Source organism: Sarcophilus harrisii, chromosome 5, assembly GCF_902635505.1.
Source record: "Sarcophilus harrisii chromosome 5, mSarHar1.11, whole genome shotgun sequence".
Lineage (NCBI taxonomy): Eukaryota > Metazoa > Chordata > Mammalia > Dasyuromorphia > Dasyuridae > Sarcophilus > Sarcophilus harrisii.
In genome coordinates, this window is record NC_045430.1 from 178,865,014 (window position 1) to 179,105,391 (window position 240,378).

General features: G+C 35.0%; 3 long non-coding RNA genes across 4 annotated transcripts; 2 read left to right on the plus strand and 1 right to left on the minus strand.

The window, feature by feature from the left end:
• Positions 1–52,611: 52,611 nt before the first annotated feature.
• Positions 52,612–88,642, plus strand: LOC116419684. Its single transcript, XR_004229961.1, has 3 exons — positions 52,612–52,921; positions 85,734–85,787; positions 88,481–88,642. It is a non-coding gene; the product is annotated as an uncharacterized LOC116419684 (long non-coding RNA).
• On the minus strand, positions 63,956–239,942 carry LOC116419682. The gene is made up of 6 exons (XR_004229957.1): positions 238,006–239,942; positions 221,497–221,721; positions 168,258–168,307; positions 121,154–121,243; positions 78,221–78,344; positions 63,956–64,806 (listed from the first exon to the last, which is right to left on the minus strand). It is a non-coding gene; the product is annotated as an uncharacterized LOC116419682 (long non-coding RNA).
• On the plus strand, positions 90,715–108,554 carry LOC116419683. 2 transcript variants are annotated; one of them, XR_004229958.1, is made up of 4 exons: positions 90,715–90,842; positions 102,160–102,284; positions 102,826–103,037; positions 108,491–108,554. It is a non-coding gene; the product is annotated as an uncharacterized LOC116419683 (long non-coding RNA). The 2 variants fall into 2 exon arrangements; XR_004229959.1 differs by lacking the exon at positions 108,491–108,554 and adding an exon at positions 103,347–103,470.
• Positions 239,943–240,378: the final 436 nt, after the last annotated feature.

Genomic DNA, 240,378 nt, shown 5'->3' on the forward strand with positions numbered 1-240,378 from the left:
GAGCATTAATACCCAGAAAAAGAACTTATACAGTTATCCATTCTGGTCCACAAATAGTTCTTGTTTACACTTTAAGATAGATTTATGTTACTTCTATTTAGATTTTTATGTCTTCTATGTGATTTGTTTATATAATGTTAGAAAAGTAGAGTCAGTTAACAGTGAAATTGTCTGTTGGGAAGCAGAACCATACTTTAGTAGAACACCATTTTAGCATAGAGTTAAAAGTCAAGAAATAGGCTAGAAAATGAGCAAACAACAGAAAAAACCATTGTGACCAGAGAAAGTTATGATGATAAAAAAAATCCAAAACACATAACTCAAAAGAAAACAACAAAGTCAAAATTCCTGCATCCAAAGCTTCAAAGAAAAAATATGAATTTATCTCAGGCTATAGAAGAGCTCAAAAAGGATTTTAAAAATCAAGTAATAGAGGTAGAGGAAAAATTGGAAAGAGAAATGAGAGCATTGCAAGAAAAATGCAAGTAAATCATGATAAAAGAGTTAGTAGCTTGGTAAAGAGGCACCAAAATACTGAGGAAGATAGGCCAACTGAAAAAGGATATACAAGTATATTTGTAATTAATATACAAAAATTCACTCAAGAGAAAAATTCCTTAAAAAGTAGAACTGACCAAATGGAAAAGGAAGTGCAAAAGTTCATTGAAGAAAATAATTCCTTATTAGTTAGAATTGAGGAGTGAAAGCTAATAATTTTATGAGACATCAAAAACCAATCAAACAAAATAAAAAGAATGAAAAAATTTAGAAGAAAATATGAACTGTCTTATTGGAAAAATAACTGGCCTGGAAAACAGATCCAGGAGGGATAATTTAGGAATTATTGGATTGCCTGAAAGTCATAATCAAAAAAAGAATCTGGACATTATCTTTCAAGAAATTACCAAAGAAAACTGCCCTGATATTCTAGAACTAGAGTGTAAAATAGAAACGGAAATAATTCACCAATTTATGTCCTGAAAGAGATCTCAAAAAGAAATTCCAAGAAATATTGTAGCCAAATTCCAGAATTATAAGGTCAAGGAAAAAATACTGAAAGCAGCCAAAAAGAAGCAATTCAGATATTGTGGAACCAGTGTCAGGATAACACAAGATTAAGTGGCCTCTATATTGAAAGATTAGCAGGCATGGGATATGATATTCTGGGAGGCAAAAGAGCTAGGATTACAACCAAGTATCATCTATCCAGAAAAAAATGTCTGTTCAATGAAATAGAAGACTTTCAAGACTTTCAAGAATTTCTGATGAAAAGACCAAAGCTGACTAGGAAATTTGACTTTAAAATACAAGATGCAAAAAAAATATAAAAAGGTAAACAGAAAAGAAAAACCATATGGGATTCAATAATGCGAAACTATTTATATTCCTACATGGGAAAATGATATTTATTATTCCTAAATTTTTTTTCATTACTAAGGGAATCAGAAGGATTTTACATAGATAGAAGAGTTGAATGTGATGATATGATTATCTTAAAAATAAAATTAATGGATGAGAAAGAAGAATGAACTGGAAGGAGAAAGGGAAAGTCAAATAAATCTGACAAATAAGAAGCCTGAAAGAGATTTTACAGCGTAGGGGAAAATGAGGAAGGGGCAGGGGAGGGTATGAACCTTACTTTCATTGGAATTGGCTGTAGAAATCTTTTATCACATAGGAAAGTAAGAAAGAAAGGGGATAAGAGAAGGGGAGAGCTGATAGAAGAGAGGGAAGTAATAGAAGCAAAACACTTTTGAGAATGAATATGGTAAAAAGATGGAGAGAGTAGAATAAATAAGGAACATAGGATGGAGATATATGCATAGATGGTAATCATTACTGTGAAAAAAAATTTGTTTTACATGGAGTGTCTTTAATAAATACTTCATTTCTCAGACATAGAGAAAATGGAGTCACATTTATAGAAATGAGCCATTCTGCATTTAATAGATGATCAAAGGAAATGAGTGGGCAGTTTTAAAAGCAATCTATAGTCATATGAAAAAATGCTCTAAATCACTATTGATGAAAGAAACACAAATTAAAACAACTGAGCTACTAATTCATACATGTCAGATTGATTAATATGACTAAAAAGGAAAATAACAAATGTTGGAGATGTGGGAAAACTTAAAACACTAATGCACTATTGGTGAACTTGTATACTGACTTAAACCATTTTGGAAAGCAATTTGGAACAATGTCCAAAGAACTAAAAACTATTCATACCCTTTGATCAAACGATACTACTAATCTATATCCAAAAAAGAAAAAAGAAACAAAAAGGATCTATGTGGTATGTACAAAAATATTTATAGCAACTCTTTTAGTGGTGGCAAAGATTTGGAAATTGAGGGGATATCCATTAATTGGGGAATAACTGAATAAGTTGTTGTATATGATTGTGATGTAATATTATTGTGTTTTAAGAAATGATAATTCTCTCAGAAAAAAAACATAAAAAGATTTACATGAACTGATGCGAAAGTGAAATGAGCAGAATCAGGAGACCATTGTATATAGTAACAGTGATATTGTATAATTATCTATAGTGAATAACTTAGCTACTCTCAGCAATGATACAATGATCCGAAGCAATTCTGTAGGACTCATGATGAAAGGTGCTGTTCATTTCCAGAGAAAAAATTGGCAGAGTCTAAAGGCAGATCAAAGACACTTTTTCTTTATTTTTCTTGAGTTTTTTTTCTGTATTTCACAGAATGACATGAAAATGTGTTTTGCTTGATTACACATATATAACATATGTCAGCTTCCTTTCTCAATGTGAGGAGGAAGGGAAGGGAAGGAAAGAATTTGGGTCTCAAAATTTTAACAATATGCTAAAATAATTTTTTACATGTAATTGGGCAAAAATTAAGATTTTTTTTAAAGTATCCCCTAAGACAAAGCTTTGAATGAGTTAATTTACTCTGGATAAGGGCAGAAATGGTTCACATTTCATTATTCATAGCTACCTGCTTCATTGTTTTTCCTATAGCATTTAGTATATTGTACTTAAATAGTTTTGTGTAGTGGCAGCATTATAGCCAATCAGGTTTATCTGAGACGTCATTATTGCTAAATGAAAACTTAAATGATTTAGATGACTTAATGACACATGTACAAGATGCAATAAAAATAATTTTGCTATTGATAAAGACACTGTATTTACTTTGTATTTACCCATGTGTTTAACCTTTTTTAGATAGTTTTTGCTTGCCTAACATGCATATATTGTAAAATTAATTAATAGAGAAATAACTTGAGATGATGGCTATTTTCTGTTTTACTTTCATGAATCATCTAGACATCATAAATGTTAAGAATATATATGTGTATGTGTGTATATATATATATATATATATATATACATATATAGTCATACACACACATATATATGTATATATAAATAAATACCTGGTTGACATAAGCAAAGTTTTACAAATGGAAGGCAGCATAATAACATAACTAGCAAACACAACAGATATGTGTGCTCAGCATCCTCTTTTTTTCACAGGCAAAACAACTCTTTTCCCCATCTATCTCAAGCTGAAGTCCCCATTCCTTCCTCTTCAGCCTCTTAGTACAGGATCTGCATAGAGCCAACCCAAGATTCAGGGTCCTTTAAAAGACTTGCCAAGTCCCAGTAAGACAGGAACATGATACAGATTGTTGTATTTCACAGTGATAATAGAGGATGCTGTGGAACCTTTTAGTAATTCTAATGGTTGCAGATACAAGAAGTAATGGAAGAACATAAAGCTGGTTCTAGGGTTAGAGGACTGCAAATTTTATTCTGCAAAGACCTGCCTGTCTTTAAAAGTCTCCCTTTCCCTTTCACTGGAAGCGCCACTTTGTAAGGGATCCTACGGGCAATGGCATCCTGGAGCCAGCAACAGTGGGGCAAGCGTGGATATCTACTGGGCTATATCCTCCAGCTGCCATTGTCCCTCATCACTCTCTGTCTTTTCTCCTTCAAAGATCCATGTATCATCAGAGATGTTATTCTCATCCATTCATCATACACATCACTTTAGAAGGCGAAGAGTGGAGGCGGCTGTATCAGTAACTGCCAAAGTGATAGGTGAAGTCGTTTGGTATTTTCCTTGCATCATCATTTTTTATGTTAGGAAAACAGCTAAAATCAACCATAGTCCTTCCTCCCCTTCCCTCATGATGCTTCACCTCTGAGTACTATCCAAGCTTGGATAGCATGGTAGGTAAGTACACACAGGAAAGGGAAGATGTCAGTATTATTGATTGTTGGTATCCTTCAACATTTTAAAAGTAGTGAAGGAGACAAAGTGGCAGAACCACATGATCCAATTTATGATAGAAAAATGCCAGCATTGGCAAGTCCTATTTGAGATTATCTGGCTCCTACTGCATAGGTGTGTGGGATTTATAGAGGTGTTTAAAAACAAGAATGGTCTACAGAACTGTCTTTAGGCATTAATGAAGTCTTTGACTTGGGTCAATGTGACAAACTTTTCTAAGTCTTTTTTTTTTTTTTTGGTCCCTGTTTCTTCTTCCTGGACCTTCCATATTGGATACCTTAACTCCATCATCTGTCTGGGATAGATTTCAGGATAGGATGTGGTCTTCCAAAAGACTTCACTCTTGCTTGATCAATGGACATCTTTCAAACCACCCCACAAAAGGTCCAACTGCTATTTAGTCCATCATTCCACAATAGCTTCCTATAGTCTTAAGATAGACATTTTTTGAAATATCAAAGTCATTTTCAAAAAAACTTTTTAAAAGAATAAATACAATTTTTTATTATTTAGTATCTTTACCATTCCTAAAACAATTTATTAGTTTAATAATACTATAGCAGTTTAAGAGTATTAAATTCATTGAGTGTACAGTTAGGTCAAATATAAGTGCAAATAAAGAATCTTGTGAAGTGATCATATTATTTTGAATTTGCACTGCATATTTTCATTGGACTGGACCCAGTGACTGTATTTTACATAATTATAACTTCAAATCTATGTGAATTCACAAACACATGACCACTTTATGGGATTATTCTTTGCACTAATTGGGAACTAGCTGTAACATAATTTACTCATAAAGTCTGCATAAAAATGTGGGAATAGAAAAGAAATGTGGATTTCTGTGATTTTTTCTCAGAAAAACAAAAAGAATAAGGAAAGTTCTAGGAAAAGATTGCCCCACTATTCTGCACTCAAAGATTTTTATGACTTTAGATTTCTAAGGCTAGTCTTTAGCAATTACCAGATTCCAGGAAACTGTCTACTGAAGAAAACATCTTCAAATTTAGCACATTGGACAGCATCCACCAGGAGGTTATATTGATTTTGGCTAATTAGAATCCAAGCAGGGCTGTTCTGGGAGCTAAAATGAAATTGGGTTGAGAGAAAACCAAGATACATAGAGATGAAAATAAGCAGTGGCAACATGAGATGTATATGGGAAGGGTTAGCAATCTCTATTTTAGGTTCCAAATAATGATTTGCTCCTTGTACCACAAAGCAAAAGATGACATTTGACCTCTAGTCCCTCCTTTTACACTAAACCCAAGTTATTTTCCTTCTCTGACACTCAGTTTTCTCTGTGTAAGATTAAAACAATTAGCATTACTCCCTCAAAAAATCTCGATCCTTTTAAACTTTGCTGGAGCCAGCTAGTTAGGGCAATGAATAGAATGCTAGGCGTAGAGTCAGGAAAACTTGTATGTGTGTGCACACGTATACATTTTAGAGCCATAATATCTCTATATGTTTGATGCTCTTCAGAAACTTAATTAAATCTTGAATGACCACCTATGCTAGATCCTGTGTAGAAAACCAAAAGAAAATCCTATGGCAGAAAAACTTGCTACCCACTCTACACTTCTCATTTCATTTTTGGACAGCTTTAATTTTTTCAAAATATTTTGAATATTTTCCATTTTTGACCCTCAATTTACCCCTATTTAATTTCTTTTAGTCTTAGATTTGGAGACAAAAGCATAAACTGTCTTTAGCTATACATATATTAAGGATATATATCTATATCTATCTATCTATTAGGGATATATATATATTCTAAGATGCATATATGTACATATATACATATATATACATATATACATATGTATATACATATATATATATATATATATATATATATATATGCACTATCTTTTTCCAGCATAAAAATTGCAGGTTCCTTCACAAATTCCAAGTCCTTTCACCATCACTGGACATACTCTGGTTTATCGATGTTTTTTTTCCAAAGGATCTGTTATACTCAGAATAGGCTGCAATATTCCACTTGTGGCTAGAGAGGCACAGGATACAACTGGACTTAAACTGCAACTAAATTAATACAACCACATAATTTCACAATGTCTAGTTTGTAATTTTTATGACATTACACATACATATTTTGTTAAGTCATTTTTCAGTTGTATCCAACTCTTTGCAATCCTGTTAAGGGTTTTCTTGGCAGAAATACTAGAGTGGTTTGCCATTTCCTTCTTCAGCTCATTTTCAGATGAGGAAACTGAGGCAGACAGGATTAAATGACTTGTCTAGGGTCACACAACTAGTAAGTGTGAGTTAAGATTTGAACTCAGTAAGGTGAGTCTTCCTGACTCCAGGACTAATACTTTATGCACTTTGGTGCCTCCCAGCACCTTCAATATGTCTTTGGAACGTCTGATTGCTGTTGTTTGTGTCCTTGTGTCCATCTTTTATTGCTTTAAATGAAGGAATATTGAGATGGAATGAACAAGACTATGACTTTGTAAATTTCAAAAAGTCAAAGGTGACACCTGAAATCCAGAAATGAGAATTCACATCTGAGTTGCTGGCAGCAAAGCCTTGTATGAAGCATGACCCTAAGGAACAGTAGATCAGCTTCATTAATCCCTACATAATATCTTGCAGTAATGAAATCACTTGCATAATAGCTTTGCTATACCTAGGAGTAAATTAGGTGGTGCAGCAAGAGCACTGGGCTTGAAATCAGAAAGATTCTCGCATTTATGTGTTCAACTCTGGCCTTAGACATTTACTAGCTGTATGACTTTGGGTAAGTCACTTAATCCTGTTTGCCTCAGTTTACTCATCTGTAAAATGAGCCAGAAAAGGAAATGACAAATTACTCCAGTATCTTTGCCAAGAAAACCTCAAAATGGCATCATGAAGAGTGAAACATGACTGAAATGTTTAAACAACCACAAAATTTGTTTAGTTGAATATTCATAACTACTTTGGGTCTAAACCCATCCTTCCTAGGGAATGAGATGAGAGGACCCTGGTTTGAGAGGGATGTATTTTAATTTATCCTTGCTCTATCTTTTCAGTAAATATCACTTCCTAAAGCTAATTAATGTTAGTTGCTTACAAATAATATTGATATTTTAACTGACTGATATGAAGGGAGCACATTGGAATGAGAGTTCAAGCTGATAGTATTAGACAAACAATTCCAATCCTTCAGGGATATCCCTAGATCCTGAGAGGGAGTAGCCAGCCATAGTTTGGGGATTCAACCTGCTAGTACTTCTGTGGATTGAGAGAATGAATTCAAAAATCTTATTATACACACATTTATACAAAGCTGTATTGATAATCAAGATCTCTTTGCCCCATTTTGGTCTTTTTGTATATTGAAATTTTATTCTTCCTTCCCTTATAGAATGTAATTTAGGATTCATATGTATAATCCCAAAAGGAGAGAATTATAAACACTTCTATCAAACTGTTTTTTATTCTTACTTCAGAGAATAACTTAAAGAAATCCTTCCAGAACTAGGCAGAAAATTTAGAGGCCATTTTTTGGGAAGACTCGTGCCCTTATTAACTGGCTACTATTATGTCTAACTACATTGTTTTAATTGTTCCCCAATATTTTTTGTTTTAATTCCCAGTCAGCCAAAAAGGCTTCCTTAATTTCTATAATTACAATTTCACCTAGAATCTAGGTCCAGATGGTCCCAAAGGACCTGGGATGGCAGGTAATATCAGCAACTGGATGGAGGATTTGTATAGGTAAAAGTTTGAGGCAGGAAGGCAGACAGGAAGGCAGATAGAAGGTTACTGCAACAGTTTAAGAGAGAGGGGAAGGAGACCTGAATTGCAGTGCTGGCTTTGGGAATAAAGAAAGAGGACATTGTAGGAGAGATGTAGTGAAGACAGAAATCAGAAGATTGGACAGGATACATATTGTTCTTGTTTAGTTATTTCTGAGTCTTTGTGATCCCATTTGAGTTTTCTTGATGAAGATGCTGGAGTAGTTTGCCATTTCCTTCTCCAGTTCATTTTATAAATAAGGAAACTGAGGCAAACAAGTGATTTGGCCTGGATCACACAATTAGTATCCAATGCCACATTTGAACTCAGGTCATCCTGATTCCGGGGCCAGTGCTGTATCCACTGTACTACCTAGTTGCCTAAGACACATCCTTACTGAGCATCTATTGTATTTTACATTAAAAGTAATTTCCATGAGTGGATGCCTATTATTAAGGGAATGGATAAATAAGTTATGGTATATAGTATTAAAATATTATTGTTCTACAAGAAATGATGAGCAGGCTGATTTCAGAGAAGTCTAAAAAGACTTTCTTTAAATGAGGCTGAGTGAAGCAAGCAGAACCAGGAAAGCATTGTACAAGTACAATATTTGTACAGTATAAATATTGTGTAAAGATCAACTATGATAAACTTAGATCTTCTCAACACTCAGTGATCTAAGGCAATTCCAATAAACTTTGGTTAGAAAATACCATCACTATCCAGAGAGAAAACTATAGAGATTGAATTTAGATCAAAGCATATTGTTTTCACTTTTTTTTCTTGGGCTATTTTCTTCCATTCTTGTGGTTTTTCCCTTTTGTTCTGACTTTTCTCTCCCAACATAACTCATATGAAAATACATAAAAAGGAATTTTTACACGTGCAATTTAAATAATTTTTTAAAAAAAGTACTTTCCTTATAACCATCCTGTGAGATAAAGTGCACAGATGAGGAGGCATCTGAGGCTCACAGAATTATGACACTCACAGTCATATAGCTAGGAAGTAGCAGAACCAAAACTGGAATTCAGTACTTCTGATGTCACATCTTTCCACTATATCATAATATATATTGACAGCATAGTGCAAAATTGTTTGGTATAGACAATTAGAAAATAGAGTAATATATAAAGAAGCAGTTATAGGATAAGGATAATAGTAACAAGAATGATCTTGCTAGAGCAGAGCATGTATTGACAAATAGTGAGAAATATATTTGGATATGTGGCATTCAATGAGAAGGCAATAGGTACTAATTCTAGATCATTTGTAATAATTTCTGGCATTTATGTAACACCCTAATATTAATAAAGCCCCTTCATAACATATGTTACAAACACAATCCAGAAATGATTTCACTTGATGTAAAAACTTTTCCATTTGTAACAGTCTTCGAAGAGATGTTTAACCATTTTTTAGTGTCATGAACCTCTTTAGTTTTGTGACGCCTATAAACCCTTTCATAAAATAATGTTTTTAAATGCATAAAATATGTAGACTTATAAAGGGAGCCAATTTTATTGAATTACCCAAATATATTTTTTTTAAGTTTTTTTTTTTTTTTAAATTCCGGGTTAAGAACCCCTGCCTTAAAGGGATTCCTGGGCATTGAGAAGTTATTTGACGCTGTCCATGGTCATAGAGTTAGCATATGCCTAAGATAGAGTTCGGTCATTACTACAAAGCCAGCCACACAAATATGTCCATTAACTGCCCTCCTTTTACATCTGATTTTCTCTCATACTATGAGATCTATATTATAGGCATTATTATCCTCATTTTATAGATGATAAAACTGAGGATGAAAGATATTAAAAGAGCTATGGTCCCTTAGCTAGTGCAGGACCAATGTTTTATTCTCTTAACTGTGCTACTTCATTGGGTACTTATCTTCTGGGGTCTTCTGTTTTAGAGGATACGGGTGACAAGGATCCTGCTCTTATGTGATAGAAGGAAATTATTTTTGAAGAACTAAAAAGCATTAATTCTGCAAAGTATTCCTTGCCAGGCAAATGGATTAAAGAACCTTGAAGCCTTTTGTCATCTTCAGTTTCTTTAACTGTTTGAATCCTGGTGCTGCTGCTGAATTTAAAGTTATAAAGTTCTATCCAAGTTGCAACTTTGAGGGGTAAATCTTGTATTTTTTTCCTTTCATTTTTTACAGCTGGAAAAAAAACACAAAACTACACATGCACACACACATACACACACAAGACTGATGGAAAGATCTGATATACTACATCTTTTGGGACATCAAGAGACAATATTTTAGGGAGGAAAAAGAAAAATACAATGCTTCTATTGTGTAAATATCCAAGCCTAAGCTTTTCTGACTCCGGGGAGAGATGGAGATGCTTTGTCATAGGGGAATTCTGGAATTCCTCCATATTCCATATTGGAGATTGAAACTGGAAGTTTGGAATTCTTAACTGGAATTCCAGTTTGCCCCAACCTAATTGTCTTTTTGTTATCAACTTAGGAGCCAGTGACTAAGAAAAACTTTCAAAGTATATTTTAAAAAACAATAAAATCCATCATTAATAATTTTTAAAACATTTAGAAAATATGTAGATTAAATTTAACAAAGTAACCAAACAATCAGTTTCTTTGTCCCTTTCTGAATTTTTTCCTCTTTTTTATTTTTTATAGAAGAATATTTTTTGGTTGCTATTGTCATTCTCTTATTTAGTTGTAGTAACTATATATAATCGCATTTCTTCTTCACTTTGCATTACATTGCAGTGAAGATTCATATATTTCTTTGTATTCTTCACACTTGTTATTTTTTATGGAGCTATAATATTCCATTATAGTTCTAAACTGCAATTGGTTCAACTCTTCTCCAAGCATTTTTGTTATTATGAGTGGTCCCTAACAACATATTTATACAAATAGCTCTTTCCCACACAACATGTTTTAGTATCATTCTCACAATATAATCCTAATGATATAATGACTGGATAAAAAAGATATGAATGATCTTGCAGTTAATATCATATAACTCCACATTTCCCCCCCAAATCTTACACTATTGTACAGCATACCATATACCACATGGAATTTTTATCTTATTGAATTCCACCTAGTATTCAATTCTATCTACATCATTTTAGAACAAAATTAGATTTCAAAGGGTCCATGAACTTGCATGGGGGAACAAAATACATGTTTACTTTCATTAACCTTTGGTTTACTTTATGGTCCTCTGTGTGATGTTTTTATGCACTTAAAAATCTTGAGTAGTCTAGATCAGACTGAAGATGGATCCATGACACCCACAAAAGGCTAAGGACCCTTAGTTTTAAAGTCTCACTTTGTTATTCAATCTGTTAGTTATTCTTCCCAATTTTGTGTGGAAAGTGATCACGGCAAGGCAAATCACTGTAAAAAGATGAACACCACAAGGCTAAACAGGGATCCCTGGGCCAGTCTACTGTAGACTTTTTGCTAGTCAAGCCAACATTGAACCATTAGTAATTATTGAGTCCAAACATTCAATTAGTTCAGAATCCATCTAATATTAAAGATCCTGCCTATCCTCCATGCCTTCCACATGAATAGCAGTAATACTTTTATCAAACACTTAGTAAAAATCTAGGTAAACTATCTAAAGCATCACCATAATCTATTGGTTTAGTAAGTCTGCCAGAAAAAGAAATAAGGTTACATATCAGAACACAAAAAAGGATACACACAAAACCATAACTCTTCATTTCATATTACTTGTTTTCTTTAATGTATATATATGTATGAATACACACATATATAAATTTCACAAAGTACCTAAATTATTATTTGTGTTTCCTTCTAAATTTTTTTCTGTTCATTTAAAAATGTATTTATGGTCTTTTTTTGGCCTTAGTATTACCCTTCCTTCCAACTCTAACCTCCAATTTAAAAAAAGATTGAAGGAAAAGCACCCTTGTATCAAATAAATATTGTCAAGTAAAATGAATTCACATAGTTGCCATGTGCAAAAATTGTCTCTTTTTCATCGTTAGTCCTCCTCCTCTCTGTCAGGAGATGGATAATATACTTCATTATATGGAGACATGGATTGGTAACTTTCAAAGCTATTTTTCTTTGCAATGCTGTCCTTTTACACAATGTTTTCCTGTGTTCTTTCAATCCAGTCTTCATCAATTCATAATACCCTGGATTCTCTGAAACAGTCTCTAGTGAAATCTTCACATTTGTCTTATTTTTAAATTATAGAATAAAACAAGCATTTCTATAACATAGTATAATAAAAAGATGATTGTATGTGAACAAATCTATTGGACAAGTTATTATTGTTGTTATTTCTTTTAAGTATGTAATAGTTATCATATAAATTTATTCCTTTTTTCTTTTTTCTTCCCTCCCCGATGGTTATTGTTGGATACAATAGGTATGTGTACACACACACACACATACATGCAAGTATGTATGTATGTATAGATATATCTACACACATATATATATAATTATATCTATAAATATTTATATCAGTTTTTTATCTGTATTTAGATAGTATCTTTCTTCATATGTGCTTTTGTAGTTAATTTGGATATTTGTTATGGTAAAAAATGACTTATTCATTCAAAGTTGTTCTTAAAACAATGCTGTTACTATATACAAATGTTCTCTTGGTTCTGCTCCTTTCACTCTTCATTATTTTGTTGAAGTCTTTTCATGTTTTTTTTTTTAAATCATTGAGCTCATTATTTCTTATAGCACAGTAGAATTTCATCACAATCATATACTATAACTTGTTTAGCCATTCCCCAATTAATGGATACTCCTTTATATTCTAGTTTTCTTTTTCCTTTTGATCCCTCATTCAGGATAAAGAGAGTTTTTTTTTTTTTTTTTTTGCTTGTAATTATTCCATCCCTGATATTACTTTTCCACGTAAGTGGAATTTCTTGATTCCCTCTCATTTCTTCTTGTTTCCCTGTTAAGTTTGACATCTTTCTCTGCCAAACTGTGTATACATGTGTGTTTTCCAACCTCCTTTGTCTAACAGATTCATCATTGGATGATGGCATTAACCATTGCTCCCCCAATCTCTTTCCTTATTTTTATATTCTTTTGTTCTCCTATTCCTTAAATTACAATAAATAATTAAGTTTTCCTCCTTTCTACATCAGAATATTTCTTTTACTTTTGCTTCTTTCTCCTCTTAAACTGTAAAAATAGAACCATTCCATCCTTTGTTTTCCTTGTATAATTCTTTCAATGCCCTTTGAAAACAGTAATATTCTGAAAGGTAGTTGTTTCTTCCCTCTTTAGAATGTTAGTACTACATTATCATACATCTCCTTTCAGTTGCTTAAATGAGCTTACTTTTCTGGATTACTTTTGGCTCTTGTGTCTGCCTTTCAAAGTTTCTGTTCAGCTCTATTTGTTTGTTTGTTTTTCAGAAATGATTGAAAGTGCTCCATTCCATTAAAAGCAGGGGTGTGCTGGAGTCAACTCTTATCAATTTTAAAAGAGTCAATTGTTTGATTTTCAGTGTGACCATTTACATTTTGGAAATAAGTGGATGATATAAATCAGGGCTTAATTGTTTTGTTGATGTTCTGGATTTAAAACAGTGATGGATAAAATGTTAATAATGCAGATTAAATTTTAAAGTTTGTCCTGCATACCTGCCCCCTGCAGAGAGATGGTTATTAAACATTTACCAGCATACTTCTGAAAAGATCCATTTCTACTTCCCCTTTCTCATCCCTCTCCATAAGATTATAATCAGCTTTGCAAAATTATTCTTGGTTGCAAGCTTATACTTGTAAAAAAAAAAACCTTTTAGAATATTGTATTTTCAAATCTTTTTGGCAGGAAAACAAGATGGTAGAGAGAAGGCAGGGACTCACTTGAACTCTGCAAAATTCCCTTTCAAACTTTAAATGGCAGCTCAAAACAAATTCTGGAGTAGTGGAGTCCACAAAGAGAAGGGTGAAACAATTTTTCTAATGCAAGACAATTTAGAAGGTTGGCAGGAGAGATAAATCTCACAGGGTGAGTAGGAGTAGGGAGACTGGGGAGGTGTTATGTTAGAGTGGAGTACTGTCAACTAGTGCTTGCGCCTTGAGAGTGTATGAATCAACAGTGACAGGGACTGCTTCTGGGGCTCTTACCCCACAGATGGTAAGGGGGTTGGATATTTGGTCAGAAGGAGATTACAGGAGTCCCTTTGCTGGCACTAGTTACAGGATTGTTCCATTTCTCATACTTGGATCTGGGTTGAAGACCTAGAATGAGGGGAAGTCCTAACACACCACAGCTTGTGACAGCTAGGGAGTGGAGACCCTGCTCACAATTTCAGGGCAGAAAAGAATACTTGGAGTTGTTCACAGATTGCATACACACCTCTCCTTAGGTTACAACATCTTGAAAGATCTAATGATGGCATTAACCATTACTCCCCCAATCTCCCTATTTGTATATTTTTGTTTTGTTCCTTAAATTACAAGAAATAGTTAAGTTTTTCCTCATTTCTACATCAGAATATTCCTTTTATTTTTCCTTCTTTCTCCTCTTAAACTGTCAAAATAGAACCAACCCATCCTTTGTTTTCCTTATATAATTCTCTCAATTCTCCAGAACTGCAGAAATCCCCAGACCTAATTTCACAAAAACCCTGAAGCTTGGGATAGTGCTCCCTCTATCCTGGGAGCAAAGCTCAACTTTAATATAAAATTAAAACTCAAGAAATAGGCTGGAAAAGTGAAGAAACAAGAAGAAGAAAAGCTCCTGACCATAGAGAGTTACTATGGTGACAGGGAAGATCAAAACACAAGCTCAGAAGAAGACAATAAAGTCAAAAGTGTTACATCCAAAGCCTCAAAGAAAAATGTGAATTGATCTTAGATCATGGAAGTGCTCAGAAAGGATTTAGAAAATCAAATAAGAGATCTTTGGTCTGAGAGAGACAGCCAAATGATCATCTTTTTATTAATAACCTTGCTGGACTTATTAATAAAATGAATAAATTACCCCAAAATTATGACTCTTGAATCTTTTGAACTGTCACAATATAATGCAGAACATTAGCTATCAAAGTAGCATAACTATAGTATAACCTTGAATAAATTAAATAGATTCTTGTAAAAAAAGGAAAAAATTTTAAAAAGATTGAGGAAAAATTGGAAGAAATAGTAATATAAAATCTCTTTTCATTTAGAATAGAAGCTTTTGTGAGATGGTTGTGAGATGTTGGCTTATGGTTCATAGGTATTTGAACTGTTTTCTTCTGTGTATATGTGTATATGTGTGTGTGTGTGTATGTGTGTTACACATTTTCCCTTGTGTATTTAAGAGTTCTGGACTTAGCTTATAATATATATGGACTTTTTTCTTTTGGTATTTCACAAAGCAGTTACTAGTAGACTCTTTTTTATCTTCACTTTGCTCATTGATTCTCTTGCTCTTTGGCAAGTTTTTATTTATAACTTGAAATATAAGATTTTTTAAAATCATAGTTTTCAGGTCAGTTGTTTTTAATCAGAAATCCTACATTATCTTTTATTTTTTCAATTTTTTTTTATTTTGTTCTAGTTTATCTCATGGAGTCATTGGTTTCTATTTGGTTTATTCTAGTTTATCAGAATATGTTATTTAGATAAGAGCTACAATTTTCACTTCTAGGCTAATTATTCTCCCCAATTCTTTTCTGTAAAACTATTATTTCATTAAAAAAATTTTCACTTCATTTTTTTCTAGGTATTTAGGTAGTTGTCATATGAAAATCCATTCTTTGCATTGTATATCCTTACAATTGTTTATTATTATTTCCCTTTTCTTTTTGGTGCTCTCTAGATCTATAATGATTTTTAAAAAATCATTTGTTGATGTCTTCTCTTTTAGTCATTACTTGATTTTTAGTTTCTGAGCTAGTACTTTGCACCAGGGTCAGTCTCTGGGTGAGATAGACAACCCTGCTTGCCACCTTGAGTCCTTCATCTCCCAGGATTAAGACATCCTGGATCTTTGTAGACAGAATGTGAAAGATACTTGGTTGAATGACCTGAGTTGCTTCATGTCCCCAGTATCTATGTTCTGGGGCTTCTTGACCATCAGAACTTACTCGGAAGGACAGTTGGCTTCGGCTATTACTGGAAAGAGAACCACATATATTTGATCTATCTCTAATATATTTGTCTATGGAAGTCTGTTAGCTTATTTATCTGAAATAGTGCTAGCTCTTGTGACATCCTTATTTCTTATTATTCATGAGTTTTTAGCAGATTTTTTTGGGACAGTATGTAGAAATCACTATTTTGAGGCTGAAGTCTCTTGCTATAGTTTTTCATTGGATTTATTGATCATTATTAAGTCTGGATATAATTTCAAATTTTTCCTCAGTCATGGATGGTTGGGAACAATATAGCAAAGTACAGATGGAAACATAAAAAAACCAAAAAAATTATATTTAAATAAAAGAATGACTCACACATTTTCCTTGGGAAGATAAGGAAATTTGTTTTTTATACATCCAAAAACAAGAAATATGATTCTATGAGGCATTTCCTAATTGCCAAATTTAATATCTTTTTTCTCAGGTCTTATCTTCTTGACCTCTCAAGCTCATCTGATGTTATCAACCCTCCTAACCTCCTGGATGAGTTTTGTGACAGTGCCTGTCTAACTGCTCCATTTTCCTTACAAACCGTAGATATCCCTCTGGGCTCTCTACTGAGCTCATTCCTCTTTTTACTCTCTACTCTATCTACTTGGAAACTTCACAAGTTCCTGTGGGCTCAATGCTCATCTCTTTGCAGAAGACTCCCAGATCTACAGATCTAATCTTAGTCTTTCTCTTGATTTCCAGACTCATATTGGCAGTTGCTTATTGGATATTTTTAACCCAGTATTCTCTAAGCATCTCAAATACATATCCAAAAACAAAATTATCTTTATCCCTAAATAGACCTCCTTCTGACCTTTCTATTAATGCCAAGGACTGTCTTTATTATCCTTGTCACTTGTGTGTACAACATTTGAGATATCCTTGACTCTTCATTCTTACTCACATATTCAAATCAGCTGTTAAATGTTTTTGTCATGGTATCTCTCACATTAGTCTCCTTCTTTCTACTCTATAGCAACTAATCTGGCTCATTTGACATCTTATGGAAAATAATTAAATATTTAAAGAACATAATCTTATAAAACAGTGAGAAGTAGAGCAGAAAACAAGGTTGGAGAAGGCTTGGAAAAAGACCCAACTTTTTAGTCATTCCAAAGGAATTTAAGGATAAAATTGGGAGACAATGAACAAATAAAAAAGAGAAATCTTTGTGATAATTACCTCAAACTCTTTTTCTCTATCAATGACTCTAACATGATAGCCGTTAATATGTTGCTTGAGGATTTGGAAAGGCACCAGTGAAACAAAGATGAAAAGAACAGCTGGTCTCAGCTTAGCATAGACAAAGGAGGTCTATGCTTGAAGCAATACAATTTTATAAGCATTTAAAAATCAATTCTCAAGATATATTAAATATGCAAGAATGTCAAATGCTTATAAAATCATGGAACTAATTGTCCAAAATGTATCTGAAAAATATCACTAACTTGTGATCTACTTTTATATTCCCAGAAAAGAGTGAGATAGTTAGTTTAGATACCCTTGTTTGTTGTGTGCATTAAACCTCAGATAATCATTCTAAGGACTTTGGCTTAACTCTTATGAAGGAAAAACTAAGGGGATGAGTAATGCCCATTGTTCAGAATAAGCAGTTTAGATTGACAATCCAAAGAATTAGTACATAAGTATTTGCATGTATGTGGATGAACATAAAATAGGTTTGCAATTGAATAGGAAGACAATAGGTTGGATTGTCTTTGGAAAATTATTCGGTTCCTTTGTTGACGTCAAGCTTCTCTTAAAAAAAAAAAAAGTCCCAGTCTTTCATTATTGACATTCTGTCAGTGGTTCTATAAGGTTATGAATCATACAATATCATAATTTCTGAAGAATGTGAGTGGAGGTGTACGTGGTGAGCAATGTGAATTAGCTGTAGCATATTTCTGGCCATGAGCTGGCTACAACATATTACTGATGACTTTAGTGCAGATGAAGTTGCAAAAAGGATATATAATCAGAAAAAGATATGGGTTAGGCTAGTCAGTACTAAAAGGGAAGAATACTGATGAGCAGCCTACATACTCAATTGATATGCATACGATGTCAAGGAAGGCTCCCATATATGGGGTACGTCTTCTAGGGAACCTTTATGGGAGGATTTGAACAAGACTAAACAATGAGAAGTTGTGAAAGTATTGTTCTCTATTTCTCTCTCTTTTTATCGCAATTTCCTCAAATGTAAAATGAGGGTTTAAAAATTTTTTGGTTGTTGGTCATTTTGGCCTTTTCTTGGCAGATACTGGAGTAGTTTGCCATTTCCTTCTCTAGCTCATTTTACAGATATGAAAACTGAGGCAAACAATAAAAATGACTTGCCCAAAATCACACAGCTAGTAAGTATCTAAGGCCAGATTTGAACTCAGAAACATGAATCTTCCTGACTATAAGCACTCATCCACTGTGCCATGATCACTAATGTCACTTTAAGTTCTAGAATCTGTGATCTATGTATCTAGTAAGTGTAATATAGAATTTAAAGACAGAATCCTACCAATCCATTGTTGAGCTGATCACAATCTCTCCTCAAATGTCTGACTTTCCTCTGTCTATCCAAGTGATTCCAGCCTTCGTGACCACTCAAATATTTACCCAAAGGTTTGACTGCTGTTTAGCTTCCTGTTCATATGCTCTCTTGAATTTGTCATATACTTGATAATGTGATAGAGGGATTACTTCCCTGAAAAGGTCCTATTGTTTTTATTATTATTGGTCAGTGTGAGGCTCAAAATGACAGTTTCCATAATTATTCCCTCTATTTTTTTTTAAATGAAGGTATCATTAAGGCAAAGGAAGAAATTGATTAGTTGCTCTGTTTTTAGTAGAGAGAAAGCATCAATAGTTGTTTACTCACTATTACATCATGTAACCCGAATTCATCATCCATTTCCTCTTTCTATTTAGGTGTAAAGAATAAGCACTTACTATGTGCCAGGGACTGTGCTAATTCTGTGTACTCTTTTTATCATACATACTGCCTTCTGTGGATTCATCCTCATTCAACTGCTCTCTTCTATATCTCTTGATACATTTCATTAATTCATATTCCTTCTTTAATGTACAATGTTACTCTACTACCTGGTCCTTTTGAATAACATACTTTTCTGCTGCTATATTCCATCAATGAGTTATATATTAGCAAGTCTCAGCAAAGTTTCTGACATCTGATTTAAGAAAATTAATCTCTTTTTGAAGTCTCTACCTTAAATGGGCAGCAATAGTATGATAAAAAATACCACCTATGCTCCTAAAATATTCAGTTTCTTTCCCAGGGCTTCATAATCAAAACCCTTAGCAATTTTTTCTAGGGTGCCTTCTAGTATTATCCTTTTGTTTCATGTGAATCAGCAGAAATAGGCAAAGATCAGGGAACTCTCAAGCTTTTTACGTCATGTCCTGGATACATGTCTAATAAAGATAGCACATCTCCTGCTTGTTCATATCAAGGTGACTTTGTTCATCTTCAGCAGGAATTGCCAGCTGCTACAACTCTTTCTCCTCTAAACAGTATAAATGACAACACTTCCAATAAAATTTGTGAATATTCACCATTGTTTCTTAGAACACAAGAAGTTCCTTATTCCTTAGAGGGTCCACTTTTGCCTTCTCTGGGAAGAATTTCCTATCTAAATGGTTCCTCTTCCCTTTCTTCTTTGTGTCCCATTCTTCTACCTTATAACCTCTCCACAAGGTTTAAAATTCTTTGTTGCTTCTTTCAGATTCTTTCCCCATTGAGCAAACACCATCTTGGGGAAGGAGATGGGCAAAAACTTACTTTTAGTCACCATAATTTGTGCTCTGATTCACTCCAAAGTAATCATGAATGCTTTGCACTTAGGAGACGAGATCAATGAGACAACATTCCAGTTAGAAGCTTGGGGATCAATTTGTTCTATAATCTCTGCTCACCTGGTATATCTCTTGCCCTATGGTAAACAAGCCCCATTCTTTTGATCACCTAATTAGAACTACCATTTGCTAAAGTAAAAAAGTTTTACTTCCTATATTTTCCCATACTCCTATCTCCATCCACCTTACTCTTTCTTACCCCCAAATTCCCATAAGCATCATAGTGGAAGTGTACTACCCTCTAGTGGGGATAGAAGAAATTAATTATCAGGTGCATATTCTTGGCGATGTGATTTTTATGCTTATTTGTAAATATGTATACATAGCATCACTTCATATAACATATATGCACACATACATATATTATCAAAGGAGAGCTTTCTTTGACTCTTCTCTCTAACTCTGTCCACATCCTCTCTTACTCGTGTAGTTATAATACTGCTTTATGCATGTGGATGAATCTGGAACAGACTGGCTTCAGTTGCACAGTTGTAAATACTCAGAAAATCTAGAGTGAACAAGAGCCAAAACGGGATAGAAAAAGTCCTGAGTGGCTCTTGGGAGGTCAAACATTTTACTTTAATTAAAATTTGCTGTAGGGGTATCTAAAGATGAATAGGATGAACCTTGTCTTTGTGGAACTTAATGGTTTAATGGGGAAGAAAAGGTAATTATAATAACACAATATTAAAACTGTAATGACAGAGGCACAAACTGCTATGAGAAATTATTTCCAGCTGAGGAATCAGGGGGGATTTCATGGTGGAACTGGTATCTGAGTTGGGCTTTGAAGGGTAGAAAAACTTTGACAAATGAAACTGATAAAAAAGAGAATTCTAGGTATAGCTAAGTGGAGAAGGAAAGGGAGAGACACATTAGGCAAGGGGAAATAGTCCAGTTCAGCTAGAGAACAAGGTTTATCAAGGGAAGGAATGCTAGATAAAGTTAGAAAGGATCAAATCATAAAAAGCTTTGAATAGGAATAGTGTTTAAACTGTGCATAATATCGGATATTATTATATATTGGGAAGTTGGGGCACTTATATGGACCTTCCAATGAAGCCAGGGAAGCCCAAACCCCTTGAGCTGACCTGGTTAAAGTAAAGTCGGAGGTAATGGCTAACCCCTCCCTCCCCCTTTCACCCAATGGAGAGTGAATGTCAATTAAGTTACCAATTCTTGAGGCATCCTGCCAACAGGATTCAGTACTAGTGCCTTCAGTCTCCAATGAAAGTGATAGGAAAATGGGATGAAAGCTTGGTAAACCTTATTTAATTATAGTAGGTCAAGAAGGACGTCATTGAAGTCCATCTTCTCCAATTTTCCCTCATATTGTGAGGGACAGTTTCTCCTCAACAAATCTTGCTGTGTTGCTTTTTCTGCCCTTTATCTTATAATGTGTTTTTTTCTTGTGGTTCTCCATCTCAACCACAGCCTTTGGAAGCATCAAACCCAGAAATAACAGTCTTGATAGGACCTCTCCTTCCCAAACTATACCTTAGTGAATATAATAATCATAATGGGGTAAACCCCATTATCTAGGATTTCTCCTATATCCCAGACATATAGGATAGGATAGGATGGAGTACAATGAGGGGGCAGTAATGATCTTTATATATCAGGGGAGAAAGTTGAAGGGCCATAAGGATCATTATATATATATATATATATATATATATATATATATATATATATATGTGTGTGTATGTAGTATATGTACATCTACACACATGTACACATATACACATGTATATGTATATATGTATATACACACATGTATATGTATATGACTATGACTAGGGGCTTGCATTCAAGCAAGCTCTTCCTCCTAGTATATAAGGGTGATTACTGCCCCTTCTTGTATTGTATTCTGGGAACTCTCACTCAAGAAGGGAGATCTAATAAGTCACATGTGTAGGACTCATAGTGTCCTCCTCTCCATCTATCTACTTATCTTTCCTTTTGATTCTTCCCACTCTCCTCCTCTTCCCTCCTTCTCTCTCAAATTTAGTTTGGAAACTTCTTATTCATTCTTAAGATTACTCCATCACCATGTTTCAATATCTCCCTGAAGAGAACAGATGGTAGATAGCTTTCTTCTCTAAACTAGCACCCAGGCATTTACTCAATCTCCTGAGAATCATGAAATAGCTAGAAGGCTCAGGAAATGAGTTCTGGACTTGGAGTCAGGAAAACCTGAGTTGAATCCTGTCTTAGATATTTAACTAGAGGTATGACCACAGGTAAATCACTTAAATTTCTGTCAACCTCAATTTCCTTATCTGTATAATGGAATTAATAATAGCACCTAACTCAAGAGATGTAAGGAACAATTGTTTCATCAAATGATTTATATATGTAAAATGCCATAAAAAGCCATAAAACACTATATAAATGGTAACTATTACATCCATGTGTGTGGGATATCTGTCCATTTTCCTTTCACAATACCTGTCCTGCCTCCCCCAGGCAATCAAGGATTTTTCCACTAAAAATTAGCGTGAGTCAGACTTCACTTCCAGCAGAGCAGGATGGGGAGAAGATATGTCAATATTTCATTTTATCATAAGTCTTTTAGCATCCACTGTTCCCAGTGAGGTTGCCCCCATTGCCAGAGGTCACAGCATAGATGCCAAGAGGTGTCCATGACATATAAGGGTCCAAGACCTCTCTCTGGTTGTTTCCCTCCCTCAGCATTCTCTGCATTAGATCAACCTCATCTATTATGACTTCTAGGGATTAGTCAGGACAATCTCAGTTCTCTGAATGTAGGACTTTGGGGAACTGGTCTGGAACTAGGTTTTTTGCAACTGCTGTAGAGACAACAAGGCAGATTCTGCTACCTCCTTTCCAGGACTTATTTCAATCTTTTGGAGCACCAGATAGGGTCCTAATTTTGAGATAGTCTTGTTAGTAGAAAATTGATGCAACCTCAGGGAGAAGGGAGTGTGAAACATCCTGTGATAAGGAGAATAAACGACTACAACTAGTTCCTCAGCCAGCCTGCTCAGATGCAGCCAGATCTAACTCTCATCGAGGTAGATGCATTGCTAATTTAAATACTTTGCTGTCAGGCTATAGTTTCAAGGTTTCCTCCCTCTTAAATTTTGTCAATCAAAAAATGAATATCTCGAAGGAGAAGAACTAATCTTGTCTCTCTCCTGCTTTTCTACCTCTCTCTCCCCAACTGGCATTGTTGAATGTGATACTGAATGTGACTGACATTCAATTATATTTAACAGATATTTCCAAGATCTCACTCCCCTACCAAAACAAAACAAAATTAACTACAGGGTTGGGGAAGAAGGGAGTGGTTGAATTTCACTGTTAACTGGAGAAGAATTTTGTGGATTTATTAGTGATCTTTTGAGAATTAAGGCTGGGGACAAATGAAAAATGGCTTTCTACATTACATTTGGACAAGTAAATAGCAGGTTATGCCTTTTAAGCTGGCCAGTGCTCCAAAGAATATTTCAATGTTTCATCAGTGATGACCTTGCTGACTTTTTGGATCAGTGTGTTACTGTAGAAGTAGATAACATTTTTATATTTTCATATCACGAGTGGGGATTTGTCTCCCATGTAATGGAAGTTTTAAATCAGTCACAAAATCATAGCTCATGTTGAAAATGGAAGAAATGTTTCTTACCTCAGTGTTGGGTAACTTTCTTGGGATTCATTTTAAGACCAGATGGATCCTAAATGGATTTGGAATAGATATACGCCAGACAAGGCTGGGCATTTTTTCTGTGTTGTCACTGTAGTGTGCGTATGTGTGTGTGTCTTATGAGTGTGTGTGTGTGTTGGGGGGATAGGGGAGTTATATTTTAGGAAGTTTATGCATGAGTTATTCTCGTAAGCATATAGTGGTGGGCATAACGGATGGATTTATCTGAAATCATGCTTTGTCTAGTATTCTACAAAATGTACTAACAGAGCTAGCTCCTGGTTCTAATCACAAAGGTGAGTAATAATAATAACAATATTAATTAATATAATTTTAGTATTTACTATGTACTGGGTACCATACTATATGCTTTGTAGTAAGCATCTCATTTGATCGTCAGAATGACCCTGGGATCACTAGCCAGTAAATATCTCTGGCAGGATTCTCTGAGTTCAAATCTAGCCTCGGGCACTTACTACTCATTTGTTAGCCTCAGTTCCCTCATTTATAAAATAAGCTGGAGAAGGAAAAGGCAAACCACTCCAATATCTTTGCCAAGAAAACCTCAAATGGGGTCACAAAGAGTCAGACATAATTGAAAAAGTACTAAGCAAGAACAATAACAACTTCCTGACCAGAGGCTTAGTATTCTATCTACTGGTCCACGTAGGTTAGTGACAGAGGGCACTGGGAAATATGGAATTAAGGCTTTTGAAAATGCCTCGAATGTTATAAAAGGCTTTATTCAGAAGGCAATTCTCACTTGGAACTTAAAAATCCATCAGACCAAGAAATGTCACAAATGCAGTGAATGGATAATTTACTTTCCACCAGAGGGCATGCTATCCGTTCTTTCAGTCTTCAAAGAAAATCCCGTCATTCGTTCACGAAGCTAATGACATGGAAGTCTTGTTGGACAGTGCGTGCTGCCCAGAATTCTGGGCTGAGCCGCCTGAGCCCAATAGCTGGAAAGATTTTTAGTTCATTCATTCAACAGGTATTAGTTGGACCCTGTCTGTGACCACAGTATTAGGCTGAGAGCCAGGAAACCCTATGCATAGAATGAGTCTGAGGAAGGCTTTTTCTGGAGCTTCAGTCTTCATAGGATCACAGATTTCAGAGAAGGGGCTTCAGGTGTTAATGGGTCCAACTTTTCATTTTATTGAGACTTAAAAGGACCCCCAGAAAGCTGTAACCTCACTTCTTTCTTAGCTCCCCTCCTGATTCTCTATGGGCTTTTAAACCTCTGTCCCAGATGCTTCCTCATCCGGAGATGACTCAGCCCATATGGTCAGTCCCATCCTCCCGTGGGTAAGTCCCTGCCTGGAAGCTCCATCTGAGCAAGTGCCTAGGCCAGCGTTGGCTCCCTTCTCTCCTGGCTCTGATTCAGACTTGTCACCCCCTACTCCAACCCCCTTTTCAATCAGTTGGTCAGTACTTATTATGTGGCAGGTACTATGCTAAGTGTTGGGGTTAGGAGGAGATGTGAGAAATAGTCCTTGCTCTCAAGGAGCTCACTCTCTAATGAGGGAGACAAAATACAAGCAATCCCTGCACAAGAGACAGAGACAGGATAACTGGAGGTGATCAGCCGAGGGAAGTACTGGCTCCGAGGAAGTTCAGAGAGGCTTCGTGCAGAAGGCTGGAAGGGTTTGGCTGCCTTTTAGATGGCTTGTCAGAATGTAAGCTCCTTGAGTAGGGACTATTGTTTTTTTTGGCTTGTATTTATAGTCCTAGCACTTAACACTGTGCCTGACACATAGGAAGCACTTAATAAATGCATGTTTTATTTACTCTATACGATCTCTATCATCTTTCATCTATCTCTCATCAATTGTCTCTCAGCTACTGTCTATCTATTGTCTCTCATCTGTCTCTCACCTATCATTTAACCCTCTATTATTTTTTCATCTATAATTCTCTTATTTATATTTCTCATCTTTCTTATCTCTTAATTCTCATCTTTCATCTATTTCTCATCAATATATTATCTATCTTCCTCTCTCCTCCTTATCTCCCTTTCTCTGTCTCTATTTCTCTCTGTCTCTGTTTCTCTCTATTGCCCTCTCTCCCCCATCTGTTTCTCTCTGACTCTGTCTCTGTCTCTCTCTCTCTTTCTCTCTTTAGGGAGATTACTTTGTCTAGCCTTTCTACTTCAATCTCTGTCTCTTTCTCTCCCTCCTTCTTTTCTTCCCTCTCTGTTTATCTCTATTTTTCTGTCTGTCTCTCTCACTTCTCTCTTTCTCTCTCTCTCCCTTCTTCCCTCCTTCTCTCCACCAAATCTGGCTGTCTCTTTGTGTCTCTGTCTCTGTCTCTGTCTCTCTGTGCCTCTGTCTCTGTGTCTCTGTCTCTGTCTCTCCCCCCTCCTGCCTATTTATCATGCCTGGAATTTTCCCGCTTCATCTCTTCTCATGACTTCCTTCAATTCCCAGCTAAAATCTTATCTTCTGTTATTTTCAATTTAATTTGTATATATCTTGTTTGTTGGTTGTTTTTCAGTCAGATTTAGCTCTTTGAGACTCCTTTTGGGGTCTTCTTGGTAAAGATACTGGAATGGTTTGTCATTTCTTCTACCAGCTCATTTCATAGATGAGAAAACTGAGGCAAACAGGGTTAAGTCATTTGCACAGGGTCACACAGCTGGTGTCTAAGGCTACATTTGAAATCAAGAAGAGTCTTCCTGACTTCAGGGTCAAGGTCACCTAGCATCTCTTGTTTGTAGACAGTTGTTCTGTGTTGTCTCCCCCTCTGGACTGAGGTCCTTGTGAGAAAGGACTCCTTCCCCCCTTTTTTATATCGTCCATGGTTTGTATCATGCTTGACACATCATAGGTGCCTAATGAATCCTTGTTGACTTGATTATAGCATCTTGTCTAAAGTTATGTAGGCAAAAAGTGGCAGAGGAAGAATTTGAATCCAGATCTTCTTGCTCCAAATCTGGTTTTTTTCTATATCATGCTTCTCCTCCTCCCTCTTCCTTTTTTCTTCCTCTCCTCCTTCTCCTTATTTCTTCTTGTTCTTGTCCTCCTCCTCCTCTTCTTCCTCCTCCTCCTCCTCTCCTCTTCTTTCTCTTTTTCTTTCTCCTCCTCTTCCTCCTCCTTTTTTTCCTCCTTTTCCTCCTCTTTTTTCTCTTCCTTCTTTTCCTTCTGGCAGAAAACATACATTAGAAAGTGACCCTGTTGTATACAATATGAAGAATCCAAGGACAATTCAAAGCATCTCAGAAATCACATCAGGTAACAATGAACGTATATTGAACTTTAAAGTTTGCAAAGCATTTAACACATATTCTCATGTGTCAAGCCTAGGGAAAAGTTGCTATTATTTCCTCATTTTTCAGATGAGAAAATTTAGCCTGAGAGAGGATAGAGCACTCGCCCATGATGCTATTTTCCCTACACCACCTAGATGTTCATGTGATAGTCACTCCTCAGCTTTCTTAAGTTGGAGATGTAGTTGCCACCAAAACAGAATCCTAGAGCTTGAAGAAACTTAGGGAGATTACTTTGTCTAGCCTTTCTACTTCAATCAGGCAAACTGCCCCAGACACTATCTATTTGGAATCACAGAAACACAGAACTTTTAATTCTGAAAGACCTCTGTTAGCGGTGGATAGCGCCTTAATTTTATACATACAGACACAAAAATGGACAGTGTTTATGAGGATGTTAGATCTATCTATATATTTACTTCTATGGATGTAAATAAGTATACATACTTCACCTGTTCATAGAAGTGGTGACTGGCTTTAGGTCAATATTTATCTTTGGGAACAAAAAGTCCCATCTCAAATGTCAGTAACCCAAGTTAGGAATTATGTTTGAGATCTTTCTTTTTGATCCACCCAGGGAGTTTATAGAATTATTTATTTTCTTATAGGATGTAATGCCAAATTCCCAAAGTAGAAATAGCCCAGGACTTGGCAGGAAAGAGATTTGGATTCCTAATTTATTCCCTAGTTCTACTGTCAGAATTTGTGTACGTGTGTGTGTGTGTGTGTGTGTGTGTGTGTGTGTGTGTGTAGTCCTTGGCTTTTATGGTGACTTAAATTTTACTTACCAGGTAAGTAATCTTATTTTGCTGAATGATCAAGTCAGAAGGTGAAAGGAGCTTTCTAAAGCTGCTCAGAATAAAGACAGGATTCAGGAAAAGTTGTTCTGTTTTTCGTATCAAGCAAAGTTGTACTTTCTGTCCTTCATATATGATGGTGTGTTGCCATAGAAACGAAACACTCTGTTCTTTGCGTCAAAGCATCCACTTCTGTCTACAAGCTGGGGAAGGGAAGACAAGATTGATTAGACTGAAAAAGGGTGACCAAAAGTGATTCAGTAAATTAAAAGGAGGAAGAAAAAGTCAACTTACAAGACAAATTGCTTGGAATTGATAAACCTTGTCAGAAAAAAAATCCCAGAGAAGCCTGACGAAATGATGTCTGGTACATGAAGCATTAGAGGAATGAAGGGGAGATATATCTCTCTATATATACAAATATAATATATATAGATATATCTATATGCATACATATATACAGATAGATATACACATAGAGAAATAGATATATACATATATACAAATTTAGATAGGTAGATACAGATAGATATATATATATATACATATAGACATAAACATACATATATATAGACATACACATACATACACGCATATATAAAAAGACAGAAATAGACATATACACATATAGACATATATATACATACATACATAGACATATATATATAATATCAAACCATTAGAATTCTTGTCTTATTTCAGGACTCAGTTCAGGTATCACTTCCTTCAGAGCTGCAGATTAAAATTATATTTTACCTAGCTATGAAAGTATTATGTCTCTTTTATCTTTCCTTCCCTTCCTCCATCTCTTTTCCCTACATCTCTCTCTCTCTTCCTCCCTTTCCCTCTCCCTCTTTCTCCTTCTCTCCCTCTGTCTCTGTCTCTCTCCTTTTTTCTCTCTCTATGTCTCTCTCACACTCTCCTTATCTCCACAGAATAGAATATGTGTGCTTTGAAGGTAGCAACTATTTTTCATTATGTATTTGTATCTTCTGCACGTAGTACAGTGCCTTGAACACGTTGTTGTTCAGTCATTTCAATTTTGTCTGACTCTTTGTGACTCCATTTGGGGTTTTCTTGGCAAAAATACTGCCATTTCCTTCTTTGTCTCATATTAGAGATGAAGAATTGAGCCAGTCAGGGTTGGATGACTTACCCAGGGTGATACAGCTGGTAAGTGTATGAGGCCAGATTTACACTATGGTCTCTCTGAATTCAGAGCCAGTGTTTTATCCACTGCGCAACCTAGCTGCCTCATTTAGATAATTTTAGGTCATGGGAGCATACATTTTGATCCCATCAAAGGTCATGTAGCCCAAACCCCTAATTGTGCAGATAATGAATATGAGATTCAAAGACACTGTGACTTTCTCATGGTCACATGAGACCATGTGGCAGAGCTCTTTGAACTCAGTACTCTTTCTACTGTGCCTTCCTATTACCTATTAGCGTGCCATATTCCTGTCGATGGGCTGAGACAAAATGATTAATTTATCACCTAAATTTGTCATTTATTAAATCTGAATTAGCCCACTTCCCTATGTATCCACAGATATCTCACAGTATTCTATCTTGATGACATCTCTGCATCCATCTCCTCTCTTCTTTTCTAGTTCAGGATCTTATCTTTGATCTGGATTATTCCAATAGCCTCCTCATTGTTCTCCCTACCTGAAGTCTCTCTGTAATCCAAACCTTTCTACTCATAGTTGCCCAAATACTTTTTCTGAAACACAAACAAGTCTGACCATGTCACTCCCCCCATTTAATAAATTTCATTGGCTCCCTATTACCTCTAGGATCAATTACAATCTCTTCTTGGTATTTAAAAACTCTTTACAACTTGGTCCCAACCTATCTTTCCGTATTATGCAATAGCCTCCTTCATGTACTTACTGTTCAGGCAAATTGGCTTTTTACTGTTTTTTGTTGTTGTTGTTGTTGTTATTTTAATTTTAAAATTAATTTTGGACTTAAATACAAAAAGACAAAAAACAATTTTCACATACACAACACAAAACAAAAAGAGAATTCAATATAAAACCATGAATCTCCAATTCACATTTTCACTACTGTTTTTTGAAAAAACTGTAATAAATACTACACATTATCTTCAAAGCTACCCTGCTTTTCTGTGCTTCCTTCTGAGTTTTTTGTCATTCTCCAATGTGTACTTTTTATTTTTTCTCCCTTTCTCCCAATCCCACACTAGAGAAGGCTGTCATTAGATACACATATGCATGTGCATGTAAAACCATGGTATACATACTTCTATTTATCAGTTTTTCCTCTGGAGTTGGATAGGTCCTCCTTCTTCTTTCAAAAATCCTTTGTCATTGATTTGAGTATTTATAATACTGACAATAACTTAGTTGTTCTTTGAATAATATTGCTATTACTGTATAAGGATATGTAGAAGGATTTCAGAGGGAAGGGAGATCAGTATGTATTGGAGTAGCAAAGTTATGTAGAAGAAGTGGGATCAAAATTGAATCTTGAAAGATGGTAGGATTTAAATTGATGGAAGGCGACTCTAGGGAGATGAACTTTTTCATTGCTCACCTTCTACTGCTTCTGGTTGTAAGAAACACTTTAGAGACATTGTTAATGTTGAAAAAATTAATTTTTTAGACTATAGGACAGCATAGCTTTTATAACATATGTAGGTATTCTCAATGTCTTGTTCAGAGGCTTGTACACAGTGGTCACATGATAAATGTTTTCTGAATTTAATTGAATTGCATTTTTTATTCTTGCTTATACCCCAGTTATTGTGGGTAGTTATTATAAAATCAATAAATTTTGCCTCTTGGATTATTTACTTTGAGGTAGATTCCCATTCAGAACAACACACCTATATTTATCCTCCATTCTCCTTTGAGCAAGAGAATCACATATTTTTCAGTCCAATTAATGTCTCTTCCTTACTGTCCATCTACTCTGAATGCATCTTATATGTACTAGTTATTTCCATATTATCTCTCCCATTAAAATATAAGCTCCTCGAAGTCAATTTCTGTCTTTCTTTGTGCAAATAAAATATGTGCGTGTCCATTTGGGTATTATTTAGACACTAGGTTATGGTACCCTGTTCCTGTATTAGATATTAGCATAAATGATTTTCTATCTACTCAGTTATCATTTGGGGTGCATTTCTAACCCTTTCTTGTTTATAACTTGGAATTAGGGTTAGATGTCTCTAAGTAATAGGTACCAATTTTCTTCTTGTGATTCCTATGCTCTTCCCCTAAAGTCCTTGGCCAGCTCTAAAAGAATAGAATAATATAATTTCAGAGCTGAAAAGGACTCCTTTTTATAGAGGGCCATTTTATAAAGGGGAAAAATGGAGGCCACGGGGAAGAATTGGGATAAATGAGTAGCAATGATTTGCTTTTAGTCATATAACTAGAAGGAATGGAGACAGGGTTTTACCTAGTTCTTTTGACTCCAAATTCGATGTTTTCTTCAACACTGTACATTTTCTCCCAACCTACTTACAAAAAACACCCTGAGAGCTAAACCTGGCTCTTGACAGTAGAGGCTGCTGCTTGCCCTCAATCATCAGTCCTGGAGGTCAACCTGACCCAGGACAGCCTAGGAAGGGAGGGAGAGGAGAAAAAGACAATCAGGGAGGCTGAGAGAGGGAGGGCCAGCTAGCCTGCCTGTAATCTATTCATCTGTTGCACAACATCCAAGAAGTCCATTGGGAGCACTGGATAGGGAAAACAAAGTAGTCCATGGTAGAAAGAGAATAGGGGGGAATGAATGAGAAAGTGAGAGAAAAACAAAGATTGTTGCCTAGGATGATTAAACCTGACTCACAGTAATTATTTTTTTCCCAAAAAATATTATTGTCGGGATGAGACTATCTAATGGAAACAAGCCAATGACCTTTAGAAGAAGGCGACTAAGAACAAAATAAATGAATTTGTTTGGTTATTTGTTATTTTTTGACAATAGGTCATAGTAACTTGCAGATATTCATGTACTCACCATACATAACTACAAATAAATTGGTATGACAGTAAACAGTGTCCATAGAAGTCCTTATTTATTGTTCCTTGAATTAGAGGCATAAACTAAGAGATGACAGACTTGGGTTCTGGGCCAGGCTTTGTCTCTTAATTAGCTGTGTTGATCTAAGGCAAATAATTCAACCTCTTGGGGCTCAGTTTCTTCATCAGCACAGTGAGAGGGCTGGTTTAGATGATTTTAAAATCTATTCCAGCTCTAAAATTGTATGATTACAAGACTTAATGGTATTATCAGGACTGCTTCTTTTGCATGTTCAGACTGTTTACTGTACTGTGCTGTGCTCAAATAGTGTTTAAGTGTTCTTTAAAATTTATTGAATCCATAAAGAAAAAAAAAGAAAAAGAAAAAGGAAGCTGTAACATAATGCATTTTTATAGAATTTCATATCACTGCCAGGTAAAATACTTTAATAGCATTCTTTCACTTATCCTTACAGCAACCTTGAAAGGGCATTTTAGTCTACAAATGAATATGCTGAGCTAAAGAGAGATTAATTGAATTTATAGGTCATAGAGTTAGATCTGGGATAGGCCTTAGAAAGTACTTAGCTCAACCTATTTATTTTACAGGTACGGAAATTAAGACCCAGAGAATATGAGGAAAGTCAAGCATATTAATATATTATTTATTTTTTCCAAATGCATGCAAAAATAGTTTTCAACACTCACCTTTTAAAAACCTTGTGTTCCAAATTTTTCTTTTTTCTCCCTCTCCCCCTCCCCACGACAGTACACAATCCAATATAGGTTAAACATGTGCAATTCTTCTAAACATATTTCCATATTCTTCATGCTGCACAAAAAACAATCAGATCAAAAATAAAGGGAAAAAACCCCAAGCAAACAAATGACAAGAACAACAAAAGGTGAAAATACTATACTTTGATATACATTCAGTCACAACAGTTCTTTCTTGATGAGGATGCTCTTTCCATCACAAGTTTTTTGGAATTGCCTTAAATCACTTTATTGTTGAAAAGAATTAAGTCCATCACAGTTAATTGTCACATAATACTGTAGTTACTGTGTACAATGTTCTCTTGATTCTGCTCACTTCACTTTGCATCAGTTCATGTAAGTTTTTAGGCTTTTCTGAAACCAGTCTGCTCATCATTTTTTACAGGACAACAATATTCCACTTTAGTTAATATACTATTGGTAGAACTATGAATTAATTGGTCCAATAATTGTGGAAAACAAATAGGAACTATTCAAGAAAAGTTACTGAAGTGGTTCATACCCTTTGACCCAGTAATGTCATTACTGACCATATGAAAAGTATATGTACACGGATTTGTACATACACATGAAAACATATTGATTATGTATATAAATATACATATATATATATACACACACAAACATTTTTGTTTTTCAGTTCTATCTGACTCTTTGTGACTTATTTAGGATTTTCTTGGCAAAGATGCTGGAGTGATTTGCAATGTTTTTCTTCAGTGCATTTTACAGATGAAGTAATGAAGCCACACACAGGTTAAGTGATTTGCCCAAAATCACATAGCTTGTAAGTGTCTGAGGCCAGATTTGAACACAGGAAGAGGAATATTCCTGACTTCAGGCTTGACAGTTTATCCACTGTGCCGCCTTAGCTTCCCATATACTCTGTGCATGTACACACATATATACATACACACATGTAACATATACATATAAAGGTATAAAATATGCATGATATGTATATAAATGCATACATATATAAAAGGCATACATATAAAGGCATACACATATGCTAAAATATTGATGACTGAACTTTTTGTAGTAGACTCCCCAAAAGAGGAAATAAACTAGTTGTTATTGTTTGGGAAATGGCAAAATAAATGGCAGCCTATGAATATATTGGAATATTATGTTGTGAGAAATGGTGAAACAAGAAATTCTGAGAAACTCGGGAACATTTGCATTTTACACATGTATATTTGCCTTCTCAATGGGGGTGGAGTGAGGAGGGAGCAAGGGAAAAAATTTGGAACTCAAAGTTTTAAAAATGAATGCTAAAAATTGGTTTTACATTTAACTGGGGAAAAATAAAATACTAAATAAATAAAAACACATTAAAAGAGAGAAAAATACTCTTTCTAGTTTTTACTTGTAACAGTTGCTTGAGTAAGAAGTAGTTGTACCTTTGTCATTTCTGCAGTAGCAAATGCCTTGTTCTTTTGACTCCAAAAGCATTTATATGATTTTTCTTCCAAAATTGAAGGGGGTGTTATGACCTTCTTTGAATGGAATCTAAGTGTAAAAAGTGCTAGCTTTGGAGTATAGTATTCCTAGGATTACAAGCATTTTGACTTTTGAAAATAGTCGATCACCTTTTTACTGACCTAAGATTATCATTATCAACATTTTGTACTACAATCACTGGCTACTTCAGATGTTATAATTAGTTGTCTTATGGGTTAAACTATGTTATTTACTTAAGTAAATTAGTTTTAAGCACTTTAGGAACTATAGCAAGTTTTACAGACACAATGTGAATGACATACCAAATTTGTATAGGTTATTTAGGTAGAAATTATATTATTTGACAATTGATTAGATATGGGGGGAATGAGGAAAAAGTCAGGAGTCAAGAATGACATCTAGCTTTATTAGCCTCAGTAAATGGAGAGATGGTGATGCTGTTGAGGAAGCTAGAAAGAGGAGAGAGTGTTTGGGGAAAGATAATGTGTTATTTTGGATATAAGTTTAATATGTCTATTGGATATTCAATTTGAGATGTCAATAGGCAAATGGAGATGTGAGACTGGAAATCAGGAGAGAGGTTAGGATTAGACAAATAAGTTCTGAAAATCACTTATAGAGATGATAACTGAATCCATGGGAGATGATGGGATCTCCAAACAAAACAGTATAGAGGTAAAAGAAAAGAGGATACAGAATAGTTATGGGTGAAACCCTTGGTTAGCTTGAAATGGTCTAGACAAAGATCTAAAAAGGGAAACCAAGAAATGGTTTGATAGAAGGAGAAGCAGAAAAGAGCAGTGTCATGGAAAATAAAGAGAATATTATAGAGAAGAAAAATGATAAATGGAGTTGGTTTATAAAGAAAGAGGGTTTGGTGAGCAGCAGATTTCAGAAGAGTCTGGAAAGAACTACATAAACTGATGCAAAACCAAGAGAACATTGTACAGAGCAACGAAATTATGTGATGATCAACAGTGATAGATTAGGCTCTTCTCAACAATGCGTGATTCAAGGCAATTCTAACAGACTTGGAATGAAAAATGCCATCTACAACTGGGAAGAGAGCTATGGACGCTGAATATGGATAAAAGCATAGTATTTTCATCCTTTTTCTTTGTTTTTTTCTCATGTTTTTTCCTCCCTTTGCTCTTTCTTGCACAACATAACAAATATGGAAATGAGTTTAAAAGGACTGCACATGTTTAACCAATATCAAATTGCTTGCTGATTTGGGGAAGGGGAATGTAAGGGAAGGAGAGAAAAAAATTTAGAACACAAAGTTTTAAAAAAGTGAATATTAAAAACTATCTTTACATGGATTTTGAAAAAATACTATTAAAATAAAAAAGAGGAGGACTGAGAAAATTGTTTTTACATTTAACTGGGGGAAAATAAAATACTAAATAAATAAAAACATATTAAAAAAGAAAAAATACTATTTCTAGTTTTAACTTCTAGTTAATTTGGCAATTAAATCTTTGGTAACTAATTTTGGAGAAAGCACTTTCAGTTGAATACTAAGGTCAGAAGACAGACTGTAGAGACTTAATAAGAGGAAAGGAAGTGGAAGCACTAACTGTAGGCAGCCTTCTCAAGAAGTTTAGTTATAAATAGTAGAGTCATGGGACAATAGCTAGCAAAAAATTCAAGCGAGAGTTTTTGAGGATGGGGGAAGACATTGAGCAAATGTGTAGGTAGGATGTAAATAGTCACTAGACAGAGAGAGACTAAAGATTGGTGAAAGAAAGAAGATTATAGAAGGTGCAATCTGCTAGAGAAGATAGGATAGAATGAAATCAGTTGTATCTTGGCAAGGTGAAGAAACACCTCTTCATGTAAGGCAGGAATGTCAAAAGTAATGCAATATGAAAAAAAGAAGAGTGGGATTTTGGTGAATGGTCTCAATATTTTCAGTGACCTGTATGCTTATTTCTTTTTTTACGTAAAACCTTTTTATTTTCAAAATATATGCAAAGATAGTTTTCAACACTCACCTTTGCAAAACCTTTTGTTCTAAATTTTTCTCCCTACCTTCCCCTCAAGTCCTCCCCTAGACAGCAAGTAATCCAATATATGTTAAACATGTACAATTCTTCTCTACATTATTTCCACATTTATCATGCTGCATAAGAAAAATCAGATCAAAAAGGAGAAAAAATGAGTAAAAAACCAAAAAGCAAGCAAACAACGAAAAGATGAAAATACTATGTTGTGATCTGCATTCAGTTTCCACAGTCCTTTTCTGGATGCAGATGGCTCTCTCCATCACAAGTCTATTGGAATTGGCCTTATTTATCTCATTGTTGAAAAGAGCCACATCCATTAGAGTTGATCATTGCATAATCTTTTGTTGCTGTGTACAATGTTCTCCTGGTTCTGCTCACTTAGTCTCAGTTCGTGTAAGTCTCTTCAGGCCTTTCTGAAATCATCCTACTGATTGTTTTTATTGAACAATTATATTCCATAACATTCATATACTATAATTTATTCAGCTATTCCCCAAATGATGGGCATCCACTCAGTTTCCAGTTCTTTGCCACTACAAAAAGGGCTGCTACAAACATTTTGAACATGACCTCAATTTTTTCAGTAAAATATGAGACAAAGTTTTTTGCTGGTAGGATTGGGAGGAAAGGATGCTATAGAAAAGTTGAGTAGGGATTAAAAAAAAGCTTGGAAAAACTGCTCTGGTTAATGGGATAGTGAATATAATTAGTAAAGCATAAAAGGACTGCCTTGATTCAGTGATGGTCCAGCAGAGATCATGTAACATGCATTTATAGTGAGTACAATTAGTATAGTTTTGTGATTTTTCTTCAGCATTGTTCAACAGCATATGAATTAAGGGAATGGATGGTGCGAATAATCCAAGGTTGGGGTTTGTCAAGGAAAGATCTTAAATAGGAAAGAGGGGCAAAGAGATCAAGAGAAGAGTTGTACTGCTTCATCTGGGATTAGGTTTGGAGAAGGGAAGAGTGTACTCAATTCAGGATGATGACCTGGAAAAAGAGCTGAAAGATGGAGGGATTGGAGTTTGTGGTGAGATTGAAGAACAGAATTTGGAGATGCAAGACAAAAGAAGTGAAGAGGCAATAGATTATGATAAGGGAACTTCAGAGTTCCTGAACATAGATGTGTAAGACTTGTGGCTGATGGCAAGATGATGGGTAAGGTTGTCTCTGAGTGAAGCTTTGGTAAGGGAGTAAGAAATTATGGGAAATGAGTAAATTGAGGAATTGGGAGATTAGGGAATATCAATATGTCTTTTGTGGTCTCCTAGTATGACAACAGGAGTTGAGAAAAAAGGATAAATTATGGAAGTTGCTAAATTTTTTTTTTCTTGAAGAAGGAAGAAATTTCCTGGAGGTTGGCAGACAATGGCCACTGGAATCTTGTTTGGGTAATAAATGTGGATTGAATAAATCTTAAAGGAGAAGTTACTAAATGACACAAGTAGAGAAAATACCTAGAAGTGGCAGTGAGGAACATGCAGTGCCTCCATCATGACTGCTGAATTGAAGTTTATGACTGAGAGTACAATCAGGATTAGAAAGAACAGCTAAGGAGCTGAGTCAGCAGGAAGGAGTCAGGTCTCAATAAAGGTAAGAAGAGGGAGATAGACCTTTCAAATGAAAGCCCATTTGTTATCCTTGGAGAGCATAGAGCATGGGTGAGTAGATTTTTTAAAATTAAAAAAAAATTATTTTTTTTCTGGTTATGCATGTACATTAACTTTTTAATGCATCTTTCTTTATAAATCATGTTGAGAGAGAAAAATCAGAACAAATGGGGGAAAACCACAGGAGAGAAAAAAACAGAAAAAGAAGTGAACATAACATGTGTTGATTTACATAATCTCTATAGTCCTCTTTTTGGATGCAGATGGCATTTTCTGTCCAAAATTTATTGATACTGCCTTGACTTACAGGTGCTGGGGCTGGGCTGACAATAAGAGAATAGTCAAGGGAAGATGGAGAGCAAGGTTGGACAATGGGAGCTAGGAGCTCAGAATCACTGGAATGGGGAAGATTTGATAGTGGAAGTATGTTAATCATTGAGGAATGGATTGAGGAAGGTTATTATTAACTACTGGGATTTGGCTTCTAATAGAGCTGTAGGTGGCCAGACAGGGTACCTAGAGTGTGATGGAATGGTAGCTCAGGGAGGCAGGCTCAGGCAGGGCAACCCCTGTGAAGCTGTAGATGGCTGAAAATGGTGCCTGGAGCATGATAGAAGAAATCAAGTATGATAAAACACATTAAAACTAAAGTACATATAAATTAAATTTTTCTTTGATGATTGAAACAGCCCTTGAAAATCTTTTGGTGTGCTATAAAATTTATTATTAACATCAAGGTACTGGCAAGGGCAGAAGTTCTGATTAACATATCTGGTTGACAGATAAATCAACTTTTGTTTTACTTTTATACTGGACGAGTGGTAAACTAAGCATGAATGTTCCTTCTGAATTATTAAAGCAAGATGCCTATTCACCCAGATATGCTAGATGAAAATCATTTTTAAACATAGAAAATGTGTAGATGGGTCTGATAGACTGCTGGTGTTTGAAACCCACATGAAACACAGTCATAGGAAATTCCCTGCCTTTACGCTATAAACGCCATCTTTGAATCAGAGGAATAGTTCATGTGCTTGACAAGGCAGAACATTTGAAAGTAGAATGTAGATGTCAGTTAGCCAAGGAGTTCATGGCAGAACAAGACTGGGCAGAATGAGAAACAAATGCAGGATGCTAGAAACAAAGCCACCTCATATTCATTTGTTCATTCTATTGGAATTTATTGGATGGCAGCACATTGTGGGTACAGTCTTTGAGGGAATAAAGTTTTCTCTTCATTTATTCTGGCACTAATCTGTAGACATCTCCTAGTGAAGTCCTGTGGATTTAATTTGTTTGGGTAAATAGCTATAATTTCCCCCCATTTCTTCCCCAAGGGAGAAAAAGACTAGCAGCAATTCATAGCTGTTGTTACACAACGCTAAGGAAACAAAATATTAGGTTCATAAAATGTTGAGTCTGCCTTGATCTTTAATTATCGGATACCCAATTGATAAAGTTAGATTTCCAGGGTAGAAAAGCATTTTGAGTTAATGGGAGGTAACATAATGATGAGATTGTGTGTGAGAAGCAATGCTGAGATCATTCTAAATCATGTGAAAAGCTCCTAAGTTAGTTTTAAGAAAGCTCTACTGGAGAGCAGAGGTTCCACAGTTACACCATGCTACATTCTGTAGTTGATGGTGGGTGTTCCTTTATGAGAGACAGAAGAAGAAAGCTATTTCTCTCCAAATGCTGGGTTCTTTGCCAGTGGGAGGTTTTTAAACCACCTCTAACATTTCCAGGAAATAGAAAAAAAATGTTCATGTATTCCATTATTAGATGGGAAAACTGAATCATGGGTTGCTATTTTAGGATTGGATTATAAAATAAAGGATCTGAATAAGATGGCCTCAGCCCTGATTCCTCTGATTTGCTTCCTTTATAGAAAACTTGATTATTGCTTATTGTCTCTGGTGTGCAGTCTAAAGTTAGGTTTTCTAAAGAATGGGACAATGCTTTTCTATTCAAATTTAATGATAAAACAATTGGATTATCTATGAGTGGAATAAGGAACAAGGTACCACAATTTATTGGCATCTTTCTAAATGCATGGAAATTTAATTTTATCTTTAGGACACCTGCAAAAACACATAATTTAGAAATAGAATAGAGTATTTATACAGTCTCTTGAAATATGATCTCAGGGATAGAATGGAAGGGAGGCACTTATTAAGTTGGTTGGTTGTTGTCCTCTATTCTTGAAGAGGACCAATTGACATTACTATATTGGAGTCAAGTTACAGTATGTCTGACTATGGCTGATCAGACTAACACAAGCTTAGAATGCTCTACCACAGATTGGGCACAAATAATCCAAATGAACATTTGGGGTGGAGATGTTTCTTATCAAGTAAACCCTAGCTACTGATAACAGGATTTCAGGAAATATGGAATTGAAAGCATTTGGTTTTTTGCTGCTTCTTATTTTATCATTCCTCATATTTGATATTGCTTATTATACCACTTTTAAACTTTTGCCAATTTTTTCTGATTTTAACTAAAATCTTCCCTTAAGTCTGGATCCTGAAATCTGGAATAAAGTGTGTGCGTATATATATATATATATATGTGTGTGTGTGTGTGTATGTATGTGTGTGTGTGTGTGTGTATGTATGTGTGTGTGTGTGTGTGTGTGTGTGTATGTTCAGGGTTCCTCCAATATGTCAGAATGGAGAAATTAAACAGCACACTTTCAGTCTACTTTACAACCCAGTTTTCCTGCTACAACTTTTTATCATAAAAGCAGGCCAGTGATTTTTGACTACTTGGCTATGGAATTTGATTAAAAAAGTCTTATTGGCTGGTGTTTTGTATTTAATATATTAGCATTTTAAAGCCTCAGATTAATAAGGATAATAAATTTTTTTGGTTCAAGGGGTTAAAAACTCTTATGAGATATGTGCTAGAAGAATGAAAAAGTTTTGAGGTCAAAGTGGACAAGTCAGACCACAGTGTTGTGATAAGCAGAAATGTTTACTAGAAGAGAAAGTATACTATGTGATAATGTAACATGTAATTAGGAATACAGCATATAAGAATTGTTGGATTCTGTAGTAATCTGACTTTTTTAGGGTAAGATTATATTTGAGGCTTTGCAAAGGAGATAAGATGAGAATTTGAAGAGGAAAGTACTAAGAATTATCTTAAGACTTGAGTAACACATGAGATGATACAATATCTTGGATGTTCTGGAATAGATAGACGGAGGTGGCATGAGGTGAGATGGCTGGGAGTTCTATATTCAATAAATAAAATTTTATCTTAAATCAGGTTTTGCAAAAGGAACATCTGTTGATAAAATAATATGATTTTTGGTTTGGTGGATACGGTCACTATACAGTAATGGATACTATGAGGAAAAAGTAAAAAGCAGAGGGAGATCACAGATTTATTTCCTAGGAACAATATAAAGAATGGAATCACACTGTGTCCTTCAATGGCTCAGTAGGTTAGTAGCATAAAAGTAGTGTGTCCTTCTTCTGACTGGCTTTTCTTCCTTCTCTACTTCTTACTCAAGCTTGCTTTGTTTTAGGCTCTGACCATGGTGCTGATCCACATTGAGGTAAATTGTGTCTGATCTCAAAAACCCAACTACCTAGAATGACAATAGATGCCCAAAACTAGACATCCTTACAACTTCAGATTACGAGATGCAAGGTTGTGCCCCTTCTTCTTATTGTCCAAATAAGCAATGGCTTGTGGCTTCCATGCTGCTAGTTCTCTGAATTTTAGTCCAGAACATAAGTTCTCAGGGAGACTTCGGCTGAATCTTGTAGTCTACAGCTGTGGAGTTTCTGGCTAGAGTTTGAGCTGGGATATACAGGAGGAGATGATGAACCCACTTCTCCTCCTTTAGGCCATTGAAAGGTCAAGAGTAAATTGCAGAGACTGTGGCCCAAAGTCTTCGGAAAACTGACCCAAAAGTGAGTTTTTCTCTCTGGTTTTCTTCTTAGGATACAAAAGCAAGTGTAGTAGTATTCCTAGACAATAGGAGCTATAGAATTTTGTGGGCCAATGAGATAAATCACTTTGCATGCAAAGGGAAAGACTTTTTGAATCATCTGTAGCAAACTAAAGAAGAAGGAGTACCTGCTTTCAGTTTACTTGGGTAAACAAGCCCCTGGGAGACAAGTGTGCAGGAATACACCCCAAAGGAACTGAATAGACCCAGAGTAAGTAGCTCTCCTCTAGAGAAAGACAGATCTCATGACACTTTATTCCAAGGCAAAGAAGACACTATCCTCTAGAGTCTAGCTCTGTGGATTCATGGATGTTATTCAGGATATGTTGGGACTGGTTCTAGAATTCAGATTGCAAGAAACTCTATGTAGCAAGTTGGTAGAAGAGATGATGGGGGAATTGATGATGGTAGTGGGAACTGAAGTGCTGGAGAAGGCTTTAAAGAGTCTCATGCTCAGCAAGGAGATAAAATCAGTGAATATGTAAAGAAATTATTCAGGTTATTCACTGGAAGGCCAAATACTGAAGCTGATGTTTAAATATTTTGGTCACATAATGAGAAGATGGAACTCAGTGGGAAAAGCCCTGATGTTAGCAAAGACTAAAGGCAAAAAGAACAACAGGGCATGAAATGGATAAGTAGTATCATGGAAACATTGAATGTGACCTTGGACAGACTTTGAAAGAGTGGAGGATAGATGGGTTGTACGTGATAGGGTTCCTGGGTCATGAAAAGCTGAACATGATTGAACAACAACAAAAATACAAAGGCAAGAATTGGTTTATTTGTCCAACCTATTCCTGAAGTTCCTGAAATGGCACTGAGAGATAGTGGAGTTTAGTTTTATAATAAGTACAAATTCCATAAGAACATATGGAATAGGGATATACATTTACTGCTTTATCTGTATGGCAGATATTGTAGGGCTACACTTTGGCAGTTACCAATCAACAAAATTTCACCAACAAAATTATTTTGTAGCCAGTAGCTCCAGAACATGATAGGATTCTACCCTCCAAACTTGTTCTAGGATACAAAAAGCAAGACTATATGATAACTTGTTTTACCAGTCTCACTCTACAACATCACCAAGAACTCATGTTGGAACATGCTCCTGCCCTTTAGGATACTACCTATGGTCATCATTTAACACACTCAGGACTGACTGAACTTAGCAGAAACATGCCCAAGAAAATATGTGAAAACCACAACTTTGTTTTTTTTTTAAGTAATAGCTTTTTATTTTCAAAATATATACAAAGATATTTTTCAACATTCACCCTTGCAAAATCTTTGTTCCAAATTTTCCTCACGCTCTACCCTAGGCAGCAAGTAATCCGATATATGTTAAACAAGTACAATTCTCCTATATGTATTTCTATGTTTATCATGCTGTACAAGAAAAATCAGATCAAAAAGGAAAAAAAATGAGAAAAAAGCAAGCAAATAATAAAAAAGTTGAAAATACCATGTTGTGATCCACACGCAGCCCCATCATCCTCTCTCTGGATACAGATGGCACTCTCCACCTTACGAGTCTATTGAAACTGGCCTGAATCACTTCACTGCTGAAAATAGCTATGTCCATCAATTGATCATCACATAATCTTGTTATTGCTGTGTACAATGTTCCCTTGGTCATACTCACTTCACTTAGTATTAGTTCATGTAAGTCTCTCCAGGCTTTTCTGAAATCATCCTACTAATCATTTATAATAGAACAATAATATTCCATAACATATGCATATCATAACTTATTCAGCCATTCCCCAAATTATGGGCATCAATTCAGTTTCCAGTTTCTTGCCACTACAAAAAGGGCTGCTACAAACATTTTTGTACATGTAGGTCCTTTTCCCTTTTTTATGATTTCTTTGGGATACAGATTCAGTAGAGACACTGCTGCATCAAAGGATATGCAGAGTTTGATAACCTTTTGGGCATAGTTCCAAATTGCTCTCCAAAATGATTGGATCAGTTCACAACTCTACCAGCAATGTATTCATGTCCCACTTTTCCCACATTCTCTCTAACATTTATCATTTTTTCTATCATGTTAGCTAATCTGAGAGTATGTAGTAATACCTCAGAATTGTATTAATTTGAATTTCTCTGATTAATAGTGATTTAGAGCATTTTTTCATATGACTAGAAATGGTTTTAATTTCTTCATCTGGAAATTGTTCATCTTCTTTGACCATTTACCAATTGGAGAATTGTATTCTTGTAAATTTGAGTCAATTTATCAAAATTATCCATTTTGCATTTCATAATTTTTCCAATTCTTCTTTGGCCATAAATTCCTTTATTCTCCACAGATATGAGAGATAGACTTTCTTTGTTCTCCTAATTTGTTTATATCACCCTTTATATCTAAATCATGAACCCATTTTGACCTTATCTTGACTACAGTGTTAAGTGTTGGTCAATGCCTACTTTCTCCCATACTATTTTCCAATTTTCCCAGCAATTTTTGTCAAATAGTGAGTTCTTACTCCAGTATCTGGGATCTTTGGGGAGAACTATAGTTTTGGTAGCAGGTCCGTTTTCTAATATGAAGGTGGACACTATGCATTATAGTTTTAATTCCCCTTTTCTAGGGAATTTTAGTTTCTTCACAGATAAAATTACATTGACTCTCATGTCAGCTGTTATCCTCATGATACTTCTTAAGAAGTGCTGAAATGGACTTTATCTTTCAGATGAGAAAAATAACTTCACTGATTTCTTTAGGATCACACATGGAGCCAGTGATAGAATAAAAGCTTTCTTCAAGGCCAAAGCCTTCTCTGTTGTTTCCTAGTTATCTAAGTAAGGATTGCAGAACAATACTATTATTCAAAGGATTTATTCAAGAGTAGGAACCCCATAAGATCAAATGATGTTAAGTGTGTTGCAGAACTTAAGATATTAAGATTAAAATATTTATGACAGTGATGATGATCCTTGATTTTTTTTATCATTGAAGTCCTATTCATTCCAAAATCCTTCTAGTCCATAGTCCATAGACTAGTTCAATCATTTCTAAAAAATTTTAGAAATTCATAGGAAAGTTCCAGTTTATTATAAATTTGAAATTTATAGTCCATACCAGGCTACTCTTGCCTTACTGATCTTAAGTCACAGGAAGCCAGAAGCAAGTAGCAGTTGCTTACAAAACGCAAAAGAATAAAAAAAAGTCTTGCAAAAAACACATCCAAAAGCTATACTTTTTTCAGAGACCAGTTCTGACAGCTAAGAAGGTTGGCATCTAGGCTGGCACATGCTATTACCTTTGTCCTGCCATCTCATGCCCCATCAATCCTCTGGCACCATCCTCAATGCCAGGCTTGTCTTATCCTCTGCCCAACCCATTGTGGGTGGTACCTTAACATGTTCTGTATTGGTATGGGGCTGGTATGGGGCCAGTTTTTTAAAATAATTTTTTGTTGTTGTTGCTAGAGACAAAAGCATTAACAGTTGCCTTGGGAATGGTGCCACAGTGTCCCTTCTCTCCTCCTCCTCCTCTTTGGCCTGTTCCTCTGTCCATGGAGGAGCAACATAAGTCCTTGCCCACCCACAGACCTCTATTGGGTTTTAGCAACAACCATGGCTTTCTTGGCCCCTCGTCTCTTTGGCTTCAGGAAGTGCTTACCCTAAGAAAACAAGTCTGCACAGTTTGGTCCCAAGGCTTCCCTACCACACCCACATACCAGTGTACATCAGCCAACTTGTTTACTTCCTTCTAAGGAAATTTCCATTGTTTTCAAACACTGGGCATGGGTGGTCACTTTGCACAGAGGCCACCTGGATTGTATGGCTACTGCACAAAGCCAAGTGTCTCTAGAACAGCCTGATAAAGTTTGCCCTTTGGTGTAAAGGATATGAGGGGTGGGATGGGTGAATGGGCAAGTCCAAAGCTTTCTTCAAATGAAAAACAAAACAAAAACAACAAGCTACCCAAATCTCCCAAATGACAAGTGATTAAAAAGAAACTAGCGACCAAATTTCAAATTTATAATAAACTGGAACTTTTCTATGAGTTTCTACAATTTTTTAGAAATGACTGAAACCCTTAAGAGACCTGGATTAATTAACTTCTTCCTGACTTGGTAGAAAAGCTGAACAAATTATAGGCTCCCTGCAATTACAGTTGAAATGTTTGCCCCCATCATTTTACAAATAAGGAAAGTAGGAGCAGACCTTCCTCTGATGTTTCAGTTTGAAATATAAATCAAGGACTCTCCTGAGCATTCACGTTGGAGAACCATTTAAGAAACATTTTAATCATTCACATCATGCATTTTTTGGGATACTACTGGTACTTTATATGCTATCCAGAATCAAATACAATCCCCAACTTGCAGGCTCAGACTCTGACAATTAAAAACTCCCAGAATGACCAGAATATAAGTGGTCAAAAAGAAAAGAAAGGGTGAAACAAGGTTATGTGAACACATGAGGTTCAAGGGGACCCTATAGATCAAAAGAACCCAACATCTAAGAATCCAGGAACATCAAGGCACCATGTTTTATTTGACCAAAAAATTGTGCCAACCTGAACCTGCAAGAAGATGTTGCTTTCTCCTGCCTGGGTGAAGGATTATTTTGGGCAAGATCACCACACAATGTACAATCACTTCAGTGTCACTAGTCTCTTGCCTATAAGTAAAACCAAGTCCTCAGTCTGGTATCAAAGTCTATCCTTTCTTTATTTCATGTGATTTCATTTCTTGCATTTTCTATTTTAGTCAAATTGCTCTACTAGGTTTTTCCCTCTTGTACAAGACTTTCGGTTTCCCATGTGTCCTTGCTCATCTCTGCCTCAAGCATCCATAGCTTCCCTGCCATGCCCAGCTCTGGTATCACTTCCTATAAAAAGACAAAACAATTGGTCTTCATTACCCTGCATTTACTCAACTGTGTCTGTGTCTAATCTTCCCATGATTCTGAAGTTAAGGACTTTTGATTTTGTCTTTGTACTCCCAGTATGAGGTTTTGCACACTGCACACACTTCATAAATGTTTGGTGAACTGGAAATGACTTACCTGATTTCTTTTATTACATAGCCAATATCAATTTTGTCTCTGAAAAACATGAACAGACTTGTACAAGATAATGAAGAATGAAATGTCGCATATGGGAGAATGTTGTATACATTAACAACAATATTGTTTTAAGAACAACTCTGAGTGACTAAGTCATCTTGACTATTACAAATACCTAAATTAAGTTACAAAGGACATATGAAGGAAGATGCTATCTATGTCTAGAGAAAGAACTGATAAACAGAATGGTTTTGATTGGTTGGTTATTAAATTTTATTCTCAAAGAAGACCAAAATAGCATCATTATGTTAGAGTCAAGTTAGTGTGTCCAACTGCGGCTGATCAGACCGATACAAACTCAGTGCTCTGCCACAGGTCATACACAAATGGTCCATATGAACATTTGGGATGGCATTTCTACCTTTGTGTATCTCCCGTGTTTTCTGGGCTAATTCAATTCTACTTTGTTCATAAAGCATAGCACCTTCACTGATGAGGGTACACCATGCTGGATGGTCCTGTGCCAGTGTCTCCCTTGTTGTACAAGTAATTTTAAAGTTATTAAGAAAGACCTTGAGTGTGTCCTTATATCACTTTTTCTGACCATCTTGAATGGTCTTACATATATATGTATTTTACACACACACACGTACACATGTACATATTTGTATCTAATGGTAGCCATCTCAAGGATGGGAGGAGGGGAAAGGAAAAAAAGGGAAAGTTATATGATAACTGCATTACATATTTAAAAGGAAAGCAAGTTGCACATATTAAATTTGCAGTTTCATGTACAATTATCTTTTTTCTATTCTATGTTATAGAAATGTTTGTTTCATTTCTTAAGTACCAAATAAAATAAATTTTAAAAAATATCTATCACAAATTGGGGAATAAGGTATCTCTTTCCCATTAGAAGCAAGGGAAGAGGAATTAATAGAGAGGAATCACTGGAAATTAAGAGTGAAAGAGTGTGACTAATAAAATAAGAGTCCCAGAGCATAGGAGAGAGAATATCTCAGATGAAAAAAAGCTCTGGCCAAGGGAATGAGGAGAGGGTTGGGGAAGGCAAAGGTTTTGAGATATTCAAGGAGGGAGATGAAGGAGCTGGGAATCTAAGGTTTAATCTTGTAAATTAAATTATAGAGAAAAGGTCATCTACTAAAGGAGATGTAGAGATACAGTTGAGGGCATGGGTATACACTAGAAAGTTTGGTTCATATGATTCCACCAATTTTCAGGTAGACAAAGTAAACAGTACTTTAAAAAGCTATGTTTTGATTTTTTATTTTTTCTTAGATGAAAAATACAATGATCTGTATACTGGAAAAGACAGAGTAAAAGATGTGCAAGATAAAGAAAGGAGATAATAAGAAATCCCCTAACTGCCCTTTAATTCAAACTACCTGGTTGAAATGAATTATATGCTTGGTTCCCCAAAGAACCGGTAGATGTGATTGCTAAGCTTCTATTGGTAAATCTCTGAAAGATCATGGAAAATGGTAGACCATAAGATTAGAGAAAGACAAATACTGGGTGTCCTAAATGTCTTAGTGCAGTTTTAAGCTTTAATAGCCTCAAAAATCTAAATGCTACAAACTTACACAAAACAATATTTGAAAGATTATTTGAATTTTTAAAATACTGTTGTTTCTTATTAAAATTCATCATAATTATTTCAACTTTTATTATACTACTGTTTATTAAAATTCATCATACCCACCACCGTCTGCTATATATCACTTTTAGTTGATTTTTGAACTTTTATCAGTGCTAATCAGTGCCTGAAAGGATTGTATTTGTAATCCTAGCCTTAAGGACATCCATGAATGAGATTTTGATGCACACATGATAGTTCTGACATGTCTCCACAAGAAAGACTCTAATGGAGACAGACCCTTTAACTGAGGTGGTCAAACAAGAGAACTTCCCCATCTAACCCACCAGTTTTTAAAAGTGCTATCCAGGCCATGTTTGAGGAAAGGGTCATCTGGCTTATTAAAAGAACTGAAGTTGCAAACTATAGTCCACTTTGACTCCGATGAAAATTCTAAAATGGATAATTCTGGTGAACATGTGGATTGGAAAGTGATAATTATTAACAGGCAGTCTAACTTTATCAAAACAGCCAAATCTAATGAGGAAATGCTCATTTCCTTTCTTGATAAAATTTCTAAACCAGCAGATGAGAGCCAAATTATGGATTGGATTTAGCCAGATTTTTAGCAAAGTTTGATGAAATATACCATGATATTTTCCTGGAGAAGAATGGAGAGTTATAGATTAGACAACAAAATAATTAGATGGATTCAGCTCTGGTAGACTTGCTGTCAATGGTGCAATGTCAACATGGTGGCCGGAGGCTTCCAGTGGGGAGCTCCCAGGGTGCTCTTCTTGATCTCACATTTCTAGCAGTCACAGATGGTATGTTCATCAAATTTGCAGAGATGGCTAACACACTGGATTAGCGAATCAAGTTCTAAAAGCATCTTCATCAGGCAGAATATTGGGTCCAATGTAATAAAATGAAATTCCTATTGAATAATAGATGTTTTTCACTTGGGGGAGACGTGTTCAAATCCCACTTTAGACAACAAGTCATCACTTACTCTCTCTTTTCTTCAGTTTCCTCAATTATAAAATGGGAATATTAGTATTTACTTTATGGGTTATTGTAAGGATGAAATGAGATTATATTTTTGAGGTGTTAAATGGTGATACACAGAAGGAATTATATAAATGCTAGTTATTCATATTATTAGATAGTAGTTTTCTAGAAAAGGTCTGGTTTTTTTTTAGTGGATTGCAAGTTCAATAGAAGCCCATAGAGTGATGTGACAGCCAAAAAACTTAATGCACCATTGAGCTACCCCAGGAGGAGTTTAGCTTACCTTCCAGAAGCAAGGAGATGATAGCCCACCATACTTTGATCCTATCAGTCCTGTCTGGAATACTGCATTAAGTTTGGGGTGGGTGTAAGCTGTAGAAGGACCACAGGGGAACCAGGTTAGTGAAAGATCTTGTTTCCATATCATATGCGAATTGGTTGAACGAACTAGGACGATTGAGCTTGAAAGAGAGTAGAGGGAACAGGCAGATATATATAATAATTATCTTCAAGCATCTAAAAAGCTGTCTCATGAGAAAGGATTAGGCACAGTAGGTGGAAGTTGAAAGAAGCCAATTTAGGGTTGATATCAGGAAAACACTTCCTAATTTAAAAGAGCTGGAGGTCTCCTCTCTTTGAAAATATTCAAGCAGAGGCTGGTCTGTTTTTCTGGTATATAAAAAAGAGGATTTCTTTCTGTGTTGGACTAGAAGGCCCTCCAGCTTTCACATTCATGATAGTGATTTGATGTTCTTACTACTCAGAAAGAATTATAGGATGGTTAAAACCAGAAGAGACCTTACAGATCAACTTTTAGTCCATTTCCCTCATTTTACAGAGCAAACGGAAGCCACACAGAGGCTAAGGGACTTGCCAACTCTCTTCCTCTCATTCCTATTACCTGTCTTTTATTACCACCTGTGTCTGCTGAGGCAACTAGCTGGTGCCATTGTGCAAAAAGTGCCTGGTTTGGAGTAAAAAAATTCACTTTTCCTGCATTCAAATCTGGCCTCAGACACTTAGTAGCTGTGTAACCCTAGGCTTAACTGTCTGCCTCAGTTTGCTCAATCATAAAATAATCTGGAGAAGGAAATGGAAAACCACTGCCTTATCTACCAAGAAAACCCCAAATGGGTCACAAAGAACCAGTCATGACTGAAAATCACTAAAAAAACAATAACATGGCTGCCAGTAAAAAGAACTTAAGTGAGATCGGATTCTAAAGCATGAAAAAATTATTTAGTTTTCAAAGAAGATTCCTCTCAAACTTTCTAGAACATGCTCATTATAATCTGTGATTATTTACCCCCTCTGCCTAAACCACTGTGTCTAATCTGCCTTTAATGGGGGGATTCTATCCAAAGTTTAGTTGTTTGCTAATTTCTTATCACCTCATTTTTTTTTTTAATCTCTACCATTTATCTTAAATTCAACCAAAGAAGGAAAGAAGAAGAGGATATAGAGACCTGGATCTCTTCTAATGGGTATCACCTTCCATCCCAACTAGTTTAGCTTCAAACAGATTTAATCTTAAATTCTCTTGGAATGTTGCAAACAATATAGCTAGAGGGTTAAGTAATAGAGGGTGTGGATAGTTTTATTATGCATGATATGTTCTTGTTCTTACAATGTTTTACAATCATTAACTGTTTGCAGAGAATAAATAAAATAACTGTTAAAACCTAGTGAGGAGTCCAAGGGAAAACTGGGGTACAGACACATATGCTCACAATCACATGACATGTCAGGGGTAAAGTGAAACAAGAATTCATATCCCGAGTTTCCAGTTAAGACAGATGTGCAGATACACACATAGATGTGTATATCCAAAGGAAATTTGGATTGTTGTTTCAAATGGGTGACAGCTATAGGCACATTCACAGTTTACAGTAATGTTTATGTTTTGATTGCCAACTAAAATATATTAGCTCAAACAAATATTTCTTTAGTTTTCACACCATTTGGTTGCCAGCAAGATATTACAATTGAATTTTACAAGTCTGAATCACATGGATTTTACATTTTATAGCAGGGGTCACACTCAGAAATAATCATCAAAAATATACAAAAGACTTATAAACAAGGTATATTTGCTAAAAACATTTTACTTTTTATTAGCCCAAGTTCAGGTAAATATATATTATAGACACATGTGTAAATTCTTGAAATATGTATGTATATATATATGGACTTCCATGTGTATGAGTCTCTATATATGTATGGATATGCACACACACATATGTTCACATACACACACATATATCTGCTGCCCATTTCTTTTGTATAGCTTTTCTAGCTTACTTTATATGGTTCTTGATTGACCATGCTAATAGATGAAAGCAATGACATGGATAATTTGAAAATGTTAAGGGGTAAAGTTATTTTAGTTGTTTTCGGTTGTGTCTGCTTCTTTGAGACCCCTTTTGGGATTTTCTTGGTAAAGAGCTGGAGTGGTTTGTCATTTCCTTCTCCAATTCATTTCAGATCAGAAAACTGAGGCAAACAGGGTTAAGTGACTTGCCCAGGGTCACACAGCCAATGCTGTCTAATATTGAGGAAAGTCAATAATACCTTATTATTGGTCTAATATTGAGGAAGAGTAAATAGTCAACAGCTCCACCTCAGAGATATTACTTCCTGACTTACCATCATGCCCCCAGCAGCAGTCTTGGGGTATCCTAGAGTCTTTGTATTATGGGGGCTAATATTTAAAATTGCAGTTTTCTAATTATATAATCAGCTCAGCAGATCAGGGGATTCTTATTACCTTTTAAACAGATAGAGATCTAACATTTTAAAATTCTTACTACATGCCAAGCAATAACTATACTCTGGCAAGTAAGATAGTTTCTGCTCTTTTTCATATCCTAATGGAGAAAGATAACACACAAAGATGAGCTGGAAAGGGGTGGGAGTACAATGGAGACTTAGCTCTAGACAAGATGAGGCGAATACTCACTTATCAAGAATCCAGCCACTGTGGAGAGTTTAAGATTCTGGTAGTAGGAGTAGAAGGATGTCCAGAGTAGAGATAGCACGGACATTAAGTCAACAGCACTCCCCTGGGGCTATGAGTCTTAACTAGGGATAAATGAGTCTCTACTTCTTTATTTATTTTGCCTTCAGTTCTTAAGGACATTTAGTAGTTCTTCCTTTTCTTTAAGCTTTCTTAGGACGAATGTTATATTGCAACATGGAAGAACTACTTAAATCAGAAATTGCTTTTACAAACTTTCAGCACTGTGACCTGTTTGCTTTTTAGCATTTTTCTTATTAATATGGAATCTTGGTTTTGTGTTGTCTAACATTTTGTTTAGTTTGTGTATTTGTTTTTAACAAATTTTTTTACTAACAACTTTCAAAATGGAATACATTCTTCTCAAGTGTAACCAACAATTTAAAATACTCCTGCTTTTTCCCCAGGTTTCCTGGTGAACCTAATGTTATTTTATTTATCACAACATATGAATAAATGAAGAAGGGGATTCTTGTTCCAAGAACTTCAAGTTCAAGCATTCCATTTTCACCTTCAACCTACAAAGGAAATCTCCAATAGCACTTTTAAACAAGAGGAATAATAAAAATTGTGGTGGGTTAGAAAATGGTTCAATGGTGAAGAAATGAGGTTTGTTAAACAGGATGGAACTTGATGATGGATCATAAGAGAAACTTCAAAAGGAAATGCAACTTTACTAGGAGACAGAAAGCAAAACAGGTAAAGTAAAGCTTGTTAAGGAATCCTCATGTGCTGTGCTTTTGTTTTTAAACCTTACCTTATCTGGACAGTTTTATCAACAAGTTGTATACACCCTTTGACCCAACAATATTACTATTGGCTCTATATCCCAAAGAAAAAGATCAAAGAAAGACGGAAAGGATCCACATGCAGAAAGACATTTATAGCAGCACTGTTTGTAGGGGCAAAGAACTAGAATTCAAGGGGATGCCCATCCACTGAGGAATGATTGAACAAATTATGGTGTATGGATGTAATAGAATATAATTATGCTATAAGAAATCAAAAGCAGGATGGTTTCAGAGAAACCTGGAAAGACTTATGGAACTAATACAGAATAAAATTAGTAGAATCAGGCGAACAATTTTTATAACAATAACAATATTGTAAAGACAAATAATTTAGAATTTTAATCTATGCACTGACCAACCATGATTCCAGAAGACCAATCTTCCATCCACTTCCACAGGCAATGGACTCAAAGTTCAGAATAAGGTTTTACACACACATTCTCTCTCTCTTTCTTTGTCCCTCCCTCCTTCCCTTCCTTCCTTTCTTCCTCTATCTCTCCCTCCTCTCTCTCTCATGTTATATATGTATATATAGTGTATATTTGTATATGTATGTATATATATATATATATATATATATATATATATATATATATATATGTGTGTGTGTGTGTGTGTGAGAGAGAGAGACATAACCAATATGGCCATTTGTTTCTAATTTCTTACAAATATTTATTACAAGTGTCTGATTTTTCTCTTTTTAATGAGAGGTTTGGAAGAGAGAAAAAATAGATTTTTGTTCACTGAAAAAACCAAACCAAACCCATAAATGTTACTAAATGTCAATGATAAACTGTGAGTGGCAGTAGCAGACTCATCTTTTTCTGGAATTAGTACACACATACATATTTATGTGTGCATGTATATCTCATAAATACATATCTATCAATCAATATCAAAGTAGTATCTATGGCTTTCTAGGGGTACATATAGCAACTGATGACATCATATATTACTTTTGTCTCTTGATAGTAGGTTATTTGGTAAATGTTGATGGATTAATTGAAGACTCAGCAGTTGGGAAGGATGGACTCCCTTTCAAAACTATGAATTTGGTTTTCCTGTAGTGATGGATGAATGCAGGATTGTATATGAGAAGTATCCACTCAGTGCAGTCTGTGTTATACCACAATTATGCCATAAGCTATGAAAAAAGGAAGGAAACAAGCATTTATTAATTCCCTACTATGTGTATGTGAAAGGCACTATGCTAAACACTGTACAAATATAATTTGATCCTAATGACAATGCTGAGAAGTAGATAACATTATTATGATCCCCATTTTACAGTTGAAGAAACTGAGGCAGATAAAGATTAAGCACTTGCCTGGAGTCACACAGCTAGTTAGTGTCTGAGGCTAGACTGGAACTCTTATATTTCTGACTTCAATCTCACTTCTACCTACTAGGTCACAATTCTGCCTCTGAGTTAAGATAATCTACTAAATCTACTAAATCTAATCTTGTCTCACTCCTTTTACTTCATTGGGGATCATCACTAATTATACTCTTTTTCAGGCTGATTTTCAGAAAAACAAGACTAGCTACTAAATAAATTTTCCTAAAACAGAACTAAAATAAAACTGAATAGCTAGTACTCGACTTTTTAGATTTTGGTCTAGATCTATGATACCACTGAATAAAAAATTGCCAGTTAAAAGAAGTCAACAAACACAAAAAACAAAAAGTTAAGACCCCCTTTAGTACTGCAAAGCAATGCCTCTTCTGCTACTTATAATCTTAAGAGAGTTGTTTAGGACTTAGGCAGTATTTATCGGAAGGAGATCTGGAACCTGGAAGCCTTTCTGACTACTTTCTGACTTTACTCAGTTTTGTTGCCCCCTCAGCAAGGAATCATTGAATGAGGGAGAAGTACATGTATGAAGTGCTTCCTACATGTCCACTAGCAGTGCTAAATACTGGCGAAAAATAGTCAAGAAATAGTCTTCTGCTCCCCAGGGATTTACATTTTAACAGGGGAAGATGACATATCTGGAGAAAGATTAGCTATGGCAGAGTGTTATGGACAAGCAACATGTGGGGACTGCAGCTGAAATCATAAGGCAACTAATTGACTTCTCCTGGCTAAGAATGAGTATTTGTGTTAATTTAATTGCTATTCTTAAGGTGGAATTGGAGAGGGCTGGAGAAGGAAGGTTTGCATAGGATGATGATGGCTAGAAAGAATTGTGGTAGGGTTGGGTTCAGGAAAGATGAAGTGAATTCTCGAGGTAAAGGATAGAGCAAAGGAGCATCACTGGGAAGCAGATAGAAACAACTTATTCATATATTAATACAACGAGGTTATATGGAGTCAAGAAAGACATTATTTAACTACAAAAGAAAAAGTAATCTGAAGCACTGCAAAATATCAACACTACTATTAATAATCTTACATTTATATAGCACAACAGTTTTCAAAATGCTTTCATATTCATGATCATTTGGTTTTAACAGTTTATAGAAAAGGAAATTGAGGTTAAGAAAGTGACTCTTCTCTATGCAATTTTAATCTATTATATATGACAGTAAAAATTGTCCTTGTATTTTCTCTTCTTCTACCTGTTGCTATTCCCCAATCATTATAACCGATTTCAAATGGTGCTAGAAAATGATATTGACTCTGAACACCAAAAGAAATCAGTCATCCTCTAAGGGGTCACAGAAGCCTTTGAGGATGGGGAAGACACACAAAAAATTAGAATTTTCCCTATATTATACATTTTGGTCCTATTTAACCACAACACAATGACTTTTAAATTAAACAATAAGGAATAAGTTGAAATTGCTAGAAAAATTACTTATGGTTATGAAATTACAAGAAGGAAACAAAAGTACCAGGAAATATACAGTATCAAAGCTGGCAGTTCTAAGAAATGGAGTTTCTTTACTGTAAACTTAATTTCAAAACAGTCTTGTTATTTTACTTACAAACCATGGGGTTTTCCATGAGAGATTCCCTTTACTTTAAAAGTGTAGCCATTCTCCTCCAAGAACACTGATTTCAAATGGTGCTAGACACTCAGTAGTTAAATCTAAACCACCATATGAAACCAGCTTCCTGAAGAAGCTTTAAAATCATGTTTGGTCTTCAGGTTGCTTCCTGTTACAATGAACTTGGGGTGATCTGGAAAGGAAAAACTTGAACAATGTGTTTTGAGTTATTTCCATTAAACAGAGTGAGGCTAGTTTTCAGAGAAAATCACTCAGTGGGTCTCTAAAAGCCCCCACTCTGCTACTCTGTTCCTTTCCTGGCTGCAGGTTAGGCCAGAACTGTTTCAAGTTACTTTGGATGAGACTGAGAGGACAGGCAGTTACCCCTACCTGGCACCCCACCTGCCTGAGCAAGCAGACCCTAGGTTATGGACTGCCTTCTCTATCCCTCCTTGATTTTAGGTGAACAAAAAGTATCAATCTTGAGATGACTTGGAGGCTACTCCAGGAGCTCAAAATAATTGGTGGCTGGGGTCCCTTCGTCTGGGCTGAATGATGCTAAGGGGAGGAATCTCTACCAACTACACCACCATTCCTGAAATAAATCAATCAATAAACATTTATTAATCACCTACTATGTATCAGGCATGAGTCTAAGCCTGGCCTGGCTTGCTAAAAATATATACTATGAGGCTAAAAAGTGCAAAATGCCTATTCAGCATTCCTGGAAAATGCCTTATTTTCAGGTGAGGTATAAGTATCAACCTCCTAGGAAGATATGAGAGAAGTCATTATTTCCACTTAATATTTTTCTGTAAAATATACTTGTGACTGACACGTATTTACTATTTCTTTTGTGTGCAAGAAATAAGTATCTGTCCCACACCTGATTCATATTGTACACTGAGGACCTTGCACTACTTCTTTTGGGAAGACTCTAGATCAGGGTTATGCTGGAGCCAGTTCTAACAGGAATTTTTGTTAAATGTTTAATATGGAAATTTTTACTTCATAAGTCAGCAAGCTAAAAATCTGGGCTTGATTGTTTTGCTAACTGTCTAAATTTGAGAAAGTAAAGGATAAAAATGTTAACAATACAGATTAATCTTAGAAGTTTGCCAGGTATATATTTTTCTTCTTCTATGGAAAGCCTGTTGTTTAACATTCACCAGAATACTCTTGCTGTACATAGAAGCTAAAACTTAAACTTTGAAAAATTGTTCTTGGGGAAACCATTGAATCAGGGTTTGAATAAAAAGGCCTAACCCCTCTAAAGTAGGGACTGACTCTTGCAGGACTGAACCCCAATCTGGACAGTGTTGTGTGGATCTAGTGAGAGGAAGAGGGAGATTGCTCCAGCTCCCTAGACCCAAAAGTGATTATTAATGTTAGATATTATTTACAATCATATTTCCAGTGCCCTTCTTCCTTCCTTTAGCACAAGATTTGGTAATAATAGCATAAATATGAGGGCATAGTGAATAACAGTTGAAGCCACCATGGATATTAAACTCAGTTTCATTATGAAGAAATTAGCAATGAGCCATATCTCTATAGATTTCCCCTATAGCTCTCTGATCAACAACTTGTCTACCAACAACTTACCTTTTCAGAAAGCTTCATGTCTTGTGCTAGCGTACCTCCCTGGATAACAGCCAAAAGAAATCTCCTACTTGGACTGAACGGCAACAGTAGAGACCAGGACCCATCCTGTGGTCAATCAGAACACATCCTTACAAGGCAAGATGAGCCTCAAGGTAGCTCAGAGTAGTGCTTAGGTCTTTTACAGGGCAAATAAAACAGTGTAAAGCCACCAGTTGCTATGGAGACAGGACAGAATAATGCTCAATGGGTCAGTAAAACTGACTTCAATATGCAGTGAAGGCTGCTGAAAAAACCTGAAGTTCAATGTTGTTGATCATTTTCCTAAATCATAAATTCTTATTTAAATTTAAAAAGAATTGATTAAAGAAGAATACTGTTTTCTGGGTTCAAGAAAGAAAAAATGTAGATCTCTAAGGTCAAGATAGTACAGTTAATTTTATTAAAGTTCTATTTCTTTTTTTTTTTTTAAAGAAAGTTTCAGTTTGGTATTCAAGAGACCTAGGATTATTTGGATTTAAAACTAAATTTTTTTCCATAGTTAAAGTTTCTGACTTTATTATATCTATAATTTCTTTTCTTTTTTGCTTCTACTCTGGATCCCAATCTTTTCCTCATCTAGAGTCAGATTTAAGTACTCCTGGATTTCTGATGAATTTAAGAAAATAGACAGAAGTAGATAACATTTGAAGAAAAAAAATGGACTAAAGTCTGAATGAATGAGGATTAGAAGCATCTCTACATCATTAACTGCTCTTCTTTAAATCAAATGATAATATTATACTTTCTTTTTTCTTTGTCAAAAAAATTGGGGATGATGACTATATTGGGTGCCTTACTCAAACAGAAATGGATGTCCACTGCCCACACAGTGACTTAGAAAACCAGAAATTAGCATTAACTATACTGTACTGAATTTTTATTTAAATTTTAATTCTTTTCCAATTACATTTTAATCTAGTTCAGGATGTACTCAGGAGTTTTGGGTCCAAGTCTGAAACTTGTGTCTGAAATGAATGATAGTCAGAAAAAACTTAATTTCAAGTCCCTCCTCTGATACATACTAGATATGTGAACCTGGACAGGTCAGTAGAATCTCTCAATGCCCCTTAGAGGCAGTTCTCTAAGATTGTAAATTCAGAAGAGCTGTCAATGTATGCTAGCAAATTGCTCACTAGTGAGCTTCCTTCACCGATGAACTCATATGTCTGTACAAAACCCTAAACAACTAAAATTGAGGACAATGGATGAGGACAGCCAAACACCTAGAGAATGGGTATGGAATAACCAGTAAGAAACTAATGTTAATTCACGTGTTTAGAGTCTTGTGCTACTAAAGTTAAGAGTCTGATCTCCATTCAGATAAGTGGGCTTTGCTCTGATCCAGATACTCCTGTGCCCCAATTCTAGCCAATCCTCTGGCAAATGAACAGATGATTGGCCATAAAAATGGCAAAAAGAATGTAGATGAAGCAAGACAAACCACTGCAGAAAGAATTCCAAGTTTATGTCCCATAGGTCACTTGTATCATCTCTGTATATGAAGGATGGCACATGACAAAATCAAAGTCACTTTGCTGTTAAGCCCATGAGATACTATGGCAATCAGAAATACAAGCATAATCATCTTTCTAAAGATGGGTTTGCATCTGTCTCCTGTCCTAATTAATTAGCACAGATACACAAACTGTGAGAAGGGAGGCTGTCAAATAAGTTGGTTGGTTAAAGATTTAGTTTATTAACCTCCATGTTCCTTAAAAACTATTAGGTCAGAAGAAATCACTTATAGTTTTGTTCATGTTCATAAAGTAATGTGGGGTCATACTCATTTTTATTTTGCTGTTATTGAATTTAGGAGTTGAGACAGATTGAAGCAAACAAAAGATAGTGAGATTTTAAAGTTCCATAATAGCAGAGAATCCAGGAGGCTAGAAGGTCCAAAATTCTGAACAAAACCTCTGCTAATTGTTTTAAACTAATCACCAGGGAAATGACAAGCATTGAGAAATGACTAAGAAACTCATCACTTGAGAACTAGCTCATTCCCCCCCACCAATGTCTGATGTTATAAGCAAATTCCTAAAAGAATGATCAGGCTTCTCCCCCCTCTTTTTTGCAATAACAAGATATGTTTGCAAAAGAAGAATCTATTTTAAGAGCGGTATGGATGTTCAAGATCCCTTTATCAGAAGGATAAATCAGGCTGTGAGGGGCAGACAATGAAGGACTTCATTTGTGGACACAGTGAGTTCAAGAAAGAAATAAAATCCTTCAATTTGTCTTCTTTGCTCCCTGTTCATGTCCTCGTATGCCATTACTTGATTCAGTGCCCACAAAAGGTGGGCATCTCAAAGGCTGAAAATAAAGCTATCTACCAAGCAATTCTAGGGATATATAGCACCTGAGAAGCATGGAACACCAAGTATATTAGCCCTCCACCCTTAGCCATTTTAACAAAGTTGGTTCAGAAAATCTGCCTCCAGAAAAGTACTTAACCTCTAAAACTACAACATGGACGCATATGGCTATTAAGCCTGGACCCTTCATCTTCTGTTTCAGGTTTTCAGAGATGGAGAAGAGAGGGAATGGCTTTAAAAAACCTTCTAACAGCTTCTGGGTAAAAGGGAACCAGAATATACCAAGCATGGGTTTGGTCCCAGGACACAATGTAAACAGAAGTACCATGTATGTGAATGTCATTTTTTAAATGATAAAAATGGGGTGCGATATTAATTTTCTGTTACACTCAACATAAACAAGTAAGATGGAAGGATATCAAACTGAAAGAGAAGCATTGATGACATCACCTTAAAGAAGTTTTTGTGAGCTGGTCCACAGACAATATGGCACATTGCCACTAAGACCAGTTCTGAACATCAGCACTTTTTAAATGGAATGAGGACTCATCAAGACATGTCTATAGGACATTCCATTAGCTGGTTCTCACTATCTACCTACCTATTTAATTGGAAATTGATGATGGTAGAGTGAAAAACTTCTTATACTAATATTCCTTCTGGAGTCTTTCCTGTTGGTAGTGCTATAAAGTTTGTTTTATAGTATTTTTGGAGAGCAACCTAGCAACAAAAAACAATGGCTACAAAATTATTTAAACTTTTTGACCCAGGGAAACTCTAAATAAATAACTGCAAAGGGAAAAATGCATAAAGATATTCACAGCAGCAGTATTTAATAATGAAAAATTGGCAATAAATCAAATGCCTACAAGTAAGAGAACAGGTAAGTACATAATGATATATTAGCATGATTTAACTATTAAGAGTGCCAAAGTATGTGTACCAGATGATATATGTACATGCATATAAGAAATAACAAGTGAAAAAACACAACTTAAAATATCATATGCATACTGATGACAATTTTAACAATGTTCAGAAAAAAATGGAGTATTTAAAAAGCTTCTTTCCTTCCCTTTTTGTTTCTTATTTTTTACCTTCCTTCTTTGCTTCCTTCCTTCCTTCCTTCTTCCATGTTGCTATCCCAACTATTAGTCTCCCTCTACCAAATAAAAGCTGAAACCCCCTTTTAGTAACAGATAAGTATAGTCAAACAAAAAACTTCCTTATTGGTTGCATCTTAAAATGTATATTCCATTCTTTACCATCAACTCTCTGTGAAGAGGTGGGAATCTTAATCCATCATAAATTTTCTGGAATTGTGATTTGGCATTGCATCAACCAAATTTTCATGGGTTTAGAAGTTGTTTACTGTTATAATGTTTTAATTATTTTATACATTGTTCTCTGGTTTCTGATTTTTTCACTCTGTATCAGTTTATGTAAATCTCTTCAGGTTTCTCTGAAGCCATCATTTTTGTTATTTCTTATAGCACTATTATATTCTTTATATTAATATATCATAATTTGTTTAGCTGCTTCACAATTGGTGGACATACTTTTTTCCTCAGTTTTTTTTGCTATAATAATAAGGGCTATTATTAACCATTTGTGTATAAATATGGGTATTCTTCCTCTGTCTATGATCTTTTTAGGCCCTTTTAGGACCTAATTGTTGTATGGTTTGGTAAAAGCAGACAAATCTTAGTGACTTTTAGGCTATACTTTCAAATGGCACTTTAGAAGGGTTGGAATAATTTAAGCCCACTAGCAGTATATTAATGTGCCTCCTCCCCCAAAGCTCCTGTAATTGCTATTTCCCCTTTTTTTGGTGAGGTGTCAACTCTGTTAATGTGATAAGTTTGAAGGGAAAGCTCAGGATGGTTTAATTTGTATTTCTCTGAATCAATGATTTGGATTATTTTAAAATATTCCTGTTGATAGCCTGCATTCTTATTTTGAAAACTACCTGTTTTGTATTCTTTGGCCATTTATCTGATGGGTAATGGTTCTTATTTTGGTATATTTGAATCAGCACTCTACATCTCTTAGATAAGAAAAATCTGCTGCAAAGATTTTCCATAGATATTTTCCTTCTAATTCTATTCTCATTAATTTTTTTCTGGTGTAAAAAGTTTTGGATGTTATGAAATTGTCCATTTTATCTCTAGGGATTCCCCTTTTCCTAACTGGGTCAAGGACTCTTCCCATTCATAGTTTCAATGGTATATCCTACTCTGTTCTTTTATCTGCCTATAGTTGTATTTTTTTATTTTTTAAATAAATAAGCAAGAAGTCTGCACATATAAAAGTGCAACATTCCTTCCTGCACTAAACATGAAGAATTGGTTACTTGGTGTTACTAAGCACACAGGCAAACCTGACCCTATGATCTTTCAGGGAATAAGAACTTCATAATGAGGCAAGGATTCTGGGTCTATTGAATGCAAAAGGGAAAAAGTGAACATTTCTCAATGAGGAATCAATGTTTTAGTGACACAAACTCCATACTTCTCAAATTAGTTTTAATATTAAAACTTATCAAGAATTCAGTAATACAGCAAGACGTAGTACTAAATATCCGATGAATCAACAAATGTAAGCATTTATAAAAGCCTGCTCAATGGAACTGATTTGTAAAGGAAACACAGCAAAAAATGCCTCAAATAAATAATTTTTTTTTTGGGGGGGACTACCTAGAATCTTATAAACAATGCTATCTCAAAACAAATCTCAGGTGGAAATTCTACAAATTTGGAGGCCCTGATTTTATTATGAATGAGCCCACAAACATAGTGAGTATACTCTAGCTCACTCTCCCAGAGCCTGGCTATCTGCAACTCCCTTTCAGGGTTCTGAGAGATGTGGAGCATCTATTCTTTAATGCCATTGTTTTAAACCCCCACTTGTCTTATTACCTCAATTATTAGATGCCTGTGACTAGCACCCCAGTTCCAAATAACCACTTAACATCAATTATCTTTTATAAAGGATTTGCAATTGAAATAATTCTTTTTAACTCTACTAGCATAAGTTCATACAATAATAGTGGTTTTCCACTTGGCACTTTTTTCCCTTATCTACTTCAGAATAGGTGATTCAATATATGTTATCATTAAGATATTGCTCTATCTCAAAAATTCTATCAGATGGTAGATGTACACTATGTACAAGGTAGACATCTTTTCCATAGATCCTCCTTCTGATTTCTACATTTCTCTTCTGGATGCTGAATTTTTTGGTCAATAATTTGTCTACTTCTAGGCTCAGGTGTTTGGTCATAGCACAGAATCTTCTAAATATGTTGTGGTTTTGCAAAAATATTCATTAGGAATGATCAGCGTATGAGTTTCTTTTTCTGTTTCATCTTGTCCTAGTCTAGGCAGAGGAACCATATTTGTAACCTAAGAGTTTGGTAAAAATCCTAATTTCTATGTTTTTGTAAATAATTTATGTAATATTATAATTAATTGCTCTTTGGATTTTTTTTTATAAGATTCATTTGCAAGTCCATCTGTCTTGGTATTTTTTTCTTTGAGGGTCCTTTTATGACTTGCTTAATTTTTCTATGATTATTTTGTTAATTTGGATTTTTATGGTAGATAGTTATCCATTTAATTTATTGATTTTGTTGGCCTGTTAACTGGACAAACTGATTTCTAAAACTTTGTTATTTTTCTTCATGTAAAACATTTCTTTATTAACCATGTTGCAAAAGAAAACATCAAAAAAAAATAATAAGAGCTCAAGACCAAGGAAACAAGAACAAGTATAATATTTATTTCTTAGAACACAAGTTGTAGTATATGATTGTGAAAGAATACTATGATGCTCTAAGAAGTGACAAGAAGGATGCTTTCAGAATAACCTAGACTTAACCTGTCCTGGAAATTAGCAGACCAGAAGAACATTGTACACAATAACAGCAACATTGTACAATGATCAAATATGAAAGACTTGGCTATATTCTCAGTAATACTTTGAACCAAGACAATTCCAAAGGACTTAGGATGAAAAATACTATTCACCTCCAGAGAAAGAACTGATGACATATGAATGCAAACTGAAGCATACTTCTTTTTTACTTTATTATTCTTTTTTTGTCTGTTTTTTTTGGCAACATAGCCAATACAGAAATGTTTAGCATGATGATAAATGTATAATTTACATCAAATTGCTTGCCTTCTCAATGAAAGGGAAGAAAAGGGAGAAAAATTAATTCAATTAAAAAAATACATGTTAAAAATGTTTAATGACTAATAAGAAAATGAGTTTTGGATGATTGCACATTTATAACCTTTATTAAAATGCTTGCCTTTTCAATGAGGGTGAGGGGAGGAAAGGTATGGTGGGAGAGAAACTGGAACTAAAAATTATAAAAAATGAAGATAAAAATTATTTTCACGTGTAATTGGAAAAATAAAATAAGATAAAAAACATCTCAAGCAAAAAAATTGTTTGCATATGTTAGAAAAAATAAATAATATTGACAAAACTATCTTTATATACTTAAATCTCCAACTTATTTTCTTCTTATACTGTGACCATCCTAAACCTAAAGTATGAACCCTGAATTTTTAAGCGGATGTTGTTGTTAGAGATTCCTCTGATGCACAATTTGATAACTAGTCACACAAGAGTTTGCTAGAAATTCCCATTTTTCCTTATTTATTATGTCTTAAGGGAACCCAGAGTATAGACCAGAGGTTAAAGCATACTAATCACCTTTCCTTCTTCCTAGGGATCAGTCAGGAACAAAAATCTTGAAACTTTTATTCACTGATTGATTTATGGATCAAGCTTTTACTTACATGGGGTGGCAGGAGCAGTCTAGAGATTAGGAAAAGCTGCCCAATGACTCTCAAGAGGACACAGAGGCAGAAGATCAGAAAATCAGCACCTGAAATTTAAACGAAGCTATTAATACCCTTCAGAAATCTAAACTGTTTGCACTTTGGTTTGAGTCTTCCAGAACCAAAGTAAAGTTACCCCGCCTCCCTCCCTCTCCCCCTTAATAATATTCCTTCTTTGTCACAGAAAAATGAATTTTTAGAGGAAGAATTTTTAGAGGAAGGAAAAGAAAATTATAGTTAAAAAGCAAACCAAATAAAACATTTCTTTCTGCTTAAGAAACGGGCTGGAAAAGTTGCTGTTCACGCAGTGACATATGTCTCCTTTTCCTGGTGTTTGAGAACTTGAGGTGTGGTTGTTGCTATGGGAACTGGTTGCTATTTCACAGATCATCAAGGTTTGCCTCACAAGATGTCTAGTGAGATAAAATATGGTGCAAAACTAGAGAGCCAATCATAGAAGGAAAACAGTCTGAACAAAAGATACCTGCAAGTTTATATTTCTAAACTGATTCTGCAACATCATGATAAAGCAGCACAGAATTCAGAAGGATAACATCAGGATGTAAGTGTGGTTTTCTTTCACTTCATCTGAATCTGGAGGAAATTTAGCCAAAGTCAAGTCATATTAGGTATCTCCTACATGGTCTAATTTGCAACTGGAATGTTGCAAATGTCTCATTTCCAGCAAGGGATAAGCACATTCTGTTAACAGAAAAACCACAGGATAAAGTCATTCTTCTTACCTTTTTACATTCCTCATTGCCTCTCATCTTCTACACATGTCATTTAAAATTTAAGTTAGTCATTGTGCATCCTTATGAGTTATTTTAATCATCTCGACTTTTCCTTCTTAACAAGAGAATTTCTCCTTGAGTCATAAAGATTAATTGTTGAAAGCTTGCCATCATGATGCATATAATGCCCAAGCATTAGCCTATTTGGATTTTCTCTGATCCCCTTGGCATCTTTTCTTCCCAAGTCTAGGCTACACATCAAACTATGTCCACTTACTCTCTCTTATATCATAAAACTTTATCATAATGTGAGCACTTGCCCCCAAGGTTCTCATCATTGCTACTTCAGCAATGATTTCCTTTGTCCTGATGAAGATCAAATCTAGAATTGTAGTCCCCTTGTCATGAAATTATCATGAAGAAGAGTCACAAATGTATCATATATCATGTTTTTTGTCAAAAACAAAGGCATGGATGATTGAAGTTACTATTGTATACTATTATGTTAAGTTTATAATCTATTTCTCAAATTCTTTGTTTAATTCTTAGGTTGTCTGTTTTATATACATATATGTGTATATGTATATGTGTGTATATATATATATATATATAATTTCTGGAAACAATGTTGCTCTTGTTCCTAATGTTTTATACTGTACCTCTCTCCACACATTATTTAATTTTCTCAGATGAGTTTGCATTTTAAAAATATTTTGTTCTTTTTGGATAAAGTCTATCACTCCAGAGCCATAAAAATTTCTGGGATGCAGTCAGAATAATCATTGGGGAACATATTTTGTATCACTAAGGACGCTAATAAACGAGAGAAAGAAGACATCAATGAATCGGGTGTGAGACCAATACTAGAAAAATCAATGAATCAAAAAATCCTCAATAAGCATAAAATAGGAATTTTGAAGATAAAAGATAAAACAACAGAAAAAGCTGTTTTGGTTGGTAAGAAAAATATGGAGCTTTTTTTTTGAAAAAGATTAGACAAACAATTAGTTAATTTCATAAAAAAGGAAAATCAAATAACTGAATTAAAAATCAAAATGAATATGTAAAAAATGAAGGGAAAATAGTTATAATGTATCACATGCCCAATTATATATTAACTGATAGCTTAAATGAAATATGTATTTACAAAAATATAAAAGACTTAGATTAAGAGAACAAGAAATAAAGAATTTAAACACCATGATCTCAGAAAATTAAAAAACCCACAACACTAAACTGAACAAACCATTAACAAACTCCCAAAGGGAAGGAAAAAACCCCAGGTCCAGATGGATTTACAAAAGACTTCTAACATTGTTGTGTTTAACATAGAACATAGAACATTTTAAAATGTTCTAACAAACATTCAAAATATATTTAATCCAATATTACTAAAAATTATTTGCAAAAATAAAGAATTTTGCCAAACTCTTCTCAGATAAATATTGTCCTGATATTCAAAACAGAGAAAAGACAAAGTGGAGATAGAAAACTATAACCCAATATCTCATGAATAGTAATGCTAAGATAGTAAATAAAATATTAGCAAAGAGTCTGCCAATATCATTCAAAAAATTATTCATTATGATCAGGTTGGATTTAAACCAAGAATTCAGGGTTGGTACAACACCAGGAAAACCATGTCATAATAAAGAACACTAATAATAAAAACAATAAAAATTACACGATTATATCAATAAATGCAAAAAAAAGCTTTTTAGCAAAATACAACATTAAAAACACCAAAAAATATAATAGATTTTTCCTTAATATGATAGTTATCTATCTAAAACTTAGACTTAGCATGATTTGTAATAGAGTAACATTAGAAGCCTTTCCAATAAAATTAAAGCAAAAATATCCATTGTCACCACTACTTAATATATTTCTGTAATAAAGAGCTGGAGAAAATTATGAAACTATGGTGACTGAATCTACTACAGATGTGTTTCTAATCTCAAATGGGCCCTTACTGAAGCAAGGCAATCCTTTCCTAATACTTCCCTAGTAAAGTCACCACAGAAACTGTTTCCAATTGTCTCATCTTCCCTCAAATCTTCCACAGAACCCCCCCCCCCCCTCTTTCTCTCTCTCTCTCTGCCTTTGTCTCTCTGTCTCTGTCTCTCTGCCTTTGTCTCTCTGCCTCTCTCTGTCTCTCTGTCTTTCAGAACTTTGGATCACACTTCATAGAAAAAATTGCAAATGATTCCTAAATGATTTCACCTTAGGCTTTCCTGAGGTAGAGTCACCTTTTAGACATCTCAAGCAGGATATTCCAAATGGACCACACCTATTCAGTGATTAAGGCTAAGTAACAAATGAGGCAAAGAATGCCCTTTTTCACCTAGTCAAAAATAAATAAATACATAGATAAATCTCGGAGGGGAAGATACTTGGGGTTTTGGCCAAAACAGAAATGACTACTATTGACATTTCACTCTGGATCAGTCGGGACTGTCAAAAAATGATGAATTTGGGCTTGGCCTGGGACCTACAGTTGGCTAATCAATGAGAGTCAGAGTGATTCAGGTTCCCTATTACCTTCAAAATCAAATAATGCTTATGGGGAGAGGGAGGAGAAATGGTATAACAATTGATTCTTTGGCTTATTGAGATGAAAGCTATTTTATTGATCCTCTTCAATAATCAACAAATTCACATACCTGAGAAAGGAAATAAAGTTTCTTAACTGACAACAGACAAGAAATTTCTTATTTGTTTCAATCTGAAAAGATGAACAAAGTTATCATAACTGTCAATGGGCATATCTTTTCTTCAACTAAAAAATAATAACATTATTAATAATATATGATATCTCTGTAAATATCAGCTATGGATTATGCAACAAAAAAGGCTACTAAAAAGATGGTTTGAGGGTAGTCTTGAGATCTGGGCTTTAATCCTCCTGGCTCTATTACTAACAGGCTGAGATGGCCTTGGGTAAGCTACCTTTCTGGGCCTCAGGTTTTTCATTTGTTTAAAAGAAGGGGCTTTGTTGGATGACTTCAAAGATTCATTCTAGTACCAATCATCTAAAGTTCTATATTGCTAAATTCAGTTTGTGAGTTGCATAATTTATATTTAATTCAAAGGATTTGTCAGATTTTTAGCATGAGCATAGCTCTTTCAAAAGTAACATTTAATTTGACTTTGCCAACAATATATTATATTATGTTACATCCTATCATATCATATTTTCTTTGGATATGCCAGTTTAAGGATGATGTGGTCATACATGATGAGCTAGAAAGTTCATCCAGTTCACACAATCTAAGCCTCCTTATTTAGTTTACTCATGATGAAGCTGAGGTCCACTATCTTGCCTGACATCACACAGGTAGTAAGGAAGGAGTAGCTGGGATCCAGATCCAAATCATGTGTGTTCTCCACAAAGACTACTACATATACAAAAAACTCAACAACTCATCTTTTAAACTGTAGAGTCTAGATCACCTATCTTATCAGGACTTGTAACATCTAGGGGAGCCTGGTGAGTTCATTTAAGGTTTGCCAGATCCAAGCCAATAGAGACACTGAGCATTCAAAGCTGTATAAAAGGTTACTTAACAAAGCATAGCTTCAATCTTTAGTGTAATATGGTTGAAATTCTTCCATGAGGAAAAATATGGGTGGGGACTAAAAGGAAAAAAAAACAAAACAAAACCTTTTGATTGTATATTTTCTTTGTGGCTGAGTCTTGATGTAGCCAGAGTAAACAACTGGAAGCAAAGGCAGAAAATTTCCAAATTCCAGGTCACAGTTTACTAAGTGTTTGGCAACCCTGTGAGAAGATCTCACACAGGTACGTGCTGAGCACCCATCCGCTCCCTTGGGTCAGAACAAAGCAAATACATGTACAAGACAGAGCTTTATTTGCTTCAGAAAATGAACCTTTTGCTTTTGGAGGCACTGAGAACATGTAGCATTTACTGGGCATACAATGTACAAAATAAGAAAAAACCTAAGACGCTGAAAGCAATGAACAGGCAATGTTGTTCTCCCAATTTTTAAACACTACCAAAGTTAATAACCACAGTTAACAACTTATTCAAGTGATTAACTATAAAGTTGTGAGATTTATTTTTACTTGAAATGGGTTGTACATTTTAAGTGATGATTCTGGTAGAATTTTTTTTTGTGGGGGAGGAAAGGATCCAGTTCAAAAACTAGATTAATTTTTGGAAATTTCTGATCTGTTGGAAGAATTAAAGCAAGTTTGTATAGCTGACATTTCACCCTTTGCTATTAGATTAAAATGTTTAAAATAACTGTGGAGAAGGACCAACAATAATATGTATTGTTTAATTTGCAGCATAAGATCTTCTCTTGTTCTATACTAATGTCATAAACAATTCAGGTAGGTTTTTAAAAAATACTAGTTTAAAAAGAACACTATATATTTTTAAATCTCTGCTCTTAAAAGCTTAAAAGTATCACAGTGTTTATTTCTTTACACATATAACCTGTGTAAAGAGTAGAGGGAAAGCCTCAATTTTAAAGTTTTTTTTTTTAATATTGGTTTAAAGCTAAAATGTATGAAGTGATGCTGTCATATCACTTTATAATTTATTCCCTAAAACTAAATTAAGATCAAACAGAATTTTTAAATGTCCAATTAATTTTACAGTCCAACCTATTCCAATCTTGAAGCATCTGTCTTTAAAGGAGATTTAATTTTTTTTTAATGGGGGCAGTTAGCACAGCAGTTAAAGCACTAGGCCTGTAGTCAGGAAGATCTGAATTAAAATTCGATCTCAGATACTTAACTAGCTTTGTGCCTTAAGTGGGGATAATGATAGCACCCCACCCTCCTAGGACTGTTGTGAGGACAAAATGAGATAATAATTATAAGGCACTTGACACACATCCTAGCATATAGTAGATGGTGTATAAATGTTACCTATTATTATTATCACCTTCAGCCTTTTTAAATAAAGGAATCAGAATTATGATTACCAAAAAATCTGAAATTTCATTGTAAAATATCTTCATTTATCCAATAGGAAAAATGTTTTTCCTATTAGTTAATAAGCTATTAAACACAATACTTCAAAACACTTTCCCCCAGTCTTTTTAGCCTATGGATGCTGCCAAAACATCCGCTCTTTCTATGATTGGAGAGTTCCTGCCCAGGGCTGCTGTCCAACAAGAGCTAGGGTGGGGGGAGGAGACTGCCACAATTAATTCTCTTCCAGACCCCTCCTGACTCTTAGGTCTTCCCTCCCTCCTTACTTAACTCAGTTGCTTTTTATTTATTGTCTTCCTTCATTAGAATTTAAGCTCTTTGAAGGTAAGGATTGTATTTCTTTGTACTTGTATTACCTGAGTTCAGCTTTGTTCTTGGCTCAGAGTAAGCACTTAAGAAATGTTCCTTCTCTCTCTCTCTCTTTTCCTCCACATCCCTCTTTCTGTTCCTCCATATCCCTCTCTTTGCCTCTTTCTGTCTTGCTATCTGAAGACAGCTTTAATTTTTTATTTCTGCTTTATAGTGAGATAAAGATCCATCCATCCGTCCATCCATTCATCTATCTATCCTGTACACAGACAAAACAGAACCACAAGATGACAGAATTTCAGAGTAAGAGGAACACTAGCATTCATCTAGTCTAAATTTTCTGTACAGATGAGGAAATTAAGGCCCACAGCAGTTAATTGATTTTCTCAAGTCTACACAGTTAGTGACAGAGTTGCAATTAGAACTCAGTTTTCTTGATTGATGGTCTGGCCTGCTACACTGTCAGTCAAAGACTCCACAAATCATTGGGAGAAGATTACAGCCTCTTTAGGGCAGACTTCCTGCTGTTGTGACTCATTTCAAGAAGACCACCTGCTGTGTGAGTGTCACTGGAAAAAAAAGGCAGGGGAAAAAAAGGTAGTTACTGCCAGTCATGAGGACAAATGGAAGTTCAAACTCGGAATGGAACAGGGTCAATGTCTTGGTTGGATTTCTTTTCCTTTGTCATATGGAAAGTCATCGGCTACAAAGGGGGAAATGTATATTTGGAAAAGACTAAGATATAAAAACAAAGCATTAGCAAAACTTTAAAAAGTCCCAGAGAAGAAGCTGAGAATGGGATTGAGTGGGAGAGAGAGGACATCCTTTCATTTTCCTAAGGTAAAGCTAATTTTGTGAAAGGAGTGATTGAAACAGGGCTTATACCTCAAGCTAACTCCCATTCCCTAGCTGTCAAACTGATCTTTTGTTCTAAGGGTCAGCTCTGACCAAGTCACCCACTACTCCATAATATCCATGAGCTATCACTTTCAGGATCAAGTGAAAACTTTCTGGTTGGCTTCTGGAGCCCTTCCTACAGGTCTACTTTCTTACACCTTATTATTCCCTTTCATCTATGTCCCAAGTCCTGGACCTCCGGACAGCTCCTCTCCAAAAGACACTTTCTCTTCCTACTCACAGAATTTTTCTGGGTCATCCCCCAGTCAGAAACTCTCCTCTCCTCTGCTTTCTGGTTCCTTCTGAGTCTCACTATCTGCAAGGAGTCTTTCCCAGTCCTCCTTAATTAACTTCAACATCTTCATTCTGAGATAGTTCCCAATTTATTCTTGTTTGTACATAATTGGTTGCATGTTGTTTCCCTCATCACACTGTCAGTTCCAAGAGAGCAGGGACTGTTGCTTGCCTTTTGGTGACATAGTGGATGGAGTACCAGGCCTGGAGTCAGGAAGACTGATGTTCCCGAGTTCAAATCTGGCTTCAGACACCGTGACTCGTGGTACAAAAAGGCCAGATGATCTGCTCAAAGGTCGACCCACTGATCACCCTGCTTCTCCTTCCAGTTTTAGTGCTGTGAATTGGAAGTGCCTTCACAATGAAATCGTTTGGCATCTTATCACTGAATAAGCCCCTAGACACTTGTGACTTATTGCCATGCAGAAAAGGTGAAGAAAGCTCCCGGGCAAATTCCAACAATTTCTTCTTCCAACTCTTCTCCATCTCAACCACTCCATCTCTACCACTCTACCAGTAGAGTGCTGACAGATTAATCTTCTTCCCAAAAGACTTCTCAGAGATCACTTCCTCATGCAAGACCTCCAGTAACTTCCTAACTGTGGCCTTATCACCTTAGGGTGGACTAAGAGACTGCTAGCAACGACTTTATTTTCAGCTTAATTTTCTAGATAGCTGGTTGGCAGAGTGGATAGAGATTTGGATCTGGAATCAGGAAAATCTCACTTCATACACTTGCTTCCAGATCATAACCCGGAGGTAATAATGGCACCTATCTACAAGGGTTGTTTTGAGCAAAAAATGAGGAAAAAAAAACATTTTACAAACCTTAAATGTAAATACTAGCAATCATTATTAGTAACCTTTCATTATTTCTTCATACAAAACTGCTAAATTGGTGTTATCTCCCACAGTCTCCTCCTTCCCCCACCAAAAGCACCAATGTTCCTGTCCTCTAGTCCTTACTTCCCTTAAGATTTTCCCACTTCCTCTTGAATTTCAGAGACTTATTGAGCTCTGGAGTCAGAGAAAGACTATTCATTCTATTTGGATGCTTTTCCATTTTCTCTCTATCAAGCAATTAATCAACAAGCCTTTATTAAGTTACATATATAATTACACATATATGTAAAATATTGCATATATAAAATATATATTACTGTACTAAGTACTAGACAAAGATAAAATCATCCTTGCCTTTGTTCTTTCTTCTTATTCCTTTTTCTTTCTTCTTCATTCTTGTTCTTGTTCTTCTTCTTCTTCTTCTTTTTTTTTTTTTTTTTTTTGCTGAGGCAGTTGGGGTTAAGTGACTTGCCCAGGATTACACAGCTAGCAAGTATGAAGTGTCTGAGACCACATTTGAGCTCAGGTCCTCCTGACTTCAGGGCTGGTGCTCTATCCACTGTGCCAACTAGCTGCCCCGCTTCTTCTTTTTAAATATTATTTTAAAATAATTTTTATTTTCAAAATACATGCAAAGATAGTTTTCAACATTCACCCTGGCAAAACCTGGTGTTTCAACAGCAATCCAATATATGTTAAATAAGTGTAATTCTTCTGTACATATTTCCACATTTATCATGGAGCTTATACTTCTTAACAAGTTCTCAGAGTTGTATGTACCACATCAATATGAAGTTAGAAGCAGCCTGACTGAAGTTAGTAAGATGTGAATTCAAGACCTACTTCTTTTATACAAAGCCATGGGTGTGACTGGCTAGGTCCCATAATTTCTGGGTTCCTTACTCAACTTCCTAAGATGCTAAGTTTGAAAGTAGGTGCCAATGTGCAGTAGAGGTCATTTTGTCATCAGGACCTACCCACAACAGGGACATCACAGGCCATCAAAAAAAAAAAAAAAGTAATTTGGAGAAGAGGCTGGAACCAGAAAGGTCTCAAGTAGGAGAGCATGTGTGGGATCACTCTGAGGACTAGGAGGCTGTGGGGAGGGGAGAAAGAAGGCTTTCCAGCCACAGAGTAAGACACATACACAATGTCTGAGGAAGAACAAGAAAGACTAAGCCATAGTTTATGTGAAAGGGGAGTCATGTAAAATAAATCTGGACAGGTAAGTTGGAGACAGGTTGTGAAAGGCTTTACACCAAACAGAGAAGTCTGTATTGAATCCTAGAGTTAACAGGGAGCCACGGGTGTTAACTGTACAGGGGAAATCCAAATAATATAAATCCTTCAAGGCCCAACTTAAAATTCTGTGTCTTGCCTGCAGAACTCAGGACCTATTAAGTCCAAAGCAATCTCTCTAGCTGCTAAATTTATTACTAGCTGTAATTTAGTGTTGTATTGTAATTAATCAGGTATAACATCTCATGTTGTTATGTTATTGCCATCTTTTTTTTGGTTTTGATCTGTTGTCCTTATCGACCTTCATCCCAAGGCAACTTCAGCATTATTTAATTATCTTCTGATTTTTATCTTTTCTTTGAATAGCTTGATTCTGAGGTTTTTTGGGTCAGGACCAGAGCTTTATTCAGCACACAGCTCCACATTTAGCAGATACTTAATAAATGCTGCTTGAAAATTATTAGTTTCAGTGAACTACAGGGCCAATAATCTCCATCAAAAGTCTTTCAAAGACGTCAGAGATTTACATGCACAAGCATTTTCTGTGCAAAGGAGCAGAAAAGTTAAACGGCCCCTTTCACAGCTACTGGCAAAGGCAAAAGGGAGCTGGGATTCTTCCCCATCATTGTTCTAACCAGGTAATGTGTCCCTTGTGAGGGAGGTGGGTTCATGACCATGTAGCTATCTACCACAAGGTGGCAGTACCATACAACTGTTTCTAAAAGGCCCTTTTCGCCCCCAGCCCCACAGGAGTTCTTAGCATTAGGCAGTATTCATTGCCATCTAGGCTAAGATAACAGACCTATCTGATTCACTGGGACCATTTGGCTTTTTGGAATAACATATTGGAAGATGATAATAAAGGTTATTTAATGTTAGTTTTGGTTTTCAACACAATTTATAATTAACTTGGAAATTCTGCATTTAACTTCATATAAAAGCAGATTTTTTAAAGTCCATTTTCAATATGCACCACTTATTTATTTCCTTGTTTCTGGCTTCCTAACTAATGTGTTATCTGAACAAGGGATACTTAAAGTTGTGAAATGAGAAGAGGGGGAGTGGAGAAAAAGGAGCATGCTAGCTGTCTTCAGGTACATAAAGGGGTTTCATATAGAGGGACTCTATAAGACAATAAAACATTAGGAACAATGTTTTAACAATAAACAATAAAATTAGGAAGAATTAGGAAGAAACAATAAAAAAATTAGGGAGTCACAGGAATTTAGATTTCTGACTCAACAAACGCATACCTTCCTCAGAATTAGATTGTAAAATGGAATGGGTTACCCCCTTAGGTAGTAAGTTCATTGTCACTGGAGATAATCAGAAGCTGAATAGTCACTTCTCAGAGAAGACAAAAAAGTGTTTTGCTTCAGGGCGGAATTTAGACTACATGAGATCTAGAACTCTGCTAAATTATAAAGATCTCTATTTGTTTTTCTTATTACCTTCCCAAAGTACTCTAGTTTCAACAGTGCTGGTTAGTCATTTAGGATTTTGCAATGCATATTCAGAAGATAGAGAAATGAACAGGTTCACATAGGAAAAGACTTCTTTCATTCCAGACCTTTAATGGAAGACAAAAAGGGAACATCTAAGACAAAATGATTTGGTACCCTGCAGAGTTGAGCCAGTCAATAATTTTTTAAAAGTACAAATAAAAAAGCTCTTACTCAAGGAAAATAGTATTTAAAAAAGTATGCATTTTTATCTTATGATGGTCTATATTTTAAGTAACATCAGTGGATAGTTGTGGGGAATATGTTTCTGCATAAGAATGATAAATACAGATTGAGGAGAATCCCACGTGGTAGACATGACCAGAGATTGCCAGTACCAACTGGTGAACAGCTCTGTTCCAACATGCATGTCCTGTAGGCCACTTGGAGCCCTCCTCCATTTTTTTGGTAAGAGAACTCCAGCCAAAATTTGTTAGAGACTCTGAAAAATTTGGGAAAGAATCAGCTCCAGGTTTGGTAGTCCTAGACCTGTCCATTTACTTCTATGGAGAGATATTCTCAAATTGTAGCCTGGGGAGAAGTCTTTCTGACTTAAGAGGAAAATAGGCATTTTTCCTTGTGGGGAATCCTTTTGGATTAAGCAAGTTCATTGCATGGTCTAATGCAGTAAATAGGTTTTTTCTCTGCTCCAGTAAATATGTTTGAGGAAAAGATCCCGGGGCAGATGGGTTTAAAACAGAGTTATGGACATCCTGTTCTGAGACTTGCCACAGTAAGCAGGGGCACTGACATCTCATTCTCCTTTCTCCTATTTCTCTGGGCCAAATGAATCTCTTGGCTTAACCTGTTTATATATATATGTGTGTGTATGTATATGTGTACATATGTGTGTATATGTATTTATATATGTGTGTGTATATATAATTTATATATGTATATATAGTACATAAAATGTATGTGTATAAATATACATATATTAAGAGGAAGCAGGAGAGAAAGACAAAGACACAGTGAAATCCTGGGAAAAACAAATTATAAATGTAGTTGATTACTCTTAAAATTTAGACTGTCATGAGATAAAAAAGAAAATCTTTTCATGCTATTCTCCTTGAATATGTTCATCGAGAAGACCAAAAAATGTATTTGTATTTTTAAAAAGTAATTTATTAGCTCTACTCTGCAGAGTACTGAGTCATTTTCTCTTAGATAGTCCTATTTTACTTTCCATCAAAAGCTGCCTAATTGTAAAAAAGCAGGTATTCCAGCCTATTGGGGAACTAAAAAAAGTCTCTTCCTCTGTGAACCCGGTCATTTCTCTGCCTTTTGAATATTGTATAATTGTAGATTTTTATAAACCCTTAACAAGAGATTCATGTCATTCATCTCACCACTCAGAGAAGAACTGTCTCTCAGAAAGGAAGAATTATTATTTATTATGAATAGGCAAAATCTTCTGAGTTCAGTTCTTACTATTATCTAATTTCCTGGAAGATCTGCAAGGGTAGTGTGACCTCACAAAAGACTTCCCAAATGGAAAATAAAAAACGAGTGGACACATAGTTTCCCACTATATTCTGCTAACCCTATAGACTTCAATAAAGGTTACAAAGTCTTTGGTTGTCCTCACAAATTATGTGTGGGCTTCCCCGCTAGACTTAAAATGTGATACCGTTTTTATAATGATGATGCTGAGTTTCTCACACTAAAATCACTAGTTTAAGAGCCCAAACCCCATTTTTATAAAGCAAATGTTGTTCATTCTTAGAAAATCAATATATGTTTTAAGACAAGGGAGAAAGTAAAAGAAATCAGAGAAAGTAAATTTTTGATTTGTAATTTTATGAAGGATCAAATTTTTTGAGGTAGTTTAGAAGCTTAATATGCTTCATAAAGAACACAAGTAATCTCTCTGAAACCTTTGTTAAGTTCCAACTTCAAATATCAGGTTGATAATTATGAACTTCTTTGCAGGCATGAATACACAGGGAGACATTTCAAAGCCATGAATTTGCTGCTGTTAAAGGATATTTTAAGGTATAATAGAGGTAAAATGTTGTACATGCTAAATTGTAGCAAATACCTTTGCCCCAAACTCTGCAGCTACATAATCATAAGAGAATATGGCTATGCAATTTTTTCTTTTCCAGAGTAATCCTGATGTAGTCCTAAATATATTTTTCACTTCTCTTTTCAGCTGTCTGGTAATTGCTCAGGTCGATACAACCTACAGCATTTAAAATGCTGTTTCTTTCTATTCCTGAGTTGGAGTCTTTTTTCTTACAGACATACCATACTAGGTTATAGTCTAGGCTATAACAATAAAGTACTTAAAACAATAGTAGTAGAAGGTAATCCTGCCTCAAATTGGTACTTTGGGACAATTTAAATACACAGCAGTACCTTTCCTTTCTCTCCCTCTCTCTCTCTTCCTTCCTTCCTTTCTTTCTTTTCTTCCTTATTTCTTTTTTCTTTTTCTCTCTCCTTCCTTCCTTCCTTTGTCTTTTTCCTTTTTCTTTCTTTCTCTGTCTCTCTCTCTCTTTTTCTCTCTGTCTCTCCTTTCTTTCTTTCCTTCCTCCCTTCCTTCCAATCAATGCCCATATTTCAATGTAGATTCTGAGGCAACGGCTCACCTAAAGTTGGCCAAATGATGCCATGGGAATTCCTAAAGGTAATCAAGCAAATAAAATCTGTAAAGGGAAACTTCTGAGTAACACACCTTGTGAACATGCTGCTTTGACCTCTTCTTGTAGCTTCAAAGAATCTTCTGCTTGATTGTGTAACTCATAGCCTTGAAAAAATCCAGGTAACCCTTCCAGGAGCTTCTCTGCATTCACCTGTCCCTACAGGTAGTAAAGATTAGAGGCATCAGAACCACAGTGTTTATAAAACTTCCCTCCCCCACCCTATGCCAAGTTCGAAGTTCATTTTCTTATTCCTAAAATGGAGGGAGTGGTGATTAAAAGAACATTTAACCACTCTGAGAAGGAAGCACACACCCTTGAGGAAAAAAAATAGCAAAAGATGAGGTGTGCTTGCGACAATGTTTCAAAAATCCTACTACTGGCACAAACACCACAATATAGGGGAAACAACAAAAAACATAAGGCTTATTATTTTTATCTACACTTGTTGAACCTCATTGACTGTGTATACTCTTGTTGCTCAGAAAAGAGAGGGAACTTAGGAACAAATTTCCCTCCCCAAAAAGGAAGATACCTTGTCTCTTCTGCTTAACACCTCTCACCTATGGAATATTTTAAACTAGAAAAAAAAGACCTTTATGAAAACCATGGCAAAAACAATTTCCTTTGAATTTAGCAGGTTGAGTAATTTGTGATCAAAGATCCATCTCGATAATCTAATACAAGTCTGAATCTTCAGGGCTATTAATATACTTATTCTAAACTCCAATTTGCTGCAATTATCAGCATTTCTGCCCCACTTTGGTCATCCAAGGTTGATTAGTGTTTGAGTGGGGAGGATTTTCCAAAGAAGAATGTGGAAAGATGAAGGAGGTCTGAAGCCAGAAGATTCACTTGTGTTTTAGAGGAGGGCTTTTACCTCTTCCTACTGTTCTGCTCTTAGAAGGGCTCATGCAACTACAGCATTGACTATTTCAAGGGCAGGGATAGCTGCACAATCAGGCAACATTTCTAAACCAACCCCACAAAAAGTCATATGCTTCTTTGGTCCTGTATATAGGAGGTGTGTCACCCTAACTGAATTTGTGTTCACTAAGCTTTATTTTCATTGTACATTGTTTGTCATCCCACACAATCAGTAAGTAATAATTATAGAAAAGGAGGAATCTTAGAGAAAGTTCTAAGCTGGAGCAAGGACTCTCTCCCTATCCCATTCCCTACACATTTTATGGAGGTAGTCAATTCATTCTTATTCAGCAGAACACCAAAGTACCTCTGTTCAATTATGTGGAGTACATTATGGCGTCAGCCTGCTGAAATGTTTCACTTTTCCCATTTTTCTGTAGAAGTCCACCTTCTCCTCTTCCTCATACCTCAAAACTGGTCATACATAATATGTGTCCCTGCTTCTTACACTTTTGAGTCACGACTCCATATAGGGTCTCATAATTGAACATGAGGGTTGCAAAATTTTGATTTATTATAAGTCAATGTTTGATTTGTATACCTTTTCATATACCAATATATCTGGGGTTACATAAAAATTTCTCGGGCAAAAAGAGGTCATAAGTGAAAAAAATTTAAGTAGGTCTGGTATATATCTTACTGGGAAATAACCAGAATTTGCAGAGAAGAGCCAGTAACAGGAGGATGTACCAAAGCTGAAGAACAGGCACGTGATCCAATTCAGTAAATTCTTCTGCTGGTTAAACTCACCTCAGTGGGGAATTCAAAAATATTCCTTATTTCTTCATTTACAAGCTCACCCAGAATATTCTTCTGTACTGAGTCAGGAAACTTTTAAAGCTTCCACTTAGAGCAGGCTTAGCACTTAATTCAAAGGGTTTCAAATGTTTAGGGAATGCTGCCTTCAGTTCTCTACTTATTTCTCCCTTCCTCAGCCACATATTGTCTTGCTCAGGTTACCTATTTGTGGCAGACAAAATGAGAACAGATGCAGGCCCCTACACTCGAGGAGAGTCATTCAAATTGAGCCCCGTGTGTCCAAAGGGTGCTGCCAACTGGCCGGTCCTCTACAACCCTCCCCTGCAGGCCCATGGAGCAGCACTGTTCCAGACTGTTATTAAGCTCTGTTCAACTGTTTAATTACATAGCCATTCAGCCGCTCCTACATTCTCTTACTTGCCAACCTAATTAGCCGCCCACTCACATACTCTCTTACTCACTTTCTCATCCGCCCAAGCACACATACCTCCCACCTCATTCACTTTCTCACTCACCAACATGAGTGTGGCCTCCTAGCCCCACTGGCTCATGTACGTTATCTGAGCCTACCAATTCCTCAATTATCCATAACACAAAGGGAGCAGAAGCAGCTGCCCTGCCATATCATCGAAGAAGCACTCTTTTAATACCTTAAAGTTTTAAAGAGGTTTGTTGACCACATATTTAAGGATTTCATTGCCACTTAAAGAGTAAGAAGGAGTAAAGGGAGGAAAAGTGGGGAGAAATGAAATTCACTAAATGTTCCTTCTTAACCTTGGTGACTAAAATTAGGCATTTCCTATCTTTATTTGACAGAACCTCAGGCCTGTTCAAACTTATCTTGGAAATGTCAAGTGTATAACCTTCAGGAATGTCATTTTGTGTCAGGTTTTTCTTTTAGATTTCTGTGTGTTGATAACATATTAAAAATTCCAATCCTGATTCTGCTCATGAGCTTAACTATAACATGGTTCCCTTGAATCCACAAAGGTCAAGCTTTGGCCCAGCATTGGAAAGACTATGTATTCTTAAACTGTTTTTCAATAGTGGGGATGGATCATGTGAATACTCTAGTCAAGTTCCTCTAACAACCAACAGAACGGTAGCTGGAGTTATAAGAATGATAGGTCAATAGTTGTATAACAGCTCATAGCAAAATGTCTCATTCTAATACAGAACCTACCATATCTTGATTTCTAACTTTATTCACTAACGTATGGAATAGGGTTGCATTACCTTTGGGAAATACATTTGTTACTTCTTAAGGTATTGAAAGGGAATTGATTAAAGGTCTACAACAGAAAAAGCAATGATGTAGTGTTATTGTGTCAAATATACAGTAAAACTTGAGTTGTGGAAGAAATAGAAACTCATCTGACACAACAGAAATAGATAAGAATTGAAGAATATCCAAACATGGGGAAAGAGGTGGGAGGGTGGAACAGACATAAATCTCACTTTCATCTGAACAGGACAAAAGAAAGGATGAAAATACATCCTATAGTCAAGAAATACACTAAATTCAACAAAGAAAAAGGTAGGGATCTTGGGGTTAGGAGGGAAGACAAGAGTGGTTGAGGGATTAAGCAAAAACAAGACAAACACATATCTGAGAGTGGAATATGAAAGGAGGATCAAAAAGGAAAAAAAAGAAAGAGCAAAAAATATGACTGGAAAATCCTGAGAGGAAGATAAGAAGAACAATGGAGAAGAAACAGATCATTTTAGTTATATATCTTTAGTGTTAAACATTCCACCCTTTCTTTTAAAATCTTTGTAAAGAATGATTGTGGGGAAAAACTAAAAGAGGATAGGATGAAATGAAAACCACAATTAATAATGATAGCTGTAAATATAAATGAGATTAATTCACCCATGAAATGGAAGAGAAGAGAAGAATGTATAAGAAATCAGACTTCAACAATATAGTTTTTTTTTCCAGAAATAGAGTTGAAACACAAAAATCCATCCAGGAAAAATGAAGGGCAAGAGTAAAATTTATTATGCTTCAGGTCAAATTATAAAAGCTGGAGTAGCAATCATGACCTCAGATAAGGAAAAAGTAAGAACAGACATACTTTAAAAAGATAAACAGAGAAACTATGTTTTAGAGCACCAGAAAGAAAATATAAAAGTCAATATTTGCTATTTACATACCAAATGTTATAGCATCTGATTATTGAAAAGTTAGTTGAACTGCAAGGAGAAATAGTAGAACTATAATAGTTATAAAATTATATAAATATAATATATTAAAACTTTTGAAAATCAAAGAAGAGAAATAAAACTGAAAAGAAAAACTACATTGAAATGACAAAACTAGGAACCTTTCAAAATTAATCAAATAAAGTTAGTTGTTTTGAGATAAATAACAAATTGTTTCAAATTAGTGGGAAAAGAAATGGATTATTTAAATAATATGAGAACAAAAAAGTTGGACAAGCCAATAATGATATGGGAGCAGAATTAATAAGACGTGGCTTTTTCAGAAATACAATGACCCAAGACAATTCCAAGGGACTCATGATGGAAAAATGCTATCCACATCCAGAGAAAGAACTATGAACTCTGAATGCCAGTCAAAGCACCCGAAAAATGCATTTACAAATGAATTCTTTTAAATGTTCAATGGATAATTAATTCTAATATTATGTAAGCTATTGGCAAAAAATAAAAGGGAATAGAAGGGATCCTACTTAGTTCTCTTTTTGACACAAATATGTTCTTATTATTTAACCTAGAGAGAGATCAGAGACAAAAAATGATAGATTCAACATTCCAAGTGAGTATTATTGCAAAAAATTAAATACTAAAAGATACTATGATAACATATTTTATAAGAAATATACTGTGACCAGGTTGGATTTATACCAATAATTCAGGTTGGTTCAATATAAGGAAAAGCATACATGTTACAGATCATATTAGTAACAAAAATAATAAAAACCACATGATTATCTATTAATAGATGCTGAAGACATTTTTTCATAGCATTCAAAGACCATTTTTGTTAAATGCTAGTTAAAGCAATAAGAAAAATGAAAACAAGATAATGACCACAGGCAAAGAGGAAACAAAACTATTTTGCAAATGACTTCACTGTCTATCTAGAGAACCCTAAGGAATTGACTAAAAAATTAAAGGAAACAATTTCATCAAACTTGTGGGATATAATATAAATCACACAAATCATAAACATTTCTGGGTGTTATCAATAAAGCCCATTAAGATGAGATAGAAAAAGATCCATTGAAATACTAGAAACTGTATGAAAATATTTGTATGCCCATCAATGAAAACATATAGGCACTATGTTAATACAATGATACAACTGTTTACAAAAATACAGACTTAAATGGAGAAATATTAATTACTCAAGGTTAGGCCATACCAATTTAAAGAAAATACACTTATTTATCTCGAACTACCAACTTTATAGATCTAGAAAAGACATCATAATGTACAATTAACTTTACTATGGGCAGGTCAGTGGTACAATGGAGACTGTCAAGCCTAGAATCAGAAAGACTCTCAAATCCAGCCTAAGACATTAACTAGCTGTGTGACTCTGAGCAAGTCACTTGACCCTGTTTGCCTCTTTTTCTTATCTATGAAGTGAGCTGAAGAAGGAAATGGCAAACTACTCCAGTATTTCTGCCAAGAAAACTCCAAATGGCGTCTTTTAGAGTTGCTCATGAATGAAAAATGACTTAATAACAAAGATGTTTTTCAGTGAGAGGGTCTCATCATTAGAATTAGAAATAATTAGAAAATTCTTTCTTTTGTTTTGTTCAAATCTATGTCTTAATCATTTCTACATATTGGTACTAGTTAGATCATATGTCATAGTATTTTAGAGTGGGAAGGGACCCATGATATAACCTCGTCCCAAATTCTCACCTGAAAAGCTAACATGGATGACATTTAGGGTAAGCCAATGCCAAAAAAGAACTATTTAAAGAAAGATCACAAAGAAAGATGAACTGATCAGTTTGGAGGAGTTGCAATGTAGGGAACTCAGGAAGAGGTTCAAATAGCTTTCATGAGGCTCAGTAAAAAAAAAATCTCTTCATAGACTATGGATTTTGATTTCTGGCTTGGAAAAATATGCTTACTTTAGGCATAGGTGACAGAGTGAGCAAAGAAGAAATATTTAAAATTAGTTAGCACCCACAGTCCCAGAGGAATTTTCAAAGGATTAGAGTGAGATAAGTAAATTAAGACATCATAGAATATGGGATTTGAAGTCATGAAGACCAAAGGAACAAAAGATTTCAAGCTAGAAGATATCTTAGAGATTGTCTGGTCTATCTACCCCATCCTTTTATATATATATATATATATATATATATATATATATATATATATATACACACACACACATACATGTGAAATCTGAGGTCTGAGGTCCAGGATGGAGATGTCACTTGCCCAAAGTCACACAGGTAAGAAAGTAGCAGTCCTGGAATTTGAACCGCAGGGGCTTTGATTCCAATTCCATTGTTTTCTACTACATCAACTTATGAGCCAGGGCCATGATGGAAATCCCAGGGGGGTAACCTAGTGGGGCTTTTCTCTAGAGAAAGATAAGAGTTCAAGAAAGAAAGACTCAAAAAAGAGATGTTCAGATGACTAGAGAGAATGATGTTGCTGCTTGAAACAGCAAGAGTGGAATGTTCTGCAGAGTTAGGACAGCTGCTGGTGGCCATCACCAGAAACAATCAGCTTAAAAAAGGGACACAAAAACTAATAAAGTCACAAACACATCGTGTCATACATTTCAACAAGGTTGATTCAAACAAATTAGGAAATAAAGAATTTATGGTTATGCTCAATGACCTCTTCCAGACATACCTGAAATGTTCTAGCCTTTTGTCTTCTTTGTTTTCTTTCCTCTTGGATAATTGTAGTCACTATCTGTGCTAGTCTGGCTTTACTGATTTTGCTCATTATCACTTCATGCCTATCTTTCCATCCTCCTTTGTAGTCTACATATTTATCATTTTTATAATAGCAACATAAAATTCCATGACACAAATACCCAATTATTTATTCAGACATTCTTTAAGTATTTGACATTTAGATTGTACCAAGTCTTGGTTATTACAAATTGAGGAACTCTGAGTTATTTCTATACAAACAGGTCTTTCCTTTTCTTTTTCCTTTATGACCAGGAAGCAGAATCCCCATCTTGGACTCTGAGACACTTGATAACCATGTGACCCTGTGTCCAATATTTTATGACTCAGTTTCCTCATCTGTAAAATAAGAGAGTTAGACGTGATTGCCTCTAAGGTTCCTTGCATATCTAAATCAATGTTCTTCTAACTCTTAGCAATGAAATCATTGGGTCAAAGGGCATAATTAATTTTCTTACTTTTCCTTTCAAAGTCTGAATAAAGTAGATGGAAAGAGGAAGGTGAAGAGAGAATTAGCTACATATAATTCAGTTACAATAAATCAGCTGTGACCTGGTTGAATTATTTGATTTCATTTTAACAAATGCACTCTTCTCCATCCCTTGGAGTTGGGTTTCATGAGCTGTTGAGATTGTCCAACCTTTAACTCATGAGGAGGCTTGCTTCAAACTTAGCTGGACTAATCAACAGACAAAAACAAATCAGTCTATCATCAAATTCAACTTGGAGTCTTGCCACTTTGGTGATACCTATAAGGGCTTACACTATTTCTGGCAGAACCTTCAGGAGTGTCAAATCACTTCTATACTCCCTATTCCTATTTAATCAAGTCACAGAGTAGCAAAATTAACTTATCAGCTCTATACTACTAAATAGTATGTGTTGGATTTAAAAATCAAACAAATCCATCTAACCCTAAGTCCTGTGTTTTTGAACTTTACAGTACCATGTTGATGACCAGTGAACATCTGAACTGGAAAAACAAAAATAAGAACAGGTAATGATGGATTTATTTCATTTTAAATCCAGCCCATGCTATCTAGTAGTAGTATTTCCCCCTAAATGTCTTTCTTTATATTTTACAATGAAGCTTATTTTGCTACTTTGTGGTCTAGTTACATAGTTTAAAAGTTTTAGTAATTATGCCTTGTTTCCTTATTCCATACATTTTGGGGAGAAAGGGATATATATATATATATATATATATATATATATATATATATATATATATATACACACACACACATACATACATACATATATAATCTTCCCTCTCTTTCCCAAAAAATCCTACTTTGTAATAAAGAAAAACAGTTAACTGAAATTAAATGACTCATTATCCTCACTGAATGATGCATATGACATTATGAACTCACAGGCATCAAGTACCTGTGGAAAGTAAAGAAAAATATTTCATCATTTGTTTCAGAGGCCAAGATGGATCATTACAATTATTTAAAGTTTGGCTTCCTCCTAATTTTTAAAAAAATTTTATTTTTATTTACATTACTTTAGTCATTATGTATATTTTTTCCTTGGTTCTGCTTTTCTCACAGAGAAGCAGTTCATACAAGTCTTCCCAAGCTTTTCTCAAATTACTCGAATATTGTTTCATACATTATGAAATTCTATTCCATTCAATAGAACACAATTTGTTCAGCCACTGTCCATTTTGCTACCACAGAAAGTACTGCTATGACTATTTTGGTAAAAATGAAGCCTCTTCTTTCTGACATCCCTGAGGGATACACTTAGAATCACACTCATAATTGTAGTAGCATCTCTCTGAAGTATGTCCTTTCTGCTTGGTACTTTACTAATAGAAGAATTTAGCATCATCTATAAATATGAAAATTTTATCACATTCTCTTATCAAAATAATTTATATACAAACATCCAAGTATATGTGTGTGTGTGTATATATATATATATATATATATATATATATATATATATGTTTCTATATGTGCACATGTAAAATAGATAAACAAGGTCAGTTTTAGTGCCAATCCAAAGGAAACTTAACTTTTCATACCAAAAAGAACTTATCTCTTACTCTCTCTTTTATTTCCATGGATATAAGGGAAATCTCATGAATTCATGCAGCTTCATTTCACAGGAAGTTAATTTTAGTTTTAAAATTGGATATGGAAGAAATAAGTGAATTAAAACTCAAAAGAAAACCATGGTGATAAGAAGTACATTTGAAATGCGTTACCAGTGGGAAGGGCAGATTATTATATCAGTATTCATTATATTAGAAAAAAGAACAGGTTAACTTGGGTGAGATTTAAATGTCTTTCTTACTCTTCACAAAGTAATTCATAATCATGCAAACCAGAGAAAGGCAAAGTTCTAGCATTTACTTGTAATGATTAGGTCAATCTTATGTCAGATGTCTGCATTCACATCCACTCAGAACATGAGAACACTCATAATCAACCCACAGCTGCCTAAATGGTTTAATCAGAAAAATTTTTTAAATGTCTTCTGTTCAAAAGAATGAGTCCTTTTTTAAAATTTTTTTTAAAAAGTCTACTATGTATCAAGCACTGTGCTAGGCACTAAAACCATAAAAATTAAAGTAGTTTCTTCCCTCAAGAAACTTACCTTCTCTTGAGGGATACTATATACATAATTAGGGATAGCTGAAATAAAGGCTTAGTATAGACAGTTATACTTGAGCAGAATTTTGAAAGAAACATATGTCAAGGTATTTGTCATTAGAGTGGCTGGATTCCCCTAAAAATGTCTTAGTCACTTACAATCAAAGCTGATAAGTACCTTTAAGGTTATTTATTTAAAGCCCCTTCTTCTTACAGAAGAAGAAACTGTGGGCCAGAGATTAAACCACTAGTCCAAGGTCATGTGGTTTGCAAGTGGTAGAAACAGGATTTGAACTCAGCTTCTGTCACATCCAATCCAGTGGTTATCCTCCCTCACCCTTTCCCCCCTGTACCACAATGCCTCCCTACTAAACATTTTAAACTAAATTTAATTTTTTTAGTAAACAAAAATAGATTTTCCTCTCTCCATGCTATTCTTCCCCCTCAATTGGGAGTTGGGGTGGGGAAGAAAATACCTTTATAAAATTTATTTATTACACAGAATTGAACAAAATGAATTCCAGCATTACCTCTCTACACAACATTTTAAGGTTTAGAAGCACTTTTCTCAAAACAACTCTATGAAGTAGGTATGTTATTTATCTCTTTTTTACATATGAGGAAACAGAAGCTTAGAGGTAAATGGCTTCCAAAGGTCCTAAGAGGCAGAATCCCAATCAAATGTCCTTTTAACTCCAGTCCCCCGCCCTCCTTTAACTCTTTTGCTCTTTCTATAGTCTATCCTCAATTTACTAATGAGGAATATGAGACAGAGCGGAATTGTATACAGCATTTCCAGCAAATTTTTCATATAAAACAACTTACAAAGTCTCTCTATACACAAATTCACTTTATACATTGCTTGGGGGCAGAAAAAATAATTATTTTAATATATTTCGCTTATTAAAGTCCTGAAGCAAAGAAAAGTATGAATTACCAACTCATATCAGGCAGGAGGTTGGGGACTGCAGTGGGTTCGAAGTTCTAAGTGCTAAGCTCATATCACTGTGCAGGAAACTTTCCCACCTTGTTAAGACTTAACCGTCACATTTTAAAATGTTATGATTTTAAAAATATTTTCCAGGAAATGAAAAAGAAACTGAAAGAGCCACTAATACTGTGTATGTCAACAGAGGGAAAATCGATCTGCAGCATAATTCACCAAATGAGCAAAGCCAGGACCTAGAAAAGCTAAAATGGAACAACGAATCTATCCCTTCTCATTTTGGGGAAGATTCTCCTGCAGCTATGGCAAGTACTTTCTTCTATGGGGCAAGGGTCCCTCTGCTGAGTCTGAGATGAGGTTTATGCACATTCATGTATACTACAGCTAGAGAAGTCCTGTTAGTGACAGCACTAGGATGTGGGTCCAGATTTTCCCATTTCCAATTCAATGTTCTTTCCAATGTTCCATAGGTTCTTTCCACAGAGATTGGAGCCATGGCTTTGCTCTTACTAAAAATGGATAGTGTAACCTATTATTCTATTAAGATCCTCCCTTAAGGGAGTGAAAAGAATCCCATTCCCAGGTGATCTATGAGATGAGAACAAACACAAAGTTCTAATTTTAGGAACAGAAGGGACTTGGGAATTATTCTAATTACTTGGAGATGTTCTAACATAGATGGTAAAAATATGGCCTAAAGAGATTAATGACTTACTTAGGATGATAAATTTCAGTGGTAGTTCTAATACTGCTTCAAATTGCTTTGAGTAAGTACAAGGAAATTGTTTTATACTATCTTACTTGCTGTACTCTTTTAATACTATATTTTGGATAAAATGTAAAAAAAAAAAAAAAAAGGTTTTAAAAATATCTGGATTTTCTGAGCTATGCATACAAATCTGCTGCTATTTCAGCAACCCTAAATGGAGAACGTACAGTTTCTTAGCACTACTGGTAAGAATAACCAAGGTAGTAAGGGGTGTGATTTCAAGGTAGAAAGAAGAAATGATTAGGAGAAGGGGGAAAAATCACAGAAAAGAAAGAGGGAAGCTAGAAAGGAATAATTATGGTGACGGGGAACAGCTATAAGGAAAAGAAAAAGATCGTTTTAGGTAGCAGGCTATATAACTGCTGCATTATATTTTTATGTCTGAGAAAGTAGAAGTATAGTTTTGCTTGTAATAAAAAGTCATCTGGAGGTCCTCTATGGTTCTGAGGATTCTTTGATATTTATTTGTTCCATTTCAGTCACTTTTTAATCATGAAACATCATCTTGATAAATTAGTATGAATCAGTTCCACCTACATAACATTCAAGCTTCTCACATAGCTACAGAAGGGTTGTGAAGGCCCTTATAATCATAGCCTTATCAATATATTTTCCCAATAAATGACAGAAACTCATCAGATCCACTAAGAAACTGGAACCACCAAGTTCATCTCTTAGATGGGAATTTTCCCAACCCTGAAAGCTAATCATTCTGAAACGCTACTAGAGGCATTTTCAAGGAGCACTCATCATTCAAGTTGGACAGCTCTAGTCTCTTTAGTCTTTAGTCTCATAAAAACTTCATACAGTGTTCTACAGCAGGTCCCTGAAGTATTTTGCTTCCTTCTGTGGCACAGGATTGACCCAAAGCATCGACTAAAACCACTAAGTGGTGACACAAATGCAGCATCAGTGCCTATTGTGGAGCCATGCAGAGAATTCTTTTACAGATTCTTAGTGGATTCAGGGGGATTTAGGATCGACTAGCAAAGTCTAAGGGCAAAGAATAGCTGACTGAGAGTCAAGAAACTAGAATTCAAATCCCAATTTTATCACCATATATGATCAATGAGTATCAATTTCCTCACCTTGAAAATAACATGGGTGCACTCCTTTTCAGGTTAGTGAAGTCTCCTCTCCAACCTCTCAGACTTCTCAGGAGTTAACCAACTGCTCTGGATCTCTGGGGCTTCCCTGAGTCAAAACTGGACCCTGTATAGTAGCTGGAGATTAGAGCAAGTCTTGAGGTTGCCCTAGTTAAAACTCCTCTCTCCAGGGAAATTCTGAAATTTCCCAAGATATAGAAAGGCACAGTCAGTCACTGGTCTGCATGCTGGTCCCTAGGCATTTTTTACTGTAGCCTGGATAAAGCTCATTCTCTAATAAAATAATCACTAATTCTACCAACAATTCCTTTGGGCAGATAACATTACTTCAGAAGCCACTCAATTGCTCATATCAATTTTTACCTTGTGATTTCCCATTATTCTTTATTGATTAAAAAATTGTATCTCTTTCTATCCTTTCTTCCCAAATGACGCTGACCACTATTTATTCCTCAAACAATATTCTTCACTTGCCTTCTCTTTGTTTCTATTATAGTTCTGAATTCTTTTACTGCCAAAACTCATGTCCTCTGGTTGTCTGGCTGGGAGACTCCTCCTTCCATCTGAACTATGGAAGACCTTTGGTGGTTCTTATAACCACTGTAGGAACCATCCTTTAGTACAGGTAGGAGTTTTTTGTTTATTTTTTTTGATACAGGAGCCAAGTAACTTTCCTACAAAGTATGATAACATAGTTATTAGGCTCTCTTTTATTTTGTTTTTGTTGCTGTCTTAATCATGTCTGACTCTCCATGACCTCATTTGGGATTTTCTTGGCAGAGATACTTAAGTGGTTTGACCTTTTCTCCGCCAGCTGGTTCTACAGATGAGGAACTGAAGCAAACAGGATTAAGTGACTTGACCATGGTCACACAGCTAGGTGTGTGAGGTCAAATTTGAACTCAGATCCTTCTGACTCTAGGCCACTGTGTAAGATAATGGAGAAAATGGATTTTCTGAAGCAAAGGGGCAGTGCTTGAATAAAAATTCTAACACATAACTGGAGTGCTTTTAAATAAAATTAAGATCTTCTCCTTACTCAATTGTACTTCTTCACTGATTACTAACAAGGCTAGTCACAAGGTATTTTGCAGACTGATACACAAATATTGATCACAATGGAGGTGAAGTCTGTTTGAAGAAGGAATTAGTCTTCATCTTTTTCTTTTTTTTGACTTTCAAAACATACTATTTGTTATGTAAGGTGACCCTAGGCAGGGGGGAGAAACACTGTGGGAGAGATATGAGAAAGCACATAAATAAAAACTTATTTTTAAGAAATGGGAAGTTTTTTGGGGGAAATGGGAATTATGGAAATTAATAGAATTATATTACAATTATATGGAAATTGTGGAAATGGAAAATGAAAAGTATTTTTAAGAAATGGGAAGCTAGGTAGCACGGTGGATAGAGCACCAGAACTGAAGTCAGAAGGACCTTAGTTCAAATGTGGTCTCAGATACTTAACACTTCCTAGTGACCCTGGGCAAGTCATTTAACCCCAATTGCCTCAGAAAAAAAAAAAAAAAGAAAGAAAGAAAGAGAGACAGAGAGACAGAGAGAGAGAGAGAGAAAGAGAGAAAGAAAGAAAGAAAGAAAAGAAAGAAAGAAAGAGAAATGGGAACTTTCCTTCCTTCTTCACATAATTTCCGAACTTGAAGAGGCCTAGAAAAGAGATTGTCCAGTTCAACAATTTCATGTTATAGATGAAGGGACTAGCCCAAACGGGTAAAGATGTCAGCCAGGAAGTAAGTGGCAAAAATGGGATGTAAGCCAGTCTCCTACCTACAAGTCCAATAAGATTTCCTTCTCTCTCTCTTTTAATTTCCATTTTTATCATGAATCAAACAAACACAAGCTGCAAAGACTTGTCCAGGACAGAACTTGGAGTCAGGAATTCCTGACCAGGTAACTAGTTCTCTATTCCTTAGAATATTCTCTAGTCTCTATTCCAAGCTGTCTCTGACATCTCATAAGATATTATTTTTGCAAAAGAAAACTGTCTTCTATGATCAAACTTAAATTCATAAAAACAAAGGGGGAAAAAATTTCCAAAGTGATTTCTCCAACACTATTTTGTACAGTCTTGTCCATTACTCTCTTCCAGAAGTCTTTCCCTGTCTTCCTCTGAGATGATCTCCACTCTATAGTGCATCTATCTTGTTTGTATATAGTTTTCTTTCCCATTAGACTGAGAGCTCTTTGAAAGAAGGGATTAGTTTTTGCTTTTCTCTGAATCCTCAGAATTTAGCACAATGCCTAAAGTTAAGTAAGCACTTGACAAATGCTAGTTGACTGTTAACCTGTAAAAAAGTCCCTATAAAAAGGATCTTATTGTGTACAAAGTAAGCATCCACAATGTATTCAAACAAACAGATTATCCAATGATAATAACGTAGTGTTTTGACAAAATATACAGTGTACCGCATAGAGAGCTAGCCTTAGAGTAAGGAAGACTTTGATTCGAAGGCTGCCTCTAATACTTTCTACATCTGTGATATTCGATGAAATCACAAGTCCAAGTGCTGCTATCTGAATGTTCCTTTACAGTTTAGAAAGCACTTCTCTGACAACAACCTTGTGAAACATACAAACACTATACTTATCTTACAGATGAGGAAATTAAGGCACATGGAAGTTAAATTACTTGCCTAAGGGTCACATAATGTGTAGCTCTAGGAAGAATTCAAATTGGGCTCTTAAAGTCCAGTTTTTCTTTGCTCTTTAAATCTTTAAACTTGTATTTAAACTGTTAAGCTTAAGACAATTCTAATACAAAATTACAATTCCTATTTTTCCCCCAAGAGAAATAATAACTTTAATTACACTTTTAGTTCCCTACTATATATACTATGGTGTGTATGTGTATGTGTGTGTGTGTACGTTATATATTCACCCTTTGATAAAACACAAATAAGATAGTTAAAAATGAAAATTTCCTATTTTTTTGACATGGCTTTCCTTATCCATTTTTTTTGTATTATATTCTTAAAAATTTCTTGGAAATTGACCTACAAATAAGTTTTGTAGTCAGGTAAAAATGAGGATGCTATTATGCTAGAGGATATAAATAACGAATTTGGAAAATCAAAAAATTAATTCTCATACTTTCTAGTGAAATTCCAGTATCCACAGCTCAATACCACTGTAGCCTCTTGAACATAGGAGGGACTATCTGGTTCAGCACCTTGTCACCTACAATTAACTTCTGTTTGCTTTCTTCTTGATGTATCTAGTGAAAAAGATTCTACAACATCATTTATGAACTTATTGAGTTCTTTAACATCGTAACAACTTTAACATCTTTAACATCTCTAACATCTAACCAGTCAGAAAGTTTTTTACATGTATCAACCAATCAACAAATGTCAATGGAATATTACTATGGTTAAATATGAATAACCAATTTTTCAGTTTACATTTACACTCATTTCTTCCTGTTTAGTTTTCTGTAGATAGAGAAAATGTATCAGTATTCTTCTCTAGGATAAAATTTAACTCTGTTCATTTTTCCACATGAGGTCTATTTCCCATTCTTTTCATTTTTGGGGGATTATGATTTTCAGAATCCTCTAAAATTTCACCAAATCTTTTAAAAAACATGGTGACTAAAACTGCTGAATCTGACTAATACAGAGGATACAGAACAAAGTATTTTCTGGCTCATGCATGTCATACTTCTTTTAATAGATTTAAGAATCATGTTGGGTTCCCCCCTCATAATATGATTACATCACTTAATTCATATTTAGCTTGTGGTCAACTATGACCCCCCAGTTCTTGTCTCCTCCTTCACTAAGCCTAGCCAGTACTTTTCCATCCTCTACTTGTATTGCTTTTTTTAGTTTGTAAGTTCTAGCTTTTTCTATGAAATTTCAACTTGTTTTTATGGGATTACTTTTCTAAATACTATAGAATTCACTACAACATATATATATATATATATATATATATATATATATATATATATATATATATATGTTATATATATATATATATACACATACACACACTACTGTATATATCTATCATATACTATTTATATAACTATGTATGTATTCTTTTTACTATAGTATGTACTACTATATTTATGTTCTATACTACTCTCTATGCATTATATACTACTATATGTACTATATATATACTCTACTTACTATAGTATATACTATTATAGTAGGTTTGAATTTTTAGAGCATTTATAACCTTACCTAATTATCCATAAATTACTTTTTGGGTTTTGAGTCTCTTTATCTCACTCAGGGGTAGAACTGTAACTCCAGGGACTGCCCACAGGCCTGATCCCACTACTAAATGATATGGGACCTCTGACCTGCTCTCTTTGAAACTGGGCTCAGTTTCCCTGGTGGTGGGACTATAGGTGTGCCCCATCACTCATGGTCACAAATTTTAGAAAAGCTGGATTCCCATTTCCAACTCATTTAATTACTATCTTAGCAAAGGGAATAAAGCATGGCAAAAATTCTTGCTTAGTGTTTTTAGAAAATGATGTCAGATCTGGAGACATATGATTAAATTTTAGGATTCTGGAGCCATATACAATAAAGCCTGAGTTAAGTAATCACGCTTATTTATTCAATTCAAGGCACATATTTTTCCCAATCCTTTCCTTTCCTTAGGCTTTTCACACCCACATAGCAACCATATTGAATGACTTCTCTTTGACCCTGACACCTCCTCTTTTTAATGACAAGGCTAATTCATTAGGAATTAGGAAGAATAGCTGGCTGTAGGTCTCACCCTAAAACAGTCTAACTATAAACAGTAAACTGAATAAATAGACTGACATGATTGTTTTCACTTCCTAATTCTGACAACCTTTTCTGTCTTGAAGGAAGAATTGTCAATATGGATTCTATTTGGTCACTTCAAAGGTGGAAGAGAACTCTCTGAGACTTCCACTGTCTTTTAGAAACACAGTTTATTTAGAAATGAAACACTGGAATGCTTTTGCCATTCAGGAGGACTAATACAATAACATAAATATAGTTCCTAACTTTTGTTAAGAATGATATCTGGTAACATTGTGTTGCATTAGTAAAAATTATTTAATTTGATGGTGGTAGAGAATGAACATACATGGAAATACAAAATGAATCTGATGTATTTTAATGATCTGTGGCTTCCCTCCCTTAGTTTTTGCTTAACATCTATATCAAACATACTTATGTGGACCACTTATAGTTTATTTGATGAAACTCATTCACAACCAAAACTTCATGGACATAATATCTTTTCATACTATGACTATTAGTTAAATTGAACACCTTTCACAGAAAGTTCTTTCTCCTACAATATTGAGTTCATCATGTTGTTTTACAAGGACATCATCAATACATTCTAAATAATTAGGCCTGAACTCCACAAATCTTCACTGTAACACTGCCTACTTAAAACATTGTTCTCATAGAATAGCCTCTTATGGCATCATTTTGTCTAAAGTCATATTCTCCTGAAAACAATTAATCATATTAATTAGTGTGCCTGTAATAATGACCAGTAATTCTATTTCACTAAATTTGACTGTTGCTACAGTATTGGTGATCTAAGACTGATAAGCTAACCAACACCAGAAAGTCATTTAATAAAGCAAACAAGTTAAAAATAAAAAAAAAAAAACCAGAAAAGCCCATCTTACCATGGAGAAGATGCTAATTCATCATAACCAATCACTTCAGATATTTAAATGTAGCTGTTGTTTAAAAATTATTATGTGACCTTTTGAAGACTCTTAACACCCAGATTTTTCTCCATAAAAATGCTACACTTTCTATTTAAGAAATGTTATTTAGGAAACTGGATTGCAAAGATATCAACTAAATCAGAAAAGATTTTATAGGTTTTACGTGTAAACTTACCACTGCCTGATTTCCAGCAGGATCATCAAGTGCAGGTCACATTGTCCTGGATGTATAAAAATTACACTTCATTTGGGACACCAAACAAGGTTGTTGTTTTTTAAAAGACCAAATGTCAGAGTTACCTTTCTCTAGCTCATCTTATTTGCAGGCATACAGACACTGGAATCCTTCAGGACCAACAAAGAAAACCACAATAAGCTGTTTTCTTAATTCTTATGAAATGAGTCAGTAGGTCAACAAGTAATCCACTTTGGAAAAAGAACAAATTCTCCTAAACGCACTCACTTTATCTGTATTCTTTGCTCCGTGGATTTAAGTGTTATCAACCATTCCTAGGACAGTCCACCTGCTTTTGAATGCAGCACCCACAAACTTCCCAAATAACACCAGGAAGTAGCAAATATCTTCATATCCATAATGAATAATTTTTTAATTGCACATAATTAGGAAGAAAAAAATAGCCAAGGACATGTGGATAAATTTTCTTCCCCTAAAAAAATCTATTATGCCATTTTCGGTCTATTTCAACCATGTCTTCATTGTTTCTTACCACGTGAGAGCATACAGTAATGTTGGAAATTGCAATAGAAGCAGCAAACTGGCAACAACAAAAACACTACCCTTCATTCTTAGAAAATCCCTGTTTCCCCTAATACATTCAATAGATTCAGTTACTATCCAGTCCATCCACAATCTTCAAAACTCTGCACTTGCTTCTTTGAGTTCCACAGCACCACTGTCTAAGTCAAAAAAAGCAAGAGTATTTAAGAGGCTGCTAACCCTCTTTTAAATGCATGACTCAAGATGATGAAAATTAGTTTAGTAATAACCTCCTAAAACTACCACCTACTCACAGCATTCAACATTTCAAGCAGCAAGCGACTGACTGCACAGGAAATCACTAGCTACTGGCAATGATTCCACAATTCCAAGAACTCACACTTTCGGGTGTGTATACACACGCGCGCACACATACACACACAGACACATGATAACTCAACAAAAACTTGGGAATACTTTTACGTTCTATTAAACAGTTTTTTTTAAATCATTCTGATATTGAGAAATTCTGTCTGATAAAACCACGAACTGAAAACCTGCCATTATGAATTGAGGGATTTCACAACACTCATTCCAAAAAACTCTGCCTATTCATTTCTGGAAGTGATTCACTGGAAAGGAATCATTGTTGGGCAGTGGGGGGAGGTTTTAGAGGGGATCATTAAATTTTAGGAGACAGCATGCAGTCTGAGAAGTGAACAAAGACCTCAGAGGCTGCAAGCCACGTGTCTTGATGACCTCCACCAGCAGTTTCCTGAATCATCGTGCCACAAGATGACACGTCATGACCAATTTCTTCTTCTACTCTCTCTGAATATAAACCTCCATGTCTATATGCTCTTGTACATAAGCCCCTGCCTTGATAGAAATTCTCAAACGGATCTTTGAGCTCTCTCCCTCAGCCTTTTATTTTGAGTCACCTGTCAACTATTCAAATGCTGGTGAGTAACTAGCACATGGACATTCACTTCCAGTGAGTAGCTTAGAAAAGCTCATGATTTCTTCTTTTTATTTAAAAAAAGGGAGAAACTCAATCTACAGGGAGGAGAAACAAACTTCAAAGCCTACAAAGTGATTTATCATATAAACCTCATTTTAATTTGATATCTCTACCTCTTTGTAATCAAGATAATCAAAAGAGAACAGCATCAGGAAGGAAAACCCCGGACATTTCACAAATGCTTAGACCTTCACTGCACGTGACAAGAAAAGTAATTAGACTCAAGAAAACTAGTCTGGACATGGTTAGAAAATTAACCCTTGGGTGAATAGAAACATAACTATTTTCTCAATTTTCAAACATGGAAATAATCTACTTCATTACATATCAAGTTAACAGAAATTAACAAGGTATCTATATCATTTGCTCACACATCCGAAGAAAGGATTTTTCAAACTTGATAATTATTGTCATGGGTAGGAAAATACTTATTAGACCAGTCACGTTAGCAGTGCAGCTCACAGCTTTCACACTTAAAACATTTTGGAACTAGTCACCAATAGCAAAAATATGGCATTTTATATTTCTTGACTCTGGCTAAGACTGAAAGTTTGTGTGATACATTAGGGTAGATTTCCTAGCCAATGGGGTGTGTTATGTAAGAAATGCAAGTGTTGAAATCCCCTTGAGGGGATCAAACTGTAAAAGAAAATAAAAATGTGAAGTAAAATAAAAAATTGAAAGAGGGAGATGAATTGTCTTAAGAGAGATAAAAAATACTGATTTTCTGGAAAGATTTAATATTCTGTATTTAAAAGAAGACATTTGTTTTAGTCTTTTAATGGGATTCTTTCCAACTGATGACTATGGGAGGTATGAATTTCTGCTTAAAATATAATTGTGTCCTTATAAAAAAATACAAACGAATACAATACTTGCTATTAGAAAACACCTTACTTCTTACTCCATAAGACTCCTTACCTCTGAACTTGTGGCCACCATGTTCAAACCAGTAGTAGAAAACAACTCTGTCTGAGTAGATTTAAAAAAAAAGTGTTCCTAGAAGCACTGAAAGATACTACTTTTATTTGGTGGCCTAATAGGCTATAGGATCCAAGTGTGAAATAAAAGTTTAAAGAAATGAGAGGCACTCTGAACAATGGATGACTGAAAAGTTCATCACCAACTACACCATGGTGGGCTGGCTCCGGCATTAACTAGCCAAGAGTTAATTCCTTGAAAGGGTAGTAATCAGTTAGAATTATCTGTCACAGGAATACCAAATAATGGAAAGGAACCAATGGGAACTGAACAGTATCAATACTTTCTGGCAGGACAGCAGTGAAAGTGGTGACAAACGGACCCATGACAATGCCAGGTGCACGACAGGAGGAACAATCATAGAGAGTGCCTGGAGTGAAAGAATCAAGGATCCCATTCTGAAAGGAAGGAGCCTTGCTGGCTCTCCCTTTTCTGGGTATCTCACTGGAGAAATTCTCCAAGCCTTAAGGCCATGAACCAAACAGGTGCCCAGGAAATAGTATGCCACAAGGGAATTTATTTTCTATGAGAACAAAAGCTGGTCCTTAAATTCATAAATAAAACTACCATGAAGCCTAGTGATCCAGAGAGCCCTTGAATGAGCTGGTAGGTCGCCTTAGGAAGCATGCTCAGATTCTCATCTAGGACTGTCAGTCAGACTAGGAGTGAGGGTACCCAGACGTATATGCAAACAGATATTAGAGCTAACTAGCCATTTGTGTAAAGATGATACCTCCAAAGGAGCAGAATCTGTTTTTATCTGTTCACCAGGGGAATGTCACACCCAGCAAACAACCGATCAAACCAAATTAAACCAATCTGGCAAATACTCTATTTGGTCTCTACCTTGAGGTGCTTCTCAGTGAGGTGAAGGGGAGCCAGAGTAGAGGGACCAGAAGTCAGCAGGTGCTGGACCCAATCCTGCCATGTAATACTCATGTGACCAGAGACCATTCACTTCATCTCAAAGAGTACCTGTTTTCTCATATGTGAAATAGGAACCGTGGCACTCCCCTTGGATGCCCACCACCCTGGGCAGATCCAACAAAGCTGGGGTGGAGGGCAGGCAAGGTGAGCAACTGCTAGCACAAAGCCATGAAAGGAGGCGGGTGCATCAAAGGGATGCTTAAGAAGTTTGTATTGTTTGGATTTATGATTTTATTGTTCGACTGCTGTGAAAGTTCAGTCCATTGATGTAGATCCAGAATTTCTCTGTAATCTACTCTTGGCAGCTAGGCGGCATAGTGGATAGAGCACTGGGCCTGGAGTCAGGAAAACTTGAGTTCAAATGCAGCTTCAGACATAAGCTACCTACGTGACTGTGGGCAAGTCACAATCCTGTCTACCTCAGTTTCCTCATCAGTAAAATGACCTGGAAGAAGAAAAGGTAAACCCAGTATCCTTGCCAAGAAAACCCCAAATGGGGTCACGAGGAATCAGCACAATTGAAAAATGACCAACAATAAACACCAAATACCTCTGAGACATACTTGCTGTGGGTAGGAAAGGCAGCAGAGAGCATATAATAATGCCCAATGTTAAATGAGAGGCTCTGGGTTCAAATCTTGGTTCTACTGCTTGCTCCTGTGTGGGGCTAAGCTCAGTGAGTCCTAAAGGCCTGATGGCCTTTCCAGATCTAATTCTGTGCTTCTAATTTACTTGGCCTTTTAGGTCCAAGGGTATTTTTTAATACTAGATTTGCTATTGTTTAGTTTTTAGTCCTGTCTCACTCTTCACAACCCCACATTTGAAAATGAGTCTTCCTGACTTCAGCATTGGCATTCTGTCCACTGAGCCACCAATGTGGAATAGTCCACGTTTTTCTCACCATAGTTTTTTTTTTGCTTTTAGGTTAGTTGAAAGAGGAACATGAGGTAGTAAAATGCCTTTTCTTCATTCCATTTCTGTTAAATCTTATAAAAAGCCTAATATTTCTATTAGAATAAAAATTAAAGTTACAATTCTCTTCAACGATACCAACTTAGATACACGTATATAAAGAATACTATAATTTCTAATCGTTATCTTTCTAAAATTATCTTATTAGTTCCAATGTTGCCTAAATGGTAGATCTCACTCAAATATGGGTACAGCTTGGGTAAACAGAGTTTAAAGAAGTATCCTCAATAGTTACTTTCATACAAATTATACCAAACAAATATTGAGCTATAAGGGATCTTAGAGACAAATTAGGTCAATTGCCTTATTTTACAGCTGAAGGAACTGAGGGTGAAAGGGAAATGTAATTTATCCTAAAGCCTAAAATTTTCTCGGTTCCTATCAAATTAATAACTAAACTATTTTTTCTTCCTAACATAAGAATAACTGGCACCAAGAATATTGTGGTAAGAGTCTTGCCATAATTCTAATTAAAAATAATATATAAGATGTTTTAAAAATTGTGTATATCAAATTTAAAAGCAGAAAAACCCAGCATTTTCCTTTAGCAGTTAAAAAAAAAAGTTTTGGCATGGAATAAGAATTTCTGTATTTGAATCATAAAATCAAATATTCCCACTAATCATTCATAGACTTCCTGTCATAAAACTTGAACCTGGTTATAATAATGTGTGTGTATATATATATATATATATATATATATATATATACACACACACACACACACACACACACACACACACTCACACACATACATATATATGCACACACACATATAAGCAGGAAGTGACTATTTTGTTATTTAAATATCCTATTTCTTGAAAAGGTCACTAAACTATACATCTTAGGAATACAGACCACTCCTTGAGAGGAGGAAGAAAAAAGTCTAGAACTTTATCAATAATGGATGATTACTTTCACTTGGGGCAGAGAAAGTAATTTGATTTCAAAAATGTTCTTTTATAATCAGAATCATATGTTTCTACAGAGTTCTTAAGTTCATCAAGTAGTTAAAAACTTTAAAAATATAAAAATCCATAAGATATATGGTTTTGTGTATATTCATACAAATTAGAAAAAAGAGATTCTTTTCTTGATGTCTATTAAGAGCCACTGAATTCCTAACTTTGCTGTGCACTCTGGTGGGAGGGTGTAGGTCAAGGAGATGTAGAGGAAAGTGGAAGAACAAAACAGAATCCATATAGACACAGAATGATAGAAGAAGGAATAGAGGAACAGATTTGTTTACAAAACAGGACCTAGTGAAATCTGTCTCTGAGCAAGATTGATCTAGAAAAAAAATAAACATGCAAACATGGTAGAAAATGCATGTATAAGTTGGTGTTTTTTAAGTGAAGAAGGTATATAGCAGGCTGTAAATTAGAACTTAAAGACCTGGAAAGTGCTCCTTCAGTGGGGCTTAACCATGAATCAGATATATACTACAGACTTTATTAACTTGAAAAAAAATTATCCTGTCTATTCTTATCACTTCAATGACCTCTGACCCATAACTCTCCATGTGCTTCTAGCCCTGACTTTTTCACCAGCCTTTGGTTCTCCATCTCTAGCTGAGTACTTGATAATTCTTCATAGATTCCTAACGCTCTTCCCACATACAGGATTTTAAATCTCAAGAGCTGTAAGGGACCTACAAGATCACCTAGAACTCATATTTGACCAGGACAGTATTGTTAACAAGAGGCCACCTAACAAGCAAACTCTTATTGAGAAAGGACCATTACAGGTATACTTATTGTGTATCTAATTTATATTTTAATATATTTAACATCTACTGGTCATCCTGCCATCTAGGGGAGGGGGTGGGGGGGTAAGAGGTGAAAAATTGGAACAAGAGGTTTGGCAATTGTTAATGCTGTAAAGTTACCCATGTATATATCCTGTAAATAAAGGGCTATTAAATAAAAAAAAAATAAAAAATAAAAGTGGGCACTAAAGTGGCTCAAAAAAAAAAAAAAAAAAAAAAGAGAAAGGACCATTACCTTCTGAGGTATCAGCTTTGTACCACCTCTAATTATTAATTGTTTAAAAGATAAAATGTGTTTCATGAAGTTGACATGTCCATCAAGTTAAAATATGTTTTTCTGCAACTTTGGAGTCCTTCTGGACACCTCATTACATTCCTTGTTGAGGCCATCATAGTGATTCTCTAAGCATTACTGTTTTTAAATAAGAGATACATCATATTTTCTTGCATTTTAAAAAGGATTTTACGTTGCTTTAATATTTCTAGCTTCCTCATAGTCACTAATTTCTGTTTGGTCCAGAATTATGACCTTTTGGGGCATTGAAGTGGACCAGTTACCTACAGAACTTGAGTGTATGGTAGAGCTAGAAGTGAGAGAAGTATTGGTAGTGTCACGGTAATCATAAAGGGGCCACATTTGATGGAGAGAACAGAGAAGAATGCCGACTGCTGGAAACAGCTTCCAAGACAAGGCCGATTGCTTTTCTTCCATAATCTAGGAAGCTGAGAAAGGTATGTGTCTACATCACTTGCTCCCCTGCTTGTGTGGGTGCCACTCCAAAGCCCACATGGGGGTTAACTTAGATGATTCCAATATATTTTCATTGAGAAATCCCATTACAAAGCACCTTGCTTACTTAACAACCTTAAACCACCCAGATCATAGCTAAGAAAATGAAAGAAAGTATAGAATGATCTGAGATTAGCCAAAACAGATGCCACTTTGGCCATTTCCTAAAACATACATAGTTTATTCAGAAAAGAGGCCTTCATGGGAAACCTAGCAAAGGTAATTAAAAAGACCTCATAATTTTATGGCAGATATTGACAGCTGACAAGAAGGGAAAAAATGAGGGAAAACCAGCCACAGGAACAAAGTCCTTGAATATATTCCTACATCACAGCTTGGGATAATAATTGGTGCTTAGAAGAAGAGGCATCATGATGTGGGATAAAAAGCTTTAAAAAGACATTTTTTAGCTATGTGACTCTAAGCTAGTCATTTAAGATTCTCTCTATCTCAACTCCCTAACTTGTTAAATAAAGGTAAGAGTACTTCCCCTTCGAAGTGTCATAAAGAAAGTTTTCAGAGATTTAGCAAATATCATATAAAATAATTGTTTAAAAAAAGGTGACTTGGAAAATAGATCAATGAGAAATCTTGAGAATCAGACTACTCCAAAGTCTGAAGATCCTATTTAAAAAATCATGAAAAGAAACTGCCTAGATATTAGGGTAAATGGACAAAGTGAAAACAGAAAGATTCCATTGATCATGTCCTGACAGAAACTCCAGAATAAAAACTTTCAGAAATATCATGGGCAAAATCCTAAGCTTACAGGTCAAGGAAAAAATACTGAAAAGAAACCAGAAAGAAAAAGATTAAATACCAACAGAGCACAGGATCACACAAGATTTAGTGCAACCACAATAAATGAGTGGAGAGGATGGAACATTGTGTTCTAAAAGGCAAACATATAAACTTACAACTAAGAATACTTCATCCAGAAATAAAACCATTATCCTATAGGGAAAAAGAGGCCTTTAATGAAATAAAGGACTTATAGGAAGTTTTAACAAAAAGATCAGAGATGAGTATAAACTCTGAAATACAAACACAAGTCAACAGAAACATAAAAAAAGTAAATACAAGTGAGGAAAAAGAAGAGATTTTATAAAGATTAAATGTTTACATTCTAATGAGAAAAGGGGAAATAATACACATATCTTTTCAGAATTCAAATGTTATTGATGTCATGGGCAATTAAATAAAATACTGAGTGGCTTCAGGATATTTTGATAATTTTGTATGAAGAAAAAGGGTAAGATAGTGAAGAATATGGGAGGAAGGATTCAGAACTCATTTCACCTCACTGGGTAGGGCAAACAGAAGTCTATACTAATTAGGAAGGTGGAGAGGACATAGGTATCATTTGATCTTACTTTCATCCAAAATGGTCAAAGGAAGGTATAACACATACACACACATAAAGAATTTGATGTAGAAGTGCATTCAACTAAACAGTTAACAGAAGGGAAAGGAGAGAAAGAAGAGAGTAATAAGAGGAAGGACAGGTTACAAGATAGTTTAGTCATAAGCAAAATAAGCTTTAAACTTAAAGGGGAAAAATCATGAAAAGGGTTTAAAAGAAAACAAAGGGTAATGAACTTTGATTGTAGTCTAAGTGAGGGAAAGACTAGAGGAGCAAGAAAGTGAAAACTCACTGACTGAAGCAGGGAATATTGATGCTGGGCACATGCTTATCTCACTATCCTCTTCTTATTTGTAAAGAGAGGGTGAGGATCACCAAAAGAGATAAGTATATGAGAAAAGGATGGAGGGAAATAAACAAACAGTTATAACTTTGAATGTAATTATGAGGAACTCCTGATAATGGGAGAGGATAGCACAAAGGATTAGAAGACAGAATTCAACATTATGTTATTTGTTGGAAAAAAAATACTTGAAACATAAAGACTTAAATGAAGTTAAAATAGGAGGCCAAAACAAAATATATGATCCTTCAGCTGAATTGAACAAATAAAAAAAAACTTTTAAAAGAAAACAATAGATTAAAACATTAGATGATTTGATTTAATAAGAAAAACTAAATTATTAGTATCAAAAATGGAAAAAGAGAATTCACAATAAATCAAGAAGAAATATAGAAATAGGTAATATAAATAATGTACTCTTTGATTTAAAAAAAAATGAAACATGGCAAAAATGAACTCCCAAAGAAAAACTACTAGGACCAGATGGATTTATGAAAGAATTCTACCAAAATTCAAAGAAAACTTCATTTTAGTATACAAAAAAAATCTTTGCAAATATAGGAAAAAGGGAACCTATCAAATTCCTTCTTTGATTGAAATATGGTCCTGATACTTAAACCAGGAAGAATAAAGAGTGAAAAAAATACCAAATAATATCTTTAATGAACAGTGACAATATAAATATAAATAAATACAACACACTTCTTTGTTAAATATACTAGAAAACATAAAAAATCAAACCATTCACAGGTTGCTGTGAAACCATTCTCCTCATCATTTCTTATAGTACAATAGTATTCCATCACAATCACTTATCACAATTTATTTATTCAGTCATTCTTCAATCCATGGGCATCTCCTCTAATTTCTAATTTGCCACCAGAAAAAGAGCTACTATAAAATTGTTTTGTATATATAACTCCTTTTTCTTTGATCTCTTTGGATTATAAAACTAGCAGTGGTATTTCTGGGGGCACAGGATATGCACAATTTTATAGCTCTTTAGGCATACAAGACCAGGTAAATCTCAGTAAAGTTATATAAGTTATCAACAACCATAAGAAAAATGGCCAAATCAATAATTAGTGAAATGAAAATTGAAGCAAGTCTTAGGCTATACCTCACACACATCAGACTGGCAAAGGTGACAAAAAAGGAAAATAACAAATGTTGGGAGTTGTTGGGGATGGGGGGAGGACATGAAGGAGGGAAGCATGTTACTAGTCCAGCCATCCTGGAAAGCAATTTGGAACTCTGCCACAAGAATTATTAATTGAGCATACCCTTGGATCCCATGATGGCACGATTAGGACTAATTCAAAGAAATAGGGAAAAGACCCTTATGTGGTTCATAAATATATTTCTAACAGCTATTTTTGTGATGAATTGGAATTGGAAACTCAAGAGGTGTACATCAGTTGGAAAATGTCTGACCAAGTAATGGTAGATAAATGTAATGGGATACTATTCCACCATAAGAAATGATTTGAAAAGATTTGCATGAATTATTACATATTTCAGTGAGGAGAATTAAGAGAACAATTTATACTAGAACAATAATACTATAAAAATAAACAGTTTTGAAAACCTTAAGAACTTTGATCAATGAAATGATCAATCATGAGGTCGGTAGAGTGCTGGTGAAGAATACTAACTATCCTCTTCCTGACAAAGGTGATAAACTAAATAAACATGCAGAATGAGACACACAGCTTTGTACATGGGCAATGTGATGCCCATTCTTCATGATACATTTTTTGGTACAAATATTTTGTTTTTGTTTATTTTAGTGGGGGAGGTAGGAATGAGAAAAAATAAATTATTGTTAAATAATAAAATAAATTTAAATAACAATAATCAAATTGTACAGATGTATCAGAACTACTCCAAAATATGAAAATAGAATCTACTAGTTACTTCTGAAAGAAAAACCAAATTGACAACACTCAAATATGGTATAACTAAAACCCAGCATTTCTAAGTAAAACCCAGCATTTCTAAGTAGCCAGAAGTAAAAAGTTCATGTACCAAGGAATCCTAGCTGGGATCACCCAAAACAATGTAGCAACTTCCCAAAGAAGAGAAAATCTTGGAATGCTAGATCCTGAAAGGCAACAGAACAAGATTTCCAACCAAAATAACTTAGTAAGCTGAATTGACATACAGCACTTATTAAACACTCACTATATTCCACTGAGCAAAAATGGATTTTTAATAGAATAGAGGGCCTTCAAGTGAATATTTCTGATAAAAACTAATGAACTGGATTTCTGAATTTTTGAAATGTAAACATGGAACACAAAAGAAGCCTAGAAAGGTCAATGCATTTGAACAACTGGAATGGCCCAAAAGATGATTAATTTATCAACTCTGAAAGAAGCAGAAGAGGCAAAGATCATTTCAAAATTCCATTGTTTTCAAGGATCAAAGAGGGAATAAGGGAAGTAAAACACAAGGGCCTAAGAGTAGTTTTGTTCAATCTTAATAGTTTTAAAGTAGAAAGAAAATGAATACATTAGGGAAGAAATGATGAAGAAAGGGAAGATACTATTTCTCATATTAGAATGAGTAAGAAAAATATACATAGAGGAAAGAATGCAAAGAGTGGCTGTCTTATGGTATTCATTCTTATATGAACTGCGTAAATAAATATTGAACATAAACACAAAATTCAGATTAGAAACAAGTTAAATTCAATAAGGAAATACATGGGAACAGAGAAAAAAAGAGGATTGTAAAGTGAATACAGTCAAGGAAGGAACAGACTAAAACAAAATAAACCCACTGTGGAATCTCAAATTAGCTTTATTTGAATCATATTATTTGAATTTATATTATTTGAAGTTATAGTTATATGCAAAATACAGTATTTGCTTCCAGCCCAATGGAAATATGTAATGAAGTGTTTAATCTATTTATTAATATAATCACAAAATATAAGAAAACAGATTTCAAATTCAAGAGTAGTTATAGAAAGAAAAAATTTAAATATTATTGAATATCATTTCTAAAAGTAATCCTGAAAATATAATAAAGTGCTACTATTTTCATTAAAAATATTTTATCAGTGTGTTTTGAACTTTCTTCTCTTTTAAAAATCTTTTTACCTATGTTGGTAGGTACAAAGAATTTTTATCTCTTACTCAACAAATTTGCATGCTCACATTCTCTCACAATGAACCCCATATAGTTGGATGACTTTCTGCATTATCTAAACTCATAAGACTCATAAATAAAAACTAATATTTTTTAACATCTGAGCTAAAATAACTTGAAAAACCAATCTTTGAAAAGTGTTAGTCCCTTCTGCTTTCTTATTTGATATCTAGAGAACTGGATGCAATTGATGGCTATCATTTCTCACAGAACAAGGATTTTGAGATTTATAAATGAGCATTTGGTTTTAATTTAAAATTCTCTTCTGAATTACCATCCAATAAAATTGAATTTTTTCTATTTTAGCAATGTTAAGTACAACTGGGTAATGCAACAGATAGAGCACGGGGTCTAAAGTCAGAAAGACCTGAGTTCAAATCTAATCTCAGATACGTGACATTTAGGTGCTCAAATATGCACCATCTTTCCAATAATTTTAATTGTGTACAACTGAACTAGATTTAAAAAAAAATTCAATTAGCCAATGCTTCATAACAATTTACAATTCTATCTTCTTTCACTGCCCTAAACAGACTTGAAGCTTCTGTCTCAATAGTTATTGAGAGGAATGCATTTCCAATCACAATCTCCAATCTACACATTGAAAAGATGCTCCATTTCTATGACTGCAACACTTTTTCTCCTTGTAGTTGCTTGCAAAACCCCAAAAGAAGATGCAACTTTGCCACTGGCATTTCCACAAACAAATAACAGAAGAAAACTGCATGTACAGTTTATATTCTCTCCATTATTTCTTTTCTTTTCAAATATAGAATAAATTCAACATTTAACTTTCAAAACTCTCCTACTTGTCTGTGATTTTTTCTGACTTTCTATTTCCTTCTGTGAATTAAAAAATATTTCAATCACCCTCTTTTCTTTTTTGACTATGCTACTATCCTCTGCCTTTCTTTTCCTTCTCCCCTAAATAAAAAACAACAACAAAAAAAATAAAACATGTAACAAATACACAAAATTAAGCAAAACAGATTCTAACACTGGCTTATTTTGAAAATATCTCTCTTTTTGCCTCTTAAGTTCATTAACTCTCTCTTAGGATGTGAGTAGTTTGCTTTATTACCAATCCTCTGGAATTGTGATTAGTCACTGCACTGATAAAAATTCTTAAATCTTTCAAATCTGTCTTTACAATGTATTGTTGTTTAAACTATTCTCCTGGATCTGATCGCTTTACTATGTATTTATTCATACAAGTATTCCTGTATTTCTTTGAAATCATCCCTTTAATAATATTTTTTAGCAACATAAGATTCCACTGTATTCAAATGACAAAATTTGTTTTGCCATTCCCCAATAGATGGGCACTCAATTTGTTTCCAGTTAATTGATACTATTAAAAGAGATGCTATAAATATTACTATTCAAATTGGTTATTTTCCTTTTTTAAAAAATCTCTTTGGGGGAATATTAAAGTAGTAGTTTATTTCAGTTGAGTAAGAGGGCATAGGCACAATTTCATGCCTTTGAGGGAACAATTCTAAATTACTTTCCAGATGGCTGGAAAAAATTTCAGCTCTATCAAGCAGCAATGTATCTGTTTTTCCCACAGTCTCTCCAACAATGTTATTTTCTCATTTTTTTATCATCTATCAATCTGATGTTTGTGAAGTGTAGCCTTAAGAGTTGTTTTAATTTGCATTTCTAAACTTACTAGTGATTGAGCATTTTTTTTCATATAGTTATTGATAGCCTAGATTTCTTTCTTTGAAAACTGCATATTTATATTCTTTGACTATTTATTTATTCCTCCACTTAAAAAAAATCCAGATTTTGCCTTAGGAGATTATTCAAGTACAATACTACAAAGTTCTCTCCCTCTCCTTTTCTCTCTCCTTCCCTCCATCTCTTCCTTCCTTCCTCTTCTCTCTCTCTGTCTCTGTTTCTCTGTCTGTTTCTCCAACTGTCTCTCTCTCTCTGTCTGTTTGTCTGTCTATCTGTGTTTCTATGTCTCTCTCTGTCTCCTCATCTCTATGTCTCGTTCTGTCTGTCTGTCTGTCTGTCTGTCTGTCTCTGTCTTGAGTCTCTCAAATACTAGGACTGATTCTAAAAATAATTTCAGAGTGAGGATGTTAAACACTATTTCTTTTCTAAAATCCAAACATAATTTGTATAAACACGATGATAATGCCATTTCTATAGCATCACCAATGGAAATTATTTTATGATAATGATGATACTGATAATAATCAGCAAGACATGCAGTAGAAGCAAGTTCCTTTCTTGAGAGAAATTGACAGACTGCTCTGGACAGAAGCAGGGGGACAGTGTTGGGTTTCTTACATTCAACCAGGTCACCCAGGCATGGAAGGCACAGTTCTGCTGGACATGACATTTTGGATGTTGGGAAAACAATAATCTGGCCACTAGATTACTTCCCTGATGTGAATAGACGCCATTGTTTCCTTTCTCTCTCCTGTGAATGGCATATTTGACGTCATAATGGCCAGGAGCCATCTGGAGGGACCAGAACCCCCAACTCCCAAGGCATGGATTTCAATGCTCTTTTCTGCTCCAGGAACAGGTTAAGTTCAATCTATGTATAGTATCTACTACAGGGGAAATGACTGAATAGCCTCTGAGTTGGCTGCATTCTCTATTCAGAAATTACCATAAATCAATGTAAAATACTTTGGTTAAAACTGGCTGCATCTATATCAGAGTAAAATGGAGAATGCTTAAGAAATATTATGGACAGCTTATGTTTATGCATTTACATTCAGAGAAGCAGGCACTTTCAGACAAGCTATGTCACCCTGACTACATGTAAGTCACCTCTGAATTACTGAGAAGCTCTTGAAAGCTGGAAAGACCTTCTCTGCTGCCGATCAGTTTTATTTACAGGTACAAACGATACTTTCTAGAACCTTAAGTCTTTCACTTTGCAATTCATTTATATATAAGCTTTGAGTATTAGTAGAAACGATACTTTCTAGAACCTTAAGTCTCTCACTTTGCAATTCATTTATATATAAGCTTTGAATATTAAGTAGCCAGTGTTTGATAATGGATGAAAATGTTCAGATTCTGATGTGCATAGCTCACTATTATCTATTTTTCAAAAAGAATTACATGAGAAGGTTCCCTAGTAGTTTTGAAAATGTATATACCTAAGAATTACTAAAATGTCCTCACCTTCTGACCAAGAGATCCCAAAAATATTTATATACACTAACAAGGTCACAGATAGAAAGAAAGGTCTCATTATACATCATCATATTTATAGTAACAGCTTCATTTTATTAGACTAATTGTGGCACATAAATGTTAGGAATATTATTACTGCATTATAAAAACAATGCATATGAAAATTCTTAGACTCACTAGGAAGAATCACATGATCTGATGCACAGTAAAGTTATCAAAAACAAAAAAAGAATATAAATGATGACTTTTGTTATTGTTCAGTCATTTCAGTCCTGTCCAATTCTTTATGATTCCATTTGGGATTTTCTTGGCAAAGATACCAAAATGGTTTATCACTTCTTCAGCTCATTTTACAGATGAGAAATTGAGACAAACAGGATCAAATGACTTGTCCAGAGTCATATAGCTTTTAAGTATCTAAGATTGAACTTGAATTCAGAAAAAAAAAAGTCTTCCTGACTCCAGGTCCTGCATTCTTTACACTGTACTACTCAGTAACCTATATGAGGACTAAAGCAATGGAAATGGAAAGACAAAAGTGGGTAGGATAATGACTGAATGTTGCATAATTATAATTAGCAAGTTTCTCCCCAAAACACAGGAGAAAATGTATTTTCCCTTCACTGGACAGATGGGATACAACAAATGTAGAACATCACATATATTATCAGACTTGGCTGATATGTTGATCAATTTGTTTTGGAAAGGCCTTTTTTTCTTTCCTTTTAATTTTTTGTTACATGAAATCATTCCCTGAGTAGGGAATGGGGAAAAGGGATATATTTAGAAATGAAGTTGATATAAAAACAAAAGATATCAATAAAAATAAAGTTTGGAAATGAAGAAAACAAAAATAATATATATGACAAGGTAATACCAAAATCAGCATTGTACTTAGCAAAAAAAAAAAATGTTCTGTAATTCATTTATGTGCTGAATCACTATTTCAGGGTGGACAATTTATAGGCAGGTTTTCTTATCAGTAGCTGTCACTAACAGAGGATAATATGTTGCCACCACAAATAATCTTCATTATTTTATTATGTTTGCTTTTAAGTATTAATAGCTTATAATAAACTCAATTGTCTACTGAACCTTGCTTGACAGTTGAAATCATGAAATTAAGTGTTAAATTAGCTGTGAAATATAAAAGATTCTTCTTCCAGGTAAAGTGGAGTAGGAGAAATGCATGCAAGACAGAGGAAGAATAGAATGGGAGGTAAGTGCTAAAAGAAATGTTTACTTTCATGAATCCTTATCATACAAATCATGTATGGGATTTCTCATCTGAAACTTTTTACTCATGTTTTCACATCTTTAATTACATGAATAGATTTCAAAAAAGATTCTTTCCCTATTAAAAGCCATAACCCCACTTTTGGTCATAATAATAAAGTGTTGCAAAAGTTTATTCATATTAAAGAAAGAAAACAAAAGAATGTTAAATTTTGGTCCAAACCATTCACTTACAATACCAATTAGAGATTTCATTTTTCTCTTCTCAGATAAAAATAAATAAAATACCTAAATCTAGTTTTTAGACTTACTTGATCTTACTACCTTAGGCAAATGTTAAGATTTTATATGCTGTTCCCTATTATTAAAATATTTTTTATTTAACTATGTTTGGTGATTTAGATAAGCTGAGATCTTAAGCATTTTTTGGAGATACTGTCACTTTAATGGGCTCAACCTTATCTCTAACACTAGTTTTGTTTTCAGAGGAGGAATGATATTATGATTGTAAATGCTATTTAATTTCTCTTAATTTCTGTATTAAACCTGAATTCTCTAAGTAGAAAATGAGATTTCTCTGGCTTTTTGTACCTACCACAGACAGAAGATGCTTTTTTAGTTCTAATTTAACTATGGAAGAGACACAGATGGAGAAAAGAGACCGGAAAGAATTTTAATCAATTTTACTGATAAAAATTTTGGTAAGACTCAAGGTTTCCAGTTATAAATTAGCATTAAAAAATGATCAGTTCATTAAAGCAGCAACTTTTGAGAAGCCTATACTACAGGGTGAAAATCCATAAAACACAATTTAATTCAAACCCTACATGTCTTCTTGAGGGCAAATGGTGTAGCCATCTGATTATTTAGAAGAAACCAAAAATATCAGATGAGATCTAAATTTAATACATGTCAAGAAGTACCACATTTAATTTGTTCACATAAGACCTAGAACTTCAGAGCAATGATGTAGTCATGATATTGTTAAGCAATTATTTATCTGGCTTCAAAATTCAGCTTAAAATATTTACAACGTCATTAACAAATTCAATATTCTATCCTCAAACAGAATTATTATAAAATGCCTATCAATCTTTTCAGACTTATTTATTCAGACTTATCTTCCACTTGAAATATCTTCTTTGGATTAAGGTACTTTTTTTTAAAATTTTAAGGCTTCCTGAGTGGCTACAATTCCTCATTAATTCTTTTTTCAATACTGTTATTCCCTCTGAGTCAAACAAAGTTTTTAGAAACTTTTAAAAACTCTTGGCTGCTACTAGCTTGAAGAGCTAGAGAAGATGGGAGCAGCACTGAAAGAGCTTTATAGGGAGAGAGATCTTCTAGCTGTAGGTCCTCATACACTGCTCACACCCACCTAATCTTTCCCACTTTTCTCAGCAAGAGCCAAGGGAAAACCAGAGGACTCATGTTTCCAGAGGTCTAGAGGAGAACAACATACAAAGAGATCAAATGACAGAAGAGGGCTCTCAATGATTTTCCACGGTCCTAAGGATTAGATGGAAGATGGTGATGGAAGCAAAGCTTTTAGGATCTTATAAGAAAACTCTTATAGGTATATTTGGGGCCTTCAGGCTCACAGCAATGGATAGAATGAACAGTGGTTCTGGAATTGTGCAAGGAAAAGGAGAAAGAAGAGGAACCTAATGTAAGTCAAACTACCAGAGAATTGAGCCCAAACCCAGGAATTCATGCAGAAGGTAGGGACTACCCTTGACAGGTGGTACAGGACCAAAAATAGACCCTGACTATTCCATCTAAGAGTATGGAAGAGTCTATGTAATGTAACCAGAGCCCAAAACTCCAATCCAAATAAACAAAGGTTACTGCACAAGTTCATGAAGAACCTCAGAGAAGAGACTGTACTGGTCATAAGCACTACATGAGTACCTGGAAGAAAAGGTGAGAGAATTACAAAATATAACATTAAGGGAAAGAACATGTAGGGAGGAAAGAATGTCAAGGAAAATTAATAGCATAGAAATGATAGTTGGTAAACCTTACCAAGAAATGAACCCCATAAAAAAGAAGATGGGTCAAATAAAATAATAATTTTCAAAGACCATAAGGAATATCAAAACAAAATCAAAGAATTAAAAAAAAATTGTAAGGCATGTACTTAAAAAAAAAAAAAAAGCAAACAACCAAGGGGAGAGAGCATCAGTCACTGTTGAGTTTATGACCATGCACAGCAATGGAGGCTTACAGGAATGAACCACCATAGCAGCAGGTTTGTTTGTAGTTAGACTTTCTGCAGCGAGACCTTACTAGAACACAAATCTCCTGCCCACAAAAAAGCTGGCAACAGCATGCACAATAGCAGGAGGAGTAAGTGGGACCTGAGACAAGCAAACCTGGAGAAAGAGTGACTGGGGATTCAGCTGCAAATTGGAGAAACAGAGATGGAAAAATCTAGAGACAAATGGCGCTTTTCACTGAGCTCTCCAGCCCTGGGCCCCTCCAGGAGTACATGCAGGTTGCCAGAGACTTTGTTCATTTCTTCCTTTTTAGAGCCATGTGTTTTGGTGGAGTCTGAGTTCCAAACTGTGCTAAAGGGAAGGGAAATGGAAAACTACATTTTCAGGAATGTGGCAAAGAGTAGTCCCTGTTATTTTTATTATACATTTGTTTCAATTTAATGTTTTATAGTTTCAGTGCTGCTCTCTTGCTAGGATGATGAGCACCTAATCAGGAGAAGCTAAAAGTAAGTCACAGAAATGAGATATTACACCACCATTGAAACTCATGTCCAAGAACTCAGGGTGGCTAGGACTGCTGGCTCTCTGCTAGATAAAGATTACAGAATGGTTAGTATATTAGGAAATAAGAAGGCTGGAACTTGTCTGAATGAGTGATTTTAAAAGAACAATGGTATATCTCACAACCCCATTTAAAGGGACACTGTTCACATTTGGGATGTCAAAATCTCAAATGTTTTTAAAACTGTTTCACTAAGGATAGCATACCACAACTTTAGTTTTTGCAAGTGAGCCAATCTATTCCAAGTTAAATCTGTAGACGTGAGTGTATCTATTGTGATTGCCACAAAAAGGCAACATCCTCAGTCAAAGAACACCTCACAATTAACATAATTTATTGATCAAGATAATCGATGTCATCAAGAGTAAAGTACAACAACAGACCTGACAGCCAGGAAGACTGGCTGTGTTATAGAAACAGATGATACAAGTCCTTCATTGTCTGGGTACACAGAGAAACGTGTGTGATTGAGACAGTAATCTATATATTAAGAATCACATAAAAGGCCCCACTATGTAACACAATCAAAGAGCTAGAAGAAACCTTGTAGATCATTTCATCCAATCATCTCTCATTTTTATGGATTCCATTGAGGAAAAGTGACAGTGGCAGAATAGGGATTCCATTTTACATCTTTCTGGCTTCCAACCCTATGCTCTTTCCATTTGCTTTGCTTTTCCAAAATATAAACAATTAAAAAATCTTCTAGGGAGAAAAGATGTGAAGAAAATGGGTTTTCTTAAAGGGGAAAAATCTAAACAAATTTTCAAGGAAAGTACATGGTCTGAAAATGGTTACTAACAGAAGAAATAGAAATGAGTTGAAATTCAGAAAACTGAATTTCTAAGCCTGGTTTAATTTTGCCTGAATTTCCTGGATCTATGTAGGTATTGGGTTAATCTAGACTCCTATTAGAGTACAGAAGGAATGAAGAATACTCCTTTTCTCTGAAATCCTAAAAGCTATAAACTAATCTCAAAGACACTAAAGAGATAAAGATGGGATGGTCTGAGTTTGGGGTTTGGGCCCATGTTTTGCAGTCTGGGTATGTCTCTCTGAGAGGAGACTAAGAGTCCTGGATTTATTGAATAGTGACTATATCTTAAAAGGCACAAAACGAACATTCTCTCTTACTGGCAAAAAATTGTGGATTTTCTGGATCTTGTGGAGCAACTTCTCTCCACCCTAATTCCTGAGCTTTGGCTCTGATGAGTATCCACATCTGGGTTTGCATTTATGGCCTGGAAGAACATTTGACCAACTTCATGAACGCTCTCAGTTTGCTTATAACGGTTCCAATCAGAGAGTTTCTATAGATGTTCCTCTATCAATCAATTAATTAATATCTGTCAAGTTGTATCTAACATCGTGCTAAATATAAAATATAGGTCATAGTCCCTGTCTGCAAAGAGTTTACGATATAGAGTTATGCAATTTCTTCTCCTAGAGTCCTTCTATTTCACTGATTTATGTAATTTTAGAAAACTGGAAGATGCTAGGGAAGATTTCCACAGTTATGTAAACATAATCTATTAGCATTAGCCATTTGTCAGGAATACAAATACCATTTCTAATGACTATGTTAATGTGTCCTGACCTAGTGTACCTATCCTCCCACCCTGACTAAGAATTGAATCCACAGCCTTATAGGGACTTACAATTCATTCCAATCTTCAATGCACAAAAAGTTCCATAACAGAGCTAAAGTCTTGTGGTCAGCAGTGAAGTGTTGATGTCTTCAGCTCACAAAGATGCACAAGGGAGAGAAGAAGGGCTTAGTAGTCGTGATCCCCAGGATATACTCCTAATTCCCCCAAACCTTCAAGTGAGTCATTTTTTCTTTCTGTGCTTTGATTTCCTTGCTTATAAAAAGGAATTTTGATCAATGTTACAATAAAATTGAGTATATAAAACTACTGCCAGCTCTCCAGATGAAATACACTTTATTAACACAAAGCAAATGTGACATTTGGGAAGCAGTAAAAAACTATGCAAGGAGGGGTCAGGAAATCTGGGTTCTACTCTCTAATCCACATATGACTTACTGAGTCATTCAAGAATCGACTTTAGATAATTTAATCTTGCTATAGAATTAGGCAACCACCCTACCAGTCAAATAAACACACTTCCTCTGGCAATTGATGGGGTGAATAGATGGATGGGGAGTGTCTTGTGGGTCTAGGGAGACCATTCTCAGCATTGTGTCAAAGGTTCAGAAGTTAGACTAAAATGTCTATAGACAAAAATCCCTCTAAATTCTTGGTACCCTGGGAGGGTCAGCAGGACCCAGCTTCCTCCAAAAAATGAGCAAGTCTCAGATGGCTTACAGGACTAGAGTTCGGTCATGTCATCCTCGACTTGCTCATGGCAAATCTCTTTTAGGTTGGGCTGCCCTGTGGAATAGCCGGGTGATGTGCTAGAAGAACCAGGCATGCAACAAGAAGCGTTTTTAAAAATTCCTTTAAGTACTCACAATTCTGACAACACTGATCTCAGATTATTTCCCTGGTAAGGAGATGAATGGTAGCTAGGTAGCACAGCACTGGGCTTGTATCTTCCTGAGTTCAAATCCAGCCTCAGATACTCCCTAGGACAAGTCACTTAACCCTATTTATCTCAGCTTCTCATCTGTAAAATTATATTGGGGTGTGTGGACATATTTATATGGATGTTACATAAGATATATAGATATAGATATAGTAATTTAATAATAAATGTAGGGTAATTTAATAATGCATGAATGCACTCTGTCCTGAAAGAGATGCTGAGCCATTGTCATTATCATTTTGCCCCTGACATTCAGGGGAGGAGTGGCTCATATTGGGGCACTCGATTTATTAATTCCTCCTTTAATCTTATAACCTACAACTGAGGTTCTCTCCCGATACCCAATTCCCAGCAGTCTCAATTTGTTCCCGGTGCTCAATTTATGGTGGCTTAAAATGCTAGTGTCCATAGAAGAGAGAAACTAGATGAAATAAGAATAGTTTCACCCAATGCCTATGACACTGGGAATAGGAGAGAACAGAAGACAACTTCAAGGTTTAAGGGAATAGAAAGTAAAAATATTTTAAAGCTGACAAACCTTTCTGAGATTATTTCTTCACCATTCATGAGATAATGTATATAAATAAACATGTTATTATCATTATGTAATAAAGGGCCATAAATATACTAGCTCTTATCTTTCAAGAGAAATGTGAACTATTTTGTCAATTCATTTATTAATTCAACAAATGGACTGCTAGATGGCACTGTAGATAAGCTTCCAGGCTTGCAGTCTGGAAATCCCACTTTCCCGAGTTCAAATCCAGTCCCAGACACTTATTAGCTACAGTGATTTTGGGCAAGCTACCTGTTTGCCTTAGTTGTCTCTTCTGTAAAACGAGCTAGAGAGGGAAGTAGCAAACTACTCCCGTATCTTTGCCAAGAAAACCCCAAATGGGACCATGAAGAGTCCGATATGATTGGAAACAACTGAACAACAAGAACTTCTCTTATGGATTTAACATGTTATATGATTTTATGAAATATGCAAAGAAACAGAATAATACACAGAAATATAAAACAGGCGTATATGTATACTCAAGTACACACCGAAGTGCATGTAACTCATGGCCCAGAAGTATAACTACAGGCTCAATTGGGCTTTGTTTAATCTTGGAGTTTCAATAAGTAACACTAAGCTTTGTGTTTGTGTCTAGGTTTTCCCTCAAAAGTAGTGATCTCCTGAGGAAGGGGCTGCATATGGATGAACAGATGTCTCTTCAGGGAATTCAGTCCATTTTGGCTCTGAGCCTCCACTGGGGATGGTCTGGTCCAAATCTCCTCCCTGTATTTGATTTATGTTAGCTGCTCAACTGTTCTGTCTCTAGAAAGGTGGTATCTCCTTTTTGCCCTCCTACCCCTCTACCCTCTCTCTAGAGGGCATCGTATCTGCTTCCATCCCTGAACCTGCTTCACTGGGGAAAAGTGAATATATACATATTAATTAAGTATTCCTATATATTATATATCATATAGGGAACACTTGTATGTGGTGTAATGTATATTTATATAAATACATATATATACATATAGATACTTGTATACACTATATTATATAGCATACACATATTATAAATTATATACATACACAATAATTTTGGAATGCTATATATATGCATATATATATATATACATAAATATCTGCATATATGCAGTCATCTATGTATATAACACTTTTGAAGTATTTCAAAATAATTGTGAGAGGCAACACACATAGTTGATAGAGTCAGTCTTAGTGTGACGTTGGGCTTAATCACTTCTGGTAAAGTTTTTTTTTTTGGATTGAAAACTGGTTAAAAGTTGCCCCTAGCAAAGAGTGTTTCTTCACCTGCAGTGCCCTACAACTGATAAAATCATGATCCAGGGTGGGAAAAAATCAATTAAATCACCACATGTAAATTCTAACAAATATCATCATGAAACATATTCCTAAAAGGGGTGTGAATATGTGATTAATATATCTGGGTTCAAATTTTTTTTTGATATTTGTATTGTCCTGGACCAGTCATTTGGTCTTTTTTTCAACCTCAGTTTTCTTATCTATAATCTATAGGGATGGAAGACACCTCAAGTTGTGAGGGAAATTCTTTATAAAATTTAAAGCACAACCTAAAGGTGAATTGTTATCATCTGTGCTTCAATAAAGTGACTTTATGGATTAGTGAGTTTAAGTTACATGAATTAACATGCATACCACAGTTTTACATAGACATACACACACATGAATGTTTTCCCACATATGTAATTTATACACACATGTGATCTATTCCACTTAAAAGGTATTTTACTTCATATTTACATGGTAGGTCAGCCAATGGCTATTAATTATACTATAATATTTTGTGCTTAAATATACTTTTAGGACGTTTATCAAATCTTAGTTACAGATCCCTATCTTCTAACTTCTTATAGACTTAATGGTGCTAGTTAAATAATTTTAAGTTATATGTTCTTTTCCAGGACTATATATCCTATTTAGCTTCACATCTATATTCACTTTGGCAAATACTGTTGGTTAGTAACATCAACAGAAACATGGAAACAGCTTCTAAGACTTTAAATTAAGGAGAAATTAGTTATATGCATTGATTGATGCAGTTTCTATAATGGGAGTAACTAATGAAATCATAAATCTGGACCTAATAAACAAACAAATCCCTTAAATTAGACATTATAATTGTATTCACTGAAATGAGTTTACCTGTATTTTTTAAAAGAAATGGAATCACTGCTCTAAAAACTAATTTTTTCTTTTCTTTTCTTTTCTTTCTTTTTTTTTTTTTTTTTTTTTTTTGCCACAAGGTAGCAAGCTTCAAAAAGCACTTAGGTAGTAGAGTGGATAGGACACTAGATATGGAGTCTAAAAAACTTGAGTTCAAATACAGTCTTAGACAGTCACTAACTAGCTGTGTGGCCCTAAGATCACTTAATCCTGTTTGCCTGAGTTTCCACATCTGTAAAATGATCAGAGAAAGGAAAAGCAAGGCACTCCAGTATCTTTACAAAAAACCCAAAACTGAACCAAACCCAAATGGGGTAACAAAGAGTCGAAGATGACTCAAACAACTAAACAACAACAGCACACTTCAAAAGAACAGAGGAAGAAATGACCTGTCTCTTTGAACATATAAGGGATATAATTCAGGGTATCAAAGTGAGCTCCAAATGTAATCAATAAACCAAAAAAAAAATCATCAGATGAGGCAATTTTCTGCTTCTATTGAACAGGGGGGAAAAATTATTTAACTTTTTTTTTCTGTTTTGCCAAACCATTTTTTAAAGATAAAAGCAAAATAAGTGAATCAAAACTCTTGAATATCTATAAGTCACCACCTCTTCTTGTCCCAGTCAGGTTTCAGAATTCCAAGAAAAAAAAGTGAGGGAAGGCCAGTCAAAGTTAAGAACGAACATGTAGGTGTCGCTTGTAAATCCAAAGTGAAAAACTGTAGAGTTACTTTTTGCCTTACCTGTTCGTTGTATGTCATCTCTTCTCTCAGTTGATTCTAACTGGATTCCAGTGAACGAAAATTCTTCTTTGCAGAATTTTTTCCCCACATCTGTGAAATTACAATGTTTAATCTTAATATTAAAACCTTTCAGTGCAAAAGACTAAATTCAACTCAGAATTGGGTAGGAATATTATCTTATTCAACAAAGATAAGAAACAGGCCCTAAAAATGCCATCTTATATACTTTATATCTCTTCTATATGAGTACTGGATCAAAATGAATGGCTAAAAGTAAATACTAAGACTGTGAGGATCTTGGTTGGTTGACTCAGATTTGGCAAAGGCAGAGGGGAAGAGATGGTTTTGCATCTAGTTTGGAATGTTGTGGCAACTTGGAAAGAGTTGGGTCTCTAAGGAAGAAGCCACCACATGTTAGAACAGAAGTCACTGGGTTTGGCAGAGAACGGAATGAGGGAATAACAATAAGCAGCACTACTTTCTGTCATGATTGAGACATGCTGGCCAGCAAACACCGTGTGTGATCTCTTTCTCTTCCAAAACTGATCTAATCAAGAGTTGCCCTTTCAAGTCAGTTTTAAACATATTCCAAAGAATTCTCCCTCTCCAATGGCTCCTCCTCATCTGCCTACAGATATACTTAGCTCTCCCCAAAACTAAAAAAAAACAACAACCCATTTTTTTAACCTTCTGCCCCATCAAACTACCTCCTCCTCTGCCCTATCCTTCACTACTGAACTTGTTGAGTAGTTCTCCTTAAATGACGCATCCTTTTCTCTTTTCAAATCTCTGAGACTGAGACTCTGCTGATTTACTGAAGTGTCCCATAAGACTCAAGGTCTTCATCTGGGTCTGGAAACATTAAAAAAAATTGGTATTTGTATTTCAATTCAACTAGTTTCCTTTGTAATTCTAAGTATTTCACTTAGCATTTTTAATTCTTACCATGTTTTCAAAAAGGCTAACTCCAATGCCAATTCCTCCATGAACTTTCCTAATCCCCTTTTATAGTAGAGATTCCCAATCCCCTTGTATAGTAGAGACCTTTTCCACTTGAAAGTCAGAGAGCATGATGAATTGTGCCACTTATCTATTATTCTGTATGAGGGTTGTTTGCTTCTTACTACAGTATAAAACTAGAAACTCCATGAGGTAGGATTGTGTCATATTTATGTTTTGTATCTAATCTCACCCAACATTTATCACATTACATACTATAATTATTTAATAAACATTTGCCCAATTTACTGATATTTAAAGTACTAAAGTTAATTTTCACTTTTAATTGAATTTAAAAACAATTATTTTCTGTTATTCCAAAACAAACTAATTTTCTAAATAATTAGAAGAGGGGAGATTGGGTGGAAGACCCTCAAGCTCCCATTTTGAATTCATAAAGATCACGAACTGGTCATGGGATTATAGATCTGATCATGAAATGGATCCCAGAGGCCATCTTACCTAATCTTTCACTTAGGAAATGGAGGCCAGGGATGTGGCTTGCCCAGGGCCAGATGGCAGTTTTGAGACTTATTAATTTTGTAATTCTGGCTTCCCTTCTCTCTTAGCCATGGTTTTCTCATCTGCAAAATGCACTCAATCCTTCAGAAAACAGATGTAAAGAAATGGATGCAATTACAATTGCTTGTGTAAGGAAAAGATCACTAAGTGTCAGAGGTAGAATTTGAACACAAGGCTTTCTGATAATGGCCAGCAATGAGAGCTGGGTGGAGTTAGGAAGACTCACCTTCCTAAATTCAAATTTACCTAAGACAGATTACTCTGTGATCCAGGTAAAGTCACTTAACCCTTTTTGTCTCAGTTTTCTCATCTGCAAAATGAGATAGAGAAGCAAATGGCAAACCACTTCAGATCTTTGCCAAGAAAACCCCAAGTGGGTCATGAAAAGTCAGACATGACTGAACAACAATTTCCTGATTACAAGTCTAACACACAATCCACCATATAAAGGGCACATTTTTTTAGCTGTTCAAATCATAGCTTTATTTAAAATTTTACTATAAACTTAGTATTATTATTAATAATAAATACTATTTATTTAAAATAAATAACATAAACAAAATAAAGATTAAGAACTTATAGAAAACCTCAATAAGTTCCAACTCATCAATCAATCAATAAGCATTGATTATGCAGCACTATGTGCCAGGCCCTGTGCTTGGTGCTAGGAATAAGAATACAGCCCCTGCCATCAGGGAGCTCACATTCTATAGGATAAAACAACTTGTACATATACACATACATGTGCACACTTATGCAGGCGTAGGTATTTTTTATTGTCTACAGAGATAAATCTAGATGAATATAAGATGGTTATTAGATGGTAGGAAAGGTAGTCATTTAGTAGTTGTATGGTGTGCACACATGTGTATATGTGTATGTATGCACCTTCCAGTGTAGCATAAAGAGCACAGACTGTTGAACCAGAGACCTTCTATTCACATCCTTTTGCATATATCCACCTTGTGATTTTGGTCAACCACTAAAGTTCTCAGGATCTCAGTTTTCTCACCGGTAAAATGTAGGGGTTAGTTAGACTAAATCACTTCTAAGGTCCCATAATTTCCATGAGAACAAGTCAGGAGAGTGCTTTTATTCTGTGCCCTCTAGATGGTTGTCTCTAATGTCCTTCCCCTGCTTGCTCACCTGCCTGTCTGCCTGCATTCCTGTATCTGTAGTCAGTGCAACATAGTTTTATAATGGGAGCTGGAAGAGAACAAATACAATGTTCTTTTCTAATAGATGTTCCCTATGTTGTAAGAGTATTAAGCAGTTATAATTTAAAGGGACTATAATGAAAATGAGAATTAACATTCTTATTCCTCCACATTTGTCTGACAACCTGAATGGTCATTCCCAATAATGACCTGTACTTACCTGGTTTGCTTTCCAAAGCCAACAGGAAGATCTGCTTCCTGCAGTACATTTGGTTAGGATTTAAATGTTCTGGCTTGCTCAGAAGGCAGTTATAGAATTACTAATTGCACAATGAACTCTTTCAAAATCTCCGACATTAAAAAATAGGTTAAAAAAGGGTTGTACTTGACTTTGCAATCTTTAACACACATACATAGTGTTAGACATATTCTTTATATGGTCTATCTAACTATTAGCAGCCTGCTTTCCTCCCTAAGCACACAAAGAACATGCACAGTGTTTATTCTTAGTTTGCCAGGAACCATCATCATTTTCCTTGACCAACAAATTACAAGACTGCTTTATTTTGCCAGAAAGACAATCTGAATGAATTCTATAAGCTAAATACTTTTGGTTTGACTGATCAAAAAATAAATTATTAAGTAGGGATGCACAATGGACTTTGCATTCAAAATAGTTACTTAAGAAGTAAAGTAACTTAATTTAATGATGACCTAACATCCAAAAAAAGATTTTGGGTTTTCACCATAGGAAACAAAGAAGGCAGTGTTAGAAATTAAAAACAGATCCAGGCCCAGGATAACCTGAACTTTGGGGCTTTTGATGATATTATGATTCAATGGAATAGACAAAGAACCTTAGGAAGTCAGAAAGAAATATACTTTGTTAATTTTTTACATAAGACGCTCATTGAGGACATTGTTCTCTGATCACCTTGAAGAGCCAAACAATGGAACTTTGGATTGGATCTCCCTAGAGAAGGAATGGATACTCCCCTTCTTCTAGATGGTGGGTTTTAGTGACTGAGACTACTCTCAGGATGAAATAAATGGTTAGCTCAGACTATAGAAGAGACAGACCCTTGGAGTTATTCCTTTACTTTGGCCTAAAAAGGAATCTTCCTCTCAATAGAGCTCAAGGTTCTATTCCATCCCATTCCCCTCTTTCTTGCTATCTTCCATTTGCTTTTCTTCTAGAGTAATAATGAAAGCAGGGGTAGTAGGGGGGATTATACCTCAAAGAGAAATTATTTGTCAGTGTCAGGGAGCTCTGGGATCTGGCCTAGTTGGCAGAAATAACAACTTACCTAAAGAGTTTGATGCAAGAATTTCACCTTCCAGCTAGAGAAGTGAAATTTCCTGAGTGGAAAAGCTCCTGGAGAAAGAGAATCTTCACATGGACCCAAGCAGCTAAAGCATCAGCAAGGGACTAAAGATATAACATGGAAGAGCACATGACCTAGACTTTGTACCTCTCTATTAGAGTGAGCTATGTGCACAATGCAGGTCCTACGGGAAGAGTATTACCAAACAAAATATGTTTTCCTCGCAAGAGAAGTTCAAAGCATTGAGCTACAAGAGAGTAGGCGGTGGGGATAAGAACATGTGGCAATCGGGGGAAGAGGTAGGACTCCCAGGAGAGGAGGAAGAACTATGCTAACTATCTCTAGGTTATTGGAAAAGTCCTTTAATGTTGCTGCATTTGTTTAGGGATTCTTGGGGTTTCTGTGTGTAATCGGCATTTTCTGTGAGATCAAATAAATGCAATTCTGAATTCAAAAAATGCATTTATTACCTTATACTTCTATGGGAGCTAAGGATCACTTTTACCCACAGATGGAAACCTGCAAACAATGGGAGGTTTTATCAGGGCCAAATGTGAGTGGTAGCAATATCATCCAAAAGAATTCTCTTTTAGGGTCCCTAAGATTAGCCCTGTTCTGTGTGAGTTCAGATACTGGCTAAGATTTGAGGAAGGGAAAGCTGGAAAAGCTATACTTCAACTCTCCAGCCCCCTGGCAGTGAGCATTACATAAAGTACTCTGTCCAGAATGCAGCTGATGGCAGGTGGGTACATGATTATACCAGGAGGGTTTTGTTTTTTTTTTTAGCTCTTGACAGGAGACAGGCAATTTCGACATGTAAGTTCATGCATAGGTACTCTCCTCTCCTCAGAAACAGGAATGCAGAGGATGCCCTTATACTATAAAGAAGGATGAATGAAAAGCCAAGTTGGAGATACATCAGTCATAGTTTCATTTCAGCCACATCCTTCTACTCTCTCCTCCTGCCACATAATAACCTGGGAAGGATCCGGGGCAGCCGATCTAAGGATTCTAGCTGGAAAGGGAAGACACGAACACAAGGAAGTTGGCTATCCAAATAGCTGTCCCCCAAATGACAGGGATACATAAAAGCTACAGTGTGACAGAGGAAGCACTTGCCCAAATCATTGCTTGATTACATTACTGTATTATCTTATACAAATACTGATAATGACTTGCGTCACTGCCGCTGTACAGGAAAGTCAAGTCTCTAAAAATATAACCTAGCAGGTGATCCCACACACTGCTACTGAAACAAAAATGATTTTTGTTTTTCACAGAGATGACATGCAAATATAACTGGGTGGACAGCCTCTCAAAAATCTCCTTATTTAAAACAGGTCCCACCAAATTAATTGAAATTGAGTCTTCCACAGAAACAAGTTCAAGAATCTCATTCAGAATATCCTCTTAATATCCTCTGGCATTATTACTATCCAGGACAAGAGTTTTTGGGAACAGTCAAGTCCGGCCATACCTAAATGGTACAAGAACATAATGATATAGACAGAATAGCCAAGCAGAGACAGAGGCTTAGGGACTAGTGTTAGCTCTTTGTTTTGTTTTGTTTTTTCTTGCTGTTATGGGTAATCTCTTTTTGTTTTGTAAAATATCTGATTATATCAGTCCAGTCCCCTAATCAGGAATGCACCCAAGTGACTAGCTAGGACAAGCTGGTCATACTTAACTACCGTAGGTGAAAGATACCCTTTCCGAGTATTTTCCTAGCTTTCTGAAGGCTACAAGTCACTTACTTTCCTTTGACCAAGATACTATATAGTATAGCTTCCCTTCTTGAGATGATAACTTATACCTAGCAACCAGAAATAAAGATGATGAAGACATTTTATGGGTTAATTCTGAGTCTTTAAAAAAATGGAAGAAGTCTGGAAGGAAATTGAACCTGATCTTTTTTAACATACAGATTCTTAAACATGAAATGTATACAGCTTTGGCTAGCAATATGGTAGAAAAGACATGGGGGCAGGGTGCCACAAGCTTTTTAACTAATAGCATCACTAGATACTAGGACAAAGGTAGTGTCAGTTACATAGTTTCAAGCTATTCAATCCTAAGGTACTACAGTATCCATTTTTAATAGCTAACCAGCAGAAACTTCTGATTCATAAGCAGAATAAATTGCTGATTAGAGTACAATAATTCTATCCCTAAGAGCCTTTGCCACCTAAGAATAACACAGGGAAATTTGAGGTTTCACAATTTTTTTACAAGTACACACACACACACATACACACACGCACACAAAACACCCCACAATGAAACTGATTTTAAACAAATATGATGAATATGTGTATATGTATGTGAAAGTGTATACATGCTGTCCTCTTGGCGTATTTATCTTCAGAGATGGTAATTTGTTCTAACAATATTGTGGCTGCTCAAAACACTTTTTAGAACTCTTTTGAAATTGCCATTTTTTCTATTTCCTGTCCAAAATGGAATACAGCTCATATAGCTCCAACTGATGAACAATCGTTGAATTTTTCTTGGGGGAAAGCGTTTTTCCAGTCTAATACAGACTTATGAGTCAATAGATGAAAAAAGCATATGGCCCAAAGAGATCAATATAAAAATCACATAAAATCCTTCTGAACCTCAGTTTCTCTAAATCTAAAATGACTGCATTTGATAAATGATTGTCCCTTCTAACTCTAAGAGCCAAAAGTAATTTTGAGGTAATCACCTCATTATATCCCAAATAGAATATAATAAAAACAACTTTTTATGTCTCTAGTGTCCTCACAGACAGAAGGGAAAGAAAGGAAGATAATACTTTTAAATCTAATTCACATTGAGTTTAAGTGGTTAGTTAACTTTTTGGACCTCAGCTTCTCAACTGATAAAATGAGGAGGCTGGGATATATGACCTCTAAGATCTATCCGAGTTCTGAAATCTGTGAGTATATATAAGTTTACAAACTAAGACAAATTTCATTCATTTATAATCATTCCATATTTGCTTCACATAAAGGAGTACTACCCTACCTTGATCATATTTTATTCACCTGACTTAACCTCGAATGTCTTATCTATTTCTAAAAATCAAGGAATTAACTCTGAAAGGAATTCCAAAAGAAGAGTTCAAAAAATGTTCCTAATTTTGAAATGAATATTTTTTTTTCTCCATGGTTAGACCATTCATTTGGACGTCTAAATTCTGGTATGCTTGTTAAAAATTCCATCATATCATTTTATTGTCAGACATGGGTAAGAGTGACTCATTTAAAAAAATAAAATCTTAAAAAATGAATGCTGTATAACTAAAAAAGACAACTGGTCAACTATCTGGTTTGAACGTCCACATATATAATCTGAGAACTAATACAAGAACCCATGAGAGATGGATGTCTACTACTTTATACAATATAGTAATTAAAAAGTGGGCTCAGAAGTTACATAGCAGAGCAGTCCCTTCCCTAAATTTATGTACTGTTGGTTTTTTGAGAATCACAAAACTATAAGACCATTTATATCTTAGAGATGAAATGAACTTTAAAATGCCATAAAAAGTAAAGTGCAGTTAGAAATCACACTATTAGCATCACTCTTCCATTAGGAGCTATTCACATAGTATGCTCAACTTGAAGCAATGTGGAACTTCCAAGAGATTACAAACACTTTAAAATTAATCAGTATGCGCTAAAAAAAAGTCTTCTTGTATATTTATATCATTACTAGTGGTTTTTCTGATGTACTTAGAAATAGAAAATAAGAGTTACTGTACATTTTCAGAAAGCTTTAATTTAAATTAAGAATATTTAGACTCTTCCTTATCTAACCTAACACTGAAATATGGAGAGGAACCAGAAATATTCACATACTACACAAGCTCTTCAAAACTTCTAAAAGTAGTGCTGACCTAACATTTAAAGGAGAAACTGAGGCAAGAAAGTACAAATCGATATTAAGTTCAACAATAGTAGCCCATATCCAACATTTCTAAAGAAATTAGGCCATGACCCAAAAGTAGCTAATTGCACTTGTAACCTGCTTTCATGGGAAAGGAACTGAAAGGCTTATTGTTTAACTAAGGGATGAATAATGTGAATCATTTCAATGATTTGTGCAAGAGGCTTCAGCAAACCACAGAATGACTTGGATGCCACCAACTAAATACACTGGTTCACTTTTTTCCCCCTAAGATGCCAAAAACTCATGTCATAATTAACAGGTGTCCCTGTGCTTAATAAGAACAACATTCCTATACATCCCAACTGGCTGGCCACATGCTGCCATCTCATGCTTATGCCCCAAAAGAATGTAAAAGCATGTATGCAAGAAGTGTGTTTTCATGTCTACTTTGGTCCTCAGAGACAAAGGAGAGAGAACCAAGGGTGGGAATGACTGCCGGAGGGATTACAATACCCTCAGATAACCATTCATACCACATACTAACTGGAAAAATGCTTGTTGTAAAATTTTTCCCCCTAGTGCCAGGCACGCTCATGTTACCATCCATTTGGAGAGAGACCATCAATAATCTTCTGGGTCAATGACTAGGGAAAAAGCTGGCTATAAAAAGAAGAGGAAGAAAGAAGGGATGCTTCCTTGCACTCAGAACCCCCTGCTGACTGGAATGAAAGGAGGCAGATGGTTGCCACCTTCACCTTTAATTAGGAAGAGATGGCATAGTTCTTGTTCACAACTCTCCGCCAAGAGGAAGAATCTGTAAATATTGAATTAAGTCATTCTTGCTTTAAATTGTTCTTAAACTAGAATCTACATAAATTTAATTGTGGAAAAGTTAAAGGACACAACAAAGAGCTACTCAATGGAATAAAAATTTTCAATGTTATTTGCTAAATGAACATAAAGCTAGCTTTGATTCACAGATTATTCACGTGTGAGAAGATCAGTCTGGTAAAAATGTGTGTGTGTGGATGTATACACACAAAACCCCCAATTCTTTAATTAATCTTCATTCTATTATTTTGAGGTTAAAAATAGACAAAATCTGATATTCCTATTGTTCAGACAAGCTACCTAAGGTTCACAAAAGTTTATGCATAGGATCCAGTAGTAAACTTATACTGAATCTAGAAACAGAAGCAATGATTTCTGTTTTCCAGAGTAGCAATTGAGGAGTTACTACTTTCTCCAGAGTAACAAGCTTGTGGTTCAAATTCTAATCTTTGGGAAAATTCTCTAGTTTGAGTAACTTGACTTTCTAAGTGAGGATAATATGTAAGGATCATAAACTTATCTGACCTTTCTATTTGGCTTTGCATTCTCATAAGTATTTTATGATCATGAATCACATATCACAAAATCTCTATGGGAGAGGCACTAAAATATGAGGAAAACAGAATCTGAAGGAAAAAAAGCAATTTTATCTTTGATCAAGACAGACACTGAGTGCCAGAAACCAAAGGATATATAAGAGTCTTTTCTAATCAATAGTCCTTCTTAGGTTCTCCTATTCTTTCTTTTTAATTTTTTGCTATAATCAAAAACGGTTTCTCTAAGTTTCTAAGGTACACATGAGCAAAAAACCCTCAACTGTTGATGGCAAAGTGGGTTCCCTCTATCTTTTACATCGTTACTGATGCTCAATCTGACTTTTGTCAGCAGTGTTACATGACATTTCCCTTCTGCCTTATCCATGTACTTGCAGCTTTATGATTGGTCACAACTTAGCCTTCCTAGCTCCTTTCTCTCCTTTCCCTATATTTTCCTCTAAAGGTTCTCTGCATTCATACCTGTCTCACACACATGCAAACCTTCAATTTCCAAAGGTAAAGAATGATGGTAAATTAAGTCACTGAGATTAGGTGCTTGCATTTCAACACTACAGCAATTCATTTTTCTGATGTCGGTGATCAAAAAAAGCTTCTGTTTGTGGCACTGGATTGACCACAAGATTGTCAGTACTTTCTCCCCACTCCTCAACCTTAAAGATTTATTGAAATCCTACTGGATATTGGAAATTCAGAGATATGAAGCAAAACAGAATGGGAACAAGAAACTATTGGCTTTTAAACAAGGCCCATGTCCCCAGAAAGATTTTTATTATCTACTTTCCAATGAAGGAACAAAATTGATATCTACAGGGGATATTAAATATCTGAGTCAGCAAGGTCAAAAAAAAAAACACGCAGGAAAAATTGTCAGAGGAGCTAAAGAAAACATAGTTGAGAAAAGGTAGACTTACTTGAGGTTTCACAGCATGTTGATTCAGTTTAAAATGAGATGAGGGAAATATCTTCCTCAGTTGATAGGAAACCTGTGGAGGGTCCACTCCCCCCATCCCCAGCTTGCTGTGCAACTCCCCTAGAGCTTGGGCTCTAAGGAGCCCAAGTTCCCAAGCTCTTTCTCTGTCTGGTAAGCTCTTGAGGGCCTGTGCTCTCCCTCTGAGAACAACATCGTGACCTCTGAGGTGCCACGTGGCACTGCTGCTATTGTTACTACAAACACACCCAACTGAGTGTACTAACTGGTTACCTCACACACACCACGGGCCGCAGGAGCTGCCACACGGCTCAGACAGGGCCACAAAGCTGGTGGCTGGCATTCCTACAGCCCAGGCTTTTTAAAAAAGAAAAAGAACCACGATGGACCAACCAACTCTCTGTGATGGTGGCAAGTTTGGTGAGATGTTGGGAAGATATGAAGAGAAGGCTCCCTTCTGAGGAGGGAGAGAAAGGGCAAGTTCTAGGACTTTATCGTTCTATGTCACTCTCTCCATCCTTAGAAACGGCCGCCTCCTCTGGCAATCCTAGCCTTAGAGAGGGGCTGAAATACTAGGAGTGACTTACCTAAGATCATGCAATGAGGATGTGTCCAAGGCTGGCCTTACACCCAGATCTTCCTGTCTTAAAGACCGGGAGTCTAACTCTAATATCACACTGCCTCTCATGGCTCAAAATCATCAAGAAAATTAAGTGGAGGTGGTCCAAAGAATCTGCTCTGGTCTAAGGGAGATTTAGTCTCCGAAAATTGGAGTGAAAATTCCAAGGCAGAGGTATTTTCACTTCCTTTGAGGTAACAGTGGAAGGTTAAGTACAGGCAGGAGGGCAACATTTTAAAAATAACAAGTAGCTAAAAGCAAGACTTGAGTTCTTAAGAACGATTAACTTTCCTGAGTTTTATTTGGCTAATCAGCAGCATATTTTTTTAAAAAGGCACAAATTCAAAGTTTGTTTGCTTTGATAAATTACTTCACCCATGTACTGGCCCTGCTTCCCAGCTCACAAAACAAACCTCCCAGCACAAAGGGACACTCTGACCTTGTTTACTGCAGGCTTTTGAAACCCCTCTCTCGTAACTCCTGACATCACTGAACGTGCATTCGCACCTCCACTGCTCTTGGCTGCACATGCTGAAACCCTGTCTCCCCCAGACAGTTGGGTTGTTGACTAAACAGTCCAGAGCACGCGGAGAACAAACCAGTCTTCCAAACCCAACTGGTGTTAGTGCTAACCCTCCCAAATCCACATGATGCTTTCTAGCAGGTTTCGCCTTTCCTTAATTCCTTTTACAGGAACATTCAGGACCAGACGTTTGATTTGTGAAAACCCAAGTACCCAGAAATACCATGCAATACAGTTTTCCTCCTGGCTTTCTCCCTTCCCAAGAATAGGGCTCCCCTTTGTCACCAATAAACAGCTGGGCATTCTACCTGCTTCAAAGGCCTCAGATTCCTCCCCTGCTTTCTTCTTAAGAAACAACCATCACCAAACTAAATCAAAATTCATCCTGTCCTCAGAAGGTACTTAGTTGTAAATATATTAGTGGCTCTTCAAGGGAACCCTTAACATTCTTTAACATCAATGGAGCTTATTTTATTTTATTTCTCAAGGAAAAAAATCTGCTGCTCCAAGTTGGAAACAAGCACTTACACTTGAAACTTTCTCAAAATTGGAAAGTCTCAAAGCAAAATAAAATACATTCTAAGATATTACAGCTGGTGCTATCTCTAACAGGGAAAACTAGGGCCCAGAGTGTCCTGGAAAATTTTTTTCCTAGGGGACAATTTGGGTACCAAAGAAAAGGATGGTATAAAAATCACCAAACTATCTCTCCTTCAAATACAAAAGAAAAAGAACAATATTACTAGCACCAGTAAACTCAGATACTAACCAAACATCATTTTCCTTTAGGGTAGTGATACATTCTGACTCTAAATGTAATAAAACAAAAGTAATGGGCCCTGAGTATAAGAACCCCTAATGAACTTCTCTAAGTTAAATCCAAGTCTTACAGCAGCAGTGTTTATTTTTTTTAACAACTGATTAATAACAACACTGCCACCAAAACTTACCTCCGAAATTGCTTGATCAAAACCTTTTTCTTACACTGAATCCACTTACAAAAACTTCAGTTCTTTGTATTGAAGTCTCCCAGAAGAAAAATAAACCCCAAAAAATCAATTCAAATAAATATTTGTGTACTGGTTGTCCTTGTTTCTGAGAGTGGAAAGAAAACAATCCTATTGAGTTTATCAAAGTAAAGCGCTCTAGCTAAAGAACTATAAAGAAAGGAAGAAACCTTCCTTTGGTTACCATAACAACTATGTGATCACATTGGAAAAAATTAGAGAGAATTTAAGATGTAAGAGAAAACAAGTGTCATTATGTCTGTAAAAAAAAAAAAAAAACAAAAAAAAAACAACGATCATTTCTCTCAGGCAATGACAAAGCTATGGCGATTTATATTTCTGAAACATCAAATCATTACCTTCTAAGAGTTGCTGTACTCTTCAAGTCATTCATGAAAAAGAATAAGAAGTAAGACCTCTTAGTGATCAGAAGCACTTTGACTTCAGCCCTGGAACATTACCACCACTCCCACAGTCCATTTGGTACATACTTTTTATAATGAAAGCAAAGTTTGAGTCAATCTAAAGGGGAGGAGACTAAAAAACCAAAACACCCCTCTAGAAACCAAATAAAAAATGTGTTCTGTTCTCTCTGTGTGTCTGTCTCTCTCTTTCTCTCTCTCTCTTGCTCTGTGTGTCTCTGTCTCTCTGTTCTATCTCTCTCTGTCTCTTTCTCTATGTGTGTCTCTGTCGCTGTCTTTCACCAATCATGGGAAAAAAGGAGGAGTTTAAACAGAAAAAGAATATTTTCCCTTAAAATTCTGACTCTTACCAGCATGCGAATCTCTTTCGTTTTCTGTAGGGTGAACAGCACAATCAAGAAGTGAGAATATTAAATGAATTCTTAGTGAGGGAAGAATCATGTGATTTGCCACAAGCAAATTATGTAGGGGCCAGGGCTAAGGAAAATCAACTTGAGGAATCTGAATATACTATCTTTCAGTTACATAGTCATGAATACACGACACAATATGAGAATTGAGAAAACATATGGAATTCTCTGATACAAACGGTCCAATTAAGAAAAAAGATTTAAAGGATTAAAGCAATGTTCAGGGAGGAAGTAAAATTTAATTATTGAAGCAACTGCTTCCCTAAAGGTCACATCTATTAAAGGTCTATTTTAAAGTCTGTTTTTCAATATTATTTAAAGATCAGGCAATGAGCAAAGTAACCAAACAAAACACCAGCTGCAGCTCTGATTGAATGAGAGCGTTTTCTCTAATCTAACACACACGGCAGTGTAGTTTCTGTAGCACCCAGAGGAGAAATGCTAAAATTCACCAAAAAGTTCCATTTTTTTATATTCCTGACCATTTTAAAAACTGATTTTATTATAAGGTGTTGTGTATGTTTTACACAGATACCAGTTTGTGCTTAGTAGTATGTAGGAATTAAATAAAAAAAAAGAATGATACATAGCAATGTAGAATATAACATTATGAAAACACAGAACAAGACAGGCATAATGGACGGTTTTTCTCAAACAGAAAAGGGGTTGTTCCCAATTCTGATGCATATGTAGAAATTAAAAAGCTTGAGCGCTGTTTGGTTTTGCTATGTTATTGACTCTCGATGAATTTCTTTTTTATAATAACTTTTTATTTTTCCAAAAACATGCAAAGATAGTTTTCTTTTATTTTAAAGTGAAAATACTATGCTGTTTGAGTGTATCCACATTCAGTTCCCACAGTCCTTTCTCTGGATGCAGATGTCCCTCTTCATCACAAGACCATTGGAACTGGCCTGAATCACTAACTTTTGAAAAGAGCCACATTCATCAGAGTTGATCATCATTGAATCTTGCTGTTGCTGTATACAATGGATCTCCTGGTTCTGTTCACTTCACTTAGCATCAGTTCCTATTTCTCCAGACCATTCTGAAATCATCCTGCTGGTTGTTTCTTACAGAACAATAATATTCCATAACATTCATGTACCATAACTTATTCAGCCATTCCCCAACTGATGGGCATCCACTCAGTTTCCAGTTCCTTTCCCCTACAAAAAAAGGCTGCCACAAACATTTTTGCACACGTGGGTCCTTTTCCATTTTTTATGATTTCTTTGGGACACAGACCCAGTAATGGCACTGCTGGAGTTTGATAGCCCAAAAAAAGTTGTAAAAATTTATCTTTGCAAAACCTTGTGTTCCAAATTTTTCTCCCTCCCTTCTTCCTGCCCCCCTCTAGATAGCAAGCAATACACTATAGATTAAGTAGGTGCAATTCTTCTAAATATATTTGCATATTCATTATGCTTCACAAGAAAAATCAGATCAAAAGGGAAAAAAACACAAGAAAACAAATAAGAAAACACCACCAACAACAACAAAAGAAAGAAGAAAATACTATGCTTTGATCAACATTCAGTCAATGAATTTCTTTTTTTAAGACTTGCTACCTAGAATAGGAGCATCTAAGTTAATGGAAAAGATCCCCTCGGGAAGGAGCAGTGGTATAGGGAAAAGAACACTAGCAGCTCTGGCACAGGTGTGGCTTTTTGTGGCCTCCTTGGGCTTAAGTTTCCTCATTTGTAAAATAAATTACAGCACCACTAAGAATTCTTCCATCTTGAGAGAACTAAAATGAACTGATTGAAATGTCTGAGAAATGGCTAGAATCGAGGCAGCAGGTGGGTCAGTGGTTAGAGTGCTGGGCTTGAACTCAAGGAGCTCTGTATTCCAGTCCAGCCTTAGACACTCACTAGCTATATGGACCTGGACACTCGTTTGCCCTCAGTTTGCCTCCATTTTTTCATCTGTAAAATGGGAATAATAACAGCACTTACTGCCTAGGAATGTTATGATTAAATGAGATAAGATTTATAAAAAGTGCTTAGCACTGCCTGGTACCTAGCAGCTATACCATAAATATTTATTCTCTTCCCTTCTCTAATAAGAAAGATGCAAGAAAGAAGGTACGTTTTTCTTCTCAAACATGGAGGTAGAACTACTTCTGGCGCTTCTCCTAGTTTGTTCTCAATGAGCTTCTGTTGTTTTGGGTTGTTTAAAATGTGTCTCTTTGTACCCTTGTTTGGGGTTTTCTTGGCAAAAATACTGCAGAGGGGTTTGCTATTTCCTTCTCCAGTTCATTTTACAAATGGGCAAACAGAGGCAGACAGCATTACTTGACTTGGCCAGGGTCACACAGCTAAGAAAGGTCTGAGGCTGGATTTGAGTTCAGGCCCTCCTGATGTCGGGTCCCCCCCTGTATCTTCCACACCACCTATCTGCCCATACTCTGACTTATTTGTGCTTCCATTCTTTTACCTTACATGCAATCGTTCACTAAGTCTAATAACTTTACCCTAGCAACCTCACTCACATATCTCTGAGATTGCCACCACCCGAATTCAGGCCCTCGTTAAGGCCCTGGCCTAGAGGATTCCAGAATTATAAATACAAATAACCCTAGCAGGATGGAAGGAAGCAGCCAAGGGAAATAAAAATAATATGGCATATTGGAGGAAGAAGAAAAAAAAATCACCAAGGACAAGAATAGTTAATGAAGGTTTTTTTTTGTTGTTGTTCATCATAAGAGTGAAAAAAATCAAAACCTAAGAGCAAAACTAAAACAGACTTCTTAGCATGGGCCACTGTGCAGATCAGTGCAATAACCTCAGAAGACAAAGAATGAAAGTGAAAGTGAAAAAATTGTCCTATTTGAAGGAGAATATGCCAAACCTCTTTGACTTTTTAGAGGCCTTTTTTATTAGAACTTGTTTCAAAAATCCCCTCCCCAATGAGTCAGGAAAGAACCTAACTTTCTTATCAGTCAGACTGGTGTTAGGGAGTAGGCCAGAATATAGTAAATGGAGAGAAAATTTGAGAGCCCTGGAATTCCAAATTCCATATTCATTTTCCTAAAATCTGAAATTTCCTAAAATTTCAACCATTTCTATTAATGGTACCACTATCTTCTTGTTAGCCAGCATCAGTCAGACATCATCTGTGGGGGTTTGGCTGAAAGAAGGTATGGTGGTCTGGGGCCCTTATGGGCTATTTTCCAAGGCAGTCTGAGAGGACAGAGAACTATAGCTGATCAGCTGGGCACATGCTGCCTTCCCCTGTCCCTTCCTGAGGGTGTCCTCTTGCTGCCAAGGTGCTGGATCAAGAGCTGGAACAGGCTACTCTATTCCATTTTTGGAAACTGTAGTAGCACTTATCTATTTTTCAAAAATATACATATGAAAGAGAGATCCATGGTTTCATATATATCATCCTCTTTTTGTGTTCTTCAAGGAACATTTTTTTGATAGTTAAATTCAGGATAACATCATAAAATAAAAGAATAGAGTCACATATGACTTTGAGTCCTATATCGAAAAGGAATATTCATGAATGTGATAGTTCTTAAACAATTCTGAAATTTTTGAAACAGAAAAAACCCAAACTACTAAATTTCAATAAACCAATTTCATTCATTTCATCTCCAATTACAGTAAAATCTTGCAAATCACTTGAAATAAAACTTGTCAGGTTTCTTCTGATAAGCACACCTATTACCATATCAGAAGAAAAGCTTCCCCAAATATTAGCTTTTTTTTTAACTGAAGTATTAGCCTAATTTACTCTAAAATGATACTTTTTATTGTAAAACATTTCATTTTAGTCATTTTGTACAAGAAGAATCAAATAAAAGAAAAAAAGTGAAAAATACCATGCGTCAATCTGTATTCAATCAATATCAGTTCTTTCTCTGGGGGCAATATGTTTCATCATTAGTCCTTTGGAGTTGTCTTGGACCAATGTATTGCTGAGAACAACTAAGTAATTCACAGTTCTTTGCCCAACAATATTGCTATTACTGTTTACAACTTTCTCCTATTTCTGTTCACTTTCTAAATCAGTTCATGTAAATCCCAGGTTTTTCTGAAATCATCCTGCTTGTCATTTCTTACAGCACAATACAATTCCATTACAATTATATACTACTACTTGTTTAGCTGTTCCTCAATTCATGGGTATCCTTTTGATTCCCAATTCTTAGATACCACACAAAAAAGAGCTGTTTAGAAATATTTTTGTATAACTAGGTCCTTCCCCTTCCTTGGATGTCTTTGGGACATAGACCTAGCAGTGGTATTTCTGGATCAAAGGACGTACACAATTTTATATCCCTTTGGGGATAGTTCCAAATTGCTCTTCAGAATGGTTAGATCACTTGGATCCAAACAGGAAGGTTGGGTTTTTTTTTTTTTTTGCCATATTAGCCAATCTGATAGGTATGAAATGGTAATTTAGAGTTGTTTGAATTTGAATTGCTCTGATCAAAAGTGATTTAGAGTATTTTTCATATGACTATAAATATCTTTGATCTCTTTGTCTGGAAACTGCCTGTTTCATATCCTGTGATCATTTATCAATTGGGAAATGATTTATACTTTTATAAATTTCAGTCAGTTCTTTCTATATATTTGAGAAATTAGGTTTTATCAGAGATACTTGTTGGAAAATTTTTCTTCCAGTTTTCTATTTTCCTTATAATTTTCGTCATATTGGTTGTGTTTGTACAAAAACATTTTTAATTTGATAATCAAAATCATCCATTTTTAATTACACAATGATCTCTATATCTTCTTTGGTTCTAAATTCTTTCCGTATCCATAACTATTCTAGGATCTCTTAATTTGCTTATTTTATTATTATCTTTTATTTAAATCCTGTAACCATTTTGACCATATCTTGGCATTTGGTGTAAAAAGTTGGTCAATACCTAGATTCTGCCATACTGTTTTCTAGTTTTTCCAATAATTTTTGTCAAATAATGAATTTCTGTTCCAAAAACTTGGATCTTTAAATTTATCATATGCTTGATTATTATGGTAATTTACTATCGTGTAACTTGTACCTAATCTATTCCATTGATTCACCATCTATTTCTTGACCAGTACCGATTGTTTTCATAATGATTGCTTTATAATAGTTTGAGATCTGATATTTGTAGACCACCTTCCCTTCTTTTGCATTTTTTTATGGATCCCCTTGATATCCTTGAGCGTTTGTTCTTTCAGATGTCACTATTTCTTCTAGCTCTATAACATAAACCTTTTGATAGTCTGATTGGTGTGGCACTAATTAAGTAGATTTAGGTAGAATTGTCATTTTATTATACTAGCTCAGCCTAGCCATGAGCAATTAATATTTTTAAAAAATTATTTAGATCTGACTTAGTGTGAAAAGTTTTCATAGTTGTGTCTATGTAGTTCCTGGATTTGTCTTGGCAGGTAGATTCCCAATTATTTTATGTTGTCTATTTCTTCCAACTCATTCAAGTTCTTCAAAAGTTTAGAAGCTATACCATTTGGTGAATACATGTTTAGTACTGCTATGACTTCATTGTCTATGATCCTTTTGGCAAGATATAGTTTCCTCCTTCATTCCTTTTAATTAGACCTTTTTTTTTTTTTCTTTGTCTGAGATCTTGGTTGCTATCCTGCTTTCTTTGCTTTAGCTGAAGCATAATAAATTCTGCTCTATCCCTTTACCTTTACCCTGTGTGCATCTCCCTGCTTCATATATGTTTCTTGTAAATAACATATTGTAGGATTCTGGGTTTTAATCTATTCTGCTATCCACTTCCATTTTGTGGGTGAGTTCATACCATTAATATTTATAGTGTAATTCCCTCTCTACCATTTTCACTTGTTTATTCCCTTTTCTCTCATACTCCATTCTTTCCCTCCTCATAATATTTTATTTTTGATTATCATTTCCCCCAATATACCATCCCTTTTATCAGTCACCTCTTCCTCTTCTATTATCCCTGTCCCTTTTTAGTTCTTTACAAGGTAAGATTTGATTTCTATATCCACCTGTGTGTGTATGCTATTTTCTCTTTGAGCCAATTTTGATGAGGATAAGTTTTAAATGGCCCACCACTACTTCTTTTCATTTTCCATCTTCCCCTCCATTATATTATAATATAACACATATTATGTATAACAATATGTAATAATATAGCTATTATAATAGTTCTTTTATGAGGGATAATTTGCCCCATTCAGTTTACCTCATTCCTTCTCTGAGACTGTCTGAACCTTTGTTTTGCTAGGATTCTTGGTCTTACTATGGCTTTCATTGGACTTCTGGGCTTAGCTGCTTCCTTTTTCTGGAGAGAAGTTTTTACTGGGGTTTGGGGTCTCCCCATTGGCCTTCCCTGGGTGTGGGATTTAGCTGCAGGGCTGGCCTGCTCCAGGGGTGGAACCTTGATGCTGGGTTGCTAAGATAACAGTTTTTCTGGTGGCTGGTCCTGGAGGAGGGACTTTTTAGCTGCTCTAGAGGTGGACCCCTGATGCTGTATTGCTAGGGAAACAGGATCTCTCTGTTGGTAGACCCCAGGGGTGAAGGTCTCCCTGTTTTCAGTCCTTTAGTGGGGCTTCACTACTGGTCAGCAATGGGATGAAGGCATCCCTGGTGGATTGTGCTGGGGGGTGGGATCTTATGTATTCACTTCCCCAAGTGTCTATTGGCTTGCAAGAGGGCAGGGCTTTACTGATGGATTGTCCCAGGCTTGAAGCCTTCCTGCAGGCCCCCTGCTGTGAGGTTGACTGGCCACTGCTACTTCTATCTTTAGACCTTGCTCCCTCTCACCCCAGTGAAACAGACTTTTCCTGTTGGGCCAGTAAGCTGCTTCCCTGCTCTTGCATCAATTCTGAGGTAGTCCCCTTTCTAGAGGGGAACTTGGGAAGGTTTCAGAGGGTTCCTTCTTCACTCCATCATCTTGGAACCAGAAGTCAAAAACATTTTTAAACAAAGTCAAACCCTGTTTCCACAGAATAGGATGGTTGACTGTCTCTTATTAATAAGTACCTTAAAATAATTCTACTCAAAACCAAAAAAAATTAAGTGCTCACTGTGTGCAAAGTTCTGTCCTAGGATCCAGGAAAAATAGGAAGTTTAAGTATATTCAGTGATATGCTGGTAAATATTTAACAACTAGTTCTGTGGGGGGGGGAATATATATAGTTTAAACTTCATAATTAAAATTTCTCCCATTACTTTCTGAAATCTGGCTAGTTAAGAGATGGCTCTACCACACTGCTCCCCTCATGGAACCTACATTAACACCAATTTTCATTCCACAGATTCTATCTAAACTATTCCATTTAATAACTATTATTAACTGGGAGAGATAACCTGGCATAGTACATTAGCCTTAAAGGCAGAAAGACTAAGTAGATGTATACTAGCTGTGTCATTCTAGGCACAAGATTTATCAACCTCTCAATGCTCTAAGCAACTCATTAAGAGTTGGAGCGCAGGTGCTCTCTGAATCAGTGAAAAGAATTCCCTATATCAGTGCAATAGCAGTTCTACTGCCCAGACCAGTAGTCGGCACAGTAGATGGAGTGGTAGGCCTGGAGTCAGGCCTTAGCTTCCTGAGTTCAAATCTGACCTCAAACACATATTAGCTATGAGACTCTGGGCAAGTCACTTACACTGTTTGCCTCAGTTTCCTCATCTGTAAAATAAGTTGAAGAAAGAAATAACATACCACTCCGGTATCTTTGCCAAGAAAATCCCAAGTGGGGACTCACAAAAGAATCAAACAAGAAGGAAAAACATCAACAATTTTTATCCCTATTATTAGTTCAACTAAAATAACATTTTAAAAAATCTTAAGTATTTGGCCTGAATAGATTTCTCTTAGACTGAGCTACATATCATACAATGGAAAATAATAAAGCTGGAATTTTCAAAACTTCTATAATATCTCTCTCTAATTCAGATAACTTTGTTAAAGTTTTCTCTAATACCTGCTCAAAGATATTGTGAGTCAATAGTCATATGACAGATAAACTACATGAATTTATGTTCAGTCATTTCTGTAGTTAAAAATATATGAGACTTTGAATCAGGAAAGACTTGGGTTAAAATCCCAGTTCTTAACAGTTACTAGCTTTAACATTGAACTTCCTTCATAAAAATTAAAATAATACCTATGCCACATACTATTTGTTTTAAGGAAAACATGATGCAAATCTTAAAGCAGTGCACATGTGTTTGTGTGGCTATTTGTGGAAACAGACCAATTTCAGAAATGCAGAGATCTCCAGGTGAGCAGCTTCCTCTACCTATGCAAATCGGCATCTTCTCTGCAACTTAGAGTTACGGCACCCCCTCTGGGTTACTAACCTAAAGTGCATTTGTATTTGAAGGTTGGGTTCCCACAGAACTTCTGCTACTTTATGTTCTGTGGGGTAATCCTATGAGTCTGCATTTCTAATTTTAAAAAAAATGACAGAATCTTATAAGCCCCTACCAGTGTACTGCTCATTAATTGTCATGTCAGTAGATATAATTAATTAGCTCTTAGCAAAGGCATCTGCTAAGGTAGTGTATGATAAGAACAGAATTGCTACAAAATATTCCTCCTATAAACTTGGGGTATACTCTCTCCCAAATATATCCAACCTCTGTGGGAAAAAATGAACACACATTTAAATTACAGTGGAGTGAAGATACATGTGTAACCAAGGCAACTCTCAACTCCATATTGCAGTGTCTAGAAATTATTTCTTTTTCTGTGTAGCCTTCTGAAAAATTTCTCTTGAGTCTATAGTTACCAGTTGGTGGTTGCTCAGCTGGACTTCCAGAGTCTGTTCATCACTTGGGTCTACTGCTGCCAAGAATCATAATCCTTGGAGTTGTTTCCTCTCCTGGGGTAATTATCTCTCTGGATCTTTATCTGTATGTAATATATATTTCTATCCCTTGCTACATGTAGGTCTAATTTACTGGTCTAATCAAAGCATGGGCCAAAGGAGGGTATGGTTCAGAGAGAAATTCTCCCCTCTCTGCAATGGTTTCATCCATACATAGTCTTCCTTTGCAATCTCTTCTATTTTTTAATTCTGGAAGCATTGTTTCCTAGTCTGCTATAAAATGCCTGCCATGCTCCATGGAGCAGGAAGCCAATAGGGCCTTCTATTACTGTTCTAATTTTTGATTGGCTTGTCTTCAAGGCTTTATTTTTTTTTTAAAGATCACATTAGTATGAGTAGTTTGTCTTATTTAGCCAACTGGCTGATACCTTTTTGATATAATCCATCATAAAAGGATCATCTTTAAAGGTATCAGAACATCTCATTGGTTAATACATCATAAACTTCTATGACTAGTTGAAATGGAGATTGAGAACCATATTATCTGTCCAGGACAATGAGATCTCTGGTAACCTACAAGCTAAATGACTTGGCTAGAGTCATGATGTCGGTATATCAGTGGCAGGACTTGAACCAACATCATCCTGCCTCTGAATTGGATCAGCTAGTTTTTTTTTTTTAATATCACATTCATACATATACAAACAACTGTTATTACTCTCCATCTCTGACTAGAGAAATGTTCATGAGAAATGAGGTCTGTGAGAGCCACTTCTCCCAGAAAAAAAGCAAACCTTTGCTTGTATTTACTTGGCAGACTATATTGCCTGAGGTATTTTAAGATGCAACAGAATGTATAGGGAATTAGGAGCAAAGCAGGGTTGTGGTGGGTGGTACTTCAAGGTGGCAGCCTTGCATGGAGTAGGAATAAAAAGAGGAAAAAGAAGCTGTGGGCTGCTAGAAGTGGCTTTTCTACAAAATCTTCTGTGGGGGTAGAAGTAATTCCTGATAATTACTCATAAGCACTCCCTTTATATTTAAAGTATACATATCTTCAAGGAACTTAAATGCTCAGATTATAAAAAAATTTTTTTTCGATTCTCATAATGCCTTTGAAGAAGAAAAGGTATTACAACAAAACCTCACTAAATAATTGAAAGACTGAATTAGTGAGAGTTCTTAATTACAGGATTTTTAAAAACTGCAGTTTTATGACTTTCAGGGGCAAACTAATTGTAATTGTTAACAAAGTCTTTCCAAGCACAGGTCCTGCTTTAATGAAGAGAGAGGAATGATTTATAATAAGCAGAATTATTTGCATACAATATGTGAAAGTCTCAAAACATTCTGTTCTGTCAGGTGGATTAAATATAGATCCTATGCTCTTGTTTATACTATAAATTTTCCCTCTAGAGAATAAAAGAATAAACCAGCCAATATGCATTTAAGCACCACACATTTTAACTCCATGGAGTTAAAACAAAACCTCATTTTACAAATCAGGTATCCTGAACCATAAAGATCACAAGCAGAAGTAAGATCTAGGATACCACAAGGCTCAAAATACAGAGCAGCATGGTATAGATGAAAGGCTAGTGGACTTGGCATATTAATACCTAGGTGTGTGATCTTACTTAAATCATAGTCTATTTGGGCCTCAATTTTCTCATTTATCAAAAGAATGAACTGGTCTAGATGTTCCCCTAAGGTCTCTTTGTACTTTTACACTCTGTGACTCCCTGACCTTTTGTCTTTCTTGCTTATACTAACAAGAAACATCCTGGAAATGGAGTTCCCTTTAGATTACCAAACTTGAGTATTTCTGAGCCTTGAAAAAGCACCACGCTCATTCCTGGGGCCAAAAATGAAGAATTGTTACCACAGCTATCTTAATAATCTTTGTGATTCTCCCTCTATCATGCTAAGATTCAACAATTCCATTGAAAATGAATTAAGGACTTTCCTGGCCAATTAATAGGGGTTTGTATGAATTCTTTTCTTTTTTTCCTGGACTTAACTCTATATTATATATGGCATGGACAAATAGTCTGGTCGTCTTGAAAGCAGCACAATAAGCTTATGCTCCGTAAGGAGAATGTGGAGTCCACAAAAGGACAAAGTCAGAGACTTAAGACCTAAGTATTTCATAATAAACAGACACTAGAACAAAGATACTAATTGTGTCATGGGTAGCTATGCTTTCATTTTGTTTTAAATGATTCTAAATGTTTGGATGGTGACAAAGAAAAGAACTTAATAGATAATTATTATTATTGCTTCTCTGTAATATTTTGGCTATATTGGCAATATTTTGGGTTATGGCTATCACCAACTTGTAGAGCATAGTTATAAGGCAGAGAAAGTAAGGATTGATCAGAGACTACATTTATATAGGACTTTAAAGCTTTATAGATGTTTACCTCAAATATCCCTTAAGCATTGTCTTCATTTTCTGAATCAAGAAACTAAAAGTCACTGAGATTTAGTGGCTTATCCAGAATCATATAAGTAGTGAATATTAAAAACAGGAATTGAACATTGGTTTCTCCTGACTCAGATGATCATAGAATAGATCGAAAGTTGCTGAATCATGAAGCCCATCTATGACATCTTTAACAAGTACTCATAAAGTCTTCTTTAAAAGACTTTAGACTCACTTGTCCTGAAGTGGCCTTTTCTGTCCATGATTGAAGTTTTTCCTTATGTTAAGCTTTATCTAAGTTGTAATTTGGGCCAAATCAAACAAGTACAATTTCTCTTCTCTATGATATTAAGAGTCAGTCAAGGAGGACTTCCTATCAAGATGGTTGCCTGAAAGGGGGCTAAACCATCTAGCTTCTGCATTATCTATTCTAGTAAAACTATGAAGTTGGAAATGATGATCAAGGAATCCAATAAGAAACTATCTTGACTTCATGAACTCCAGAACTACGCAAGAGGTCAGTCTGAAGCAATACAACCAGAGATAATCTTAACAGGCTGAGAGGATGAGAATATTCCCCTGAGAAAGTCACAAGGTGTACTTTGGAAGTCCTCAGAGGCTGAAACTGGCAATGACCAACACAGTGCAGATCACAGGTGTAGTTGGATGACCTGGGGCATTACTTAAAATCAGCAATATTTTAAATATAATACTGTTGTCTCTGCTTTATTTTTTTAACAGTTGGACCAAATAAATATAAAAATGGTCTTCAAAAACAGTTTTAGTTCCCCATGCTTTCTTATTTGACCACCGAGGAACTGAAAGTGATCAATAGCTGTAGCCTCTCAAAACATGAGGATTTTAAGATGGATAAACAAAGCATCAGGTTTAATTTTAATTTAATTTTAAAATCTCTTTCTACCTTGTTATTGTTTAATTGTGTCAGTTGTGTCTGACTCCATTTGGGATTTTTTTGGTAAAGATACTGAAATGATTTGTCATTTCCTTTTCCAGTTCACTTAACAGATGAGGAAACTGAGGAAAAACAGGATTAAGTGACTTGCCCAGTCACACAATGTCTGAAACCACATTTGAACTCAGGACTTCCTCATTCTAGAACTCTGGCACATTATCACCACACTACCTACCTATCCCATGCATGGCTCTATTTTATAGTAATTTATTTCTTTTGTTTGACCTTTACCTCTTATTATCCCTTACTTATGACATTTTCTTTCTTCCTGGAAGCTCTATTGCTCATTCCTGATTCCAGATCCCATGTTTCTCTAATTCTGAGACCAAGAGTTGATTAAGTGTTGTTCTGTCCTGGTCTACAAGTTCATGAGTCAATATGACATTAGAAAAGGAAAACAAAAATTCACTTCTTTATGTTAGTTCATTCAGTTTTAGACAGATGTCTAGATGTTCATGAGTTTAATCATAGGATAATTCCACCAGAAAGAGAAAGAATCAAGGGATAAAAGAAACAATTTCAGGCAAGGAAGTGGTATAATTTACTGACCTAATTATCAGACGAGTAGTAGGCTGGGACAGGAAGTGGAAGGAGAGGTTTATGCTTTTAACTGAAGTCATGGGACTAAGTCTGTGTGAGTAGCTTCTTGTCCTTCCTGCACTTTTGAAAGGGTAGGGTTTCCCCAAAAAATTAAGGGGAAAGGCCATGGAGCTGATGAATTGGGTGACAACATCCCTGGTTATTTGGGGATAAGGTTAAAGAGTTCATGAATTATATGACCACATCCCTGACTAATCATAAATGTCCATTCTGACTGAAGATAGGAAAAAAACTATATAGAGCAAATCGAGGCATGGAAAAAAAATGAATATGGTGTTCATGAGACAAAAGTAATCAACACTTTTTTAGAGAGTTCCATAAAAATATAAAGTTAGAAAATTTATCTACTTTTAGGCATATGTGTCATTTGGCACTATTTCCCTACAAGGCTGTTAAAAAAAAAAAAACCTATGGGAAAGAAATTATTTTATGTAATAATAATAATAGCATTCACATAGTGCTTTAAGAATTATGAAGCACTCTAAACATATTTCCTCATTTTATTTTCACAACACAAGTGCTGAGGAGGTATGTACTATTATTGCTCCCATTTTAGAGATAAGGAAACTGAGGAAGAGGTTCAGAGTCCCAAAGTTGCTAAGTATCTAAGTCTGAGTTTGAATTTCCTGCTCTCTTCTTGAATTGTCACAGCAATCACTATTTGAAGGTTAGCATAATTTATTGACCTAATCATCAGGCTGGCAGATTAGAAGAAAGAAAAGGAAAAAGAATAGGAAAGGGGGTAGGTGTCCAAGGGAATTTACAATCCTGACTGTGACTTCAATCAGAAGGATTAAACATATATGAGTAGTTTCTTATCTTCACCCATTTTTGAAAGGATGCTATTTTGTCTGATTGCTTTTGTTTTCTTTAAAAGTTAAAAGGGAAAGATCATGGATCATGAGTTACATAACATTTAATTCATGTGGAAAATTCTGGGAGGAACCAAAGGCATGGACACTGAAGTGTTTGTTTGTTTGTTTGTTTTTGTTGTCGTTGTTTTAAAACTATTTCAACAAATTTCCAAAAGAGGATATATAACTAGCACTATGCAAAAAGGGCCCCATGCAGGCTGGCAGCATTCAACTGGGGCATGATTCCTCCCTCCTCCCACGTGGAAGGTACACTTCCTTTTAAAGAGAAACTCCCCCAGCCATGGATGACTGCCTGTGCTGGCCCTCCCCAGTCTGCCAGTGGTGATGGGGATGGGAGGGACGGGGGAGGGAAGTCCATCTCCACTCACTCTTCTCTCTCTCATCCTAGTCTTTTGGCCCTGGGCAGAAATCTTCCTTGTAAATCATCTCCTTCACATATAAAGTCAGCACACTGACAAATTTGCTGTCTTGATTTCCACCTTGTTTTCATCAGTGGTGAATATGCTTATGAGATGACTGAGAATCTGTTAATTTACCTCAAAAGCTTCATAGGGAGTTCTCTCATGGTCTGGGTCCGGGGCTTTATTTTCTTGAGCTCTGAGACACAGTATGGAAATGACCTCCTAACATAGTCTAGGGTAGGAGGGAGACAAAGGACCCTTGTCCCTCTCCAGCTGCTGAGGAGGAAGCCGATAGTTTGGGCCAGCAGCACATGAAGGGGGCTGGGGCGGCTGGAGGTGAAGAGGCAGCACCGAAAAGGGACATATCACAGACAGAAACAACCACCATTTCTATGAGGTAGAATAAGGCAAGGTTTTCCAATTCCAATAGCAGTGAGGTTAGGGATTTCTGGGCAGAGGGACCCCCAAGGATCCTCTGTGGGCCTGGACTAATGGCAACTTCCTGCCTCTCTGCCTAAACTTGAATTAAACTGGAAAACCCAAGTAAACTGGGGACTTCTCAGCTTGTCTCCCCATGTCCTTCCAGGGTTTGTCAAATTTTAAAACATTTACTTAATGTTATCACTTAAAACTCAAGCAGCGAGAGCACTTCATCTGAGTTACTTCAAGTAACTCAAGTTGCCAAGTCTGGAAACCAATGCAGCACCTTTCTCCCTGGCTGTCTGGACCACCAATGTAAGTGGTCACCCTCCACAAGTAGTGGTTTGGCCATGACCTCATTCAAGAGAGCTGTCAGGACAGTAGGAAAGTCTGGCCTTTTTCCCACCTAAGAGGCAAATTAAACAAGGAAAGAAGCTGAACCCTAGAGTGAGGATGGATCCATGGCTGCCAATCAGGGAAATAGTGGAAGAAGACTGGATTTGAAATCAGAAGACATTTTGTGTGATTATCAGTTTAGGATTGAGCCTGCCTGGATTATTCTCCTTATCTGATAAAGTAATGGGGCAAGAGTGGTTGATTTTGTAAGGGGTCTTCCCCTCTTTAATCCATCTTTTACATTACTGTTTTTTAAAAGTACTTTCCATGTCTCTTCCAGCACAATAAAATCCAGTGGCCCTTATTAACTCTAGAAGAAAATATTTTCATCTTCATCTTCATTTTATTATCATGAAATTTCTTTTTTATGTTTTATATAATGTACAAAAAATACATCTGTAATGTATAAGTAAAAGAAAAAATTATTGCTATTGTTTGTCCTTCCTTCTAGAAGAGGACCGTGACATCAGGGAGGGGATGCCATGACATGCAAATGAATTAGATTTAAGTGAGGGAGGGTTGTACAAGATCCATTGCTTCACTTTCTCCTCTGGAACAATTAGGTCTAGGGGCAAGACATAGATCAAGACAACAGGAGATGGCCTGGGATGTAGTAGAAAGTCTTAACCTTTTTAAGCTAAGGTCTTTAACAGATTTCAATCTGACTGAAGCAACACTCAATCAGTGATTAAAGCTAAGTAAGAAATGAGGCAGAGAATGGCCTTTTTTTATCTAGTCAAAAAAAAAAAAATAACTTGGGAGGGGAAGACCCGAAGAGTTTCTGATCAAAACAAAAACAATTGCTATTTATATGCACTTTTAGCCAATGTAAATAGGGGCACCCAATCAAAAAAAAATGAAAGCATATAAATTCAGCCTGAAACACAATATGTCCTCATGAAGAAATCTTATTCCAAGAGTGTGGAGAGCTTGAAGTGGATTTTAGCTCTTATTGCTGATAACCTATGAAATTCATTCACTTTTAGGACTCAGTTTCCTTCATCTTTAAAAAATAATTGTTTAACTAAAAGAGATAATATTTAAAAAGTTTTTTGAGTGTCATAAAGGTTTATAGAAAAGTGACAGTATTCAGTGAGGGTTGTGAGGTGCTACAAAAGATTACTTAGAGGACTTTTAACTCTATCCTTCTTATAACATTACTAACGCGCAGAAGAAAGAAACAGATCACTTACAAATTCCTTCCTAACTTTTGGATAGCATGATACTAATACCAAATACTCAAATTATCTCCATAAAAAGTTCAAATATTAATTCTATAACCCTAAATCAGTATGTTCAGTGGCTTACAAAAAACCAGAAATAAAGGATTTAATTTTATTTTAACTGACACTAAGCCTAAACTATGTTTATCATAATTGTTTTTCCCTTTTCAAGAATAGGCTGAAACATAAAATCGGTTGAGACACAAAATAGGAATTTTGATTGAAGTACTTTTAGGCTTTAAATATGGTTGATTAATGACAGAGAGTTTTGCATAGAGCTGTACAACTCTCATTTCCTCAAAACAAGAGAGTTCATGCATTTTTTCACAGGCAGTCATTACAGGAAAGAGGGGGAAAAGGCATTTACTGTAAATGTTGATCTGATGTAACTTTCCCACCTCTTTCAAAGACAGAATTCATCCAAGATGCCTTAGTCATTCTCTGAGCAGAATGCCACTCTCCTGAATGTACACATTCAAAACTCCATGCCTGGGGATTGAGGCTGAGCTGATGATTCCAAGAGAAAACAGTCCTGGGGATGGAAGGAAAAGCAGAGCTCTTATGCTTCCTTATCTCTGAGTATTTGGAATATGTACTCTATGCAGGAAAGCTCCTGAATCTTGTACTTTAAAAAGGCAAAAAGGGAAAGTTTGGGAACACAAAACAATTCACAATTTCAGATTTACCTACTTTATTCACAATTTCTTTATTCAAGTTCTTTAAAAAACAAAACCATAGTTCTGAACTGGAACTTGGACAACCAATGTCTACAAAATGATAGATATATCATTTTAAACTACAGGCCAAGAAGAAAAAATAAGGAATTTTTAAAAAGTTAACTTCAAAGAAAATAAACAATAAAACAGCTCCCTCAAATGTAAAAGGGAGACATTAGACCATCTTTCAGGGTCAATTCACTTCTAAATCTGTCATCCAATGACTAGCTGATAAAGGATCAGCACTATTTTTTTTTTTTAAAAGGGCCAGCACTATATTTAGAGGCAAATCCTTCATTACACAGAAATAACTGAAAAAAATCAAACAAGTGCCTACTATGACAAAACATTGTGCTGGATTGCAAACTACATCAGACTCAAAGGAAGGATAGAATATAAACTTTCTCTTACCTGTATGACCATGAACTTTCTTATCAGTTAGATGCACCTTTGGCACAATCTCTGCAAAGCCTGAACTTCCCCGAGTCAAGGAAGGCTCAAGGCAATTTCTGGTGAAATCTGAAATCCCCTTATGAATGAATCTGCATATCCTCAGCAAGCTATTGGCTATGTGAAGGCAATGCGTGTAAAAGTATGATTTGCTATACTTGGGCATGCCTTTTACATTCTACGTCAGCAGGAGAACTCAACCTCAACTGAGTCAGAGCTAAAGAGGGTCAATATTTAGACATCATTTTCATAATGGCAGTTACTGTAGGGGGAATAAACAACAGTACTTAAGCACTTCTAGATGAAGTCTAAAGCAAAAATAATAATGATAATAGTAATAATGAAAAAAATTTAAGTATCATGTTGCTCCTAAAGTCTCATCATATTAATCTAAGAATTTTTTAAAAGCTCAAACCCCTACTATGAGACTCCTTCAAGTTGTCTTCAATTAGCCCATTGTACTTTAATGGAAAAAATAGGGGATCAGTTTGTCACCTATTTACTATCCACTTTCCCCCTCAATTCTCCTACATAGTGGTTAAGCATTATTCTCCTACATTAAGAAAGAAAAGACCTGAATAGAGACCATAATGAAAATCTTATGATCTATCAGACTTGAGTATTTAATTATTAAAAGCAACCTTAAAATTGTAATTTTGGGACTTTTATGCAAATATTTAATTACAAAATACAGACAAAAAATAGGATCCTGTGTATTGCTTTTTAAAAAATCATAATTATATCAGATGAAGCATAAAGAAAGTTATGTATTAAATATAATTGACCTCAAAATGTTTTTCACAATAGTATACAAGTACTATAACCTGCTCAAGAACATATCTAATCTGAAATTGTGGCTGTATTATGAGAGAATTTTCTGTTTGAAGTGTCAACAAAAAAAAAGTATACATCACCTATTTTCCCCTTATCTGATATATTTATGCACATACACATATGACAGCGAAAATACAGGTAAGCCCCTTCTCCTCTCCTCCATAGGAATACCCTCAAGGTACATGAAAACAAAGGGCTCTGCTCTGGATATAACAAGGTTCAATAAGACAAAAAGAAACAGCCATAGAGCTACATACAGAATCTGGAGAAAGGCCTGAACAGTGGAATAGTGCCCTTGCAGCTATTAGAAGGATAAGCAAAACAGGGACTTCACAGAAGGGAAGGGAGTTTTCCTAATAACCAAGGGAGGTGTGGTATGAGCCTGTTTCCCATTTTTAGTCCGATTAAGTAAGAACTGGTTTATGATCAATGCATAGCTAGCCTAAGTGCTTGAAAGGGCCCTTTCAAAAGAGCAAAACAAGCCAGATATTCACATTTCCCTGTGTTCCTCTAAATGGAGACATAAACCTGAGAAATATTATGAGAGCTCCTTAGGCCGATCACATCAGAGTTCTAGGTCCAAATGACATAAACCTTTATAAACCCACCAATATACACATATTTATGTGTGTATATCTATTAGGTTACAGAGCAAAGAGTTTCTCCTGATCTTTGGACCTGGCAAAACACTGAAGGGCTTAGTGCTTTTATATAAGAAACCATGGGTGTCTTTTGCTTCTGTTCCACTTTCTACTGTTTGTTAGTGGTGGAAAAGGCTCAAAGACTGCTTCCACTCCCCTTTTTTTCTTCCACTCTTCTGAATATATATTTTGCAATGCCATCTCTCCGGGACTTTCCATGAGAGGTAAGGGAGATACACTCCTTGATCCTGTCAGGAATGGCAATTGCTTGTATCCAATACTGCATCATTCAAGTGAGCCTGAGTGAGGAACTAACCCCATGTCAGTATTGCTGTCTGAATAACAGTGTTTCAGAGATGGACAGGTACAGCCCTAGAGGCAAATCCATGAGTTTTAAGGGTTAGGAACTGAGTCAGAACTAAAAGTGGTTCAGGGACCTGCAGGTCACAAAGGAGTACTTTTTGCCCCCCATAAAGACATATTCACAAATGTGCCAAGAGTTAGGAAGACTAGAGTTCAAATTTGGTCTCAGATACTTACTAATTATGTGACCAGTGCAGGTCACTTACCTTCTGTTTCCCTCAGTTTTCTTATCTGTAAAATGGGGATATGTGACTATTGTAAAGTTCAAATATTTATACAGAGCTTTTTGTGACAATAATTATGTGATAATATTTGTATAGGGCTTAGCACAATGCCTGGAATATAGCAGATGTCCTAATAAATGCTGATTCCCTTATCTTTCTTCCCATACATATAGGGAAAATCAAAGAGAAACAGAGAATATAAACTTACATAAAATATGAAATGGGTAGTTGAGTATGTATGACCATAAAAGTCCCATATAACTCTATATAAATATCATGATGAGATTCCTTTGATTCTTAAAAATATATATATCAAAAAGGACTAAGGGCAGCACTGTTTGGTATGGATGAGGAGTGTGACAATGGGTAACAGAGAAAAGGTGGAGCTACTCAATTTTTATTTGCCTCTGCTTTGACTGCTAAGGAGAATTGACTTTTGTCTGGAAATAAAACAATAATTGCTAGCAAGAACATGGAATAATACAGTTAAATTTAATAAAGAGTATTGGTAAATCTCTCTGAGATTATCTCTACTAAAGTCCAAAAAAATGGCATGAATCTAGCTTTCATGTGTGATAGCTCTATTGCATTTGAAACTTACACTGCCTTCATTAAAAAAATATTTTCAAAGATTCCTGCCAGCTCAGTCAATAGTAAAATGTTTTCTTAATGAGGTATGTATGAGGTAGTTGGAACCTCTGTTAACTGTAGTCATTAAGGAAGAGATTAGGTCAACCCAGATCTTCTTCAGGCTTTTCTAATGAGTCCCTCTCAGTCCTAAGGACAGTGTACCTATGGTGCCTACTAGAGCTGCTTCAATACTGTGAGAAAGAAGTGTAATTAACTGGACAGTGTGTATTTTAATATGGACTTACTTAAATGAATGGATAATAGTCATAGAGATTGACTGATTGCCTTCTTAGAGTATTATGTAGACAAATTCACCACAGATTTGAAAAAATATGTATGTGTGTATATATAAATATATATGTATATATAACACACACATAAATATATATATATATATATATATATATATATATATATATATATATATATTTATAACAGGCACTTAAAAAAGAATGCCAGTGTGATTTTTAACATAGCTTTGTGTTTTTTATTTCACTCTGAGAACAAATCATCTCAAATGGTAATGGAAATTATTTGGATTGTTATTTCATTTCTTTCAGTCAAGTCCAGTTCTTTGTGATCCCATTTTGGGGTTTTCTTAGCAACGATACTAAAATGGATTGCCATTTCTTTCTCCAGCTCATCTTATATTATAGATGAGGAAATTGGGACAACATAGGGTTAAGTGATTCACTCTGAGTCAGAGCTAGCAAATGTCTGAGGCCAGATTCTAATTCAGGAAGAGTCTTCCTGACTCCAGACCTAGTGTTGTACTCACTACACCAGCTAGTCACCTCAAATTATATGCTAGTATATTATATTAATTAATAGGATAAAATCATATAATTCAGTGATAAGCATTATATGTCTTTTCAAAAAAGCTTTCAAAATGAAGTCATTGGGAAGACTTCAGATATCATTTCAACTAACTCTAATAGAGACTGACTTAATGCTAAGAGTTAAAATTCAATTTAATGAGTATTTAAACGTGATACCATATATTTAAATTCACAAAAATTGTCCCACAGATAAATAGAATATTATTTTAAACTGCTAGCTGATATATAACCCCTGAATCAAACCATTCAAAATAATCATTACCAGAAAATTAATCCTTCTATTAGGTAGGCATCAATAACAAAGGCAATATATTTTATTGCCTTCTAGAAGGGCTAACCCTCCAACCCCAATACCTCCAGAAAGGTATCACCTTTCAAACTCTAAAATCCCAGCTGACACCAACTGTTTTTTTAAATATTTGTGAGCACTGTTTTCTAGGATCTTTAAAAAGTAAATGTGTGTCATCAAACAAGGCCATTATATATACAAGTTAGAGAAAATTACTACAGAGAAGATATTGTTCCCAGTTGGCTGGAACCAGAGACTTGGAAAAAGGAAAGATACCAGTGTTTTGCAATAATGTTTACTTAGGATGAAGGGACAACAGCCTTATTTTAAGCTGGGAACATTTTCTTAGGAATGTAAAAAATGCTTCCACACGTAGGAATGTCAAATGAAGTATTCTGTCATTTCAAACTCGAGCTCAATGGGAGAAAGTTCACATATTTCTAGAATAACATTTTGAAAACTCAGTTTTAGAGCATGATGAATTTGTAGAAAAGTCAATGATGGAAGCATTCTTAGCTGTACTGAAAATACATTTAAAAAATCAATGTGCTCCCTCCTCACCTCTGCCTCTCAGATTTTATACCTTTCCTCCAAATAAGGGAAAGTCCAATGAAGGTATCAAAAAAGAGATCATGAAACATTTGTCTCATGGGAGAAAGATGGGAGGCTACTTGGACTAAATATTTTCTATATTGTCAAATACAGTCTTCAATATTTTTGTTTAGTTGTCACAAGAAAAGATTCAAATTGGAGGAAGTAAGGATTCAAAATGACTTTGTTGTCAAGACAAACAGCATCACTAATACTTTTTAAATTAAAAAAAATCAATAGGAGATATAGTCTATGTCTGTTACATAGGTATATAATGAATAAAGACCAAGTAATTTTGAGGGATAAGCATTAAGAGCTGGAGTCAGGAGAAAGCAGCAAAGCTTCATGCAGAAACTGGAGTCTTAGCTAAACTCTCTGGGAAACAAAGGACTCGTCTACCAAGCAGAGATGAAAAGAGAGTGAATTCTAAGCCCAGGGCCAGCTGGTAAAAAGGCACCGAGTGTCATATGTGTGAGAGAAAGCAAAGTGGCCAGTCTTGTCATGAATGATACCATCAAAGAGTCATGTGTTACTGAAATTCAATTCAATAAACATCAAGCACCCAGGATGTGTCAAACAGCGTCCTGGGTGCTGAGATTCAAAGATAAAAACTGAAGCTGCTGTTTTCAAGGTTCTTATATTTTATCCACTGCTCCATCTAGCTGCCCCAAGCTAGAGGATTCTCTTCTTCACATCAGCATTTGGGACAGTGTCCCTGTACTGGCAGTATATATATCAGGGCCAAGGACAGACTGGATATGATGGGGAAAAGACAGCTTCAAGGCTCCACAAGTCCAGCAAAAAAGCTTCACTATAACTCAAGGGAGTCTTGAGAACTCCAGTACTTCAGAGGCTTTGAAGTTATCCTCTGGCATAAGGACTCCCAAAGTTTAAAATCATGTTTCTCCTGTATTCTGTATATACTTGTTAGGAGAGGATAACACAGACATGGGGTAGAGAGGGAAGAGGAATATTATGTATCATTTATTTCTTAGTATCTTATCTTAATTCCTAAAAGGTAATTAAGTATGGCTACAAATTAAACAAATTAAGTAGGATCACAGAGAGTTAGACTGAAAAATTAATAAAACATTTGCAAAGCACCCATACATGATAACTTTTTTGATCATTATAATTGAAAGGTGATCAATTTCAATCCTCCTGCCTCCCCCCCCCCAACTATGTGGATTTATTTTATCCAGTTCTTTGCTACTATGAAAATTGCTGTCCTATTTGGATATGTCCCAAGCAATGGGATCTCTGAGATGAAGGTTACATATAATTTAAAAGTTTCCAATTTTTAACTCTCAAAGAGATTGCTATTTTGTACCAAATGGTGATTTTCTTATCAATTTTTCCATGGTTATCCAGTAATTCTCCAAATGAAATTTTAAATTATTTTATCTTTGACAGTTTGGTTATTAGGCTAAATCTATAAATAAATTTAGTTACTATTGTCATTTTTATTGTATTTATACAGCTCCAATGACCAAAAAGTTATCCATTTTTTGTAATTTTTATTTTTAAGGATTATTTTCTAATAGCATTTATCTAAAATTTTAATGTGTCTTAGCAGATTGACTACCAGATCTTTTTGTACATTTTCTAGTTTTAAAAATGTTATTTCCCTATTTACTTTCCTCTTAGATTTTGTTTTTGCTATATAGAAAAATTTTGCTGTTCTAAAATATACCATGCAATGGTCATTACGTCTTTCACAAAAAAAAAAAAAAATTGTGGATTGGTTTTCTCTATTTTGTTCCAGAAGCTTCTAATTTTCTCAATTATTTCCTTTACCAATTTCTTATGTATCATTCTTATATCTTTGAATAACTACTATCACAAAATGCCAATTAGATCACCAGATTTTTCTGTAAAAAACAAATTTTAAAATTGGATTAGAACAATCTATATTTTAATTATAATCCAGAATCATAATGCTACCAATCTAACAGATTGACTGAAGGTTAGAAAAATTGGACAATGAAAATATTTAAAAGAATTTATAAAGAAAAGTTCTCGGAGAAGCTAGATGGTACAGTGGACAGAGCACCAGCCTCAATTCAAAGTCAGGAGAATCTGAGTTCAAATCCAGCTTCAGATCCTTAATGCTTACTAGCTGTGTGACCCTAGGTAAGTCACTTAACCTAATTCCTAAATAAAATTCCTAAACAGAAACAAAACAAAATACCCAGAGTTCACAAATTAAAAAGATCTTCCCCAAATGAGCCAAATCAATGACCTCTAAATAGAACACTAGGTACCTCATAAATGAAATTCTAAAGACAAAAAACAGAAGCTTCTAAACAAACATAAAAGCAACTCTATCAAAATACTGAATGTTATGGTTGGGTCAAAAGAATTTTAAGATTTATAACTACAACCAATAGACTATGTCAAAATAACAAAAGAAAAAAGAAAAGGGTAACAAAAAATAGACTGAGAAGAGACAAAGGGCAATTACCTAACTCAAATTAACAAAGGGGAGAGAGTTGACATCAAAGTACTAGGAAATTTACATATTTAACAATATAAAATTTGCAGTTATATTTGCAATATAAAATATATATATATTTTGCTGAGGCAATTGGGATTAAGTGATTTGTCCAGGATCACACAGCTAGGAAGTGTTAAATGTCAGAGATTAGATTTGAACTCAGGTCCTCCTGACTTCAGGGCTGGTGCTGACACAGTAAAATATAAAGGTTTATATTCTCTTCTAAAATATAAAGTCAATATAACTTCAAAATATAGAAATAAGTCATATCTAAAAGTCATAACAAATGTGAATAAGATGAATTTGTTTATGAATAAAATACATTTTAAAAGAGTTATGATGTGATCAAAAATATTTTTGTTTAACTACAGACAATAATCTAATGAAATCAGTTTTCAAAGATTATTACTGAACTACTGTTCTAAAATATACCATGCAATGGTCATTACATCTTTCAATATTTCAAGAATCTGTGACTTTGTCAATTGTGAGTATTCTGACACCAAGGCAGACTACCAATCCTTTAACAAATTAACTGATATTATGGAGATTTATGTAGTTAAAAATTCCATAATCCTGTGGCCAAACTGGGTATGAGTTTATCTAACCTAGTAAAGCTGTTCCTCAAATAATCACCCTGGGTCTATCACTAGGCCCATACACAAAGCCTTTTTCATTTGACAAGATTTCCCTTCATGAAGCCTTACTTGAGAATCTGTGTGTGTGTGTGTGTGTATATATATATATATATATATACATATCTCCCATTAGTACTGCAGACTCAAAGAGGATAGGAACTGTCTTTTTTTTTTAATCTTTCTCCATCCCTAGCATCTTAGCATAGTCCTTTGCACAGAGAGAGACAATAAATATTTATTAAATTGTGCACTATTAAAAATTAAGGTTTTTCTTCATAATTATATAGATAACAAGTGAGAATTCCATAATTCAAATTCAGGTCTTCTGACATTAAATCCAGGTCTCTTTCAACTTGGATTCTCATGACCAGATAAAATCTAGAACACTTTCTTAACCACATTTGGAGAAAAAAAATTCTCAATTAAAATGTATTTTAGCAAAACCTAAGTCAATCCTTTTAAAGTAGAATGAATGAAATATTTACATAAATCAACAAAAATATAATAAAGTAAATATAACTGAGTAAATTTTGACCTCTCCCTTCCCCAATGAAGATTTAGATAATTGGGGCAAAACTTGCTTTATTTTGGTTTAAATTATCCAGATAATTGTTTTGATTCATTTTATTTTGCTTATCTAGAAAAATATCTTTAAAAAATAAGATTGTTGTTTAACAATCAATTTTGAATATATATATAAATTTAATATATATTTTAACATGTTTAACATATATTGGATTACCTACCATCTAAGGGAGGGGTATAGGGAAAGAGGAGAAAATTTGGACCACAAGGTTTTGCAAGGGTCAATGTTGAAAAATTATCCATGCATATGTTTTGAAAATAAAAACCTTTTTGAAATTTATATGTAAGATGTAAGGCTCTTAAACTAAGAGTTTCTAGTTGAGTAAAACAATCTAAAAATCAATGTCAAAATGTGCTCTTTAAAGTATTCTTACTCAGATTTAAATTAAGCTAGACTACTGAGGATTTAAAGAATTCTTTGTAATTATTCTATTCAGGGTAGCTAAGATTCTTGGAGGTAGAGGTAAGGAGAGGATTGTGATAGATATGAACGCATACTTTACAATTGTGCAATAGAGTAAAAGAATTTTTTTCTTTTCTGTAACAGAATGGAATTACATCTGTTTTTTATGTTAGTAAACATTAATCCTTATCTAAGTCTTCTGGACACTTAAAAGCTAATTCTTTCTGTGGAGAAATGAGTTAATGTCTTATAAATATCAATCTAGTGACTCTTCGCTAACAGGGAGATCACTCTTGACCTCACAATTTTTAAAAATTTTATATGATTTTTCATAATAGTAATAGATTTCTACTGATCTACTTATACTTCCTCTCCAATATCTTTTCCAAGAAAACCCCATGGATAGTGTTGGTGTGCTAGCGCTCATGGGGTCATAAAGAGTTAGACACTACTGAATGACTGAACAACAATAAATGTATACTTCCTTACCAAATTCTTCTTGTGATACAAAACTATTTGTAAGATAGCCAAGTTAGAGATTGAATCCTTTTCCATGGAAATGATCCATGGTTCCATGGAATAGATCACTAAGATCTATTAAAGGTTTTAAATCTGCAATAACGTCTCATCAAACAATGTGTTCTATTAAATGGACAAAAGCTGTACAGAAAGTTGAATAAGAAATACAAAAAGGTAAAAAACAATGTGACGAATAGTTTCTATATAGTTCCCACTTTTTTTTTCCCTCTCAAGTATATCATTAATTGATTCAAAAATCTGTTAAACTCTTACTTTGTAGAAATCACCTTACTAGTATTAGGCCTAGTTGTCCCAAGGGAATGGGATTAACAGAACAGGAAATGGAATATTTAAATAATCTCATTTTAGAAAAAGAAATTGAAAAAGCCAAAATAAAATGAACTCCCCAAAGGAAAAAAAAATCAGGACCATAAGGATTTACAAATTAATTTTACTAAACATTTAAAGAACAATTCATTCTAATACTACATAAACTGTATTAAAAATAGATTAAGAAGATACCCTATACCAAATTCTTCCTATGACACAAATATAGTTAATAGTTTTTTCACTGTTTGACCTAGAGTTAATTTAAGCTTTTTGCTGAAGAAGATGTGTGGGAGATACTGATGAACTACCTCTGTTTAAGTAATCATTTCAGCTGGAAATAATAAAAGAGAAATTTTCAAGATGTAAAGAGAACAGAAAGGAATAAAGGTATTAGTGGAACATAAAAAAAATAGAAGTGAAACTGCACAGCAGAAATAATGTGAATCAAATCCTCCAATGGAGGGATAGGGATAGCTTCAGAAAAACCTGGGAAGACTTAAATGAAGACTTAACCTATATCCTGCTAACAGTGAAACAATATATTTAATAAGATAAATCTACAGAGTGAGAGAATGTGTACATGAGGAAAGAGGAAGTAATAGCCATAGGGTAATGGATGATACATTCTTCTCAAGTCCATGAGAGGAGACCTTGATGAAGAGCACTCTCATTGGAAAAGCATTATATGCTTTATATGATAACCTGAATAAGAAATGAGCTTCTTTTGATGGGTCTAATTTGGGAAGAGTCCATGAATTGGTAGTTCACCTTTTCTGAATGTTTCCTGAGTCTCCATGGGAAGCATGTCCCAAGAGAAAGATGTTTGAGTTCCTGAAGTAGCTCACAACCAGAATGATAGTGGTCTTTGAAACCCCATGGGCTCTAACACACTGATAATATCCATGGTGTTTTCTTGGCAAAGATACTGGAGTGATTTGCCATTTCCTTCTTACAGATAGCTCTGTTTTACAAGAGGAATCTGGTGAGAGAGTAAATAGACTAGTACAATTGGTCCATTACTACTATATTACTACTATTGAGCCACTATAACTATGAAAAACTGAACAATGAAAAAAAATGAAAAAATGAAAAGAAGAAATGAAAGTCTTTGGGGAGGAAAATTATAATGGGGAAATAAAGGAGAAGACTGTATTGAACATCTGATCCAAAATATAAGTTTTATAATATAACACTATTTCTACCTAATATTACTCCCTTCCACAAATAGCTAATTCTACAAAGCATAGCAGGAAAAAAATTGGGGCAAGGTCTGTAAAAACAATATGAAATCTGCTTGGAAGAGGGTACTTAAATCTAATTTTAGAATCTTTAACAGACATCTTGAAATAAGTATCAGAGAAAAAAATTTCAGAATACACTGAAAGAATATTATCGAACAAAACAAAGAGAAATGTTTTAGAAAAATCTACAGTAAAAAGAATACTAACATACAAAGTTCAAGGGAAGGTGAGTAAAGGAGATTTTCAACTAACTGAAAAGTGAAAGGGAAGGGACATGAAAAGAAACAAATTACATTTTTTTAAGTTCAAAGGAAATAATTAGGGGAGAGAAAAGCAAATAGAGGGACTAGGAGCAGGTGGAAAGAACCTGCATAGTTTCAAAGAGAGCTTTACTTTATAATCAGTTTGTATACGACTTCAAATTTATATTAAAGCTGAATAAGCTACAATGTATCAGCATGGGACTTTCCAATCCCTTTTCTCAGCGTATGATAGTATATCAACAGTACATAACTTAATTGGGCATATATGAGATTGTACTTTTAGTATCATATCATATATATATATATATAAACATATAGTATGTATATAGTAAGGAGGACATAAAATCTGGAGTTTTTGCATAGGGAAACATTAGGGGTGGGGACTATCAAACTAAAAATTTTAAGAAATATAAAATGAAATTTTCCAAATGAAATCTGAGAATATAAAATAATGTAAATGTATACTTGCCCAAGAAGTACTGGCAAATGTACTTCAGCAACTGCTAAATATGTTTGATACACTCACTACTACTTTGAAAATGCATATATTGTACATCAGGTGAACAGAAGTATACTATAAAGCATATGAAATTATTATAAAATGACTCAGCAACACATCAAAGAAACTTTATCTCAGCTTGTATGGAACTGTTTTGTACAGTAATGTAGAGTAAGGAATCATTATCAGAAATATATTCAAAGAAAGATACTCGGATGAGTCATTTTTGGTTTGGTCTCGATACAGTTGAATATTTAGGAGCTTCTATGACCAACTAATGATACTTTAGAAACAGAAAGCTGACATATTATTTTTAACTAGCTGTATGACAATAAACCACTGTTGGTTCTTCAGTCATCCTGAAAAGACCCATACTATTCATTATAATCTAGAAAAAGCATTTATGAATTGAGTAATCTTAGCGGTAAGGCCTTCCAATCTAACATAACAAAACTTGCTTTTGAAATCAATGATAATTTTGCCAGAATAGGGTTTGTAGAAGAGGGGTAACATTATTTTAATTAGAAAATAGCCCAAGTTCTTCAATAACAAGGTAGGTGGACACTTATAAATTGAGTTTGAGTTGTTCTGATGATTAGATAGAACTATAATTTAATGAACACTTCCTAAGTTTAAACCAAAGGCAATAATAAAAACAAATGACTATCATTTGAGTAATGTGGGATCACCTCCAATTATGTCTGAAAACTACTAGTGACTACCAACCCTGCAAAACTCTTGCCTGTGTTCACCTATTGTATTAAATGCCTTCATATGATTCTCTTAATACTGTGAATATATTAGTAGAACAAATACACTATTCAATGACTTCATTGCTCTTACTATATTACTAACCACTATATTTTTTTTCACATGAATATTTCCTTATACTTTATACTTGAACATTTTTTATGCTGTTCTTCCTTCATAATTTTCTCAGTTGTAATGTACTTCTTTTGCCCATCAGTCATCTCTCCTTTGGAGGCCATGGTGTTTTGTAACCTGTAGTAATACAATTTCAATGGAAGAATGCAAATATTAAAAAATTGGGCCCTTATTTCAGGAAGAATCTTAGGCCAAAGGGAATATAGCCCATTTTCGTCATGTTCAATTCTAAATTTAACTCACTGTCCTTTTGTCCAAGACAACATATGTATTATTCATCTATTTATCCATACATCATCTATCCATCTTTCTTTCTTTCCATCCATTCATCTATCTATCTGTCTGTCTGTCTATCTACTGATGGATTAGCTTTGGTCCTTGAAAGCAGGCATCATTTCCTTTTTTCCTTTCTGTCCCTAGCTTCTAGCAGAATGTAATTATAATAAATGTCTGTCTAACTAAAGTAAACAGAACAGGCATTCTTCATTTATTTTGTTTCTCCTGTCTGGATAATTAGACCAATTTCTTTAGAATGATCTTATTTAGGAGGCTCTTCAACATTCTGGGGCTTAATGAAATCAACACAACATCATCAATAAACAGGATATAAAGAATGCCTTCTTGTTCTGGGTACATCCTGTGCTGAAAATCCCACATGGACAACCTTTGAGTATATGGCTCTGTTTGATGTCTCATTTGATTTTATGGTCAAAATTATACCTCCTTTGTTTTATCTTTCATAGAGTTTTGACATATGTATAGGAGACATCTTGTTGAAAGACTATCTTAAAGAAAGTGTTTTGCTTTACCAAATTCAAAAATTATATAGTCAATAAAATAGTAAGCACAGATGGGATTGTGTCTTTTCTTAATCTTTCAGTCAATGATGTAATGGTAAAGATATATTCTGTGGAATTTTGCATATGAGAGTTTGTTTCCTTCCATCAATATAGGATACCCTCAATTAACATGCAGAATATTCTCATAAAATATTAATACGGATGGGAAAGTGGACATAGACATCATTCTAGATTCCTGGACTACCTTTTTCAGTGTATATAAGATCCAAGATTTTTCCCATTTCTTTATTAGTTTCCCTCCATAAGATATCTGGAAAATTGATCCCTCCATGATCCAAAAGTTGTATTGCCTTCAGCATCAGAATCCTCTATATACACTTCATCTATTATATGTATGTTTTATTCTATCTTGGATTTCTTCAAAGTCATGTAAACTTCCTCTAAAGCACATCCAGTGAGTGTGTTAAGAGTTCAAATGTGGTGACTCCTTTGTTCTCAATGGCAAAGAATTTGGTAGGAACGTATCTGAGGATTTTTAAAAATCTTTTTCTATTGCTGTCCTCTTTTCTTTTTAATCTTCAAATGCCCTCAGCTGGCCTTTATTTAATTGGGCCTCTAATCATGCTCTTTTAAAACTGGTTTTTCCATCTATTACCTTTCTTGGTTAAGAAACAATATTGCTCATAAGCTTCCAACATTCTTTTGCTTAAGATTTTTTTTTTTACCAACAAACTGACAAATAAATCAAGTATTTTCTGACTAATGCATTCAGAGGTTAATTTTTTATCTCATTTGGCAACCAATTTACATTATTTAAAATTCTTTTGAAATTGTTGAAATCTGTGTCTGTCTTTTCCTTCATCCATGTGCCATCTTGGGCATCAAAATTTCTTTTGATAGAACAAGTTGAAGCTGTTATATCTTTCTGTCATTTTTTATATTTCTGTATTAATTTCTCTCAACTCTAAAAAATTGTGCTTTGACTATACACAGACAGCTGATTCAAAAATGACTCACATTACTAAGTCATTTCCTATCTTTTAAAGCATAATCAATTTCAGTTTTAGTTATGTTTTTACATTACCTAAGTCTTGAGATTTCTTTCTCAAATATTCCTCATGTGCAGGTATAAATCTTTCATATAGTCTAGAAGTCTTAGTTTCTCTCTCTCCTTACTCCTGAAATAAAATTACATTTTCCATTTTGTATTAAAGTTACCAAGTATCAAAGGTGTATATTAATTTAATTTGGATGGACTTGTTTATAGAATTATTTTATCTTTTTGTTCTGCAACAAAAAATTGTCACAAAAGTCAATTATTTTAATGGCGGTTTTTTACAAATACTTAACAGTATGGTTAACATATTTAACAGTATGGCAGTGGCAATCACTGCAATACAAGGTAAACAAATCATCTCATAAAATGATGTTTTTGTATTTATCTTTGTTTCATGGTTAGCTATGAAAGAATTCATCAAGTGGGTAACTTGCTAGTGATGAGCAGCAAGGCTGCTTCTCAGAAGGCAGAAACAATCTGTTCACTGAGATAGTACTTAATTTTCAGAATGGGAGAAATAATGAGAGTTAATATTCCACTTGCCATAGCATTCAAAAATCTAGGCTCCTCTCCATGCCACAATAAGATATCAATGGAGAACTTTGTGGAGGTAAATAACACAATACTCTTTTTAAAACTCAGTTTCTAAATATATCAGAGAACTGTCATTTTACATGGATTTTAAGTGAATATGGACAAAAGGTTCTCAAGCACATCAAAAGCATGGAAAAAATAAAGATCTTTTTACCTGCTACCCATTTTTCCATATCTAGGTTACTTTGAAGTTGACACTTTCTATTAATCTGCTGGTAGGCACTGGACTTCTGAAAATCCCAGGTAAGGAAACTACCTACCAAATAGTGCATGCAGGCACCTTCTCTGAATTGAAGTGTTTCCTAGAATAAGGGGTTAGGGGACCAGCCAGGGTCACAGTCAATATGGTCAGAGCAGGATTTAAAGCCAAGTCTTCTTGGCTTCATACACTATACTATACTGTCTTTTCCACAAGAGAACTTGTGAACCATTTTGCACTTTATACCAAATGAGAGGACACTTTAATCCTCATAAAATACTGAAATGTGGGTAATCTTGAGCATTCTGTAATTTAAGGATGCAAGAAGAACTGGCTATGCAGCCCTTTAAGAATCCAGAGAGAGTAAACTGGTTAAATCAGACTTACTGAAAAAAATGCAAACAATTAATTAGCAATTAACATAAATATTTCCAAAACTGGACTCCCCTTTGGCAATATAGTTCATATTATTAAAATATATTTAATGTTGTTTATTGTGGAGAGAGAGTATGGAAATGTGATGGGGAAAAAAAAAGGAGGAGATAAATTGCTTCCAAATTTGGTTACTGCTAACTGTTCTTTATTTTTGAAGAAACCAGGGTGAAAATCCAGTGATGGTGCATGTCCCTAGTTATGGTAAGAGTTTGTCTTGACTGCCAGGCTCAATTTGATCATACCCATCCCCAAGGGCCAGGGATTCTCTCATCATCCACACCATAACCTATGAACACGTACAGCACCATAGATTGTTTCCTTACCACAACTAAGAATATATTGACAGTGCTATCAGGTGCTTCTTAAGGACCTAACCTGGGTCTTCTGCCTGATTGGCAGGTTGGAATCTGTCCTGACCTGTCATAAAGATAAATTTGGAAATGATATTGTTACTATTTCCAGATACCTGGGCAACAAACTATGTAGTCAAGAATGGCTACATCCTTGGGTAGCAGATAGAGCACCAGACTTGGTTCATTAGTACCCAAATTCAAAACCAATTTCAGACACATACCAGCTGTGTGACTCTGGGCAAGTCACTTAACCCTAATTGCCCTCTCCCCAACCCCCCCCCCCACCAGCTACCTTTCCACCTATGTCTTTATTAATAAGATACCACTTACTTCTTTATGCTGTTAAAAGAAGTACATTTTAAAATAACAATTTAAAATTTTTGATACTGAAATAATTGTTTAGCCATTGTGACTTTGTTTTAAAATTAAGAAAAACAATGAATTCTAATCTCTCTGAAAGTTTATATGTAATGATGAATATGGAAATATGTTAAGAATAATGGCACGTATTTAACTTATATCAGATTGCCAGCTGCCTTGGAGAGGGGTGAAGTAATTGAGGGAGGAAGAAAAATTTGGAATACAAGATTTTGCAAAAGTAAATGTTGAAAACTATCTTTACATGTATTTGGAAAAATAAAATACTATTAAAAGTTTATATCAAGAAATTAAACACAATAGAATTTTGAAGTTTAGAAGAGACCTCAATGATCATCGATACAGACTCTTTCATTTTAAAGATGAAGAAACTGAATGAAATGACAGTTCAAGATCATATAGCTACTTGATGGCAGAGCTGGGACCAAGCCCTAACCTTTTTCTTCTCAGTCAAATTCTCATTCAACTTCATTGTAAGACCTGGTCAAAGTTCACATTGATTGGGGAAACAAAATGCTTAAGGATAAGTCTGTGTAAGTCTAGTTTATTTTTGAAATTCACAAGTAAGTAGATAATTAAAATTTGGTTTACCTCTTTGGCAGATTTTCCTGGAAGGTAACTCCATTTCCCCCAATTTCTCCCTGAAAAATATAAGAAAGACCTTTGTAAGCCAAGCAATAATAAGACATATCTTAGTAACATTGTTTTTGATATACTGTAGGTTCTGATAATAAATGCTCTAGAAAATTTAATCAATTATTTTAGATGTCATATATTACCGATTTTTAAATCTACAAAAGTGTTGCACAGTGTAATAGGTAATTTGAAATAAAATGCTCTGATTTGTATGACTGGACCACACAGGAAAATAAAGTGCAATAATGAAAAGATAGCCATACCATTCAAATATTTAATGAGATTGTTCCTGTCCCTGATCCTCTACAGTCATTTACTAGCAATAGACATTACTCTTATGGTTTAGTTATTAGCTGCTAAATCTATTTTTAACAAATAGTGGGCTTAGAGATACTTTAATGAGGTTCTAATCCTTTGAGTATCTTGAAGGAAAACCAAAACCAACTTCAAGATGGATTTGGATAGAAATCAACCACAATGCAGAGAAGCTAAGCTGTTATTTCTGAGAAATACTATAAGCAATTACGAAAATGTATTCTGTAGCCAAGAGAGGAATCTTAAAGGGCAGAATTAACCAGAGTACAGGGACATACTTAAAATTTAAAAAGATCAGAAATTAGTGTTTTCCAACATTTAGCCTTTAAGTGACATGCTGCTCTCATGGTTGATTAAATTAGTTCAATAGCTATGAGTTACAGACCCTACCTGAGCAGAGTTCTAAAACTAAGCTCTAAGAGCAGCAACATAAACAAAAGAACATACAGACCTTTCCTTGATGAAGATACTGTCATTTAATGGGGACAGAGTGGACATAAGACTATGAAAAGGATGTGAAAACACATGCCTAAATTTATGATCCATATTCATCTTGGACTTGAGGTCTGAACTCACCCCACAGGCAGCAGAAACTCAGTACAGGAAGGGCACTCTCCCTTTCTGCCTTTCCATCTGTCTCCTGTCTGAGGGTCCTCAGGAAAACTTCCCCAAAAAAAGGTTTTTTAGGAGCCCAACTACAACATTTTGTCTTCCACTACTTATAGAAAACTTGTTCTTTCATACTTAGTTATTCTGATTAATAATTTGTTTTGGATTGTGATTTTATCTTGTCTTCCAATGCTCTAGATCTGTTTGCTTCTGGTCTCAGGCTTTAAGTTCTCCTTTTGGCTCATGCATGACTCTCTCTTCCACCCACTGCTAACACTAATTGGTTTGCTAGCCCTGGTCTGAGGTTTTATTATCTCTTATTGGTAAACAATCTTGACCCTGGCCTAGAACAAACAAGTGCAAATCAATACAGGCATGAAAATATGTACAAGTAGTTGAGGGTATACTACAGATTCCCTTCTGCTTGCTACATCAAGAGGACCTTTTTATTTCCAGGCTCCCAAGAGTCTATTAACACAGGTCTGATGTTGCTCAAGAGTCAAAAACTTTCAGTGTCTCTCTACTGCTTAAATAACAAAATATACGTTCCCTACAATGGCTATTTAAAATCCTTTACAACTTAGTTTCAATCCATTTGTAACTCATCTTATTCCATCCCTTCACAGTTCTGCCTTCTAGTCAAACTCATCTGCTATTTACATGCCAATGTCAAGTTATTATTTACTTATTAGTTATTTTTATTTTTCAATTTAATAAATAATTTATAAATATTGATAAATTTAATTAATATTAATTTAGTAATTGATTAATATCTTGAAAGAGTTTTCAGGCTTCACCACCATCATCATCACTATTACTTATCCTGGTTTTCAAGGTCCACAACACTGATACAATCAACATATCCAAATTTATTCCCTACTCTTCTGTTACTATAAAGATTTAACTTCTTTTGTTCTCAATTGACTCATCTATAAAATTAGGATAATAAGAGCATTTACTCTCACAGAGCTATTACATGAAGCAAAATTGATATTTATGTCATTATACAATAATCCTTACATCACTGTTATTTATTATTATTAGAAATGTGAATTTACAAAAAATGAATTTTAAAAGATTCTGTTCTACCTAAGTTGGAATGTTCATCCTTCCCCTAAACAAGTCAGATACATTTCACAGAATCATAGCATCTCAGAGTTGGAAGAGAGCCCAGATTTGATTTAGTTAAACTCATACCTGAACAAGGATCCTTTCTGTATAATATATCTGGCAAATGGTCATCTAGACATTACTTAAATATGTCCAATGGGAGGGAACCCACCATCTCCCAAGGCAATTCATCTCATCACTGCCTAGTTCTGTCAGGAAGTTTTTCTCAGGTTAAACCTAAATTTCCCTCTCTACAAATTCTCCTTTTGTCCTATGGAACCAAACAGAAAAAAGTCAGTTCCCTCTTCAATATGACAGCACCTCAAAAATTTATAAACAACTCCTATCCCAACCTCAGCTCCATCTACTTCCCAACCTTCTCTTTTTTTGACTAAACATCCTGTGCTCTCTTTGTACCTTTGCTTATCTTTTTCAAAGCTCAGTTCAAATCAAAATACTATACACTGTCTTTAATGGATATCCACTATCTTTAATTCTTTAACTCTTCAGCCAAATTGGGGAAATGCCATTCTCCAAACATGCCCTGTGCTTTCCTACCTTGCAGATATTCCCGAACCCATAATAATCCATGTGTTCTTGTCATAGACATAATAGTAAGAGCTATTCTATAATATAATCAGCTCAATCCATCAGTCTTTCCATATTTTGGATTTACGTTCCAAGCCATGATACAAGACTAAGTCATCTGGGAGAAGGGATGTTTTAGCCAGAGACTGGAGGCAGCTGGGAATTCCATCACAGTTCTGTCAGATCACAATAATTGAAATTAAGAATCTCATTATAAGAAGGAACTTCAGAAGCCATATAATCAGCCTCTATTTGGATGAGAATCCAACAAATGGTCACACTTGAGGACCGGTGCGAGCAAAGCTCACCTCTCTCAGATCAGGCCACTGTACTTTGGGGGAGAAATCCTTACACAAAGCTTAAAATGTGTCTCCTCACTGCCCACCCATCACTTCTGCCTGCTGGGACCTTAGAAAACAAGCTTCATTCCTCTTCCACACAAATCTTTCGAATACCCAAATGTGGTTATCATATCCCTTGAGGTGTCCAAGTCTCTTCTCCAAGATAAATTCCAAGTTCCTGCCACTAAATCTGAAGCTTTTCAGCACCCCAGCTGTCCTATTCAAAATGCTCATCCAGCTTATCTAATAGGCTCCCTAAAATGTGATGCTTGGAGCTGAATACAATATTCCAGTAGTGATATTACTAGTGTAAAAGACAAACGAATTATCACCTTCCTTATTCTGCACACTGCTATCCTTTTACAATTTAAGGCTATATTTTCCCCCCAATATCACATTCTTGACTTATAAAAAAGCTTATAACTCACTAAAAGTCTCAGATATTCTTCAGACAAATTGGTCTAGCTGTACCTTCCACATCTTGTACTATGGAAGTAAAATAACTTTACATTTGAATAATGAGCAACAAATTTGGAATGCATGTGTATCTATGTGCTCATTTACGCATGCATGCACACACATACCAAGGTGATTACCACTAATGGGAAAAGGATGGGACAGGGAGGCTAAGTGGTTCCACTTGTCACAAAAACTATATATTCAGCCTGGAGAAACACAGAAGGCATTGTTACGGTTACACTTGAGGGCCCAGTGGTGAGGTACGTGAAGTTATTCAAGATAGTACTAACAACATTAATGAATTTTTTAAGCTGAACCTTGAGCACAATCTTAGCTGCTATGTGCAATCGTGCCAGACCTATAATCTTGCAGGGAGAAACACAAGTTTTCTGTAATTCCTATCGACTCATTGATGCTTCTCAGTTTCCAGTCCCCAAAATAATAGGCACACTCATAAGGAGGGCCCGTTTCATTCCCTGAATCAGTTCTTTCACTGCCTCAGCATTGGGTTCTACATGGCTTTTTCTCTCAAAAGATCTTTCTGTCATCTCCTTTAATATATCATTCCAGATCAGGAGTCCAAAATGTGTCAGGCTTTGGGGGACGTCTGGTTTAATATTTATCCAGTTACCACTTATTATCCAGTCAGAGAAAACCAACTGGAAACTGGAATTATTTCTGCTGTTTGATCTAATTTTCAATGTACTATTCAAATGAATATATGCCTGCTACTTGGTGAAGTAACAAGAGGGCTAGAGATGTATTTATTTGAAATCTCAATTCTGACACTAATCCAGAACAAGACATTTCACCTCCTGCTCTATATTTCCAGTAAATTACCTACCTCACAGGGGTATGACGGAGAAAGCACTTTGTAAACCTTAAAAACAATGCATGTGTGTGTGTGTGTGTGTGTGTGTATAGATAAATAGATCTATATTTCTATCTATATCTATATATATATCACAGCAGAGGTCTGATATAATAATGCTGTTGTTATCTCCAAACTGAGCACCATGTCTCCCCCACTCCTTTTTGGTATTTACTGTCTACTCACTTCCATTTTAATAGCACTGTGTTTGCAGTGGATGTCTTATTTCAAGAGTTAGAAGTCCAGATTGATTTACAGGAGATACTGTAAGCTACTAATGCCACAAGCTAACAGCCATAGAACTTTGGTGGACATTCATGTGTAGTAGGCAGAAAGCATAGTAAACAATTACATGGAAAGTTTCAAAATGAAGCTATTTCATGAAGCTACTTTCCTCACCATCAAAGTTCCAAGTTCTATAGCTTACTGCCTGGAATTCTCAGCATCGATGTGAATTCATCCAATCTTTCACTGGTCCCTGTTGAGTTTACACATATTCAGACTTGAACCCCATCCCCACTCCTAGATTCTTAGCTAATTTTATCTGACTTAGAGGAAGAAAATCCTCATTAAAAAAAAAAAATCTTGGATTTTTTTTTTTTTTTTTTTTTTTTTGCTGAGGCAGTTGGGGTTAAGTGACTTGCCCAGGGTCCACAGCTAGGAAGTGTTAAGTGTCTGAGACCTGATTTGAACTCAGGTCCTCCTGACTTCAGGGATGGTGCTCTATCCAGTGCATTACCTAGCTGCCGCAAATTTTGTATTTAAGAAGGCACTGGAGTCCTAATACCTAGAGTTGAAAGAAAACCTGGAAAACAATATATCATCTTCACTTCTCTAAAGTGGTGGAGGCTTTTTATTATGCTATTCCTCCAAGCTTAGATCAAACAAGTGACTATATGATGAAAAAGAAAAAATCCTTGATACCTGACATTTTATACTAATAACCTATATTGATTTGTCCAATTTTTGACAGAATGTTAGAGAGATGATACATAAGAAATCCTGAACCAAATTCTACACATTATACTATTATTACAATACCTAAAATATAATCTCTCTCACATACACCTGTCTCCTTTTTATAAATGTAAGCAAATAGGGATATAATAAGATGGATTTGGTAATCATTAGGTAAACTGAATGTGAGACCCAGCTTTACCAAAAACTAATTTGTTATATATAACTTGACCTCCCTAAGATAAAGTTTCCTTATTTGTAAAATGTAAAAGTTAAACTTCATGAAGTTCAGTCCTTACAAATCTAATAATCAATGAATTTCTACAATAGTATGGGGACTTTTTTTGTCAGACAATTCCTTGCCTGTATGACTAAGATCCTCAATCTATGGAAAGAGACAAAGAAGTGTTTCCTGGGGTACAACTAAATTATGGATATGAAAATTGTGTTGCATATTGTCCCCTGAAGCAGGGGTGTCAAACTCAAAAGGAAACATGGCAGGATGATTTAGAAAACTACAACGTAACATTATCTATGTTGAACTGTATTTTCATTCATTAAATATTTACCGATGACATTTAAATATGGTTTGGGCCTTAGAGAGAGTTTGAAGTCTTTAATCAGGGTTCTGAAGTCTTGAGTGGGACACGACTCCATGGGAAGACTAGTTTCACCTGCACAGTCTATAGTTTTAAACCTCAGCTGTACCATTTAGTATTTGTGTTACAGAAGACACACAGCTTCACTGGACCTCAGTTCTGTCACTGACAGAAAGTTAAGGTATTATAATAGGTACCCTGTAAAGTTCCTTCAAGCAAGCCTTCAATACTATGATGATATTAACAGACCTGTTTATAGTGAGTTTAGTCAAGGAGTAGGGCCTAGTACAAAGTAATCTTTGTATTCCAGGGAGAATCCCTGGGGATGGATATTTTTTATTTGTTGGTGGCTGGTAAACTTGCATTCACAGAATTTCAGAATTTGTACATGAATAAGGTTCTCTACAAGATCTCCTCTAAACAGTCATCCAACTGTTTCTTAAAAATCTATGACAGGAAATCTACTAGTTCCCCAGGCAGGCAATGTCACTAACGTGGAAAACCACTCATTAACAAATATCTATATATACTTTTTATTCCGTTAACCATTTCATAATTAGATTTTAATCTAGTTTAAGTCACAGGAATTTTATAGGACAAAAGTTTGATACCTCTACCGTACATTTTTAATAACATGAATACATAGAAAGCACACTTTTAAATTTTCAGATGACAAAGTTGAGCAGGGTTTAATACAGACAATAACAGTTTAAAATTAAGTAGGTTGGAAACCACAAACTGAAATTTAATGGGAATAACTAAGTTCAGAATTCAGATTTCTTGGAATGCTTAAGTATTAAATGGAAAAATGCCTTGACAATTGTAAAAGTTTTTATTTAATTCAGACTAATTTTGGTTGACAGTGAAGTTCAATGAGTCATCTGTATGATATATTTACAATAGTCTAAATTTATTTGAATATTTTATCTAAGAAGTAATAATTCCTCTATCTTCTGCACTTATAAGACCAAATCTGGAGTTTTATGTCCACTTCTGGACACTATTACAAAAAGGTCATTGAAAAATGCCATTACCCAGAGAAATGTACCCAAAGACCTAGAAATCATATCAAATGAGAAAGATTTGGGAGTTGTCCTAACTTTGGCAGAGAGGCAACAGAAAAGCCCAGTCTTTTCACAACTACTCAAGCAAGAATTTAAAAAAAAATCAGGAAATTGAAGAACTAAAGCATGTGTATTTTGCCAGCTCAGACCCACACAGATAGTTAAAAACCTGTCTATACTAGGAAAGGGGTTCAGCCAGAAAAATCCACCAAGGAACAAATAGTAAGAAACCTTTCATAACACAGGACAGGGTTGAGACAGGGAAGCTTGAAGTTAACAGCTGTGTGCCAGGAGTAAGGAAATGACAGCCTGGATCAAGTATTAGCCAAGAACATCTGGTCTAGGGTTATATTGCTCTGACCCAAAAATGGGAGCAGAAGCTTTTAAAAGGCTAAAAGAAGAGCAATAATCTATCAAGACACATCCTGAATGAGACTATACCAATACAAACAAGAGGTAAAACTAATAGATGTAGAGAGATTATTAAATAGCATAAGTAATTTACATGATAAATTGTGTTGTGGATATGTTTCTGGGAATCCTGCAAAATGAAACATATAATAGCATTTAACATACTAGCATTTAACATAGATTTAGGCTTCTACTGTATCAGAGCAATCCAAAGACCTGTATTTGTCAAAAATGCAGATAACATATTCTCTTTTGTGCTATTATTGTACATACCTTAAGAAACAAAATTCTATATCCTCTTTCACAGTTGAGACCTTTAATTAATGCAGATTTGTTTTCATCCTAATTAGTCCATATATAACCATACTACTTGCCCTATTTTCCCTAAGAATCCAAGCTCAGGGTACTCTAGTGGATTTAAAAATTTTTATTTTATATAAAGTAAGATTAAAATTACCTATGAGTACTAAAACAAACTGTCTAATGGAAAGAGTAGTAGCCTGGGTATCAGGAGCTCTTAGCTTAAGGTCTCAGCTCTGTGTGCTATCTGTGGGACTTAGGAGCAAAACACTTAACTTCTCCTGGTCTCAGTTTCCTCATCTGCAAAATAAATGAATAGAGCTAGATGACTTCTAAGATAAAAGATCTTATTCAGTTCTAAATCAATGTTCCTATCACTTTACCTCTTTAAGGCTTAATAATAATACCTGAAAAATAGATTATAACACACTGCCTACTTCACAAAGTTATTGAGGGTCAAGTTAGAAAATTTTTGCTAATACACTTTATAAACTATAAAGCACTATACAAAAGATACTATTACTATCTGGACCCAGCTTCAGCCAATACCATGCCATATGAAATAAAAGAAATACTAAGCTAGGGAACCATTAATGATTATTAATAAGAAAAAATAGAGACCATTCAAAAATCCCTCTCTAAACCATATGATTATTTTCCTAAAAGAACATATAAAAACTAAAAAAAATTCTATCTCACAAATTAAGATCATGATCATACAGAAAAACTCCTATCAGTCTCACACACACACATACACACACTCACATTTACCTCAATAGGCTGCTCCTCCACTTCTATATGCCTTTCTATACTGCTCTACTGAGTGGAGGCAAAATTTCTCTCTGAGCTCAGCAGATGCAGCAGCTGTAGCAGCCTCTGCCACAGGAGAGCGGCCTAACAAAATCTGCTCGCAGCTTCCACACAGTGGGTGGCAAGTTATTTGCATATGAATGGTCAGTTCCATTTTGCTACTAGTGAGTAAAGTGCATTGGCCCTTCCTTCACAATAACTTCCTTGTATTAAAGGAGTTAACAGAGGCCTTCCTTTAGCACGCTGAGGGAACTGAATATTCCCTAGACATATGTGTGCACCTGGATTGTGCACTGACATGTACATTTAGACACATGACTACATACACACATCTAGGTATGTGGCTCTGGAAATGTGGGACACTTTCTGGTTCTATCCTCAAGATATAATAGAACTTGAATACATCATAAGACCTTAGATCTAGAGTCCGAAAGAAACTCAGAGGCTTCGAATCCACTCCCCTGATTTTACAGGGGAGAGGAGAGAAATCTAGAAGCAATCTGTGACTTGCTCCAGATCACTCAGGTGGGGGGATCCAAATGGGATTTGAACTCACATCCTCTGGCTCTGTTGCCAGTGCTTTTAAAAGGGTAAGTTCTATTCAAAGGTAAAATGAACAGTTTGCCTTGTTTCCATTTGAATTGTCTTGGGAAGATTCTGAAGATCACCTGGCAAGATAAGATATGGGACACTGGGATCCTTTCTCAAAGTATAGGTCTGATGCATACCAGTCAGTCCATACTTTGTAGAATAAAATCCTACAAAAAAATTTTCCAACCTGACTGTTGGTTAGTCAATCAACAAAAAATTAGTGAGCACCTACTCTATGTAACACTACAAAAAAAGGAATTTTCTAAACTGTACTTTCAAAATCCCAATGAAATGGGATTTCCTTTTTGTTTTTTTGTTTTTTATTTTTTTTGTAATTCTCTCATCTATTAGCAGAGAAAGGGGATAGGTACTATAAGCAAAAGACTTACTGTAACAAAGGGCTACTTTTCAAATAAGCCAAGAGATAGACTCGCATTAAGAAAAGGAACATTCCATTTGTTGCTCAGGCTTTATTCAGCTGATTCTTCCTGGTCCCATTTGGGTTTTTCTTGGCAAAGATACCGCTGTGCTTTGCCATTTCTTTTTCCAGCTCATTTTTTTCTCAGCTCATTTTCAGATGGGAAAACTGAGGCAAACAGGGTTGTGACATTAGTGGTTGGGGAAAAAATTGCTCTCCCCATATATACGTGTTCAGCCAAGAATGTCTGCTCTCCAGGAGCTATGGATGGGAGGTAGTGCAGACAGAAAGACAGACGGACACAGACACACAGCTAATAAATGTCTAAGGCCAAATCTGAACTCGGGAAGATGTGTCTCCCTGACTCCAAGCTGGGTACTCTATCTAGTGTACCAGCTAGTTGCCCAGAACATTTCCCAGTCCTCCATCAAAATAAATGTGCATCTTGAAGGTCTCAAAGATGAACCTCAAGAATGAACTATGGACAGAATTCTAAGCTGTCAGTAACATTCTTGCAGTATTACAAGATTAGGACTCTAGCTAGAATCAGTACCTGTTAAGCTCCAGGTATGTGGGTGACAAGTCATAGTCCTTGGCCAAAGGAGCCCCTGTATATAATCAAAGAAGTGTTTCCAGGAAGATACTGTGATTCCAGAGGAATGTTTTGGAGGCCTATAAGTGAGAAGCTAATGTAGGTCAGATGTGAACAGGAAACATTTTAAAAAAACAGTATTTACTTATAGGAAAAGATGTTGAAAGGAGGCATTCCCTTAATGCTAGGATAAATGATATGTGAGAATGAAATGTACAGAGGACACAGGAAGGAGCCTAGAGCAAAATATTATGCCCTGGAGCTCAGAGAGTCCACGCCAGTCTGTGTTTCTGTCTCCACTACCTTCCATCCATAGCTCCTGGAGGGCAAATAAATTCTTGGCTGACCAACTATGTGTGGGAAGATCGATTTTTTTCCCAACCACTAAAGCTGTGCACAGAACTTCTTAATGAGACTTGTTTCAAGGTCATACATTTAAATCTGATGTTGAAGTCTTGCAAAACTAACAACAAATGACTTACCCATTTTGGGAGGGGGTTTTAAGAGGAAGGGGAAAGGTTAACTGCATTGATTTGCTATTTTTATTCTCTCTCTTAATATGAAAGGCATTAAATTACTGTATACCTAACAAAAATCAGTAAATTTTGAAAATAAATAGTCAAGAAATCTTCTTTTGGAAAAGGTGAAGAAAATTCAAAAAGAACATCACAATGGAAAAAGTGAATTAATTTCAGTTGTGCAACACTTTCTGTTTGGCAATTTTCCCAGGGCAGACTACCATCAGGGCCAACTTTACTTAAAGACAGATGAGGCTACCACCTTTTCCAGTATTTTAAGGACCTATGGAATGAAAGATAATCATTTACTACTGGGCTCATTCATGACAATCACCCAATATGCTTAACTTTACAGAGACTAAAAAGGTAATTTGTACTATAACTCTCTCTCTCTCCAATCCCCTTAAATCCTTTCTTCCCAAGTGGCTGACAATCAATAAACATTTATTAAAGTGCCTGTGATGATGTGTTGGGTACTAGAATGTCATTCCTTTAGCTACAAATTATAATTCTAGTTGAAGGGATGTTACAAGATGTAGTGGAGAGGGGGGAGGGAAATATTGTATTTGGAGTCACAGCACCTGCATAAAATTTCCTGTTCTGCTACTTATTACCTGTGACACTTTGGGCACTTGAAATTGCCATCCAGAGCACCAATTTTTTTAAAGCAATTTTTATGTGAGATCAATTGGGATGGACTTGGCTCTTTTCAATAATGCAGTGATTCAAGTCTAGGATGGCAGATGCCATCCGCATCCAAAGAATGAACTGGGAGATTGAAAATAAAAGCTCGCTATTTTCACTTTTTTGTTGCTTTTTCTTTCTTGTGGTTTTTCCCTTTTGTTTTGATTTTTCTTTCACAAAATGACTAATAGAAATATGTTTTAAATGATAACACATAGCCAAAATGTTTATGGCAGCCCTGTTTGTAATGGCTAGAAGCTGGAAAATGAATGGATGTCCATCAATTGGAGAATGGTTGAGTAAATTGTGGTATATGAATGTTATGGAATATTATTGTTCTGTAAGAAATGACCAGCAGGATGAATACAGAGCGGTTTGGAGAAACTTACATGAACTGATGCTAAGTGAAATGAACAGAACCAGGAGATCATTATATACTTCAACAACGATACTGTATGAAGATGTATTCTGATGGAAGCGGATTTCTTTGACAAAGAGATCTAATTCAGTTTCAATTGATCAATGATGGACAGAAGCAGCTACACCCAAAGAAAGAACACTGGGAAATGAATGTAAACTGTTTGCATTTTTTTTTCTTTCTGTGTTATTTCTACATTCTGAATCCAATTCTCCCTGTGCAACAAGAGAACTGTTCAGTTCTGCACACATATATTGTATCTAGGATATACTGTGACATATTTAACATGTATAGGACTGCTTGCCATCTGGGGGCATGGGGGTGGAGGGAAGGAGGGGAAAAGTCGGGACAGAAGTGAGTGCAAGGGATAATGTTGTAAAAAGTTACCCAGACATAGGTTCTGTCAATAAAAAGTTATCATAATAAAAAAGAAAGAAAAAAATAACTGATTATACATACATAACCTTTATCAGATTGCTTCCTATTTTTGAGAGGGAGGAAAATAGGGCAAGGAAAAAAATTTGAAATTCAAAATCTTACAAAAGTGAAGGTTGAAAACTATCTTTACATGTAATTAAAAAAAGGAAAAAAAATACTAAGATTCTCATCACATCTTTCTTACTTTTAACAATCATTAGAATAATATTTTCCCTGGTTTCTTTTCCTCTAGTTCTCCCCCTCTCAACAATACATCCTTCAAATTGAGGGGTAATTGCTGAGTAAACAGAGGTTTGGAAGAGCAGAGGTCTTGAATGGAGCAAAGAATAGGTGTAAGAAGAGTGAATCGTGGGGGCAGGTAGAATGATAAGCACCTATGATCAGAGAGTAGAATGTCAGAATTTCTAATTAGGGAAATAGAACATGTATAGTTAATGGAAAATGCCAATGTGTTAGCATCCTTCTGTGTGGCTGAGTTGGGTGAAGGAACAGTTCAGGAGATTGAGAAAATGTGTGGTTAGAGAATTTGAAGGAGTTTTGGCAGGGATATAAAGATCCCTTATATAAGAACAAGAGTTGAGAAGGAAAGAAAGATGGTAACCCAAGAAGTGAATTTCTTGAGAAAGGAGGGAGACTGACTTATAGTATACTACAAGTTATGGGAATGAAATACAAATTCTCTATTTCTGATGCAGCATGGGACTCTCCTCATTGGTGGAAACGAATTCTCTGTATCCCCCAAACCCAGCCCGTGTGTGTGTGTGTGTGTGTGTGTGTGTGTGTGTGTGTGTGTGTTATAGTAAGTAGATACACGGACAAACTTTTGTGCATGGCTGTTATATCTTCAGACAAATACACATATAACATTATGGTATATGACTTTAAGAGCAGTTTTCTGGCTGTAATATTTATAGTCATTATGGCTGGCTCTTAATCCATGTTTGTTGAATTAAAATGAGTAGTCATTTAAAGTGACAATCTATGGGAGAAACAACATTTTTATCTAGGTATATATTTTGATTCGAAGAAAAATAAGTGGTTTCCATACAAATCATTTGCATGGCAGTAACAGCTGAATTTTCTAATTAACTGAACTATGATCTAAAGCAAGTCCCTTAACCTGTCCAGGTGATTAGATGAGCTCAAAGTTCCCTTTTAGTTGTAACATTCTATTACTCTATTGTTTCCCAATTACCCAAACATGGCCAGGCATGTATATCATCCCTATTATCATAGCTAACATTTTTATAACTTTATAAATAAAGAACTTTACATGCACTGTCTCATTTGAGGCAATGAGACAACAGTTGTGATGACAACCACCTTGTGATGTAAGTACAACTGTTAGTCCCATTTTACAGATGATAAATAAAACAGATGATCCAAGAAGTAAAGAAAAAATTACTTTAGTTGTATTTTGTTTTTCCAAGTACATGCAAAGATAGTTTTCAACAATGACCTTTGCAAAACCTTGTGTTTCAAATTTTTCTTCCTCTCTTCTCCCCACTCCCCAAGACAGCAAGCAATCCGATATAAGCTAAACATGTGCAATTAAGAAAATTTTTCTAAGATTAATACTTTGTCCTACCTTAGATCCAAATATTCTTCTGCTTGGACAGAGAAATTATAGAGACAAACTCTATCCCTCAAAAGAATACCACAAATAATTTACCATTTTATTATCTGGTCTCACTTTGTACTATACCTTACTGTAGCCAAACTGATCTTTTAAAATCACATTTCATGGCTGAAGATTCCTGACTAAAATAGATGCTTAAATTGAGGTAGTCACCTACTCCAGCAAAAAAACAGAATTCACCCCAAGTCAATGTCTATTAAGATCCAATTATCAAGAAACAATCAAGAAAGTCAATGGAAAAACCACAGCAAATTAATTATTCTACCAGAAATGCATGGGTCAGCCCAAAGCCCACAGATAATAGTAAAGAGGGCTGCCAGCAAATCCAGAACTAGCAGAGGCAACTAAGTTTTATAGCAAGACCAAAGCAGGGCCAGAGACAAGTATATCCTAATCATTAGGCTGTGTCAAGAAACAGTATCCAAGAGCTCTGTCCCACTCCCCTACCTTTTCTGTCCAAAGGAAGCTGCAAAGAGGTAAGAATAGACTTTGGAAAGTACTGGAAAACACAGTAATCAGTGTAGGCACAGACTATAACACCTTAGTTCTGAAGTCCTTAGCATTGTCTTAAGACTCTATAGAGGGCCTGGAAGATCCAGGGGTCTGAAATTCTATCTACAAGGTATCTGACACAAGGAAGAAAGATGCAGAAATCCAAATGACTCAGGGCAAGATCAGACAGGCTGACTACCCTATCCAAATGCAAAGAAAGAAATAGAGCTAAGTCCTGGTAGAGAGCCCCAATTCAGAAACTAAATCTGTAGATATGAGTAAACCAAGAAAAATCCTGACCAGTATCAAAAACTACTGTAACACTATGAGATCCCCCAAAGAAAAAGAAACTCTAAAATAACTGCAAATAGGGATTCAAAAGCAGAATGGATTTTCCACAAGGATCACAAGAATACCTGGAAGAAGGAGCGACTTCAAAAAACAAAATTAAATCTTTGGAGGAAAGAATTGGAAAGAGAATAAAGATTGTAATAAAGTAAGTGGTAAACTCATCCAACTAATGGGCTCCCTGAAAAATCAGAATGTATAAAACAGAAATCATTGGTTCCATGAGACAGAGAAAATTAGAACAAAATCAAAAGATTGAAAAAGTAAAAGAAAATATAAGGTATTTGATTAAAAATTTTTTTTGACTTGGAAAACAAGGTAAGGCGGTATCACTTAGGAATCAATTGGTCTTTTTACAAACAATGATTTTTAAAAAGTCTTGGTACTGATATTTCTAGAAATCCAAAGTAAAAGCTACTTAGGTTTACTAGAATCAGAGAAAGAAATAAAAATGGAAAGAATCCAGTGATCACCTCCAACAACAAAAAAAAAAAAAAAAAAAAAACAGTAATGAAAAATCCCAGGAACATCACAGATAAAATCCAGAGTGCTCATAGATAATTTTAAAAATACTAATAGCATCTAAAAAGAAGCAGCTAAAAGTATCAAGGAACCACACTCAGGATCACCTAATAGTTTCTACTAAAAACTGGAAAAACCTCTAAATACAATAATCCAAGCATTAAAAAAGATACAGGTTTACAACCAAGAATAACTTAATTTACCTTGTGTAAAGCTAAGTATAATCCTACAGGACAAAAATGGATCATTAATTAAAGCTAGCTTTTTAGCACTTTTGAAAAAAAAGCAGAGCTAAATAGGAACTGAAATGCAAATATAAGGGTCAAGATAAACCTAAAAAGGTAGGTTTATAGTTCCAGTTGTTCAGTGATGAAGAGTCATATACATCCAGAGAGAGGATTGTGGGAACTGAATGTGGACCACAACATAGCATTTTCACTCTTTCTGTTGATGTTTGCTTGTATTTTGTTTTCTTTCTCTGTTTTTTCCTTTTTGATCTGATTTTTCTTGTGCAGCAAGATAACTGTATAAATATGTACACATATATTGGATTTAACATATATTTTAACATACTTAACATGTACTGGACTACCTGCCATCTAGAGGAGGGGGTGAGGGAGAAGGAGGAAAAAATTTGGAACAGAAAGTTTTTAACGGTCAATGTTGAAAAAATTATCCATGCATATATTTTGTAAATAAAAAGCTTTAATAATTTTTTTAAAAGGTAGATTTATTTGAGTTATTGGAAGGAGCTGGTTGATGATTGTGTAATGCTGACATTCTATTAGGGAGAAAACAAAAGTTTTTAGATACTTAATGCTCTGAAAGACAGAAGGAATTAAATAAAAACAGAAAACTGGTAGTGGACTGGTTGTATTCTAGAGGACTTAAAGGGGGAAAGAAAGGAAAGAATAAAGAAATACATTAACGTAGGAAAAAAGAAAGAAAAAATGAAACCATATTTCTCAAATTTGGGAGTATAAGTCATACAAAATAGAAGAAAGGAGGGTAATAAATATCAGCTAAATCTCATTCAAAAACAAAATGGACAAAAGAAAATTGAATCTCACACACTCACAAACATACAGAGAGAGACATGATTTTGGTACAGAAATACACCAACCAAGGAAGGAGGAGTATTTAAGAAGGAGGACAGTACTCCTTAACAGAAGAAATAAAAGAACTATCACCTTTGGAGATGCCCATCTTTGGAAGAAGGGCCGAACAAATTGTAATACATAAATGGAAAGGAATATTATTGTGTAACTGACAGAAAGTAAAGTGAAGAGAACCAGAATTTACCCAAAGATAATAATAATGTAACGATAAACAGCTCTAAAGGATGAGCTAAACAATAATCAGCTGTGGGGAACAGAGTTTCATAATAGAGGTGTAAAATTTAAAGAGAGCCATTGTAACATATTTTTAAATGCACAGAAGGGAACAGGAGAAAATACAAAGAGAAACACAGATTAGCAGGATAGTTCTGAAAAATAATGTACAGAATTTTTGTATTTTTTAAAGCAAGTGATTATGAAATGGAGATTAAGAATTTTATATAGGCTCTCATGTTCTATTGTGCCTATAAAAATGTTCTCTTTATATTTAAGTTTAGAATAAAATGTTTTCAAAGGCAAAATTATTAAGACACCGTTCTTACCCACTCCTTTATAAAATCTGAATAGTACAGATATAAGCTATACATTTGTTCCTGATTCTGAGCATTATCTAGTAAGCTCTTTAAATTATTTTAAGATCTTGAATAAAAAGCCACAAGAAACAAACTTCATTATTTGTTTTCCACTTCAGCACAAGCTATGAGAAGGCACTATATTTCTGTATTTGTAAAGTGTTTTATATCTTTCAAAATGTGTTTCAAGTATTGGGTAAGAGAGAAAAGTCAGAGCAAAGTCATGATAAGAAACATTAAAGCTCTTCAGAAAGTTAGACTCTAAAATAACTAGTATGGGGGGGGGTGGATTTTATCAGGATTCCTCTGATCAAGTCTTCCAATTTACCTGTGAAAGATGTGAACCCTTGTCAGAAAAGGGCATGCCCATGATATCATCATCAAAGGTAAAGCCCAATTTTAATGGATAGCAGCTGAAGTATCTATCAAACAGGTGTAGTTTTGAATTCAGTTCCTCCCACATCTTGAACCACACATTATTTCATTAAAATTGAATATATAAATGTGGAAAATATATGCCATTGAAATGGAATTGAGCTGAGGGCCACATTTATATGGCGTCTCAGAGCAGAAGCTTACAGCAGATTTCCCCATGTGATGGCTACTTTCAGCAGAGCTAACCCCAGTGATATTTGCCCAAATCAACATTCCCTCTCCTCCTACTCAGTCCCTCATGCCCCAATACACTCCTGTGCTCTGTCTCTTAAAAGACTTAGGCTTCCTACATATACCTCCTCAAATCAGGAAGATTTCCTGACCCTCTTAGTTGTTAATATCTTCTCCCATCTATTATAGTTATGGTAGTGTGCTAATTTGCAGGGATTGCAAAGACTATAATAGATATTTAATTGTTGGTTGTTGATTTAAACTGGATCTTAAAAGCATGTATGATGATAATATTTATGTATTGCATGATAATAAAATTTAAAATTTTTCTTTTCTACCAAATGGATGCTTGCTGCTTCTTGACTATTTCTAATATTTATATAATTTTGAGCATTATAAGCAACTACATTGAGGCCATATCATGAATTCTTCAGGAATATGCCAACAGAATATAAGCTGTGATCTAAACTACGCCAAGGTGGAATAACTCTGAGAAGAGGCTTAGTATTATTTCATGTCCAGTCTTGCTAATTTCAGAAAAGTGAACCACCCTGTAAGTTAAATGCAAGATGATAATTCTTTTTTTTTAATTATTTATTTTTTTATTATAGCCTTTTATTTACAAGATATGTGCATGGGTAATTTTTCAGCATTGACAATTTCAAAACCTTTTGTTCCAATTTTCCTCCTCCTTCCCCTCACCCCTTCCCCCAGATGGCAGGTTAACCAATACATGTTAAATATGTTAAAGTATAAGTTAAATACAATAAATGTATCATGTCTATACAGTTATTTTGCTGCACAAGAAGAATTGGACTTTGAAATAGTGTACAATTAACTTGTGAAGGAAATAAAAAATACAGGCGGACAAAAATAGAGGGATTGGGAATTCTATGTAGTGGTTCATAGTCATCTCCCAGAGTTCTTTTGCTGGGTGTAGCTAGTTCAATTCATTACGGCTTTATTGGAACTGATTTGGTTCATCTCATTGTTGAAGAGGGCCACGTCCATCAGAATTGATCAAGATAATAATTCTTATAAGCCATCTATAAAAGTAATGAGGGTATATAATAAGTCAGTGAAGTACCCTCACAGAGAATTACAGATTTCTGAAGTAATGAGTATAGATATCTAAATCCTTCCCCTAACATATTATGGCCTGGAATTTCTATTATAAACAACTTTAAACATGTATTTTTTAAAAAGCCTCATTTTTAATCACCCATAGTTTTTATAATGTGCATACCCTTTCCCTTCAGCCCCAGAGGTTTGTTTTCCACAGTGCCCTTAGCCTCTCTCCATCACCCCCTGTAACACCTATCCTGAGGGATTTTAAGTGAGCTGGTCTTTTTGTAGTGGTAAGGAACTGGAAACTAAGTGGATGCCCATCAGTTGGAGAGTGGCTGAGTAATTTTTCTATAAGAAACAATCAGCAGGATGGTTTCAGAAAAGCCTAGAGAGACTTACATGAACTGATGCCGAGTGAAATGAATAGAACCTAAGAGAACATTGTACACGGCAACAGCAAGATTATGTGATGATCAATTGTGATGGACATGGCTCTTTTCAATAATGAAATAATTCAGGCCATTTCCAATAGACTTGGGATGGAGAGAGCCATCCATATTGAGAGAGAGAGAGAGAGTTATGGATACTGAATGTGGATCACAACATAGTATTTTCAATTTTGTTGTTATTTGTTTGCTTATTTTTTTCTTTCTCGTTTTCCCCCTTTGATCTGATTTTTCTTGTGCCTGCATGATAAAAGTGGAAATATGTTTAGAAGAAATGCACATGTTTAGCCTATATTGGATTACTTGCTGTCTAAGAAAGGGAGAGGGTGGGAAGGGAGGGAGAAAAATTTGAAACACAAGGTTTTGTAAAGGTGAATGTTGGAAACTATCATTGCATGTATTTAAAAAATAAAAAGCTATTATTATAAAAAATAAAATACATGAGCTGGACAAGATGACCTTAAAAGTAAAAAGGCATCTCAGAAGACTCCATGATGCCACTGGTAGTTCCTAACATTTCTTGTTTTAGAAGAATGGAAAAAGTCATGGCTTCAACACTTTCCTCTTACATTTGGTGATTTTTACATGAATGCAGAGAACCATTACTAGAGATATGAGAAGTTTCACGCTGAAATAAACTTGAGGACCAATTACCAATCTGGCTACTACTAATTTTCTATTTCTCCACACCCACAAGAAAAAAGTAGAAATATGCTCAAAACATAAATTCTAAACTTTATAATACACAAATAAGAGTAATCATTCACACAAAATAAGTATTTAGTTAAAGTGCTCATCACAGAACTACCTTAATTAACAAGCTCCCTTAGAATATATTCATATCATCAAAATTTACATAGCAACTGTTTAGAAACAGATCTCTTGCAAATCTTTATAGCTCTAAATATACAACAACAAATTACTAATAAGAGCTATTTAAAATAATAATATCCAGCATTTATATAGCACTTTAAGTCTGCAAAATGCCTTCTATCTCATTTTAACCTTTTGTCCCTGGAAGGAAGGTACTATTATTATCTGCATTTTGCAGATGAGGAAACAGGCAGATAGGTTAAATAGCTTGCCTAAAATCAAACAGCTAGTTAAATATTTGAGGTGGAATATAAACTCAAATCTTAGTTCCTAACACAAGGTCTACCATTCTATTCACTACATCAATATTATCAGCCTGAGGAGAAATTCCTACAAAATACATTAGATTCCAATCAGAAGCATTTATCCATATTTTATTTTGGCCAAAGAGCAACCATTCCCGCTGATAGGAAGAAATTAAGTTATTTAACCTTTAAAGGTCATCTTGTGCAACAAACATTTAAAGAAGAGAACAATTAAGGTTTGTTAAATGCAGCATCTGTTGCTCCACCTGGTTTCATCTTCAATCAACAAAAAGTCCTTCTTAGGTTAAATTCATTTTTTCTAAATTCACCCCCATGCTGCTAATCCAAACCCTGACTGAATCACCTCCCTCAGCCTTCTTTATCTGATTGGAGTTCTGGAGAATGGAATGCCCCATTCCTCTCAACACCTTTCTGCATAGAGATGCCCGGGCTTCCCAGCTTCTGTTTGTTGGCCCCGTGCCTCCCCTCAAATAAACTGTAAGCTCCTTAAGGGTAGAGGCTGTCTTCTTTTAATTGTGTCCTCAGAGTTAAGCACAGTAGGTGTCTAAAAATGTTTAATGGATCAGTCCAAGAAATTAGTTGCATTTCACGTTTAGGAAAATGAAAATAAATTACTCATGTGATTATGATTCTAATAAGAGACAGGCCTTGACTGTTTGTTTCTTCCTAAATAAACCCTAGGATTTGTCCTTCCATCTGTTGACTCTGTACATCTAAGTTATTCTACAGAGCTAAGGTTTAGAAGGATCACTCTGGAGTACTTCTGAATCATTATCAAAAGAAGATTGAATTAAACTGTGCCTCCAAATAAAAAAAAGTAGACTAAGATATTTTCCAAAATATTGAAAGAGTAACCATCATTGGCTCTCACTTGAAGAGGATCTTTACAGATTTTCTAGGACAGAACTGCTTAAAAGGTTTTCCATTCATTGCCCTTTTCACCCAAGACATTTTTACACAATCCATAGATATAAATATATAAAATAGATATACATATCAAACTTTACTGATAATACTTTGTTATGTATAATGTTAACAAGATAAAAGCAAATGTGCATACTAATGAGCTAGATGTGCTTATTTATTTTTACATAAAGAATCAAATCTTGGTGTAATATACAATACCTTTTACTGTTTCATTTTTTTCATCACCTCCCATACTGAATTACACTATCCCACATAGGGTCACACAGTTTAAGCAGCTTTTGTCTAGTACAACCCTTTCATGCCAACCGTAAATCCTCTCAATAATTATCCTCAGTCCAAAAATAAATCTGATTTCTTGGGGAATCTTAGAACTTGTCTTAGAATAGCGTTTTTTAAAAGTACCTATTACATGCTGGGTAAATGGTGAGGTCTACTTATTGACTGAACAGTGATGGGAAAAAAAAAGATTTTATGGTAAATTCTCTAAAATTCAAATAACCTGATAGATCATTTTCAAGCATACTTTGATGTGAATGTTATACATGCTCTCTGATCAAATATGCAATTTGTAATGAACTTTTCTACTCTTGTCTTGTTTCTAAAGTAGAAAAGGCAGTATTCATTCTATTTAACTGATTTGCAAAGAAAATAAAACTCTTCTTCAAAGGGTCTCTCTCTCTTTGTGTGTGTGTGTGTGTGTGTGTGTGTGTGTGTGTGTGTAAAATACAGATAAAAACTAAAATGGGTAGGAGGAAGAAGAAAACTATGGTTTTCATGTAAATATTTTCCCTCATCTCTTGTCTTACTATTGAAAGTACTGAGAATATTACTCCAAAATTCTTACTCCAATGGACACATTGGTTACTCCAATGGACACATAATTGAAACTATCAATTTTCCTTTAGTGCAGTAAAGTGACTATAATGAGCTACCTATCATATTAAAAATGTTAAGTCAAATCCAGTAATTATGGTGTAATGCTAGGACAGCCTTGACTATTGTGAAAAAATGTTCCCTAAAGCTATGAAAAGAGAAAGGCAAAGACAAGGAAAAGGAGAATGAGAGAATATGCTGAGAAAGTCCCTCCCAAATGCTAATAAGAAGCAAAAAGGATAGGAAGCTGATAAAAGGCAATGTATTAACAAGTATGCATGAATATGAAATGAATTTACTTTTCTCTAGTTATTACAAAATGGAGTTATGAAAATATGCAGAGCAAGTTTCATTTATGTAACCACATTCTGTTTTTATTACCTCATTTTGGTAAAGAAAATAGTTTTTTTTTAAATGTAAATCATAAGAGATAAAAACTTTTAAGGATTATCTAGTACATTTCTCTGTCTCAATTATTCCCCATACCTAGAGAACCACACTTCAAATTCTCAAGCGACTATACAGAATTTAAACACAGTCCTATGGGAAGCAACTCTAAGACTTTTACAATCCAAAAAGCTATTTAATTCGGAAATATACAGCACATCTAAACGGGGCCAGTAAGATCCTAGCATATATACAAGCTTCTAGAGTACCAATGAAAAAATCTTAAAATCTTAAAATATCAAAGGATGATCATTTCAATCTACATCTTTGTTAGCCTATTTCACATTTTCCACTCCCAAAAATCCATTTCTAATTGTTATTCTTCACTTTGCAAACAGATCTTTTTGTTACATGTATTATCAATCTCCACAAAAGTGCTACTTCAGTATCTCATCATGAAGTGAAGACAATTTAAAAAGAGTTTTTAAGCTAAATTAAGAGAATCAAAGAAGGGAATCTTAGCTTGAAGTGGATAGGATAATGATAACAACAGAAAAATGCAGAGTTGCTCTATTCTTATTCTGTTTCTGTTGTCTCAGCCAAGGGAAAAGTATTTTACAGAGAAAATTAAAAAACAAAAATTACTAATAGGAAATAAGTAGCCAAAATAAGCAAGAAGATAGTAAAAGGGCATCTAGCTGCCCTTGATGGATTCAAGTCACTTGGCTAAATGAATGGCATCCAAAAGTCTTCAAAGAGCTGCCCCCATGACTGATGAGTCTGCTGTGAGGGGTATCTGAAAGATTGTGGAAAACAGGAAAAGTGCAATAGGACTGGAGATAATCAAAGGCTGTCCCAATTTTTAAAACAAAATGAACAGAATCAGTAAACTACAGACTAGTGACTTTGGTTGGATTTCTGGTAAAATTCTAAAACAAATGCTTAAAGGGATGGTTAGCAAATATCTATATAGGGAAATACTGGTTACAAAAACCATTGGCCACATCAAGAATATGTCATGTTGTATTACCCTCATTTTTTGAAAAGATTTCAAAACTAGTGTATAAAGGGAAATATTTGGAATATACTTTACCTCAATTTTAAGTTTTTGATAAAACATGTCATATTATTCTTATAGTCAAGATGGTAAAAATATGGATTAGACAATAATACAATCAGATTCAGAAGTGGTTGTATATATGGACTCAGTAATTAATGACTCAATATCAACACAGCAGTAGGTCTCAAGCAGAGCATCCTAGAGATCTGAACTTGGCCTTCTGCTGTTTAACATTCTTACCAATACTGTGGATGAAGGTACTGATATTATACTAATAAAATTTTCTTTTTTTAAATTTTAATAACTCTTTATTTACAAGTCATATGCATGGGTAATTTTACAACATTGACAATTGCCAAGCCTTTTGTTCCAATTTTTTCCCTCCTTGCCCCCACCCCTTCCCCAGATGGCAGGATGACCAATACATGTTAAATATATTAAAGTATAAATTAAATACAAAATAAGTATACATGTCCAAACCGTTCTAATAAAATTTTCAGATGACACTAAGTTAGCAAGAATTGCTACCACACTAAATTACAGATGTAATATCCAAAAGGATTTTGACAGGCTAGGACAGTGGGTTGAGATAAAATTAAACATGAGTCTTAAATTTAGGTTAATAATTCCACAGGTTTAAAATGGGGGAACATCATTAGAGAGCAAATGTTCCAAAAAAAGATCTGAGCAGACTTTAGTAGACTACAAACTCCATATAAATTAGCAGTGGTAGCCAAAAAAGCTAATGCAATCTCGGGCTTCATTAAGAGGGGAAAAGCTACCAGGAATACAGGGATGATATGTATACTGCCCTTGTCAAACCTCTTCTGGGGTCCTGTGTTCAGTTCTGTGTGCCACTGTTTAAAAATATTAATAAGAAGAGTATCCAGAGCAAGAGTAACCAGGATGGTGAAGAGACTTTTAAGTTCATGTCAGGTAAAGGCAGATTGAAAGTGGAGTGGTGATATTTAACTTGGAGGAGAGAAGCTTCAAGAGAGTTCTTTTTCAAGGATTTTTATGTCTTTCATGAGAGCAAGGAAGAGATTAGACTTGTTTCATCTGGTCCAAAAGGCAAAACCAGGAGCAATGGTGAAAAGTGACGATGAGGCCAGTTTCAGGAAAACTTCAATCACCATTATAGATGTCCCCAGATGGAACAGGTTCCTTAAGAGGCTCAGGTTCCTTTGAGAGGACTTTCCACAGTAGCTGGATGACTTCCCTAACGGGTATATTACACCAAGGATTCCTTTTGTGGATGTGTTGGAATAGAGATCCCTGCCAATTTTCCATCCTGCCAACCATCTAATTGGAGGGATTTATATGACTGACTAATTAGATGTTTACATCAACTATTAGACTAATTTAGATATTGAACATGGTAAAATTGATAGACACACAGGAGCCAACTCTAAATGCATGGGTACTTTTGTCCTATAATATAGCTTGTCATTCAAAGAAATTTTTCAAGCAATGGCATGTATGTCAGCAAGGACAGGACTTTAACTTGTTATACTTAATGAAGAAGACAGGATTTCTGGGATATAATTCATTCCACTCTTATCTTCCCTCTTCCCCAAATGTATTCAGTACCCCTAGAAGTAGGCAAGAGTTCTACACTGAAATGGTGGATGGAGCTGACCAGGATGACCTAGGTTCCAATGCTGTGGAATCCTTAAGGAGTAAATTAATCTTGCAGCGTTCTAGACAACTTTTTAAGCCTAGATATTGCAGAGAAGTTAACAATCTATATTGGTAGGGAAGGAATTTTCTTATCTGGGAACTTTCTAAACTAGTAAAATCACAGATCCAGTCCCAACCTCTCATCTACAGGGGCATGAAGAGTCCACGTTTGCTTCTAGAGTTCATTCCAAGAATACTTCTACTTAAAGGAAGAGATAGAATTTCCCCTTTTCCTGAGTAGAAAGTATATATTTTCTTAAGAGAACACAATATAAGAAATTTCCTACTTCATTCTCCTGCTTCTAGAATATCTATTTAGAAAGCAGTTGATAGCAATCTATCATTACATAGATCTAATCAATCTATGTACCATCTAATATCTTTGAAATCTAATCAATCTATGTACCATCCAATCCCTTTGAAATAGCTTTGAAGTTAACATTTAAATAGCACTGTAAATCTTAGTACTACAAAAATAATTTTACTATATTGTGATCTTCTTAACTAATGTAAGTTATTGAGACAATGTGGGTCTCCTTTCCTTATCATCTCCTAAAGATTTATCTATTTTATCTGGCAAGAGCCTGTAAGAACTAAATGATCTGAATGTATTTTCCATGGTATATGTCCTATTTATGTATGAACAACCACAAGATTGCTCCCCACCAAAACCTACTTAGAATCTACCAAGTAAAATGAAAAACATGCTCTGAAGATGTAATTGCTTCCTGTCTTGATAACAAACATGTTTTTTCTTGTGACTTTATTTTGCTTGATCATTTAGCACTTGAGCATGGAATTTTACAAAGTTGAATAGTAATCTGATATATAATCTGATGGCAAGGTTAGGCTACTGTATCTCTTTAGGTATATTGTTGTGTCATTTCAGTCACATCCAACTCTTTGTGACTCTATTTGTGGTTTTTTTGGCAAAGACACTAGAATAGTTTTCCATTTCCTTCTCCAGATCAAAATAGATTGAATACATAAATAAATGGAATAAAATTCAGTTTTAGTTAGCCTGATGATATTGAAAACAAACAAACATTATTCATTATTCAATCAGTATCATCATTGGAAAAGACCCTGATGTTGGAAAAAAAATGAAGGTTGTTATGAAAATCAAATGAAATAAATAAAGTACTTTAAAAACCTTAAAGTTCTAAAAAAATGTTATTTATCATTATTATATTTCTCTTTTCTATCAACCATTACCCTAATTCCGATGGAAGAAAATAAACATGATTACATTAACTCTTTTTTTCCAAATTAGAAAAGTTTAAAACTATTTCTATTTAGGGGCCTGTAATTGAAGTAGCAGAAAAATGGTCATGAAAAAATACCTTGTCTTTTTTTAAGTGGAATCTTTTTTATATGTTTAACAAGTGCAATTCTTCAACATATATTTCCACATTTATCATGCTGCACAAGAGAAATCAGATCAAAAAGGGAAAAAAGCAAGCAAGCAAACAACAAAAAAGGTAAAAAATACTATGCTGTGATCCACACTCAGTCCCCACAATCCTTTCTCTGGCTCTCTCATCTTGCAAGTCTATTGGAATAGGCCTTAATGATCTCATTGTTGAAAAGAGCCACATTCACCAAAGATGATCATCACATAATCTTCTTGTTGCTGTGTACAATGTTCTTAGGTTCTAATTACTTCACTTAGCATCAGTTCATGTAAGTCTTTCTAGGTCTTTCTGAAATCTTCCTACTGATCATTTCTTATAGAACAATACTATTCCATTACATTCATATATCATAACTTATTCAGTCATTCCCCAAACTGACGGGCATTCATTTAGTTTCTAATTCCTTGCCACTACAAAAAGGGCTACAATAAACATTCTTGCACATGTAGGTCCTTTCCCCTTTTTTAATGATCTCTTTGGGATACAGACCCAATAGGGACACTGCTAGATCAAAGGGTAGGCATAGTTTGATAGCCCTTTGGGCATAATTCCAGATTGCTCTCCAGAATAGTTGTATACATTCACAACTCCACCAAGAATGTATTAATGTCCTAGTTTTCCCACATCCCCTCCGCCATTTATCATTATCTTTTCCTATCATCTTAGGCAATCTGAGAAGTATGTAATTATACTTTAGAAATGTCTTAATTTGAATTTCTGTAATCAGTAGGAACTTGAAACATTTTTTCATATGACTAGAAATGTTTTTAATTTCTTTATCTGAAAAATGTCTTATCATATCCTTTGGCCACTTATTAGTTGAAGAATGGTTTGTATTCTCATAAATTTGAATCAATTCTCTATGCATTTTAGAAATGAGGCCTTTATCAGAATCCTTGGATATAAAATTTTTCCCAGTTTTCTGCTTTCTTTCTGATCATGAATGCATTGATTTTGCTTCTTTAAAAAACTTTAATCTAATATAATCAGTTTTATCCATTTTGCATTTCATAATGTTTTCTAGTTCTTCTTTGGTCATAAATGCCTTCTTTCTCAACAGATCTGAAAAGCAGACTACCCCTTGTTTTTCTAATTTACTTATAATATCACCCTTCATATCTAAATCATGAACCGATTTTGACCTTATCTTGAATACTTTCTCTTACAATAATATATGAGGAGATAGAAGAAATAGAAGAAAAAGTACTTTTTTAATCCAACTACATAAACTGCCTTAGAGAATATTGGGATTAGAAAAACTAAACAAATAAAGTGTTTTCAGTAATAGTTAAATTTTCAAGATAAAACATTTGTGGAAGATGAAAGTGAGGCTGAAGAGAAGGCAAAGATGAAACATTTCCAAAGAACTGTCAGAGTAATTATGAAGAGAATCATTTAATTTCTGACAAATTACTTACAAATTAAAACAAATCACCTTTCATCCAATTGTGAAAAAAAGAAAATATAAAACTTGAAGATTTCCAAGGACATGGAAAATATTACTTCTCAAGACAGTTCATTTCACTTTTAGATAGCCCAAATTTGTCTTTTAGAATTTCCATTCATCATTCTTGGTCTTGACCACAGAGGTCAGATAGAACTTAACCTCCCTTCCACATGAGGAGTTATGTCCCCTGTGTAAGTCTTCTCTTTTCCTAACTAACCATGGCCAGGTCTTTCATCTAATCTTCTCATGAAAAAGCTCAAGGTCTTTCATTTATCCCATTAGTCTTTTGACAGCCTCTACCCAATAGGTGGCTCCAGGTTCTTCCCTTGCCTGTTTTATATCATAGTAGCCCCTCAAAGTGAGCATGGTATAATGGAATTTAGCACACAAGCATACCTATTTATTATAGAAGAAAAAGAATAAAAATGTCATAAGATTGTAGATTTAGAACTGAAAGGGAACTTAGAAGACATTAAATCCAATTCTTACATTTTACATATAAGGAAAATGAATCATAGAGATCAAATGACTTGCTTAGAGTAAAAGAAGCACTAAATTTCTGAGGAAGGAATTGAATTTGGATTTTCCTGATATAAAATCTAGTACTGTATCCACTAAGCTATAAACCATTAAACCACAAAAGCATAGGTGATAAGCCAATGGCTCCTCTCAAAATTAGTCTATAGACATACATTAAACCCTGGCGTCCAAAGGACACAATCCAAATGCTTTAAATACTTAAGATACCAACAGTACACCAAATTCTTTGTACCAGGAGGTAGCAAATGTCCTTTGCTTAATGTTCTACTAACAACATTCCATGTAAAATCCAAACATTGTTTGGTCTAAAGTAGGGTAGATTTTATTAAATGATACTGACGTTAGTAAGGAAGCTTATTAGAATTAGTTTATTTAACATATTTATTAATTAAATATTTCACTTGTTTCTGAATAGCACTATCAAAGATTTGGTGATACTCCAGAGCAGCAGTCTCAAAATCTGTCTGATCACATACCCTATCAGTGAAATAATTCTGAGCACACATTCCCAAGAAATATATATTTATTTACAAATACTGCTGTACTGATATATACATGAGTATGTATATATTATAAAACACAAAAATGGAAAATTTAAAAGAATTAGATGAAGTTTTTTTCATTTAAATAGAATAAAGTGAAGAGAAAAATACTTAGAAATGAAAAAGAAGAACTTCATTTTTCATAATTGGGATATAGTAGAAGAATATACAAAAAAGGAGGTGCAGATGAAGAATGCTCATGAATCTCATTCTATCTAAACCAACCCACCAATTTATAACAGTATATTGAATTCAATTGCACCCAATTTGTAACACTCTCCTATGGCACTCACAATTCTCCACAATTTGTTTTGCTTAATGCAAGTATATTTGCTCTAGCTCATTTTGCTTCAAACCAACAAGGAAGAACAAGTGTTTTGACTTGTTTTCACACATCGTCATTTCTTTAAAAATAAACTTAATTATATGTTGTTACCTTCATTTTGCTCTTCCTCTGGATTTTTTAAAAAACTAATGAAATACAGTAGCAATTTTGTATTTATTTCAATAAAATTACAACAGTTTAAATAGCAAAGATCTTTTGAGGTTTACATATCAGTGAGGTTTAACAACTCAGAGTTTTAAAGATCAATGCTATAATTTGATATGGAAGCAACATCATGTGGTAGAAAAAGCACTATTCCTGAGTCAGAAGATATTCAAGTTCAAATCCCATCTCTAGTGTATATTTCTGTATAATCAAGGGAAAGTTGACTTACTGTACTGTCTTAGTCGCCCAGCTTCCCAGCTTCAGTCACTCTATTCCACTCTCACTTATCCCACTTATCTAATTCTTTATCAAATCTTGTTCATTCTACCTTCAACATGTCTCATGTATGTCCCCTTCTCTCCATGCAAACAGCCACAGCTCTTTTTCAGTCTCATCACTTTTCAAGAGCTCAGACTACTGCAATAGCCTTATTACTTAGTCTCTCTGCCTCAAGCCTCTCTATATTATATTGCATCCTACACTCAGCTGCCAAAATGATTTTTCTAACTCTGACCATGTAACCAGAACAAAGACCTTCAAATATAAAGCAAAAAAAAAATTTGAATACCACAAGACAACCCTACAACTAAAAACCCCAAGTGAGAATATAAATTATTCCAAAGAGCAAAATCAAACCCTTATGACCTACCCTGTAAATATAAACTCAACTTAATAATGAAAAAAGATGAACACAACAAAAAGTGGCATTTGAAACATTCCAAGAAAGAAATCCAGATCTGAATTTGCTTGTTAAATAGTCTATGCAACAGAAATATAAGAAGAGTGAACAATTTACAATGACCAAGAATGACAACAAAATAACTAAGAGACCATTAAGATGTTTTTTCCTAAATGCACACAAAAAAGGGAAATAGAAGAGATAATGGAGAAACAGGCCTTAAATATCATGATCTAAACTTTACAACATCCTGACCACAGAAGAAATAGGATGTTTTGTGGAACTAAATCACAGGATAGCTCACATAAAAGGAAGAAAACATGGAATTGGAAGGAAGGAAGGAAGGGAGGGAGGGAGTGAGAAAAGGAGGGAGGAGGAAGGAAGAGAGAAAGGGAGGGAGGGAAGGAGGGAAAAAAGGAGGAAGGGAGGGAAGGAAGGAAGGAGAAAAAAGGAGGAAGGGAGGGAGAGAAGGAGGGAGAAAGGAGAGGGAAGGAAGGAAGGGAGGGAGGGAGGGAGGGAGGAAAGAAGGGAGGGAAGGAAGAAAAGAGGAAGAGAGGAAAAAGGGAGGGGAGGAAGGGAGGAAGGGAGGGAAAGAGGGAGGAAAGGAAGGAAGGAGAGAAGGAAGGAATGGAGGGAGGGAGGGGAAGAATATATGATGGGGCATAATCAAGTCAAAGGCTTTCAAGGAAAATGACTTTTGGAGTCTCTCACAAGGAAGGAAGACAATAGGTAAGGAATCAAAGGGGAGAATTGAAAAAAAGGAGGGGAAAAAAAGGAAAAAAACCTTGTTTCAGGGGTGAGAATATGACATGATGTCATCCACATGATGAATGTATCTACATGAGAAGAAAGATATTCTAAAAAGAATGCATTAATTTAAATTATTTATTATGAGAAATGAATTTTAATTATTGGAAACTTACAATAATTGGAAAATTATTGGAAAGTACTTATTTAAAAAGTTATTAAAACAATCCATTAATTTATAAATAATTCAGAGAAACCTATGGTTCAAATCCTTTTATTCTTAAAAAGAAAATAAGATACTATGAAGGATAAGGAAATCCCTATCATATAAATCCAATTATAATATGTGGATGAATGATCACTTTGTTCAATGATTCATGATTCATTATCAGAAAGCACCTGACAATGACCTATTTTCTATATCACATGGCATTCTCCCATCAAGATAAATCTATTTTACAACATTCTTTTTCTTAGTATTAAAAGAATTTTTAGAGCTGTAGCAGAGATCTGTGAGTTAATGCTATCCTTTAAGATAAGTCACTAATTCAAAACCCTCTTCCATGCCCTCTAATGTCTAATATCTAAAAGATTGGTCAGAGATGAATCACCAAAATCCATTCCTCATCAACTATTCTAGAATCCACATTAGCAACTGAGACATAGTTTGGTAAAAAGCAAAAGTACAGAAGGATGTTAGCTCAGCCTCCAGCAAAATAAACAAGATAAAAGAATCCCAAACCAATGGGGAGCCCTGGATTTTGATACTCAGAACCAGCAGATCTTTTCATATGGCTGATAGTGGCTGAGTCCATTAACAGTGTACTGGAACTCCAACAAGGGACAAACCTACAGATATGTTACTCAGACCCACACTCAGGTCAATAATTAGAACTCACACCACAAAGACAGCAATCAGACTTTGCCTAGCATCAGACTGCTCTGAAAGCACTAAAAACTATGGGTCTGCTGTCTGAGCTGTCTATGAAATTCTGGAATAATGTAACGCTTATCACCTAGAGAAAGCAGCTACAGCATCCTAGAGAACATAAACTCAGCCGAGACATTTCCTATGGAAGTGGGGAGCAAATGGACATAATAAAGTTGGAAATTAAGAAGTAGGCTAGAAGAATGAGTAAACAACCAAATAATCACTCTAAAAAGCTATTCTGGTAGCAGGTATATACTCAAGGATATAAATCTAGAAGATTATCCCAAATCATCTACAAGCAAAGCTTCAAAAAAAAAAAAAAAAAAGCAGAGCTTAAGTACAGATTCAATCAGGATTGTTGGAATTAATGAAGCAAGAATTAAACTGCCCAACTTTTGATAAGTGATAAAATCAGAGTGCAGGCTGAGATAGAATTTTTTGGAAAGCCAATGTGGGAATTATTTTGCTTGACTATATATATTTTATATATATATATATATATATATATATATATATATATATATATTATGTATAGTTTATAAAGTATTAATTTTTCTTGTTTTCTCAATGAGAGGGAGGGTATATGCATATAACACGCACATGCATATATAACATGCATATAACACGCACATATAAAAATACTGAGTTTATATGTCCATTAATGTATATAACATGGATAGATACTACAGTTAGACAATAAGGTAATTCCAGAAGCAAATAAGAGAAAAAGAGGGAAAATGTACAGTATTTCCAATGTGCTATGCTTTTATCTGGTACTAGTGTGGGAAACAATAGTTGCCAGCTGATATTTTTGAACTGAAAGAAACAAATGGAAACCCTCAAAAAACAGGAGAATTTGTATTAGATCCTTGTCCTACAAATAGTCGACCAAAATTTGAAGAAAGCTCTTATGAGTAAGAATGTTTCATAAGGGTGGGGTGATTTCAAGAGAAAAGGTTTTAATTCAGTACCAATTACAAGCTTCTGAGTCATTTAAAATATTCTGGGACGATCTCATAAATTGCTATGACAAATTCCTAAATAACGGAACTTTCCAATGAGGGTCAAAAAAATCTGACCTTTATGGTATAGAAACACAAAAACTTCTATATTCCCTTATCCACCCATCCACACACTTAACAGCTGATTCTACCATCCCATTAGAGGTCTTATAGATAGAACTATATATATATATATATATATACACACACACCAGTGAATTCCACTGGCAATGTCTAATATCCTTGCTCGAAAATCATCCATAACATTTCATAAAGAAATATTATTAAATTTTCTAAAAGAATGTGCACTTTTCAAACTAGTTTCATAACAGACCCTCTTTTACCATACAAATGAAATTTTAAAGACTCAAAAGTACAGTGTTTGCATATATGATAAATATTAGCAAAATGTGTAATATTTTTGAAGTTAAATATAGATCTAGCAAAATAGCATATTTTACTAATTTTAAAGAAGTGGTTTTGATCAATTATTTTAACATAATGAAAGTCAAAAACTAATAAGTTGGGTTGATGAGAGTGTTTACTCTTGGCAAGAAAATAAACTATGTATTATATAGACTAATTCCATTTTATTTAATATATAATAAAAGACCTTTTGTCAATGATTAATATCCATGTGAGAGTATCTTCCACTATTTTTTAGGAAATATTTCCAAAATTAAAAAAAAACAACCTTAAAAAAGCTCATACCCTGTTCCTGTTTTAAAAATAAGGAAAAATGAGGAGTTGAGGATATGACTGAAGGCCTACTAGCGAAAGTAGGCATGAGGAAATGAATTTTAACATATAATTCTGGCAGAGCACTAACTTGTTTGGATTTTTTTTAAAATGAGGTTGGATTGAGGTTTTTCAGAGAAATTCATTTGTGACTTCTGAGTATGATAGATATGTTAACAGTTGTTACCCAATATACTTTGAAAATATTTTTCATAGAAACCTAGACTGTTCTGTGATTTCCGGTATTTCTTTTATTATTCTTTAACTAATTTGGATATTTCTATGGAAACAGAATAATTTACATTTTTTTGGTGGTTGCTCATTTCCTTTACTGTACTCACAATGAAAAAAATTTGATTGGAGAATTTGGTTACTTTTTGGTTTATATCTTTACTACCAAACAATTATCCCTGGAATAGGGTTCTGAATACCTCAAGACTTCTTTTACAGACATATCCTTAAGAAAAAGAATTCAGGTATTGTGAGCTTTTTGTGATCCTGTATCAGATATTCATCACCACGAAATTCCTTTTGGAGCTCTCTGCTTAAGACCTAGAGAAATCAACAGCACAGTTCAATATACAGAATGCATCTGGAAACATCCAAATACAAAGCCATACAAGTTTCCCAAGTACAGAAGATACCCACACTGATTTGCTGCAAAGGACTCTCACCTGACTCTACTGGCAAAGACTACCAGCCCTGACGACAAAAGCAAAGTCACCAGCAACAAACAAGTCGTGCTTTTCATGGGCAGACTCCCAGGTGTGCCGACAGAGGAGAGTGAGTGATTTCTTCAAGGTTACTGCAGCCCTCTCAATCGTTCCACCTCCACATTTGAACTGTTTTTCAGACACCATGGAATAAGGGCAGGTCTACACTATGATCCTCATCTCTAAAATAGGGGACATATCTGTAGTACCTACTTTGTGGCAGTATCTACTTTACAGTGTTAGGGTGTAAAGGATTTCTGTAATTCTTAAAACATATGACTGTCTCATGATTAGCAATACGGTATAATTGTTTTCGGTGTAACTCCTCAGAAGGCGGCTAGGTGGCTCAATAGATAGAGTCAGTAAGACCTAATTCAAATTCAGTCTTAGATACTTTCTAATTAAACGATCATGGGCAATTCACCTAACCTCTTTGCCCTAATCCACTGCAATACGAAATGACAAACCATTCCAGTATCTTATCAAGAAATTCCCACAGATAGATGGTCTGTGAAGCTATAAAGAGTTGAACATGATTGAATAACTACAATAATATCTCTCTACCCTAAAAATCTCAAAAAACAAAAAAAGGAAAATGTGTTCCAAATAACTAATAATTAAAGCTGTATATACAAGACAATAAAACAAACATCGAAAAAGGAAAAGCCCTCAAGAAAACATTGAAGAAATTAAACAATTAAAGCAACCACTCACCACATCTATTGGGCCCTATGTCAGTATTAACATTCTCCTAAGTATAGTTGCGGGGTCCTCTGCTCAATCACACTCCCATAGTGAAATGCTCTGACTTTACTTAAGCATATAAAATTAATAACACTGATTTTGTACAGTCTTTCAAAGGAAAAAAAAAACAGGGCACTATATAAATGTTACTTATCATTATCATTATCATCATCATCATCATCATCATCATCATTATTACTTCAGATACCAGCAGAACATCCAGGTGGAGAGGGAGAGGGAAGAGAGAAACACAGAAGGTATCACAAGGCTAGAATATTTAGAGGGGAAGAAGCTTCATTACCAGAGGGAAAAGGGACTAGACAGCCAGCTGGTGTATCCATGTGGAGGTTTACTCTGGGCAGAGAGTACCACCCAGGTTGCTATAAATTTCTAACTCAAGGAAGCTGAGATACCCAATCTCAAAGATTTATGGGGCAAGAAAATGAGGAGGAGTAAAAGATTGGAGGCTGAAACCAGAGCAAGCTTCTGAAAATAAAAGAAAAAGATCTAAAGACAAAAAGTTCAAAAAAGACTGAATATAAGCCTAGCTACCAAGCAGATAAATCACCAGTGAGACTTATGAAGGGAGAGAAAAAAGATTTATAGGTGAATCTTATCAAACACTTAAAGAAGTTATTTCCACCTATATTACACAAATTGTTCTTAATAATTGAAAAAATGCTCTTCCAAAAACTCATTTTATGCTACAAATACAGTCCTGTCACCTAAACTATAGTGAAATAAAACAAAAAGAACTAGAGACTAATATCACCAATATCCAAAAACTGTCACTTTATCGCTAGGAGTAGATTGGATTTATATCAGGTTTCAATATTAGGAAAATAATTAATATAACCTTTAAAAAACAACAGCAAAGCCATACAAATATATCAATAATTTTAAAAAAAACTTTTGATAAAGTACAGCTCTCATTTTCTTTAAAATTCTAAAAAGAATTGGCACAGAAGGGCCATTTTAAATATAATTTAAAACTATATCTAAAACCAAAATCTACCATTATTTGCACTAGAGAAGCATTAGATTTATCAACAAATGCAGCAGTAAAGCAAAAACAGTCCTCTACTATTATCTGACTTGGTTCTAGAAATGCCAGAGATAATAATAATAAAGGGGAAAAAAGAAATTAAAGACAAACATCAAAAAAGAGAGAAAATGTTACTTATTTTCAGATAACAATGCTTTGCATACAACTTTCCTCCTCCCCATTTAGACAGTAGTCAGTAAAAGAGCAAGATACAAAATAAAACCACAAAAATTATCAATATTTCTAGTGGGAAATGATAGAAAAGAAAATCTTAAGTACTTGGGAGCCAATCTATTAGAACACATTCAAGACTCATATAACTACAATAATAGAATGTTCCTTACAGAAATAAAGGAATACTTAAATATTTGAAGAGTTATTTAATTTCTAATGATTAGGCTATACTATGTAATAAAAATGACAATATTAGTTCAATTAGTTTGCAGATTTAGTGCCACACCAAATTGTACTGCCTGAAACATGTGGAACAGGGCACTATATAAATGTTGCTTATTATTATTATCATAATTATTATTTCAGATACTAGCATAACATCTAGGTGGACATTTTCAATAGCAAGGGAGTAGAATGGGTCTGGACTTCAGGAAAGATGTCAGACTTGAATATCAGCCTTATAAAGAAAATCAACTAAAATAATAGGACTATATGAGATCATCAAAAGAAAAAAAATCCAAGGGAGAGAGAAGGAAGCAGAAGAGGATTCCTTATAATGTAACTGCACATAGGGAATAAAATGAGAAAGGTAAACTAAAGCCATTGAAAAGGAAGGAAAAGATTCAGGAGGAGTCTATTGTCTGGATAAAGGAATTAATACATAGGAAATGTTGGAAGGAGGCCAAGGAAGGTGAAGATTAAGAAAAGGTAATAAAAGTAGCAATTAGGAGAGATTATGAATCCAAAAATGGGGACAGTATATGGATGACAAAGAGGTGGAGGTAGTCATTGTGGAGACTGGGCTTTCTAAAAGCATGGCAGTGAAAGTGAAAAAACACGTGATTTGACTTGGTAGAAGGCCCCAGGGAAGCCAGTTGTAGGAATAAAGCCTAGTGGGGCAAATTGTACTCAATATGTACTCAATGAATAATGAAGACCTAAGAGTGTTTATAGGCAGATGAATAAATTGAGGAAAAAACTGAAAACGCTGAAGGAAAAGAGAATGACTGATGATGCAATGGCCTGGAGGAGGTACTAGAGATGGTCCAAGGAGCAGATATCAAGGAGACTCACTTCAGGGGGGAGTAGAGCTACCTCTCCTCTTAGAGAAAGGAGGCAGACATTTGAGAAAGTTCATTTAGAATGCCCACAATTTTCTTAGTAAAGTAGGAGGTAAGGGCATCTAATGAGTGTAAGAATGGTCAAGAAGGTCAAAGATGATGAGAAAAATGCCATATATATCCAAATACATATGACAGCCCTTTTTGTAGTATCAAAGAACTGGAAACAAAGTAGATATATGTTGCTTAGGAAATAGGCAAACAAATTATGATACATAAATATAATGGAATATTACCTCAGAAATTATGCCTATGAAGAATGCAGAGAATCACGGGAAAACTCATATGAACTGATGCTAAGTGAAGGAAGCAGAATCAGAATACTGTATACACTACAACAATATAAATGGAAAGAACAACAACAACAAAAAAAAAAAAAAAAAACCCTGAACACTAATTATAATGACTAAGCTTGGCTCTGAAGAAGAGATATGAGAATACAATCCCACTTCATCATCTTTGCAAATGAGGGGACCATGAGTGCGAAATACTACTCATCCTGATATCTTTGGTTTATAAGATGATTAATTTTACTGAACTGCTTTTTTGCACTTGATTATTTGCTCAGAGATGACTCTGTGAATAGGAAAAGAGAGATGCAGGCAGACAGTAAGCATATATTAAGTGCTTACTATGTGTCAGGTTCTGTGCTAAGCACTAGGGATACTAATATCAGCAAAAATCTAGAGTCCCTGCCTTCAGGGAGCTTATATTCTAATAGGGGAAGACAATATATAAAAGAAAGCTGAAAATGTGGGAGAGAGGAATGGGGATAGAATGAAGTATGGTTGGACTACGTCTGTCTCCAGAAGAGAGTGAGCTATTCCAGTATAAGAAGGCAGTTAATTCGGGGTGAAGAAGTGGAAGATATATTGAGAGAAAACAGTAATTTTAAAAAAATAACAGCTATCAATTAAAATTTATTAAAATAGGTGAGTACCAGAAACTGAGACTGGTGATTTCTCCTGAGCTTAGGAGCTCTGAATTGCAGTAGACTAAATCCATATCCAGTATCTACTCGAGGCTTCACATCAATATGAGCTAGCTTCCAGAAAAGGAAACAAGAAGGTGGGTACACCAGTCTTTCTAAGGAAGGGCAAAATGGCTTGGGTCAGAAAGAAATAATGTTGGAGCAGATCCATGTAATTCCTATATTCTGTGCCTAGCCAAAATGGGAAGACCCAATAGAAAAGAAAGAAAAAAAGTAAATGAGGATAGGGTTTGGAGGTTTGAGAAGAATACAAAATTCTAAGAACTACTAAAACAGAAAATATAATGAGGAAGCAGCAAGAGTATAATGAAAGACCTGCTGAGATTATGAACTGAACACCATAGCAATTTTTTGACTTTCTCCAGGAATAATCCAAGAACAGGAATACAGAAAGCATATAAAAATTACTGAATTGCTGAATTGAACTTTGAAAGGTTAAGAACGTGGGGGTTCTAAGAGAGAGAACTTAAAATGGTTAGTCATGACTTTCAAACTGGTCACAGCAAAAAGTAATACCGTAAGAGAAAAAATGGAGAGTGAAAGTTGGGAACTTCTCAGGATGAAATTCTCAGTAGTGGCCCCCACTGGTAGATGGCCTAGAAAGGAGACAGTGAAAAATGGAACTGAAGAAGTTAAAGGACTTGGGGCAGGAAATTAGAAGGGTTATCAACATGAATGTTGAAATTTCTGAAGATAATTACATTATAGAAAAAGAAAAAAGAAAAATTGAGATAATGATATGCCTAAATGTTCACTTCCTTGCAAAAGCATTTTCTTAGAGAAGAAAAAACTGATTTTTTTAAAGTAAAGTAATAAGGAGTATTCTCATGACAATCTCAGCATTGGAGAATGGACTTTTAACTCCTAATATTGAAATAGGCTAACAGACACCAAGACAAGCAGGAAAGGAATGTTTTCAACCACACTGCCACACAATAGGCTTCTGAAAGTAATAATCCAATTCTCCATCTGTTGTTAGAAAATGAAAACTACAGAGTCCAAGATATTCCTTTTTTTGTTGTAACTGCCAACAACATTGCTAAATTTATTGTTCGGGGGTTATAATCTGCAATGCCTGAGTAACTGAAAATTTCTAGTTTCTTCTGTTAATTCAAATGGACTTCCTTCTTTTTCATACTAATTGACTGATCTTGCATTAATTTTTCTACTATTAATAATGGTAATAGCTAACATTTACATAGCACTTACTATAAGTTTACTAAATACTAAAGAAGTATACAAGTATACTATAAGTAAAAACACAGGCACTGTGCTAAGTACTTTACAATTATTTTATGTGTTCCTTACAACCTGGGAGAGAGGTGCTATAACTCTACCCTATTAATTCTATTTCAATTCCATATGCAAGTAGAAAGGGTAGAAATTTTAAATAATAACCATCCCAACATACTAGTATCTCTAGGTCAGTACATTAAGTGATTCTATAAGTTTCTTAAAAATTACAATTGCATTTTTTTCCTTCTTCATTTATATCCCTTCAATTCCCTATTACCTTTCACATAGCAGAGTGCTTTATTCACAGGGGGCATTCTATAAATCTTGCTATCTATATGCATTATGAAATCTGGGCCATGTTAACTTGGAACACCAGCATTGCTAAGTGAATGAGGATGAACAAGGATGTGGTCAAACCTCATGACTTCAAAGTATCACATGTTCTGGCTTGAAAGAATCCTATTATGTGAGTCATCTCTCTCATCCCTCTTGGCATATCCCACTAGAGAACCAAAGAAGCGAAGGACATTATAATAAGCAAAGAATTGCTTCATGGACTTCAGACTTGGCCCAGTACTAGGAGTTATCATCCAACAAATACTAATTTTGCCATTTCTAGTCATGGATATTCCAACCTCCTTTCTCTTTTTCACATTTCATGTTTCTTCTTCTCTTGTTCCTCCTATCATTTCCTTTGCTATCTTTTCTGTTTTTCCTCCCTTTTTTCTTATCAACTGTCATTCAGCAAGCCACTGGAATAAATGAAGGCAGGTGAGTGAAAAAGGTAATATCATCTAAAGCATTGTCATCATTTTCCATGATGCTAAGAAAATAGGCTATAATATATCTTCATTTTTTCTTATCTACTTAAATTTAGTTCAATCAAAACACTATGACTATCACTACCCAAATAATCAGTACAAATATTTAAATAGTTAAACTAATACAAAAATTTCCAACAAACTATTTGATTTAGTCGGCAATTTAACTGATATTTCTGAACGATTTTATTCTTAATTGTCAAACTTATTAAATTGGATACAAGTGTAAAGAGTTGGGCAAAGGGGAAAAAATGATATGCACCCTAACCCTAACCCTAAATTCGCGCTCTTCTCTTCTTCCTAATATAAAAGAAATTCCTATCCTACCACTTCTATCAGAAAAGAAAAGGAAAATAGCAGGGAAGAATGTAAAAGTATACTGGGGTAGAATGTAGGAAAATGCTTCAAAATGAGTTATTGCTAGCTCAGAAATAATGAAATGGCACTCAGAAAACAAAGTCCAATCCTGCTATTTTTACTGTGGTCCTAATTCCATTCTCTTCACAATTAAAATAAAGGAAATTAACTAAAGTATTTGTAAGAGATGATTACTTACAATATCTACAAAGATCCCAAATTATCTTACCCCCTCACTCCTCAACAGATAATAACATGCTAAAAATTTTATTTGACAAACCCTAACTTTTTCTGGTATGCTATCTAAGAAAGGAAACATAAAGGTATTATAGTAGTGAACCAAATGAAATAAGTTTTGTGAGTAATACCTTCCTTATGAGCAATATATTGGTGTCCACTGCTCTATAAATTACTCAAGGTGATGGAATTTATAGATGTTAAAAAACATGATGAAATATAAACCAATTACTTATTATACTAGTAGAGAAACATACCTTGGAAACTCCTGCATACTTTTCCTTCCCTACAACTATAAAATTATATAGCAATTTTCAAAACAGAAATGATCTGTTTTTAACCCTGGAATTCCATGGTTTCTAACATAAACCTTTTGATATCAAGGCAGACTAGAATAAACTAGACTTCTGCTATAATACATTTCACTTTGGAAACATAATTATTCAAGGAGCTTAGTTATGAAAGCACTTCCTTAAGAACCTATGAGGAGGCAGTTTTATTCATAGGTTAGTGTCATGACATAGACTCAAATGCAAATCCAGTGTTATGATCCAGCATAATTTTGAATATTTAAAGATAAGCTTCCTAAAATAATGAGGTTTCTGAAATATCAAGAGAGAAAAAAGAAAGGAGAAAAGGAGGAATATCTGAGCACTTGACAACTAACAAAAAAGCCAAAAACAGTTAGCCACAAACATTGCATATAACAAGCCCTGATTGGTCGTTTGAGGGCAGCTAGCAGTGGAAAGAGTGCCTCACCTGGGGTCAGGAAAGCTTGTTTCCTGAGTTCAAATCTGGCCTCAGACACATACTAGTTGTATGGACAAGCCACTTAACTCTGTTTGCCTTAATTTCTTCATCTGTAAAATGAGCTGGAGAAAGAAAGGAAAAACCACTCCAGGACCTTTGCCAAGAAAACCCCAAATGTGGTCATGAAAAATCAGAAATAGCTGAACAACAGTAACAACAATAGTCATTTGTTATGCAGAAAAAAAGGAGACCACACTGATTGGTGAGAATTCCTGTAAAAGGCAATCTTTCACCTCCAGACCCAGAAGAATAAGGGAAACAACAATAAGGAAAAACAGAGAAAAGGAAGAAAATGGTGAAACACAAGAGAGTAAGAATAGCTGAGAGTTCGAATATGCTAGGGTCTAGGTGCTACAATCCTTAAATGGATCTAGAATCTCATGAATGTAGGAATTCTCTCTAATCACATGATTGCAGCCATCAATATCGATTTCTTCTGTGTGACTCGTGTCCTCATCCTCCCAAAAGTTTACCCAAGAAAGCTTACTCAGTACACTGGAAGTCTTGTTTCCCACCACTGCCAAGGTGCCCATGAAAAGTTCTGGTCATCCTGTCATCCCCTCATTCTTGCCTCTTGGACAGTTCATATCCTTTTTACCTATAATTCTCTGTGCTCCACTTTCCTAAAATCGGTTCTTCAGAATTTATTGTTCATTATGTATTGAAGCTACTCATACCTACTATGTACCTCTGGCTGTCCTCTGCAATATACCCATCTTTAGTTCTTCAGAGGCAAAGGTATTCTACTACTATCTCACTACTACTCGGCAACACTGGTAAAAAAAAAAAAAAAAAATCCGAATTAAGAAGATGGCTGTTATGGGAAGTCCAGGGTCAAGAAAAGGTTTTACTAATTTCCCAAAAGCAACCCAGCCCACTTTCCTCCTCCTTTTCAAGAACGTGGTCCTTCTGTATTGTCTGTCCTAAATGTATGTGTATGTACCTATATATGTGAGTTCCTATATACAGTCAATTCTAAACATTTACACATTTAACTCTGATGATTTCAAGCATTCCTATCATTTTCCTAGTAATCTCATTTTCACTTTTATGTTAGGCTATGAAAAGTGGTGAAAAAAATAAAGGCAAGTTGCCTTCAAGTTTGTGGAACAACTGGTATCCTACTAGGCACTTGACTGGCTTTGTTCACCTTATCATTGTATGGAACTTCCCGTGCATTTATTGCATTTGTTTGCTTTTAAAATTGAAGTTCTGTGTTACAGTTAGGCCTCTAAAAATGTAGTGCAAACCCTTTGGGCTCTGAGCTCAAGCGTACCAAGTCAGTGATGCTGCTCAGGCAGAAAATAGAGGGTGTTAGATAAACCTTGTTTTGGAATGTCTGCAGCTGCTGTCAGTCTAATCAATCATCTGCCTAGTGAAGTCAAAGCTGCCAATCCCATCATCTATTTCAACCCCAGGTTAAATGTCAATTTGCTTTTGCTATGCTCCCATACTCTGAGACCCTAAAGGATCTCAGACAGCACAGATGACTGATTTTTTCAAGCTGGTATATCCTTCAAACATCCAATACCATCCACCAACTACAAGAACAGGGTGTCAAAAGTGGTAGCATGACATTCCCAATCTTGGGGGGGGTCTTCTGACAGCAATGACTAAAATCCCAGCAACACCTCCCTTGGTTTTCAGGGGTTGGCCAGGGAAGAGAAGTTTATAGCAGTAGAGTGCACAGTACAATGTCCTCACACCACCATCTGACATAGTGAAAGGTAAGATTCAGGTTAAAAAATGTTTTTATTTGAAAATTTTCATTTACTGCACAATATTTATGATACTTAGATTTCATATGTATGAAAAACAAATATGTAAAGTTAATGTTCTGTTTTGTTTTTTTAAATTGAGTTTTAGCATAAAAAAGAATTCTAGGGAATGACTAGAAAGAAAAAAAACTTTATTTTGTGTACTGGATTTGATACACTATTTAGAGTTACCATATTAGGAAAAATGCATATTATCAGAAGTAATGTTTTGTTATAAAGAACTACATGCAGAAAAGTGTATTTTCAGCAATATCTAGTGAAAATTAGTTTTTTGTAGCCATGGGAACCTAACTCCCTATTCTTCACAGTTCAATGTATCAACATTAGTGTTTTTTACTTTTGCACTGTTTCCTAGGAATGTTATCCCTGCAAAAGTTAAAGAGAAAAAGGTAGAGAGACAGACAGACAGACAGACACAGGCACAGAGACAGAGAGAATTGAATAATCATTGGAACAGCTGAACTCTCCTCTAGGGCCTATATACAAATGCAGATTGAAGGTAGAAATCTAAACAAAAGACAATCTTCATCTACTTATACTTTCTTTTGCAGAGGGACAGGCCAAACTCCTTTGAATAATTACCTCTCTTTTCAGTTCTATAATATTCTGGGGTTTGATGCAATCAACAAAATGTCACTTACAAACCAGAACCCTGGAAAGATCCCAAAAGACCTCATTATCTACAAGGAATCCCCTCTATCTGTAATCTGTTCTGGATCTCCTCCAATATCTTTGGCAAGCAAGTATCTCCTTGCTCTATGTTGTTCTATCTGAGAGTCATCAAACAGGCACACTTTGGGGGTAACATATTACAAGAATTCTGAATCATCTTCATGTAAGTTTGGGAGATATCTTGCTACAAATGTTCGCAAAATATTTTGTCCTAACAAATGTTTCAAATTTCAAATAAAAATATAGTAGTACAATGAAATCTTATATTCTCTACACTTTTTGGTTAATTGTACAGTAGGAAAAGATGTGGTCCATTTTTGAATATCATTTGTAAAAATCTGTTTGTTGCCTACTAATATTTTCATTGAGGCTGCCCTCAATTCATGCATAGATGACTCATGTTTTGTATAAATGACTCAAAAATTTTATATAGAAGGGAGAGTCCACATATAGATCCGTTACTGGTGTACTTTCAGTTACCTTTTTTGGTATTAGCAAGGTTTGATATGTTTTCTATGCCTGTATCTTCCCTCTCCTTCAGATACCTTGTATATCAGTTCCTCAATGCCTTCACAATTGAACTGCCTAAAGATCTCCTTTCAATGTGCTGGGTTTAATTTCACTGTTTTTCTCATCGTTGCTCTTTAGGCCATTTCTACCCTCTCCACAGGCACTTTGAGAATATAATGTTATGGTCCAAATATGGTGGTTCCACCGTCTGTAATGGAGACAACAGTTTCCTAATGGCTGCATAAGTTGTGGTACATGATTTTTAAAACATGTTAAGATTTCAATTAACCAACCAATGCAGAATGAAGTGAGTAAAACCAGAAGAATAATTTATATCATAATATCAAAATTATTAAAATGAACATTTTTAGGATCTTTAAAAATTAATGAAGAATGAAGTGAGCAAACTGTTTATAAAATGACAACATTGTAAAGTTTTAACAAGTTTCATCATTAGTCCTCTAGAATCATGAAGGGTTATTGTATCATTCATGGTTCTTAGAACTTTCAAAGTTACAATGTTACTGGCGTACTTTCAGTTACCTTTTTTGGTATTAACAAGATCTGATCTTTTTTCTATGCCTTGTTACATCTAATGGATTTAGGGTACATAATGAGACATATAGACATGCAAACATATAGACATGTATAAGTGTGTGTGTGTGTGTGTGTGAGAGAGAGAGAGAGAGAGAGAGAGAGAGAGTATAGCCAGTGAAGAAATTATTTGTTTTGATTATTCAAATTTGTTTGAAGAAATTTGGTTTTTCTCTCTTTTTTAAAAAATGAGGTGGGGGGAAATGTGAGAGAAAATATAATCTGCTAAATTTTTGTAATGGAAAGATAGAAGTCCTACAGATATGAAATGTTGCATATATTTTCAGATAAGGTCACTGTCTTTTTAGCTTTACTTTGTTACAAGATCTCTCAAAACTGGAATAATCTATGAATATATGTGATACAAAAACAAAACTGAATAAATCAATATCAATAAAACTGAAGGCGACCAGAAAAAAAACCTCATACATTGACATCAAGGGGAAAAAAAGAAAACAATAACAATTCATTTAAAAAAGCTTTTACATCCAGCCATTCTGGAGAACAATTTGGAACTATGCTCAAAAAGTTATCAAACTGTGCATACCCTTTGATCCAGCAGTGTTTCTACTGGGCTTATATCCCAAAGAGATCTTAAAGAAGGGAAAGGGACCTGTATATGCAAGAATGTTTGTGGCAGCCCTCTTTGTAGTGGCCAGAAACTGCAAACTGAAGAGATGCCCCATCACTTGGAGAATGGCTGAATAAATTGTAGTATGTGAATATTATGGAATATTATTGTTCTGTAAGAAATGACTAGGAGGATGATTTCAGAAAGGCCTGGAGAGACTTACATGAACTGATGCTGAGTGAAATGAGCAGGAGCAGGAGATCATTATATACTTCAACAACAATACTATATGATGATCAATTCTTATGGCCATCTTCTGCAATGAGATGAACCAAATCAGTTCCATTTGTTCAATAATGAATAGAACCAGCTATACCCAGCGAAAGGACTCTGGGAAATGAGTGTGAACCACTACATACCATTTTTAATCCCTCTGTTTTTGTCTGCTTGCATTTTTAATTTCCTTCACAGGTTAATTGTATATTATTTCAAAGTATGATTCTCCTTATGCAGCAAAATAACTGTATGTATATGTATATATATATATATATTGTATTAAGCATATACTTTAGCATATTTAACATGTATTGGTCTACCTGCCATCTGGGGGGAGAGAGGGAAAGAGGGGAAAAATTGGAACAAAAGGTTTTGCAAGGGCCAATGCTGAAAAATTACCCATGCATATATCTTGTAAATAAAAAGTTATAATAATAAAAAAAAGGTTTGGCCAATGAATAATTTAGTTGTACCAGGGAAAGTGTTGACCATTTCCCTTCTTCTGGTTTCTTAATAAGCAATGGATAAGGTGTAAATGACTGATATTGGAGGCACTCTAAAATTAAGCCTTCGTTAAGTATACAACTTTATCATCATATCCATAGAGTCTGAGATAATGTATCAATGAATAACAATTTTTGTGACTGATCCTTTAAAGATTATTTCAGAACTATATGCTTACTTAAGCAAAGCTTATTCTACTATCAAGATACTTGTAGCAATAATCTCAGGTAAGCCATCACAACCATCATGACCATCAGCTACCATTATAGAGCTATGGCAATGATTTAATCTATTTTATTATAGAGACTTCATGAAAAAGTTCATCTGTCATGTAAATACACATAATACTTTTAATCTCATAATATTAGGGATATAGTTATGTTGTCTGCATCTGAATTCAATTAAATTACACATAATAAGGCTACTAGGTGAAAATGCTGGTATCTTGTCAGTGCAAATGTCTTGGAAAATAAAAAAAATTATTGGATTAGGTCATCTCCCCCCCCAAAAAAAACCCACAAATGGGGAAATGGTTAAAAAATAGTTTTTCATATTCTGTCAACAAAGAGTCCAATTACAATAATAGTGGGTACAAACTGACAAGATAATACCTGTGATATATTGTGTTAGTAAAAATCAGGTAAAATCAGGGACAATGGTGATTTTTTTGGGGGGTGCTGACAAGTTAAAAGACACCAAGCTCAACAATGAAGATGATTTTTTTTGAAAGCATGAAGATTAATTGGGAGATGAATATTATTAGTTGTGATTATCAGCCTGTGATTTGCAAGTTCATTCTGCAGGGGGTGTCATGTGATATTTCCCAAGGGATAATGCAGTTGTCTCTACAGAGCTTCAATCTACTTTTATATGAAAGAAAGAAGAAGTCATAAAAAGCAAACTGACATCAGAGAAATTTTTTTTCAAGTAAGAAAGTTCTAGTGCTTATATTCAGTCTTAATATCCATCCGATCCAAATCACTATTGATTAGAGAAATGCAAATTAAGACAACTTTGAGATACCACTACACACCTGTCAGATTGGCTAAGATGACAGGAAAAAATAATGATGAATGATGGAGGAAATGCGGGAAAACTGGGACACTGAGGCATTATTGGTGGAATTGTGAACGAATCCAACCATTCTGGAGAACAATTTGGAACTATGCTCAAAAAGTTATCAAACTGTGCATACCCTTTGATCCAGCAGTGTTTCTACTGGGCTTATATCCCAAAGAGATCTTAAAGAAGGGAAAGGGACCTGTGTGTGCAAAAATGTTTGTGGCAGCCTTGTTTGTAGTAGCTAGAAACTCGAAAATGAATGGATGCCCATCAATTGGAAAATGGTTAGGTAAATTGCGGTATATGAATGCTATGGAATATTATTGTTCTGTAAGAAATGACTTAAATGAATTGATGCTAAGTGAAATGAGCAGAACCAGGAGATCATTATATACTTCAACAACGATACTGTATGAGGATGTATTCTGACAGAAGTGCATTTCTTTGAAAAAGAAAAGATCTAACTCAGTTTGGACAGAAGCAGCTATACCCAAAGAAAGAACACTGGGAAATGAATGTAAAGTGTTTGCATTTTTGTTTTTCTTCCCGGATTATTTTTACCTTCTGAATCCAATTCTTCCTGTGCAACAAGAGAACTGTTCAGTTCTGCACATATACATTGTATCTAGGATATACTGTGACATATTTAACATGTATAGGACTGCTTGCCATCTGGAGGAGGGGGTGGAGGGAAGGAAGGGAAAAGTTGGGACAGAAGTGAGTGCAAGGGATAATGTTTTAAGAAATTTTTTTCAAAAGAAAAAAAAAAGAAAAAATATATCCATCCAAGCATGAAAGCCAGGGTCACATAGCTTAAAGATAACCAGCCTCCAAACTCCCAAGTCAGAGAAACTGGGTTTAAAAACCACCTCTGCCCCTTACTAGTTATAAAAGTTTGATCAAATTACTTAGATCTCTTTGTCAATAAAATGGATATAATAGCAGTTCTTACAATGCCTACTTCATAGACTATTTGTAAACTTCAAAATACTACACAAATAAACTGTAATGCTTATAACATCAACATTTTAAAAAATGAGTTCATAATAATAGTCATCAAGAAAGGATTAAAATATTCAACAGAAATTGTGTTAAGAAGTCCATTTTAAGAAGATTTAATTTTTACAACTTTTCTTTAAATTGTACCATTTTAAGTTTAACTTTTAGCCAACTGGAAAATTCATCTAAACCAATAGACCACTTCTCAAAGGATTATGGACAATGATCTTTTATTTTATTCCACAGATGAAAGGCTATAAGTGAGAAGAGACAATCTACATCTTGTCACCAGCTCCTTTTAAAAACCAACCACCTAATCAACAAAAACTCTTCTCCTGAGTTAGCTTATATGCCTATCAAAGATAGGGCAGGGACAGGGAAAAGAAATGTACATGACAACTTAATTATATATTTAAAAGAAATATCAAGTACAAAATCAATTTGCATGTACAATCATCTTTTTTTATCATATCATGTTACAAAAATGCTTGTTTTATTCCATAAATTAAAACTAAAGATAGTTTGAACAAAATGCATTAGAAACTAGTTGACTTTTTATTTTCATAAACTCAATGTATAAGAATAAAAAAGAAATAAGAAAAAGGTATATGGTTAGAATGATGAAAGAAACAATTAAGCCATATTATGTTATCAAGTCTAAATTATAAGAAATAAGCACTCATTAAGAAAATTCAATAACTTTATAGAAAACCTTTCTTTTAATTACTTCTCTCCATATAATACAAGTCTTTACATTGTGTACAACATAATTTCTATGAAGGAAATTAAAAATCAAAACACATCTCCCTTTTCCACAATCTATTCCTTTAATCTAATTGTAAAAAGCTTTTTATTTTTCTGCTAAATTTTTTTTATATTTTTCTACATGTTTTGAAAAACAGTACAAAATTACTTCTTTGCTATTTTTCTCTTTGCTCACCAAAATTTCTACCAATAACTTTCTTGTAGTAAATGAAATTCTGCCCAAATAATATTATACCAGGGCACAAAGAACTTTCAATAGCCTGAGAAGCTTACTTAATTAACAAGTACTCTTCAGTTATAAACATTATGAAAGCATTCAAATGTCATTCATGACATTAAAGATTAGATTCAAAGAAATTAGTTCATGGTGAACATGCACGCACACACACACACACACACACACACACACACACACCTCTCTATGGCATGACAGTCAAAGAAAAATAACAAAATTCCACTTGCAAAACAGGAAAAGTCCATAATTGAAGTAGCTGACTTGGATATGAGGTAGATATAAGATTGGTTCCTAAAGTTAATTCTTTTCATAGATTCTGGATGTCTAGGTTAGAAAAATGTCAGTTTAATATATTCATCTGCCTGAATATGTAATTTGAGGGCATGAAAGCTGTGAAGTGGAACAGGAATCCAAAGGTATGAAGGGGAAACAAATATAACATGCAAAAGCAGATAAGGCAAAAAACTTGTTCACCTCAAAATAATTTTGTCCAATTTTGTCATGTGGTCAGAGGAAGAAAATAGTTGCTATCATTCACTTCATCTTTTTTTTAAACCTCCCTACAACATCCAATCTAAGTTGGATGCACTCTGGCCAAGAATTATTGTTATCAATATCTTAATCTATGCCTACTCTGGTAACTGGAAAGAATATTGAATAGTCAACTAAAAACAAAGGTATTCTATATTCAGATAAATCTAGACAAAATTTTTCAGATTTAAGAGTCTCCTCTTTGAACAAATGATGGAAAAACCACAATAGTTTTCTTCTCTGTAAATCAATTTTAAACATTCCTGACAATTTGCAGAGGTTTCTCTGCTTAAAGTATAACGATCTACTTCAACAAGACTCTGTTAAATATTGCTGTATTTATTATGTTAACTAATAGGCTAAACATAACGTTTCTTAGCAAAAAATTAGGGTCGTTCTTTTAACACCAGAATGTTAAACTTTGGGAAAATATGTAATAACGAACTTGCAAAAAAATAAATTCTGGAATTAGTTTCCTTCTTAGTAAATTCAATTCCAAATCACTGATCTCAACTAAAATTTTAAAATATAAATATTTTCAATTTAAATCTAAGGTACTGCATTTACTGAGGCTCTCCGTTATTCTTGCCTTGTCATTCTCTACTAGGAATCAGAAACTATAAAAATAAGCTAAATATCTAATACTTAGGACCATTAAAGATGTTCAAACTAAACACTACCTACTATTCTGACCTGCAAAACTTTTAAATAAACCAAATCTTTAAAGGCTATTACATACTTTTTCATCTTTTTTATAACTGGCAGATTGGAGAGGAACAGGAGATAAAAAAGTAAAAGTATGAAGTCACTAAAATTATACATAACCTGTCCATTTCCAAATGAGAAAGGCAGAAAATGTGATACTTTAGCTAACCTCATAATGATTCCCTTAATAAATTATTTTAAAATCAAAATCCCTTTTTGTATTTTTAGCTTTGATATAATACATTTTAGTCTTTCTTAGTTTTTGTGATCTCTATTATCATTGTTGGAATACTGGAGTAGAACTGAGGTTACAAAACTGTGGGTATACTTCTCTAAATGCTTATCAAAATAAGAATCTAAAAGAAGATTAAAGATTCCTACAGGGACTGGATTATAGTAATATTTATTCTAGATAAAACACTTTACAAATTTAACAGCTTCATTCAGTTAAAAAAAAAAAGATCTCTCATTTTGAGACACTCACAGAATATGTATCATTTCAATGTTTTATAGAACATAGCATTATGGTCATTTCTTCCAACGGCAGGGGAAAGGAATTGTGATTTCTTTGATACAGGGACCAACCTTTCTTTCCAGGGAAGAAATTATTTCCATCAATCAGTATCTGTACCTGATTTATTCACAAGTCAAGAAATCACTGATCTTCATCAAAAAAGAAAAATTAACAATAACAAGAGAAAACAACAATCTTAGCTAGTTGTCTGGCAAACAGAGAGATTTAATATATTGCTCAAGGTTATGGAGCCAATATGTATTAGAGGCAAGACTTGAAACCAGATCTTCTTGGCTGCAAAAATGGCTTTCTACCCACTATACCACACTGACTCTCAAGATCATTTAGTGTCTAAATAAAAATCACCCTGATGATTTCAAACAGTTAATAGGAGTTGTATCCTGGACACAACCTCTTGACACATTCATTATCAAAGACCCTTGTAACAACAGGAAAAATACTATATCATACAAAAACATTTGAAGATATACTTGATACATTATCTTTTTCTGTTTCACCTTTTATTATCAAAGATTTGGCTTTTAGATTGATGACTTAGGTACTACATATAAACCCCTTAAGTCTAGTATCAAAGTATTTCAATACATTCAACTCACCAAAGAGTAAAATCAGTCCAAATAATACACAGCAAAAGCATGTTCAGCTTTTTTTTTTTAAGGAACTTATTGCCTTTTTCCAAGTTTCTTCAAAATTCCATACTACTAAATGGTAAAATATGAGAAATCAAAGCTTGGTGCAATAAGAGATTATTATATAAGACAAACTATTATCACAAATTAAAATATCTTCTTAGCTGATGTATGGTAGTTTGGTTTCTCCAAATTTTAGTGACAAGAAAAAACTCAAATTCAGAAGGTCTAACTTTCTGGAGAAAATGTTTAGATTTATAAGAATACTAACAGGCTTTTAATTTTTAAATGGAAATGTTTTGCCATCAATTTCGGTGCTTATGTTGTATGATTGCTAAAATTCTCAAGTTATGTGAAGAAACTTTTATTATGCTTGTTTTTGTTTCTCCTTTGAATGGAAAACCAAGAGAAGCCAGCATTTTCTCAATCCAATTCAGCAGAAATTGTCTAAATAACCATGATTAAGTCCAACAAGGGCTATATGTAATCATAAGATCTGAATTCAAATCTTTGCTCTACTGTATATTTACTATGTAAGTGATAGTAGATAAGTCACTTCCCTGCTGAGTTTCAGTGTCCAGACCTGATAATCTCCAGAAATCATTCCAACTTTATATCTTTATATTACAATGAGTAAAGGAAATAATAGCACACCATCAGAACATCACTGAAACTGATAAGTATTCCAATCAAAGTAAAAGTAAAAGTTTTTTTTAAATCTACTTCATCGGGGGGGGGGGGGGGAAGCTTAATAACATTCCTCTGATAGTACAAATTCAGGTATGTTTACATGGAAATAAGCAGCTCTTCTAAATAATATTCAAATGTAATTGTCTCAAATTCATTTCCAAGTACTTCTTCCTGAAATAAATCAGCATATAAATACCTATGGTAACCTGACTATATACTACAGTAGAAAGGAAACATTGGCAAGGAGTTGTAATACAGTTCTCATAAAAAAACAGAATAATTTATGTTTAAAGAAGTGCTTTTTAAAGTAACTAAACTTTATTTTACTGGATAGATTCTTTAAGACAATAATCAGGTAGTAGATTTTGATTTACTAGCCTTAAGCTTACCTGAGAAATGCAGATTGGTATCTTCAGTTTAAGAAGTATATTATCTGTAGATAGATCTCCAAAGTACACCACATACATTCTTCATCTTCTTAATTACTCACAATTTCTTGAGTTCATGAACAGAGAAACTCCTTGTTTCCAAGCTTGCATCTACCAAACCATCTCAGCTCCAACAATACGTTTTTCTGACAGGTCATGAATAAGCAAGCCAGATGTTTCTGATCTCTAAAAGAATAAGAGGGGGAAAATACAATTAAAATCACAGAATCTTCAAATTGGAAGGGTCTTCTTAGGCCAACTAGTCCCATCTTCTTAAATTGTGGTTCACAACCCCATATGGAGTCTTGTAACAATGTGGAGGTTATGAAATTATGATTTATTATCAGTAATAATTTGTATACCTATTTTATATATATCCATATATCAAGGGTCATGTAAAAATTTCTCAGGTGAAAAGGCATCATGAGTGGAAAAAGTTTAAGAATTCCTGGTCTAATCCAGCCCCTTATCTGAAGCATAAATCTCTATAATATTCTCAACAGTCATTTCACCTATACTTGAACAAAGTATTTATCAAAGTAATGATCTAAAAGGACAAAGATTCCTATAGGGACCAGATTCTAGGACAAAGACTTTATAAATATGCCAGCTTAGTTCAATAAAAAAGAACTCTCATTTTGAGACACTCACAGAATATGTCGTCTTGATGTTTTACAGATGATGATGATTCCTACTAGTTAGAGAATTTGCTATCTCCCAAGAAAGCCCATTCTGTTTTGAAACAGCTCTCAATTATTGGGAAGTTCTTTCTCATATGGAACCCAAATGTGCCTCCTTTGCCATGCATTCACTAGCCTCTCCCTTTCCTTCTCCCTCTCTCTCTCTCTCTCTTTCTGTCTGTCTCTGTCTGTGTATGTGTGTGTGTGTGTGTGTCTCTTCCTCTCTCTGTCTCTGTCTGTATCTTTGTCTCTCAGTCTGTCTCTGTCTCTCTCTATGGCTGTGTTGTCTCTGTCTCTCTGTATGTGTGTGTCTCTGCTCTCTGTCTCTCTGTGTCTCTGTTTCTGTCTCTCTGCCTCTATTTTTCTGTCTCTGTTCCTCCCTCCCGTCTCTCTCTCTCTCTCTCTCTCTCTCTCTCTCTCTCTCTCTCTCTCTCTCTCTCTCTCTCTCTCCCTTCTTCATTCTCTTTCTCTATGTCTCTCTTTTTCACCCCTGAAGCCCAAAGACAAAAAGTCTAACCTCTCTTCTAAAGGATACCTTCTCAAATAGCTGAAAACAGAAAATCAAGTCTTCTTTAAAAGTCTTTTCTTCTTTGAACTAAATATCCAACTTCCTTTAACCAGTCCTCAAATGTCATGGCATATTCGCAAGTTCCCTTACCTTCCTGATCACCCTCTCGAGGCTTTCCAGCTTATCAGCTGATTGTTTTTTAGTCCAAATAAAGGACTTGGCATTTATCACTATGAAATTTCATCTTATTAGATTCATCCCATCATTAAAACCTGCAGAAATCTTTTTAGATGCTGATTCTCTCACCCAATAAGACACTTTTACTTGACAATGAAAAAACTAGGTTTCTGACAACTGATATCAAGTTTTTCCAAGGTCATATTTCTACTGAAAAAAATGTTGAACAACCAAAACTGAATCCAAATGTGATTTAAGAAAAAGTGAAAGAAGAGCCCTGCAAGAATTCATATAGTCTATCCAGGGGTCCTCAAACTACAGCCTCTTAGATGTGGCAGCTGAGGACATTTATCCCCCTCACCTAGGGCTATGAAGTTTTTTTTATTTAAAGCGCACAAAACAAAGTTTTTGTTTTTACTATAGTCTGGCCCTCCAACAGTTTGAGGGACAGTGAACTGGCCCCCTATTTTAAAAGTTTGAGGACCCCTGGTCTATGTAATTTACCCAAAGATAGTTTTCAAGTTGGGGTTTATTTTGGGGGTAGGAAATTCAGATTAGATGATATGCCCACTGACACATAGCCAGTGACCTAATTATTGCAGTGGCTGCAGAGCCAGAAAGATCAGGATTTGAGTCTTCCCTCTGACAAATACTGTTTGAAAAATCTGGGCAAAGCAAAGCACTTAGCCTCAAAAACAACCACCTAGACTATAAATTACAGATAAACTGCCATTCTTCAATGACGCTGTGGAACTGACGTGGATACAAAACTAGATCTTGCTCTTCTGAGCAGCAGACCCAAATATAAGTCACAGGCTGATGTTATCCAGAAACCAATGAGAACATGAATTGGTCCAAGCCAATCCAGATATACAATACATAGCAATGAGCAATGACAATTTTCAAAAGATTTTCACATTCACCAACTCAGTGATCTCTTCTTGTTGTTAATACTGTGCTCTTACAAATCTATTTGTGAAATTCTTCTAGTAAAACATAAATTCCTTGAGGGCTGGAACTACTTTTTCTTTGTGTCTATGTCTCTGCATTGCTGTTCCCTAGCCCATGATCTTACACATAAATGAACATTTAATAAATGTTTGCTGAAATGGTGAATTGACTAAGCAGGAATTCAACAGATAAAAGAGAGAAGGATAACATTCTAAGTAAATAAAATATTTTGAATAAAGATATGAAGGCAGGAAATTCAGTTTAATTCAGCAAAAACTTATAAAGCACCTATCATGCAACATTCACTGTGCCAGATACTACAAAGTCATGTTCAGGACACATTTAATAACTTAAAAGTAGCAACATAAAATAAGGTTCAAAGGACAGGATCATCAGATCACCAAGAGCCTCGAATAACATCAGAACCTCCTGATCAATTTGAAAAGCAGAGAAAAAGAGCACATTCTGTACAAAGAAGATTTTCAAAGATATTGGATTGTATGAATTAGAAGGAGAAAAATTTAATAAGGGAACAGCATTGTAGTAAAAGAGGTATGCTGTCTGATTGGATAAGTTAGCTTCAGACCCCAAGTCTGGAATTTACTACTTGGGCTATTTCCAGCAAGTCAGTTCACTTCTTCATTTGTTTGAGATGAGGATTTAAACTCAAAGGTTCCTCCTAGTTCTCAGTCTTTGACCTCTTAGGTTTTTGTGCCCCATTCAGCTTACCCATCCACTAGCTGGGTAAATCTGAACAAGCTGTGCCCCTTCTGTGGGCTTTGGTTTAACATCTGAAAAAAGACAAGACTTAACTAGATGAATTCTAAAGGGCAACTCCTTCAAATTCTAAGAGTCTGGGATTCTAGAAAGGGGACAGAATGCTTAAAGAGTTTGACAAAAAGATCTAAATCCAGTATCTAGTTTAAAATTCCAAGTACTTATCTAATAAGTATCTGTGAAAGACTCTTATTTCCACAGGAGACAGGCTTGACGGTAAAAGAAATAGATCAAGTAATATGGATAAGTTAATAGGAGAAAGACTTGGAAACAAGTAGGATGCAGTATACAACAGCTATCAACAGAGTAGCTCTAACAGACAGATGTAGGGGTGCTAAAGAGGTGCCAGTAGATTTAAGGATATAAAATTCCCAAGAACTTTGAAGTTGTGGTGAAGAAGCCATTTTGGAAGTGGACATAGAAATGGTTTTTAAATACACTTTATAGGTCTACAACAACTTGGTTTTTGAGTATAAAAACATTGTTTATAACTCAGTTCAAATTTTCATGTAAATAAACTAAGGCTACATTAATCAATAAATATGAAAGTCCCCCCAAAAAAGTATCCCCCTAGAAGTCCATTCCTTCATTTGAGAACAAGGGGAGTTTAAAACAAAAGTCCCCAAAGCATGTGTCTGTGTAAAATCAGAATACAGCAGAGTTCCCCTCACTGAATTCCCCCTCCCATCATACCATTATAGTAAATAGGTCCCTTTTTAACAAAATGACATCCTGGGGGAACATCATAGTTGAAACAATGTGACCACAACGACTTCACTGTTGAAAATCTACATGGTTTCCTTTTCTTTTCAGCAAGTCCTTCAATGATATTTATTGAGGACCCATTATGGAGGGAGGCGGAGAAGAGAAATGGAGACAAGGAAAAGGGGAAGGGGAGAAGAAGAGGAGAAAAAGAAAATCAGAGGAAGGATTTATCAAGCACCTGCTGTTTGCCAGGCATCTTATTAAGCATTTTACAAATATTATCTCATTTGATCCTCACAACCCTAGAAGGTAGATAGTTATAATCCCGTTTTATAGTTGAGGAAACAGATAAAACACAGAATAAGTGATTAGCCTGAAATTCACATAATTAGTAAGTATCAGAGACTGAATTTGAACTCAGACCCAATGCTTTATCCACACCAGCTGTCTTATGATCTGTGTGACATAACATCCTAGCTGTATTGAATTTAGTCCCTTCAAACAAGCACATTATCTACTATTTCCAAAAAAAAATAAAATAAAATATTTCTGACAGTTGCCCACTTTCCCTTTTTCAACACTTCATTTTGAGCCAACTGAGGTAAAGTCTGGCTTCTATGATTACCAAAATCTAGCTTTTCTCTCTAACACCTCCTAATTTCTTTTTCACTAAAAGGGTCCTAAATAGTGCCTAGACAGAGGAAGGGATGAGGGTGGGTTGACAAGAGAGAATGGGTAGCATTTAAATATTTAAAACCTAGGAACTTCAATTCCTCAACCAGAAGAGCTTCCTAAATTCAAAGTAAACAGAACACTCAATTTTATAGTTATCCAAAAACTTCAACTTGTTCCAAAGCCTTTCAACTAGCTAAAAAAAATATTGAATTACTAGGTGTTATTTGAGCTGGTCTTTTCACATTCAATTCTCTTTTGAAAACATGAGTAATTTTAGAATAAAATTCTAAACAGTCCAGTGGTGGTTAGAATATTTAAACATGTACAATAATGAAATGTTTTAAAGTTATGTAGGGATTCCCAACCCAGGTTTCTGAATTATTTTTTGGTGACTAAAAATGAGCTTCATAGTATGTGGGAAGGATTTCCCCAATAGATGATAAAGAACAATACCCCTTTCTAAAGTCTCTCATCAAATGACACTAAGGTGACCAACATATCATTCTAAAAAAGTTTATTTTTTTTAAACTTTGCCCCTAATTACTGAGTTCTAAAATTGCATGAAGAAAGATATTCTGAAACACCTAGAGAAGGCAATTTTAGAAATTATTTCCCAAAAATACGGGGGGGGGGGAGGAAGAGAGCACAACAAAAATGGTTAAATTAAGAGGTTTCTATTAACAGAAAAATTATTTTATGTGGAACTTATTTCCAAATGATTGTTGCTGTTATTCAGCCATTTCAGTCATGTACACATTTTCATGACCTCATTGATATTTTCTTGGCAAAGATACTGAAGTGGTTTCTTTCTTCAGCTTATTTTACAGATGAGGAAACTAAGTTAGAATCACACATCTAATTAATGTCTGAGGCTAGAGTTGAACTCTGGAGGTTGAATATTCTTGACTCCAAGTTCTGTACTGTATCTACTGGGCCACCTAGATGGCTTATTCCCAAATGATAGCAAAACCAATAAGACACTGTTGCACTAGGGGGAAAAACACATAGGTGAAATATTGGGGAACACATATGACAAGTTCAAGAAGTTAGTGATAATATGAGAGCTAAAGGAAACATTAAACCAGCTCTATATCCACCTGTAAGATAAAGGCCTGAAAGACCTTAGATTGGATTTAGAAGATCAGAAAATGGACACATAAGAATCTTTATTAAATTTTCAAATAAAACTCACAATACAGACAGAGGGCTCCTCCATTAGTTAGTGAATCTCTGGTAAATGTGAGAAGGGGATGCTGTGCATGTTTAGGCTGACACTTATAATTTTATATTCAGAATTCTAGTACTTTTATAAAAAGCTAGAAGGCCAGAAGGAATATAACTGATATGGGGAGGGGGATCTAAATACCCAACACACCCATTTCATGTGAAAGATATAGCAGTTCCATGACACCAGGAAACAATGGCTGGCACAGTTGGTCTGGCATAAGCTCCAGAAGCTGTCAGTGCTCTCTTGAAAGCAAATGACGCCTCTTATTCCACAGATCTCTGTCTTCATACTTCATTTAACAAACACTACAATGGACAGTGGAAGAAAGCTATGAGAAAGAAAAAGGCTGCCAAAACCCAGAATATCTCAGTATTCCACTTCTTTTCTATAAGAGAAGGTACAATCACAGAAAAAGGAGAGAACGGTTATCAGTTGGATTCAGGAAAATTGTTTATACATTCTTAAAAAAAAAGGAAAAACTCTAACACAGGTAGCACGACTATCACTACAACTGTTGTGGTACAACAGCTAGATAGGATTTCATCATTCACTTTTAAGGACCTGACCACTCATGGAACAAGGTGCTATTATGTAAAAGGAGAACAAATAGTTCTGCATAGCAAAAAAATTAAAACTGAAGAATAAGCTACTGAACTACTGACATAAAATTGACTTTCTCCTGTTTTATTTGGGTTTTCTTTAACCTGTGAAAATTTTCATCTGAATATTGAAAGGGTCTGGGGTAAAGGAAAGATGGAAAGGAATTGGGAGGCAGGAAAAAGACTGTCACAGGAAGTACAATATATATGGTATAGTGCACTGGTTTGGAAGTATGAGAATACGGTTTCATATACCAGCTCTCAGACTTAACTACTTTTCTTTACATGTATTTACCTACATAGAAAGCAGAACAGATGACCTCTAAGTAAGCTCCTGATCCTATAACCTAGAAAAGCAATAAAATAATCACAAGTTCAAAGGTCCTGAGACAGGAATAATTTAAGGTAGGACTTTTAAAAAGGCTATGAAATATGTAATTTAGATTTTAAAAAAGCATAATCTTGTATTGTAACTATTTCCTAAAACTACTGATAGCATCAAATATTTTATATCAAAAATATTACTGCTGATCCATAACTTCACTGTTAGATATTCATTTTCTTTGGAATACACCTTCAATGCTGATGATTTGGAAGAAGTGTATGAACAAGATCTTAAATAATACATTTATTTTAACAAATTTCATTACAATGAAGCAATTTGCTTACTTGTTGAACTACTGATCGCTTTTTTATTCATACAGGAAATCCCTTTTAATCACTCCACAGTTGAATGATCCTTTCTTATAACACCAACTTTTAAAATACCATTTTTTTTTATGTTTGTAATTCACCCATTCATCAAGTTCTGCCTGAGTGTCTATTGTAATTCGCTTAATCTGTCACCTTAAAGCTAATACAGGCCTGCCATCTAGTGGCTCCATGGGTAATTGTAGGATTTCAAAGTACTATTCATCCTAAATAGGGGAGGACAAGGGAAAGAAAAGAAAAATACAGCTTTTCTAGTGAGGATTATATTTTTAAAGTATGAAAAAATTTCTAAGAATTTCCTAAACAATATATGCATATATATAAACATCTATATACATATCAGCTAAACTCATATACTTAAAAGTTGAAGGCAATTATTGCAATGCAAACCATATAACAAGTGCTTAATAAATGCTTCTTCTTTCATTCACTTATTCAAGGGAAAATGAAATACACTGACTAGGTCTTATAGATAAGAATTAGAGGGTTTGTGCTTGCAACTTTCCCTCAATATTAAAAAAATTATAAATAGCTATAACCAACAGCTATACTATAGTCTGCTCACTGACAAAGATACTTCAATTATAGGTGAGGAAGCACAAGAAACAAAAAAATCCTACTTCATTTTAAGGGAAAGTAACATTTTGTGTATTCAAAGAATTTACCAAGGTGCCAAAACTCTGGGTATCCCAATTTTTCTAAAGTGAAAATTTTTTTTTAAAAAACTCAGACATAATGATTCATATTAAAGTAGGAGTATTTCATCTTAAGATATCCTGCCTCCTTTCTTTACTGTCTAAAAGTTCCCCAAATGTTTAATCAAAGGAAGTTTTTAAGCCATACAACAAAAAACTCAGCTGTTGTCACTACGGGTCAATCTTGGTGATCATAATTGGTGATTCAGAACAAGTCAGTCTCTCTGACTCTGTTTCCTCATCCACAAAATGGGGATAATAAGAACATGTACTTTATAAGATTGTTGTGAAAATCAAATAAGATAAGATATGCAAAGCACTCTGCAACTTTTAAAACACTATTTTTTTTGTCATTGTATTCAATCACCTCTTTTGAGACCTCATTTGGGGTTTTCTTGGCAAAGATACTAGTGTTTTGCCATTTCCTTCTCCAATTCATTTTACAAATGAGGAAACTGAGTGAATTGCCCGGGATTATAGAGTATCTGTAGTCACATTTGAAGTCAGGAAGATGAGTCTTTCCTGCTCCAGGCTGAGTACTTTATTCATCTAGCTGCCCCAAAGTATTATATAAATGTCAGCTATAATTATTCATTTTCTTTATCATTCAACTGATTCACTGATACCAAAAATGTCCTTCTTAAAGGGCATCAAAAAAGAAAAATTCCTTCTACAAAAACCAGAATATGCACCAATTCCCCGTTTGTCAGCTTACAGTGTAATGTAATTAGAGCAGCTATCCTTTTATAATTTTTCAGTTTCCCCAGCACAAATAACCTAATGAAATGCAGTGTGACCACAAATCCAATCCACGTGGCAAATATAACAGTATCTTAGACTCCAAACTATGAAGTCTAAAGTCAGCTTGAACATTCTACTCTAAATGTGCCTTGAATACAATATGGTTCTTGCACATAGCACTGCCAAACAGATCTTTAAAAAAAACAATCTATTGTTTTCCACTATTGTGCTATTCAAAATTGCCATATGTCCAAATCATCAAATGTCCAATCACCAAAATAACCAGATGTCCAGTTACTTCAAGTATCCCAGGAGGTGATCTAATTGACAGCTTAGCATTCAGTGATACGATACCTCAGGTTTGGTCCCCCCAAAAAGCATAAATGCACAAAAACTGGTCATCTCTTTTTAATATTAGACAACTGTATCACTTATTTCTGTAAAAAATAATCTCAAAGTTGACATTCAGACCTACACGTGACTTGATAACTTGATTTCTAAATATTTAACATACTTTGTTGCTACTTAAGAAGGTAGGATTTTCATTGAAAAAGAGGAAAAAATAATACTTGGGACACAAGATGAACTCTGTCCTGACACACACAAAATGATACAAGGCCTAGAGTTAGGTCTCCAGTACAATGAATAGATCTTCTTTGGAGGATCAATATGATTAGGGCAAGAACCAGAGAAGATGAAGAGGTCTGTGTAGACTGACTGACCAGTTGAACAAAAACATTCTCTCACTGGTACTTGAATCATATAGGATTATAAAGCTAGAGGTAAAAAAGAAATAATGGGCTTCTCTCCTTTTTAGCATTTGTTTTAAAAAAAACAGATGGTACCATAAAAACAATGATATCTTTTACCTAATACTTCTTTTAATTAGTGGGTAGTTCCTCAGAAACACTTTGCCCATCTCCCTTATTTAGATTTACATTAGCTTTAACCATAAAAAATGTCAAAAGTATTGAACCTGAAAGATACTCAGTAGTAGGAAACCAAGAATTATGATAATACAAAAAATAACCATCTAGATGATACTAGCTAAATTTAACATAATCTTTATGGTGCTGAAATTTTTGCAGATGTACATTAAAGGGGAAAAAACTTTGTGGTGTTGTCATTAAATGCTTTTGAAGAAATTTGTTGGTGGCTTCTAACTTTTTGAAAAAAAAATTAAAATTTTAAGGTACTATGTGTGACTAGAGTAGCAATGGCTTTCACACCAAGAAGCTGCGGCTATCCAGATAAATGAATTGCTACTTTCCATCAAAATGGCCAAAGCATCAAAGCTACTTATTCTTATTCTATGTAGCATAAAAAGAAATCCAGAATATCTCCCAGATTTAATCTATATTAACAAGAGAGCATTATTTATAAATACTGTGCAGTTTTCACTGATAAATATGAATTTATTTCCAATATGTTCTTCAGCAAAATATCCTTTTAAAAAAGAGGAAAATGAGATTATATGGATGGAACTATAAATGGTCATTTATAATCACTGCTTTTCATAATAATATGTAAATAAAAAAGCCCAGATACTGCCCAGATACTACAAACTTATAAAATTTAAAGTGAAATACATTCAAAATGTCTTCATGAATTTCTTTGTCAACAGGCATTAATTTTCTTTTAGAATCACATAAAAGTAGTGATCTGGTAAACTAGTAAAAATTCATTCATTGATTTATGGTACCTTTGAAGGTCCTCCAGACTCAAATTCAGAATGCCTGAGAGTTCTGATCTTGGTTCTGACAATTACAAGCTTTGTGCCCTTGCGTCTGAGCCTCTTATTTTATATGTACAGAAAGATGGTTAAGTCTCAGAGATAGTATATGAAACCAGATTCTCTTACTCCCAAACCAGTGCACTATCCCAAGATCTTTCTGTGCCAGTCTGTGTCCTAATTTAGGGCATCTTTGGCTATGCAGCATGACCTGTTTCCTGCCTCTCATCTCTCCCCACCTCTCCTCACAAAATTCAGATAAAAATTTCCATAAGTTAAAGAAATTTCAAATTTCTTTACTTTCAACATTTTCAATAATAGCTTTATCAATTAATAAGAAGCTAAACTAGAATTAGAAGCCATTATACCAGGCTGCCACACTTCCTGTTTATCGGCTTGCAAGAACTATTTTGTTCAGTTGTTTTTCAGTCGTATCTGACTCTTCCTGACTCCATTTGGGGTTCTCTCTGCAAAGATACTGGAGTGGTTTGCCATTTCTTTCTCCAGCTCATTTTACAGATGAGAAAACTGAGTCAGAATTAAGTAACTTGCCCAGGGTCCCATAAGTAAAAAGTGTCTGAAGCTAAATTTGAACCCAGAAAGATGCTATCCATTGGACCAGAGCTGTCTCAGGTAAATTTATGGACCATGTGAAAAATACACTGTTCTATGTTTGGCTTTGACCTGACTTGCATATTGCTCACCTGGCTCTATTTATTCGCCTTCCCTCTCCTCCCAGGCTGCAAAGCCCTGGGCTCTCAGAACCCACTTAAAGTTCTGCTTCATGAAGCCTATCTTTGATGAAAACCAAGTGCATATAAAATAGCTGCCTACCTCCTGCAGAGGAGCCTCTTTTACCCAACTGCAAGCCTATTTTTAGCCACAGCGACTATTGCAACGTTTCTGGGTACTTTATCGAACGTCACTGTACCGACATGATTTTTAATGTACTTTGTGCGGTCGGACAGTCTGCCCATATCACAAACAAGCAAGCTGGGCGCCTTGTTCCCTCTGGACAAACTTCGAGCACTTTTAAACTATCGTCTACTTCTGACCCTTCAGGATGGAAACAGCTCAGCTCCTTTGCACAATTTCCTGAGAACAACTAAGAGCCTCTCTGTGACAGCTTGACAGGACTCAGCATCTATTATAGAATATCTTCTAGCTCTAAAATTCAATAATTCTATTACAAATTAACCAATGTACCAACTCGGGGTCAGAAAAGATTTTTGTTGTTCTTGTTCAGTTGCTGTTATGTCCTATTCTTCAGGACTCTGTGGACCACAACACGCCAATACTGTCTGTGGGGTTTTCTTGGAAAAGATAGTGGTTTCCTTCTTTAAGGCAAACAGGGTTTAAGTGCCTTGTAGTAGTATTGATGGGTCAAAGTAAAGGCACAATTAAGTGATTTTTGGAGTATAATTCCAACTTTTCTTTTTTTCTTTCTTGAAATAGAAATTTTAAATAATATTCATAATTATCATTTCTCCACTCAAATGCATTTAACCTTTTAATATTATTTCTAAATCTGATCATCCATACAATGGAAGTATTAAGATCTGATACAAAATGAAATTTTAAATAGAATATAAATGTCTCTAAATCCTTAAAAATCCTGAAATAAAATTTTCTTGCTAGTGTCCTGTTTACAGTGTCTCATAGGAAAGACCTCCCCTTTAATTCTTTACTAGAGGATAATTACTAGTCTGAAACTATTCTTGAGTGCTCTATCACCCCCAAAACCAGAGTGCTTCAACACAAGCATGCCCTACTACACACACACACACGCAGAGAGAGAGAGAGAGAGAGAGAGAGAGAGAGAGAGACACGGAGAGACACGAAGAGACAGAGACAGAGACAGAGACAAAGGGAGAAAAAGAGACAGAGAGAGACAGCGGGAGAGAGAGACAGAGACAGAGAGACTAAAAGAGAAACACAGAGACAGAGGGAAAAAGAGAGACAGCAAAAGAAAGAAGAGGGGAGCGAGGGAGGGAGGAAAGGAGGGAGGAAGGGAGAGAAAGAGAGAGAATGTGTGTGTTTCACCTACAGATCCTTCTATGAACCATAGTCTAATAATTTAAATTATATAACATGTCACTGAAATTTTTTGTGCTCAGTTTCCCAGGGACAAGAATAAGACAATATTTAGGCCCAATATTGCTGATTTAAGCATAAATCAAGTCAGTCAAGACCCGGACTAGTAAGTGTTAATTTTCCTGGGATTTCTCCATCTCTGGTAAATTGCACAGTTGCCCCCAGCTGGTATCCAGCAATTCCAAGTTCTCTTTGTGGGTGAGGGTATGTAGGTGTGAGTATGAGTCAGGGAGAGGAGAGGGGGGAAAAGTGAAATAAAAATGAATATAGCTCTAAAGTGAGAAACTATATGTGCATATTAGAATGCTTATGTCACCCTGGACAAGTCAACTTAAATTAAATTAGAGTATAAAAACAAAATATATCAATAAAATCTTTTTCAAAGTCCATTTTGCTCCAAAATATCTCATGTCAACTTTCTTCTCAGTAAGTTGTCGGGCTGTATTTTTATACCAAGAACAAGCTACACTGAACAAGCTGTTCCATCACTGATCACAGTTAGGCCCTGTTTTACTTCAAGAAGAATGCAGTGTTTATTCAAGTAGCATTAGTCTTTAATTCGAAAGGAACTCTGTACAGACTAAACCTACACCCTCCTTAAAGGTTTGAGGTGATTTTTTATTTATTTTAGAAGATGTATCAAAACAACACTGCTAAAAATTAGAAGAGTAATAATAAGTATAATCTCATATTTAAATGGTATCAAATGTAGCTCTTCTCAGCAATACGATACAAGTCAATTCCACAGGACTCATGATGAAAAATGCTATCCCTGCCTCCAGAGAGAAAATTTATGGCATCTAAACATATATAAGAACATACCATTTTCACTTTCTTTTTTTTCATGTTTTTTTTTTTCTTTTGGTCTGTTTCTTCTTTCACTACATGACTAACATGGAAATAATTTGCATGGTTGCACACATATAATCTCTATCAAATTGCTTACCATCTTAGAAGGGAAGTGGAAAAGAAAGCAAACTTGAAACTCAAAAAATTTTAAATGAGTGTTAAAATGTCTTTATGTATAATTGGAAAAAATAAATACTATTAAAAATGTAAAAAGATAAAATGGTGTCAAAGTTTAGTATATTCTAGAACTTCTCCTATTTTATCTTCATCTAAATAACCTAATATAATTATTGATTAATAAGAATTGTTTCCTGGCAAAAATGAGCAGTAACATCAAGCAAAATTGAAAGGAAGTGTAGAGGTTTTCTAATTGCCTGATGCCTTACTACCTTTTTACAGTAGGACTGGGCAAATTTGCTTAGGATTTAAGAATCAGTCCTAAAAATCAGGAGCTGACAAAATTTTCAGTTTCTAAGGAAAGTGTGAGTGCGTGCACATGTGCACCCCCACCACCACAAGAGATTCCTTTAAATCTATCTCAGGTCAAAATCAAATTTGGCTCCTTAGGGTTTTACTGGACAGATTTTCTCAACAGCTCAAAAAAGCTTCTAAGTATATTGAGTTATGGTATTTCCTGGGACCATATGTAACACTGGCAGTTGACCAGTAATCATTACTCTAGCTCCCTTATCAGGCAATTCTCTTTTTTCCTCTCTTCCCTTCAGCTTTGGCAAGGAGAATCTGAACCCCCGCTTATGCTAGGGCAAATAAACCTGATATTCCAGACAAATGAATTTCCATTGCTTCCAAGTGGCACTATCTAATAATACATGGTCATTTTTCAAAATTATAATGAGAGCAAAACAAATGCAGGATTACAATAAATGGACTCTTATTTTTTTTTTCAATCTGAGATAATCCTGTGCCACAATTATATTCACAGGAGTTAGGTTCCCCTAGGCTTGGCTGAGCACCAGTATATAGAATCTCCAGTCAGGACATCCAGTTTCTGCTTGAACTTAAACAATATAATGTCAAGGAACTTATTATCTTACCAAGTTGTCCCATCTATTTTCAAAAAAATTCGGTTGTTAATACTCTTTATTTTAAATTAAAAAGCCCTTTCCCTTTCTTTCTTTTTGTTTCACTCCCTCTTTTTCTCTCCTCTCTCTCTCTCTCTCTCTCTCTCTCTCTCTCTCTCTCTCTCTCTCTCTCTCTCTCTGTCTCCTCTCTCTCTGTCTCTGTCTGTCTCTGTCTCTCTCTTTCTCTCTGTCTCTCTCTCTCTCTGTCTCTCTCTGTGTGTCTTTCTCTCTCTCTATCCCTCCCTCTCCCTCTCTGTCTTTCTCTGTCTCTCTGTCTCCCTCTCTTTCTCCTCTTGCCCACCCCCACACCTGTCTCCCCATCTCATTGATTCTACTTTCAACATCTGGAGCCATGGAACCTAAGTTTTTCCCACATGACAGTACTTAAATATCTGAAGACAGTTATCATATCCTCTTTTCTCAGATAAACATCCCCAGTTCCTTCAACAAATATTCATGATGTTTAGTTTCCAGTCCCCCATCTTAGTCATAATTCTCTGGATGTATTTCAATATGTAAATGGCACTTTTAAAATGAGACAAGACCAAACAAAATAAGCACCAGAGATATGGCTTTACAATGAACACAATAGAACTAACACCTTTCTTGGCCTGTATATGCTTTACTTTTATTAACATAATCTAAAATTAAATTTGCTTTCTTGGAAGCTGCATCTAAAAATATTTATTGGTGACATGCTTAGCCTTCAGTCAATTGAGTCTGTCAGATCTTTTCTGAAGGAGCAATTGTATAATCATGTCTTCCTACCTTGTACTTGTACAATTGATCTAGAACTTAATGCAGAATTTTATATTTTCCTACTAAATATCATCAGTAGATTCAGTCCATTGTCATCCAATTAACGATCCCTCCAAATCTTCCAGTAATCTTCGAATTTTATAAGTATGTACTTTCTAATACTATTTAACACTTTGATGGGATACTGCATGCAACTTATATTCACAGAATGGGTTCCCAAAGGTAGCTACTATTTGGGGTTCTTGGGAGTAACGTTTAATTCTACAAACCCCCATATTGGTATGCTTCCTATTAACAATATCAAATAGATTCAATTAGCTTTTAACAAAGGCATGTACTCAAAAGGTAGCAAAAATAGTAGTTAGAAAACCTGGAATCCATTCCCCAACAAATACTTAAAATAGTCACAGAAAGACTGAACTAAACTTAAAGAGTACATTAGTAGGGAGGCAGATGTGTCAAATATATGTATTGTAAACTTCTTGGTTCTCTTCTTAGCATTTTCATGCAGCTCCCTTAGGGTACACAGTATCTCTACTAAGGAGGGTCTCTCATCTCCACAGTATGACTCTTCTTTGATGCAAAGAGTCACAGTTACCCCTCTCTCTGTATCTGTGTACATCTGCTTTAAAGCATCTTTTTTATTATAGCTTTTTATTTACAAGATATATGCACGGGTAATTTTTCAGCATTGAGAATTGCAAAACCTTTTGTTCCAACTTTTCCCCTCCTTCCCCCCACCCACTCCCCCAGATGGCAGGTAGATCAATACATGTTAAATGTGTTAAAGTACATGTTAAATACAATATATGTATACATGTCCAAACAGTTATTTTGCTGCACAAAAAGAATCAAACTTTGAAATAGTGTACAATTAGCTTGTGAAGGAAATCAAAAATGCAGGTGGACAAAAATAGAGGGATTGGGAATTCTATGTAGTGGTTCACACTCATTTCCCTGAGTTCTTTCTCTGGGTGCAGCTGGTTCAATTCATTACTGCTCTATTGGAGCTGATTTGTTTCATCTCATTAAAGAGAGCCATGTCTACCAGAATTGATCCTCTTATGGTATTGTTGTTGAAGTATATAATGATTTCTTGGTCCTGCTCATTTCACTCATCATCAGTTTGTGTAAGTCTCCAGGTCTTTCTGAAATCCTCCTGCTGGTCATTTCTTGCTGAACAATAATATTCCATAATATTCATATACCACAATTTATTCAGCCATTCTCCAATTGATAGGCATCCACTCAGTTTCCAGTTTCTGGCCACTACAAAGAGACCTGCCACAAACATTCTTGCACATACAGGTCCCTTTCCCTTCTTTACGATATTAAAGCATCTTTTAAATAATAAATCTCATGGTACATTTGGTACCTTTCTCATTGATCATTTTATCCACTGTTATTTATTCTAACCTTTAGCCTCGTGTACAGATTTTGATTTGATATGTATTTTTGTAACTTATATTGCTTCCAATGAGAAGTCAAACTTTTCCAGAATATGTACCTGACGTCAGTCCCTTGAGGTTCATTTCTCATTAGCAGCTGGTAGCTAAGATATCATAGCATCAGTTCTCTGCCTGCTTCCATTTAATCAAAGGATGACTATAGTGTCTTTCTAACTTCCCTACTGTCATAGCATCTGATCCTCTTTTCATATCCTGAAAAAAACAGAAAAAAGGAAAAAAAGTTGTATCGTTCCACTGAGAAGTGAGAACTGTCTATAACTAGGGTTCTCTCTGATCCCAAATGATCTATATTTAGCAGAAGAGTGAAACCCATATCTCTTTTCTACTCAGACCAAGAGTTTATTTAAACGAATTTGCATATTACATTTAATTAGATTCTACTACACTTAGGAATGTGTTTCTATAAACTGCTTTAAAGTTTGACTTTTAAAAAAGACTTTATACCCTCTTGTGCAAAATAAAACATTAAGTATTTAAAAACATTAATGGGTTTGAGCAGAGTTTTAAATTGTATTCATGAGGTCAATCTCTCTTACCCAGCTTGCCTGGATTACATTTATAGGTAGATGTCTGTTAAAATGACTTTCAGCTTCTTCATGACTTCTCACTTCATTGAAGAGACTTTTAAATAGACTGTACTTGGCTAAGGTTTTAGGCCTTACACTCCAGATTTTCTGGGACAGTCCTGATTTTAAGAATATAAAAGTATGCTTTTATCGCAAGGGTTTCTGGAAAAAATAATATCATGACATCTAATGTATCCTACTTTCTGATTCAGAAAGTAGAGACTGCAAATCATGGATTAAAATCCTATCTGCCTCATGGCAACCTTAAAGGTTTTAGCTAGAATGGATCCCATCATCTTTTCTGTCCTTTCACCTCCTTTAAATAGGGCATCAAGTTCCCTTGACTTTCATAATAATGATTTCATTTTACCTCTTTCAAAGAGGCAGTGGGATCTGTGGTAATCTTGGCCTATACCAAAACAAACACATAGACAGATAAAAACACATACACACACATCCCATTACTACACTTCTATTTTTCAAGTGGCCTGAATGGCTGAAAATACTATAGGAATACCAAGTTTTCACAATTATAATGAATATCACTAAAAATCTTTTCCAACACTAACTAATTTTGAACTTGCTTTTACCCAGGGTAAGGAGCCGCACTAAATATTCTTTTTCTCAATTAAATTACATTCAAGGCAAGCAAAACAATAGCATCCTTCAATGTGGCATTAAAAGCCCAAAGCTACCATTACCTTCACTTACCACCACCCCTATCTAAAGAACTCAATTCCAGGGTCCTATTGACTTGTTTTGGTAGCTCTCTAAAATTTACACTAAGATTCTGAAATTAATGAAAAAATTCTATTAATTCTTATTTTATAAATAAATCCTAAAAAGCAAAAGGGGTAATTACCCAAATGAAAGGTAAACTTCCTTTCTCTTTAAAAATGTTCACTATTGAGTTATTCAATTATAATACAAAAATGTGGAAATCCTACACCTCTTATAAATATAGACAATCAGTAGATTAAATCCATCTTAGACAGACATCAAGTCTTTTCTAAGATTTCTTTTGTCTTCATCATAGAGCTAATTTCCATTTGTTGGTGGAAATGAAAGAAAATAAGAAAGGGCGGCTCCCCAAAGTCAAACAGCTGATCTAGGAAGTAGAGAGAATAGGTCTGTCCTCCAATCTCACAATCCCAAAATGTTGGGGAAATGTTCCTCCTTCTTTCTAAAATGTTGTCATATAGCTTACAAGGATCCTTATTTTTAAATCTTATTTTCCAAACTGAAGAGTTTACATCTTTTTTCTGGTCTCACTACAGAGAGAAAATCCATCCTTACTCATAGTCCCATTGTAATAGAATGAGACTCTTCTCACTCTTACTGGAAATTGCTTATATGTAGAGTGTCCCAAAAGTCTTGGGAGTAGTTTTAAGTTTTTTTAAAGCTATGACAGGTGTTTAACTGCATTAAGACTTTTGGGACACCCTGCATTTTGAGTGTCTAAAATATTAAATACTTTATTATTAATGGGCAGATGGGTGACATGGTGGATAAAACAAGGATTAGCAATGAAAAAGGGAATGGAACTCAGACAAAGCCAACAACATAGCATGAAGCTGAAAAAAAAAAAGGTATGTGTTCCTACAAACTATGTCTTCCAATTACATTAAATAAATTTCCATTTGAAATCAGGATCCCATAAATTCTACCTTTTTATATACTTTCATATGGAAATTATATTTGCTCTTCAATTTTTAAGAAATCACTTTTTAAAAAAATTCCAATTGTCAAGGTGCAGTTAATCTCTTTATAACTTTCCCAAAGAAATTGTAATTATAAAGGGACTTGGGTTAACTAAAATAAATTTCCATTTAGTAGAATTTCAGG